The sequence below is a fragment of the Ranitomeya variabilis genome, chromosome 5 (assembly GCF_051348905.1).
Source record: "Ranitomeya variabilis isolate aRanVar5 chromosome 5, aRanVar5.hap1, whole genome shotgun sequence".
NCBI classification, from domain to species: domain Eukaryota; kingdom Metazoa; phylum Chordata; class Amphibia; order Anura; family Dendrobatidae; genus Ranitomeya; species Ranitomeya variabilis.
The window spans coordinates 667,131,868-667,420,225 of NC_135236.1; the positions used below are offsets into that span (position 1 = coordinate 667,131,868).

Here is a 288,358-nt window from a genome sequence, read left to right on the forward strand (position 1 = left end):
CCTTTCTGTCTTCCTGCTATCTAGTAAGCGGACCTCAATTTTGCTAAACCTATTTTCATACTACGTTTGTCATTTCATCTAAAATCACCGCCAATATATGTGGGGGCCTCTGTCTGCCTATCGGGGAAATTTCTCTAGAGGTGAGCCAGGACTATATTTTCCTCTGCCAGGATTAGTTAGTCCTCCGGCCGGCGCTGGGCGTCTAGGGATAAAAACGTAGGCAACGCTACCCGGCTACTGTTAGTTGTGCGGCAGGTTTAGTTCATGGTCAGTTTAGTTTCCATCCTTCCAAGAGCTAGTACTTATGTTTGCTGGGCTATGTTCTCTTGCCATTGAGAACCATAACAGTTTGACCGGCCACATATAAGGGTTAAATTAATTGACAGAGAAAGGAGAGAAAAGAGAAGTCTGCTGAAGATTTTTTTTTTTTTCCCTTCCCTTCTGTTCTGAGTGTGCTTGTAATTGAATCTCTTGCAAGTCTGCCTATATTGCAGCCTTTCTCTCTCTCTCTCTCCTTCTAATCCTGGAATGGCTCTGTGTTCACCTGTTTAAAATGGATATTCAGAGTTTAGCTGCAGGTTTGAATAATCTCACCACGAAAGTTCAAAATTTACAAGATTTTGTTGTTCATGTTCCTATATCTGAACCTAGAATTCCTTTGCCTGAATTTTTCTCGGGGAATAGATCTTGCTTTCAAAATTTCAAAAATAATTGCAAGTTGTTTTTGTCCCTGAAATCTCGCTCTGCTGGAGATCCTGCTCAGCAGGTCAGGATTGTGATTTCCTTGCTCCGGGGCGACCCTCAGGATTGGGCTTTTGCATTGGCTCCAGGGGATCCTGCGTTGCTCAATGTGGATGCGTTTTTTCTAGCCTTGGGGTTGCTTTATGAGGAACCTCAGTTAGAGCTTCAGGCGGAAAAGGCCTTGATGTCCCTATCTCAGGGGCAAGACGAAGCTGAAATATACTGCCAGAAATTCCGTAAATGGGCTGTGCTTACTCAGTGGAATGAGTGCGCCCTGGCGGCGAATTTCAGAGAGGGTCTCTCTGATGCCGTTAAGGATGTTATGGTGGGGTTCCCTGTGCCTGCGGGTCTGAATGAGTCCATGACAATGGCTATCCAGATCGATAGGCGTCTGCGGGAGCGCAAACCTGTGCACCATTTGGCGGTGTCTACTGAGAAGACGCCAGAGAATATGCAATGTGATAGAATTCTGTCCAGAAGTGAACGGCAGAATTTAAGACGAAAAAATGGGTTGTGCTTCTATTGCGGTGATTCAACTCATGTTATATCAGCGTGCTCTAAGCATACTAAGAAGCTTGATAAGTCTGTTTCAATTGGCACTTTACAGTCTAAGTTTATTCTATCTGTGACTCTGATTTGTTCTTTATCATCTATTACCGCGGATGCCTATGTCGACTCTGGCGCCGCTTTGAGTCTTATGGATTGGTCCTTTGCCAAACGCTGTGGGTATGATTTGGAGCCTCTTGAAACTCCTATACCCCTGAAGGGGATTGACTCCACCCCATTGGCTAGTAATAAACCACAATACTGGACACAAGTAACTATGCGGATTAATCCGGATCATCAGGAGATTATTCGCTTTCTTGTGCTGTATAACCTACATGATGTGTTGGTGCTTGGATTGCCATGGCTGCAATCTCATAACCCAGTCCTTGACTGGAAAGCTATGTCTGTGTTAAGCTGGGGATGTAAGGGGAAGCATGGGGACGTACCTGTGGTTTCCATTTCATCATCTATTCCCTCTGAGATTCCTGAATTCTTGACTGAATATCGTGACGTTTTTGAAGAACCTAAGCTTGGTTCATTACCTCCGCACCGGGAGTGCGATTGTGCCATAGATTTGATTCCGGGTAGTAAATACCCTAAGGGTCGTTTATTTAATCTGTCTGTGCCTGAACATGCTGCTATGCGAGAATATATAAAGGAGTCCTTGGAAAAGGGACATATTCGTCCTTCGTCATCTCCCTTAGGAGCCGGTTTTTTCTTTGTGGCTAAGAAAGATGGCTGTTATGGTTCTCAATGGCAAGAGAACATCGCCCAGCAAACATAAGTACTAGCTCTTGGAAGGATGGAAACTAAACTGACCATGAACTAAACCTGCCGCACAACTAACAGTAGCCGGGTAGCGTTGCCTACGTTTTTATCCCTAGACGCCCAGCGCCGGCCGGAGGACTAACTAATCCTGGCAGAGGAAAATATAGTCCTGGCTCACCTCTAGAGAAATTTCCCCGATAGGCAGACAGAGGCCCCCACATATATTGGCGGTGATTTTAGATGAAATAACAAACGTAGTATGAAAATAGGTTTAGCAAAATTGAGGTCCGCTTACTAGATAGCAGGGAGACAGAAAGGGCACTTTCATGGTCAGCTGAAAACCCTATCAAAATACCATCCTGAAATTACTTTAAGACTCTAGTATTAACTCATAACATCAGAGTGGCAATTTCAGATCACAAGAGCTTTCCAGACACAGAAACGAAACTACAGCTGTGAACTGGAACAAAATGCAAAAACAAACGAGGACTAAAGTCCAACTTAGCTGGGAGTTGTCTAGCAGCAGGAACATGCACAGAAAGGCTTCTGATTACAATGTTGACCGGCATGGAAGTGACAGAGGAGCAAGGTTAAATAGCGACTCCCACATCCTGATGGAAACAGGTGAACAGAGGGGATGATGCACACCAGTTCAATTCCACCAGTGGCCACCGGGGGAGCCCAAAATCCAATTTCACAACAGTACCCCCCCCTCAAGGAGGGGGCACCGAACCCTCACCAGAACCACCAGGGCGATCAGGATGAGCCCTATGAAAGGCACGGACCAGATCGGAGGCATGAACATCAGAGGCAGTCACCCAAGAATTATCCTCCTGACCGTATCCCTTCCATTTGACCAGATACTGGAGTTTCCGTCTGGAAACACGGGAGTCCAAGATTTTTTCCACAACGTACTCCAACTCGCCCTCAACCAACACCGGAGCAGGAGGCTCAACGGAAGGCACAACCGGTACCTCATACCTGCGCAACAATGACCGATGAAAAACATTATGAATAGAAAAAGATGCAGGGAGGTCCAAACGGAAGGACACAGGGTTAAGAATCTCCAATATCCTGTACGGGCCGATGAACCGAGGCTTAAACTTAGGAGAAGAAACCCTCATAGGGACAAAACGAGAAGACAACCACACCAAGTCCCCAACACAAAGCCGAGGACCAACCCGACGCCGGCGGTTGGCAAAAAGCTGAGTCTTCTCCTGGGACAACTTCAAATTGTCCACTACCTGCCCCCAAATCTGATGCAACCTCTCCACCACAGCATCCACTCCAGGACAATCCGAAGATTCCACCTGACCAGAAGAAAATCGAGGATGAAACCCCGAATTACAGAAAAAAGGAGACACCAAGGTGGCAGAGCTGGCCCGATTATTGAGGGCAAACTCCGCTAAAGGCAAAAAAGCAACCCAATCATCCTGATCTGCAGACACAAAACACCTCAAATATGTCTCCAAGGTCTGATTCGTCCGCTCGGTCTGGCCATTTGTCTGAGGATGGAAAGCAGACGAGAAAGACAAATCTATGCCCATCCTAGCACAGAATGCTCGCCAAAATCTAGACACGAATTGGGTTCCTCTGTCAGAAACGATATTCTCCGGAATACCATGCAAACGGACCACATTTTGAAAAAACAGAGGAACCAACTCGGAAGAAGAAGGCAACTTAGGCAGGGGAACCAAATGGACCATCTTAGAGAAACGGTCACACACCACCCAGATGACAGACATCTTCTGAGAAACAGGAAGATCCGAAATAAAATCCATCGAGATGTGCGTCCAGGGCCTCTTCGGGATAGGCAAGGGCAACAACAATCCACTAGCCCGAGAACAACAAGGCTTGGCCCGAGCACAAACGTCACAAGACTGCACAAAGCCTCGCACATCTCGAGACAGGGAAGGCCACCAGAAGGACCTTGCCACCAAATCCCTGGTACCAAAGATTCCAGGATGACCTGTCAACGCAGAAGAATGAACCTCAGAAATGACTTTACTGGTCCAATCATCAGGAACAAACAGTCTACCAGGTGGGCAACGATCAGGTCTATCCGCCTGAAACTCCTGCAAGGCCCGCCGCAGGTCTGGAGAAACGGCAGACAATATCACTCCATCCTTAAGGATACCTGTAGGTTCAGAGTTACCAGGGGAGTCAGGCTCAAAACTCCTAGAAAGGGCATCCGCCTTAACATTCTTAGAACCCGGCAGGTAGGACACCACAAAATTAAACCGAGAGAAAAACAACGACCAGCGCGCCTGTCTAGGATTCAGGCGTCTGGCGGACTCAAGATAAATTAGATTTTTGTGGTCAGTCAATACCACCACCTGATGTCTAGCCCCCTCAAGCCAATGACGCCACTCCTCAAAAGCCCACTTCATGGCCAAAAGCTCCCGATTCCCAACATCATAATTCCGCTCGGCGGGCGAAAATTTACGCGAGAAAAAGGCACAAGGTCTCATCACGGAACAATCGGAACTTCTCTGCGACAAAACTGCCCCAGCTCCGATTTCAGAAGCGTCGACCTCAACCTGAAAAGGAAGAGCAACATCAGGCTGACGCAACACAGGGGCGGAAGAAAAGCGGCGCTTAAGCTCCCGAAAGGCCTCCACAGCAGCAGGGGACCAATCAGCAACATCAGCACCCTTCTTAGTCAAATCAGTCAATGGTTTAACAACATCAGAAAAACCAGCAATAAATCGACGATAAAAGTTAGCAAAGCCCAAAAATTTCTGAAGACTCTTAAGAGAAGAGGGTTGCGTCCAATCACAAATAGCCTGAACCTTGACAGGATCCATCTCGATGGAGGAGGGGGAAAAAATATATCCCAAAAAGGAAATCTTTTGAACCCCAAAAACGCACTTAGAACCCTTCACACACAAGGAATTAGACCGCAAAACCTGAAAAACCCTCCTGACCTGCTGGACATGAGAGTCCCAGTCATCCGAAAAAATCAAAATATCATCCAGATACACAATCATAAATTTATCCAAATAATCACGGAAAATGTCATGCATAAAGGACTGAAAGACTGAAGGGGCATTTGAAAGACCAAAAGGCATCACCAAATACTCAAAGTGGCCCTCGGGCGTATTAAATGCGGTCTTCCACTCATCCCCCTGCTTAATTCGCACCAAATTATACGCCCCACGGAGATCTATCTTAGAGAACCACTTGGCCCCCTTTATGCGAGCAAACAAATCAGTCAGCAGTGGCAACGGATATTGATATTTAACCGTGATTTTATTCAAAAGCCGATAATCAATACACGGTCTCAAAGAGCCATCTTTCTTAGCCACAAAGAAAAAACCGGCTCCTAAGGGAGATGACGAAGGACGAATATGTCCCTTTTCCAAGGACTCCTTTATATATTCTCGCATAGCAGCATGTTCAGGCACAGACAGATTAAATAAACGACCCTTAGGGTATTTACTACCCGGAATCAAATCTATGGCACAATCGCACTCCCGGTGCGGAGGTAATGAACCAAGCTTAGGTTCTTCAAAAACGTCACGATATTCAGTCAAGAATTCAGGAATCTCAGAGGGAATAGATGATGAAATGGAAACCACAGGTACGTCCCCATGCGTCCCCTTACATCCCCAGCTTAACACAGACATAGCTTTCCAGTCAAGGACTGGGTTATGAGATTGCAGCCATGGCAATCCAAGCACCAACACATCATGTAGGTTATACAGCATAAGAAAGCGAATAATCTCCTGATGATCCGGATTAATCCGCATAGTTACTTGTGTCCAGTATTGTGGTTTATTACTAGCCAATGGGGTGGAGTCAATCCCCTTCAGGGGTATAGGAGTTTCAAGAGGCTCCAAATCATACCCACAGCGTTTGGCAAAGGACCAATCCATAAGACTCAAAGCGGCGCCAGAGTCGACATAGGCATCCGCGGTAATAGATGATAAAGAACAAATCAGGGTTACAGATAGAATAAACTTAGACTGTAAAGTGCCAATTGAAACAGACTTATCAAGCTTCTTAGTACGCTTAGAGCACGCTGATATAACATGAGTTGAATCACCGCAATAGAAGCACAACCCATTTTTTCGTCTTAAATTCTGCCGTTCACTTCTGGACAGAATTCTATCACATTGCATATTCTCTGGTGTCTTCTCAGTAGACACCGCCAAATGGTGCACAGGTTTGCGCTCCCGCAGACGCCTATCGATCTGGATAGCCATTGTCATGGACTCATTCAGACCCGCAGGCACAGGGAACCCCACCATAACATCCTTAATGGCATCAGAGAGACCCTCTCTGAAATTCGCCGCCAGGGCGCACTCATTCCACTGAGTAAGCACAGCCCATTTACGGAATTTCTGGCAGTATATTTCAGCTTCGTCTTGCCCCTGAGATAGGGACATCAAGGCCTTTTCCGCCTGAAGCTCTAACTGAGGTTCCTCATAAAGCAACCCCAAGGCCAGAAAAAACGCATCCACATTGAGCAACGCAGGATCCCCTGGAGCCAATGCAAAAGCCCAATCCTGAGGGTCGCCCCGGAGCAAGGAAATCACAATCCTGACCTGCTGAGCAGGATCTCCAGCAGAGCGAGATTTCAGGGACAAAAACAACTTGCAATTATTTTTGAAATTTTGAAAGCAAGATCTATTCCCCGAGAAAAATTCAGGCAAAGGAATTCTAGGTTCAGATATAGGAACATGAACAACAAAATCTTGTAAATTTTGAACTTTCGTGGTGAGATTATTCAAACCTGCAGCTAAACTCTGAATATCCATTTTAAACAGGTGAACACAGAGCCATTCCAGGATTAGAAGGAGAGAGAGAGAGAAAGGCTGCAATATAGGCAGACTTGCAAGAGATTCAATTACAAGCACACTCGGAACTGAAGGGAAGGGAAAAAAAAAAAAAAAATCTTCAGCAGACTTCTCTTTTCTCTCCTTTCTCTGTCAATTAATTTAACCCTTTTTGGCCGGTCAAACTGTTATGGTTCTCAATGGCAAGAGAACATCGCCCAGCAAACATAAGTACTAGCTCTTGGAAGGATGGAAACTAAACTGACCATGAACTAAACCTGCCGCACAACTGTCATTTCATCTAAAATCACCGCCAATATATGTGGGGGCCTCTGTCTGCCTATCGGGGAAATTTCTCTAGAGGTGAGCCAGGACTATATTTTCCTCTGCCAGGATTAGTTAGTCCTCCGGCCGGCGCTGGGCGTCTAGGGATAAAAACGTAGGCAACGCTACCCGGCTACTGTTAGTTGTGCGGCAGGTTTAGTTCATGGTCAGTTTAGTTTCCATCCTTCCAAGAGCTAGTACTTATGTTTGCTGGGCTATGTTCTCTTGCCATTGAGAACCATAACAGTTTGACCGGCCACATATAAGGGTTAAATTAATTGACAGAGAAAGGAGAGAAAAGAGAAGTCTGCTGAAGATTTTTTTTTTTTTCCCTTCCCTTCTGTTCTGAGTGTGCTTGTAATTGAATCTCTTGCAAGTCTGCCTATATTGCAGCCTTTCTCTCTCTCTCTCTCCTTCTAATCCTGGAATGGCTCTGTGTTCACCTGTTTAAAATGGATATTCAGAGTTTAGCTGCAGGTTTGAATAATCTCACCACGAAAGTTCAAAATTTACAAGATTTTGTTGTTCATGTTCCTATATCTGAACCTAGAATTCCTTTGCCTGAATTTTTCTCGGGGAATAGATCTTGCTTTCAAAATTTCAAAAATAATTGCAAGTTGCTTTTGTCCCTGAAATCTCGCTCTGCTGGAGATCCTGCTCAGCAGGTCAGGATTGTGATTTCCTTGCTCCGGGGCGACCCTCAGGATTGGGCTTTTGCATTGGCTCCAGGGGATCCTGCGTTGCTCAATGTGGATGCGTTTTTTCTAGCCTTGGGGTTGCTTTATGAGGAACCTCAGTTAGAGCTTCAGGCGGAAAAGGCCTTGATGTCCCTATCTCAGGGGCAAGACGAAGCTGAAATATACTGCCAGAAATTCCGTAAATGGGCTGTGCTTACTCAGTGGAATGAGTGCGCCCTGGCGGCGAATTTCAGAGAGGGTCTCTCTGATGCCGTTAAGGATGTTATGGTGGGGTTCCCTGTGCCTGCGGGTCTGAATGAGTCCATGACAATGGCTATCCAGATCGATAGGCGTCTGCGGGAGCGCAAACCTGTGCACCATTTGGCGGTGTCTACTGAGAAGACGCCAGAGAATATGCAATGTGATAGAATTCTGTCCAGAAGTGAACGGCAGAATTTAAGACGAAAAAATGGGTTGTGCTTCTATTGCGGTGATTCAACTCATGTTATATCAGCATGCTCTAAGCGTACTAAGAAGCTTGATAAGTCTGTTTCAATTGGCACTTTACAGTCTAAGTTTATTCTATCTGTGACTCTGATTTGTTCTTTATCATCTATTACCGCGGATGCCTATGTCGACTCTGGCGCCGCTTTGAGTCTTATGGATTGGTCCTTTGCCAAACGCTGTGGGTATGATTTGGAGCCTCTTGAAACTCCTATACCCCTGAAGGGGATTGACTCCACCCCATTGGCTAGTAATAAACCACAATACTGGACACAAGTAACTATGCGGATTAATCCGGATCATCAGGAGATTATTCGCTTTCTTGTGCTGTATAACCTACATGATGTGTTGGTGCTTGGATTGCCATGGCTGCAATCTCATAACCCAGTCCTTGACTGGAAAGCTATGTCTGTGTTAAGCTGGGGATGTAAGGGGAAGCATGGGGACGTACCTGTGGTTTCCATTTCATCATCTATTCCCTCTGAGATTCCTGAATTCTTGACTGAATATCGTGACGTTTTTGAAGAACCTAAGCTTGGTTCATTACCTCCGCACCGGGAGTGCGATTGTGCCATAGATTTGATTCCGGGTAGTAAATACCCTAAGGGTCATTTATTTAATCTGTCTGTGCCTGAACATGCTGCTATGCGAGAATATATAAAGGAGTCCTTGGAAAAGGGACATATTCGTCCTTCGTCATCTCCCTTAGGAGCCGTTTTTTTCTTTGTGGCTAAGAAAGATGGCTGTTATGGTTCTCAATGGCAAGAGAACATCGCCCAGCAAACATAAGTACTAGCTCTTGTGTCATGATCTCTGCAGGCAGAGATCATAGCAAGCCTATAGAGGGACAAGCTCTCGGAAGATGGAACTATACTGACCATGAACTAAGCCTGCCGCGCAACTAGAAATAGCCAGGTAGCATTTCCTATATATCGCTAGATGCCCAGCTCTGGCCTAAGACCTAAATAGCTAGCAGAGGGAAATATAAGACCTGGCTCACCTCTAGAGAAATATTCCAAAGAAGACAGTAGCCCCCCACATATAATGACGGTGAGTTCAGATGAAACAACAAACGCAGCAGGAAAATAGTCTTAGCAAATTTGAGGTCCGCTTACTAGATAGCAGAAGACAGATAGTATACTTTCATGGTCAGCAGAAAAACACTAACAAAACACCATCCAGAGATTACCTTAAACTCTGGCATTAACTCATAACGCCAGAGTAGCAATCCCTGATCAACGAGAGCTTTCCAGACACAGTAACAAAACTTCAGCTGTGAACTGGAACAAATAGGCAAAACAAAACAAGGACAAAAGTCCAACTTATCTAGTAGTAGTCTAGAAGCAGGAACAAGCACTGAGAGGCATCAGATAACATTGTTGACCGGCAAGAAACCACCAGAGAAATGAGCTTAAATAGCGACACCCACTACTGATGGAACCAGGTGAAACAGGAAAGAGGATGACAAGTCCAATTCCACAAGCGGCCACCGGGGGAGCCCAGAATCCAAATTCACAACAGTACCCCCCCCTCAAGGAGGGGGCACCGAACCCTCACCAGATCCACCAGGGCGACCAGGATGAGCCCTATGGAAGGCACGAACAAGATCAGAAGCATGAACATCAGATGCATTGACCCAAGAATTATCCTCCTGGCCGTAACCCTTCCAGTTAACCAGATACTGGAGTTTCCGTCTGGAAACACGAGAGTCCAAAATTTTCTCCACAACGTACTCCAACTCACCCTCAACCAACACCGGAGCAGGAGGCTCAACTGAAGGTACAACAGGTACCTCATACCTGCGCAATAACGACCGATGAAAAACGTTATGAATGGAAAAGGACGCAGGGAGGTCCAAACGGAAAGAAACAGGATTAAGAATCTCCAATATTCTATAAGGGCCGATGAACCGAGGTTTAAACTTAGGAGAAGAGACCCTCATAGGGACAAAACGAGAAGACAACCACACTAAATCTCCAACACAAAGCCGAGAACCAACACGACGATGACGGTTGGCAAAACGCTGAGTCTTCTCCTGGGACAACTTCAAATTGTCCATAACCTGCCCCCAGATGTGATGCAATCTCTCCACCACCGCATCCACTCCAGGACAATCCGAGGATTCCACCTGACCGGAGGAAAATCGAGGGTGAAACCCCGAATTACAGAAAAACGGGGACACCAAGGTGGAAGAACTGGCCCGATTATTGAGGGCGAACTCTGCCAATGGCAAAAAAGCAACCCAATCATCCTGGTCAGCAGAGACAAAACACCTCAGATATGTCTCAAGGGTCTGATTAGTCCGCTCGGTCTGGCCATTAGTCTGAGGGTGAAAAGCAGATGAAAAAGACAAATCTATGCCCATCCTAGCACAGAATGCCCGCCAAAATCTAGACACAAATTGGGTACCTCTGTCAGAAACAATATTCTCAGGAATACCGTGCAATCGGACAACATTCTGAAAAAACAGAGGAACCAACTCAGAAGAAGAAGGCAACTTGGGCAGAGGAACCAAATGGACCATTTTAGAGAAACGGTCACAGACCACCCAGATGACAGACATCTTCTGGGAAACAGGCAGATCTGAAATAAAATCCATCGAGATGTGTGTCCAAGGCCTCTTAGGAATAGGCAAGGGCAACAGCAGTCCGCTAGCCCGAGAACTACAAGACTTGGCCCGAGCACAAACGTCACATGACTGCACAAAGACTCGCACATCTCGTGACAGGGAAGGCCACCAGAAGGATCTTGCCACCAAATCCCTGGTACCAAAAATTCCGGGATGACCTGCCAATGCAGAAGAATGTACCTCAGAGATGACTCTGCTGGTCCAATCATCCGGAACAAACAGTCTATCAGGCGGACAACGATCCGGTCTATCCGCCTGAAACTCTTGCAAGGACCGCCGCAGATCAGGAGAAACGGCCGACAAAATTACTCCCTCCCTAAGGATACCTGTGGGTTCAGAATTACCAGGAGAGTCCGGGTCAAAACTCCTAGAAAGGGCATCTGCCTTAACATTCTTAGAACCCGGCAGGTACGACACCACAAAATTAAAGCGAGAAAAAAATAAAGACCAGCGCGCCTGTCTAGGATTCAGGCGTCTGGCAGTCTCAAGATAAATCAAATTTTTGTGGTCAGTCAATACCACCACCTGATGCCTAGCCCCCTCGAGCCAATGGCGCCACTCCTCAAACGCCCACTTCATGGCCAAAAGCTCCCGATTCCCAACATCATAATTCCGCTCTGCGGGCGAAAATTTGCGAGAAAAGAAGGCACAAGGCCTAATGACGGAGCAGTCGGAACCTTTCTGCGACAACACTGCCCCAGCTCCGATCTCCGAAGCGTCAACCTCAACCTGAAAAGGCAGATTCACATCAGGCTGACGCAACACAGGGGCAGAGGCAAAACGGCGCTTAAGCTCCTGAAAGGCCTCTACAGCATGAGGGGACCAATTAGCAACATCAGCGCCTTGTCTGGTCAAATCAGTCAGTGGTTTAACGACATCCGAAAAACCAGCAATAAATCGGCGGTAAAAGTTGGCAAAGCCCAAAAATCTCTGAAGACCCTTAAGAGAGGAGGGCTGAGTCCAGTCACAAATAGCCTGCACCTTGACGGGATCCATCTCAATGGAAGAGGGAGAAAAAATATACCCCAAAAAGGAAATTTTCTGGACCCCAAAAACGCACTTAGACCCCTTCACACATAAAGAATTAGACCGCAGAACCTGAAAAACTCTCCTGACCTGCTGGACATGAGAGTCCCAGTCATCAGAAAAAATCAGAATATCATCCAGATATATTATCATAAATTTATCCAGAAAATCGCGGAAAATATCATGCATAAAAGACTGGAAAACTGAAGGGGCATTAGAAAGACCAAAAGGCATGACCAAATACTCAAAGTGGCCCTCGGGCGTATTAAATGCGGTCTTCCACTCATCCCCCTGCCTGATCCGCACCAAATTATACGCCCCACGAAGATCAATTTTAGAGAACCACTTAGCACCCTCTATACGAGCAAACAAATCAGTAAGCAATGGCAATGGGTATTGATACTTAACAGTGATCTTATTCAGAAGCCGATAATCAATACATGGTCTCAAAGAGCCGTCTTTTTTTGAGACAAAGAAAAACCCAGCTCCCAAGGGAGAAGAAGATGGACGAATATGTCCCTTTTCCAAAGACTCCTTTATATATTCCCGCATAGCAGCATGTTCCGGCACAGACAAATTAAACAAACGACCCTTTGGATATTTACAACCCGGTATCAAATCTATGGCACAATCGCACTCACGGTGCGGAGGTAACGACCCAAGCTTGGGTTCGTCAAAGACGTCTTGATAATCAGAGAGGAACTCAGGGACTTCAGAGGGAATGGACGACGAAATAGAAACCAAAGGTACGTCCCCATGAATACCCTTACATCCCCAGCTCAACACAGACATTGCTCTCCAGTCCAAGACTGGGTTGTGAGACTGCAACCATGGCAATCCTAGTACCAAATCGTCATGTAAATTATACAGCACCAGGAAACGAATAATCTCCTGGTGATCCGGATTGATACGCATGGTTACTTGTGTCCAGTATTGTGGTTTATTATTAGCCAATGGGGTGGAGTCAATCCCCTTCAGAGGAATAAGAGTCTCCAAAGGCTCTAAATCAAAACCACAACGATTGGCAAAGGACCAATCCATAAGACTCAGAGCGGCGCCAGAGTCAACATAGGCGTCCGTGGCAATGGATGACAAAGAGCAAATCAGGGTTACAGACAAAATAAACTTAGACTGAATGGTGCCAATGGAAACAGACCTATCAAGCTTCTTTGTACGCCTAGAGCATGCCGATATAACATGAGTAGAATCCCCACAATAGAAACACAATCCATTCTTCCGTCTAAAATTCTGTCGCTCGCTCCTGGACAGAATTCTATCACACTGCATACTTTCTGGCGTCTTTTCCATAGACACCGCCAGATGGTGCACCGGTTTGCGCTCCCGCAGACGCCTATCAATCTGAATAGCCATTGTCATGGACTCATTCAGACCTGCAGGCAAAGGGAACCCCACCATAACATCCTTAATGGCATCAGAGAGACCTTCTCTGAAAGTTGCCGCCAAGGCGCACTCATTCCACTGAGTAAGCACAGACCATTTACGGAATTTTTGGCAGAAAACTTCAGCTTCGTCTTGCCCCTGAGATAGTGCCATCAAAGTTTTTTCTGCCTGAAGTTCCAAATGAGGTTCCTCATAAAGCAAGCCCAAGGCCAGAAAAAACGCATCCACATCGCGTAACGCAGGATCCCCTGCTGGCAATGAGAAGGCCCAATCTTGAGGGTCACCCCTGAGCAAGGAAATCACAATCCTAACCTGCTGAGCAGGGTCTCCAGCTGAACGAGACTTCAGGGACAAATAAAGCTTACAATTATTTCGGAAATTCTGGAAGCTAGCTCTATTCCCTGTGAAGAACTCCGGCAAAGGAATTCTCGGCTCAGATACCGGAGCATGTACCACAAAATCTTGTAAATTTTGTACTTTCGTGATGAGATTATTCAAACCCGCAGTTACACTCTGGAGATCCATTATTGTCAGGTGCACACAGAGCATACAGAGATTAGGAGGAGAGAGAGAAAAAAGACTGCAGCAAGGCAGACTGGAGGAAAAAAAAAAAAAAAAAAAAAAAAAAAAATTCCAGCAGACTTCTTATAACTCTCCTTTCTAAACCTGGGTCTTTAACACTTTAATTGGCCGGTCAAACTGTCATGATCTCTGCAGGCAGAGATCATAGCAAGCCTATAGAGGGACAAGCTCTCGGAAGATGGAACTATACTGACCATGAACTAAGCCTGCCGCGCAACTAGAAATAGCCAGGTAGCATTTCCTATATATCGCTAGATGCCCAGCTCTGGCCTAAGACCTAAATAGCTAGCAGAGGGAAATATAAGACCTGGCTCACCTCTAGAGAAATATTCCAAAGAAGACAGTAGCCCCCCACATATAATGACGGTGAGTTCAGATGAAACAACAAACGCAGCAGGAAAATAGTCTTAGCAAATTTGAGGTCCGCTTACTAGATAGCAGAAGACAGATAGTATACTTTCATGGTCAGCAGAAAAACACTAACAAAACACCATCCAGAGATTACCTTAAACTCTGGCATTAACTCATAACGCCAGAGTAGCAATCCCTGATCAACGAGAGCTTTCCAGACACAGTAACAAAACTTCAGCTGTGAACTGGAACAAATAGGCAAAACAAAACAAGGACAAAAGTCCAACTTATCTAGTAGTAGTCTAGAAGCAGGAACAAGCACTGAGAGGCATCAGATAACATTGTTGACCGGCAAGAAACCACCAGAGAAATGAGCTTAAATAGCGACACCCACTACTGATGGAACCAGGTGAAACAGGAAAGAGGATGACAAGTCCAATTCCACAAGCGGCCACCGGGGGAGCCCAGAATCCAAATTCACAACACTCTTGGAAGGATGGAAACTAAACTGACCATGAACTAAACCTGCCGCACAACTAACAGTAGCCGGGTAGCGTTGCCTACGTTTTTATCCCTAGACGCCCAGCGCCGGCCGGAGGACTAACTAATCCTGGCAGAGGAAAATATAGTCCTGGCTCACCTCTAGAGAAATTTCCCCGATAGGCAGACAGAGGCCCCCACATATATTGGCGGTGATTTTAGATGAAATAACAAACGTAGTATGAAAATAGGTTTAGCAAAATTGAGGTCCGCTTACTAGATAGCAGGGAGACAGAAAGGGCACTTTCATGGTCAGCTGAAAACCCTATCAAAATACCATCCTGAAATTACTTTAAGACTCTAGTATTAACTCATAACATCAGAGTGGCAATTTCAGATCACAAGAGCTTTCCAGACACAGAAACGAAACTACAGCTGTGAACTGGAACAAAATGCAAAAACAAACGAGGACTAAAGTCCAACTTAGCTGGGAGTTGTCTAGCAGCAGGAACATGCACAGAAAGGCTTCTGATTACAATGTTGACCGGCATGGAAGTGACAGAGGAGCAAGGTTAAATAGCGACTCCCACATCCTGATGGAAACAGGTGAACAGAGGGGATGATGCACACCAGTTCAATTCCACCAGTGGCCACCGGGGGAGCCCAAAATCCAATTTCACAACAGATGGCTCTTTGAGACCGTGTATTGATTATCGGCTTTTGAATAAAATCACGGTTAAATATCAATATCCGTTGCCACTGCTGACTGATTTGTTTGCTCGCATAAAGGGGGCCAAGTGGTTCTCTAAGATAGATCTCCGTGGGGCGTATAATTTGGTGCGAATTAAGCAGGGGGATGAGTGGAAGACCGCATTTAATACGCCCGAGGGCCACTTTGAGTATTTGGTGATGCCTTTTGGTCTTTCAAATGCCCCTTCAGTCTTTCAGTCCTTTATGCATGACATTTTCCGTGATTATTTGGATAAATTTATGATTGTGTATCTGGATGATATTTTGATTTTTTCGGATGACTGGGACTCTCATGTCCAGCAGGTCAGGAGGGTTTTTCAGGTTTTGCGGTCTAATTCCTTGTGTGTGAAGGGTTCTAAGTGCGTTTTTGGGGTTCAAAAGATTTCCTTTTTGGGATATATTTTTTCCCCCTCTTCCATCGAGATGGATCCTGTCAAGGTTCAGGCTATTTGTGATTGGACGCAACCCTCTTCTCTTAAGAGTCTTCAGAAATTTTTGGGCTTTGCTAACTTTTATCGTCGATTTATTGCTGGTTTTTCTGATGTTGTTAAACCATTGACTGATTTGACTAAGAAGGGTGCTGATGTTGCAGATTGGTCCCCTGCTGCTGTGGAGGCCTTTCGGGAGCTTAAGCGCCGCTTTTCTTCCGCCCCTGTGTTGCGTCAGCCTGATGTTGCTCTTCCTTTTCAGGTTGAGGTCGACGCTTCTGAAATCGGAGCTGGGGCAGTTTTGTCGCAGAGAAGTTCCGATTGTTCCGTGATGAGACCTTGTGCCTTTTTCTCGCGTAAATTTTCGCCCGCCGAGCGGAATTATGATGTTGGGAATCGGGAGCTTTTGGCCATGAAGTGGGCTTTTGAGGAGTGGCGTCATTGGCTTGAGGGGGCTAGACATCAGGTGGTGGTATTGACTGACCACAAAAATCTAATTTATCTTGAGTCCGCCAGACGCCTGAATCCTAGACAGGCGCGCTGGTCGTTGTTTTTCTCTCGGTTTAATTTTGTGGTGTCCTACCTGCCGGGTTCTAAGAATGTTAAGGCGGATGCCCTTTCTAGGAGTTTTGAGCCTGACTCCCCTGGTAACTCTGAACCTACAGGTATCCTTAAGGATGGAGTGATATTGTCTGCCGTTTCTCCAGACCTGCGGCGGGCCTTGCAGGAGTTTCAGGCGGATAGACCTGATCGTTGCCCACCTGGTAGACTGTTTGTTCCTGATGATTGGACCAGTAAAGTCATTTCTGAGGTTCATTCTTCTGCGTTGACAGGTCATCCTGGAATCTTTGGTACCAGGGATTTGGTGGCAAGGTCCTTCTGGTGGCCTTCCCTGTCTCGAGATGTGCGAGGCTTTGTGCAGTCTTGTGACGTTTGTGCTCGGGCCAAGCCTTGTTGTTCTCGGGCTAGTGGATTGTTGTTGCCCTTGCCTATCCCGAAGAGGCCCTGGACGCACATCTCGATGGATTTTATTTCGGATCTTCCTGTTTCTCAGAAGATGTCTGTCATCTGGGTGGTGTGTGACCGTTTCTCTAAGATGGTCCATTTGGTTCCCCTGCCTAAGTTGCCTTCTTCTTCCGAGTTGGTTCCTCTGTTTTTTCAAAATGTGGTCCGTTTGCATGGTATTCCGGAGAATATCGTTTCTGACAGAGGAACCCAATTCGTGTCTAGATTTTGGCGAGCATTCTGTGCTAGGATGGGCATAGATTTGTCTTTCTCGTCTGCTTTCCATCCTCAGACAAATGGCCAGACCGAGCGGACGAATCAGACCTTGGAGACATATTTGAGGTGTTTTGTGTCTGCAGATCAGGATGATTGGGTTGCTTTTTTGCCTTTAGCGGAGTTTGCCCTCAATAATCGGGCCAGCTCTGCCACCTTGGTGTCTCCTTTTTTCTGTAATTCGGGGTTTCATCCTCGATTTTCTTCTGGTCAGGTGGAATCTTCGGATTGTCCTGGAGTGGATGCTGTGGTGGAGAGGTTGCATCAGATTTGGGGGCAGGTGGTGGACAATTTGAAGTTGTCCCAGGAGAAGACTCAGCTTTTTGCCAACCGCCGGCGTCGGGTTGGTCCTCGGCTTTGTGTTGGGGACTTGGTGTGGTTGTCTTCTCGTTTTGTCCCTCTGAGGGTTTCTTCTCCTAAGTTTAAGCCTCGGTTCATCGGCCCGTACAGGATATTGGAGATTCTTAACCCTGTGTCCTTCCGTTTGGACCTCCCTGCATCTTTTTCTATTCATAATGTTTTTCATCGGTCATTGTTGCGCAGGTATGAGGTACCGGTTGTGCCTTCCGTTGAGCCTCCTGCTCCGGTGTTGGTTGAGGGCGAGTTGGAGTACGTTGTGGAAAAAATCTTGGACTCCCGTGTTTCCAGACGGAAACTCCAGTATCTGGTCAAATGGAAGGGATACGGTCAGGAGGATAATTCTTGGGTGACTGCCTCTGATGTTCATGCCTCCGATCTGGTCCGTGCCTTTCATAGGGCTCATCCTGATCGCCCTGGTGGTTCTGGTGAGGGTTCGGTGCCCCCTCCTTGAGGGGGGGGTACTGTTGTGAAATTGGATTTTGGGCTCCCCCGGTGGCCGCTGGTGGAATTGCACTGGTGTGCATCTTCCCCTCTGTTCACCTGTTTCCATCAGGATGTGGGAGTCGCTATTTAACCTTGCTCCTCTGTCACTTCCATGCCGGTCAACATTGTAATCAGAAGCCTTTCTGTGCATGTTCCTGCTGCTAGACAACTCCCAGCTAAGTTGGACTTTAGTCCTCGTTTGTTTTTGCATTTTGTTCCAGTTCACAGCTGTAGTTTCGTTTCTGTGTCTGGAAAGCTCTTGTGATCTGAAATTGCCACTCTGATGTTATGAGTTAATACTAGAGTCTTAAAGTAATTTCAGGATGGTATTTTGATAGGGTTTTCAGCTGACCATGAAAGTGCCCTTTCTGTCTTCCTGCTATCTAGTAAGCGGACCTCAATTTTGCTAAACCTATTTTCATACTACGTTTGTCATTTCATCTAAAATCACCACCAATATATGTGGGGGCCTCTGTCTGCCTATCGGGGAAATTTCTCTAGAGGTGAGCCAGGACTATATTTTCCTCTGCCAGGATTAGTTAGTCCTCCGGCCGGCGCTGGGCGTCTAGGGATAAAAACGTAGGCAACGCTACCCGGCTACTGTTAGTTGTGCGGCAGGTTTAGTTCATGGTCAGTTTAGTTTCCATCCTTCGAAGAGCTAGTACTTATGTTTGCTGGGCTATGTTCTCTTGCCATTGAGAACCATAACAGTTAGGGTTGCAATTAGGGTTAGGGGTGCAATTAGGGTTAGGGTTGCAATTAGAGGTAGGGTTACAGTTAGGGTTAGAATTAGGGTTAGAATTAGGGTTAGAATTAGGCTATGTGCACATGGTGCGGATTTGGCTGCGGATTGGCCACTGTGGATTCGTAGCAATTTTCCATCACGTTTACAGTACCATGTAAACCTATGGAAAACCAAATCCGCTGTGCCCTTGGTGTGGAAAATGCCGTGCGGAAACGCTGCGTTGTATTTTCCGCAACATGCCAATTCTTTGTGCAGATTCCGCAGCATTTTACACCTGTTCCACAGTGCGTTATACCTGCAGATTTTTCAAAAACTGTGCGAAAAATCCTCACACGAATCCGCAACTTGGGCACATAGCCTTAGGGTTAGGGTTGGAAATAGAGTTAGGGTTGGAATTAGGGTTAGGGTTGGAAATAGGGTTAAGATTATTGCTAGGGGTGTTTTGGGGTTAGGCTTGTGGTTATGGTTAGGGTTGGGATTAGGGTTAGGGGTGTGTTGGGGTTAGGGTTGTGGTTAGGGTTGGGATTAGGTTTAGGGGTGTGTTAGGGTTGTGGTTAGGGGTGTGTTGGGGTTAGGGTTGTGATTAGGGTTATGGCCAGAGTTAGGATTAGGGTAGGGGTGTGTTGGGGTTAGTGTTGGAGTTAGAATTGAGGGGTTTCCACTGTTTAGGCACATCAGGGGTCTCCAAACGTGACATGGCGCCACCATTGGCTGGCACCACCAGACAATCTTAAGTTCAAAAAGTCAAATGGTGCTCCCTCCCTTTCGAGCCCCGACGTGCGCCCAAACAGTGGTTTGCCCAAATATATGGGGCATAAGCGTACTCAGGAAAAATTGCACAACAACCTTGGGGGTCTAATTTCTCCTGTTACCCTTGGGAAAATAACAAAATGGGGGCTGAAAACTTATTTTTGTGGGGAAAAAAATGATGTTTTATTTTTACGGCTCTGCATTATAAATTTCTGTGAAGCACTTGGGGGTTCAAAGTGCTCACCACACATCTAGATATGTTCCTTGGGGGGTCTAGTTTCCAAAATGGGGTCACTTTTGAGGGGTTTCTACTCTTAAGGCACATCAGGGGCTCTGTGTTATGGTTCTGGTGGTAAGAACACATGAACTGACCTGATGGGTAAACCAAAAAATAGGACAAGCTCTGGGGATGTGGGAACTTTACTGACCGCAATCCTGATCCTATCAACACACACTATAGGCAGCCGTGGAGCGTTCCTAACTCGGCCTAGACGCCTCTACGCAGCCTGAGAAACTAGCTACCCCTAGAGAGAAACAAAGCCTCACTTGCCTCAGAGAAATTTTCCCCAAAGTGAGAGCAGCCCCCACAAATAATGACGGTGAGTTAAGAGGAAAACACAAACATAGAAATGAAAATAGGTTTTAGCAAATGAGGCCCGCTAATAACTAAATAGTCAGAGGATAGCAAGGAATCTGTGCGGTCAGTATAAAATACTACAAAAATTATCCACGCAGAGAATACAAAAAGACCCCCACACCGACTCACGATGTGAGGGGCACAACTCCGCACCCCAGAGCTTCCAGCTAGCAATCAAATAGCATATAAGCAAGCTGGACTGAACTCATCATATACTGAGAAACATTTTCAAATAACAATGAGCAAAAATAGACTAGCATGAACTTAGCTTCTCCACGAGGAGACAGGTCACAAGGGAAGTTCCAGAGAGATCTGAACCAGTACTGAATACAACGACAGCAGGCAACAAGTAAAGGTCCAGGTGGAGTTAAATAGGAAGCAAGCCTAGCAGGAAACGAGGCAGCTGGAGTCCAGCTACAGACCAGCCGTAACACTCAAAGCCACCAGAGGGAGCCCAAGAACAGAACTCACAAAGTACCACTTATGACCACAGGAGGGAGCCCGAGAACGGAATTCACAACAGCTCTGCAAACGCAACGTGACGCCCTCAGACCATTCCATCAAAGTCTGCATTTCAAAATGTCACTACTTCCCTTCCGAGCCCCGACGTGTGCCCAAACAGTGGTTCCCCCCACATATGGGGTATCAGCGTACTCAAGACAAACTGGACAATAACTTTTGGGGGCCAATTTCTCCTGTTACTCTTGTGAAAATAAAAAATTGCGGGCTAAAAAATAGTTTTTGAGGTAAGATAAATGTTTTTTTATTTTCACAGATCTGCGTTATAAACTTCCGTGAAGCACTTGGAGGTTCAAAGTGCTCATCATTGCACATCTAGATTAGTTTCTTGGGAGGTCTAGTTTCCAAAATGGGGTCAATTGTGGGGGAGCTCCAATGTTTAGGCACACAGGGGCTCTCCAAACGCAACATGGTGTCCGCTAATGATTGGAGCTAATTTTTCATTCAAAAAGTCAAATGGCGCTCCTTCCCTTCCGAGCCCTGTCGTGCACCCAAACAGCGGTTCCCCCCCACATATGGGGTATCGGCGTACTCAGGACAAATTGCACAATAACTGTTGTGGTCCAGTTTCTCCTTTGGGAAAATAAAAAAATTGTTGCTAAAAGATAATTTTTGTGACTAAAAAGTGAAATGTTCATGTTTTCCTTCCATGTTGCTTCTGCTGCTGTGAAGTGCCTGAAGGGTTAATAAACTTCTTGAATGTGGTTTTGAGCACCTTGAGGGGTGCAGTTTTTAGAATGGTGTCACTTTTGTTTTTTTTTCAGCCATATAGACCCCTCAAACTAACTTCAAATGTGAGGTGGTCCCTAAAAAAATGTTTTTGTAAATTTTGTTGTAAAAATGAGAAATCGCTGGTCAAATTTAAACCCTTATAACTTCCAAAAAAAATTTTGTTTCCAAAACTGTGCTGATGTAAAGTAGACATGTGGGTAATGTTATTTATTAACTATTTTGTGTCACATAACTCTCTGGTTTAACAGAATAAAAATTCAAATTTAGAAAATTGCGAAATTTTCAAAATTTTCGCCAAATTTCCATTTTTTTCACAAATAAACGCAAAAATTATCGACCTAAATTTACTATCATGAAGCCCAATATGTCATGAAAAAACAGTCTCAGAATCGCTAGGATCCGTTGAAGTGTTCCTGAGTTATTACATCATAACAGTGGCGTATCCGGGGGGGGCAGCCGGGGCATGTGCCCCGGGCGCAGCTGACAGGGGGGCGCCAGCAGGCCGCCTGTTGCGGCGGCGTTCCAAGGAGAAGGCTCCCCGTCAGCAGAATTCTGCCGCCCCCACACTGAGATGCTTCTGTTCTCTGAGCCGGCTGTCAAATTGACAGCCGGCTCAGAGAAAGTGCTGCGCTTCGGTTCTATGCCAGGGGCCTCAAACACGCGGCCCCCGGGCCGCATGCGGCCCCTGAGGCAGGCATCTGTGGCCCGACGTGCACGCTAGACGAGAGGAGGCAGCACGGAGCTCTGGGACTTTTGCAGCTGCTGGAGAGCCGCCCACAATGCGTCGCCATGGATACGCAGAGTGACTTCCGACAGTCCAGTGCCCAAAGAATGAGCCTCCAAACAGGAAGTGTGCAGCACCTGCCACCTGAAGCAAAGAATTGCGGGGGGGATGCAGAGCCTGTCTGGAAGGGCAAGGTATGGGCTCTTATATACTGCGTGGGCTGCTATATACTATGTGGGCTGCTATATACTATGTGGGCTGCTATATTACTATGTGGGCTGCTATATACTATGTGGGCTGCTATATACTATGTGGGCTGCTATATACTATGTGGGCTGCTATATTGCTATGTGTGCTTCTATATTGCTATGTGGGCTGCTATATACTATGTGGGCTGCTATATACTATGTGGGATGCTATATTGCTATGTGGGCTGCTATATTGCTATGTGGGCTGCTATATACTATGTGGGCTGCTATATACTATGTGGGCTGCTAAATACTTTGTGGGCTGCTATATTGCTATGTGTGCTGCTATATTACTATGTGGGCTGCTATATACTATGTGGGCTGCTATATTGCTATGTGGGCTGCTATATTGCTATGTGGGCTGCTATATACTATGTGGGCTGCTATATTACTATGTGGGCTGCTATATTACTGTGTGGGCTGCTATATACTATGTGGGCTGCTATTTACTATGTGGGCTGCTATTTACTATGTGGGCTGCTATATACTATGTGGGCTGCTATTTACTACGTGGGCAGTGCTGTATACTACTATGTGGGCAGTGCTATATACTACTCTGTGGGCTGTGCTGTATTCTACTGTGTGGGCTGTGCTGTATACTACTGTGTGGGCTGTGCTGTATACTACTATGTGAGGACTGAAGCAAGGCCAGGGGGCTGGATGGGTGCAATGTCCTGATTTCTGACCCCATAATGTGCTCAGATTTCTTCTGCCCCCCTAATGTCCTGATTTCTGCCCCCATCCCCCCCATATGTTCCTCAGATTTCTCCACCACATGCAACTGCACCCGGGAAGGGAGGGGATGGGGGCAGGAATCAGGACATTATGGGGCAGAAGAAATCTGAGGACATTATAGGAGGCAGAAATCTGAGGGGGGGCGCCAAACTGATCCTTTGCCCCGGGTGCAGGAAGAGCTAGATACACCTCTTCCTCATAAAGGGACACTGGTCAGAATTGCAAAAAATGGCCAGGTCATTAAGGTTAAAATAGGCTGGGTCATGAAGGGGTTAAATCACCCCCCTTTCGCCCCATTCAAAATAAAACAATAAAAAAAAAATCAAACATACACATAATTGGTATCGCCGTGTTCAGAACCGCCCGATCTATCAATGAAAAAAAGGATTACCGTATATACTCGAGTATAAGCCGAGATTTTCAGCCCACTTTTTTGGGCTGAAAGTCCCCCTCTTGGCTTATACTCGAGTCATACCCAGGGGTCGGCAAGGGAGAGGGAGCGGGGTGTTATGATGACCTGGTGGTTAGGAGCACTAGGAATGACCTGATGAGCAAACTAGTAATACAGGACAAGCTCTGGGAAGTGGGAGCTCTGCTGACCGCAACCCCTAATCCTATCACAACAACTAGAAATAGCCGTGGAGCATACCTGACTCTGCCTAGACGCCTCTTCACAGCCTAAGAGCTAACTACCCCTAAAGATAGAAAATAAAGCCTACCTTGCCTCAGAGAAATTCCCCAAAGAAAAAGGCAGCCCCCCACACATATTGACTGTGAGTTAAGATGGAAGTCACAAACACAGGAATGAAATAGGTTTCAGCAAAGGAGGCCAGACTTAACTAAACAGACTGAAGATAGAAAAGGTATCTTTGCGGTCAGCATAAAAAACTACCAAAAAACCACGCAGAGTGTGCAAAAGAGACCCCCGCACCGACTCACGGCGCGGAGGTGCCACTCTGCATCCCAGAGCTTCCAGCTAGCAAGGCAAAATCATGATAGCAAGCTGGACAAGAAAACAGTGGTAAACAAATAAGCTAGCAGGGACTTAGCTTTTGCTGGAGTAGACAGGTCATCTGAAAGATCCAAGAGAGAACTGAACCAGTACTAGGACATTGACAGCTGGCATCAAGTAACGATCTGAGTGGAGTTAAATAGAGCAGCCAGCCAAGGACTAAACGAGGTCAGCTGAGGAAGGAACCTCAGAACCAGCAGCTCCACTCACAGCCACCAGAGGGAGTCCATGGACAGAACTCGCCGAAGTACCATTCATCACCACAGGAGGGAGTTCGAGAACAGAATTCACAACAGTACCCCCCCCTTGAGGAGGGGTCACCGAACCCTCACCAGAGCCCCCAGGCCGATCAGGACGAGCCAAATGAAAGGCATGAACAAGATTGGCAGCATGAACATCAGAGGCAACCACCCAGGAATTATCCTCCTGACCATAACCTTTCCACTTGACTAGGTACTGAAGTTTCCGTCTCGAAATACGAGAATCTAAAATCTTCTCCACCACATACTCCAACTCCCCCTCAACCAACACCGGGGCAGGAGGGTCAACGGAGGGAACCATAGGAGCCACATTTCTCCGCAATAACGATCTAATGGAACACATTATGGATGGCGAAAGAAGCTGGAAGGTCCAAACGAAATGACATAGGATTAAGAATTTCAGAAATCTTATAAGGACCAATGAAACGAGGCTTAAACTTAGGAGACGAAACCTTCATAGGAACATAACGAGACGACAACCAAACCAGATCCCCAACACGAAGTCAGGGACCAACACAGCGACGGCGGTTAGCGAAACGTTGAGCCTTCTCCTGGGACAATGCCAAATTGTCCACCACGTGAGTCCAAATTTGTTGCAACCTGTCCACCACAGAATCCACACCAGGACAGTCCGAAGGCTCAACCTGCCCTGAAGAAAAACGAGGGTGGAAACCAGAATTACAGAAAAAAGGTGAAACCAAAGTGGCCGAGCTGGCCCGATTATTAAGGTCGAACTCAGCCAAAGGCAAGAAGGACACCCAATCATCCTGATCAGCAGAAACAAAGCATCTCAGATATGTTTCCAAAGTCTGATTGGTTAGTTCGGTTTGGCCATTTGTCTGAGGATGGAAAGCTGAAGAAAAAGACAAATCAATGCCCATCTTAGCACAAAAGGACCGCCAAAACCTTGAAACAAACTGGGAACCTCTGTCCGACACAATGTTCTCCGGAATGCCATGTAAACGAACCACGTGCTGGAAAAATAATGGAACCAAATCAGAGGAGGAAGGCAATTTAGGCAAAGGTACCAAATGGACCATCTTAGAGAAGCGATCACAAACCACCCAGATAACCGACATCCTTTGAGAGACAGGGAGATCTGAAATAAAATCCATGGAAATATGCGTCCAGGGCCTTTTCGGGACCGGCAAGGGCAAAAGCAACCCACTGGCACGAGAACAGCAGGGCTTAGCCCGAGCACAAGTCCCACAGGACTGCACAAAAGAACGCACATCCCGTGACAAGGAAGGCCACCAAAAGGATCTAGCCACCAAATCTCTGGTACCAAAGATTCCAGGATGACCAGCCAACACCGAGCAATGAACCTCAGAGATAACTCTACTAGTCCATCTATCAGGGACAAACAGTTTCTCTGCTGGGCAACGGTCAGGTCTATCAGCCTGAAACTCCTGCAGCACCCGCCGCAAATCAGGAGAGATGGCAGACAAAATTACCCCCTCTTTGAGAATACCAGCCGGCTCAGGAACTCCCGGAGAATCAGGCACAAAACTCCTCGAAAGGGCATCAGCCTTCACATTCTTAGAACCCGGAAGGTACGAAACCACAAAATTGAAGCGGGAGAAAAACAGCGACCATCGAGCCTGTCTAGGATTCAACCGCTTGGCAGACTCGAGATAAGTCAGATTCTTGTGATCAGTCAAGACCACCACGCGATGCTTGGCTCCTTCAAGCCAATGTCGCCACTTCTCGAACGCCCACTTCATAGCCAACAACTCTCGATTGCCCACATCATAATTGCGCTCAGCAGGCGAAAACTTTCTAGAAAAGAAAGCACATGGTTTCATCACCGAGCCATCAGAACTTCTTTGAGATAGAACAGCCCCTGCTCCAATCTCAGAAGCATCCACCTCGACCTGAAACGGGAGCGAAACATCTGGCTGACAAGCATCCACCTCGACCTGAAACGGGAGCGAAACATCTGGCTGACACAACACAGGGGCAGAAGAAAAACGACGCTTCAACTCCTGAAAAGCCTCAACGGCCGCAGAGGACCAATTGACCACATCCGCACCTTTCTTGGTTAAATCAGTCAATGGTTTAACAACACTAGAAAAATTAGCGATGAAGCGACGGTAAAAATTAGCAAAGCCCAGGAATTTCTGAAGGCTCTTCACAGAAGTAGGCTGAGTCCAATCATAAATAGCCTGAACTTTAACAGGGTCCATCTCGATAGTAGAAGGGGAAAAAATGAAGCCCAAAAATGAAACCTTCTGAACTCCAAAGAGACATTTAGACCCCTTCACAAACAAGGAATTAGCACGAAGGACCTGGAACACCATTCTGACCTGCTTCACATGAGACTCCCAATCGTCCGAAAAGACCAAAATATCATCCAAATATACAATCATGAATCTATCCAGGTACTTTCGGAAGATGTCATGCATAAAGGACTGAAACACAGATGGAGCATTAGAAAGCCCGAATGGCATCACCAGGTACTCAAAAAGGCCCTTGGGCGTATTAAATGCTGTTTTCCATTCGTCGCCCTGTTTAATACGCACAAGATTATACGCCCCTCGAAGATCTATCTTGGTGAACCAGCTAGCCCCCTTAATCCGAGCAAACAAATCAGACAGTAGCGGCAAAGGGTACTGAAATTTGACAGTGATTTTATTGAGAAGGCGGTAATCTATACAAGGTCTCAGAGAACCATCCTTCTTGGCCACAAAAAGGAACCCTGCTCCCAATGGTGACAACGACGGGCGAATATGCCCTTTCTCCAAGGACTCCTTTATATAACTCCGCATAGCGGCGTGTTCTGGCACAGATAAATTGAACAGTCGGCCCTCCGGAAACTTACTACCAGGAATCAAATTAATAGCACAATCGCAATCCCTATGAGGAGGTAGGGCACTGGATTTGGGCTCATCAAATACATCCCGGTAATCTGACAAGAACTCAGGGACTTCAGAAGGATGGGGAGACGAAATTGACAACAATGGGACATCTCCATGTACCCCTTGACAACCCCAACTGGATACAGACATTGATTTCCAATCCAATACTGGATTATGGACCTGTAGCCATGGCAAACCCAAAACGACCACATCATGCAGATTATGCAACACCAAAAAGCGAATATCCTCCTGATGTGCAGGAGCCATGCACATGGTCAATTGAGTCCAGTACTGAGGCTTATTCTTGGCCAAAGGCGTAGCATCAATTCCTCTCAATGGAATAGGATACTGTAAGGGCTCCAAGAAAAAACCACAGCGCCTGGCAAACTCCAAGTCCATCAAATTCAGAGTAGCGCCTGAATCCACAAATGCCATAACAGAATAGGACGACAAAGAGCAAATCAGAGTAATGGACAAAAGAAATTTTGGCTGTACAGTACCAATGGTGGCAGACCTAGCGAACCGCTTGGTGCGCTTAGGACAATCAGAGATAGCATGAGTGGAGTCACCACAGTAAAAACACAGCCCATTCTGACGTCTGTATTCTTGCCGTTCAGCTCTGGTCAAGGTCCTATCACATTGCATAGGCTCAGGCCTCTGCTCAGAAGATACCGCCAAATGGTGCACAGTTTTGCGCTCACGTAAGCGTCGATCGATCTGAATGGCCAAGGACATAGACTTATTCAGACCAGCAGGCGTGGGGAATCCCACCATAACATCCTTAAGGGCTTCAGAAAGACACTTTCTGAAAATTGCCGCTAGGGCACACTCATTCCACTGAGTAAGCACAGACCACTTTCTAAACTTCTGACAATATACCTCCGCTTCATCCTGACCCTGACACAAAGCCAGCAAGATTTTCTCTGCCTGATCCACTGAATCTGGTTCATCATAAAGCAATCCAAGCGCCAGAAAAAACGCATCTACATTACGCAATGCAGGATCTCCTGGTGCAAGGGAAAATGCCCAGTCTTGAGGGTCGCCACGTAGCAAAGAAATAATTATTTTTACTTGCTGAATGGGGTCACCAGAGGAGCGGGGTTTCAAAGCAAAAAACAGTCTACAATTATTTTTGAAATTCAGGAACTTAGATCTATTCCCAGAAAACAAATCAGGAATTGGAATTCTGGGTTCTAACATCGGGTTCTGAACTACATAATCTTGAATGCTTTGTACCCTTGCAGTGAGTTGATCCACACAAGAGGACAGACCTTGAATGTCCATATCTACACCTGTGTCCTGAACCACCCAGAGATTTAGGGGAAAAGAAAAACAAAACACGCTGCAGAGGAAAAAAAAATGGTCTCAGAACTTCTCTTATCCCTCTATTGAGATGCATTAACACTTTACGGGCCAGCTGTACTGTTATGATGACCTGGTGGTTAGGAGCACTAGGAATGACCTGATGAGCAAACTAGTAATACAGGACAAGCTCTGGGAAGTGGGAGCTCTGCTGACCGCAACCCCTAATCCTATCACAACAACTAGAAATAGCCGTGGAGCGTACCTGACTCTGCCTAGACGCCTCTTCACAGCCTAAGAGCTAACTACCCCTAAAGATAGAAAATAAAGCCTACCTTGCCTCAGAGAAATTCCCCAAAGAAAAAGGCAGCCCCCCACACATATTGACTGTGAGTTAAGATGGAAGTCACAAACACAGGAATGAAATAGGTTTCAGCAAAGGAGGCCAGACTTAACTAAACAGACTGAAGATAGAAAAGGTATCTTTGCGGTCAGCATAAAAAACTACCAAAAAACCACGCAGAGTGTGCAAAAGAGACCCCCGCACCGACTCACGGCGCGGAGGTGCCACTCTGCATCCCAGAGCTTCCAGCTAGCAAGGCAAAATCATGATAGCAAGCTGGACAAGAAAACAGTGGTAAACAAATAAGCTAGCAGGGACTTAGCTTTTGCTGGAGTAGACAGGTCATCTGAAAGATCCAAGAGAGAACTGAACCAGTACTAGGACATTGACAGCTGGCATCAAGTAACGATCTGAGTGGAGTTAAATAAAGCAGCCAGCCAAGGACTAAACGAGGTCAGCTGAGGAAGGAACCTCAGAACCAGCAGCTCCACTCACAGCCACCAGAGGGAGTCCATGGACAGAACTTGCCGAAGTACCATTCATCACCACAGGAGGGAGTTCGAGAACAGAATTCACAACAGCGGGGGCTGTCTAATTATACTCACCTACTCCAGGTGCGGTTCCTGCAGGTCCCTGGCTTCCCCGGCGCCGGCAGCAGCAGCTTCTTCCTGTACTGAGCGGTCACATGGTACCGCTCATTACAGTAATGAATATGCGGCTCCACCTCCCATGGGGGTGGAGCCGCATAGTCATTACTGTAATGAGCAGTAACGGTGACCACTCAGTACAGAATGAAGCTGCGGCGTCGGGGAAGCAGGGACTGCACCGTGCCAGGACCAGGTGAGTATAACGGGGAGGGGGAGCGCAGTGCTGCGCGATAGTCACCTTTCCTCATTCCGGGCGCCGCTCTGTCTTCTGCAGTGACGCTCAGGTCAGAGGGCGCGGTGACGTGGTTAGTGCGCGCCCTCTGCTGAATGTCAGTGCAGAAGATGCGGCGGCTGGAGTGAGGAGCAGGTGACTATTGAAAGTGCCGGGGGTCCTGAGCGACGGAGAGGTGAGTGTGATTTATTTTTTTTTATCGCAGCAACAGCAAATGGGGCAAATGTCTGTATGGAGCATCTATGGGGCCATAACGTTTGTGCAGCACTATATGGGGCCATAACATTTGTGCAGCACTATATGGGGCCATAACATTTGTGCAGCACTATATGGGGCCATAACATTTGTGCAGCACTGTTGTGAATTCTGTTCTTGGGTTCCCTCCGGTGGTTGTTGGTGGTATTGCAGCTGTCCCTGACTTTCAATCCTGGTCAGGTGTCCCTGATGATTGCAGGCCTGACTGGGGTATTTAGGGCTGCTGGATTCATTAGTCAGTGCCAGTTGTCCATTGTTCTTGGAGTGATAGCTTCTCTCTCTGGTTCCTCATGCTCTGCTGCCAATTTAGCTAAGATAAGTGTCTGGTTTTTTGTCTCTGTGCACATATGCAGTGTGCTTGTAATTCAGTGCAATTCATTTGTGTTTTTGTCCAGCTTAGACTTTGTTTGGATTTTTCAGCCATGCTGGATTCTCAGGAGTTGCAGATATACTTGCTATGTCTTTAGTTAGATGTAGTATATTTGTATTTTCTGCTGTGGATATTTTTAGGATTTTAATACTGACCGCTTAGAATTCTGTCCTATCCTTTTCTATTTAGCTAGAAGTGCCTCTTTTGCTAAATTCTGTTTTTCTGCCTGCGTGTGTCTTTCCTCTTATACTCACAGTCAATATTTGTGGGGGGCTGACTATCCTTTTGGGGCTCTGCTCTGAGGCAAGATAGAATTCCCATTTCTACCTATAGGGGTATTTAGTCCTCCGGCTGTGTCGAGGTGTCTAGGACGGGTTAGGCACACCCCACGGCTACTTCTAGTTGTGGTGTCAGTTTAGGGTTTGCGGTCAGTACAGATACCACTTACTCCTGAGAAAGTTTCCCATGCGGCTCCTAGGTTACCGGATCATAACACAGCACTATATTGGGCCATAACATTTGTGCAGCACTATATGGGGCCATAACATTTGTGCAGCACTATTATTATTATTATTTATTTATATAGCACCATTGATTCCATGGTGCTGTACATGAGAAAGGGGTTACACACAGAGTTACAGATATAATTTACAGTAAACAGGTTTACAATGACAGACTGGTACAGAGGGGAGAGGACCCTGTCCTTGCGGACTTACATTCTATGGGATAGTGGGGAAGAGACAGAAGGTCGGAGGTGCAGCAGCTCTGGCGGTGGTGAGGCGGCAGCTCGGGTGGTGGTGAGGCGGCAGAATGGTTATTGTAGGCTGTAGGCTTTCTTGAAGATTACATACAAATTACAGAGATCACTTACAGTAAGCAAACTAACAATGACAGACTGATACAGAGGGAAGAGGACCCTGCCCTTGCGGGCTTACATTCTGCAGGATTATGGGGAAGGAGACAGTAGGTTGGGGGTTGCAGGAGCTCCGGCATTGGTGAGGCGGAAGCTTCGGTAGTGATGATATGGGGCCATAACACTTGTGCAGCACTATATGGGGCCATAACGTTTGTGCAGCACTATATGGGGCCATAACGTTTGTGCAGCACTATATGGGGCAAGTCTCTGTATGGGGCCATAATTAACGTTTGTGGAGCATTACGGTATATAGGGCAAGTGTCTGTATGGAGCATCTTATAGGGCCATAATCAAGGTTTGTGCAGCACTATATGGGGCAAATATCTTTATAGAGCATCTTGTGGGGCCATAATCAGCATTTGTGCAGCATTATATGGGGCAAATGTGTCTATGGAGCATCTTATGGGGCCTTTATTAACCTTTATGCAGGATTATATGGGGCATATTTTAATATGGAACATCTTATGGGGCCATCATAAACTGCATGGAGCATTATATGGGGCTCCTGATTCAATATGGATATTCAAAAACACTTAACCTATAATAATAAAAATAATTTTTATTTATATAGCGCCAACATATTCCGCAGCGCTTTACAACTTATAGAGGGGACTTGTACAGACAATAGACATTACAGCATAACAGAAATCACAGTTCAAAACAGATACCAGGAGGAATGAGGGCCCTGCTCGCAAGCTTACAAACTATGAGGAAAAGGGGAGACACGAGAGGTGAATGGTAACAATTGCTTTAGTTATTTGGACCAGCCATAGCGTAAGGCTCGGGTATTCATGTAAAGCTGCATGAACCAGTTAACTGCCTAAGTATGTAGCAGTACAGAGACAGAGTGCTATTAACTGCATAAAGTGTATGAGAACATGATGCGAGGAACCTGATTATGTTTTTTTTTTTTTTTTTTTTTTAACCCCTTCATGACCCAGCCTATTTTGGCCTTAATGACCTTGCCATTTTTTGCAATTCTGACCAGTGTCCCTTTATGAGGTAATAACTCAGGAACGCTTCAACGGATCCTTGCGGTTCTGAGATTGTTTTTTCGTGACATATTGGGCTTCATGTTAGTGGTAAATTTAGGTCGATAATTTCTGAGTTTATTTGTGAAAAAAACGGAAATTTGGCGAAAAATTTGAAAATTTTGCAATTTTCACATTTTGAATTTTTATTCTGTTAAACCAGAGAGTTATGTGACACAAAATAGTTAATAAATAACATTTCCCACATGTCTACTTTACATCAGCACAATTTTGGAAACAAATTTTTTTTTTGCTAGGAAGTTATAAGGGTTAAAATTTGACCAGTGATTTCTCATTTTTACAACAAAATTTACAAAACCATTTTTTTTAGGGACCACCTCACATTTGAAGTCAGTTTGAGGGTTCTATATGGCTGAAAATACCCAAAAGTGACACCATTCTAAAAACTGCACCCCTCAAGGTGCTCAAAACCACATTCAAGAAGTTTATTAACCCTTCAGGTGTTTCACAGCAGCAGAAGCAACATGGAGGGGAAAAATTAACATTTAACTTTTTAGTCACAAAAATTATCTTTTCGCAACAATTTTTTTATTTTCCCAAGGGTAAAAGGAGAAACTGGACCACGAATGTTGTTGTCCAATTTGTCCTGAGTACGCTGATACCTCATATGTGGGGGTAAACCACTGTTTGGGCGCACGGCAGGGCTCGGAAGGGAAGGAGCGCCATTTGACTTTTTGAATGAAAAATTGGCTCCAATCTTTAGCGGACACCATGTCGCGTTTGGAGAGCCCCCGTGTGCCTAAACATTGGAGCTCCCCCACAAGTGACCCCATTTTGGAAACTAGACCCCCCAAGGAACTTATCTAGAAGCATAGTGAGCACTTTAAACCCCCAGGTGCTTCACAAATTAATCCGTAAAAATGAAAAAGTACTTTTTTTACACACAAAATTTCTTTTAGCCTCAATTTTTTCATTTTCACATGGGCAACAGGATAAAATGGATCCTAAAATTTGTTGGGCAATTTCTCCTGGGTACGCCAATACCTCATATGTGGGGGTAAACTCCTGTTTGGGCACATGGTAAGGCTCGGAAGGGAAGGAGCGCCATTTGACTTTTTGAATGAAAAATTATCTCCATTGTTAGCGGACACCATGTCAGGTTTGGAGAGCCCCTGTGTGCCTAAACATTGGAGCTCCCCCACAAGTGACCCCATTTTGGAAACTAGACCCCCCAAGGAACTTATCTAGATGCATAGTGAGCACTTTAAACCCTCAGGTGCTTCACAAATTGATCCGTAAAAATGAAAAAGTACTTTTTTTTCACACAAAATTTCTTTTAGCCTCAATTTTTTCATTTTCACATGGGCAACAGGATAAAATGGATCCTAAAATTTGTTGGGCAATTTCTCCTTAGTACGCCGATACCTCATATGTGGGGGTAAACCACTGTTTGGGTGCACGGCAAGGCTCGGAAGGGAAGGCGTGCCATTTGACTTTTTGAATGGAAAATTAGCTCCAATCGTTAGTGGACACCATGTTGCGTTTGGAGAGCCCCTGTGTGCCTAAACATTGGAGCTCCCCTACAAGTGACCCCATTTTGGAAACTAGACCCCCCAAGGAACTAATCTAGATGCATAGTGAGCACTTAAAACCCCCAGGTGCTTCACAGAAGTTTATAACGCAGAGCCATGAAAATAAAAAAATATTTTTCTTTCCTAAAAAATGATTTTTAGCCCGGAGTTTTTTATTTTCCCAAGGATAATAGGAGAAATTGGACCCCAAATATTGTTGTCCAGTTAATCCTGAGTACGATGATACCCCATATGTGGGGGTAAACCACTGTTTGGGCGCACGGCAGGGCTCGGAAGAGAAGGCACGCCATTTGGCTTTTTGAATGGAAAATTAGCTTCAATCATTAGCGGACACCATGTCGCGTTTGGAGAGCCTCTGTGTGCCTAAACATTGGAGCTCCCGCACAAGTGACCCCATTTTGGAAACTAGACCTCCCAAGGAACTAATCTAGATGTGTGGTGAGCACTTTGAACCCCCAAGTGCTTCACAGAAGTTTATAACGCAGAGCCATGAAAATAAAAAATTATTTTTCTTTCCTCAAAAATGATTTTTTAACCCACAATTTTTTATTTTCCCAAGGGTAACAGGAGAAATTGGACCCCAAAAGTTGTTGTGCAGTTTCTCCTGAGTACGCTGATACCCCATATGTGGGGGTAAACCACTGTTTTGGCACACATTGGGGATCGGAAGTGAAGTAGTGACGTTTTGAAATGCAGACTTTAATGGAATGCTCTGCGGGCGTCACGTTGCGTTTGCAGAGCCCCTGATGTGCCTAAACAGTAGGAACTCCCCACAAGTGACCCCACTTTGGAAACTAGACCCCCAAGGGAACTTATCTAGATGTGTGGTGAGCACTTTCAACCCCCAAGTGCTTCACAGAAGTTTATAACGCAGAGCCGTGAAAATAATAAATGTGTTTTCTTTCCTCAAAAATATTTTTTTAGCCCAGAATTTTTTAATTTTCCCAAGGGTAACAGGAAAAATTTGACCCCAAAAGTTGTTGACCAGTTTCTCCTGAGTACGCTGATACCCCATATGTGGGGGTAAACCACTGTTTGGGCACATGCCGGGGCTCGGAAGGGAAGTAGTGACGATTTGGAATGCAGACTTTGATGGAATGGTCTGCGGGAATCATGTTACGTTTGCAGAGCCCCTGATGTGCCTAAACAGTAGAAACACCCCATAAGTGACCCCATTTTGGAAACTAGACCCCCCAAAGAACTTATCTAGATGTGTGGTGAGCACGTTCAACCCCCAAGTGCTTCACAGAAGTTTACAACGCAGAGCCATGAAAATTAAAAATCATTTTTCTGTCCTCAAAAAAGATGTTTTAGCAAGCAATTTTTTTTTCACAAGGGTAGCAGGAGAAATTGGACCCCAATATTTGTTGCCCAGTTTGTTGTGAGTATGCTGGTACCCCATATGTGGGGGTAAACCACTGTTTGGGCGTACGTCAGGGCTTGGAAGGGAAGTAGTGACATTTGAAATGCAGACTTTGATGGAATGGTCTTCGGGCGTCACACTGCATTTGCAGAGCCCCTGATGTGCCTAAACAGTAGAAACACCCCATAAGTGACCCCATTTTGGAAACTAGACCCCCCAAAGAACTTATCTAGATGTGTGGTGAGCACGTTCAACCCCCAAGTGCTTCACAGAAGTTTACAACGTAGAGCCGTGAAAATAAAAAATAATTGTTCTTTCCTCAAAAATTATGTTTTAGCAAGTAATTTTTTATTTTTGCAAGGGTAACAGGAGAAATTGGACCCCAATAGTTGTTGCCCAGCTTGTCCTGAGTACGCTGGTATCCCATATGTGGGGGTAAACCACTGTTTGGGCGCACGTCGGGGCTCGGAAGGGAGGGCGCACCATTTGACTTTTTGAACGCAAGATTGGCTGGAATCAATGGTGGCGCCATGTTGCGTTTGGAGACCCCTGATGTGCCTAAACAGTGGAAACCCCTCAATTCTAACTTCAACACTAACCCCAACACACCCCTAACCCTAATCCCAACTGTAGCCATAACCCTAATCACAACCCTAACCCCAACACACCCCTAACCACAACCCTAACCCCAACACACCCGTAACCCTAAATCCAACCCTAACCCTAATCCCAACCCTACCCACAACTGTAACCCCAACACAACCCTAACCCTATCCTTAACCCTAACCACAAGCCTAATCTTAACCCTATTTCCAACCCTAGCCCTAATTCCAACCCTAAGGGTACCGTCTCACATAACGATTTACCAACGATCACGACCAGCGATACGACCTGGCCGTGATCGTTGGAAAGTCATTGTGTGGTCGCTGGGGAGCTGTCACACAGACCGCTCTCCAGCGACCAACGATGCCAAGGTCCCGGGTAACCAGGGTAAACATCGGGTTACTAAGCGCAGGGCCGCGCTTAGTAACCTGATGTTTACCGTGGTTACCAGCGTAAAAGTAAAAAAAAAAAAACCGTACATACTCACATTTCGGTGTCCTTCAGGTCCCTTGCCGTCTGCTTCCTGCTCTGAGTGAGTGCCGCCGTACAGTGAGAGCAGAGCGCAGCGGTAACGTCACTGCTGTGCTGTGCTCTCACTTTCCGGCCGGCAGACAGTCAGAGCGGGAAGCAGACGGCAAGGGACCTGAAGGACACCGAAATGTGAGTATGTACGTTTTTTTTGTTTACTTTTACGCTGGTAACCACGGTAAACATCGGGTTACTAAGCGCGGCCCTGCGCTTAGTAACCCGATGTTTACCCTGGTTACAAGCGAACGCATCGCTGGATCGCTGTCACAACGATCCAGCGATGACAGTGGGAGATCCAGCGACGAAAGAAAGTTCCAAACGATCTGCTACGACGTACGATTCTCAGCAGGGTCCCTGATCGCTGCTGCGTGTCAGACACAGCGATATCGTATGGATATCGCTGGAACGTCACGGATCGTACCGTCGTAGTGATCAAAGTGCCACTGTGAGACGGTACCCTAACTCTAATTCCAACCCTAACCCTAAGGCTATGTGCCCACTTTGCGGATTCGTGTGAGATTTTTCCGCACCATTTTTTAAAAATCCGCAGGTAAAAGGCACTGCGTTTTACCTACGGATTTACAGCGGATTTCCAGTGATTTTTTGTGCGGATTTCACCTGCGGATTCCTATTGAGGAACAGGTGTAAAACGCTGCGGAATCCGCACAAAATTGACATGCTGCGGAAAATACAACACAGCGTTTCCGCACGGTATTTTCCGCACCATGGGCACAGAGGATTTGGTTTTCCATAGGTGTACATGGTACTGTAAACCTGATGGAAAACTGCTACGAATTCGCAGCGGCCAATCCGCTGCGGATCCGCGGCCAATCCGCTGCGGATCCGCGGCAATCCGCTGCGGATTCGCAGCCAAATCCGCACTGTGTGCACATGCCCTAACCCTACCCCTAACCCTAACCCTACCCCTAATTCTAACCCTAATTCTAACCCTAGTTCTAACCCTAACCCTAGTAGAAAAAAAATATATATATATTTTATTTATTTTTATTATTGTCCCTATGGGGGTGATAAAGGGGGGGGGGGTCATTTACTATTTTTTTTATTTTGATCACTGTGATAGGCTATATCGCAGTGATCAAAATACATCTGAAACGAATCTGCCAGCCGGCAGATTCGGCGGGCGCAGTGCGCATGCGCCCGCCATTTTGGAAGATGGCGGCGCCCATGGAGAAGCCGGACGGACACCGGGAGGCCCGGTAAGTATGAAAGGGGGGTGATCGGATCACGGGGGGGTGGATCGGATCACGGGGGGGGGGGACCGGAGCACAGGGAGGGGTGACCGGAGCACGGGGGGAGCGGACAGGAGGACGGAGGAGCGGACAGGACGACTTAGGGGGGCGGACCACGTAACGGAGCACTGGGGAGGAGATCGGTGGGTGTGGGGGGGGACAGGTTAGGTTTTCCAGCCATGGCCGATGATATTGCAGCATCGGCCATGGATGGGATTGTAATATTTCACCGGTTTTTTTGGGTGAAATATTACAAATCGCTCTGATTGGCAGTTTCACTTTCAACAGCCAATCAGAGCGATCGTAGCCACGAGGGGGTGAAGCCACCCCCCCTGGGCTGAAGCACCACTCCCCCTGTTCCTGGAGATCGGGTGAAATTGGAGTTAACCCTTTCACCCGATCTGCAGGAGCGCGATCCCTCCATGACGCATACGCTGCGTCACAGGTCGGATTGGCACCGACTTTCATGACGCAGCGTATGCGTCAAAGGTCGGGAAGGGGTTAATAGGCCACACAGGGATAGTTAGGTTAATGCGTTGAGGCGGTAGGCCAGTCTGAACAAATGAGTTTTTAGGGCACGCTTAAAACTGTGGGAATTGGGGATTAATCGTATTAACCTAGGTAGTGCATTCCAAAGAATCGGCGCAGCACGTGTAAAGTCTTGGAGACGGGAGTGGGAGGTTCTGATTATTGAGGATGCTACCCTGAGGTCATTAGCGGAGTGGAGGGCACGGGTAGGGTGGTAGACTGAGACCAGAGAGGAGATTTAGGGTGGTGCTGAGCCATGGAGTGCTTTGTGGATGAGGGTAGTAGTTTTGTACTGGATTCTGGAGTGGATGGGTAGCCAGTGTAATGACTGGCACAAGATAGAGGCATCGGTGTAACGGTTGGTGAGGAATATGATCCTGGCAGCAGCATTCAGGACAGATTGGAGCGGGGAAAGTTTTTTGGTAAGAGGGAGGCCGATTAGTAGAGAGTTACAATAGTCCAGACAAGAATGAATAAGTGAGACAGTAAAGGTACCGTCACACATTGAAATTTTCATCGCTGCGACGGCACGATTCGTGACGTCGCAGCGTCGTATAATCATCGCTCCAGCGTCGTAGAATGCGGTCACACGTTGCAATCACGGCGCTGGAGCGATGCCGAAGTCCCCGGGTAACCAGGGTAAACATCGGGTAACTAAGCGCAGGGCCGCGCTTAGTAACCCGATGTTTACCCTGGTTACCAGCGTAAACGTAAAAAAACAAACAGTACATACTCACCCATCGGTGTCCTTCAGGTCCCTTGCCGTCTGCTTCCTGCTCTGAGTGCAGCCGTACAGTGAGAGCAGATCGCAGCACCGCTGCGCTCTGCTCTCACTTTCCGGCCGGCACTCAGAGCAGGAAGCAGACGGCAAGGGACCTGAAGGACACCGACGGGTGAGTATGTACGGTTTGTTTTTTTACGTTTACGCTTGTAACCAGGGTAAACATCGGGTTACTAAGCGCGGCCCTGCGCTTAGTTACCCGATGTTTACCCTGGTTACAAGCGAAGACATCGCTGGATCGCTGTCACACACAACGATCCAGCGATGTCAGCGGGTGATCAAGCGACGAAAGAAAGTTCCAAACGATCTGCTACGACGTACGATTCTCAGCAGGGTGTCTGATCGCAGTAGCGTGTCAGACACAGCGATATCGTAACGATATCGCTAGAACGTCACGAATCGTACCGTCGTAGCGATGGAAATTTCAATGTGTGACGGTACCCTAAGAGTTTTTGCAGAGTCGAAAGTAAGAAAAGGGCGAATTCTAGAAATGTTTTTGAGAACCTACTGATGTTTCAATTAATTTTACTTTTATTGGTATCTATTTTTACTTTTGACATTTACCGGTAGCTGCTGCATTTCCCACCCTAGGCTTATACTCGAGTCAATAAGTTTTCCCAGTCTTTTGTGGCAAAATTAGGGGGGTCGGCTTATACTCGGGTCGGCTTATATTCGAGTATATACGGTGCCATGGAGTCCTAGCTCCTCTACTTGGTTTGAGCAGTCATTCTTTGCTGACAGAGTCCCTTTAAAAAGGTTGTCCACAAATTTAACATTGATAGCCTAGCCTTAGGATAGGTGATCAATGTCTGATCACTGGTGGTGCAACAATCGGCATACTCCCTGCTCCGCTGTTCTGTGTTGGCAGTCACCAGGGCCGGACTTAGCCCAAAAGGCGCCCTGTGCGAGACTGCAGGACGGCGCCCCCCCCCCCTCCAAACTTTGAAAGAAAACAATAACTCTTTAATATTCACAACAACACGTTTACTTAGAAAACTTGTGTTTCCCTGCAAAACACTTGAAGAAACACTAATATTGCAATAACGGGAATTATAAAGTGCTTTAAAGCGGACCAAAAGGAAAAAATGACGCTTGGTCCAAAGCCATATGGGCTGACAGCCAATCAGAGTGCAGAGCGGCGGCCTGCAAGGCCAAACACCGCCACACCATGACCAGATGACATATTACCACCACAGTGATCGAATAATATCAAATACAAGGAACGAATACCACAACATCATGACCAGACCACATATTACCACCACATAGTGACTGAATACTACAATACTGATCAATAATAAAAAAAACCCACAATACTATCACCATAAGTGCCATTATACACAGGAGATCTGTACTTAGTATGCAGCGTCTGTGTATAGGTAATACAGTGATCACCGGTGACATACACAGGACCTCAGTATATAGTATACAGTGTATAGTGTCAGTGTATAGGTAACACACTGACTCACCAGTGACATCTCTAGGTGAAGTCCTTCATCTTTCATCCCGCACAGACCGCCATCACTTCATCCAGCCAGGACTCGTCTCTGCAGGAAATAACACAGTTATCTCGAGTTCCACTTGCAGAACACATTACTTAATTTTCCCAACTTCTACATTACACCACATGAAGAAGGCGACATAGTGTCACTCTACACAGTAATAGGACCGCCCCTCCATTTAAAACAGTATACTCAAAAAATAAAATAAATACATCACTGCAGTAATAATATCCCTTAATTAGCCCCTATGGTAATAATATTCGCCATCCTGGCCCCCGTGTGTCTCATTCCTGGCGTCAGCCATATATTCTCCCATCCTGCCCTAATGAGTATCTATCCTGCCCCATATGATCTTCCCATCCTGCCCCATCTGTCTCCATCGTATCCATCCTGCCCCATCTGTCTCCAATCCTGCCTCCAGTGTCTCCAGTCATGACGCCATGTCTGTCATCCTGCCCCGTGTCTCCATTCTGCCCCTGTGTCAAGCATTCTGCCCGTGTCCAGCATTCTGCACCAGTGTCCAGCATTCTGCACCAGTGTCCAGCATTCTGCACCAGTGTCCAGCTTTCTGCCCCTGTGTCCAGCTTTCTGCCCCCTGTGTCCAGCTTTCTGCCCCAGTGTCCAGATTTCTGCCCCAGTGTCCAGCTTTCTGCCCCAGTGTCCAGCGTTCTGCCCCAGTGTCCAGCTTTCTGCCCCAGTGTCCAGCGTTCTGCATCAGTGTCCAGCGTTCTGCCCCAATGTCCAGCGTTCTGCCCCTGTGTCCAGCGTTCTGCCCCTGTGTCCAGCTTTCTGCCCCAGTGTCCAGCTTTCTGCCCCAGTGTCCAGCTTTCTGCCCCAGTGTCCAGCTTTCTGCCCCAGTGTCCAGCTTTCTGCCCCCGTGTCCAGCTTTCTGCCCCAGTGTCCAGCTTTCTGCCCCCGTGTCCAGCGTTCTGCCCCCGTGTCCAGCTTTCTGCCCCCGTGTCCAGCTTTCTGCCCCAGTGTCCAGCGTTCTGCATCAGTGTCCAGCGTTCTGCCCCAATGTCCAGCGTTCTGCCCCAGTGTCCAGCTTTCTGCCCCAGTGTCCAGCTTTCTGCCCCAGTGTCCAGCTTTCTGCCCCAGTGTCCAGCTTTCTGCCCCAGTGTCCAGCGTTCTGCCTCCCTGTGTCCAGCTTTCTGCCCTGCCCCCCCCCTCCCGATCGCCGCTCTCAATAATAATAAAAAAAAAAAAACAAGTTCTTCTTACCTGACCGCGATCCTGCTCTATCTGCTTATCGGTGGGGGCGGCCATCTTCCTGAGGCCGCGCGTGCGCAGGTGGAGTGCTCTGCTGCCCGGGGCTTCAGGAAAATGGCCGCGGGATGCCGCGCATGCGCAGATGGAGATCGCGGCGGCCATTTTTCTGAAGCCGAGAAGCGAACAGCCAGGTAAATTCTGCGCCGCCCCGCATTGTGCCGCCCCCCGCATTGTGCCGCCCCCTTCCTACGCCACTGCCAGGGGGGGCCCGATGACCGGGGGCGTGGTAACCGGAACGCTGGCAGATGGAAATTTTAGAAAACGGCTGCCCCGTACCGGGTCGTACCGGCTGAATCCCACCCCTGATTTTGATGTAATGTGACATTAATCTGCTGAGCTCAATAAATGCGCCCCTTGTATGCTAACGAGCCTTGGCGCCCTGTGCGGCCGCACAGGTCGCACAGGGCAAAGGCCGGCCCTGGCAGTCACTGTAACTGTTGCATAACGATATTGCATATCGGCCTCCTATTGATATGAATAGCAGGCGGATGTGTTATACCTGACCACGGCCATTATACAGTAGACAGAGCAGCTCTGTAACTGGTCAGTTCTGGCCACTGCCAGCACAGAACAGCTGATCGGCAGGGGTGTCAGGTTTCACATCACCACAGAACAGACATTGATCCTAAAATCTATCAATGTTAACCCTAGAACGCATACCTGGGGCCTCGCAGGCCTGCCAGGTTACTTGTTTTCTATTTTCTGTAAAAGTACTTTAGTTAGAATTTTGAAAATCTAGGTAATCCTCAGGTATATAGTTGTTTTAGTAATTTCCAGTTATTCATATATTTTTATGTTACAGACATTTCGGTATAACAACCTTTTATTGGGACTACCCCATATTCACGCACCTGGGGCCTTTTAGGCCTGTACTAGGATTACATGTGATACTCAGTCTTTTTGTCTGTATTGTTGCTGGGGAAGAACTTTTATGACTCTGCTATTGCTGGGAAGAGTGTGGATTCTGCATGACCACATGGTCATGTGATCGTGGAAGGGAGGCTCCCTCACAAAGTCTGATTTACTGTGGCAAAGAAGCTGATGCTCCAGTCCAGAAAGACCTATGTTCCGACAGAGTAAAAACACTTGCTCTACCAATTTTCAATTCAGGAAAAAATATTACAATGGATAATTATTTTACCAATTTTGAAATGGCCAACTTTTTGCTTCAAAAGCAACTTACACTTGTTGGTACTATGAGGCCAAACCGCCGCAAAATTCCTCCAATCATGAAGCACAATGCACAGCGAACAATCTACGAGAGTGTATTCGGTTTCTGCAATCAAGCAACAATGGTGTCTTATAAAGCCAAGAAAGAAAAATCCGTGATATTACTGAGTACAATGCATCATGATGGAAGTATTGACACCAATGACAGGAAAAAAAACCCTGAAATCATACTGCATTATAATAAGACAAAAGGAGGTGTCGACAAAATGGACGAAATGATTGGAGAGTGTTGTGATCCGCTTTTTGGCTCCCCTGGTGGTGGCTGGTGGTACTGGAGACTTCTGTGTGCTTTTCTGCCTCAGCTCACCTGCTTCCATCAGTTTTGGGAGTTCCCTATTTAGCCTTGCTCTCCAGTCACTTCCTTGCCGGTCATCATTGTAACCTGAGTCTTTCAGTTGCATGTTCCTGCTACTAGTCTGCTGATCAGCTAAGTGGACTCTTGTCCTTATTGTTTTGTTTTTCTTGTCCAGTTTACAGTTTTGTCATTTCCTGTTACTGGAAGCTCTTGTGGACTGAAATTGCCACTCCTGTGTCATGAGTTGACACAGGAGTCTTAAAGTAATTTCAGGATGGGTTTTTTGAAAGGGTTTTTCAGCTGACCGTGAAGTCCTCTTTTGTATCCTTCCTCTATCTAGTAAGTGGACCTCGCTTTGCTAAATCTACCTTCATACTGTGTATGTCTTTTCCTCTGTACTCACCGTTAATATACGTGGGGGCTACTATCATCTTTGGGGAATTTCTCTAGAGGTAAGCCAGGTCTGTTCCTTCCTCTTCCAGGCGTAGTTAGTTCTCCGGCTGGCGCATGGCATCTAGGCAGCCGTAGGAATGCTTCCTGGCTACTGTTAGTTGTGTGGTAGATTTAGGTCACGGTCAGCTTGAGTTTCCATCACCCGAGAGCTAGTCTGTTATTTTTGTGTTTCTGATGTTCCCATGCCATTGGGGAATCATGACAGTATGACCGGCCACTGTTAAAATAATTGGCAGAAGAAAGGAGAGTAAAAGAAGTCCGTAGATTTATTTATTTTTTTTTTTCCTCTCATGTTTGCTACTTAGTTGGCTCAGTTGTATTTCTGCTCTATTTACAGCCTTGCCTTTCTCTCCTTCTAATCCTTGAATGGCTCTGATCTCTCCGGTTTAAGGATGGACCCTCAGAGTTTGGCTGCAGGTTTAAATAATCTTGCTACGAAGGTTCAGAATTTACAAGATTATGTTATACGTACTCCTATTTCTGAACCTAAGATTCCTACACCAGAGGTATTTTCCGGAGATAGATCTCGGTTTTTGAATTTCAAATGTAATTGTAAATTATTCCTTTCTCTCAGACCTCACTCCTCTGGAGATCCTGTTCAGCAGGTTAAGATTGTGATTTCTTTGCTGCGAGGTGACCCTCAGAATTGGGCATTTTCATTGACACCAGGGGATCCTGCGTTGCTCAATGTGGATGCGTTTTTTCTGGCTTTAGGGTTGCTGTATGAGGAACCTAATTTGGAGATTCAAGCTGAAAAAGCTGTAATAGCCCTGTCTCAAGGGCAAGATGAAGCTGAGATATACTGCCAAAAATTTCGTAGATGGTCTGTGCTTACTCAGTGGAATGAGTGTGCCCTGGCGGCAAGTTTCAGAGAGGGCCTTTCTGATGCCGTTAAGGATGTCATGGTGGGGTTTCCTACGCCCACAGGTCTGAATGAGTCCATGACAATGGCGATTCAGATTGATCGGCATTTGCGGGAGCGCAAACCCGTGCACCATTTGGCGGTATCTTCTGAAGGGACGCCAGAGTAAATGCAATGTGACAGAATTCTGTCAAGAAGCGAGCGGCAGAATTATAGGCGCAAAAATGGCTTGTGCTTCTACTGTGGTGATTCCGCGCATGTTATATCAGCATGCTCTAAACGTACTAGGAAGGTTGACAAGTCTGTTTCTATTGGCACTTTACAATCTAAATTTCTTCTGTCTGTAACTCTGATTTGTTCATTATCAGTTATTACCGTGGATGCCTATGTGGACTCTGGCGCCGCTCTGAGTCTCATGGATTGGTCCTTCGCCAGGCGCTGTGGGTTTGATTTGGAGCCTCTGGAAGTTCCTATACCTCTGAAGGGTATTGATTCTACACCTCTGGCTTGTAATAGACCACAGTTCTGGACGCAAGTGACTATGCGTATGACTCCAGACCATCAGGAGATGATTCGCTTCCTCGTGTTGTATAATTTACATGATGTTTTAGTGCTTGGATTACCATGGTTACAATCTCATAACCCAGTACTGGACTGGAAAACTATGTCTGTGTTAAGCTGGGGATGTCGGGGGGCTCATGGGGACATACCTTTGGTTCCTATCTCGTCATCTATTCCCTCTGAGATTCCTGCATTTTTGTCGGATTTTGGGGATATTTTTGAAGAGCCTAAAATTGGTTCTCTCCCTCCCCACAGAGAGTGTGATTGCGCCATAGATCTGATTCCAGGCAGTAAATTTCCAAAGGGTCGTTTGTTTAACCTATCTGTACCTGAGCATGCTGCCATGCGAGAATATGTTAAGGAGTCCCTGGAAAAGGGACATATTCGTCCTTCTTCATCACCTTTAGGAGCTGGGTTTTTCTTTGTCTCTAAAAAGGATGGCTCGCTGAGGCCTTGTATTGATTATCGACTCCTGAATAAAATTACTGTCAAATATCAGTATCCGTTGCCGCTGCTTACTGATTTGTTTGCTCGCATAAGGGGGGCTAAGTGGTTCTCCAAGATTGATCTCCGTGGGGCGTATAATCTGGTGCGAATTAAGCAAGGGGATGAGTGGAAAACCGCATTTAATATGCCTGAGGGCCACTTTGAGTATTTAGTAATGCCTTTCGGCCTTTCTAATGCGCCTTCAGTTTTTCAGTCCTTTATGCATGATATTTTTCGTGAATATCTGGATAAATTTATGATTGTGTATTTGGACGATATTTTGATTTTTTCTGAGGACTGGGAGTCTCATGTTCAGCAGGTCAGGAGGGTTTTTCAGGTCTTGCGGGAGAATTCTCTATGTGTAAAGGGTTCTAAGTGTGTTTTTGGGGTTCAAAATGTGGTTCGCTTGCATGGTATTCCTGAAAATATCGTTTCTGATAGGGGTACCCAGTTCGTTTCTAGATTTTGGCGGGCATTCTGTGCCAGGTTGGGCATTGATTTGTCTTTTTCGTCTGCCTTCCATCCTCAGACTAATGGCCAGACGGAGCGAACTAATCAAACTTTGGAGACGTATTTGAGGTGTTTTGTGTCTGCGGATCAGGATGATTGGGTTGCCTTTTTGCCGTTGGCGGAGTTTGCTCTTAATAATCGGGCCAGTTCTGCCACTTTGGTTTCCCCTTTCTTTTGCAATTCGGGGTTTCATCCCTGTTTTTCTTCTGGTCAGGTGGAGGCTTCGGATTGTCCTGGAGTAGATGCTGTGGTGGATCGGTTGTATCGGATTTGGGAACAAGTGGTGGACAATTTGAATTTGTCCCAGGAGAGGACTCAGCGGTTTGCTAACCGCCAGCGTCGGGTTGGTCCTCGCCTTCGTGTTGGGGACTTGGTGTGGTTGTCTTCCCGTTTTGTCCCAATGAGGGTTTCTTCTCCTAAATTTAAGTCTCGGTTCATCGGTCCCTATAGGATTTTGGAGATTATTAACCCTGTTTCCTTTCGTTTGGACCTTCCGGCATCTTTCGCTATCCATAATGTGTTCCATCGGTCGTTGTTGCGGAGATACGAGGTGCCGGTGGTTCCTTCTGCTGGGCCTCCTGCTCCTGTGCTGGTTGAGGGTGAATTGGAGTACGTTATAGAGAAGATCTTGGACTCCCGTATTTCCAGGCGGAGACTCCAGTACCTGGTTAAATGGAAGGGCTATGGTCAGGAAGATAATTCTTGGGTAACTGCCTCTGATGTTCATGCCTCGGATTTGGTTCGTGCCTTTCATAGGGCTCATCCAGGTCGCCCTGGCGGTTCTTGTGAGGGTTCGGTGCCCCCTCCTTAAGGGGGGGGGTACTGTTGTGATCCGCTTTTTGGCTCCCCTGGTGGTGGCTGGTGGTACTGGAGACTTGTGTGTGCTTTTCTGCCTCAGCTCACCTGCTTCCATCAGTTTTGGGAGTTCCCTATTTAGCCTTGCTCTCCAGTCACTTCCTTGCCGGTCATCATTGTAACCTGAGTCTTTCAGTTGCATGTTCCTGCTACTAGTCTGCTGATCAGCTAAGTGGACTCTTGTCCTTATTGTTTTGTTTTTCTTGTCCAGTTTACAGTTTTGTCATTTCCTGTTACTGGAAGCTCTTGTGGACTGAAATTGCCACTCCTGTGTCATGAGTTGACACAGGAGTCTTAAAGTAATTTCAGGATGGGTTTTTTGAAAGGGTTTTTCAGCTGACCGTGAAGTCCTCTTTTGTATCCTTCCTCTATCTAGTAAGTGGACCTCACTTTGCTAAATCTACCTTCATACTGTGTATGTCTTTTCCTCTGTACTCACCGTTAATATACGTGGGGGCTACTATCATCTTTGGGGAATTTCTCTAGAGGTAAGCCAGGTCTGTTCCTTCCTCTTCCAGGCGTAGTTAGTTCTCCGGCTGGCGCATGGCATCTAGGCAGCCGTAGGAATGCTTCCTGGCTACTGTTAGTTGTGTGGTAGATTTAGGTCACGGTCAGCTTGAGTTTCCATCACCCGAGAGCTAGTCTGTTATTTTTGTGTTTCTGATGTTCCCATGCCATTGGGGAATCATGACAGGAGAGTATTCGTGCCAAAGGCAGGCTAAACGTTGGCCGGTTGCCCTTTTTTCCAATATCCTTGATGTGTCAGCCCTCAATAGCTACATTGTTTGTCAAACTAATCCAGAATTCCATGCCAACAGGAAAGACAAGAGACATCTATTTTTGACAGAACTTTGCTATGAACTTTTGATGCCTACTATGATGGAGAGAAGCAGCATGATATGCTTATCAAGGCAAATTACGGAGGCAATGATCCGATGTGGAACACGCTTTCTGGAACATCCAGAGCAAAGAGAAAAAAAAAGAAAGCGCTGCTATATTTGTCCAGCAATGAAGGAAAGAAAATCGGAACGCTTCTGTTCTACTTGCGGACAAAATGTATGCAAGGAACATTCAGCCGAAAAAATAATATGCGAGAATTGTCGGGGGAATATGTAAAGTTACAAATAAATATTCCTGCACCAAGTTTGCTACAACCAAAAAATGTTTTCATAAAAAAATTGCATATAGAATGCCTATATTTGGCGTGCCCGTTTACTTACCTTTTTGTTGTTTTATGCACATAATTATGTTTTGAAATATACACATCTTAGGCTGTGTTCCCAGTAGCGCTGGGGTTCGCCAGAAGGGGATCCATAATGGATCTGACCTCCTGGTAACTACAGCTAAGGCTGCCGGAATGGCGGGATTCCGCCAGCCTTAGCTGGGGTCACCAGGAGGTCAGATCCATTATGGATCCCCTCCTGGCAGACCCCAGCGCTAGTTGGAATGCATCCTTACCTTGCAATTGTAAAATACATTTTGAAAAGTATTTTTATTTGAGTTAATCCGTGTTATTTGCACACAGGCCTAAAAGGCCCCAGGTGCGTGAATATGGGGTAGTCCCAAAAAAAGGTTGTTATACTGAAATGCCTATAACATAAAAATATATGAACAACTGGAAATTACTAACAACTATATACCTGAGGAATACCTAGAGTTTCAAAATTCTAACTAAAGTAATTTTACAGAAAATAGAAAACAAGTAATCTGGCAGGCCTGCGAGGCCCCAGGTATGCATCCGCCAGCCTTAGCTGGGGTCACCAGGAGGTCAGATCCATTACGGAATCCCGTCCTGGCGGACCCCTGCGCTAGTGGGAATGCATCCTTACTTTGCAATAAACTTTGAAAAGTATTTTTATTTGAGTTATTCCATGATAATTGTAAACAGGCCTAAATGGCCCCAGGTGCGTGAATGTGTAGATTTCTATGGGTATGCGTTCTAGGGTTAAAGTCATGGACACCTCTTTAAACCTGTTCTACATGCAATACTACCTCAAAGAGTATTACTATAACTTGACTGTAATTAAAGTTAGTATGTCACCAGTGCTGCAGCCACAAAATGGCTAAAAAGCCTTCCATAGACACCTGTACAGCCGTATATTGAGGCCCAGGCTTTATAGTTAAGGGACTGGAGTGATAAAAGTGGGAAAAGTAGCACTATGTGCAAGAAGAGCCGTATTTTGAGCCAAAAATTTTTGGTGAGCAGAGCCGAGTGAGTGAGACTGCCCATCACTAGGAGGAGTTGAGGAAAAAATATAACTTCCTGTCTCACTGTCTCTTCCTGTTTCCTACCAGAAGAGATGGCAGAATCATGTGTGCAGCCTCAGAGAGTATAATACAGAGTTTATTACCTCACAGAAATGGGCAATTTCACTATTCACATCATGTGCTAGTGTAGTGTCATCTACATCACATACAGAGGTAAGTTTTACCTCAGGCATTGTGCTCCTCCATTATCTACCTCATGTACTAGTGTAGTGTCATCTACATCACATACAGAGGTAAGTTTTACCTCAGACATTGTGCTCCTCCATTATCTACCTCATGTACTAGTGTAGTGTCATCTATATCACACACAGAGGGAAGTTTTTACCTCAGACATTGTGCTCCTCCATTATCTACCTCATGTACTAGTGTAGTGTCACCTACATCACATACAGAGGGAAGTTTTTACCTCAGACATTGTGCTCCTCCATTATCTACCTCATGTACTAGTGTAGTGTCATCTACATCACATACAGAGGGAAGTTTTACCTCAGACATTGTGCTCCTCCATTATCTACCTCATGTACTAGTGTACTGTCATCTACATCACATACAGAGGGAAGTTTTACCTCAGACATTGTGCTCCTCCATTATCTACCTCATGTACTAGTGTAGTCATGTCATCTACATCACATAATAAGGGAAGTTTTACCTCAGACATTGTGCTCCTCCATTATCTACCTCATGTACTAGTGTAGTGTCAACTACATCACATACAGAGGGAAGTTTTACCTCAGACATTGTGCTCCTCCATTATCTACCTCATGTACTAGTTTAGTCATGTCATCTACATCACATAATAAGGGACGTTTTACCTCAGAAATTGTGCTCCTCCATTATCTACCTCATGTACTAGTGTAGTGTCATCTACATCTGATACACAGGGAAGTTTTTCCTCAGACATTGTGTCCTCCTCCATTATCTACCTTATGTGCTAGTGTAGTGTCATCTACATCACGTACAGAGGGAAGTTTTACATCAGACATTGTGCTCCTCCATTATGTACCTTATGTGCTAGTGTAGTGTCATCTACATCACATACAGAGGGAAGTTTTACCTCAGACATTGTGCTCCTCCATTATCTACCTCATGTACTAGTGTAGTGTCATCTACATCACATACAGAGGGAAGTTTTACCTCAGACATTGTGCTCCCACATTATCTACCTCATGTACTAGTGTAGTGTCATCTACATCACATACAGAGGGAAGTTTTACCTCAGACATTGTGCTCCCACATTATCTACCTCATGTACTAGCATACCTCCCAACTTTGGAAGAAGGCAAAGAGGAACAAAGGTAGCAAATTTTAGACCACACCCCATGACCACACCCATTTCACAACTAGTCACACCCATATCCACTCCCCAACCACACCCATTTAGCACTGCTGATCACACTCATAAACAATAATTATAAACAGAAAAAAATATGACCACACAGTGCTCCATACTGTATAATGGCCACACATGAGGCTGCGTACACTGTTGTGAATTGGATTTTTTGGCTCCCTCTTGTGGTCACTAGCGACATGACACTTTGAGTTTCTTTCCTCTGCTTGGTACCCACCTGGCTCGTTAGTCCAGGGGTGTTGCTATTTAAGCTTCCTGGATTTTCAGTCTGGTGCCTGGCATCGTTGTAATCAGTTCCTTTCTGTCTGCTCCTGTCTGCTGGTCCTGGTTCTTGCAAAATAAGCTAAGTCCTGCTTCCTTATTTTTTGGTTATTTGCATTGCTCTTATTTTTTGTCCAGCTTGTACTAAATGTGATTCCTGATTTTGCTGGAAGCTCTAGGGGGCTGATATTCTCCCCCCGGGCCGTTAGACGGTTCGGGGGTTCTTGAATATCCAGCGTGGAAATTTTGATAGGGTTTTTGCTGACCGTATAAGTCATCTTCCTATATTCTGCTATTAGTCAGTGGGCCTCTCTTTGCTAAAAACCTAGTTCATTCTTACGTTTGTCTTTTCTTCTTACCTCACCGTTATTATTTGTTGGGGGCTTGTATCCAACTTTTGGGGTCTTTTCTCTGGAGGCAAGAAAGGTCTATCTTTTCCCTTTTAGGGTTAGTTAGTTCTCCGGCTGGCGCGAGACGTCTAGAACCAACGTAGGTACGTTTCCCGGCTGCTGCTATTTGTGGTGCTAGGATCAGGTATGCGGTCAGCCTAGTTACCACTGCCCTATGAGCTGGTTTTTGTGTTTGCAGACTTGGTTATCACTTCTGAGACCCTCTGCCATTGGGGTCATAACAGTATGCCAGGCCGAAGGTGAATGTTTAATGCATTGCAGAAGTGGGATAATAAGAAAGGAAATTCTGAGTTTTTTTTTTTTTTTTCTTTAGTGAACTCTTTCTTCCTCCCCTTTACCTCTGAGTGGCTTGAGCTTGCTGCAGACATGAATGTCCAGACTTTGATTACTAGTGTGGATCAGCTTGCTGCTCGTGTGCAGGGCATTCAAGATTTTGTTACCAGTAGTCCTATGTCTGAACCTAAAATACCTATTCCTGAACTGTTCTCTGGAGACCGATTTAAGTTTAGGAATTTCAGGAATAATTGTAAATTGTTTCTATCTCTGAGACCCCGTTCGTCTGGAGACTCAGCTCAGCAAGTTAAAATTGTTATCTCTTTCTTGCGGGGCGACCCTCAGGATTGGGCCTTCTCGTTAGCGCCAGGAGATCCGGCATTGGCAAATATTGATGCGTTTTTTCTGGCGCTTGGGTTGCATTACGAGGAACCCAATCTTGAAATTCAGGCAGAAAAAGCCTTGCTGGCTATCTCTCAGGGCCAGGATGAAGCTGAAGTGTATTGCCAAAAATTTCGGAAATGGTCCGTGCTTACTCAGTGGAATGAGTGTGCTCTGGCCGCAAATTTCAGAAATGGCCTTTCGGAAGCCATTAAGAATGTGATGGTGGGTTTCTCCATTCCTACAAGTCTGAATGATTCCATGGCGCTGGCTATTTAAATTGACCGGCGTTTGCGGGAGCGCAAAGCCGCTAATCCTCTGGTGGTGTTGTCTGAACAAACACCTGATTTAATGCAGTGTGGTAGAATTCAGACTAGAAATGAATGGAAAAATCATAGACGTCAGAATGGGTTGTTTTTACTGTGGTGATTCTACACATGTTATATCAGCATGCTCTAAACGCCTAACAAGGGTTGTTAGTCCTGTCGCCATTGGTAATTTGCAACCTAAATTTATTTTGTCTGTGACTTTAATTTGCTCATTGTCTTCCTACCCTGTTATGGCGTTTGTGGATTCAGGTGCTGCCCTGACTCTTATGGATCTGTCATTTGCCAAGCGCTGTGGTTTTGTTCTTGAGCCGTTGGTAAATCCTATCCCTCTTAGAGGTATTGATGCTACGCCATTGGCGGAAAATAAGCCGCAGTTTTGGACACAGGTAACCATGTGCATGACTCCTGAACATCGGGAGGTGATTCGTTTTCTTGTTTTGCATAAAATGCATGATTTGGTCGTTTTGGGTCTGCCATGGTTACAGACCCATAATCCAGTCTTGGATTGGAAGGCAATGTCTGTGTCAAGTTGTGGCTGTCAGGGAATTCATGGTGATTCCCCGCCGGTGTCTATTGCTTCCTCTACTCCTTCGGAAGTTCCTGAGTATTTGTCTGATTATCAGGATGTATTCAGCGAGTCCAGGTCCAGTGCTCTTCCGCCTCATAGTGACTGTGACTGCGCTATAGATTTGATTCCAGGTAGTATATTTCCTAAGGGAAGATTATTTAATCTGTCTGTACCTGAGCATACCGCAATGCGTTCGTATATCAAGGAGTCTCTGGAGAAGGGGCATATCCGTCCATCCTCTTCCCCTCTTGGTGCGGGATTCTTTTTTGTGGCCAAGAAGGACGGATCTTTGAGACCTTGTATAGACTATCGGCTTCTGAATAAAATCACTGTTAAATTTCAGTATCCTTTGCCTCTGTTGTCGGACTTGTTTGCCCGGATTAAGGGTGCCAAGTGGTTCACCAAGATAGATCTTCGTGGTGCGTACAACCTTGTGCGCATTAAGCAAGGAGATGAATGGAAAACTGCATTTAATACGCCCGAAGGTCATTTTGAGTACTTGGTGATGCCTTTTGGGCTCTCTAATGCTCCTTCAGTGTTTCAGTCCTTTATGCATGATATCTTCCGGAAGTATCTGGATAAATTTATGATTGTTTATCTGGATGATATTCTGTTTTTTTCTGATGATTGGGACTCCCATGTAGAGCAGGTCAGGATGGTGTTTCAGGTTTTGCGTGAGAATGCTTTGTTTGTTAAGGGCTCAAAGTGTCTCTTTGGAGTACAGAAGGTTCCCTTTTTGGGTTTTATTTTTTCCCCTTCTGCGGTGGAGATGGACCCAGTCAAGGTCCGAGCTATTCATGATTGGACTCAACCCACGTCAGTTAAGAGTCTTCAGAAGTTCTTGGGTTTTGCTAACTTCTACCGTCGCTTTATCGCTAACTTTTCTAGCGTTGTTAAACCTTTGAAGGATATGACCAAGAAAGGTTCTGATGTTGCTAACTGGGCTCCTGCAGCCGTGGAAGCTTTCCAAGAGCTGAAGCGCCGGTTTACTTCGGCGCCTGTTTTGTGCCAGCCTGATGTCTCACTTCCCTTTCAGGTTGAAGTGGATGCTTCTGAGATCGGGGCAGGGGCCGTTTTGTCGCAGAGAGGCCCTGGTTGCTCGGTAATGAGACCATGTGCTTTTTTTTCTAGGAAGTTTTCGCCTGCTGAGCGGAATTATGATGTTGGCAATCGGGAGTTGTTGGCCATGAAATGGGCATTTGAGGAGTGGCGTCATTGGCTTGAGGGTGCTAAGCATCGTGTGGTGGTCTTGACTGATCACAAAAATCTGATGTATCTCGAGTCTGCTAAACGCCTGAATCCTAGACAGGCCCGTTGGTCATTGTTTTTCTCCCGTTTTGACTTTGTGGTCTCGTATTTACCAGGTTCAAAGAATGTGAAGGCTGATGCTCTTTCATGGAGCTTTGTGCCTGACTCTCCTGTAGTCTCAGAGCCAGCTGGTATTCTTAAAGAGGGAGTAATCTTGTCAGCCATTTCTCCGGATTTGCGACGTGTGTTGCAGAGATTTCAGGCTGGTAGACCTGACTCTTGTCCACCTGACAGACTGTTTGTTCCTGATAAATGGACCAGCAGAGTCATTTCCGAGGTTCATTCCTCGGTGTTGGCAGGGCATCCGGGGATTTTTGGCACCAGAGATTTGGTGGCTAGGTCCTTTTGGTGGCCTTCCTTGTCACGGGATGTGCGGTCATTTGTGCAGTCCTGTGGGACTTGTGCTCGAGCTAAGCCTTGCTGTTCTCGTGCCAGCGGGTTGCTCTTGCCCTTGCCTGTCCCGAAGAGGCCTTGGACACACATTTCCATGGATTTCATTTCAGATCTTCCGGTGTCCCAGGGCATGTCTGTCATCTGGGTGGTATGTGATCGCTTTTCCAAGATGGTCCATTTGGTGTCTTTGCCTAAGCTGCCTTCCTCTTCCGATCTGGTTCCTTTGTTCTTTCAGAATGTGGTTCGTTTGCACGGCATTCCTGAGAATATCGTGTCTGACAGAGGATCCCAGTTTGTTTCCAGGTTCTGGCGATCCTTTTGTGCTAAGATGGGCATTGATTTGTCGTTTTCGTCTGCCTTTCATCCTCAGACTAATGGCCAAACAGAGCGAACAAATCAGACACTGGAGGCTTATTTGAGGTGTTTTGTTTCTGCAGATCAGGATGATTGGGTGACCTTCTTGCCATTGGCTGAGTTTGCCCTTAATAATCAGGCTAGTTCCGCTACTTTGGTTTCGCCATTTTTCTGCAACTCTGGTTTTCATCCTCGTTTTTCCTCGGGACATGTTGAGCCCTCTGACTGTCCTGGGGTAGATTCTGTGGTGGATAGGTTGCAGCGGATCTGGAATCATGTGGTGGACAACTTGAAGTTGTCACAGGAGAAGGCTCAGCGTTTTGCCAACCGCCGCCGCGGTGTGGGTCCCCGACTTCGTGTTGGGGATTTGGTGTGGCTGTCTTCTCGGTTTGTTCCTATGAAGGTATCCTCTCCTAAATTTAAGCCTCGCTTCATCGGTCCTTATAAGATTTTGGAAATCCTTAATCCAGTGTCCTTTCGCTTGGATCTTCCGGTGTCGTTTGCCATTCACGTGTTCCATAGGTCTTTGTTGCGGCGCTACGTTGTGCCTGTGGTTCCTTCTGTTGAGCCTCCTGCTCCGGTGTTGGTTGAGGGCGAGTTGGAGTACGTGGTGGAGAAGATCTTGGATTCTCGTCTCTCCAGACGGAGGCTTCAGTATCTGGTCAAGTGGAAGGGCTATGGTCAGGAGGATAATTCCTGGGTGGTCGCCTCTGATGTTCATGCGGCCGATTTGGTTCGTGCCTTTCACGCTGCTCATCCTGATCGTCCTGGTGGTCTTGGTGAGGGTTCGGTGACCCCTCCTTAAGGGGGGAGTACTGTTGTGAATTGGATTTTTTGGCTCCCTCTTGTGGTCACTAGCGACATGACACTTTGAGTTTCTTTCCTCTGCTTGGTACCCACCTGGCTCGTTAGTCCAGGGGTGTTGCTATTTAAGCTTCCTGGATTTTCAGTCTGGTGCCTGGCATCGTTGTAATCAGTTCCTTTCTGTTTGCTCCTGTCTGCTGGTCCTGGTTCTTGCAAAATAAGCTAAGTCCTGCTTCCTTATTTTTTGGTTATTTGCATTGCTCTTATTTTTTGTCCAGCTTGTACTAAATGTGATTCCTGATTTTGCTGGAAGCTCTAGGGGGCTGATATTCTCCCCCCGAGCCGTTAGACGGTTCGGGGGTTCTTGAATATCCAGCGTGGAAATTTTGATAGGGTTTTTGCTGACCGTATGTCATCTTCCTATATTCTGCTATTAGTCAGTGGGCCTCTCTTTGCTAAAAACCTAGTTCATTCTTACGTTTGTCTTTTCTTCTTACCTCACCGTTATTATTTGTTGGGGGCTTGTATCCAACTTTTGAGGTCTTTTCTCTGGAGGCAAGAAAGGTCTATCTTTTCCCTTTTAGGGTTAGTTAGTTCTCCGGCTGGCGCGAGACGTCTAGAACCAACGTTCCCCGGCTGCTGCTATTTGTGGTGCTAGGATCAGGTATACGGTCAGCCTAGTTACCACTGCCCTATGAGCTGGTTTTTGTGTTTGCAGACTTGGTTATCACTTCTGAGACCCTCTGCCATTGGGGTCATAACAGTACACTACAATGGCCACACATGATGCTCCATACTGTATAATGGCCCCACATGATGCTCAATACTGTATAATGGCCACACAGTACTCCATACTGTATAATGGCCCCACATGATGCTCCATACTGTATAATGGCCCCACATGATGCTGCGTACAGTATAATCACCCCATGTGATGCTCCATACTGTATAATGGCCACACATTGCTCCATACTGTATATTGGCCCCACATGATGCTCAATACTGTATAATGGCCACACATGATGCCAGTGCCAGAGGGAAGTTTGACCTCAGACATTGTGCTCCTCCATTATCTACCTCATGTACTAGTGTAGTGTCATCCACATAACACACAGAGGGAAGTTTTACATCAGACATTGTGCTCCTCCATTATCTACCTCAAGTACTAGTGTAGTGTCATCTACATCACATAAAGAGGGAAGTTTTACCTCAGACCTTGTGCACCTCCATTATCTACCTCCAGGGCTGGTGTTTGGGGCAGGCAGACCAGGCAGATACCTGGGGCCCCCACCTGCAAAGGGGGCCCCCTGCACCAGCAGCCACTTTATGAAGTGCCCAGGGGGTATACAGCAGTGAATAATGCTGTGCATTGCATTGTTGTTCTTGTTCCTGAATGTCTCTCCCAATCCCCCCCCGAGACCCCCTCAGTGCAGTGATTTACTCACTGTGGTCCTGGAGCTCTGTGCTGATTGCTGTAGGATCAGGTTTCACAGTCACATACAGCAGGAATCAGCATAGGCTCTGACCACTGTCACTAAATCACTGCTTTTAATCTGACAGGGTGACCTCCTGTCACTACTGTCTGGATGACACAAGACAGGAATATTGTCTGCTGAATCAGGGTATTTATTATATAGAAATAAATGAATTTCCAGGTGAAATACAACCCCTGGCAAAAATTATGGAATCACCGGCCTTGGAGGATGTTCATTTAGTTGTTTAATTTTGTAGAAAAAAGCAGATCACAGACATGGCACAAAACTAAAGTAATTTCAAATGGCAACTTTCTGGCTTTAAGAAACACTAAAAGAAATGAAGAACAAAAAAATGTGGTAGTCAGTAATGGTTACTTTTTTATCCAAGCATAAGGGAAAAATTATGGAATAACTAATTTCTAAGGAAAAAATTATGGAATCATGAAAAACAAACAAAAAAAACACTCCAACACATCACTAGTATTTTGTTGCACCACCTCAGGCTTTTAGAACAGCTTGCGGTGTCTAAGGAATGGACTTAATGAGTGTCAGACAGTACTCTTCATCAATCTGCCTCCAACTTTCTCTAATTGCTGTTGCCAGATCAGCTTTGCAGGTTAGAGCCTTGTCATGGACCATTTTCTTCAACTTCCACCAAAGATTTTCAATTGGATTGAGAACTGCACTATTTGCAGGCCATGACATTGACCTTAGGTGTCTTTTTTCAAGGAATGTTTGCACAGTTTTTGCTCTATGGCAGAATGCATTGTCATCTTGAAAAATGATTTAATCATCCCCAAACATCCTTTCAATTAATGGGATAAGAAAAGTGTCCAAAATATCAACATAAACTTGTGCATTTATTGAAGATGTAATAACAGCCATCTCCCCAGTGCCTTTACCTGACATGCAGCCCCATTTCATCAATGACTGTGGAAATTTGCATGTTCTCTTCAGGCAGTCATCTTTATAAATCTCATAGGAATGGCACCAAGCAAAAGTTACAGCTTCATCACCTTGCCCAATGCAGATTCGCGATTCATCACTGAATATGACTTTCATCCAGTCATCCACAGTCCACGATGGCTTTTCTTCAGACAGTTTACCTCAGACATTGTGCTTCTCCATTATCTACCTCATGTACTAGTGTAGTGTCATCTACATCACATACAGAGGGAAGTTTTTACCTCAGACTTTGTGCTCCTCCATTATCTACCTCATGTACTAGTGTAGTGTCATCTACATCAGATACAGAGGGAAGTTTTACCTCAGACATTGTGCTCCTCCATTATCTACCTCATGTACTAGTGTAGTGTCATCTACATCAGATACAGAGGGAAGTTTTACCTCAGACATTGTGCTCCTCCATTATATACCTCATGTACTAATATAGTGTCATCTACATCAGATACAGAGGGAAGTTTTACCTCAGACATTGTGCTCCTCCATTATCTACCTCATGTACTAGTGTAGTGTCATCTATATCACACACAGAGGGAAGTTTTACCTCAGACATTGTGCTCCTCCATTATCTACCTCATGTGCTAGTGTAGTGTCATCTACATCACACACAGAGGGAAGTTTTTACCTTAGACTTTATGCTCCTCCATTATCTACCTCATGTACTAGTGTAGTGTCATCTACATCAGATACAGAGGGAAGTTTTACCTCAGACATTGTGCTCCTCCATTATCTACCTCATGTACTAGTGTAGTGTCATCTACATCACATACAGAGGGAAGTTTTACCTCAGACATTGTGCTCCTCCATTATCTACCTCATGTACTAGTGTACTGTCATCTATATCACACACAGAGGGAAGTTTTACCTCAGACATTGTGCTTCTCCATTATCTACCTCATGTGCTAGTGTAGTGTCATCTACATCACACACAGAGGGAAGTTTTTACCTCAGACTTTATGCTCCTCCATTATCTACCTCATTTACTAGTGTAGTGTCATCTACATCACATACAGAGGGAAGTTTTACCTCAGACATTGTGCTCCCCCATTATCTACCTCATGTACTAGTGTAGTGTCATCTACATCACATACAGAGGGAAGTTTTACCTCAGACATTGTGCTCCTCCATTATCTACCTCATGTACTAGTGTAGTGTCATCTACATCACACACAGAGGGAAGTTTTACCTCAGACATTGTGCTCCTCCATTATCTACCTCATGTACTAGTGTAGTGTCATCTACATCACATACAGAGGGAAATTTTACTTCAGACATTGTTTTCCTCCGTTATCTTTCCTCATGTAACTGCCTCACACATTGCCCCGTATTCACACTGCAGACATATATAAAAATAAAGATTATTATTATTATTAGCTGACATCTCATATAGTGATAGTATTATACCCCACATGTGATGTCTGCAGCTTCTCATAGTCATGGTGTGATGGTGACTGTGGGGAGTGTGTGAATAATGGGCCACATATAATAGTCCTTAACAGAATAATGAGCCTCATGTAATGCTCCATGCAGAATGGGGCTCATATAATACTCCATATAGAATAATGGGCCCATGTAATACTTCATACAGAATGGGCAACATATAATTCTCCATACAGAATGAGCCCCATATAATGCTCCATACATAAATAAATAATCAAATACTTGCCTCCTCTTTCCCCGCTGGCTGCTGCTCCAGTCTCCTCAGCATCTTCTGACTCTCAGCACTGCTTAGCAGAGAGCGCACTGTAGTGACATCAGCGCACCCACTGCCCTGAGACGTCAGAAAATATGAAAAAGACCGGAGGAACTTAGAGGTAACTATTTCAGACAGTTTAACCCCTTAATCCCATATGACGTACTATCCCGTCAAGGTGACCTGGGACTTAATTCCCAGTGACGGGATAGTACGTCATAGCCGATCGGCCGCGCTCACGGGGGGAGCGCAGCCGATCGCGGCCGGGTGTCAGCTGCCTATCGCAGCTGACATCTGGCACTATGTGCCAGGAGCGGTCACGGACCACCCCCGGCAAATTAACCCCCGGCACACCGCGATCAAACATGATCGCGGTGTACCGGAGGTACAGGGAAGCATCGCGCAGGGAGGGGTCTCCCTGCGGGCTTCCCTGAGACGATCGGTACAAGGGAATGTACTCACCTTGTACCGAGCGTCTCCTCCCTGCAGGCCCCGGATCCAAAATGGCCGCGGGGCTGCATCCGGGTCCTGCAGGGAGTACTTCCTGGTCCGGAGCAGATGAAAGCTGCAGCCTGCAGCGATGTGAGTGAGAGCGCCGATCTGATAGAGTGCTGTGCACACTATCAGATCGGCGATCTGTGATGTCCCCCACTGGGACAAAGTAAAAAGGTAAAAAAAAAAATTTCCACATGTGTAAAAAAAAAAAAAAAATCCTAAATAAAGAAGAAAAAAAAAAATATTATTCCCATAAATACATTTCTTTATCTAAAAAAAAAAAAAAAACAATAAAAGTACACATATTTAGTATCGCCGCATCCGTAACGACCCAACCTATAAAACTGTCCCACTAGTTAACCCCTTCAGTGAACACCGTAAGAAAAAAAAAAAAAAAAAACGAGCCAAAAAACAACCCTTTATTATCATACCGCCGAACAAAAAGTGAAAGAACACGCGATCAAAAAGATGGATATAAATAACCATGGTACCGCTGAAAACGTCATCTTGTCCCACAAAAAACGAGCCGCCATATAGCATCATAACCAAAAAAATAAAAAGGTTATAGTCCTCAGAATAAAGCGATGCCAAAATAATTATTTTTTCTATAAAATAGTTTTTATCGTATAAAAGCGCCAAAACATAAAAAAGATATAAATGAGATATCGCTGTAATCGTACTGACCCGATGAATAAAACTGCTTTATCAATTTTACCAAACGTGGAACGGTATAAACGCCTCCCCCAAAAGAAATTCATGAATAGCTGGTTTTTGGTCATTCTGCCTCACAAAAATCGGAATAAAAAGGGATCAAAAACTGTCACATGTCCGAAAATGTTACCAATAAAAACGTCAACTCGTCCCGCAAAAAACAAGACCTCACATGACTCTGTGGACCAAAATACGGAAAAATTATAGGTCTCAAAATATGGAGACACAAAAACTTTTTTGCTATAAAAAGCGTCTTTTAGTGTGTGACAGCTGCCAATCATAAAAATCCGATATAAAAAACGCTATAAAAGTAAATCAAACCCCCCTTCATCACCCCCTTAGTTAGGGAAAAATAATAAAATTAAAAAAATGTATTTATTTCCATTTTCCCATTAGGGCTAGGGTTAGGGTTAGGGCTAGGGTTAGGGATAGGGTTAGGGCTAGGGTTGGGGCTAGGGTTGGAGCTAAAGTTAGGGTGGGGCTAAAGTTAGGGATAGGGTTGGGGCTAAAGTTAGGGTTGGGGATAAAGTTAGGGTTAGGGTTTGGATTACATTTACGGTTGGGATTAGGGTTGAGATTAGAATTAGGGGTGTGTTAGGGGTGTGGTTAGGATTACAGTTGGGATTAGGGCTAGGGGTGTGTTTGGATTAGTTTCAGGTAGAATTGGGGAGTTTCCACTGTTTAGGCACATCAGGGGCTCTCCAAACATGACATGGCGTCCGATCTCAATTCCAGACAATTCTGCGTTGAAAAAGTAAAACAGTGCTCCTTCCCTTCCGAGCTCTCCCATGCGCCCAAACAGGGGTTTACCCCAACATATGGGGCATCAGCGTACTCGGGACAAATTGGACAACAACTTTTGGGGTCCAAGTTCTCTTGTTATCTCTGGGAAAATAAAAATTTGGGGGGCTAAAAATCATTTTTGTGGGAAAAAAAGGACTTTTTATTTTCACAGCACTGCGTTGTAAACTGTAGTGAAACACTTGGGGGTTCAAAGTTCTCACAACACATCTAGATAAGTTCCTTGGGAGGTCTGGTTTCCAATATGGGGTCACTTATGGGGGGTTTATACTGTTTGGGTACATCAGGGGCTCTGCAAATGCAACATGACGCCTGCAGACCAATCCATCTAAGTCTGCATTCCAAATGGCGCTCCTTCCCTTCTGAGCTCTGCCATGCGCCCAAACAGTGGTTCCCCCCACATATGGGGTATCAGCGTACTCAGGACAAATTGGACAACAACTTTTGGGGTCCAATTTATCCTGTTACCCTTGTGAAAATATAAAACTGGGGGCTAAAAAATCATTTTTCTGAAAAAAAAAAAAGCATAAAGCATTTTTAGTTTCACGGCTCTGCGTTATAAACTGTAGTGAAACACTTGGGGGTTCAAAGCTCTCAAAACACATCTAGATAAGTTCCTCAGGAGGTCTAGTTTCCAATATGGGGTCACTTGTGGGGGGGTTGTACTGTTTGGGTACATCAGGGGCTCTGCAAATGCAACGTGACACCTGCAGACCAATCATCTAAGTCTGCATTCCAAATGGCGCTCCTTCCCTTCCGAGCTCTGCCATGCGCCCAACAGTGGTTCCCCCCACATATGGGGTATCAGCGTACTCAGAACAAATTGGACAACAACTTTTGGAGTCCAATTTATCCTGTTACCCTTGTGAAAATACAAAACTGGGGGCTAAAAAATCATTTTTCTGAAAAAAAATTTTTTTTTATTTTCACGGCTCTGCGTTATAAACTGTAGTGAAACACTTGGGGGTTCAAAGCTCCCAAAACACATCAAGATAAGTTCCTTAGGGGGTCTACTTTCCAAAATGGTGTCACTTGTGGGGGGTTTTAATGTTTAGGCACATCAGGGGCTCTCCAAACGCGACATGGCGTCCGATCTCAATTCCAGTCAATTTTGCATTGAAAAGTCAAATGGCGCTCCTTCCCTTCCGAGCTCTGCTATGCGCCCAAACAGTGGTTTACCCCCACATATGGGGTATCGTTGTACTCAGGACGAATTGAACAACAACTTTTGTAGTCTAATTTCTTCTCTTACCCTTGGGAAAATAAAAAATTGGGGGCGAAAAGATCATTTTTGTGAAAAATATGATTTTTTATTTTTACGGCTCTGCATTATAAACTTCTGTGAAGCACTTGTTGGGTCAAAGTGCTCACCACACATCTAGATAAGTTCCTTAAGGGGTCTTCTTTCCAAAATGGTGTCATTTGTGGGGGGTTTCAATGTTTAGGCACATCAGGGGCTCTCCAAACGCAACATGGCGTCCCATCTCAATTCCAGTCAATTTTGCATTGAAAAGTCAAATGGCGCTCCTTCCCTTCCGAGCTCTGCCATGCACCCAAACAATGGTTTACACCCACATATGGGGTATCAGCGTACTCAGGACAAATTGCACAACAATTTTTGGGGTCCAATTTCTTCTCTTACCCTTGGGAAAATAAAAAATTGGGGGCGAAAAGATCATTTTTGTGAAAAAATATGATTTTTTATTTTTACGGCTCTGCATTATAAACTTCTGTGAAGCACTTGGTGGGTCAAAGTGCTCACCACACATCTAGATAAGTTACTTAAGGGGTCTTCTTTCCAAAATGATGTCACTTGTGGGGGGTTTCAATGTTTAGGCATATCAGGGGCTCTCCAAACGCAACATGGCGTCCCATCTCAATTCCAGTCAATTTTGCATTGAAAAGTCAAATGGCGCTCCTTCGCTTCCGAGCTCTGTCATGTGCCCAAAAAGTGGTTTACCCCCACATATGGGGTATCGGCGTACTCAGGACAAATTGTACAACATCTTTTGGGGTCCATTTTCTCCTGTTACCCTTGGTAAAATAAAACAAATTGCAGCTGAAGTAAATTTTGTGTGAAAAAAAGTTAAATGTTCATTTTTATTTAAACATTCCAAAAATTCCTGTGAAACACCTGAAGGGTTAATAAACTTCTTGAATGTGGTTTTGAGCACCTTGAGGGGTGCAGTTTTTAGAATGATGTCACACTTGGTTATTTTCTATCATATAGACCCCTCAAAATGACTTCAAATGAGATGTGGTCCCTAAAAAAAAATGGTGTTGTAAAAATGAGAAATTGCTGGTCAACTTTTAACCCTTATAAGTCCCTAACAAAAAAAAATTTTGGTTCCAAAATTATGCTGATGTAAAGTAGACATGTGGGAAATTAAGTATTTTGTGTGACATATCTCTGTGATTTAAGGGCATAAAAATTCAAAGTTGGAAAATTGTGAAATTTTCAAAATTTTTGCCAAATTTCCATTTTTTTCACAAATAAACACAAGTTATATCGAATAAATTTTACCACTAACATGAAGTACAATATCTCACGAGAAAACAATGTCAGAATCGCCAAGATCCGTTGAAGCGTTCCAGAGTTATAACCTCATAAAGGGACAGTGGTCAGAATTGTAAAAATTGGCCCGGTCATTAACGTGCAAACCACCCTCGGGGCTTAAGGGGTTAAAGCAAAATGAGGGCCTGATGCCAACGCCTGGGCTGGCACTGCCTCCTCCCGTCCCCCCCTGACTCACGAGCTCGATAGTGTGCCAGTGTCCCTGACCACTTGCTCATGTCCCCGACACTTGCCCAGGTGGTGACACTGACCCTGCATGTATGATAAATTTGCGCACAAGATGGTAAACAGCAGGCTTTAAAAAGTACCTGTGTAGATCTCCAAGTGCAGTCTATAAAGGGCTTACGCCACAACATTATGACCCCCAGCAATCATATGTTTAACACCTATCCTGCAGAGAGTTGATAATTGTTTTTGTAAGATTAACCCTCTATCTGTAACATTTAGAACCAGCCTCACTATTTTCATTTGTCAGTATGATAAAGAGTGTGTACACCGGCTAATATAGATCATCGGAAATCTCCTTTATTGTAGCAAATATTATGTGAGACAGTTCAGTTGCTCAAATTATCTAACAGCACGCCCCCATTTTGTACAAACTATAAATGAACAAATTTTTTGTGTAAAGTTTCCCATAGACATTAGACATGGAACTTAACCAAAACAATCACTCTTTGTGTAAATCTTATGAACAAGTAGTAATTTTCAAGTGACCAATCACAGAATGCCATTGCTTAAAATGAAGTCGGTCGTGTTTAACTTTTTTGACCCTTAAGCAGACTAAATATTTTTCGACTAAAGTCTGCAAACAATTTTTCTTTGAAAGAATATTCCTAGACTAGATGGTGGCCCGATTCTAACGCATCGGGTATTCTAGAATATGTATGCGTAGTGTATAGCACAGCCCACGCAGTACATTGCACAGCCACGCAGTACATTGCGCAGCCCACGCAGTACATTGCGCAGCCCACGCAGTACATTGCGCAGCCCACGCAGTACATTGCGCAGCCCACGTAGTACATTGCGCAGCCCACGTAGTACATTGCGCAGCACACGTTGTACATTGCGCAGCCCACGCAGTGCATTGCGCAGCCCACGTTGTATATTGCGCAGCCCACGTTGTATATTGCGCAGCCCACGTTGTATATTGCGCAGCCCACGTTGTATATTGCACAGCCCACGTAGTATATAGCCCAGCCCATGTAGTATATTGCCCAGCCCATGTAGCATATTGCCCAGCCACGTAGTATATTGCCCAGCCCACGTTGTATATTGCGCGGCCCACGTTGTATATTGCCCAGCCACGCAGTATATTGCCCAGCCACGTAGTATATAGCACAGCCGATGTAATATATTGCGCAGCCACGTAGTATATTGCCAAGCCACGTAGTATATAGCACAGCCCATGTAGTATATTGCCCAGCCACGTAGTATATAGCACAGCCCATGTAGTATATTGCCCAGCCACGTAGTATATTGCCCAGCCACGTAGTATATTGCCCAGCCCATGTAGTATATTGCCCAGCCCACGTAGTATATAGCAATGTGGGCATGATATCCCTGTTAACAAAAAGAAATAAAATAAAAAATAGTTATATACTCACCTTCCGGAGCCACCGGATCCAAGCGAAGTGGTTCCCGACGCTGCTCGTGCGCTCCGGTCTCAAGAGTGCATTGCGGTCTCGCGAGATGATGACGTAGCAGTCTCGCAAGACCGCTACGTCATCATCTCGCAAGATCGCAGCATGGACCGGTTACCGGAGCGTCGCGAGCGGGAAAGGCCTGTTGTCGATCCGGGGGCCGACGGACGGTGAGTATATAACAATTTTTATTTTTTTTTTTAAATTATTTTTAACATTAGATCGTTTTACTATTCATGCTGCATAGGCAGCATGAATAGTAAAAAGTTGGTCACACAGGGTTAATAGCGGCAGTAATGGAGTGCATTACACCACGGCATAACGCGGTCCGTTACCGCTGCCTTAAACCCTGTGTGAGGGGAGTACGGAGCGGGCACTGACTGCGGGGCGGAAGGAGCGGCCATTTTTCCGCCGGACTGTGCCCGTCGCTGATTGGTCGTGGCTGTTTTGCCACGACCAATCAGCGACTTGGGTTCCATGACAGACAGAGGCCGCGACCAATGAATATCCGTGACAGAAAGAAAGACAGACAGAAAGATGGAAGTGACCCTTAGACAATTATATAGTAGATGACCGTTTGATTGGCACCCAGTGTCAATGAATATATGTGAAGAGATTGAAAAAATTTTAAGGCTCCCATACATATTAGATAAAAGTTGGACAAACTAGCCAATATTATCCTGAATGACCAGTATAGACTAATAGGTATAATTATCATTCACTAGATAATCATTTAAAAAATGGATGTTTAACCATCGAACCACATTTTCTAATGTGTATGGACTAGTGATGAGCGAATATACTCGTTACTCGAGATTTCTCGAGCATGCTCGAGTCTCCTCCGAGTATTTGTTAGTGCTCAGAGTTTTAGTTTTTCTTGCCGCAGCTGAATGATTTACATCTGGTAGCCAGCATAAGTACATGTGGGGGTTGCCTGGTTGCTAGGGAATCCCCACATGTACTTTAGCTGGCTAACAGATGTAAATTATTCAGCTGCGGCAAGAAAAACTAAAACTCCGAGCACTAAAAAATACTCGGAGGACCCCGAGCATGCTTGAGAAATCTCGAGTAACGAGTATATTCGCTCATCACTAGCATGGACCTAAAAGGATAATAATAGCAAAGACTCCATAAACTAAATACAATGCCAAGGGTGTTGAGGGGGTCTTCAAACAATCTAGAACATTACTCCTGGTCAAAGGACTTCACCTAAGTTGTACCTCGGCACTCTTGGACTCCTAAGCAAAATATGTAACAGCCCACACACTAAACACAACATTTATAATACTAGAGTTTTATTATGTGGCAGAGGGGCCATTGGGCTTTCTGGGGCCCATGTGTGACTGTGTCATGCCTCTTCATACCCTTCACGCCACTGGCCTCTACCGAAACACAATATACTCAAGTAGACACATGACAAAGTAGTAATTCTGAATTCTTTGTGCTAGGGTTGAGCAAAAAAATTTGCTGGACCCTGGTCCAATAGCCACATCAGTAGTCTGTGGTTGTTGGACCAGATTCCTGAAAACCTATTCCTACCTGATCAAATCCCTGTGCCTTTTTTGATTAGTAGGCCTAGTGCAGTGTCATGATTCTCCAAAATTATGTTGCACCAGGCTTACTATTCAGTAGGGGAATTAGACATTTCAGCAGGTAGGAGGAGATACGCAGGGTCGGGACCTGGTCCATGTACTACCAACATGGTCATTGGACCAGGGTCCTACAAATGCATTTGCTCAACTCTAGTTTGTGCACGTCAATTTGTCAATATAAGCAGTCATTAGGTTTTTAGAGAAAAAGATATAACTAAGCAGACAATTTGTAATAGCTTGACAAGAGAACATAATACTAGATTTTTATTGAATTAGTTTTTTTTCTTGATTTTAAGGGAAGATTCATGTTTTAATAAAAAAATGATTATACAGAATAAAATAATTAAGGTCAGTATCAGTTCAGTGAGTGTCCAGCATTCGGCATTTGAAGTTGCACAAACATTTTACAACTTTTGGCACTTTTAAGCAAGCTTTGCCAAAGTGGGAGAAATATGGGTGCGATGGAGAAAGGCTAAGCCTGACTGTCTAGTTAAGACATTGTTCTGCCTCTTTAATTACATCAATTTTGCCAGAAATGTGCTCCAGTCCCTGATTAGAATAACATTTTTGCCTGAGGCGCACGCCAGTTGTACGATGCGCCTAATTCATTAAGTGGAGTGCGCCTCTTAGTGAATTAGGCTCATCTCACTCTTTGGTCATGAACATTAGGACTGTCATTCACAATGCTGGTATTAATTGGGCCCTTTGTTTTACTTAGGCAGGGATCACACATACGCGAGATACGGCCGAGTCTCGCAGGTAAAAACCCAGCTCTGGCGCCGGCACTCTGGAGCGGAGCGTGCAGCTCCATGTATTGCTGTGCGGCTGCACGCTCCGCTCCGGAGTGCCGGCGCCAGAGCTGGGTTTACACCTGCAAGACTCGGCCGTATCTCGCGTATGTGTGATCCCGGCCTTATGCTTGACCTGTGCAAAACTAAGCAAAGCCTAAGAACATGACACGTTTGGGGCCTATAGGACTGGAGTTTGGGAAACACCGCTCAGACTACTGATTGACCAAATTACAATATCGAAAAATATGTTCTCTACACTGTGCTGGTGTCTGTAATTAGACATTTGTAAATTGTTTGTGTATCTGTCTACTTGTCTCCTTCTGACAACTGGAAGCCAAAAGAGAAGTGAAGAAGCCAGAAGAAGAGAATAATGGCGAGGTAATAAGTACTTATGTATTTCATTTTTATGCCCCACTAGCGCTTAACATACACTATGGAAAGCTCATGAGAAACTTGTTTTTACAAGAGATGGTTTTAGCTGCAGATTTTTAACCAGCTACCTACTTGAAGAAACCCAGATAATGGATCACCTACACATACTGCAGCATGAAGGGGCTCAGAGAAGGTGGCAGTGAAGGTGTGTAAGTGTCTGATGGGGTCACACAGCTCATAAAAGGACAACTGCCCGGCCTCATAATCCAGACTTATCCTGACTCTATCACTGGAGATATTGTCAGGTAACCGGACCTCCTTCCTGTCATATATCACTGAATACTGATTGTTACATCTCCTCAAACACCAGGACTTGTTATTATCACCAATGTATGATTCATCTCCCTTCCTTTCTATACTGGGATAACACATCCCCACCATCCACCTCCCCGATCGTTTGCTCTCAACATCCCAGTGATGTCGCCCTGAGGTAAATCCCCTCCTACTCATCACCTGATAATCCTGGAATCTCCCTTCTGTTTCTGGACGATTCTGCTTTTTTTCTGACCACATAGCAGTTTTCAGGTCTTCTGATATAAGGATATAATTAGCAGCTGTGTTTACATCCAGTAATATGTCTACAGGACCCTCCACATAGATCCCCCTCCTTATACCTGTTACTACGTCACATAATGTGTGTAATGTGTGTGAGATCACAGCCACATCCAGGTCATCTCCATCATGGGGCTGTTTATCATGTCCCCCTGTGTCCTCATCACCTCCCTCCTCCTCAGGATCACACAAGTCACCGATGTCTGGTTCCTGTAAGACAGTCAGTGGATCAGTCATGTTACACAGCTCCTCAATGTGTCTCATCTTGCTGGACAGCTCGTCCTTCTTTATTTCCAGATGATGGATCAGAGCAGACAGTGACAGTGACTCTTTCTTTTGCTGTCTGGAGATCTCACTCAGAAACCTCTTCTCTAGTTCATCCAGTCGTCTCCTGATGTCTGTACATAGGGCAGTGACTCTCTCGGCTTCTCCAGCTGCTTTTTCTTGAGCTTTTCTCCAGCGTTCCTCCAGACTCTGGACTCTTTCCTCAGTCTCTTCTCTCTTTGTGGTCAGTTTCTGCAGAAGATTTTTCAGTTTCTTCTTCTTCTTCTCTAAGGCTTCACCAAGTATCTCCACCTCGTGTCCCCGATGTTCTCCTGCCGAACAATACACACAGATACAAGTAGCATCCTCGAAACAGTAATATTCCAGCATCTTCTTATGGACAGAACATTTCCTTTTCTCCAGAGAAGTGCTGGGATCAGATAAGACGTGTTCTGGTGATTTACTGTGAGCTCTCAGATGTTTATTACACAGAGAAACTTCACAGTGTAGACAGGATTTAACAGCACGAACAGGAGAGTCGACACAGTGAGTGCAGAAAATCCTGTTTTTTATCTGTTTTGGGGGAGTAAACAGGAAATTCTCCATTATTTTACGCAGAGCTAAGTTCCTCATCAGTGCCGGCCGCTGATAAAAGATTTCTCTACATTCAGGACAGGAATAAACTCCAGACTTGTCCTGTGTATCCAGCGCCTGATCAATACAAACCCGGCAGAAATTGTGTCCACATCTCAGCATTACAGGATCTGTATAAGTGCTCAGACAGATGGAGCAGTCCAGCTCGTCTCTCAAATCAGCAGACGCCATGGTTGATCTACTGTAAAAAGAAAGAAATTAAACTGAATGTGCATGACATTGTATAAATAGTAAAGTTGTAGTTATATAAGGAACAAGCAGGCTAAGGGTGTTGAAAATGGACAATTAAAAAAATTAGACATTGTTTGTGTGAAATTTTAAGTGTATATTCCACCAGGTTTTTACTTCCACATATAAGAACAGCATAAAGTATAGATGAGAACCATGATTCCAATACTTACTGGGCTTTTTGCTGTAGTTTTGATAAAATTACTGTGTTATCTGCTGCAGCTTTGCTAGTCCTCTCACTGGTGACCTCTATGTATTTATCCCCACACACCACTAATTGGCAGATTTATACCTACACTGTGCATAGACAGAAAATTGCCATTCAGTGGTGGTAGGAGGGACATAGGTGGTGCTCCTTGAAAACTCCTGACTGTATAGTTATTAGTTAATGTGAACTGTTTTTTTGTGTTTTATCCTTATGTAGGCTGCAAGTTTCATGTGTGCAGGGGTGGATAGGGTTAACTGTATGGACAGCCCATAATTTGGGGAGGAGTAAGTGGGCACTTGGAGTTAGTTCCTGTTTTATAGCAGTTTAAGTTGGTCTACAGTGAAAAAAGGACACCCTCAGTCGGATCTAGCCATATTTGTGTATGCGAAGAGTAGACTTACATGGTAGTACGTTTCAGCATTCAAGTTACAATGGCAGCAGTCCTACATACTACAGACAAGTGGCACCTAATGCAAGAGAATTTTAAAGCAAGTTTTTAGTGTTTGTCAGATCTGGAGGTTTTAGTGAAGAAATATGGGATCAGCCAAGCTTGGGACATCCGTAAGGTTTGGCAGCTAGAAAATCTTGTTTACGTATTCCACAGAGTATACCCTAGGTGCACTGGTCACAGCAAAACACATCCACCTGTGTGGCCCTCTATTGGGAAGATGGAGGTCCTCAGCATAGTCTGGTGTTTGTTTGCAATGTTATACACAAGTAATGTGCCGCTGTCTGCAACCGCTAAATGTGTACCTCTGTCATGCAATACAGATGAAAACGTTAAGCAATATTCCTTCTATCTATTTTTATATGTTAAAGACCAAGTAAACAAGAGTTTATTTTCTTAACCATGCCCATTTTCTTCATCATGGAGTTAGGGTACCGTCTCACATTGGCACTTTGATCGCTACGACGGCACGATCCGTGACGTTCCAGCGATATCCATACGATATCGCTGTGTCTGACACGCAGCGGCGATCAGGGACCCCGCTGAGAATCGTACGTCGTAGCAGATTGTTTGAAACTTTATTTCGTCGCTGGATCTCCCGCTGTCATCGCTGGATCGGTGTGTGTGACACCGATCCAGCGATGCGTTCGCTTGTAACCAGGGTAAACATCGGGTTACTAAGCGCAGGGCCGCGCTTAGTAACCTGATGTTTACCCTGGTTACCATCGTAAATGTAAAAAAAAAAAAAAACAGTACATACTCACATTCCGGTGTCCGTCAGGTCCCTTGCCGTCTGCTTCCCGCACTGACTGACTGCCGGCCGTAAAGTGAAAGCAGAGCACAGCGGTGATGTCACCGCTGTGCTGTGCTTTCACTTTACGGCCGGCAGTCAGTCAGTGCGGGAAGCAGACGGCAAGGGACCTGACGGACACCGGAATGTGAGTATGTACTGTTTTTTTTTTTTTACATTTACGATGGTAACCAGGGTAAACATCGGGTTACTAAGTGCGGCCCTGCGCTTAGTAACCCGATGTTTACCCTGGTTACCCGGGGACCTCAGCATCGTTGGTCGCTGGAGAGCTGTCTGTGTGACAGCTCCCCAGCGACCACACAACGACTTACGAACGATCACGGCCAGGTCGTATCGCTGGTCGTGATCGTTGGTAAGTCGTATAGTGTAACGGTACCCTTAGTCTTAGTATTTTACAAAATGTGGCAGAACATAATCCGAAGGTGTTATCAGATGTATCAATATGTGTACACATCCAGGGACCCCAGATAAGGTGCTTTGGCGTGCAAAACTAAATATCAGCCAGTCTCGTCCATTGCACCTCAATTAATGTCGTCGGCAGGATGTGGTTTCTCTGCAGGAACATTTTTTGGGGAGAAGACATGTGGTGCAAGCAAGCTATGTGTCCTAAGATGGCGCTTGGAGACTTGTGTTTTAAGATGGTAAATGATGGCCTAAGAAAAGAGAAAACAGCTTATTGTAGGAGTGGAAGACACCAAAGAGCACAAAAGAATGCCCAGTCCATTGGAAAACCAGCCCTGATGAGGAATTGCCCTGAATTGACACGACGGCCAGAGATGGAAGGAGCGTACCAGAAGAGGGTGTGATGGAACAGAATAAAGCTGCGCCATTGTACTACTGCGTGAGAAGGGAAAAGCATGTACGTTCTAGCACAGAGATGGCATCTGATGCATTAAGCAGCAACAACGAGGAACTGCAGTAATCCACCTAGTGCAGATGAGGTGGAAGAGCTCCGACACATAATGACTCCTGGAGCTGTGGCGGGAATGAAGTCCGAAGAGAAAGATTACAAGAAGTGCGCAACACACAATCAACTTCTGCTGCAGTGGTCGACCATTTCCCATCCAGAGGTAGGCCTACTGCTGCATGAGGTTCGGGTGTGATGCTCGAGCTAGATGACGGAGGGCAGAGGAGAACCGAAGACCATCACTGCTACACTGCTGCCACTCCAGCTACCACCGCTCTAGCTGCCACCACAGTCCCACAACCCTCTGAAGCCCATGACCTAGAACCACATGGGAAACAGAACATAAGAAAAAGGGGATAGTGAAGTGATAAGGAAGATGAACTCTCCAAAGCAGCATCCATTTGAGGAAGACATATATCTGTACAAAAGTCTCGGCTCCTGCTACTGCCTGGGAAAGACACGCACATCTTTGAAGTTAGAGTGTTGGAAGCAGAATGTGGTGAAAGACCAAAAGAGGGGCTAAATTCTGGGTTGGGGTAGGTGTCGGGGCAACAAAATTTTGAGATTGAGGAACAGTGTTCTATGGGCCGCATAACACGGTTTGATGTGGCCCATGGGTTCAGCATCCTCTAGGAGTTTGGGACCGGAGACGAGGTATATATCAGCTGAAGTGTAGTGAAGTAGCGAAGAAGTATCTACCTCCCCATCTCCATAACCTGTATGTGGGAGAAGTGGTATCCTTCCTGAAGATGTGGTGCTGGAAGAGTAGTATGCAGCCAAAAGTGACCAGACCAGTTACAATAGCCGATGACGAGGAATGTGCAAATGAAACTGCGAGGGCCAAGGAACAACATGAGAGGTATCAAGGCAAGCAGTCAGTGTTCCCCATCAGGGTCAAAGTAGCACCGATTCACCACGGATGTGGGAAGCACCCCATCTGGATGCTTAAAGGGGTTACAGTAGTTATACCAGCTCATATGCATCTGTATCTTAATACAGTGAAGGGATTGACAGAAAGGAGAGGCTGGGGAATAGCTGGGGGATAGGTGGACTAGTTGGGCAGCAGAGTTTAAGATAGATTGGAGGGGCGCAAGAGTGTTAGAGGGGAGGCCACAGAGCAGGAGGTTGCAATAGTCAAGACGGGAGATGATGAGGACATGCAATAGATTTTGCAGATTCTAGGTTGAGGAATGTACGGATCCGGGAGATGTTTTTGAGTTGAAGTCGGCAGGAGGTGGAAAAGGCTTGGATATATGGTTTGAAGGAGAGATCAGAGTCAAGGATTACACCGAGGCAGCGAGCTTGTGGTACTGGAGAGACTGGAGAGAGTGAGCAGCCATTTACTTTAATGGATTGGCTTGTTGGGAGAGTCAAATGACATGGGGGAAAGATAATGAATTCTGTTTTGTCCATGTTAAGTTTTAGAAATCTAGCGGAGAAGAAGGATGAAATAGCGGACAGACATTGTGGAATTCTGGTTAGTAGGGACATGATATCTGGTCCAGAGATGTAGATCTGTGTGTCTTCAGCATAGTGGTGATACTGCAAGCCATGAGATTCTATGAGCTGTCCCAGTCCGAAGGTGTAAATGGAGAAGAGCAGGGGCCCTAGGACTGAACGTTGCGGGACTCCGACAAATAGGGGGCAATGTGAGGAAGTGGTGTGTGAATGAGAGACACTGAATGTCCAGTCTTTTAGGTATGATGCGATCCAAGATAGGGCCAAGTCTGTGATGCCAAGAGATGAAAGGGTCTGTAGTAATAGGGAGTGGTCCACTGTGTCAAAGGTAGAGGCAGAGGACAGGTCCAGGAGAAGGAGGACAGAGTAGTGTCACTTGGCATTGGCAGTCAGCAGGTCATTGGTGACTTTAGTTAGGGCAGTTTCAGTAGAGTGATACGGCCGGGAAGCCAGATTATAAGCGGTCGAAGAGGGAGCAGGAAGAGAGGTGGGAGGACAGTTCAAGATGGATGTGTTCCAGTAGTTTTGAGGCATAGGGGAGAAGTGATATTGGGTGATAGCTAGATACAGAGAATGGGTCAAGAGAGGACTTTGAGGATAGGTGTGATTGAGGCATGTTTGTGCAGCGCCCCAGAGCCCTGGTCGTTACAGTAATGTCGTTCTCCCACCAGGGGGAGTGATGTTACGTCTGATGGTGCTAAAGGAGTTCACCCTGCCAGGTATCACAGTCACACACTACACTTCACACTCTACACTTCACACTCCAGTCCACCAGGGGGAGCAAAGGTTCTATGTACTAGGTCACTCCTCACACACGGGTAAAACTGGTGGATTGATAGGAAGTCAGTCAGAAAGCTACCTGGGTTCGACCCAGAGAAGACCTGTCAGGCAGACAGGGGGAGAAGGAGGAACATCTGAGCTGCAGACAGAGGTCCCTGTCAGGGGTGGGATCCTGACAGAGACAGAGTACGAGATAGAACGTTACGGAGCCACGCCTGCACCTCATTGCGGCAGCATCTTAAGAAAGGACACAAAGCGAAGTATATTGTGGAGTGTGAGAAATGAGATCACAGCACAAGGAGATAACACCGGGAGGAGTTCTGCCTTAAGATCGGCAACATCCTTCTGAGGCGCGTAGCCGGTGGCCGGAACTCCGAGGGAGTAATAAGCTCTACGCATTACTTTGAAACATGGCAGGACACTTAATTCCAAGTTGGCTGCCCAACCTTTACACCTTTGAAGACAACGGAGGCAAATTGTGGGAGAGGGGCGTCATTAGGGTCCCTATAAAATAGCTCCAGGCCTACCCCGTCATACGGGTCGTCCTAGCCATACCATCTGGGGGACAGAGAGAACATCAGAAACATCTACGAAAGTTGTGAGGACTATCCCGTGGTGCTCAGCAGGGAAGTACTACAACACACAGGCGCTAGTAGGAAGGCTACTGATTTCCACCTGCACAGGGGAGCTCTGGATGTGCCTTCGGACCGGCCGGACTCAGCCTGCCCTGTGAACGGTACTCTGGACTGTGGACGCTGAAGTCTTCAGTAAAAGGTAAAGAGACTGCAACCTTGTGTCCTCGTTATTACCGCGCCTTCACCATCACCATCTACACATTTGGGAAGCCCTGGGGACATACTTCACCTGTGGGAAGGTATACTATCTAGCTGCCATAACATCACCCCAGTGGACCCCTCAGCAGCGTCAGTCACCCTGACCGGATACCACAGGTGGCGTCACGAACACCGTACAAACTAGTACAAACTACACCTTTAATTGGACGCCCCTCAGAAGGGCCACGGACCGGGTCGGGCCACCGTGACATTCCCCGAGCAGAGAAGGACCCGGTACCGAGTACCCCATTGCCCTACACGTGGGGGCGCTCCATTTGAAGCATGAGGGGAAAACACCAGTTGTTATTGATAGGTTGAAGAGATGGGTTAGAGTTGGGATGAAGACTGTGGTGAGGTTTGGGATGAAGTGGAATGGGATCGGTCAAGTGCACAGGTAGTGAGATGTGATCTTGAGAGTAGGGCGGAAAGTTAGTTAATCAGAATATATGAGTGTTCCATGGTGAACCTCGTTGGTCCAACTAAGGCCACAGAAGACTCTGTGCAGATGAGGTACCCAGACCTGCCCTGAAAGTGGAAAAGATCACTTTCCCCTACCGGATGGAAGAGTTTTTATGGGAATGATAAGAAACTCTCTGGAAAACTGTAAGCAGTGAAAGTGCTTTGACAGAACTGCACCTCGACACATCTAACTCCCGTTGTAGGCCGATAGGCCATATTGAATAAAAGGAGGGGGTCAAGTTCCGGAGTACTCCTTACTAAAAGGCTGACGACGAGTCCTGATTTCATAAAAGGAGATGGAGTATACGACTAGACGTATCTCTGACTCGGAGATAGTTGTTGGGAACAATGTTATCAGAGTATTACTCCACTTTTACAGACTGACAATAGAATATACAAAACGGAAGATAGAATTGATTTTACAGGAAAAACTCATAGGAAACATTCTATCCTGTATAATGACTTGTATATAAGGCAAAATTAAAAAGAGAAAAAAAGCCTCTTCCACCCCTTAATTGCTAGGCCATCTCTCACCGTATTTCTCCTTGCCTATGACTATAGTAGATGACATAGTAAAGGGGGAAATAAAGCTACACCCAACGGTAGTCACCGGTAAATATAAATTTAACATTTTGCTACCTTATCTGAGCATGGTGTGTGTGACATGGTCTGACAAATCATGTTTAAAGGGACTCTGTCGCCTGAATTTGGCTTTGCCCAACTGCGGGCAAAGCCGAAAAGCATTAGTGCGCATGCGCCGCCGCACTATGTCCCGGAACACAGCAAAATACTTCCGGGACATAGTGCGCCGGCGCATGCGCACTAATTCTTTTCGGCTTTGCCCGCAGTTGGGCAAAGCATACTGCGCGTGTTCAAGGCAAGATTGCATTGCGCACGCGTGAACTACGGAGGAAACCTACTGAAATTCAAGAAAATATTGCGGCCAGCCGGAAAGGAAGGGGTGAATGAAAGAAGAGGAAACACCGCCCATCGGACCGGACACAGGGCATTTACATAGCCCGTCAAATTCAAGTGACAGAGTCCCTTTAATTTATGAAGGAGGGACTCACAGCCTATGCGGACAATGCAAGAAGTGCAAAAAATTAGGAGGAAGAGAGACTCTGATACACCCTGTATTAGACATAAAGAAGGGCCTCATACACATTCTGTTAGAATTGTTAGGTAGAGGGACCACTAAGCTCATAAAGCCTATGTACTAAGTGCAAGGGCTGACAAAAATTAGAAGGAAGGACTGCAATACGCCCTAGAAGACACATAGTGGAGGGCCTCAGAAAACATTTTATTACCCATTTTTAAGGAGTGGGACTCCGAGACTGGTAAAGCCTATGCACTAAGTACCCCTGGGGAGTACATATATACAGTATATATATATATATATATGTATATATATATATATATATATATATATATATATATATATATATATACACTCACCGGCCACTTTATTAGGTACACCATGCTAGTAACGGGTTGGACCCCCTTTTGCCTTCAGAACTGCCTCAATTCTTCATGGCATATATTCAACAAGGTGCTGGAAGCATTCCTCAGAGATTTTGGTCCATATTGACATGATGGCATCACACAGTTGCCGCAGATTTGTCGGCTGCACATCCCAAAGATGCTCCATACAAGGCAGGATAGATCCATGCTTTCATGTTGTTTACGCCAAATTCTGACCCTACCATCCGAATATCGCAGCAGAAATCGAGACTCATCAGACCAAGCAACGTTTTTCCAATCTTCTACTGTCCAATTTCGATGAGCTTGTACAAATTGTAGCCTCAGTTTCCTGTTCTTAGCTGAAAGGAGTGGTACCCGGTGTGGTCTTCTGCTGCTGTAGCCCATCTGCCTCAAAGTTCGACGCACTGTGCGTTCAGAGATGCTCTTAGGCCTACCTTGGTTGTAACGGGTGGCGATTTGAGTCACTGTTGCCTTTCTATCAGCTCGAACCAGTCTGCCCATTCTCCTCTGACCTCTGGCATCAACAAGGCATTTCCGCCCACAGAACTGCCGCTCACTGGATTTTTTTTCTTTTTCGGACCATTCTCTGTAAACCCTAGAGATGGTTGTGCGTGAAAATCCCAGTAGATCAGCAGTTTCTGAAATACTCAGACCAGCCCTTCTGGCACCAACAACCATGCCACGTTCAAAGGCACTCAAATCACCTTTCTTCCCCATACTGATGCTCGGTTTGAACTGCAGGAGATTGTCTTGACCATGTCTACATGCCTAAATGCACTGAGTTGCCGCCATGTGATTGGCTGATTAGAAATTAAGTGTTAACAAGAAGTTGGACAGGTGTACCTAATAAAGTGGCCAGTGAGTGTATATACGGTATATATATTTAAGAAAAAATTGGAACAGCATCCAGCGTTACCTCAAATGACATGCAAAGCTTTCCTAACCACCAATCCAGTGACCTCCAAACATAGAATCAAAAAAAGGAAAACAGCACAAAAAAAACTAAAGAAAAAGTGGACTTTAATGCGTGAACGGCGTGGCGACGTTTCGGATGTAGTATCCTTTCTCAGGCATTAAAGTCCACTTTTTCTTTAGTTTTTTTGTGCTGTTTTCCTTTTTTGATTCTATATATATATATATATATATATATATATATATATATATATATATATATACACTGCTCAAAAGAATAGAGGGAACACTTAAACGACAGAATATAACCCCAAGTAAATTAAACTTCTGTGAAATCAAATTGTCCACTTTGGAAGCAACATTGTTTGACAATCGATTTCACATGCTGTTGTGCAAATGGAATAGACAACAGATAGAAATTGTTGGCAATTATCAAGACACAATAAAGGAGTGGTTCTGCAGGTGGGGACCACAGACCACATCTCAGTACCAATGCTTTCTGGCTGATGTTTTGGTCTCTTATGAATGTTGGATGCGCTTTCACACTCGTGGTAGCATGAGCCGAACTCTATAACCCACACAAGTGGCTCAGGTAGTGCAGCTCATCTAGGATGGCACATCAATGCGAGCTGTGGCAAGAAGGTTTGCTGTATCTGTTAGCGTAGTGCCCAGAGGCTTTTGTGCGCTACCAGGAGACAGGCCAGTACACCAGGAGACATGGAGGGGGCCGTAGGAGGGCAACAACCCAGCAGCAGGACCGCTACCTCAGCCTTTGTGCAAGGAGGAACAGGAGGAGCACTGCCAGAGCCCTGCAAAATGACTTCCAACAGGCCGCAAATGTGCATGTGTCTCAACAAACGGTTAGAAACCGACTCCATGAGGATGGTCTGAGTGCCTGACGTCCACAGATGGGGGTTGTGCTCACAGCCCAACACTGTGCAGGACGCTTGGCATTTGCCACAGAACACCAGGATTGGCAAATTCGCCACTGGCGCCCTGTGCTCTTCACAGATGAAAGCAGGTTCACACTGAGCACATGTGACAGACGTGACAGAGTCTAGAGACGCCATGGAGAGCGATCTGCTGCCTGCAACATCCTTCAGCATGACCGGTTTGGCAGTGGGTCAGTAATGGTGTGGGGTGGCATTTCTTTGGAGGGCCGCACAGCCCTCCATGTGATCACCAGAGGTAGCCTGACTGCCATTAAGTACCGAGATGAGATCCTCAGACCCTTGTGAAACCATATGCTGGTTCAGTTGGCCCTGGGTTCCTCCTAATGCAGGGAAATGCCAGACCTCATGTGGCTGGAGTGTGTCAGCAGTTCCTGCAAGATGAAGGCATTGAAGCTATGGACTGGCCCGCCCGTTTCCTAGACATGAATCCGATTGAACACATCTGGGACATCATGTCTCGCACCATCTACCAACGTCACATTGCACCACTGACTGTCCAGGAGTTGGCGGATGCTTTAATCCAGGTCTGGGAGGAGATCCCTCAGGAGACCATCCGCCACCTCATTAGGAGCAAGCCCAGGCATTGTAGGGAAGTCATACAGGCACGTGGAGGCCACACACACTACTGAGCATCATTTCCTTGTCTTGAGGCATTTCCACTGAAGTTGGATCAGCCCGTAACTTCATTTTACACTTTGATTTTGAGCATCATTCCAACTCCAGACCTCCGTGGGATATTAGTTGTGATTTACGTTGATCATTTGTAGGTATTATTTTTCTCAAACATTCCACTATGTAATGAATAAAGGTTTACAACTGGAATATTTCATTCAGTGATATCTAGGATGCAAAATTTTAGTGTTCCCTTTATTTTTTTGAGCAGTGTATATATATGTAGCAGAATTGTAGAGGTAGGCCTTATACAAATCCTGTAAAATTATGAAGGAGGGCATCATACACACACTGGAAAAATTAACAGCAAGGGTCACATGTACAGTATGTAAAGTTGTGAAAGGGGATCTCATATGCCTCTTCCTCTCTAAATAAATAGTGTTTGTACCAAGTATATGGTTTTATTGTATTTTTGTGACCGTAGTAATATCTGAATCTGCATAGAGTTTCATAGTCACTAATGTACTCAATGTCATGACAAGATAGTGCTGGGAAACATACTGGGAGCATTATCTGTCACCCAACCGACCACCTGTTCCACTGTTCTGGCTTCAAGAGAATTTACCCTCACAGTATCTCTCTCCAAATCATGCTTCATAAGAGAACATGATTTTTCTCTATATCCTGCGTTCTTTTAGGATTACACTATATAGAACAGGCGATGTTAAGGGATCATATCGTACTATGGGTAAGAACATGACCGTTCGAAACACGTAAGGTTAGGTATATTTTTGGGAATAGTTTTTATTGTTCAGTTTTTGAATTTTAAATGTATTGAATAAATCTTTGTTTTAACTATTAATACCCTTGGATTTGCTGCTGGATAACCCAAACCAGTTTGCCTCTACCTGCTGCCGACACAGTAATCTCTGTCCGTGCACTGCCCGGGGGGATATATTTATTCTACAAAGTGGTCAACTGGATAACTTTGTCTGGACCGCAATGCACGGACTAGTCACGGGTCTCCTGACTCCAACTTGATAGCCTCATAGATATATATGAGAGTATTAATTTCAGGCCGGGAGACATGCAGCTAGTCTGTGCATCCACGGTCCATACTCAAAACTGTTTTTTGATGTCTGAGTGTGACTTAGAGCTATGTTCACATGAAATTTTTTTGAGGAATTATTTTTGGGGAAATCCTCTCCAAAATCTTCAAAACCCATTGAAAAATCACTTGAAAAGCTCTACCTATTGGCTTCAATAGAAAACCACATTACTGTTCATAGAAGGAGAATTTTTTTTTAGCTTATTTCCTGAAAAAACTACCTGATGGAAGAAAAAGAACATGTGAAGCAGTTGAAGAGTATTTGAAGCAGTTCCTGAAAAAAAACTCTCCACGCACAGCATGATAAGTAAAAAATTGAATTCTTACCCACAATTTACCCTCACAGTATCCCTTGCCCCATAGTGTCCCGACAGTGCCCCCAACACAGTATGTCCCTACAGCAGACCTGGGCAAAGTACCTGGCTCTCTGGCTTTTCCAGTCTGGCCAGGATCGAGAAGACAGCCGAGGGGCTAAAATAAGTGGCCCATCCGCACCCTGTCTCTGCTGTCTCATCCACACTGACTGTATTGGTGGAGGAGGGTTCTCATGCTGGACATGCGGAGGCTATGGGGCTCTCATGCTGGACATGGGGAGGTTATGGGGTCTCTTGCTGAAAATGGGGAGGCTATGGGGGTCTCTTGCTAGACATGGGAATACTATGGGAGTCTCTTGCTGGACATGGGGAGGTTATGGGGGTCTCTTGCTGGACATGGAAAAGCTATGGGGCTCTCATGCAGGACATGGGGAAGCTATGGTGCTTTCATGCTTGACATGGGGAGGCTATGGGGCTCTCATGCTGGATATGGGGAAGCTATGGGGCTTTCATGCTGGACATGGGGAGGCTATGGGGCTCTCATGCTGGATATGGGGAGGTTGTGGGGCTATCATGCTGGACATGGGTAGACTGCGTGGATCTCATGCTGGATATGGGGAGGCTGTTAGGGGCTTTTGCTGTATATGGAGAAGTTGTGTGGGGCTCATCCTGTAGATAGGAGGCTGTATGGGCCTCATGCTGTAGATAGGAGGCTGTGTGGTGCTCATGCTGTATATGGGGAGGCTGTGTGGGGCTCATGCTCCAGATAGGAGACTGTGGGCTGTGTGGGGCCCATGCTGTACATGGGAAGGCTGTGTGGGGCTCATGCTGTAGATAGGAGGCTATGTGGGGCTCATGCTGTATATGGGGAGGCTGTGTGGGACTCATCCTGAGATAGGAGGCTGTGTGGGGCTCATGCTGTATATGGGGAGGCTGTGTGGGGCTAATGCTGTAGATAGGAGGCTGTGTGGGGCTCATGCTATATATGAGGAGGCTGTGTGAGGCTCATGCTGTATATAGGGAGGCTGTCTGGGGCTCATGCTGTAGATAGGAAGCTATGTGGGGCTCATGCTGTATATGGGGAGGCTGTGTGGGACTCATCCTGAGATAGGAGGCTGTGTGGGGCTAATGCTGTATATGGGGAGGCTGTGTGGGGCTCATGCTGTATATGGGGAGGCTGTGTGGGGCTCATGCTGTAGATAGGAGATGAGCGCAAGCAGGAGACAATGATGGGAGTTGTATTTAGCACCCGATGTGTACATCCTGTGTAAAATGAAGAATTACATTTAAAAAATGCAGCGGACTCCCACCTACAATTCATAACCAGCAGAGGGAAAGCAATGATGAGAGCTGCATTCAGCACCCGGCGCCTGGGATCAGCGTGAACTGTACTGCTTTTCCTAGGCACCGGTACGAGTCTCACGGACACACGTATGGCACATGGACACACGGATTTCACACGGATGTCACATATGTACATACAGATGACACACGGACACCAGTACTGTTTTTTCGTGTACAGGAAGCACCAGTACTGTGAAGGAGGCCTTACACAGTATGATGACCCCATACATGGTATGATATCACCCATATTCCCCACAGACAGTATCATGGCACCCAAAACTTCCAACATAGTTTCATGGTCCCTACAATCCCCCCCACTCAGTATCATGGTTTCTATCCACAGTGTGGTACACCCACAAGTCCTCAACAAGTACTGACCACAAGTCCGGTACCTTCTTCTATGATGGACACCAAGTTTTCTTTCCTTAGCTGTCTGCAAGCTACTTCCTCCTTGGCCTCACGCCAACTTCTCAGAAAGATGGATTCTCCAACACGCAGTAAATGCTTCCTCCACATAAGCCTCTTTCTGCAAGATGTTGCCCAGATATTTAGTAGTCACCTGGGGAGACGTGGTTTACACCACCACTCTTTCTGTTAAATCTCTCCCTGATCTCTCCACAGTTTCTTCCTGCAGACTCGCCCTCTCTGCTTTCCACACTCCTATCTCCATCTGGGACTCATGCCAGGGCCCATCCTATCTCGCTATGTACCATGCGCACAGCAGTCTGATCATTAAACCTTCAACCTTCACCTATTTACATAAGCCCTTAAAGTCATAACTGATTTAGTTTTAATCCATGGTGCAGCCGTAGGAGACCACTTTTTAGGAAGACTTTTATTTGTTACTAGATGGTGGCCCGATTCTAACGTATCGGGTATTCTAGAATATGCATGTCCACGTAGTATATTGCACAGCCCACGTAGTATATCGCACAGCCCACGTAGTATATTGCCCAGCCACGTAGTATATTGCCCAGCCACGTAGTATATTGCCCAGCCACGTAGTATATTGCCCAGTTACGTAGTATATTGCCCAGTGACATAGTATATTGCCCAGCCACGTAGTATATTGCCCAGCCACGTAGTATATTGCCCAGCCACGTAGTATATTGCCCAGCTACGTAGTATATTGCCCAGTCACGTAGTATATTGCCCAGCCATGTAGTATATTGTCCAGTGACATAGTATATTGCCCAATGATGTAGTATATTGCCCAGTCACGTAGTATATTGCCCAGCCACGTAGTATATTGTCCAGTGACATAGTATATTGCCCAATGATGTAGTATATTGACCAGCCACGTAGTATATTGCCCTGTTACGTAGTATACAGCACAGAGCCACGTAGTATATTGCACAGCGACATAGTATACAGCACAGAGCCACGTAGTATATTGCCCAGTGACGTAGTATATTGCCCAGCTACGTAGTATATTGCCCAGTGACGTAGTATATTGCCCAGCCACGTAGTATATTGACCAGCCACGTAGTATATTGCCCTGTTACGTAGTATACAGCACAGAGCCACGTAGTATATTGCACAGCGACATAGTATACAGCACAGAGCCACATAGTATATTGCCCAATGATGTAGTATATTGCCCAGTCACGTAGTATATTGCCCAGCTATGTAGTATATTGCCCAGTGACATAGTATATTGCCCAATGATGTAGTATATTGACCAGCCACGTAGTATATTGCCCTGTTACGTAGTATACAGCACAGAGCCACGTAGTATATTGCCCAGTTACGTAGTATATTGCCCAGTGACGTAGTATACAGCACAGAGCCACGTAGTATATTGCCCAGTTACGTAGTATATTGCCCAGTTATGTACTATATTGCCCAGTGACGTAGTATATTGCCCAGCCACGTAGTATATTGCCCAGTTACATAGTATATTGCCCAGTTACGTAGTATATTGCCCAGTTATGTAGTATATTGCCCAGTGACGTAGTATATTTCCCAGCCACATAGTATATTGCCCAGTTACGTAGTATACAGCAAAGAGCCACGTAATATATTGCCCAGCCACGTAGTATACAGCACAGAGCCACATAGTATATTGCCCAGTTACGTAGTATATTGCCCAGTTATGTACTATATTGCCCAGTGACGTAGTATATAGCCCAGCCACGTAGTATATTGCCCAGTTATGTAGTATATTGCCCAGCCACATAGTATATTGCCCAGTTACGTAGTATACTTCACAGAGCCACGTAGTATATTGCACAGCGACATAGTATACAGCACAGAGCCATGTAGTATATTGCCCAGCCACGTAGTATATTGGCCAGTCACGTATGTCACAGGTTAAAAAATAAACATATACTCACCTTCCGAGGGTACCCTTGTAGTTCTGTTGCCTGTGTGCGGTGCAGGCAGCAGCTTCCGGTCCCAGGGTGTGATGACGTCGCGGTCACATGACTGTGACGTCATGGCAGGTCCTTCTCGTGCAGGCGTGCAGGACCTGTGATGATGTCACGGTCACATGACCATGACGTCATGGCAGGTCCTTGTCGCACACCATCCTTAGCACCGGAACCTGACGCTTGCATGGAGCGGTCACCGGAGCGTTGCGAGGAGCGGGAAAGGCGGCCCGAGGTGAGTATATAATGATTTTTTATTTTTTTTAATTATTTTTAACATTAGATATTTTTACTATTGAAGCTGCATAGGCAGCATCAATAGTAAAAACTTGGTCACACAGGGTTAATAGCGGCAGTAACGGAGTGAGTTACCCGCAGCATTACGCGGTCCGTTACCGCTGGCATTAACCCTGTGTGAGCCGTGACTGACTGCAGGGGAGTAGGGAGGGACTATTCGGACTGTGAACATCGCTGATTGGTCGCTGCAGCCATGACAGGCAGCTGGCGAGACCAATCAGCGACTTGGATTCTATGACAGACAGAGGCCGCGACCAATGAATATCCGTGACAGACAGAAAGAAAGAAAGACAGACAGACAGAAGGACGGACAGAAAGACGGAAGTGACCCTTAGACAATTATATAGTAGATATCTAACAATTACATTTACATTTGAATTACTTGTATTATTTTACTTTTTTTAGGGGGACTTCAATACTACTTTTTTTGTGGTTTGGTTTGTGGGTTGTTCACTAACGTTGAGCAAAAAGATTCATGCCGACACTTTCAGTTCATAGAATCATAGAATGTTAGAGTTGGAAGGGACCTCGAAGGTCATCGTGTTCAACCTCCTGCTCAAGTTGAGCTCCTCCAAGCACGGCTGGAGCAATCACAGGTGTAATTATAGTGGTCTTATCTCAATCTTTTTCACCCACAGACATCTGCAATTAGCATGTTATGCTATTCCCATCACTGACAGGAAGTCATCTAACAAAGGCATTGGCTGTGCAGATGTGATGATACATCATTTTATCTTAATTATACAGACATCACAGGAGGCTTCCAACATTTTCTCCTAAATGGTGGGAGATGCGCCTGTGCTGTAGCTTTGACTTATGATGGTGATTTCAGGTTCCACTTCAACAGCATCATGGTTTCTGCAAGACCCGGTCTTCTTGCCCTATAAATATTTTTGCTATCAATTCTCTGGAAATTCACCATTCTTAATGCCTCCTTAATCCTACATTTAATCCTTAATACCTCCTCCATACTTGTCCAGCCTGTACAGTATTCAGGATTTGAACCACAAATATCCCTTCTCGTTGCAATGCTGGTCTAGTGGCTCATTGCAATTCCTTACTAGGGCTAATCGTTCTGGCACTAACACTTCATGTCCTAATGGTATTTAATGGGGGTGGGTACCTCCGCACATCCTGCATGCCTTGGTAGGTCCAATAACACCTTCGATATTTGGCACTGAAGGACCAGATGGGATGGTTTCAGAAAAAACTTTTGTTCTTAGTTCACGGTTCTATATTGAAACAACCACTTGTGTAACGTAAGTGAACATTTCAATATAGGGCCTTGAAGCTCCCACTATAACAACAAGCAGGATGTTTGCTGTCATAAGGTATACCCAGGATATGTTCTTCAAAAACGGTCTTGGTCATGGAGGTGACTTGAGACCCAGCATACACTAAACAGGATTAGACCACTCTAATAACTTGGCTGTAAGCATAGGATGCTCTCCAAGTGTCTTGAATCTATAAGGTATAGTGACTTATCCCATCCCTAAGCCACCTCTTCAATCTATCACTAACTTCTGGCACCTTCCCTTCTGCTTTCAAACATGCCACAATCACGCCTATCCTTAAAAAGCCAACCCTCGAACCAACTGCTATGTCCAGCTAATGCCCAATATCGCTGCTCCCATTCGCTTCCAAACTCCTGGAGCAGCACCTCCACGCTGAACTTTCCTCCCACCTCTCATCTAACTTGCTCTTTGACAATCTACAATCTGGTTTCCGCCCCCATCACTCAACTGAGACAGCCCTGACCAAAATCACTAACGACCTACTTACAGCCAAATCTAACGGACAATACTCTGTACTCCTCCTTTTAGACCTGTCCTCTGCTTTTGACACAGTTGACCACTGCCTCCTACTACAGATCCTCTCCTACTTTGGCATCAAAGACCTCGCCCTATCCTGGATCTCCTCATACCTTTCCAACCACACATTCAGCGTCACACATTTCCACCCTCTCTCTGTTGGAGTCCCCCAAGGCTCTGTTCTAGGACCCCTACTCTTCTCAATCTGTACACTTGGCCTGGGAAAATTTATAAAGTCCCATGGATTCCAGTACCACCTTTATGCTGATGACACTCAGATTTACCTTTCTGGCCCGGGCGTCACCTCTCTGCTGTCCAGAATCCCTTAGTGTCTATCAGCCATATCCCCCTTCTTCTCCTCTCGCTTCCTCAAACTCAATGTGGACAAATCTGAACTCATCATCTTTCCTCCATCTCATAGATCTTCCATACCTAACCTATTTATCGCAATTAACGACATCACGCTTTCCCCCATACCGGAGTTCCGCTGCCTCGGAGTAACCCTTGACTCTGCCCTGTCTTTCAAACCACACATCCAAGCTCTTTCCACCTCCTGTCTCCTCCAGCTCAAAAATATCTCCAGAATCCATCCTTTCCTCAACCGTCAATCTACTAAAATGTTTCTACATGCCCTCATCATCTCATGCCTTGACTACTGCAACATCCTTTTCTGTGGCCTCCCTGCTAACACCCTTGCACCTCTCCAGTCCATCCTTAACTCTGCTGCCCGACTAATTCATCTCTCATCTCATCTCGCTTCTCCTCCGCTTCCCCCCTCTGCAAATCTCTTCACTGGCTCCCATTCCCTCAGCGTATCCAGTTCAAATTACTAATACTGACCTACAAAGCCATCCATAACCTGTCTCGTCCATATATCTCTGAACTAATCTCCCGATATCTTCCCTCACGTAATCTCCGGTCCTCCCAAGACCTCCTTCTCTCCTCCACACTTATCCGTTCCTCACCCAACCGCCTCCAGGACTTCTCCACAATATCCCCCATCCTCTGGAATTCCTTGCCCCAACACATCAGAGTGTCAACCACATTCGGATCCTTCAGATGGAATCTGAAAACCCACCTCTTCAGGATAGCCTAAAGCCTGCACTGACCCCGCTGCCTCCTCACCACTACTGGAGCTACCGCCTCACCAACGCCGGAGCTCCTACAACCCTCAACCTATTGTCTCCTTCCCCACCATCTTGTAGAATGTAAGCCCGCAGGGATAGGGTCCTCGCCCCTCTGTATCAGTCTGTCATTGTTAGTTTGCTTACTGTAAGCAATATCTGTAATTTGTATGTAACCCCTTCTCATGTACAGCACCATGGAATCAATGGTGCTATATAAATAAATAATAATAATAACTAATGCTGGGGGGTTGTTGCTTCACAACAGCAGACCACTGACCTAAAGTGGTTGCTAAAATCAGCCGATTACCGTGTTTCTATAAAAATTTGCTGGGACCAAAAATAAGGCGTTCATCTCAGTCCAAAAACAAGGTTTTGTTACTCAAAGATCTTATGATTCAGCGGAGGTTTGTGATCCCTTACAGGCCTCCAGCCCTCCTCCCATGTGTCCTTGTTAGGAAGCTGACATGGTGCCCCCTGACCCATCCCCTTCCCTCACCCGCTGCTCTATTGGTTAATGATAAGCTAGAGAGAGTATCTGTGTTTGGAATACAGGACAGTATGGAGGAGGGACCTGTGACCTCCCCCCTGCACTGTAAGAAGTAGCGTGGGTGCCTGCAGGTAAGATTAGCCCCAAATCAGCCCCATAAGAGACCTGCCATATTGCCTTCATTCATTGTCCTCCTCCGCTATATGGGGAACTTCGCGCTGAGTTGAAAACTTTTTGCATTTACTGGGAGTAAAGGTTTCACCATTGTAAACCAGAAAGTGTGATGCCATTTTTGCCCAATCTGTTGACCAGTTTTACCACTTTCTACATTGTACCTAATCATCGGTGAACCCTGTAGATGACACTTACACTGGGATTATTGTTGGCACTTTCAGGAGCAAGCGCACCAGAAACTGGACATGTGACTGGTAGAAGGGGGGGGGGGGGGGGGCGCCCAGTATCTATAATGGGGGTAGGATGGATTTATATGATAGGGTCCAGGGCACTGTCTATCGTGGCAATATGGATCGTTCTTACAGGTAGGTATGTATTATGGGGGCATTATGGCCGTCCATTATGGATTAATGGGGCTGTTTATTATGGGAGCACGATGTTAGCCTTTATTATAGGAAATTGTGGCACTCTATTATGGCATCCTTTAGCTTTAGTTGTCTTTTATGGGGTCTACTGGCAGTATATTATGGGGTCTTGCGGCAGTATATCATGGGGCCCTGTGGTTGTCTTTTATGGCGTCTTGTGGCAGTATATTATGGGGTACTGCGGGTTGTCTTTTATGGGTTCTTGTGGCAGTAAATTATGGGGCACTGTGGCTGTTTTTTATGGTGTCTTGTGGCAGTATATTATGGGGCCCTGTGGTTGTCTTTTATGGGTTCTTGTGGCAGTAAATTATGGGGCACTGTGGCTGTTTTTTATGGTGTCTTGTGGCAGTATATTATGGGGCCCTGTGGTTGTCTTTTATGGCGTCTTGTGGCAGTATATTATGGGGTACTGCGGTTGTCTTTTATGGGTTCTTGTGGCAGTAAATTATGGGGCACTGTGGCTGTTTTTTATGGTGTCTTGTGGCAGAATATTATGGGGCTCTGTGGTTGTATTTATGGTATCTTGTGGCAGTAGATTATGGGGCACTGTGGTTGTCTTTTATGGGTTCTTGTGGTAGTATATTATGGGGCTCTGTGGTTGTCCCATAAAAACGAACAGAAGAAGTCGGGCATGCCGGGTATTTCTGACATTGGCTCACCGTTTTTGAGATATGTGATGATATCTGGTCCAGATATGGGTCTTGTGGACATGCCGTAAAAGTAAAATATGGGAATAACTTTTTAATGCCGGGTTCTTTAGGGCAAACTATGTTAGCATTAATTTTTTCCTCCAGCTCGTAGACAGGAGGCTGTTTTAGGATAAGGGCACACAACAGCGTACCCCCATAATTTTTCAAGCAGAAGACGCTTCGAAAGACACATCGGTGGTATTTTTCCTGAAGAGTCTTTTCGAACGTCTTTTGCGGCTTTTTATTTAAATTCCATATATAACATAGTGGCGACTTTCAAGAAGAAACCGCCAGAAGAAAGGGACAATCTCTCGTGGTCATGTTCATTCTTTCTGCTGTATATTCCCATGAGGATCCCTCGTTATCACCCGGGATCCCTCCGTATCACAGTTTTCTGAATTTTTGTAGCATAAACCACAGTATGACGGCAACGTCTGGATAAAGTCTAAAGGGACGCAGGTTCATAAAGACACTTTTACGTTTCTCACGATATTTTGTCCATTAGACGCCAGTGGCAGTGTCATCTGTCCCAGTTCTCTGTCACTTTACATTGAAAGAGCAAGAAATATGGTGGATTTTTATGCGGCTTGTCTAGTTCTGTGCTTCTATTTCCTGCTTTATGATTTCCGGAAGGAGATCACATCTTGCATGCTTCTTACAGTTGTGGTCGTAGATTGTTCTATCAGCAGGTTTGTTAATGATTCACTTTTTGGTGATTATTTTATAAAGGCTTTATACTTTATATAGGATGAGCAAACTTAGGACTAAGTACGGCTTTTTTAAGATAAGATTTGAGTGCTCTAATTTACATATGGAGACCCATAGAGTCTCAGCCTATAGGTGAACACTGTACCAGATTTTAATGTGAGAAGCGAACTTATAGACTCTAGGTGGATGTCGGAAGAGACACGACTCGTCCATATAGTCACCGGAGGACATCTGCATTGTAGATGCAGACCCAGCAGCTGCTCTTGCGCCCTCCAGTATTCCTATTTCTCTAATTTATGCAGTCCCAACAATCAGACATACTATTATGGCGCAGGCACGAGAGCTGTACCAGCACCATAACTTCTAAGTGCCAACTGTATTATACTGCTGACACCCTGCTTCAACAGAGTCCAATCCTGACATTTTAGCCCTTTAGATGCTATTGCCAATTTGAACCGTAGCATTTAAATGGTTAGGCAGAGGGAGAGAGCTCCCTATGTCACTTCATCAGCCCAGGACTGGCGCGATTGTGGAGAACCGATGAATTGCTCTGGCAACCTGGGGTCTAACACTAGCCTCCAGGTTTACCATGTACAGAAGCCTAAAGGGCATGCCTTTCTACAGGCAGACACAATACTCTGCAATATTGGCAGTATTATATGAGAATTCAGCCGATCACAGGTTCAATGAAGTTGAATACCACTTATGAAAACTACAAGGTGTTCTGCAAAATCAGTCACTAGTTCTAACACGAGTGCAAAATTTGTTTTTTTTCTCCCAAATATCACATTCTATTTATAATATCTGAGTTTTTATATATGGCAAATGAGCCCCTTTTGGCACCAAGGCCTAAACTGCAGCTGCTACCTCTGTACCCTCCTATAACTATGCTTCTGAGTACAGTTTTTCCATCATGGGGTTCTTGGAGTTGTACCACCTAAAGTATAATGATCACTGTTTTCCTATTAGATCAGATGAACTGCCATGCTGGTTTCTGCCCTGAGAAGATGTTCTACCGGAGTGCAAAATACAATGGTCCGGGTGGGGAGTGCCGTGGTCCAAAGACGGTTGGATAGCCAAAGTAAGTTCCCACTTTAAGTTATTTAGGTTACTTGGAAAGTTGCATGTAAATTATGAGCAAATTTGCAAAAATTTTACCACAGAATTAAATTCTCATCGAATATATTAAATGTTATTTGAATGAACATTATTATGCCCTCTAGACCCGGAGAATAATGAACTCATGCTGAGTAAAAAGATTCACAAGAACCCGCTGGTCCAGCAACCAAGTCGGTAGTTCATGGTCACCAAGCCAGAGCCTTGTGAATCTCCTCGGACCTTCTGACATCTCTTGGTCCTCTTTTGATAAGTTGGCCCAACGCAACATAATCACAGGTATGTCAGGCCGACTAGTCGAAAGAGGAGCCGTGATGTCGACAGGTAAGAGGAGTTTTGTTGGGCTCTGGTTTGACCCACACATGTCCGACCTCTGCGGTTCTACTCTGGCCCAGTTGTATCCTTCTGTATGATAATTTATGTAACAGGATTGTATTTTTAAGCCTTGACAGAAGAGATTACACTTAAATTCCGTGTCTAGGTTCCGCATTCAGAATACATCCCAGTGTGGAGGAGGCGCTGACGGAGGGTCGGCCGGTTGTGGCTCTGGAGAGCACCATTATTACACATGGGATGCCCTATCCACAAAATATCAGGTGAGGACTTATACCTTGTGTCATCTCTTCTTTATGCTTGTTTATGGTCTGTAACCATGGAGACAAACTGATCCGCCTCAAACGTTTTTCTGAAGTTTGTATGTGGCTGTTTAAGTGAATTCATATATATGTATAATGACAGCATGGCCAGTCAAGTGGAGGAAATAGTCCGAGCCAATGGCTCAGTACCAGCGACAGTGGGCATCATAGAGGGCAAAGTGCATATTGGCCTCCGCGAAGAAGAAATCAAGTTTCTTGCCACCAGCAAAGACTGTGTGAAGGTGTCGAGGAGAGATCTGCCCTATGTGATCAGCCAGGTTTGTCATTAAGTATTAGATTACATCATAATATATTATACAATACTTGTATAGTTATTGTCTGATGTTAGGCCACACGGCATATTTAAAGGGGTTCTTGAGTGTCGGCAAATAAAGGTTATTTTTTAGTAAAATGCTAAGTTATACAATTTGTCAATATACTTTCTGTATTGATTTATCACCATTTTTATGATTTTTGATTGTTGTTATCCCATTTATCCCATATGAACCTGGTCATGTGACGGACATAGGAGAGATCAGAGCTGTGTTTGGTAGGGAGTCGTGCTCCTGTGTGTCCGTATGGGACATGTGATGGACACAGGAGAGATCAGAGCTGTGTCTGGTAGGGAATCATGCACCTATGTGTCCGTATGGGGCATGTGACGGACACAGAAGAGATCAGAGCTGTGTCTGGTAGGGAGTCGTGCACCTGTGTGTCCGTATGGGGCATGTGATGGACACAGGAGAGATCAGAGCGGTGTCTGGTGGGGAGTCATGAACCTGTGTGTCCGTATGGGGCATGTGATGGACACAGGAGAGATCAGAGCGGTGTCTGGTGGGGAGTCATGAACCTGTGTGTCCGTATGGGGCATGTGATGGACACAGGAGAGATCAGAGCGGTGTCTGGTGGGGAGTCATGAACCTGTGTGTCCGTATGGGGCATGTGATGGACACAGGAGAGATCAGAGTGGTGTCTGGTGGGGAGTCATGCACCTGTGTGTCCGTATGGGGCATGTGATGGATACAGGAGAGATCAGAGCGGTGTCTGGTGGGGTGTCATGCACCTGTGTGTCCGTATGGGGCATGTGATGGACACAGAAGAGATCAGAGCTGTGTTTGGTAGGGAGTCATGCACCTGTGTGTCCGTATGGGGCATGTGATGGACACAGGAGAGATCAGAGCGGTGTCTGGTGGAGAGTCATGCACCTGTGTGACCGTATGGGGCATGTGACGGACACAGTAGAGATCAGAGCTGCGTCTGGAAGGGAATCATGCACCTGTGTGTCCGCATGGGTCATGTGACGAACACAGGAGAGATCAGGGTGGTGTCTGCTAGGGAGTCGTGCACCTGTGTGTCCGTATGGGGCATATAACGGACACAGGAGAGATCAGAGCGGTGTCTGGTAGGGAGTCGTGCACCTGTGTGTGAGTCGCCCGCCATGGCCGAGATATACTCGGTAACGGGTCCTGAGTTTCACAGGTGGATGTCACGGTGGCGACCCGGTCCATGGCCCTGGGCGCCCATGTAAAAGGGAAAGGTATTTAAAGGGAATAAAGTTTATGTTCATGATGCCACCTGTGGTATTCGGTCAGTGGGGACCGACGCTGATTTAAGGGGTCCGCTGGGGTGATGTTATGGCAGCTAGATGGTATAACTTCCCACAGGTGAAGTATATCCCCAGGGCTCCCGGTGTGTAGATGGTAGATGGTGAAAGGCACAGTAAAGAATGAGGACACAGGGTTGCAGTCTCTTTACCTTTACTGTCGACTTCAGGCAGCCACAGTCCAGGGCACCAGATCACAGGGCAGGCAGGGTCCGGCCGGCTTGGAGGCAAGTTCGGAGTCCCCTTATTCAGGTGGAAATCAAAGCCTTCCTCTAGCGCTGTGGTGGTGTAGTCCCTTACTTATGTAAAGCAATTAATACAAGAGAAGATAGTATTCTGCTACAGATGGATCTGGATAAGTTGGAAACTTGGGCTGAAAGGTGGCAGATGAGGTTTAACAATGATAAATATAAGGTTATACACATGGGAAGAAGGAATCAATATCACCATTACACACTGAACGGGAAACCACTGGGTAAATCTGACAGGGAGAAGGACTTGGGGATCCTAGTTAATGATAAACTTACCTGGAGCAGCCAGTGCCAGGCAGCAGCTGCCAAGGCAAACAGGATCATGGGGTGCATTAAAAGAGGTCTGGATACACATGATGAGAGCATTACACTGCCTCTGTACAAATCCCTAGTTAGACCGCACATGGAGTACTGTGTCCAGTTTTGGGCACCGGTGCTCAGGAAGGATATAATGGAACTAGAGAGTACAAAGGAGGGCAACAAAATTAATAAAGGGGATGGGAGAACTACAATACCCAGATAGATTAGCGAAATTATTATTATTTAGTCTAGAAAAAAGACGACTGAGGGGCGATCTAATAACCATGTATAAGTATATAAGGGGACAATATAAATATCTCACTGAGGATCTGTTTATACCAAGGAAGGTGACGGGCACCAGGGGGCATTCTTTGCGTCTGGAGGAGAGAAGGTTTTTCCACCAACATAGAAGAGGATTCTTTACTGTTAGAGCAGTGAGAATCTGGAATTGCTTGCCAGAGGAGGTGGTGATGGCGAACTCAGTCGAGGGGTTCAAGAGAGGCCTGGATGTCTTCCTGGAGCAGAACAATATTGTATCATACAATTATTAGTTTCTGTAGAAGGACGTAGATCTGGGGATTTATTATGATGGAATATAGGCTGAACTGGATGGACAAATGTCTTTTTTCGGCCTTACTAACTATGTTACTATGTTACTGCCTATGGCTTCACATAAGGTCCTCACAGATGTTATCTCTCTCTCTGTTCCCCGGATAGGATAGGACATAACCTGTATGACTGGTGACTTGAGGCGGTTTATAGGGACTCTAGCATGCCCCAGCCTCTAATGGTGTCACCGTGCCTCCTGGGTATTAGGTCGGACAGGTAGCTTGGAGTTCAGATGTCCTGCCAGACTCTGATGTAAGTCATAGAGGTCCTTACAACCTCGGTATTCCAGCTTCCGGTCCAGCGCCTCAGAAGGAGGCAGCCTGCTCGTGGCTGGTCTCTCCCTGGTATCCTCTCCTGTCCTTTGCTCTCCTGCACGTTCACTGCAATCAATTCGGCTTTCTGAATGTCTCTTTCCAGGAACTGCTGCACTGCGGCTACACAGCTCCGTAAACCCTCTGCTGCCCAGACTGGTCCAGTCTGTTTCCTGGCAAGAACTGATCTGCAGCTCTGACTGACTACTCTCCCTCCTAAACTACCTTATATATGGGGAGTCACCTAGTAAATAGGATCAAAAGCTCCCCTTGGTGGCCTGGAGTGTGAATGTGTTGCATGCTTGTGTTACCTGGTTGCAGTTATCCCTTCTTGCCTTCAAGCGTAACATCACTCTCCCCATGAGGAAAGCAAGGTTACTGTGACGACCAGGACCCTGGGGCGCCACATGTGTCTGTATGGGGCATGTGATGGACACAGGAGAGATCAGAACTGTGTCTGGTAGGGAGTCGTGCACCTGTTTGTCCATACGGGGCAAGGATACTATCTTGGAGGCATTTTTTATATATGAGGCTCTAAAGTGCTGTGATCTCTGCTTGTTATAGGGTCTTTCAGGAGGCAGCACCGTGTCTGGGACAATGGTGGCTGCACATCACGCTGGGATCCCTATCTTTGTGACCGGAGGGATCGGAGGAGTACACCGCGATGGAGAAAACAGTACATTTTTTTATCCTTCATTTTATAGCGTTCTAGAACTATTTATACTATTTCGTTAATTTAAAGGGTAACTTCATATTTTCCTCTTTGGCTTCAGCTATGGATGTCAGTGCAGATCTAACTGAACTTGGAAGAACACCAGTAGCTGTTATTTCAGCCGGGATAAAATCCATCCTGGACATTGGCCGCACTCTGGAGTATCTGGTGAGTGAGGCAAAAACTGTCTAAAAGAAAAACTGCCTTTGTTGCTTATAGCAACCAATCAGAGCTCAGCTTTTTTTTTTAAAACAGCTCTGTTAAAGTGAAAGCTGCACTGTGATTGGTTTATTTGGGCAACAGACAGCTTTTAGACAGGTTTAATAAATCTGCCCCAGCATTTAACAGGCCTTATGGGCAGAACTCAAGCATGACTTGTTGCCGACATTCCTGAATTTGTGGATAATGCCCCAATATTTCAGAAACAATCCCAGCAAATTCGGACATGTCCGATGCAAACTGCTCTGCATAAAACTGTTTCGGCCTAGTAGTCTTTATCTGAGCAAGATACAAAGCCATCTATGGACTTCTTAGACATCCGCTTGCCACCTAACATGGATTAAGATCTCTTGAAGGGATTGTCCACTTTCTCTTGTTTCTCTCCTCACAAACTGATCAGCTGTTATGTCCATAAAATGGCCGCTGATAGAGGAACATGTGACTAGATTAGCCCATCAGTCTCCTCCAATAGAAAAGCAGTTTTTACTATTAGAGGAGGCTGATCTGGTCACATGCTCCTTTATCGACGACCATTTTGTGAGAAAAGCCCTACTTCCTTATCGCCCTAATAATAGGAGACCCAAGGAGTCTGCGTTTCCACATTTGGAGATTCCAGAGACTTCCCAGCTTTCTTCACCCCACGCAGCGGCTACAAGGCCCCATATCATGTCCGAAATGAGGAGGAGGCTGCAAGACTTATTGGTAGGATGGTAACATTTATGGTTTTAAAAGATTATGCTGAAATAAAACAAGATGGCTGCTTTCTTCCACAAACAGCGCCACACCCGTCTGCAGGTTGTATGTGGTATAGAAGCGCGGCACCCTTCACTTTAAGAGTTGAAGCAATACCAGACACAACATATCAATGGGTGTGGCGCTATCCTCTAAGAAGATGGCTGGAATGAGCAGTTGTCGGACATCACTGGTGCCAGTTATTGGGCATAGGGAGATCAGTATGACAATCAAAAGATGGTAGCTCTATTCAAGAACCAAAATCTAATTCGTGCTTGTGTGTTGGAAAAACATGGAATATAGACAAAATGGTATGGGGTCACTATATGATATCACATCCTTCTCCCTCAGCCAGTTCTCTGGAGCTCGGACTGAACAGTGGTGTCCTGATCTCGGTCCCTATTCCTTCAGAGAATGCTTCATCTGGCCGGATGATAGAAGAAGCCATTCACCAAGCACTAGAGGAGGCCAGGTAATAAGGAGGACCAGGGACATGGGAAAGTTGACCCTGATGCCAACTAGGCATCATGGCATTTTGGACAGAGAGATGTGGGTCATCTTATAGGGTGGACATCTTAGCGCATTGAAGTTATCGGGAATGAATGTTGATGCTTTTAAAATTCTTTGGAGGAGGGACGAGCTAGAGGCAGACACAGAGATTCTAGGGAGGAGCTAGAGGTAGACATAGACATTCTAGGGAGGAGCTAGAGGCAGACACAGATGAGTCGCCCGCCAGGGCCGTGGGGTGCTCGGCACCCGGTCCAGTCAGCTTACAGGGGGATGTCACAGTGGCGGCGACCCGGTCCGTGGCCCTGGGCGCCCATGTTAAAGGGAAAGTCTTTAAAGGGGTTTTAGGAATAAAGTTTGTTCGTGACGCCACCTGTGGTTTTCGGTCAGTAGGGACCGACGCTGCTTAAAGGGGTCCTCTGGGGTGATGTTATGGCAGCTGAGATGGTATAACTTCCCACAGGTGAAGTATGTCCCCAGGGCTCCCGCTGTATAGCACAGATGGTGTGGTGGATGGTTTAGTAAAGAATGGAGGACACAGGTTTGCAGTCTTTACCTGGTTTACTGATGGTAGCAGTCAACCTGAGTCCAGGGTACCAGGTGCAGGGGTAGCTGTGGTCCAGTCGGCTTGGAGGCAATAGGGGACCCCTCTCCAAGGTGAGGTCCGTAAGCCTTTCCTACTTGCGCTGTGCTAGTTGGCGAGGTCTCTGGAAAAGAGAGAGAGATAACCTGAGGGGTTGAATTATAGAGGATCTTAGAGGAAAGAAGCTCAGTGGCGGAAGAGGCTCAGAGGGGAACAGCGACCGGACACCCCCAGAGTCAGAGCGCAGAAACCAGGAGCACCAGGAGCCCGAGGTCGTGTTGTTCAACAGTACGTGCGACAGAACCGGAGGGCATAGGACTGTATGTCAATTGCCCACACCAAGTCTGAGGTGAAGCAGTAACCTGAGAGCCCGGGTCATGATAGAGACCCTGTAAAACAGCTCGTACTGCCTATACAGACATCTGTCTGCCGTACAGACATCTATCTGTCTTGAGACAGGAGAGAGGGGAATTTGCCAGCAAGCTTCAAGCAGCAGGGGCTGCAGCTCCCACGTGGCTACTCAGCCTCTCTGTCTGTTCCAGACGTCCTTCTGCTCTCTCTCTCCCTCCAGAAGACTAACTAACTCCTCCAGACCAGAACACATAAAGCTTAGGAAAGCTCCCCTGAATCCGGGTCCTGAGCTCCCTTTTCTGGCCTGGATTCGGAATGTGTTGAATGTGGGTGCATTACCTGGTAAAGAGAATCCTCCTTGCCTCCAAGCGTGATATCACCCTCCCCGAAGGGAAGGCAACATCACTGTAACAACCGATTGCCTGGGGTGTTACACAGACATTCTAGGGAGGAGCTAGAGGCAGACACAGGCATTCTAGGGAGGAGCTAGAGGCAGGCACAGATTCTAGGGAGGAGCTAGGGACAGACACAGAGATTCTAGGGAGGAGCTAGAGGCAGGCACAGACATTCTAGGGAGGAGCTAGAAGCAGACAGACATTTTAAGGAGAAGCTAGAGGTGGAATCAGACATTCTAGGGAGGAGCTAGAGGCAGACACAGACATTCTAGAGAGGAGCTAGAGGCAGACACACAGATTCTAGGGAGGAGCTAGAGACAGACACAGAGATTCTAGGGAGGAGCTAGAGGCAGACACAGATATTCTAGGGAGAAGCTAGAGGCAGAGACAGGCATTCTAGGGAGGAGCTAAAGACAGACACAAAGATTCTAGAGAGGAGCTAGAGGCAGACACAGACATTCCAGGGAGGAGCTAGAGGCAGACACAGGCATTCTAGGGAGGAGCTAGAGGCAGACACAGGCATTCTAGAAAGGAGCTAGAGGAAGACACAGACATTCTAGGAGGAGATAGAGGCAGACACAGAGATTCTAGGGAGGAGCTAGAGACAGACACAGAGATTCTAGAAAGGCGCTAGAGGCAGACACAGGCAGTCGAAGGAGGAGCTAGAGGCAGATACAGGCATTCGTGGGAGGAGCTAGAGGTAGATACAGGCATTCTAGGGAGGAGCTAGAGACAGACACAAACATTCTTGGAGGAGCTAGAGGCAGACACAGACATTCTAGGGAGGATCTAGAGGTAGACATTCTAGGGAGGAGCTAGAGGCAGACACAGGCATTCTAGAGAGGAGCTAGAGGAAGACACAGGCATTCTAGGAAAGAGCTAGAGGCAGACACAGACATTCTAGGGAGGAGCTAGACGCAGACACAGGCATTCGAAGGAGGAGCTAGAGGCAGATACAGGCATTCGAGGGAGGAGCTAGAGGTAGATACAGGCATTCTAGGGAGGAGCTAGAAACAGAAGCAAACATTCATGGAGGAGCTAGAGCCAGACACAGACATTCTAGGGAGGAACTAGAGGCAGGCAGACATTCTAGGGAGGAGCTAGAGGCAGACAGACATACTAGGGAGGAGCTAGAGGCAGACACAGATATTCTAGGGAGGAGGTAGAGACATACACACACATTCTAGAGAGGAGCTAGAGGCAGATGCAGACATTTTAGGGAGGAGCTAGAGGCAGACACAGAGATTCTAGGGAGGAGCTAGAGACACAGAGATTCTAGGGAGGAGTGTTATGATCCTAATGGCAGAGGATCTCAGGAGTACCAGCTAAGTCTGCAAACACAAAAAAACCAGCTCATAGGGAAGTGGTAACTTGACTGACCGTATACCTGATCCTAGCACAAACAACTAGCAGCAGCCGGGGAACGTACCTACGTTGGTTCTAGACGTCTCGCGCCAGCCGGAGAACTAACTAACCCTTTCAGAGAAAATAAGACCTCTCTTGCCTCAAGAGAAAGGACCCCAAAGTTATAATACAAGCCCCCAACAAATAATAACGGTGAGGTAAGAAGAAATGACAAACGTAAGAATGAACTAGATTTAGCAAAGAGAGGCCCACTGACTAATAGCAGAAAATAGAAAGATGACTTATACGGTCAGCAAAAAAACCTACAAAATATCCACACTGAATATCCAAGAACCCCCGCACCGACTAACGGTGTGGGGGGAGGATAACAGCCCCCCTTGAGCTTCCAGCAAAATCAGGAATCACATTTTAAACAAAGCTGGAACAAAATAAGGGAAATTCAAATGCACAAAAATAAGAAAGCAGGACTTAGCTTATCTTGCAAAATCAGGAGACCAGGAGACAGGAGAAAACAGACAAGGTCTGATAACAACGAATCCAGGCACAATACAGAGTCTCCAGGAAGTTTATATAGGCATACCCAGGCCAAACGAAGCAGGTGAGTGCCAACCTGGGGAAAGACACTCCAAGTGCCATACCGCTAATGACCACAAGAGGGAGCCAAGAACTATAGTTCACAACAGTACCCCCCCTTTAAGGAGGGGTCACCGAACCCTCACCAAGACCACCAGGGCGATCATGATGAGCAGCGTGAAAGGCACGAACCAAATCGGCCGCATGAACATCAGAGGCGACCACCCAGGAATTGTCCTCCTGACCATAGCCCTTCCATTTGACCAGATACTGAAGCCTCCGTCTAGAGAGACGAGAGTCCAAGATCTTCTCCACCACATACTCCAACTCGCCCTCAACCAACACCGGAGCAGGAGGCTCAACAGCAGAAACCATAGGCACCACGTACCGCCGTAACAAAGACCTATGGAACACATTGTGAATGGCAAACGACACCGGAAGATCCAAACGAAACGACACCGGATTAAGGACTTCCAAAATTTTATAAGGACCAATAAAGCGAGGCTTAAACTTAGGAGAGGAAACCTTCAGAGGGACATACCGAGAAGACAACCAAACCAAATCCCCAACACAAAGTCAGGGACCCACACCGCGGCGGCGGTTGGCAAAGCGCTGAGCCTTCTCCTGTGACAACTTCAAGTTGTCCACCACAAGATTCCAAATCCGCTGCAACCTATCCACCACGGAATCCACCCCAGGACAGTCAGAAGGTTCAACATGACCCGAGGAAAACCGCGGATGAAAACCAGAGTTGCAGAAAAATGGCGAAACCAAAGTAGCGGAACTTGCCCGATTATTAAGGGCAAACTCAGCCAGTGGCAAGAAAGTCACCCAATCATCCTGATCCGCAGAAACAAAACATCTCAAATAAGCCTCCAGCGTCTGATTAGTTCGCTCCGTTTGGCCATTAGTCTGAGGATGAAAGGCAGATGAAAATGACAAATCGATGCCCATCCTAGCACAAAAGGATCGCCAGAATCTGGACACAAACTGGGATCCTCTGTCAGACACGATATTCTCAGGAATGCCGTGCAAACGAACCACATTCTGAAAGAACAAAGGAACCAAATCGGAAGAGGAAGGCAACTTAGGCAAGGGCACCAAATGGACCATCTTGGAAAAACGATCACAGACCACCCAGATGACAGACATTCCTTGAGACACCGGAAGATCTGAAATGAAATCCATGGAAATGTGTGTCCAAGGCCTCTTCGGGATGGGCAAGGGCAAAAGTAACCCGCTGGCACGAGAACAGCAAGGCTTAGCCCGAGCACAAATCCCACAGGACTGCACAAAAGATCGCACATCCCGCGACAGGGACGGCCACCAAAAGGACCTAGCCACCAAATCTCTGGTACCAAAAATCCCAGGATGCCCTGCCAACACTGAGGAATGAACCTCGGAAATAACTCTACTGGTCCATTTATCAGGAACAAACAGTCTGTCAGGTGGGCAAGAGTCAGGTCTACCAGCCTGAAATCTCTGCAACACACGTCGCAAATCAGGAGAAATGGCCGACAAGATTACTCCCTCTTTAAGAATACTCGCTGGCTCTGTGACTCCAGGAGAGTCAGGCACAAAACTCCTAGAAAGAGCATCAGCTTTCACATTCTTTGAACCAGGCAGGTACGAGACCACAAAGTCAAAACGGGAGAAAAACAACGACCAACGAGCCTGTCTAGGATTCAAGCGTTTAGCGGACTCGAGGTACATCAGATTTTTATGATCAGTCAAGACCACCACACGATGCTTAGCTCCCTCGAGCCAATGACGCCACTCCTCAAATGCCCACTTCATAGCCAACAACTCCCAATTACCAACATCATAGTTCCGCTCAGCAGGCGAAAATTTCCTAGAAAAAAAAGCACATGGTCTCATCACAGAGCAACCAGAGCCTTTCTGCGACAAAACAGCCCCTGCACCGATCTCAGAAGCGTCTACTTCAACCTGAAAGGGAAGTGAGACATCAGGCTGGCACAAAACAGGCGCCGAAGTAAACCGGCGCTTCAGCTCCCGGAAAGCCTCCACGGCCGCAGGAGCCCAATTAGCAACATCAGAACCTTTCTTGGTCATATCCGTCAAAGGTTTTACAATGCTAGAAAAATTAGCAATAAAACGACGGTAGAAATTAGCAAAACCCAAGAACTTCTGAAGACTCTTAACGGACGTGGGTTGAGTCCAATCATGAATAGCTCGGACCTTGACTGGGTCCATCTCCACAGTAGAAGGGGCGAAAATAAAACCCAAAAAGGAAACCTTCTGCACTCCAAAGAGACACTTTGAGCCCTTCACAAACAAAGCATTATCACGCAAAACCTGAAACACCATCCTGACCTGCTTTACATGAGAATCCCAATCATCAGAGAAAACCAGAATATCATCCAGATAAACAATCATAAATTTATCCAGATACTTCCGGAAAATGTCATGCATAAAGGACTGAAACACTGAGGGGGCATTAGAAAGCCCAAAAGGCATCACCAAGTACTCAAAATGACCTTTGGGCGTATTGAACGCAGTTTTCCATTCATCTCCCTGCTTAATGCGCACAAGGTTGTACGCACCGCGAAGATCTATCTTGGTGAACCACTTGGCACCCTTAATCCGGGCAAACAAGTCCGACAATAGTGGCAAAGGATACTGAAATTTGACAGTGATTTTATTCAAAAGCCGATAGTCTATACACGGTCTCAAAGAGCCGTCTTTCTTGGCCACAAAAAAGAATCCCGCACCAAGAGGGGAAGAGGATGGACGAATATGTCCCTTCTCCAAAGACTCCTTAATATAAGCACGCATCGCGGCATGCTCAGGTACAGACAGATTAAATAGTCGTCCCTTAGGAAATTTACTACCAGGAATCAAATCTATAGCGCAGTCACAGTCCCTATGAGGAGGAAGAGCACTGGACCTGGACTCACTGAATACATCCTGATAGTCCAACAAAAACTCAGGGACTTCAGAAGGAGTAGAAGAAGCAATAGACACCGACGAGGAATCGCAATGAATTCCCTTACAACCCCAACTTGACACGGACATTGCCTTCCAATCCAAAACTGGATTATGGGTCTGTAACCATGGCAGACCCAGAACGACCAAATCCTGCATTTTATGCAAAACAAGAAAACGAATCACCTCCCGATGTTCAAGAGACATGCACATAGTCACTTGTGTCCAATACTGCGGTTTATTCTCCGCCAATGGCGTAGCATCAATTCCTCTAAGAGGAATAGGATTTTCTAAAGGCTCTAGGACAAAACCACCGCGCTTGGCAAATGATAAATCCATAAGACTCAGGGCAGCACCTGAATCCACAAATGCCATAACAGGGTAGCAAGACAATGAGCAAATCAAAGTCACAGACAAAATGAACTTAGGCTGCAAATTACCAATGGCGACAGGACTAACAACCTTTGATGGCTGTTTAGAGCATGCCAAGATAACATGTGTAGAATCACCGCAGTAAAAACACAACCAATTCTGACGCCTATGATTTTGCCGTTCGGTTCTAGTCAGGATTCTATCACATTGCATTGAGTCAGGTGTCCGTTCAGACAACACTACCAGAGGATTAGCAGTTTTGCGCTCCCGCAAACGCCGATCAACCTGGATGGCCAGAGCCATAGAATCATGCAGACTTGTAGGAATGGGAAAACCCACCATCACATTCTTAATGGCTTCAGAAAGGCCATTTCTGAAACTTGCGGCCAGAGCACACTCATTCCATTGAGTAAGCACGGACCATTTCCGAAATTTTTGGCAGTACACCTCAGCTTCATCCTGGCCCTGAGAGATAGCCAGCAATGCTCTTTCTGCCTGTATTTCAAGATTGGACTCCTCATAAAGCAATCCGAGCGCCAGAAAAAACGCATCAATATTTGCCAATGCCGGATTTCCTGGCGCCAATGAGAAAGCCCAATCCTGAGGGTCGCCACGCAAAAAGGAGATAACAATTTTAACTTGTTGAGCTGGGTCTCCAGACGAACGAGGTATCAAAGATAGAAACAATTTACAATTATTCCTAAAATTCCCAAATTTAAATCGATCTCCAGAGAACAGCTCAGGAATAGGTATCTTAGGTTCTGACTGCTAATAACAAAATCCTGAATGCCCTGCACACGTGCAGCAAGCTGATCCACACTAGTAATCAGAGTCTGAACATTCATGTCTGCAGCAGAGCTTCAAGCCACTCAGAGATAAAGGGGAGGAAGAAAAAAAAACAAAAACTCAGACTTCTTTTCTTATAGTCCCGCTTCAGCAATGCACCTTATGGCCTGGATTACTGTTATGATCCTAATGGCAGAGGATCTCAGGAGTACCAGCTAAGTCTGCAAACACAAAAAAACCAGCTCATAGGGAAGTGGTAACTTGACTGACCGTATACCTGATCCTAGCACAAACAACTAGCAGCAGCCGGGGAACGTACCTACGTTGGTTCTAGATGTCTCGCGCCAGCCGGAGAACTAACTAACCCTTTCAGAGAAAATAAGACCTCTCTTGCCTCAAGAGAAAGGACCCCAAAGTTATAATACAAGCCCCCAACAAATAATAACGGTGAGGTAAGAAGAAATGACAAACGTAAGAATGAACTAGATTTAGCAAAGAGAGGCCCACTGACTAATAGCAGAAAATAGAAAGATGACTTATACGGTCAGCAAAAAAACCTACAAAATATCCACACTGAATATCCAAGAACCCCCGCACCGACTAACGGTGTGGGGGGAGGATAACAGCCCCCCTTGAGCTTCCAGCAAAATCAGGAATCACATTTTAAACAAAGCTGGAACAAAATAAGGGAAATTCAAATGCACAAAAATAAGAAAGCAGGACTTAGCTTATCTTGCAAAATCAGGAGACCAGGAGACAGGAGAAAACAGACAAGGTCTGATAACAACGAATCCAGGCACAATACAGAGTCTCCAGGAAGTTTATATAGGCATACCCAGGCCAAACGAAGCAGGTGAGTGCCAACCTGGGGAAAGACACTCCAAGTGCCATACCGCTAATGACCACAAGAGGGAGCCAAGAACTATAGTTCACAACAGAGGAGCTAGAGGCAGACACAGACATTCTAGGGAGGAGCTAGAGGCAGACACAGGAAGTCTAGGGAGGAGCTAGAGGCAGACATTCTAGGGAGGAGCTAGAGGCAGACACAGGCATTCTAGGGAGGAGCTAGAGGCAGACACAGACATTCTAGGGAGGAGCTAGAGGCAGACACAGGCATTCTAGGGAGGAGCTAGAGGCAGACACAGGCATTCTAGGGAGAAGCTAGAGGCAGACACAGGCATTCTAGGGAGGAGCTAGAGGCAGACACAGGCATTCTAGGGAGGAGCTAGAGGCAGACACAGGCATTCTAGGGAGAAGCTAGAGGCAGACACAGACATTCTAGGGAGAAGCTAGAAGCAGGGAAGAGATAGAGGCAGACCTTAGTTCTACTAAAACAACAGTTACAGTCCTCCATAGAACTTTATAAGCACCAACTGTCATCTCCTTTCTCATTAATGTGAAAATCTATATTTACTCAGGATGGATTTTACTCTTGAATTGAGAATTTTGAGAATTAAATTTCAGTCCGGAGGAGAAAGAAGCAGATTTGTTTCTTAGGATATATTACAAAGTTTCTTATTTTCACGTGTACTATTGATTTATATATGTAGAATCTGCTGAGTTTTCGGGTGCTAGTTAATACCAATTAACAAGAACTACTAGATCTTTAAAAGGGGGTTTATTACAAACAAGGTATTTACAATGACATACACAAGGGAAGTCTAACTAAGGGACAAGGATAAATTAAAGGGAAGAGGTAATAGGAGAGGAAACTGGAATGTGGGAAAAAGGAAGAGATACATAACTGATCCTTACATATATATTAAACCAATACACATCCACACCAACATACAAGCCATGACTCCACCCTTGCTTCCGGTATATTCTGTGGCAAATGTCCAATCGTCTTCTGGCAATGTGAACATGTCATTGGTTGCAGTAATCATCACCTTCCTGCAGATGGCATCCTCGTACTTGGGAAGAAAGTTCCTGTGTAGGACAGGTTCAACTCAATTTGGGCTGGCTCCAAGATGTCTCCTCAAAGAACAATGCTTTGTCACCCAAACACCACAGGCATTGTGTATCAATATACATATCCATAGGCCGAAGACAGGATGTCTATCTCAGTACCACTGGCTTATAATGGAAACCCACAGGAGTTGTGTACATATGTAGATAATGATAGGTCACAAACAGGACTATTCATTCAAGATTTCCACAGTGTGCACCTATATCCTCCATTAGGTTGGAGGGCAATATTCATTTCATATGTAGATGCACCTCTGCCTTATCACTAAAACAAAGGACCTCACACAAAAGAACACAAGCCTGACCGCCTAATAGGTTTACACAGTCTTGTATCTGGTTTATCTCATCAACAGAGTCCTGGAAATATTCATCACTCATAAATTCAATATATCTCAGTGATGTCTATGATACGTGCATTGTCCATGTTGTCTCCGACAATATGCAAAAAAATTAAAATGACGGTTACACTATGTCCTGATTTTGTCTTTTAGTAGGCTGTTAGTGACAATACACTGAGTTCAGAATTATTATTATTTGAGAGGATTATTTTTATTATTGATCAACAACTATGTTCTCAATCAACCCAAAAGACTCATAAATATCAAAGCTTAATATTTTTGGAAGTTGGAGTGTTTTTTTTTTTAGATTTGGCTATCTTAGGAGGACATCTGTTTGTGCAGGTAACTATTACTGTGCAGAATTATTAGGCAACTTAATAAAAACCAAATATATTCCCATCTCACTTGTTTATTTTCACCAGGTAAACCAATATCACTGCACAAAATTTAGAAATAAACATTTCTGACATGCAAAAACAAAACCTCAAAAATTAGTGCCCAATATAGCCCCCTTTCTTTATGATGACACTCAGCAGCCTCCATCCATAGATTCTGTCAGTTGCTTGATCTGTTTACGACCAACATCGCGTGCAGCAGCCACCACAGCCTCCAGACACTGTTCCGAGAGGTGGACTGTTTTCCCTCCCTGTAGATCTCACATTTTATGAGGGACCACAGGTTCTCTATGGGGTTCAGATCAGGTGAACAAGGGGGCCATGTCATTATTTTTTCTTCTTTGAGACCTTTACTGGCCAGCCACGCTGTGGAGTAGTTTGAGGCATGTGATGGAGCATTGTCCTGCATGAAAATCATGTTTTTCTTGAACGATACCGACTGCTTCCTGTACCACTGCTTGAAGAAGTCGTCTTCCAGAAACTGGCAGTAGGTCTGGGAGTTGAGGTTCACTCCATCCTCAACCCGAAAAGGTCCCACAAGTTCATCCTTGATGATCCCAGCCCATACCAGTGCCCCACCTCCACCTTGCTGGCGTCTGAGTGGAGCTCTCTGCCCTTTACTGGTCCAGCCTCTGGCCCATCCGTCTGGCCCATCAAGAGTCACTCTCATTTCATCAGTCCATAAAACCTTTGAAAAGTCAGTCTTAAGATATTTCTTGGCCCAGTCTTGACGTTTTATCTTATGTTTCTTGTTCACAGGTGGTCGTTTTTCAGCCTTCCTTACCTTGCCCATGTCCCTGAGTATCGCACACCTTGTGCTTTTTGTTACTCCAGTAACGTTGCAGCTCTGAAATATGGCAAGACTGGTGGCAAATGGCATCTTGGCAGCTTCACGCTTGATTTCCCTCAATTCATGGGCAGTTATTTTGCGCCTTTTTTGCCCAACACGCTTCTTGCGACCCTGTTGGCTATTTGCCATGAAACACTTGATTGTTCCGTGATCACACTTCAAAAGTTTGGCAATTTCAAGACTGCTGCATCCCTCTGCAAGACATCTCATAATTTTGGACTTTTCAGAGCCCGTCAAATCTCTCTTCTGATCCAAAGGGAAGGAAGTTGCCTAATAATTAAGCACACCTTATATAGGGTTTTGATGTCATTAGACAACACCCCTCCTCATTACAGAGATGCACATCACCTGATTTACTGAACTGGTAGTTGGCTCTCAAGCCTGAACAGCTTGGAGTAGGGCAACAAGTATAAAAAGTATCATGTGATCAAAATACAACTTGCCTAATAATTCTGCACGCAGTGTAGTACTGTAACACGGTTTTCTTTTCCGTATTTAAATCAGAAAGCAAGGCATTGTGGGAAAAGAGGTGACTCCGTTCCTGTTGAGCAGAGTAAATGAGAAAACCGGAGGGAAATCCCTAGATTCCAGTATCCTTGTCTGTATTGGTAACAATTTTGGCCATATTGATCCTTACAGATTGGTTGTACACTGATCAGTCTGACTCACATTCCCCTTCCAATGATTAATTGCATGATAGCTATAGAAAACATACCATGAAATGACGTTTTGGGGTCTTTACAGAGAGGGGCAATTTTTTTTAAGCCACTTTCGGTCTCATATAATATATAAGGTTCCTAATCCACGGACCCCATAAAATGAGCTAAATAATCATCCAGTGCCTATTATTCCGTTCATTTTCCTCCCAAACGTTGGGTGAAGGTAATAATTCTATAAAATCAACTGCAGATATTTTGCTTTAGGAAAGGGTAAAGTTATTGTTAAGTTTTCTTAATGGACCTCAAGATATTGCTCTGATAAAGAATAATGCCGGACTTGGGAGTCGTATCGCTGTGGCCCTGAGCAAGATCCAGAAACCTAAAGGAGGCGGAAGGAAGGAATTACGTCATCGCAAGAAATCGGAGGAACAGATGTCTGATTCCAGGCCGGTGAGATGATTCTACAGTCAGAACTGCTTCTATCTAGATAGATAGAAACTAGATAAATCTATGTATTATCTATTATCTATCTATTATCTATCATTTTATCTATCTTCTCTGATTTTCAGGTTGTTATTGGAGGTATTAATGTTGATTTCATTGCAAAAGCAGCTCAAGACAAGATGGAGGTACAGTTCGTGTGGATTCATTGTTGTTTTAAATGGCAGGATCCCTTTTAGTTATACACATTCATAGATTACAGACGATTTTGTAGTCTGGATACGATTGTAGCAAACATCCAGCTGTGAATATTACTAATCTGTCTCTGGATGTAAATCAATAAATAATCTTTCTGTTCGCTAACAGTATACAGGGATCTTGAAAACTGCAAGCCTTTAAAATACACTGTACATTAGAAAGGTGCAGTTCCCTGAGTGTGCCACAGGGGGGCGAACAAGAGCTTCTACGTGTTTTCAGTCTTTAGTTTACCTTTGTCTTTGCATTCTGCATACAACTATGGGGAGCTCCACTTTCGTGATATTTTTTTTAATCATCAGCCATATTGTTCCCACTGCAAACAATGGTGATCTGCAACAAATATCTAAAGATGAGAAATTCTGATTTAGACAAATTTGTCTGTATTTCCCGATGTTCAGCCTTTTCCAAATCCATGCACAATTCTGTTTTGATTAATTTCATAAAAACAGCGATCTTTTTGTAATGCAGAGCCCCAATTGCCTTCCGAGTGATATAACTAGATAATATAATTCAAGTGGCCACCACTAGAGGGAGCTCAGGAGCTTACTGCAGACTGTTTATCTATAGAACTCAATATTAACACTGTATGCAGTAAGCTCCCTCTAGTGGTGACTGCAGGAATTGAGAATTTTATCATTTAAACTTACATCTTTGCAGAGGATTAGGAGCTCTGTATCAGATACACTGTATCCCGCCTACTATAAAGATATATTACTAAATTAATCAGCAATGAAAGCTGGACCTAAAAACAACATGATGATGATGAAAGGTAAAGGTCCACTTTAAGTTTCCGTATTAGGAATTCATTTATATTACCCTGCTGTATGTTTCCAATTATAACTTGCAGTAACTAAATAGTTTTTTTTTATGTAAAATCCACTCAACTCCACTGATCTCAGTTAAAAATCCCATAAATTTCCCACAAACTGTTACATAAAAATAGGAAACTAATAAAAAATGATTGGAAACATAAGAGATCAGCTAAGAAGTTTATTTATAACACTCGGATGGCGTAGAATTCAGATTTTTATGATGTGCTTTGCGACGTCAGCAGAGGAGTTTGCCTTATGGGACCATTTGTGGCCCTAAAACGCGAAATCCAGAACATTGATAATTTACGTGGCAGTATGGGAACTCGGAAAAAGACATTAATCGTATAATTTGTCTTATTTCCATCATGGTATAATGCTATTACTCTCTGTTATCAGCCATTTAGTTTACCATTCTGGTTTGTGGCTTACCATTGCAGTTTGGGGGACAAACAAATCCGGGTCAAGTCCACCAGTCCTTTGGAGGTGTTGGCAGGAACCTGGCAGGTATGTGATCTTTCATGGTTTACTGATCCAAAGCTCCAAATTCCCTGAATAGGACGAGTTACTTAATTTTTTTTTAATTATTTCCTGTAGTCATCACTAGGGGGAGCTCAGGAGCTGACTGCATACAGGTTTTGTATTGAGTTCTATGTATAAACCGTATGCAGTCACCTCACGAGCTCCCCCTAGTGGCAGCTAAAGGCAGCCAGAATGGGAAACTATAATTTAGGACAATTGGCCTTTTAATATTAGTATATGCTCTTCTCCTTCAGATTGTTTGAGCCGTCTTGGTGTCAGACCTCTGTTCATCTCGGCTGTAGGGCAAGATGACCTCTCTGACTCAGTCTTCCGGTACTGTTCACACATGGTGAGTCCGCCTGATGCACAGCCATGTAAAAAAAATATAAATTACACTGAAAAATTAGTATTTTATTATTTTGCCTATTTCGACAAAGGTTTACCGATCTGTCATCTTTTCTTAGAACACTTCCGTCTCTGTTCCTCTGTTGTTCCTCCAGGAAATGCATGAATAATCTAACACCCGGATATTACGCTTACCCTTGTCAATGGGTCGTGCCTTAGGGTTAGGTTCTAGAACTGTCCAATCAGCCCTGACACTACCAGACTCTTATCGACAGGGAAAAGAGTAAATTGTACATTTTCTGGAGAAACATCAGAGGGGCAGAGGATTTGAAGACCCATATCTGGGAGGAAGGTTCGGCATCTTTTGGGTGTAGCTGCGCCCCTTTGCTGCCGTCACACCCCTTTTAATTCTATTCCCCACCTCCATGAATGAAGGAACATCTTGGAATCGTTGGTTTCTAGGAGCTTTCGGTCAGGTTCAGCAGGGCCCGAGAGATTTTCTGGTTCTCTAGGAGTTCCGGGAGGTCTCCTATTATTCCAGAAGAGTTGGCTGATAGGATTTTTATGTTTTATGGATATTGCCCTTTAATCAAGTGTATTCTTATGTGGAAGTATACTTGTCTTGCAGGATATGAGAGGGGTGGCACATCTTAAGGGTCACAACACGGCCACATACTGTGCAGTCATCTCTGGCAGTGGAGAACTGAACCTCGGACTGGGAGACATGGAAATTCACCAACAGATAACAGAGAAACACGTGAGAATTTGTGGCTCCACTTGCATTTGTGACCTACAGAAACTAAAAAAAAATGGTAAATTTAGTCACGCGCCTTATAGTAAGCCACACCCCTTATACGAAGCCACACCCCTTATACAAAGCCACACACCTTATGCTAAGCCATACCCCTTATAAAAGCCACACCCCTTATAGTAAGCCACACACCTTATATAAAGCCACACCCCTTATAATAAGCTACACCCCTTATAATAAGCTACACCCCTTTATATTAAGTCACACCTTGTTGATCTGGATGAGCAGCAAGGATCAAAGGCGTTGGTGCAAACAGAAATGTGTAGCTGGATATGCTGGACAGCACCTGTATCACCGTGGAACAGCAGAGCTGAGGGTGCAGATAGTTCCTTAGATGTGGTACTGTAGGGCTGAATGGGCTGGAATGCAATAAAGATGTGGAACAGCAGAATTGATTTTGCTGGATGACACATGCTCGTGGTAGAGCAGAGCGGAATATGCAGACAGCACTATGAAGGAAGGAACAGCAGAGCTGGGAATGAGGATGGCTCTAAGGATGTAGAACAGTAGATTTGGGAGTGAGGACGGCTACTAGAATGTAGAACAGCAGAGCTGAGACTTAGGATGGTTTCTAGGGTGTGGAACAGTAGAGCTGAAAAAAGGACGGTTTCTAGGAGGTGGAACAGCAAAGCTGAGACTGAGGACGGCTCCTAGGATGTGGAACAGCAGAGCTGAGAGTAAAGATGGCTCCTAGGATGTGGAACAGCAGAGTTGAGAGTAAAGATGGCTCCTAGGATGTGTAACAGCAGAGCTGGGAGTGAGGACGGCTCCTAGGATGTGGAACAGCAGAGCTAAGAGTAAAGATGGCTCCTAGGATGTGGAACAGCAGAGCTGGGAGTAAAGATGGCTCCTAGGATGTGGAACAGCAGAGCTGGGAGTGAGGACGGCTCCTAGGATGTGGAACAGCAGAGCTAAGAGTAAAGATGGCTCCTAGGATGTGGAACAGCAGAGCTGGGAGTGAGGACGGCTCCTAGAATGTTGAACAGCAGGGCTAAGACTGAGGACGGCTCCTAGGGTGTGGAACAGCAGAGCTGAGAGTGAGGACGTCTCTTAGGGTGTGGAACAGCAGAGATGAGAGTGAGGACGGCTCCTAGGGTGTGGAACAGCAGAGCTGAGAGTGAGGACGTCTCCTAGGGTGTGGAACAGCAGAGCTGAGAGTGAGGACGGCTCCTAGGATGTGGAACAGCAGAGCTGGGAGTGAGGACAGCTCCTAGGATGTGGAACAGCAGAGCTGAGAGTGAGGACGGCTCCTAGGGTGTGGAATGACAGAGCTGAGCCTGAGGACGGCTGCTATGATGTGGAACAGCAGATCTTCAGTGAGGTTGGTGCATAACATGTAGAACTGCAGGGCTGGATATGCTGAATGGCTCCCTGGTCAGGTAACAGCTGAATCAAATATGCAGACAAACACCTTGGAACAGCAGAGCCCAGTGGTGTAGCAGAGGTAGTTGAGTTAGGAGGGAAGTTAACAGTGTTTAGAAACATAGCAGTGGTGTGGATGCCTAATTATCTAAAGCTCAGGTGAGCGAGCCAGCCGATGAGACCTTAGCATGTGACATCAGAGGTGCGCGCCGCATGGAGCAACACACATGGGTGGAGAGAACAGAGAGAACCATTCACTGGGAAAAGAGGACGCAAAGCCCGGTGCTGGAGCCGGGACATGTGAGTAACAGCCCCAACACAAGTGCCTCATTAATTACCACATATTCTCTAAGAAACTAGCAGAACCAACTAACCATCAGCTCCATACTCATCAAAAAAAAGTGTATCATACCTCAGGTTTTCAGGGGCTTGTTGACCTTCTTGCCCCGAGACCCTGATGGCTGATACCATATCTGACCTCCATGGTTACATTAGGCAGATTGCGCTGCAGTCATCAGATCTTTGAAAAGTGAGGGGAACACAAATAGTCACAGACCCTCAACAATAGTCGTGTTACTAAGAAGATTTTACTAAGTCTTCCGATGACAAGGTGATGCCGGGGGTTATTGTTACTCACACCGACAACATGGAAAGAGTGAGAACAGGGATCATGGAAGGTCAGGAGATCGGCGAGGATCAAAACAGGGCTTAATGGTATGAAAGAGAGAATTTAGGGTCCATGTCAAAGCACCAAATGGTTGGCCCGCCCGTGCCTTGTCACCACCAACAGTCCCTAGTAAAAATGTGTCCTAAGGATGAAAATTCAATATCAGCAAAATATGGTTTACTATGAAAAATCTGATTTAAAAAGCAAGTTGAGAAAAAAAGAAGATAGAGAGTAACTGCTTCCAATGGCTATTCTTTAGGTGCCTACTAGTGATGAGTGAATATACTCGTTACTCGAGATTTCTCGAGCATGCTCGGGGTCCTCCGGGTATGTTTTAGTGCTCGGAGTTTCAGTTTTTAGCGCCGCAGCTGAATGATTTACATCTGTTAGCCAGCATAAGTACATGTGGGGATTCCCTAGCAACCAGAGGGAAGGGGAGAAGCAGAGGGACAGAGAAAGGCACAATGTTCTGCAGCTTTCTTGTAAATGCCAATGCTGGATTCACAACTACACTGCTCGGTACTGAGCTTCTGTATATGTGCTACATAGAGACAGGGGATATCAGGAGCTCCTCGTGTCTGTGTGTGCTGTGTATGGGAGACATAACAGGAGCTAGCCCCCTCCCACTAGCTCAGAGACAACTCAAAATTAGAGAGAAAGCAGGAATCAACCCCAATGCTGGATTCACAGCTACACCGCTCAGTACTGGACTTCTGTATATGTGCTACATAGAGACAAGGGATATCAGGAGCTACTCATGTCTGTGTGTTCTGTGTATAGGAGACATAATAGGGGCTAGACTCCTCCCACTTGCTCAGAGACAACTGAAAATGAGAGAGAACAGGTCATAAAATGGTCAGATATTGTGTTTTTCCTCATGTACACACGTGACAACTTATTCCGAACAGTCAAATTAATTTTAATGGGTTTAAATATATTTGACCATGCCCATTTAAATCTAAACCATGCCCATTTTTATAGCAACCCGCTTTTCAAATATCCTCCTTTGAGGGACTCTCATTGGGTCAGAAACACTAATGTGAATATAGAATGTATTATGTTATATAATATATTATGCATTTTGTTTATTTTTATATCCGATGAGTAGAAAGACTTAGGTGCCGCGTACATTGAGTATCCTCTTGTAATACCTTTTCTCTCCACCAGGTGTCTCAGTTTGCAGAGCGTCTCCGCAGTTCTCGCCTACTGTGCATAGACGGGAATGTTCCTGTGTCAACCATTCAGTATGTGTGCGAAGTCGCGCGTCGGAGCGCTGTGCCAGGTCAGTGTGCCAACATATCTGTGCAATTAACACCTCCAAACCGCGCGAGCCGAGACTCGCGGAAAATTGTTTATTACATTTACTTGTCACAAAATATTAAATTATGATGTGAAGGTGTAAGGTCACATCTTAGTTACAAGTTCTGAAGTTTCCTTATATACTTGTTTCATTTTTTCACTTTTTCCCCCAAATCTCTGCTTGCTGTTATCTCCAGGTTCCCTTTAATCTGGCCAAGTTTCTCAAAATCCCTTTTTTTAGTATAAGAATCATTAACTTTTTCTGATATTATGATATCTTACTGTCAGGAATTCCTACAATCAGTTGTAATCTTTAAAGCAGCTCATCAACAAGTGTTCATTTCACCTACAGCACTCCCGCAGGTGAAATGAGGTATCGCACAGCTTCTATTGAAATCATTCTCTTCTTTGTGTAATAAATGGACATTCTGAGTCCTCCAGTGAGACAGATACATTTTTGTAGCTGGTTCCTCTTCCAGATAAAAGAGCTTTTGAAAATTAGATTCTAAACCAGACATCCCCTTTAAATGTAAAAGTTATTGTATAATGTTTTGCAGTTTGCTACGAACCAACAGATATAGACAAAGCCTCTAAACCCTTCACCTCAAAGAGCTGGACGGCTTTGACCTACCTCTCTCCAAACATAAAAGAGCTCCTAGCCATCAATAGGACCTTGGGATATGTAGAAGACATCGGTAAGCGACGCCAAGATGGTGGGTAGGTAGTTGGGTGACATAATGAATCTTAATTGGTTCGCTTTCAATGTTTCCCAATTTTTGGGAATCCGAGATCTCAAATTTGAGACTGTTTTAGCTGTTGAGGATTATGGGGGATTAGCATTAGCTGTCGGTAATTATGATTTATGATTTCCCATTGAGATGTCAAATACCTTTGTGAAAAAAAAAAACCTTTAAAAATGGGCAAAACAGCATTTTATGCACTGGATAGTAACAACCCAAGACTGACAAACCCGTTCTAACAAATACAAAATTAGACACAAATAGAAAATTAGACAGAAAAGGTTATATTACCCTAATAGATTACAATTAAATTACAATATCCAATATAAATTCAGATTTTTTTCCTCTTGTGAAATTTCTTAAAAAGAAAACATCGCTTCCTTTAAATATGTATTTTTTCCCTTGGTGTAAATGCTGCTGTTCTTCTGATTCTGGCAATGCTTTTCTTTTGTTTCTGCGCCTCTCTGTTCCTGAGATATGGTCCTTTCTTGTTTAGCCAATTGGGATTGGTTCTCAAGATCACACCCATGAAGAGCTGAGGCCACACCCCCTAGGTATCAAGCCTATATTTATATATAGGGAAAAAGAGGCCATATCTTAAGAACGGAGAAGCGTAGGAACAAAAGAAAAATATTGTCAGATTCAGGTGAATGGCAGTATTTACATCAGCTAAAATAACTTCATATTTATGGGAAGGGACAGGTCCTCTTTAATATTTCATCCAGTTGTTTCTGAATTTACTCTACCTCCTAAACAGGATATAAGTGCTGGTAGACTATTATCACTGCTAGCAATTATGATCCAAGAATGATTCCTGTCTGTCTGTGCTATATGGAAATATTGATGTTAATGGTGCCGATGATGGGGTTGGGGATTCATAACTAGAATTGAGCAAATTTTTCAAAATTCGGTTCCAATTATGATCGGCGGCAAATTTTGTTTTTGAAATACAGCTGAACGTCATTGGAGTCAACGGGAATAGAAATGAGCGAATATGTTCGGGAACGATCGTCAAACATAAATTCGGCATGAATAGGGTACCAATATGGCACGAATATAGCAAATTTAGATTCAGCGATCGATTCCGAACATATTCTCTCAACTCTATTCATAGCTCACACCAATGTTATCCAAAGTGGAGAACCTCTGCAAATGCATTTGGTGCTATGTAAGGCTCAGACTTCTTTGAATAGTCACCATGCAGTACCGCTGTTCTCCACCAGTGGCCACTGCAGCTTTTCCTGCTGATTACAGCAGCAGGACTGGTGGCGATCAGTTGATCGCCAACAGGTCCTCATCTAGAGAAGCGGTTTTAACTGACTCAATTAACTTTACATAGATTGTACGCACATATAGGAGAACTGGATGCAATGTTATGAGACTTCACTAGAAGATTTACATCCAGAGACATAAAATAGATGGATCACGTCAGATTCTAAAGGATAATGAGACACATTTTCCAGACATCGACTGTTGACCTTTCAGATGATTGACAGGTGTAAAGCTAAATTCTCAACATCTCTCATCACGGCTTCATCAATGAAAACAAGAGTAATACCACCGGTGAGGGTGGCGGTCCTTTACCAGACACGTACGATGCGGTATGTTTCTTTCCATGACTCGTGTCTCCTTCCCTAGATATTCCGTGTAAATTAGAAGATATAGTAGATACGGCCATCAGCCTCTCGTTGCCTCTCCTGGAGAACATACATTGCGTCATAGTAACTCTGGGGGCCCACGGCGTCCTCTTGTGTGGCCACAGGCGTGACAGAATCGTATCCCTTCGTGCTAAAGACAAGGTATAGAATATCCATAATTGACAAGCATTGATTGTATGGATTTGAGGTAGATTCCACATTCTTAGGTCAAGATGTAGTGAAATATTTTCCAAGTTTTGTCGACTACAACCCGTCGGTCTGAACACGTCGTCCCATTATCATTTAAAGGGACCCATGCCTATAATTCTTCATTCCTCCCCCTAATTATCTAGATTTTTCTTTATTTGGCATCTCCCATAAATAATCCTAATCACCATTTTACAGTGGAATGAAGTTAAAAATTAAGAATTTCATGGTTGATAGTAATGGAAAAACTTTTGAAAGATTGAAGACCAAAGAAAATTACCGATTGTTTAAATAGTTTTTTTGGTGTTAAATGTATATATATTTTATTTTGCAGTGTATTTTTTCCCATATCACAATCTGTATTAAAAATAACAATTAGAAATCTTGCGGTTCTCATACTGACCAATGGGTTTTTTTAGACTCTAACTTTGTGCAGGAGGGGGGGGGGGGTGAGCTGTGACATCACCTATTGTGAATGGTGGATCCTGTGTTATCTACTTGTATATAGAGGTGTTATCAGTCATTGTCCAGGAGGAGGAGGTGAGCTGTGACATCACCTATTGTGAATGGTGGATCCTGTGTTATCTACTGTATATAGAGATGTTATCAGTCATTGTCCAGGAGGAGGAGGTGAGCTGTGACATCGCCTATTGTGAATGGTGGATCCTGTGTTATCTACTGTATATAGAGATGTTATCAGTCATTGTACAGGAGGAGGAGGTGAGCTGTGACATCACCTATTGTGAATGGTGGATCCTGTGTTATCTACTGTATATAGAGGTGTTATCAGTCATTGTACAGGAGGAGGAGGTGAGCTGTGACATCACCTATTGTGAATGGTGGATCCTGTGTTATCTACTGTATATAGAGGTGTTATCAGTCATTGTACAGGAGGGGGAGGTGAGCTGTGACATCACCTATTGTGAATGGTGGACCCTGTGTTATCTGCTGTATATAGAGGTGTTATCAGTCATTGTACAGGAGGAGGAGGTGAGCTGTGACATCACCTATTGTGAATGGTGGATCCTGTGTTATCTACTGTATATAGAGGTGTTATCAGTCATTGTACAGGAGGGGGAGGTGAGCTGTGACATCACCTATTGTGAATGGTGGATCCTGTGTTATCTACTGTATATAGAGGTGTTATCAGTCATTGTACAGGAGGAGGAGGTGAGCTGTGACATCACCTCTTGTGAATGGTGGATCCTGTGTTATCTACTGTATATAGAGGTGTTATCAGTCATTTTACAGGAGGAGGAGGTGAGCTGTGATATCACCTATTGTGAATGATGGATCCTGTGTTATCTACTGTGTATAGAGGTGTTATCAGTCATTGTACAGGAGGAGGAGGAGGTGAGCTGTGACACGAATAGGGTACAGTAGGGTAATCTTATGATTGGTGGATCCTAGGTTATCAGGTGTGTACAGAGTTGGTTCTTAGTATTGTAATTCTGCCTTTGCTGATAAAAGTGATGAAAACTCTTCTTGAAAGGACAGAAAGTTAGAGTCTAAAAAAACTCTAGTAATCTAGTGTGAATATTGCAAGAAATTACTCATTTTAATTTTTAATAAAGATCATGATATAAAAATAAACACATTGCCAGTTTTTTAAATACGTGGACCAGAAAAACCTGATTTAAATAAAAAGGTAATTTATTACGAAGGTGATGTGTATGTCTTCACGGCCTGAGATGAATATGAAACGTAAATAAAAAATCAAACCCCCTACCCCACTCCCAAAAAAAGGTCTATCTAGTGTGAAACAGTAAATTGTAGGTGTTGTGAGAGGGATACAGCTGTAGTTTCTCTCTCTCTGAGACTGTGCGCTGTGAGAGGGGAGGAAGAGCTGCAGCAAGAGACAAGTCATTAGCTGGACACATCTCTGGCATTACAGGAAGAGCCTGTCTAATCAGAGGCTGTATTTCTGGCTGTATTACATTGGGAGGGTGTGGTTATATTTTATTTGTTTGTAGAAATGTTTTGCCTTCTCATTCCTTTCTTGAATTATTGCTTCTCTCTCTGCTTCATTAGGTATCAAGGGATGATCTGTGCGCTGTACATTATCCAGCCGCTCCCATTCCTCCAGAGGAAATCATCAATGTTTCTGGAGCCGGAGACAGGTCTGTTATACTGAGACATTCCGGCAGTTTTATAAAAAACTCTTTTCTTTTTCACGGAATCCATTTATGAAATATGTAAAGAATAGAGATCATTGAAACTACAGATAAATTTCGTAGTGAATCTGAAGTGCTTCGAAGCCTTCAGTTGCCCTGAAAAAACTTGTATGACACTGAGGCCTCTTTTCTCTCCTTTCAAATTAAATCTGCATTATTCTCTTTCCCTCAGACACCAATATTCTTCTTTGCTGTACTGTCTCCAGTATTTTATTGCTATTTCTCCTGATCTCTATGGCGAAGCTGTGCGTTGTGACGTTCTCTCACTATCCAGATTCACCGCAACATGGCTGCTGCATTCCTTGCCTCTGCTTTTATACTGGCTCTAATAGTCCCTCCTGATTGACTGTGTTATACTACGTGATATGATGCCTGCAAGACGTTATAGGATCTAGTAATCAGTGTAAGAACTGGGGTGCCACCCGTAACATTGACTCTGGTTGCCCACTGTTCAGCTACATGCAAATAACTTTACACTCATTCATAAATATGCCTATGTTTCTATATAATAATACACAGGGTAGTGTGTTAAATGAAGGTTGACATTATGCCCTTGTCTGTACATAGTGAAACAAATTTATTGTGCCAACTACTTGTTATATAGGTGGAGTGGAGATCCGATTTCTGCATGGGTGCCCACCGGAGGATTTTCCTGTTCTCCTGTCAGCCAGTCCGAGACTGCTTGTAATCCTTCTATGGCAGATGCAATTTTCTGCTATGTTTAAAATGGAGGTGGCCATTTTTAGCAATTCATACGAATCAAATCACATATTGTAATGTTTGGTGAATTCCTAAATAGTCAAAGCAAATTAAATTCCCATCGAATCGATTCGTAAAGAGTGCATATATAATATATGTATCCTTGGAAGATCAGACATTTCCTTCTCCTCTTTCTTCCGCCTTCTGTCTGGCTGTAAAGCAACTGACTGCAGTAGAAGCCCTTCCTGTGGTACGAGAGCAGGAATACTGAGCCATGTCCTCTTGGAAAAACATTATTTTTCGTGTAGTTTCACAAAAAAAAAGGGTTTTGATAATTTTTCACTCAGAATTTAGAGTATAAGATTGTAGGAAGCAGCATGTAACCCGTTCTCTTTCTTCCTCGCAGCCTCATGGCAGGTCTCCTTACAGGGGTCCTAGCCGAATATGACACTGACACCTGTGTTAGGATGGGTCTCCTGGCCGCCCGTCTCTCCCTCCGTTCCCGCGGACCCATCTCTCAGCTCATCTCACCCATCAGCGTCAGCTTGCAGCAAGTAACGGAGGAGAAGTGGCCACCTCCCAGAGTGTGGAGCGTCTCACCATCCAACGGGAAGACAATCCTTCAGACCAGACACTAAAAGATTGTGTCCTAAACACCCCAATTAGCGTCTCACCATCCAAAAGGAAGACTAGCCTCTAGACCAGACACTAAAATATTATGTCCTAAACACCCCAATGAGCATCTCACCATCCAACAGGAAGACTGTCCTCCAGACCAGACACTAGAAGATTGTGTCCTAAACACCCCAATGAGCGTCTCACCATCCAACGGGAAGACTATCCTCCAGACCAGACACTAGAAAATTGTGTCCTAAACACCCCAATGAGCTTCTCACCATCCAACGGGAAGACTATCCTCCAGACCAGACACTAGAAAATTGTGTCCTAAACACCCCAATGAGCGTCTCACCATCCAACGGGAAGACTAGCCTCCAGACCAGACACTAGAAAATTGTGTCCTAAACACCCCAATGAGCGTCTCACCATCCAACGGGAAGACTATCCTCCAGACCAGACACTAGAAAATTGTGTCCTAAACACCCCAATGAGCGTCTCACCATCCAACGGGAAGACTAGCCTCCAGACCAGACACTAGAAGATTGTGTCCTAAACACCCCAATGAGCATCTCACCATCCAACAGGAAGACTGTCCTCCAGACCAGACACTAGAAGATTGTGTCCTAAACACCCCAATGAGCATCTCACCATCCAACGGGAAGACTAGCCTCCAGACCAGACACTAGAAGATTGTGTCCTAAACACCTCAATGAGCATCTCACCATCCAACGTGAAGACTGTCCTCCAGACCAGACACTAGAAGATTGTGTCCTAAACACCCCAATGAGCGTCTCACCATCCAACGGGAAGACAATCCTCCAGACCAGACACTAAAAGATTGTCCTAAACGCCCCAATGAGCATCTCACCATCCAACGTGAAGACCGTCCTCCAGACTAGACACTAGAAAATTGTGTCCTAAACACCCCAATGAGCATCTCACCATTGAACGTGAAGACTAGCCTCCAGACCAGACACTAGAAGATTGTGTCCTAAACACCTCAATGAGCATCTCACCATCCAACGGGAAGACTAGCCTCCAGACCAGACACTAGAAGATTGTGTCCTAAACACCCCAATGAGCATCTCACCATCCAACGTGAAGACCGTCCTCCAGACCAGACACTAGAAAATTGTGTCCTAAACACCCCAATGAGCGTCTCACCATTGAACGTGAAGACTGTCCTCCAGACCAGACACTAGAAGATTGTGTCCTAAACACCTCAATGAGCATCTCACCATCCAACGGGAAGACTAGCCTCCAGACCAGACACTAGAAGATTGTGTCCTAAACACCTCAATGAGCATCTCACCATCCAACGTGAAGACTGTCCTCCAGACCAGACACTAGAAGATTGTGTCCTAAACACCCCAATGAGCGTCTCACCATCGAACGTGAAGACTATCCTCCAGACCAGACACTAGAAAATTGTGTCCTAAACACCCCAATGAGCGTCTCACCATCCAACGGGAAGACTATCCTCCAGACCAGACACTAGAAGATTGTGTCCTAAACACCCCAATGAGCATCTCACCATCCAACGGGAAGACTAGCCTCCAGACCAGACACTAGAAGATTGTGTCCTAAACACCCCAATGAGCATCTCACCATCCAACAGGAAGACTATCCTCCAGACCAGACACTAGAAGATTGTGTCCTAAACACCCCAATGAGCATCTCACCATCCAACGGGAAGACTAGCCTCCAGACCAGACACTAGAAGATTGTGTCCTAAACACCTCAATGAGCATCTCACCATCCAACGTGAAGACCGTCCTCCAGACCAGACACTAGAAGATTGTGCCCTAAACACCCCAATCATGAAGAATATTAATAGAATTCACCGCGTGCCGAAAAGTTCCAACCTATTGTTTTCATTCTTCACCTCTGTCAAGATCTCTGCAATAATTTTTAGATATTTAACATTATAGGGGATGTCCAACTTTTGGAACCTTTATTTTAATTTATATACATATTTTTGGGACTAAAAATCATTTTAACAATTGGGTTTTATTAAAAATGTTGCATCTTTTGCCTTCTGTAGCCTCCGTGTGTGCACTGGCTATTGCTGCCTGTAAAATGAGTTGACTGAGAATCCTTCAGTGAGCTTGTTCTGAGTTTGGAACTCTTATCTATCATTTTTTTAAACTATTCTCAGCTGATTTATGACCACAAACCACATCAAAGTTGAAAGTGCCAGGAAGCAAAGAGCATCTAAAAGCCAAAAGGTCAAATTTTTTTGATTGAAATCCAATTGCAAAATGTTTTTTTTTTAACACCAAATACAAGAAATTGGGGTAAAAAAAATATTACCCAAAGGTGGACAACCCCTTTATCAGCTTTTAAACTCAGAACGTGCATTGTCATCATTTGTCCACCAGGTGGTGCCATAGTTTTTAGCTGCTGTAGATTCGCATAATGTTAATCATTGATCGCTCTGACATCTGATCATTGTCATTTCCCTGAATAATGTGAAATGTGTTCCGTTTGCCTTTTTTTTTTTTTTTTTTTTAACAAAACTTCCCCAAATGTTAAAAACGTACTGTCCCGTGACCCATGTGTTTAGTGTCAAAGAAATACCTGAGCCAATATGGCGGCCAATTTAAAGGAACAGTGCGCAACATAATAACTGTACTGCAATAAATCCTTCTCCATCTGAAGACACCTACCAGGAGGTTCCTACATGGAAATCTCATTGGTGATGGTATCTGAAGATCTGGTAGGGTAGATACAATGTTCCTTTTCGATCTCTCCAATATTGACGATACAAAAAAAAAAATCTAAATAATAAATAAATAAATAATAAAAATAATAATTAAGAAAAAAATACTGAATAATTCCTATGATTTGATATGTGGACATCAGGAATTTAAGGTATGAAAATTTACCAGCAACAGTTTCCAGGATAAATAAACCGATTAGTCTCTTCGCTGATGATAGCCCGCCGCCCCCGCTGATCTCATCACATTGTTACCAGGTCTCAGATGTTCTTCAGACTTAATAGGTGGGGACAATCTCCTTGTAGACGTAGGGAAGGGGGGTAGAAGACAAGTCCTGGGATGTCGATTTATTTTTTTTTTTTGGAAAGTTGATGTCACGACACGAGAAAAGTTTCCATCCAAGGGGCAAGTCCACAGGTGCGTCAAAGGTGAGGAAGGCAGGGCAAGGAGGAAAGTGTTATTTAAGGGTTGAGCATCTTCAAGAAGCAGATGGTAAGTTCTCAAGAAGGTTCCCTGGAGGAAGGTCAACAGGAAGCAATGAATTTCTTATCTCGTACTTTACTTGCTATCTTGTTGGTTGGATCCATGGTCTATGGTACCACTGATGGAACCACAACGAGGACCCGGATAGTTCGGAAGACCAGACAAGGTCCCAGTGAAATGGGTACACTGGTGAAGCAGTTCAAGATGAGGTCTACTGAGAAGACCCTAGATGAGAGATTTCCATTCAATGTCTTCGATGGTAGAAGGAAACGTCAAGCCTTCCATGATGTGTCTGGAGATCCTGGTCTCGTGTTCTTCCACCACCTGAGTGAGCACGGAAAGTTCAACCAGGACACGGTAAGATCTGACTGGGAAACTCATTGTTTTAAGACCTCGCCAGTAATCGGTGACCACTCCAGACATCTATGTTATTCTGGAGATCCACCATTGTCAACCACTTTCACTGGAAGTGCGAAGTTAGACAACATGTCAGTCCCGACTTAAATTGTCAGAAAGGGCATCATGGGCAAGATAAACAGCCAAGACAAGGGATAGGCAGAATAGGCAGCTGCCTAAGGTGCAACTGATCTTCTAAAGGCACAATCTACATCCTAGATTGTGTGGAAACAAGGAGAGAGGGTGACTGTATGGATGCACTCACTGTCTGGCACTGTATGTGGGGACACTTATTGACTAAGTCACTGTATATGGGAGCACTGTCGGGGTCACTATATGGAGCACTGTCGGGGTCACTTGACATGGGGGCACTGTCGGGGTCAGTGTATATGGGGCACTGTCGGGGTCACTTGACATGGGGGTATTGTCGGAGTCACTGTATATGGGGCACTGTCGGAGTCACTGTATATGGGGCACTGTCGGGGTCACTGTGTATGAGAGCACTGTCGGGGTCACTGTATATGGGGCACTGTCGGGGTCACTGTATATGGGGCACTGTCGGGGTCACTGTGTATGGGACATTCACAGTCTAGAGCACTATGTATTTGGTATATTGTAATTGGGGCACTGTATAGTGGGGTACTCTAGTGGGGGTACTGTGCTCTGGGGGATTCTCTGGCGGGGTCACTGCATTGAGTTAAAGGACTAAATGATGAGTATGACCCAATATATACAACGCCACAGCTGGAACATCTCTCCACACTCAACCAGACAGCCCTCGTATACAGTGCCCTATCCAGAGTACTCCCATGCTCAGTGGCCATGGCACTGTATATGGGTCACTCACTGAAAATGGCACTTTATCTGGGGGCACTTACGGTTACACTCTATATGGGGCACTCTCTGACTGGGCCACTATATTTTGGGACGGTTCTAATTGGGGCATTGTATAGTAGAGTACTCTAGCAGGAGTACTGTGGAATTCTGTGGCTGTGGCACTGTATATGGGGTCACTCCCTGGCTGTGGCACTGTATATGGGGTCACTCACTGACTGTGGCACTGTATATGGGGTCACTCACTGGCTGCGGCACTGTATATGGGGTCACTCCCTGGCTGTGGCGCTGTATATGGGGTCACTCCCTGGCTGTGGCACTGTATATGGGGTCACTCACTGGCTGTGGCACTGTATATGGGGTCACTCACTGGCTGTGGCACTGTATATGGGGTCACTCACTGGCTGTGGCACTGTATATGGGGTCACTTCCTGGCTGGGTCACTGTAAATGGGGTCACTCCCTGGCTTCGGCACTATATATGGGGTCACTCCCTGGCTGCGGCACTGTATATGGGGTCACTCACTGGCTGTGGCACTGTATATGGGGTCACTCCCTGGCTGTGGCACTGTATATGGGGTCACTCACTGGCTGTGGCACTGTATATGGGGTCACTCACTGGCTGTGGCACTGAATATGGGGTCACTCCCTGGCTGTGGCACTGTATATGGGGTCACTCACTGGCTGTGGCACTGTATATGGGGTCACTCCCTGGCTGTGGCACTGTATATGGGGTCACTCACTGGCTGTGGCACTGTATATGGGGTCACTCCCCGGCTGTGGCACTGTATATGGGGTCACTCACTGGCTGTGGCACTGTATATGGGGTCACTCACTGGCTGTGGCACTGAATATGGGGTCACTCACTGGCTGTGGCACTGTATATGGGGTCACTCACTGGCTGTGGCACTGAATATGGGGTCACTCACTGGCTGTGGCACTGTATATGGGGTCACTCACTGGCTGTGGCACTGTATATGGGGTCACTCACTGGCTGTGGCACTGTATATGGGGTCACTCACTGGCTGTGGCGCTGTATATGGGGTCACTCCCTGGCTGCGGCACTGTATATGGGGTCACTCACTGGCTGTGGCGCTGTATATGGGGTCACTCACTGGCTGTGGCACTGTATATGGGGTCACTTCCTGGCTGGGTCACTGTATATGGGGTCTGTTGTGAAATTGGATTTTGGGCTCCCCCGGTGGCCACTGGTGGAATTGAACTTGTGTGCATCATCCCCTCTGTTCACCTGTTCCCATCAGGATGTGGGAGTCGCTATTTAACCTTGCTCCTCTGTCACTTCCATGCCGGTCAACATTGTAATCAGAAGCCTTTCTGTGCATGTTCCTGCTACCAGACAACTTCCAGCTAAGTCGGACTTTTGTCCTTGTTTGTTTTTTGCATTTTGTTCCAGTTCACAGCTGCAGTTTCGTTTCTGTGTCTGGAAAGCTCTTGTGATCTGAAATTGCCACTCTGATGTTATGAGTTAATACTAGAGTCTTAAAGTAATTTCAGGATGGTGTATTGATAGGGTTTTCAGCTGACCATGAAAGTACCCTTTCTGTCTTCCTGCTATCTAGTAAGCGGACCTCGATTTTGCTAAACCTATTTTCATACTACGTTTGTCATTTTCATCTTAAATCACCGCCAATATATGTGGGGGCCTCTGTCTGCCTTTCGGGGAAATTTCTCTAGAGGTGAGCCAGGACTATATTTTCCTCTGCCAGGATTAGTTAGTCCTCCGGCCGGCGCTGGGCGTCTAGGGATAAAACGCAGGCTACGCTACCCGGCTACTGTTAGTTGTGCGGCAGGTTTAGTTCATGGTCAGTTTAAGTTTCCATCCTTCCAAGAGCTAGTTCCTATGTATGCTGGGCTATGTTCTCTTGCCATTGAGAACCATAACAGTTTGACCGGCCTTAAAGGGTTAAATTAATTGGCAGAGAAAGGAGAGAAAAAAGAAGTCTGCTGAAAAATTTTTTTTTTTTTTTTTCCTTCAGTTCTGAGTGTGCTTTCAATTGAATCACTTGCAAGTCTGCCTATATTGCAGCCTTCCTCTCTCTCTCTCCTTCTAATCCTGGAATGGCTCTGTGTTCACCTGTTTAAAATGGATATTCAGAGTTTAGCTGCAGGTTTGAATAATCTCACCACGAAAGTTCAAAATTTACAAGATTTTGTTGTTCATGTTCCTATATCTGAACCTAGAATTCCTTTGCCTGAATTTTTCTCGGGGAATAGATCTTGCTTTCAAAATTTCAAAAATAATTGCAAGTTGTTTTTGTCCCTGAAATCTCGCTCTGCTGGAGATCCTGCTCAGCAGGTCAGGATTGTGATTTCCTTGCTCCGGGGCGACCCTCAAGATTGGGCTTTTGCATTGGCTCCAGGGGATCCTGCGTTGCTCAATGTGGATGCGTTTTTTCTGGCCTTGGGGTTGCTTTATGAGGAACCTCATTTAGAGCTTCAGGCGGAAAAAGCCTTGATGTCCCTATCTCAGGGGCAAGATGAAGTTGAAATATACTGCCAAAAATTCCGTAAATGGTCTGTGCTTACTCAGTGGAATGAGTGCGCCCTGGCGGCGAATTTCAGAGAGGGTCTCTCTGATGCCGTTAAGGATGTTATGGTGGGGTTCCCTGTGCCTGCGGGTCTGAATGAGTCCATGACAATGGCTATCCAGATCGATAGACGTCTGCGGGAGCGCAAACCTGTGCACCATTTGGCGGTGTCTACTGAGAAGACGCCAGAGAATATGCAATGTGATAGAATTCTGTCCAGAAGCGAACGGCAGAATTTTAGACGAAAAAATGGGTTGTGCTTTTATTGTGGTGATTCAACTCATGTTATATCAGCATGCTCTAAGCGTACTAAGAAGCTTGATAAGTCAGTTTCAATTGGCACTTTTCAGTCTAAGTTTATTCTATCTGTGACCCTGATTTGTTCTTTATCATCTATTACCGCGGATGCCTATGTCGACTCTGGCGCCGCTTTGAGTCTTATGGATTGGTCCTTTGCCAAACGCTGTGGGTATGATTTAGAGCCTCTTGAAACTCCTATACCTCTGAAGGGGATTGACTCCACCCCATTGGCTAGTAATAAACCACAATACTGGACACAAGTAACTATGCGAATTAATCCGGATCATCAGGAGATTATTCGCTTTCTTGTGCTGTATAATCTACATGATGTGTTGGTGCTTGGATTGCCATGGCTGCAATCTCATAACCCAGTCCTCGACTGGAACGCTATGTCTGTGTTAAGCTGGGGATGTAAGGGGACGCATGGGGACGTACCTGTGGTTTCCATTTCGTCATCTATTCCCTCTGAGATTCCTGAATTCTTGTCTGACTATCGTGACGTTTTTGAAGAACCTAAGCTTGGTTCATTACCTCCGCACCGGGAGTGCGATTGTGCCATAGATTTGATTCCGGGTAGTAAATACCCAAAGGGTCGTTTATTTAATCTGTCTGTGCCTGAACATGCTGCTATGCGAGAATATATAAAGGAGTCCTTGGAAAAGGGACATATTCGTCCTTCGTCATCTCCCTTAGGAGCCGGTTTTTTCTTTGTGTCTAAGAAAGATGGCTCTTTGAGGCCGTGTATTGATTATCGGCTTTTGAATAAAATCACGGTTAAATATCAATATCCGTTGCCACTGCTGACTGATTTGTTTGCTCGCATAAAGGGGGCCAAGTGGTTCTCTAAGATAGATCTCCGTGGGGCGTATAATTTGGTGCGAATTAAGCAGGGGGATGAGTGGAAAACCGCATTTAATACGCCCGAGGGCCACTTTGAGTATTTGGTGATGCCTTTTGGCCTTTCAAATGCCCCTTCAGTCTTTCAGTCCTTTATGCATGACATTTTCCGTGATTATTTGGATAAATTTATGATCGTGTATCTGGATGATATTCTGATTTTTTCGGATGACTGGGACTCTCATGTCCAGCAGGTCAGGAGGGTTTTTCAGGTTTTGCGGTCTAATTCCTTGTGTGTGAAGGGTTCTAAGTGCGTTTTTGGGGTTCAAAAGATTTCCTTCTTGGGATACATTTTTTCCCCCTCTTCCATCGAGATGGATCCTGTCAAGGTTCGGGCTATTTGTGATTGGACGCAACCCTCTTCTCTTAAGAGTCTTCAGAAATTTTTGGGCTTTGCTAACTTTTATCGTCGATTTATTGCTGGTTTTTCTGATGTTGTTAAACCATTGACTGATTTGACTAAGAAGGGTGCTGATGTTGCTGATTGGTCCCCTGCTGCTGTGGAGGCCTTTCGGGAGCTTAAGCGCCGCTTTTCTTCCGCCCCTGTGTTGCGTCAGCCTGATGTTGCTCTTCCTTTTCAGGTTGAGGTCGACGCTTCTGAAATCGGAGCTGGGGCGGTTTTGTCGCAAAGAAGTTCCGACTGCTCCGTGATGAAACCTTGTGCTTTTTTTTCTCGTAAATTTTCGCCCGCCGAGCGGAATTATGATATTGGGAATCGGGAGCTTTTGGCCATGAAGTGGGCTTTTGAGGAGTGGCGTCATTGGCTTGAGGGGGCTAGACATCAGGTGGTGGTATTGACCGACCACAAAAATTTAATTTATCTTGAGTCCGCCAGACGCCTGAATCCTAGACAGGCGCGCTGGTCGTTGTTTTTCTCTCGGTTTAATTTTGTGGTGTCATACCTGCCGGGTTCTAAGAATGTTAAGGCGGATGCCCTTTCTAGGAGTTTTGAGCCTGACTCCCCTGGTAATTCTGAACCTACAGGTATCCTTAAGGATGGAGTGATATTGTCTGCCGTTTCTCCAGACCTGCGGCGGGCCTTGCAGGATTTTCAGGCGGATAGACCTGATCGTTGCCCACCTGGTAGACTGTTTGTTCCTGATGATTGGACCAGTAAAGTCATTTCTGAGGTTCATTCTTCTGCGTTGGCAGGTCATCCTGGAATCTTTGGTACCAGGGATTTGGTGGCAAGGTCCTTCTGGTGGCCTTCCCTGTCACGAGATGTACGAGGCTTTGTGCAGTCTTGTGACGTTTGTGCTCGGGCCAAGCCTTGTTGTTCTCGGGCTAGTGGATTGTTGTTGCCCTTGCCTATCCCGAAGAGGCCTTGGACGCACATCTCGATGGATTTTATTTCGGATCTTCCTGTTTCTCAGAAGATGTCTGTCATCTGGGTGGTGTGTGACCGTTTCTCTAAGATGGTCCATTTGGTTCCCCTGCCTAAGTTGCCTTCTTCTTCCGAGTTGGTTCCTCTGTTTTTTCAAAATGTGGTTCGTTTGCATGGTATTCCGGAGAATATCGTTTCTGACAGAGGAACCCAATTCGTGTCTAGATTTTGGCGGGCATTCTGTGCTAGGATGGGCATAGATTTGTCTTTCTCGTCTGCTTTCCATCCTCAGACTAATGGCCAGACCGAGCGGACGAATCAGACTTTGGAGACATATTTGAGGTGTTTTGTGTCTGCAGATCAGGATGATTGGGTTGCTTTTTTGCCTTTAGCGGAGTTTGCCCTCAATAATCGGGCCAGCTCTGCCACCTTGGTGTCTCCTTTTTTCTGTAATTCGGGGTTTCATCCTCGATTTTCCTCCGGTCAGGTGGAATCTTCGGATTGTCCTGGAGTGGATGCTGTGGTGGAGAGGTTGCATCAGATTTGGGGGCAGGTGGTGGACAATTTGAAGTTGTCCCAGGAGAAGACTCAGCTTTTTGCCAACCGCCGGCGTCGGGTTGGTCCTCGGCTTTGTGTCGGGGACTTGGTGTGGTTGTCTTCTCGTTTTGTCCCTATGAGGGTTTCTTCTCCTAAGTTTAAGCCTCGGTTCATCGGCCCGTACAAGATATTGGAGATTCTTAACCCTGTGTCCTTCCGTTTGGACCTCCCTGCATCTTTTTCTATTCATAATGTTTTTCATCGGTCATTGTTGCGCAGGTATGAGGTACCGGTTGTGCCTTCCGTTGAGCCTCCTGCTCCGGTGTTGGTTGAGGGCGAGTTGGAGTACGTTGTGGAAAAAATCTTGGACTCCCGTGTTTCCAGACGGAAACTCCAGTATCTGGTCAAATGGAAGGGATACGGTCAGGAGGATAATTCTTGGGTGACTGCCTCTGATGTTCATGCCTCCGATCTGGTCCGTGCCTTTCATAGGGCTCATCCTGATCGCCCTGGTGGTTCTGGTGAGGGTTCGGTGCCCCCTCCTTGAGGGGGGGGGGGTACTGTTGTGAAATTGGATTTTGGGCTCCCCCGGTGGCCACTGGTGGAATTGAACTTGTGTGCATCATCCCCTCTGTTCACCTGTTCCCATCAGGATGTAGGAGTCGCTATTTAACCTTGCTCCTCTGTCACTTCCATGCCGGTCAACATTGTAATCAGAAGCCTTTCTGTGCATGTTCCTGCTACCAGACAACTTCCAGCTAAGTCGGACTTTTGTCCTTGTTTGTTTTTTGCATTTTGTTCCAGTTCACAGCTGCAGTTTCGTTTCTGTGTCTGGAAAGCTCTTGTGATCTGAAATTGCCACTCTGATGTTATGAGTTAATACTAGAGTCTTAAAGTAATTTCAGGATGGTGTATTGATAGGGTTTTCAGCTGACCATGAAAGTACCCTTTCTGTCTTCCTGCTATCTAGTAAGCGGACCTCGATTTTGCTAAACCTATTTTCATACTACGTTTGTCATTTTCATCTTAAATCACCGCCAATATATGTGGGGGCCTCTGTCTGCCTTTCGGGGAAATTTCTCTAGAGGTGAGCCAGGACTATATTTTCCTCTGCCAGGATTAGTTAGTCCTCCGGCCGGCGCTGGGCGTCTAGGGATAAAACGCAGGCTACGCTACCCGGCTACTGTTAGTTGTGCGGCAGGTTTAGTTCATGGTCAGTTTAAGTTTCCATCCTTCCAAGAGCTAGTTCCTATGTATGCTGGGCTATGTTCTCTTGCCATTGAGAACCATAACAGGGGTCACTCCCTGGCTGCGGCACTGTATATGGGGTCACTCCCTGGCTGCGGCACTGTATATGGGGTCACTCACTGGCTGTGGCACTGTATATGGGGTCACTCCCCGGCTGTGGCACTGTATATGGGGTCACTCCCTGGCTGCGGCACTGTATATGGGGTCACTCACTGGCTGTGGCACTGTATATGGGGTCACTCCCCGGCTGTGGCACTGTATATGGGGTCACTCACTGGCTGTGGCACTGTATATGGGGTCACTCACTGGCTGTGGCACTGTATATGGGGTCACTTCCTGGCTGGGTCACTGTATATGGGGTCACTCCCTGGCTGCGGCACTGTATATAGGGTCACTAACTGGCTGTGGCACTGTATATAGGGTCACTCACTGGCTGTGGCACAGTATATAGGTTCACTCCCTGGCTGCGGCACTGTATATGGGGTCACTCCCCGGCTGTGGCGCTGTATATGGGGTCACTCACTGGCTGTGGCACTGTATATGGGGTCACTCACTGGCTGTGGCACTGTATATGGGGTCACTCCCCGGCTGTGGCACTGTATATGGGGTCACTCACTGGCTGTGGCACTGTATATGGGGTCACTCACTGGCTGTGGCACAGTATATGGGGTCACTCACTGGCTGTGGCACTGTATATGGGGTCACTCCCCGGCTGTGGCACTGTATATGGGGTCACTCCCCGGCTGTGGCACTGTATATGGGGTCACTCCCCGGCTGTGGCACTGTATATGGGGTCACTCACTGACTGTGGCACTGTATATGGGGTCACTCACTGGCTGTGGCACTGTATATGGGGTCACTCACTGGCTGTGGCACTGTATATGGGGTCACTCCCCGGCTGTGGCACTGTATATGGGGTCACTCACTGGCTGTGGCACTGTATATGGGGTCACTCACTGGCTGTGGCACTGTATATGGGGTCACTCACTGGCTGTAGCACTGTATATGGGGTCACTCACTGGCTGTGGCACTGTATATGGGGTCACTCACTGGCTGTGGCACTGTATATGGGGTCACTTCCTGGCTGGGTCACTGTATATGGGGTCACTCCCTGGCTGCGGCACTGTATATAGGGTCACTAACTGGCTGTGGCACTGTATATAGGGTCACTCACTGGCTGTGGCACAGTATATAGGTTCACTCCCTGGCTGCGGCACTGTATATGGGGTCACTCCCCGGCTGTGGCGCTGTATATGGGGTCACTCACTGGCTGTGGCACTGTATATGGGGTCACTCACTGGCTGTGGCACTGTATATGGGGTCACTCACTGGCTGTGGCACTGTATATGGGGTCACTCACTGGCTGTGGCACTGTATATGGGGTCACTCACTGGCTGTGGCACTGTATATGGGGTCACTCACTGGCTGTGGCACTGTATATGGGGACACTCCCTGGCTGTGGCGCTGTATATGGGGTCACTCCCCGGCTGTGGCACTGTATATGGGGTCACTCACTGGCTGTGGCACTGTATATGGGGTCACTCACTGGCTGTGGCGCTGTATATGGGGTCACTCCCTGGCTGCGGCACTGTATATGGGGTCACTCCCTGGCTGTGGCGCTGTATATGGGGTCACTCACTGGCTGCGGCACTGTATATGGGGTCACTCCCTGGCTGCGGCACTGTATATGGGGTCACTCACTGGCTGTGGCACTGTATATGGGGTCACTTCCTGGCTGGGTCACTGTAAATGGGGTCACTCCCTGGCTTCGGCACTATATATGGGGTCACTCCCTGGCTGCGGCACTGTATATGGGGTCACTCACTGGCTGTGGCACTGTATATGGGGTCACTCCCCGGCTGTGGCACTGTATATGGGGTCACTCACTGGCTGTGGCACTGTATATGGGGTCACTCACTGACTGTGGCACTGTATATGGGGTCACTCACTGGCTGTGGCACTGTATATGGGGTCACTCACTGGCTGTGGCACTGTATATGGGGTCACTCCCCGGCTGTGGCACTGTATATGGGGTCACTCACTGGCTGTGGCACTGTATATGGGGTCACTCACTGGCTGTGGCACTGTATATGGGGTCACTCACTGGCTGTGGCACTGTATATGGGGTCACTCACTGGCTGTGGCACTGTATATGGGGTCACTCACTGGCTGTGGCACTGTATATGGGGTCACTTCCTGGCTGGGTCACTGTATATGGGGGTCACTCCCTGGCTGCGGCACTGTATATAGGGTCACTAACTGGCTGTGGCACTGTATATAGGGTCACTCACTGGCTGTGGCACAGTATATAGGTTCACTCCCCGGCTGCGGCACTGTATATGGGGTCACTCCCCGGCTGTGGCGCTGTATATGGGGTCACTCACTGGCTGTGGCACTGAATATGGGGTCACTCACTGGCTGTGGCACTGTATATGGGGTCACTCACTGGCTGTGGCACTGTATATGGGGTCACTCACTGGCTGTGGCACTGTATATGGGGTCACTCACTGGCTGTGGCACTGTATATGGGGTCACTCACTGGCTGTGGCACTGTATATGGGGTCACTCACTGGCTGTGGCACTGTATATGGGGTCACTCACTGGCTGTGGCGCTGTATATGGGGTCACTCCCTGGCTGTGGCGCTGTATATGGGGTCACTCACTGGCTGTGGCGCTGTATATGGGGTCACTCACTGGCTGTGGCACTGTATATGTGGTCACTTCCTGGCTGGGTCACTGTATATGGGGTCACTCCCTGGCTGCGGCACTGTATATGGGGTCACTCCCTGGCTGTGACACTGTATATGGGGTCACTTCCTGGCTGTGGCACTGTATATGACGGGAACTTTGGGTTCCATGAGTGATATAATTTCGTTGTGTACAGATGGAGGTGGGTTTAGTGCAGCAGAGTCCTTACTGTTTGCTATAACACCTTCCACATTTACTTTGCCCCCAGTGTACGATATAAGCACATGCGGAGATTTCAGGGACCAGTGACTCAGACCGGGGGCTTCAGGGTTATTCTTCTATCCTGGGTCCACCACATCGGGCCTATTCACTGGTATTTTGGCACCTGACAGATGTTGCTATGACAACACATAATAGATGACATCACTAAGAACAGCATTCTCCTATATGTTATGCAAGTTTAAAAGCAGCGCCCCCCAGTGGCCAAATCACCGAATTTTCACCCCTTCTTATGATTTTTTTTAAAACTATCTTTCTAGCATTCCTGTGAAGAAGTCATGTCCCGTGCCTGTAAGAGACCATCTGACTGTCATGGCTGCCTTGGCTTATTTACATGCAAGATGCCACAGGGCAGGTGTGATTTCAAGAGTGTCTCCAAAAGGACAGGTAAACACATGGTCAATATTGAGAACAGTGGGGTTAAATTAATGTTATGAGGTCAAGAAAGCTTTTCTGACACAAAGCTCCGAATCCCCTGCATAGGTATCAAGTTAGCGCACAATTTTCTTTGCCGCCACTAGAGGGAGCTCTAACTGCTTTAGCATTAATAAAACAGTATGTAATGTGCTCCCTCTAGTGGTGACTGTAGGCAGACAGAAATCATCTGTGTGCTGTCAGTGCACCTTTCTTCACACCCCAATTTTTCGTTTTTGTTTTTTTTTTTCCAATGGCAGGCATGTTCTACCAAAGTTTACAGAAGGATGAGACGTCAGATGTACACGTGCCTTAAGGATTTACTGCAAAAGGATTCTGGGAGTTGTGCAAAGTTAAAGCTCCCCCTGTGGCCCGAAGTCTGTGGTCCTGAAATATAAATAATATATTTATTCCTGAAATAATTATAATGAGTATTAATGTATTTAATAAACACAAATAAATGGATGATCTGATCATTGTGTATTATCTGATGCGTATTTAAAGGGGCGGCAGTGACACCCGAGCCCCAGAGGGGGATTGTGCCCAAAGGCTGAGGGATGTACTTTCCCATAGGAAAAAAAGTAACAGCTCCAAAATCTCCGCTTAGGGGTGAGTACAGTAGATGATATTGTGCTTGCTGTCAGTGAATGGAAACATATACAAATATTGACCTTCTCATATTGGCCAAAAAGATCTTTTGGGACCCTCTAGGCTCAAAGGCCTAAGTGACAGCAGAGGGTTTGTTACAATGGGACATAAGGAGCAGAAAACTAAAACTCTTGTCCTTATCGATGGCTAGCATCAGTAATATGATCCCCCTCCAGTGACCTTTGTAAAAAGATAAATAAAAATGAGCACCCCCTCCCTACTGTGATGCCAGGTCTTATTGTATTTTTTCCTTGGACAAATTTTACTCCTGGTTCCTCCATAGAGAAGAGTCCTGTTACCACCAAATAATAAAGGGTATATGACAAACCAGGTCTGCTACTATATTTATACCCCTACACCTCTCTCTACCTCTAAGGGCTGTCCCACACGTCCAGATAGTTCCGGTACCGGAATAAATCGGTACCGGAGTTATCCGTGTGCCTGGGAACTCACGTAGGCCATACGGGCGGCACACGTGTGCCGCCCGTATGGCGCGTGGGTACCACACGGAGCGTGTGGTACCCTGCATCGTGCTGAAGCCGCGATTCATATGTTCCCTGCAGCAGCGTTTGCTGCAGAGAAAATATGAATAATAGTGTTTAAAATAAAGATCTATGTGTCCGCCGCCCCCCCACCCCCTGTGCTGTTAGGGCCGGCGCTCAGTCATTGCAGGAAGCGGACGGTGAGGGACGTGAATGTAAGTATGTACTGTTTGTTTTTTTTACATTTTACGCTGGTAACCAGGGTAAACATCGGGTTACTAAGCGCGGCCCTGCACTTAGCAACCCGATGTTTACCCTGGTTACCCGGGGACCTCGGCATCGTTGGTCGCTGGAGAGCGGTCTGCGTGACAGCTCTCCAGCGATCAAACAGCGATGCTGCAGCGATCGGCATCGTTGTCGCTATCGCTGCAGCGTCGCTTAATGTGAAGGTACCTTTAGGAGTAAAGAGAAATAAAATGTGACCCTTGTGAGTGTATAAAAGAATCCGATTCTTAACCCATGGGACAAAAAAAAAAACTTAAAAAAGGAAAATGCAAAATTAAATAACCAAGAAACAGATAAAATAATTAAAGACATATTTATTTCTAAAATAGAAAAAAAAATGAAATTGGAACAGATAAGAGATCTCAATATAAACCACAGGCTCATTTTATTGGAATTTTATACATTTTATATATCATTATATTTTACCAGTTGTGCACAGCGTGACCCGCAGAGGGCGCTCTCTAGCTTTGTCTAACTTGATCACAGGCTTTTAGATTAGTGGTTTCAGTATTCCGCCGGCCCCACCGACTCATGGGGATCAGCCTTTGCCCTGCAGTCAATGACTTGTAAGACGTTTTTACAAGCTTTTTTTTCATTCTCCATCTTTGGTATCTTCCTAAGGCGCAGTCATCGCGAGCTGAAGGCATTAAGGCTTGTAGTGGGCAGGGATTACATTCCCCTCTACCCGTCCCCCTTAATGCCAAACATTCATGTACAAGATGCAAGAGTCCGACAACTTCTTCATCGACCACATACAGCAATAAGACACATGTGGTTATAATCACTGGCAGTGGGGAAGAGGCACGACATCTGCTGCTTCTTACAGAACTTTGTGTCATGTCTCCGAATATTGCCCACAAGTCACATTGGAAGCAAAACTTTAAAAGGAAAACTTCACAAAAAGTTTGGGTGGAGTTTTTTTGTTTTTAACAAAAGCGCGAAAGTCCCTTCGGTCTAGATCAGAAATAGCATGTAGGAAATTGAGAGAAAAAAAAAAAGGTACTGCCCCTTTAAGAGGGTTAATGTCCACTTTGGATACAAGGGTCTTCTAATGATAAACTGGAAGACCCAGTGATAAGCTGTGATCTGTATGGGAACCTGAAAGCACGTGTTTCATTTGCCTACAGCTCCCCCGCAGGGAAAATGAAGTATTACACAATATTAATGGAAATCAATAGGCTGTCCGTGTTGGGTCCTCCAAAGAGAGATGCTCTACACTTTAGAGGAAACATATGAAAATGTTTTTCTAAACTTGACAACCTCTTAAAGGGTTATTCTCAAGTTTGATATGAGATACAGGATAATTTTCCGATCGCTGGGGGTCCGACCATTCGGAATCCCGAAAACCGGGGCTTGAAAGAGTGTTCTAATGGGAGTGCTGAAGACCAGCCATCTCTGGTGGTCACATAGAGAATGAATAGAGAGGCAGTTGTACATTATCGACCACCTCTCCATTCAGTTCTCGCGATTGGTGGGGGACCCAGCGTTTGGACCTCCAACCATCAGGAAGTCATCTCCTATCCTACATAACTTTAGAATACCCCTTTAAGACAGCCTATAAACTCGTGGAAAAAAGAAAGGTTAAGCTCCTGGTCTTCTCAACTTGGGAATAGTCAAGTGGGCAGGTCCAAATGAAATGGGTGGAGCCAAGCCTTCCCCCTCTCTAGTGCAGCCAGACCTGTAATGCAGTTTACGCCCCACCTAATTCTCTGCTTTTTTTTTATGGAGGACCCCCTCTAACAGATCCATATGCCTTACTAGGGCATAGAAATTTGCGGTCTACACAAAAATGACCTTCAAAAATTTGTTCTACTGAACCAGGCCATAGAAAGTTCTTGTAATGGACTGACAGTAGCCACGACTCCACCCATCCATGATTACAGCCATGGCAGGGACTTACATTGTTCCAACAAAGCAAAAAGTTACTCCATAAAACAACAACCAGAAGTGATTCAGAAAATATCACATATCAGATTGCTCTTCCCACTTGAAGAATCTTTCCATAACTTAAAATACTTAAGACCGGACATTTCATTAAAAGGCACTTCAAAATTGACAATTGGAGCTCAATCACATATTTTGGTTACAGTCCGGAATATAAACAGTATTAAAATGGTGCAAAGTAGCCATAAAGATAGACTATTCGTAAAGGGGAATTCTACCTTTAGCAATTTTTGCTCACATGACATCCAGAAAGCACTTTTAGACCCACTTAAAAGATACCAGGCACTTTATCTCTCCACTACGTTGCTGAAGCTCCTAAATGCAGACATCCCTTTTAGCTTTTTATTTAGTCCTATGTTTGGTAAAGAGAGTATCACTTTGGCTGATGTAAGTGCCGCTGTTCTCCTGAATCCGGCGTTGTTTTACTTTTGTTCCTGCGCCTCTCCATTCTTGAGATATGGCCTTTTGTTACATCTAATTGTTTTTACCCAATTGGGTGTGGTGCTTAAAAACACGCCTACAGAGGGCTAAAGGCCAGATTTAAATACAGCAAAGAAGGGGTCATATCTCAGGAAGGGAGAGGTGCAGGAACAAAAGAAAAACAACCCTGAGTTCAGGAGAACAGCGGAATTTACACCAGGGTCAAATATTATATATTTACGGAAAGTGACAAATCCCCTCTAAATGACTGTGCAAACAAGGCATCTATGGAAGACACTAGGTGGGAACAAAAAGGGGTCAGAATACTTAGTTTGATCAAACTACTTTTGATTCTGGAACGCCAAATCTTAGGTAGACATTAGATATTAGGGTAATTTTCATGAAGATTTATCCATTTGATTTTCTAATATTTTCTACTTCTGGTGATTACAATCATTAAATATAGAACCAACGGTGCAATCTACCCTTTCAAAAAAAGCAAAAAAACCCACAAACATACAAAAGTTTTTCACACGGTCATCATAGATTATGCGTAGAACGCTGTAACTATAACAGTACCACAGATATCAGACGTCAGTCGACGCGATGGACCACGGGCAGATGAATGACGGGGAGGTGTATCGTTATTCATCACAGTTTAAAGTTGCCAGGAAGGCACCAAGATTTACGCCCCAAATCGGGATTGGGGGTTAATTAGAGAAAAACTCCTCTAGGTCGAGGGTAATAATGGACGTAAGTCTACGCGCACATCCTGTAAGTCCCGACGATCGCCATCCGATCGGCCAACACCCCCGTACACAGATTTCTTGGACAGTTAAATATCCCCAATCTTTCGAGGTGATAAATTCAGTCTTTCTGCTTTTACAGAATTTTTTTTAAATCCTATTATAAATAAAAGTTTTGCAAGAAAAGAAAAAATCAACGATCGATCAATGATGATGATTAGGTGGCTTCAATGACAAGCTTATCCGAGATCTGTCCAGTGCATGATACAGAGGAGAGACCACCCAACTGTCCATTATAAGTCTCCACTGGGGGAGGGGTGGGCGACTCTTCACCGCGAGGGAAAGATTTCTGTGTCGGCTCAAACTTCCTGCTTCCCTTCAGCAAACAGTAACAGGAGGGACAAATCCACGGCGACCAGAGAGTCAGACAGCTGGTTAATAAGTTAAAAAAACACGTCCATAGGGCTCGTCTTATCCCTGCGTTCTACTTTTTGTGTAAAAAACGCATTTTACTTCCTAGGAAACAAACAAGTAATATTTTTATAGGACACAGAAATGGTTAATATACAATTATTTACCTGAGTTACATCCTGTATTATACTCCAGAGCTGCACTCACTATTCTGCTGATGGAGTCACTGTGTACATGCATTACATTACTGATCCTGAGATACATCCTGTATTATACTCCAGAGCTGCGCTCACTATTCTGCTGGTGGAGTCACTGTGTACATACATTACATTACTGATCCTGAGTTACATCCTGTATTATACCCCAGAGCTGCACTCACTATTCTGCTGGTGCAGTCACTGTGTACATACATTACATTACTGATCCTGAGTTACATCCTGTATTATACCCCAGAGCTGCACTCACTATTATGCTGGTGCAGTCACTGTGTACATACATTACATTACTGATCCTGAGTTACATCCTGTATTATACTCCAGAGCTGCACTCACTATTCTGCTGGTGCAGTCACTGTGTACATACATTACTGATCCTGAGTTACCTCCTGTATTATACTCCAGAGCTGCACTCACTATTCTGCTGATGGAGTCACTGTGTACATGCATTACATTACTGATCCTGAGTTACATCCTGTATTATACTCTAGAGCTGCGCTCACTATTCTGCTGGTGGAGTCACTGTGTACATACATTACATTACTGATCCTGAGTTACATCCTGTATTATACTCCAGAGCTGCACTCACTATTCTGCTGATGGAGTCACTGTGTACATGCATTACATTACTGATCCTGAGATACATGCTGTATTATACTCCAGAGCTGCGCTCACTATTCTGCTGGTGGAGTCACTGTGTACATACATTACATTACTGATCCTGAGTTACATCCTGTATTATACCCCAGAGCTGCACTCACTATTCTGCTGGTGCAGTCACTGTGTACATACATTACATTACTGATCCTGAGTTACATCCTGTATTATACCCCAGAGCTGCACTCACTATTCTGCTGGTGCAGTCACTGTGTACATACATTATATTACTGATCCTGAGTTACATCCTGTATTATACCCCAGAGCTGCACTCACTATTCTGCTGGTGCAGTCACTGTGTACATTACATTACTGATCCTGAGTTACATCCTGTATTATACCCCAGAGCTGCACTCACTATTATGCTGGTGCAGTCACTGTGTACATGCATTACATTACTGATCCTGAGATACATCCTGTATTATACTCCAGAGCTGCGCTCACTATTCTGCTGGTGGAGTCACTGTGTACATACATTACATTACTGATCCTGAGTTACATCCTGTATTATACTCCAGAGCTGCACTCACTATTCTGCTGGTGCAGTCACTGTGTACATACATTACTGATCCTGAGTTACATCCTGTATTATACCCCAGAACTGCACTCACTATTCTGCTGGTGCAGTCACTGTGTACATACATTACATTACTGATCCTGAGTTACATCCTGTATTATACTCCAGAGCTGCACTCACTATTCTGCTGGTGCAGTCACTGTGTACATACATTACATTACTGATCCTGAGTTACATCCTGTATTATACCCCAGAGCTGCACTCACTATTCTGCTGGTGCAGTCATTGTGTACATACATTACATTACTGATCCTGAGTTATATCCTGTATTATACTCCAGAGCTGCACTCACTATTCTGCTGGTACAGTCACTGTGTACATACATTACATTACTGATCCTGAGTTACATCCTGTATTATACCCCAGAGCTGCACTCACTATTCTGCTGGTGCAGTCACTGTGTACATACATTACATTACTGATCATGAGTTACATCCTGTATTATACTCCAGAGCTGCACTCACTATTCTGCTGGTGCAGTCACTGTGTACATACATTACATTACTGATCCTGAGTTACATCCTGTGTTATACCCCAGAGCTGCACTCACTATTATGCTGGTGCAGTCACTGTGTACATACATTACATTACTGATCCTGAGTTACATCCTGTATTATACCCCAGAGCTGCACTCACTATTCTGCTGGTGCAGTCACTGTGTACATTACATTACTGATCCTGAGTTACATCCTGTATTATACCCCAGAGCTGCACTCACTATTATGCTGGTGCAGTCACTGTGTACATACATTACATTACTGATCCTGAGTTACATCCTGTATTATACTCCAGAGCTGCACTCACTATTCTGCTGGTGCAGTCACTGTGTACATACATTACTGATCCTGAGTTACCTCCTGTATTATACTCCAGAGCTGCACTCACTATTCTGCTGATGGAGTCACTGTGTACATACATTACATTATTGATCCTGAGTTACATCCTGTATTATACTCCAGAGCTGCACTCACTATTCTGCTGATGGAGTCACTGTGTACATACATTACATTACTGATCCTGAGATACATCCTGTATTATACTCCAGAGCTGCGCTCACTATTCTGCTGGTGGAGTCACTGTGTACATACATTACATTACTGATCCTGAGTTACATCCTGTATTATACTCCAGAGCTGCACTCACTATTCTGCTGATGGAGTCACTGTGTACATGCATTACATTACTGATCCTGAGATACATCCTGTATTATACTCCAGAGCTGCGCTCACTATTCTGCTGGTGGAGTCACTGTGTACATACATTACATTACTGATCCTGAGTTACATCCTGTATTATACTCCAGAGCTGCACTCACTATTCTGCTGGTGCAGTCACTGTACATACATTACATTACTGATCCTGAGTTACATCCTGTATTATACCCCAGAGCTGCACTCACTATTCTGCTGGTGCAGTCACTGTGTACATACATTATATTACTGATCCTGAGTTACATCCTGTATTATACCCCAGAGCTGCACTCACTATTCTGCTGGTGCAGTCACTGTGTACATTACATTACTGATCCTGAGTTACATCCTGTATTATACCCCAGAGCTGCACTCACTATTATGCTGGTGCAGTCACTGTGTACATACATTACATTACTGATCCTGAGTTACATCCTGTATTATACCCCAGAGCTGCACTCACTATTCTGCTGGTGCAGTCACTGTGTGCATACATTACATTACTGATCCTGAGTTACATCCTGTATTATACTCCAGAGCTGCACTCACTATTCTGCTGGTGCAGTCACTGTGTACATACATTACTGATCCTGAGTTACCTCCTGTATTATACTCCAGAGCTGCACTCACTATTCTGCTGATGGAGTCACTGTGTACATGCATTACATTACTGATCCTGAGATACATCCTGTATTATACTCCAGAGCTGCGCTCACTATTCTGCTGGTGGAGTCACTGTGTACATACATTACATTACTGATCCTGAGTTACATCCTGTATTATACTCCAGAGCTGCACTCACTATTCTGCTGATGGAGTCACTGTGTACATGCATTACATTACTGATCCTGAGATACATCCTGTATTATACTCCAGAGCTGCGCTCACTATTCTGCTGGTGGAGTCACTGTGTACATACATTACATTACTGATCCTGAGTTACATCCTGTATTATACTCCAGAGCTGCACTCACTATTCTGCTGGTGCAGTCACTGTGTACATACATTACTGATCCTGAGTTACATCCTGTATTATACCCCAGAACTGCACTCGCTATTCTGCTGGTGCAGTCACTGTGTACATACATTATATTACTGATCCTGAGTTACATCCTGTATTATACCCCAGAGCTGCACTCACTATTCTGCTGGTGCAGTCACTGTGTACATTACATTACTGATCCTGAGTTACATCCTGTATTATACCCCAGAGCTGCACTCACTATTATGCTGGTGCAGTCACTGTGTACATACATTACATTACTGATCCTGAGTTACATCCTGTATTATACTCCAGAGCTGCACTCACTATTCTGCTGGTGCAGTCACTGTGTACATACATTACTGATCCTGAGTTACCTCCTGTATTATACTTCAGAGCTGCACTCACTATTCTGCTGGTGCAGTCACTGTGTACATACATTACATATCCTGAGTTACATCCTGTATTATACCCCAGAGCTGAACTCACTATTCTGCTGGTGCAGTCACTGTGTACATACATTACATTACTGATCCTGAGTTACATCCTGTATTATACCCCAGAGCTGCACTCACTATTCTGCTGGTGCAGTCACTGTGTACATACATTACATTACTGATCCTGAGTTACATCCTGTATTATACTCCAGAGCTGCACTCACTATTCTGCTGGTGCAGTCACTGTGTACATACATTACTGATCCTGAGTTACCTCCTGTATTATACTCCAGAGCTGCACTCACTATTCTGCTGGTGCAGTCACAGTGTACATACATTACATTACTGATCCTGAGTTACATCCTGTATTATACCCCAGAGCTGAACTCACTATTCTGCTGGTGCAGTCACTGTGTACATACATTACATTACTGATCCTGTACTGATCCTGAGTTACATCCTGTATTGTACTCCAGAGCTGCACTCACTATTCTGCTGGTGCAGTCACTGAGTACATACATTACATTACTGATCTTGCGTTAAATCCTGTAGTATACCCCAGAGCTGCACTCACAATGATGACAAAGTTGAAATCTTGAGTGCGCAGAATGTTGAATGCAGCTCTGGAGTATGATACAAATTATACAATGATGCTGACACTTGTAGTCTCAGGTTGCAGACTGCCATGACTGCAGTATATAGGAGTCCTCCATACTGGAGCGTTACGGACACATTATAGAGTCGTTACATCTCACCTATCCTATTGAAAAACCTGTTGACACCGCTCTGCTCTCCGCCCGGTAGGGTCTCCAGATATTCCTGTGCTCGAACCTCAAAGAGACCTGTAGACACAAACAACCAGCAGGGTCAGGGCCGGAGCTTCTTCCGCTCACACCCCAAGACTTTACAGTAGGGAATGTGCACAGCTGTGTGCGGGGGCTTCAGAGCAGAACTCCCAGCAGAGCAGAATAAAAACAGGGTGGAGAAAGCGGACAACACACATAGTACGCTCCCGTCTATAAATCTATGGACAATATCGTCATCCTGTAGGGAAATCATCTTAAAGGGACAGGACAGGAGGCATCTAGTGCTGCCATTTTACCATTAGGGGGTGCTACAGCAAAATCCACCATTACATACAGTATATATACACAGGCCCGGTTGATGGCGGCCATATTTGGGATGCATCATAGGTTGACCGACCTTTGTTGCCCTGTTTCCGCATCTCTCGCTCTTGGGTGAAGCCTCCAAACATTTGCGTCTCCATGAAAACCTCCAGGAAGCGGCGGACGCTCTTTGACGAGACAGATTTCCGGAAGGCGTCACGGAGGAGAGTTCTCTCGTCTTGCTCCCCAGGAACCATGAACAAGGAGTAGTGGCCGACGATTTCCACAAAGAAGCGAACAAAGGCCTCCGATACTATATCATTCAAGGAGCTGGAGTCTGAGGGACACGAGACTAGGTCACCAAGAGCAAAAGTGCAGGGGGTTCATTTTTACCACGCTCTGTCCCTTTTGTGAATCTCAGGCTTTGGCATTTACCTTGCTGCCCGTTGGCAGAGCCCTGGATGATTTCTGCAGCCAATTCATTGCGCTGCTCCAAAATCTGCTCCAGAGCGGTCTGCAGTTTTCGAGGCAGGATAGAGTCCTCATCCTCCATCTAAGAGCAGAAGAGAGATGAAAAGTCATCCAAAGTTTTCAAGATTAGTCAGATACGGTAAATGTGACTGACGCACTGAAATCTCCAATGTCATTACCATATAATACTGCCATACAATGCATAAATAATACAAACAACAGGCAGCCCTGGCTGACCAGCCTGGCCAAAGAACTGAGACGGGCTTCCAGGGTCGCTGAGCAGAGATGGAAGAGATCCCGTTCTGCCGAGCACTTCATTGCATACAAGCAGTCCCTCGCCAGCTTCAAGTCCGCGCTCACTGCTGCAAAACAAACTTACTTCTCATCTCTCATATCCTCCCTATCTCCCAACCCTAAACAGCTTTTCAACACTTTCAATTCTCTATTCCATCCCCCAGCACTTCCTCCCTCTCCTCTCATTTCTGCTGAAGACTTTGCCTCTTTCTTTAAACTGAAGATCGATACGATCAGAGAAAGCTTTGGCCCGCAGCGCCCAATGCCCCTCTTAGCTGCTAAGCCTTGTTCCTCCAAAACCACCTTCTCCACCATGACCGAAGATCAGCTCTCCACCCTCCTGTCAAGATCACACATCACCACTTGCACGCTTGATCCGCTCCCGTCCCACCTCATCCCTAACTTCACCACAGTCTTCATCCCAGCCCTAACACACCTCTTCAACCTCTCACTTACAAATGGTGTCTTTCCCTCATCCTTCAAACATGCCAAGATCACACCCATCCTCAAAAAGCCCTCCCTTGACCCAACCTCTGTATCTAGCTATCGCCCGATATATCTTCTCCCTTATGCCTCAAAACTACTGGAACAGCAAGCCCATCTTGAACTGTCCTCCCACCTCTCCTCTTGCTCCCTCTTTGACCGGTTACAATCTGGCATCCGACCCCATCATTCAACTGAAACTGTCCTAACTAAAGTCACCAACGACCTACTAACCACCAAGAGCAAGCGACACTACTCTGTCCTCCTTCTCTTGGACCTGTCTTCTGCGTTCGACACTGTGGACCATTCTTCCTGCTACAGATTCTATCATCTCTTGGCATCACAGATTTGGCCCTATCCTGGATCTCGTCATATCTAACAGACCGAACATTCAGTGTCTCCCTCTCCCACACCACCTCCTGACCTCGCCCCTTGTCTGTCGGCGTTCCCCAAGGCTCAGTTCTAGGACCCCTACTCTTCGCCATCTACACCTTTGGCCACGGACAGCTCATAGAATCCCACGGTTTACAGTTTCATCTCTACGCCGATGACACACAGATCTACCTATCTGGGCCTCACCTCCTTACTGACCAAAATCCCACAAAGTCTGTCCGCTATTTCAGCTTTCTTTTCTGCTCCCTTTCTAAAACTGAACATGGACAAAACAGAATTCATCATATTTCCCCCATCTCACCCAACCCCTCCACCAGACCTATCCATCAATGTCAATGGCTGCTCACTTTCCCCAGTCCCGCATGCTCGGTGCCTCGGGGTGATCCTTGACTCAACCCTCTCTTTCAAGCCTCATATCCAAGCCCTTGCCTCCTCCTGCCAACTCCAACTCAAAAACATTTCCCGGATCTGTACATTCCTTGACCAGGAATCCACAAAAACACTAGTGCACGCCCTTATGATCTCCCGCCTCGACTACTGCAACCTCCCCTTGAACACTCTCACCACTCCAATCCATCCTACACTCTGCTGCCCGACTAAGCTACCTGTCTCCCCGTTATTCCCCAGCCTCTCTTCTCTGCCAAGCCCTTCACTGGCTTCCTATTGTACCGAGGCTCCAGTTCAAAACCCTTACTATGATGTACAAAGCCATCCACAACCTGTCTCCTCCATACATCTGTGACCTCGTCTCCCGGTACCTACCTACACGCAACCTCCGATCCTCTCAAGATCTCCTCCACTCCGCTCTCATCTCTTCTTCCCACAACCACATACAAGACTTCTCCCGTGCTTCCCCCATACTCTGTAACTCTCTACCACAACACATCAGACTCTCGCCTACCATAGAAACCTTCAAAAAGAACCTGAAGACTCACCTCTTCCGACAAGCCTACAGCCTGCAGTGATCCTGAACTTACTGAACTGCCGCACAGCCAGCTCTACCCTCTCCTAGTGTATCCTCACCCATCCCCTGTAGACTGTGAGCCCTCGCGGGCAGGGTCCTCTCTCCTTCTGTACTTGTGTGTGCCTTGTTTTTGCTCATGTTTATTGTACTTGTCTATATTTGCCCCTTTTCACATGTAAAGCGCCATGGAAAAAATGGCGCTATAAAAATGTATAATAATAATAAAAAATAATACCACTATCCTGTGCTCATATAATACTGCCATACTATGCCAAAAAAATACCACTATCCTGTGCTCATATAATACTGCCATACAATGCCTAAATAAAACAACTATCCTGTGTCTATATAATACTGCCATACAATGCCTAAATAATACCACTGTCCTATGCTCATATAATACTGCCAGACAATGCCTAAATAATACCACTGTCCTATGCTCATATAATACTGCCAGACAATGCCTAAATAATACCAATATCCTGTGTCCATATAATACTGCCATACTATGCCTAAATAATACCACTGTCCTATGCTCATATAATACTGCCATACAATGCCTAAATAATACCACTATCCTGTGCTCATATTACTGCCATACTATGCCTAAATAATACCGCTATCCTGCATCTTTATAATAATGTCATACAGTGCCTAAATAGTACCACTATCCTGTGTTCATATAATACTGCCATACAAGGCCTAAATAATACTACGATCATATGTCTATATAATAATCTCATACAATGCTTAAATAATATCACTATCTTATGTCTATATAATACCGCCATACAATGCATTTAATTGTGCTGTATATTGTCTATTTAAAACTATGAAGGAAATCTAAAGCTGCTCCTTTAACCTGTAGCATTATGTCTATGAGCAGCTCATTAACCCTCGTGTCCCGTGTAGACACCATGATGGCGCGTCACTCACCTGCCTCAGGAGGCGATTATTACCCAGGTCGACCAGTAGAACCTGCAATGGGAGAAAAGATAATAAAGTCACCTCCTATTTCCTGGGGTATTTCCATGCCACGACCAGGGCCGACCTCCCTCCCGACCTTCCTCACGACCTTCCTCCCGGCCTCCCTCCCGACCTTCCTCCCGGCCTCCCTCCCGACCTTCCTCCCGGGCTCCCTCCCGACCTTCCTCCCGGGCTCCCTCCCGACCTTCCTCCCGACCTCCCTCCCGACCTTCCTCCCGGGCTCCATCCCGACCTTCCTCCCGACCTCCCTCCCGACCTTCCTCCCGGGCTCCCTCCCGACCTTTCTCCCAGCCTGGGCTCATGTCCATTCCTGCTGAGTCCACATCCTGGACTGTGGTTTGAGGATTCTCTCGTGCCGACCAAAAATGACAGACGAGTATCCTGGAGCGTGATCAGAAATCCCCGGGCCCGACTGTGGACTAACACTGAATGTGAACAGCTCCTCTAGGGGGCGCCATACGCTACCTCTATAGGAAGGCCTAAAGCCCTGAGCATTCTGAGATCCTAACTCATAGAATAGAATGCCAGGATGACAGTATAGACTGACACTGATAGAAGAAAAGCCGCAGGGGGAACTAAAGGGACCCAGACAGGAGGATTTGGGCAACAAAGCTGCCACTATTGCCTTATATACTGTGTACAAACAGCTTATATGATTGACAAAACAACAAAGGAGTTCCTTGGAGTCATGGAGGTGGAGCCATTTAGATGAACAGTCATGGGGGCTGCACTCTCAATGCCTGTTATGGATTGATTTACTTCTCCTTTGTCATCACAAAACATTCAGGATCACGTCCGTCCAGAAGCCAGTGATGATTTCTGCCAATCACAGCCAGAAGAAGCAACGTCCTTCTCTGACCAGAGATTTTTTTTTAAGGGGACAGAACAGAAAAATAATTTTGGAGGCGAATAAAAAAAATTCTGGCTACGTGCATCCACCACTAGGGGGAGCTCACTAAATACAGATTTATTTTTCATTATTATTAGTTTTTATCGTTTTTAGGATTATAATATATTGCTTTTATTATTAGTTTGTATTGTTTTTATGATTATTATCAGTTTGCATTGTTTTTAGGATTATTATATATTGCTTTTATTATTAGTTGTTATTATTTTTAGAATTATTATTAGTTGCTATCGTATTTATGATTATTATATTTTGCTTTTTTTTAATTGTTTTTAGGATTATTATTAGTTTTTATTGTTTTTAGAATTATTATATATTGGTTTTATTATTATTTTTGATCGCTTTGATTATTACTATTATTATTTTTTATTGTTTTTAGAATGATTATATTTTTCTTTTATTACTAGTTTTTAGGATTATTATTATTAGTTTTTATCATATCTAGGATTAGTATATATAGATTTATTATTTTTTATAGTTTTTTTTTAATTAAATGGGAAATGTACGCACTGTATACAGTGAGCTCCCCCTAGTGGTGACAGCAGGATACCAGAGTTTTACCTTTTAACTCTATGGTAGGGGGTTTGGAGCTTTGTACTGGAGTTTTTACCCCTCTACTATTATTTGTCAGTGCAGAATATTAGATTTTGTTAGCGGACCCCCGAGAAAAAAAAAGAACAAACAAAAAAACAAAACAAAAAACAAACAAACAAACAAACTCACCTCCTCCACCGGCAGCTCTTTGAGACGAGGGAGCGAGCTGGACAGGAGCCCGATGAGGAACGGGGTGGGGGAGCAGACAATGTCGATCATTGATGGCGGGAGCACAGGAATGTAGGTGTGCTGCCAGGCGAATGGGTAAATTAGCGCCACCATGGCATGGCAGCATTTGGACAAGGTGCTGAAAATAAAAAAGTAAATATAGGGTAAACTCTAAAAGGGGCACTGCCCAGAAATCAGCGAATAGAATGCCAGAGTTACAGTGCAGACTGACACTGTATAAAATATTGCAGATTTTCCTAGACGGCGGCATTAAATCTGCCTAAATAAACCCGTATTGGTCCCACATCTGCCCCCCGAGGCTTCGCGAGTCACTTGGGACGGAGACATTCCTGGCCCGCTGCCCAGATTCCGGCTGCCTCTACAACGCTCCATAATTACACGCCGGGTGACATCAGCGCCGAACGCTGTCGTGTTTACAACGGTCTCCGTGACAACACAACAGGAAAAGAACACAAAAAAAAGGAATGCTGCGCACTTAACCCTTTAATGATCAGGAAACGGGACATAATACGGTCACAGGTTAAAAAAAAAAGCTAATTTTGGAGGAAGTTTCTACATACAATATTTTTAGCTGTGATCAGAGTTAAATGCTGCTTCCACCCTAATAAAACAAATGATAAAATTTGGGGAAAATATCGGTCCTTCAGAAGCCACGCTCCTTTCCTCTGTCAGTTCCTCCCGGCAGCCAATGATATCACATTTCTGTCAATCCCTTGGGATTTTCAGGATCTCTGCTTGCTGTCAACAAATAGTAACCTTCATTATTTACTTTCTTTGAAGGGGTATTCCCATTTCCAAGATCCTCTCTCAATATGTAGTAGGTGTAATATCAATAATATTAGCAAATATCTCCAATTAGAAATATTGTATAGTTCTCCTGATTAGCTTGTCGCTTACCTCATGTACAGGGCATTGCAACAGCTTAGGTATCCATGGGTACAGCCACTAACTACTAACTCTCACTATATGAGTGGTCATAACCATGGATACCTAAGCTAGTGCAAAGCCCTGCACAAGGGGTAAGCGACAAAGCTAATCAGAAGAACTATACTACATTTCTAATTGGAGGTATTTCCTAATAATATTATTATTACACCTACTACATATTGTGATAGGATCTTGGAGATGGGAATACCCCTATAAAAGGAGGATTTATCTTTGCAATAAACGGCAGGAGGCCTAAAGCTGTCCTTGACTGGTGGACTGGGGGCCTCCTGACTCTCTCCTGACAGTGTGTCGGGGGACAGAGGAATAGGGGAAGATAAGCCGATGCCAGATTTATCTGGCAGCAACTTACTTTCCTTCCCTGCTCCCAACAATGCACTCTCAGCGGAACTGAGCATGCATGTACATGTGGGGTTAAGAGGAATAGATCTATTGAGGGCGTATGAGCACCTTTAATTAAAGGCCTAGTACTAACAAGAACCAATATTTATAGAAGGGATCTACCTGAGGGTGTCCGCCATGAAAATGACCCTTCTTTCCAAGAGGAGAGAGGCGAAGACCTGTATGAGGTGCCGTACGCCGAGCGTGGAGAAAAGGGCATCGAAGTCCACATGCTCAAGCCGAGAGTCCAAGGGTCGACACAGCTCGATCACCTAGGAAGAAATCAGAATGAGGAAACAGCGCCACTCTAGTGCCTGTGGCTGTGGCCGGTACTGCAGCTCTTCCCCTAATAAAGTGAATCCTCGATGTCAATAAGGCACGCCCCGATACGGTCCGATGAGCGCCGACCTATCACCGCTCTGTAAACCTCCTTATATTCCGTACCTCAGTCCCTGATCCCGGCAGGAAATTCTTCACCGAGATCTTCCGTCCCAGGGCTGGAAACGGGGCGTCTATGATGGCTCTCATGAACGGCTGCACCAGCGCTGGAGAGATGCCTCTTCTTTTCTCCACCTCATCCAGGATCTACAGAAATTTCATGATTTAATTTATTTCGTTGCGTTTTTACTTCCCCCTCATTAAATGGTTTGTTAATATAAAAAATGGCTGCTTTATTCCAAAACAGCGCCACCCCTATCCACAGGTGGAACGTTGTATTGCAGCTTATCCCCATTTAATTCAATAGAGCTGAGCTGCCATACTGGGAATTACCTGTGCGCAGGGGAGGTGCTATTTCTTTAAAAAAGAAAAAAAAAAAAAAAAAATTCACTTTTTTTAGTCCCATAAATAATTTTTCAATAATTCTAACTCCGTTTGCTCTGATCATTACCTTGGAGAACAGATTAAAACATCCCAGTCGGCTCACAATGCAGTACACCTCGGGGAGACGCTTCCCTTTACCACTAGGCTGGATGGAAAAAAATATAGAATTAGAATATTATATATATTTTTTATATATATATATTTTAGTATTTATTGTTTTTTTTTATTATTATTTTATATAAACATATATTTTTTTATTTTGTTTCATTATATATATGTATTTTACTTTATTATTATATAAGTATATATTTTATATATATATATATATATATATATATATATATATATATGTATATACATATATTTTTGCATTATGTTTTTCTTTTTTTTATTTACTATAGAAGTATATATATATATTATATATATATATATATATATATATATATATATATATATATATATATATATATATATATATATATATATATATATATATATATACAAGCGTTAGGTGTGTGAATAAAAAGTTATGCACACAAATCATGTGAGGGTGTAGTTCACGTGTCCGCCAGTAGGCGTCACTATTACTGGCTAAAAAAAATTAAAATAAATAAAAAATAAAAAAATATATAATTCAAAATAAAAAAAAAATAATAACAATAAGAAAAATTAATGACAATAGTATGAAAACTAATTTATTTGAAAGGCCCAAGACTATCTATTCATTATATAAGAATCAACCTTTATGTTTAAAAAAAAAAAAAAGATAAATGCCGGCCCCCTTAAGGGTCTGTTAATTACCAGGAGTCGCCTACAGTAGCCGAAGCGCCGACTGCCATCCTCACCGGTCAGCACGAAGGAGAATGTCTCACTGCAAAGAAGAGAAATTCATAATTGTGGGCAAAAGTAAGTATATTTTTTAATAATTAAAGGGTAAAAAAAAGTATTTTCAAGCGTGAATACTAGTAACAAACCCTCAGCTGCGAGGTCTGTGAAGATTTCCACCCTTTGGATATAAACAAGAATGTTTTTATTCGAAAACAGCAAGCGGAGATCTGATAAATAAAAGGCCAGATTTATCGCAGCTGTCTGAAAGTAAACCTGACTCTGTTGCCCGTAGCAACCAATCACAGAGCAGCTTTCATGTTTAAAAAGCACCAGGAGGAATGAAAGCTGCGCTGTGATTGGTTGCTATGGACAACATTAGAAACCAGTTGAAATGTTGACTATCGTGACCCATGTTAATGCCCGAAATCTTATTGCGCACCAGTCCTGATGACATAATGGACGGAAGGCTTTTTTTTTCCCCTTACCTTTCGAACTCAGTGACAGGAGACCAGTCCTTGGCGTCCGGGAAGCAGAACTGGGGAATGGCTTTAAACTGGTCGCCGGCTTCTCGCATGAACTTGAAGGATCTTTCCAACTACGGCGAAAGATGAGAAAGATTCAGAGCGGGTCACCCGTTACAACAAACGAACCACTGCTCTGTAATTAACGCAGCTCCAGATAAAAGCGGTGGCAAATTATGGAAAAAAGGACGATAAAAAAGCAAAGTTCACGTATATATGGGATTTACATGGGATCGCTCCCCTCCCCCGCTCCCCTTTTATCACATTACAATGATTTAAAGGGATTCTCCACCTAAATTTTTTTTTTTATAAAAATGTAACAAAAAGACAGAGAAATGCCTTAAATTGAAGCTGCCAAATTTCCGTACTTCTTATACACTCCTAACTCCGTGCAAATCGGCCTTGAACTGGGTATCTAAGACAAAATGGTTGCTAGGGACATTATTTAAGTTGATAGGCAATGTATCCCAGGTAACTAGACAGTCTCCAGGAAATAAAAATCCTGCACAAATGTAGTTTTCCTCTGCTATTCCTCCTGGAAATGTATGTATAAAAATCACCGTGTATAGGAGTAAATCTTCCCTTTAAGAGGGTAGTCCAATTTTTTTTTTTTTTAACTTAAATGGACACAATTGGGACAAAAAATAATTTTTGTTATTGGGTTTCATTAAAAACGTTGCAGTGTGTTGACTTTTACAGGCTTTTTGTTTCCCTGATGTCGTCATAAATCAGGAGGAGCTCAGAAAATTCCCCATTAGAATGAGCTCCCTGATGGATTCTCAGTTGACTCATTCTGCAAAGAGGCTGGAAAAGGTAAACAGCGCAATTTTTTTTTAATGAAACTTAATTACAAAAATAATTTTTAGCCAAAATGTATGCATTTACAGAAAAAAAAAGTCCTGAAAGGTTGATCCCCCCTCCCTTTAAGCATTTGGAGGCGTAGTTAGGGAACCCTATGAGCTTACGAATGGACGTTTTTGAAGTATACCGTACCTTCAGAGGGAACTGTTGGGTGATCTCGGGTGCGTAGACGGCTCCTGACGGCTTCTTCTGTAGGGAGACCACCACAAAATACTCAAACAGTTGCCGTTCTTGGTACTCGATATGGTCGCGCTCGACGGTGTGATAGCGCGGGGTCAGGCTCATGCGGGATTTAACGTGTACCAGTCTCTCACTATGAGCTGGGAAGAAAAAGACACGGGGTCTTAACACTGCGGCTCATTTTTGCATCAGAAAATTTGCCCCTGGCTAAATAATATGTTATAAAAAAAATAAAAAGTAATAAAAATCTAATAAAAAAAAAAAAAATTATAAAAATAAAAAATAATACAATAATAATAAAATAAATAAAGTTGAACAAATTAGCGGAATCCGAGTGATGCCGGATTATCAAATATTCTGGATTTAAGGAAGTAAAAAAAAAGAAAGAAAAAAAAACCTAAGAAAAAAATAAGAGATTAAAGGGGTATTCTTATGATGGCATATTGCTTGGACCCCAATGGTGTAGCACCTTGTATCCTGCGCAGCTGCGCTCCCGACCACCTGGCTGTTGGGGGCGCTGCTGCGTGGGAACCCCCCACCCCCTCAGACAGAGTGTCTGGATTATCAAATGGCAGATCATCGGAATTGTTACTCCGAAGTCTAGACACGTTTGTACCTTTGAGTTTCTCCTCCGTGTCGCTGTCTGACTCGCTATTGTCATCTGTCACTGAAAGAGAGAGCAAATATTTATTCCTGTAATCATAATGGTAGTGACTCACAGAGCGAGGAGAGGGCGTGGGCGGCCATTCCTGAAATTATAAAACACGTCTACTCCCCCGGGCTTCCCTGAGAAAAGCGCCACCCCTGACCGCAGGCTCTGTATGGTACTGCAGTTCCATTCAAGTAAATGAAGCTGACCTGCAATACCAGACACGGCCAACAGATAAGGTGGCGCTCTAGAGCAGCCACGCTTCGCTAATGCTGCTCATCCCCTTTAAATATATTATGGCCTGATCTCGCCTATTAATGTTCTCCTACCTCGTCCCGAGTTGTTGTCGGTGGCCTGTGACAGCCTCTTGACTCTCTTCTTACCCCGCCGGGCCTCGTAAATGGAATTAATCCTCATCACAAGCTGCGGGTAGTAAAAATATCAAGCTATAATCATTATTTTAAGTTTGATGTTGGAAGAGACCCCCATTAAATATTTTTCCCCTTGATGACCCCATATGGATTTTTAAGCCGCCTGTAATATTCTAAAGCAAAAAAATCATATAGCTCCGCCCCCAAAGCCCCGCCCAACCAAAGCCCCGCCCCCAACAGTGACATGTGACCTAAATTCTGAGCTCCCACAATGCACGGCGCAATTTGTCTCTCGTTCGCGCAGCCCACCTTTGGGATTTTTCTCCTCCGTCGTCCATTCTGTTGGTCTCCCGTGCTGAAAAAGTTTTCGTCTGGGCTACTCGGAGAAGATGGGGGGCTAAGTTTACTGGGGGACGCCACGCCGTCCCTCCCCAGCTTCCTGAGGTCCGGCAGTTTGAAACTACGACGTTCGGAGTTATGCCTGAAGAACGGCTTCTGCTGCGCCTAAAGGGGACAGATATATAAAAATGGCAGCCTTAAAGGGGCGCTGAACTCAAATACAAACCCGTCAGTCTGGAAAAGGTAGGTTCCAAATATGCAAATATGTGATCTGCTATCTTTAATATTGGAAACAGCGCCACTCTTATCTATAGGTTGTGTCTGGTATTGCAGCTCAGCTCAATTTATATGAATAGATGTAGGTTGCAATACCAGACATAACCACAAGGGTGGCGCTGTTTCATTAAAAAAAAAACATAATCTCGACATATGCCCGTACCTTGATTTGGGCTCCGGTTGCAGGTCCTATAGTGGCCGGGAAGGCAGGAACGCACTTCTTGCTTAGACACCGACTGTCAGTCTCGATGTCTTCATAGGGGTTTTCTTTTGATGGAGGATCTAGGATGGAAAAAAAAAGAACAAAAAGTGACATTTATATTATACAAATATTAACAGTTATTAAATTTACTGAGAAAAAAAAGAAAAATTCTAGAACTGTAATTTTTTCGTGAGGAGGCGCCTATGGCTTTCTGATCCTCTGCAATCGGTTCCCTGTAGAGGCCTCCTCGCCATAAGAAAGAGAAACGTAGGAGAATCGATCAAAGAGAACTGCCCCTTTAAGAAGTGCTCAAAGTGAACTGCCCCTTTAAGAAGTCTGCAAAATGGCCAATCCTTCTAAAAAATGTTAAGCTCAATAGACACAATTTCAAAAGTACAATCCCTTTAAGAATGGACAAAAAATGTAAAAAAACAAAAATGCTCCACATAGGCACCTGGCGACATCTGAATCTTATGTCATTAATACTTGTGTTAAGCTGACCCTTTAAGAGCTGTCTGAAGCAGACAAACCCTTTAAGAGCTGTCCATAGTTGACAACTCTTCCAGAAAAAAGTGGACAACCCCTATTAAACTATCCAAAGTTCACAAACCCTTTAAGAACTTTCTAAAGCAGATAACTGCTTTACAAACTATCTGAAGCAGGCAACCCCTTTAAGAACTATCCATAGTGGACAATCCCTTTAAAAACCATAAAAAGAGGACAACACCTTTAAAACTGTAAAGCAGGCAACTCCTTTCAGAACTGTCTGAAGCAGACAACCCCTTTAAGAACTATATGAAGCAGACACTCTTTAGGAACTATCCATAGTGGACAACCCCTTTAAAAAGCATACAAAAAGTGGACATCCCTTTTATAACAGTCCAAAGTTAACAACCCCTTTAAGAACGTTCTAATGAAGATAACCCCTTTAAGAACTGTCAGAAGCAGACAACCCCTTTGAGAACTGTCCATAGTGGACAAACCCTTTAAAAACCATAAAAAAAGTGTTCAACCCCTTTATAGCAGCCCAAAGTTGACAACCCCTTTAAGAGCTTTATAAAGCAGACAACCCCTTTAAGACAACCATTTAGAAAAGTGTCTGTAGTGGTCAAACCATTTAAGAATTGTCTAAAGAAGACAACCCCTTTAAAAAAAAACTGCTCAAAGTGGACATTCCCTTTAAGAATGCTGACAACCATTTAAAAAGTGTCTGGTAGAGGTCATCCCCTTTTACACGGTGTTTTTAAATGGACGACCCCTCTAAGAATCATCCCCAATGTGTCCGCCCGGCAGCACCATGTGGCGGTATATATATATATGTATACGGTGCGGCTATAAGTGGATCCTATGGACCGTGAATCCTGACATAACAGATAGGAGTCACGTGTAAGCAAGCTACAATTCCCAGCTAAAAACCAAAACCGTCGCCCCCCCCACCCCCTGACTCCGCTCCTCCCCGGGGGTCACGCTCTTTTGCAGAAAACTTCTGCAGAACTTGTTTGGAAACTTTCAGCTGAACTTTCGCTTTGTGATCAGAAGCCATCGGATGTGGCACAAAGTGACACAAAGTGACAAGAAGCGACAAACCCGGCAGAGAGCAGCTCAGCGAGGTCAGGAGGCGGCCGGTAAAGGCCCTCTAAAAATGTCGTGGCACCCCAACAGTTTTTCTAGCTCACCCTTCTTCCTCGCCATGGTGCACCTAACGCACGGGCTCGCCTCAATGTCACCTGATCAGGAAGTCAAAGCGTGAAACGCTCAGGTAGGGAAATCAGCGGGGAGGGCCAAAGGGTTAATAATATTTGTAATGGAAGAAGGGGAGGGCGCAGCTCTGCATCCTGTTAGTACTAGGCTAAGGTAACCTGCAGCTTCCCATCTGTTGTCACACAGAAGGAGATTAACCCTAAACAGGGACTGTCCCATGGGGGTCCGAATAAGCCCCCCGACCCAAAGATCAGCTCCAGGACAAGCAATGGTAGTTTAAACCCCCTGACGTGAAAAATTTGGATTTTAGTTGAATTTAATAACTTCAAAAAACACGCAAAATCATAATAAATAAGCGAAAAAATAAAAAATTATAATAATAAAACAATGGTAGAATATAATAATAGAAAATATGTAAGTCTAAAAAGCAACAGAATAATATAAATGGTAAAATAATATAAAAAAAACCGATATAATAAATAATATAATCGTAAAAAGAGAATACAATAATATAACGGATGCTAAAAAATATAACAAAAGTAATAAAATAATGGTAGAATATAGTAATAAAAAATATGTAAATATAAAATAACAATAGAATAAAAATAGTAAAATGATATAAAATGTAATAAATAATATAGTGGTAGAAACTAATAATATATTGTAAATAGTATCATGTAAAAATATATAATAAATAATACAATGGTATATATTAATGTAAAAAAAATCTGAAATACAATAATGAGATTATAGTAATATAAAAATAGCTAAGTAAACAATAGACTAGATTATAAATAGTAAAATGATGTAAAATATATATAATAATATAAATAATAAATACAATAGTGGTAAAATATAATGTATATACTATGTAAAAATATATATAATATAAAAATCTAAAATGAATATAAAATAATGGTAGAATAAAATACTGTAAATGGCTATAAAATATATAAAATAAATAATACAAAATATAAGAAATATAATAATATAAATGGTATGATACAAAACATATATAAGACATACATAACAGTACGCTAGAATGTAAATAGAATAATAATGTAAAAATATATTGAATATATAATGTTTGAATAATAACAGTATATTTAATATAAAAATATATACGGTAATACATAAATTCTATAATATTAAAAAAAGTATAATAAACATGGACATTATCATATTATCGGATTTAGGCCATAATACTAGAATAAACAAATATAATAGTATAATAAACAGCTATTTAATAATGGTATAATATAAAATATATAATATATAATATATATAATATAAAAAAAAATAATAACAATAATATGTAATATTTCCAATAAAAATCTTATATGATAATAGTGGGATAAAACATACAGGTCTTTAAAAGGTTAGTCGCAAATTCTTAAAGAAAGGTCCTAACTTTCTGATTGATGGTGGTGCGACTGCTGGGGCCCTGAGGATGGGGCTTTGAAATACCCCTGAACATGAAGCAATGCCCCCCACACACACACACTGTGGGCCACTTCAGGTTCAGCTTGTGATAGAGGAACATTTGAGTCAGCTCTCATTAGAAAACAACAGGATGTATGTCTGCAATTATCTGACTTCCAGCTATAGTAACCTCCTGACCTGCGTATGTTGTTGGGGAACCACAAGTCCCAGCATGTGACAATTGGGGGGGGGGCACTGAGGGTGCACATGTGGCTATCAGGTTCCTGCAGGGCACTGACATGAAAGGTAAAACTGAACAGATAAAAGAATTTGTGTAGTTCAGTGAGGTCAAAACATAGAAATTCCTCCCGAAGGCTGAGACAGTGAAGAATAGTCTGCACAATGCCAGGCTGCAGCTGCTGTGAGGAATAAAGCTTCACTATTTCAAGAGGAAAAAGTAAAAATAAATTGTAAATACCAAACTAGAAACAGCACAATGACGTAGAAATACCCTGGTACTAACCTGTGGGCACCACCATGATGCTCTACGGGCTTTACAGATACCAAATACCATCACAAAGAAAGCTTTATGGTGCAAGGAACATAATAGTGTCAGTACAATAATATAGTAGGCCCTTCTATCAGGTTGTACTGATGTATAAACACTACAATGTCACTGGCACTACCGTATGTACACTGCAATGGAGCTGTACTGATGTATAGACACTACTATATCACTGGCACTACCGTATATACACTGCTATGGGCTGTACTGATGTATAGACACTACTATATCACTGGCACTACCGTATATACACTGCTATGGGCTGTACTGATGTATAGACACTACTATATCACTGGCACTACCGTATATACACTGCTATGGGCTGTACTGATGTATAGACACCACTATGTCACTGGCACTACCGTATATACACTGCTATGGGCTGTACTGATGTATAGACACCACTATGTCACTGGCACTACCGTATATACACTGCTATGGGCTGTACTGATGTATAGACACTACTATGTCACTGGCACTACCGTATATACACTGCTATGGGCTGTACTAATGTATAGACACTACTATGTCACTGGCACTACCGTATATACACTGCTATGGGCTGTACTGATGTATAGACACTACTATGTCACTGGCACTACCGTATATACACTGCTATAGGCTGTACTGATGTATAGACACTACTATGTCACTGGCACTACCGTATATACACTGCTATGGGGCTGTACTGATGTATAAACACTACAATGTCACTGGCACTACTGTATATACACTGCTATGGGCTGTACTGATGTATAGACACCACTATGTCACTGGCACTACCGTATATACACTGCTATGGGCTGTACTGATGTATAGACACTACTATGTCACTGGCACTACCGTATATACACTGCTATGGGCTGTACTAATGTATAGACACTACTATGTCACTGGCACTACCGTATATACACTGCTATGGGCTGTACTGATGTATAGACACTACTATGTCACTGGCACTACCGTATATACACTGCTATGGGCTGTACTGATGTATAGACACTACTATGTCACTGGCACTACCGTATATACACTGCTATGGGGCTGTACTGATGTATAAACACTACAATGTCACTGGCACTACTGTATATACACTGCTATGGGCTGTACTGATGTATAGACACCACTATGTCACTGGCACTACCGTATATACACTGCTATGGGCTGTACTGATGTATAGACACTACTATGTCACTGGCACTACCGTATATACACTGCTATGGGCTGTATTGATGTATAGACACTACTATGTCACTGGCACTACCGTATGTACACTGCAATGGAGCTGTACTAATGTATAGACACTACTATGTCACTGGCACTACCGTATATACACTGCTATGGGCTGTACTGATGTATAGACACTACTATGTCACTGGCACTACCGTATATACACTGCTATAGGCTGTACTGATGTATAGACACTACTATGTCACTGGCACTACTGTATATACACTGCTATGGGGCTGTACTGATGTATAAACACTACAATGTCACTGGCACTACTGTATATACACTGCTATGGGCTGTACTGATGTATAGACACCACTATGTCACTGGCACTACCGTATATACACTGCTATGGGCTGTACTGATGTATAGACACTACTATGTCACTGGCACTACCGTATATACACTGCTATGGGCTGTACTGATGTATAGACACTACTATGTCACTGGCACTACCGTATATACACTGCTATGGGCTGTACTGATGTATAAACACTACAATGTCACTGGCACTACTGTATATACACTGCTATGGGCTGTACTGATGTATAGACACTACTATATCACTGGCACTACCGTATATACACTGCTATGGGGCTGTACTGATGTATAGACACTACTATGTCACTGGCACTACCGTATATACACTGCTATGGGGCTGTACTGATATATAGACACTACTATGTCACTGGCACTACTTTATATACACTGCTATGGGCTGTACTGATCTTTAGACACTACTATGTCACTGGCACTACCGTATATACACTGCTATGGGGCTGTACTGATGTATAGACACTACTATATCACTGGCACTACTTTATATACACTGCCATGGGGCTGTACTGATGTATAGACCCTACTGTATCACTGGCACTACCGTATATACACTGCTATGGGCTGTACTGATGTATAGACGCTGGCACAACTGTATGAACACAGTTATGTTGCTGGTTTTACTTTATGTGCCCTTCTATGTGACTGTCCTAATGTGTGACTATATATATATATATATATATATATATATATATAATATAGCCGGCACTGTGCTGCCATGTAGTATTGGTGTGATATAGGCCCTGCTATTTTCCTACCATTACTTTAAGCTGCCGCTATCTGATTTCACACTTCTGTGTTACTGATATTACTCCATTATTGCATAGTGCCGAGAGGATACATTTCAACATTACAGTTCAAGCACACTCCCCAAACATTACATAACTTGAAGAGGGGAAAAAGTTAAGCAGAACTTAAAAAAGAAATATATGTTAAACCCCGCCCATATTTGTATAAGGTCCTCCCCTTTGTTAAACTTCTCCCTTTGAAAGAAAAAAAAAGAAATAATAGCACCATACCCGCCCTTTGGTTGAGTCCGGTATTGCATCTCAGCTGCATTAAAGTGAATTTGGATGAGCTGCATTACCACACAACACCTGTGGACAGGGGTAGCGCTGTTTTTTTTCTTTTAAAGGAAGCAACCCTGCTTTTCTTATTCTTGGCATCCCTTTTAAAACTTGTCGAACAAGTAGATGTTTCAGTAATAAGACATTGTTGAATAATTAATGACAATTAAGGAAAGTACAGGACGTCTAAAAATTAAAGGGGATTTCCACTTTTAATAACTGTGAAACTATTTCACATAAGTAATTAAACAAGTTTCCATTGTAATCTTTGCTGAGGGCAAGTTGTACACATACAGGTCAAGGCACATAGCTTGTCATGAGAGCTGCATACACTTATGTAGACATATAAACAAGCACGGATCAGCTTCCAGGGTCCTTGGTCATTGAAAGTGTACTTCCCTTTTAAATCTAACAATGCTGATGAAGGCCACCAGTCCTCACCTAAGATGTCTTCGTAGACGTTCTCCTCGGATAAAGTGCGAGTAAGGGCCAACTTGGTCTGTGCGTACCAGTCTACTCGACCGTTCTCCGATGACTGTAAGAGATCTTCGAATTCGTAGGATTTCCTGTAAGGAAACAGAAATAGTAAAACCCAGTGAGGTAACAAATGAACCACAAGTCTTCTGATACCAGAGAAGAAGGAAATGGAACTAGTCCTACAAGAAGGACTGGGGTGGGATCCCACCGATCAGAGTCTGATGTTCCATCCTAAAGATAGTCCCTTACGGTAATATCCTGGAAAACCACTTTAATCCGGACAGTTTTCGTATTGTGAACCTCTATCTACACTAGCTATCTCTTAAAGGGGATCTGTCACCAGGTCAAAAATATCCAGTTATTGGTCCTATTTTTTTCTTGATGCTCCCCTGAGTATGCCGCTTTTTATTTTTCTTGAATCCGCCTTACGGTTCCAGAGATATGGACCTTTCTATTTGGTGCTAGTTTTTATGGTCTTCACAAGGAGGCGTGGCTCACAGGGTAACAATGCAAAGCAGCCTAAAGACCCGCCCCCGATACTCCAGTGAGTCACATCTCCTTGAGAAAGACCATAAAAACTACCACCAAATAGAAAGGTCCATATCTCTGGAACCGTGTGGCGGATTCAAGAAAAATAAAAAGCGGCATACTCAGGGGAGTAACAAGAATAAAATAAGAGCAATAACTTGACATTTTTTACCTGGTGAAAGGTCCCCTTTAAGTTATAGATGGCATAGCTAGAGGTTCAGCCTCTGGGGTGTATCTTTAGGCTGTTTTGCATTATTATCCTGTGAGCTACACCTCCTTGGATAAGACCATAAAAAGTAGCACTAAATAAAAATGCCCATATCTCAGGACCTGTATGGTGGATTTACAAAAAAAATGTAAAAAAATATAACTTAAAAAAATCTGATTAATATAGAAAATTAAGACAAATAACGACACGAGCTGAATGCTGCTAAATTGCTTTTCAATTTCTCTGCTTTTCTAAGCCACCAGTTTTCCAGACTCAACGATGAATTGATGCTCAGCTAGGAAGGTTGAAAGGATTGAAACCCAGATTTTTTAAAAACTATTTTTGCATTTTTAATCAGATTTTTGTAAAAAAAAAAAATGAGTTGGATTGTCAGAGGGTTCAGATGTTTGGTCAAAATAAAGCCCATATTCATTATTTGTGTCTTTGTACATTAGGTGTTAACGATGAACCCTCAACCTTCCTTCATTCATTTGTAAGAACACACAAGGATGTAAGATAAAAAAACAAACAAACAAAAAAAAAACCAATAAAATTATTTATGGCCTTGTACTTTTTTGGGGAGCATTGAGAGATCCCCAACCTTCCTTCTTGACTGGTATATTCTAGAGGTTGTAACATCTATTTGACTGAAATCAAATTAATTAAAAAAAAAAAATATATATATATATATATATATATATATATATATATATATATATATATATATATATATATATATATATACACTCACCGGCCACTTTATTAGGTACACCATGCTAGTAACGGGTTGGACCCCCTTTTGCCTTCAGAACTGCCTCAATTCTTCGTGGCATAGATTCAACAAGGTGCTGGAAGCATTCCTCAGAGATTTTGGTCCATATTGACATGATGGCATCACACAGTTGCCGCAGATTTGTCGGCTGCACATCCCAAAGATGCTCCATACAAGGCAGGATGGATCCATGCTTTCATGTTGTTTACGCCAAATTCTGACCCTACCATCCGAATGTCGCAGCAGAAATCGAGACTCATCAGACCAAGCAACGTTTTTCCAATCTTCTACTGTCCAATTTCGATGAGCTTGTACAAATTGTAGCCTCAGTTTCCTGTTCTTAGCTGAAAGGAGTGGTACCCGGTGTGGTCTTCTGCTGCTGTAGCCCATCTGCCTCAAAGTTCGACGCACTGTGCGTTCAGAGATGCTCTTAGGCCTACCTTGGTTGTAACGGGTGGCGATTTGAGTCACTGTTGCCTTTCTATCAGCTCGAACCAGTCTGCCCATTCTCCTCTGACCTCTGGCATCAACACGGCATTTCCGCCCACAGAACTGCCGCTCACTGGATTTTTTTTCTTTTTCGGACCATTCTCTGTAAACCCTAGAGATGGTTGTGCGTGAAAATCCCAGTAGATCAGCAGTTTCTGAAATACTCAGACCAGCCCTTCTGGCACCAACAACCATGCCACGTTCAAAGGCACTCAAATCACCTTTCTTCCCCATACTGATGCTCGGTTTGAACTGCAGGAGATTGTCTTGACCATGTCTACATGCCTAAATGCACTGAGTTGCCGCCATGTGATTGGCTGATTAGAAATTAAGTGTTAACAAGAAGTTAGACAGGTGTACCTAATAAAGTGGCCAGTGAGTGTATATATATATATATATATATATATATATATATATATATATATATATTGTCAGAACACATAGATGTAAGGTTAGAAAAAAGGCCAAAATCTAAAAAAATAAAAATAATATATAAAAAGTACATTTTATTTTGGTCTTGTAGATCTGAAAGCCATTAATCTTCCTTCCTGTCTGGTTCTGGAGCTTGGATCTTTTAGTCGCCTTTTGAATCAGATTTAGTGAATGTGAAAAAAACACTGATTCCAAGAACTCAAAAGTAAAGTAAAAAACAAACAAACAAAGAAACAATACAGCTCATTGTGGCCTTGTAGATTAAAAGAAGCCTTCAACCTTCCTTCCTAGTGTATTCTAGAGCTTGTATCTTCTGTTTGCTATATAAATCAGATTTAAAAAAAGATAGATTATGAGAAAATAAAAGGTATACAGTAAAAAAAAAAAAAACAACAAACATCAACAACAAATAAAAAAAACAATACAGTTCATTGTGGCCTCGTAGATTAGGGAGCAACAAGAAGCCTTCAACATTTCTTCCTGACTGGTTCTAGAGCTTAGATCTTTTAATTGCCTTATAAACCAGATTTACTGTATGTAAAAATAAGAATTAGATTCGGAAAACACAGATGTAAAGTAAAAAAAAAACTATATAAAGAAACCACACAGTTTGTGGTAACCTCATAGATTAAGAAGCTAAGAAGCAATGAGAAGCCTTCAACCTTTCTTCCTGACTAGTGTATTCTAGAGTTTGCATGTTCTGTTTGCCTTAATATATCAGATTTACTGTATGTAAAAAAATTGATTATTAGAAAATAGAGATGTCAGGTAAAAAAAACAACCAAACCAAAAAAAACCCAAATACACTTCATTGTGGCCTCGTAGATTAGGAAGCTACGAGAAGCTTTCAAACTTCCTTCCTGACTGGTATATCCTAGTGCTTGTCTATTGTTTTTGTGTTATAAATCCGATTTATGTAAAAAAAATAGATTGTCAGATGACACAGATGTGAGGTCAAACAAAGACAAAACCAAAACAATACAATTCATTATGACCTCATAAAATAAGAATCAACGAGAAGCCCTCAACTTTCCTTCCTGACTTTTGTATTCTAGATCTTGTATCTTCTATTAATAGTTCTAAAACAAGTTAAAAATAAAATAAAGTACCTATGGTCTCCATTATTTCTGTGTTTGCTATTCCAAAGTCTTCTGCTCACGGCTGATGGTGGAGGAGATGTGGGCAGAGGAGGTGGAGGTATACAAGGAAGTGGAGGTAAATCCCTTTTCCGAAGACCGGCTCTAACCTGTCCCACCTCTCCTTCATGTCTAAAAGTCCTCCTTGGTTTGGGTAAAGGGTTGATAGGTAATGTCTTCTCAGGTGCCCCAGGTTCCGTATATACATTGTCCACATTGCTGGTCCTTCTAGACGTTCTCCCCTCTCCCACCACCCCAAAAATCGGCTCGGCGTTCTCAGAATCCGACCCCCATTTTGTTTTTGACCCCAGTTTGTTCTCTTGGTTTTCAGAATCTAATAAACATTGTGGTGAATAATAAGTTCCTGGCAATTGTGGCAGCCCTTCCACCGGACCGTCTTTCTTTGAACGTTCAAACTTTTTTACGTGGCTCAATACCGTAGCTTGGTCCTTCTTGGCACTAATGACTTGCTCCTTAGTTTCCACACTCAGACTAGTCTCTTTCTCAGCTTTCTTGTCTAATTTTATAGAGTCTTTTCGTTCATTGTCCATTTCCCAACTGAACATTCTCTTAAAGCTTCCTTTCTGACGGTTCTTGATTTCGTCCACATTCGTGTCTCCAAAAGTAGTACCAAAGGAATCCTGTCTCTTCACCTGTATGGACTCCTTCCGGCTGAGAAGAGGGGACTGCGTCTCTCGTTTTCCTTCCCACTCAGAGATTTTATCTTTGATGCTCGATGTTTTCTTCAAGGCGATCTTTTGGGGCAACGGGGAAGACTTAGTATTCGATAACTGTTTCTTTAGCAGAAGGTCTGGGTCTTTGACGTTGATCTCCATCATTGGGTCATGGATGGTCATTTTGTTGCTGAGCATGTTCTGCCGTAAACCTTTTATACTTCTTGGCCGGTTCTCCAGACCTTTTAGAGGACTTCTTCCGAGATTAACGTCTTGGTTATAGTTTACAGAGTCAGATTTAATTACAGTTTGACTTTTTACACTCAAGTGAAGCTGAGGAAGTTCAAGTTTTTTCCGAGTCCAAGAGTTTTCTTTATCTGTTGGCGTCACCCTGGTGAGACAAGACACAAAGCACCATTACTGTCATTGAAGTCATCAATTTTCAGGCAATGGACGCTAATCGTTTCGGGATCACTGCGGAGCCTAATAACTGCATTAAATAGGTCTTTAAGGGACGACGATAGGGATGAGTCTCAAATAATTACGGTCACACTCCATAAAACAAAGTTTCCTTGTAATACAGTCAAATGGAGAAGAAACTGTAGTTGACATGTAAAAAGATGGTTCTAAGTAGCCACTGAAGGACATCGGACTCGAAACCGATTGTCGAAACTAACCCTATATGGTCTGTTTTTATACTTTTCATTGGCTGGAAAAAAATCTTTAAAGGGAATCTGTTACCCAGTTTTTGCTATGTAATCTGACAGCAGCATGATATAGGAGCTGAGACCCCAATTCCAGTGATCTGTCACTTACTGGGCTGCTTGCTGTCATTTTGATATGATCACAGCTTTCTCTGCTGCAGATCTAGCAGAGCTTGAATGCTGAGCCGTGTATAACCCTACCCACACCACTTATTGTACACTGTACATTGACAGAAAGCTCCCAATCAGTGGTGGGGGCAGAGCTATACAGTGCAGAATGACTAGGAGGCACAAGACACCTAGTCCTATAGTGATAATCTCCTGCTGATAAAACCTTATTATTTTTTTTATTGAAATAGCCTATTAAGTGACACATTGCTGGAATCACGGTCTCAGCCCCTCCTTCATACAGCTCTCTGAATTTATAGGACACATCTGCTGAAATATTACCTTTAAGGACTCTAATTTCTCAAAATACAACATCAGTACATCCCAACGTAGACACAAACAGCATTAAGAAAGCCCAACAGAGTTAAAATAATTATGTTTTTGCACCCCTTATCTTGGGACATCTTGAGCCAAGCGTAAAGGCAAGGAAGGATAACTCTATAAGCCAATTACCAGTAAATAAGAATGAGGACCTGTCCATTGCCATAAAATTGTTCTTTCTTTCTTCGAGTAAATACCACTGTTCTCTGGTATTTTTTATTTTTTGTTGCTGCACCTCTCTGTCCATGAGATACGGCTCTTTCTCTTCATATAAATCTAGCCTTGTTGGACAACTGGGCGTGGTCCTATAGAAGATTTTTGTTGGTCACACCCACTTGCCTAACAAGACTAGTTTTACTTACAGGGAAGAGAGGACCATATCTCAGGAACAAAAGAAAAACAACGCAGAATTCAGGAGAACAGCGGCATTCACACCAAAAATTACAAATTTTGGCAAGTTATAACTCCCCTTTTACGCAACCTTCTCCAGAAACATGTCTAATGCTTATCCAATAAAGAAAAAAGCAATGTTCCAGCTCTTGGATAAAATTACCACTTTATTGAAGTGCTTTAAAATCCACTTCAAAATCCAATCCAAAAAAGTACATGGCAGAAGAAGAAAAAGCTACGCGTTTCGAACGCTATCCGGCATTCTTTTTCAAAGCTCGATGATTATCCAATGCATTGTTTGAAAAAAAAATCCAAAAACGTAAAACGCTCTAGACTTCTTACCTCCAGGTAACCACCACTAGTTCCACCCTTTCATAATATGGCCACAACACCAGTACCACCAGGGTTCAAGAAGACCGACCCCAGATCACCACTTCACTTTTATGGTGGTCAGTCCATCAGAAGTTTAATGGTTTCCGAGAGCCAAAAACTCTCCAGTAACGTTCAACAACCACATACATACTGGTTTCTATATGTTCCACCTACGTGAGTGACAGCTTAAACTCTCTACGAGACGTCTTTGCCTGAGGGTCTGAAGGGCATAGGTCAACCGCCCCTTGGGAAAAGTCATATTTTTCTGTCTCATAGCCAGACCTCATAGATCACATATTCAGTCTTAGTCATGGAATTACAGTTATTGACTCTTTGCTTTCCAAAACTTGAAGTTCTTCTTCAACATACACACTGCTCTACCGTCAGGTCGTAGAAGAAGTCTTCCTTTTTTTTTCAGGTGAGGCCCATTTTATTCTCCTCAACAAGGTGCTACAAGTCATAAAGACTTTTAAACATGGTGGAACGTGCTATGAAGGTTTACCCTTCAGGAGTTACGGTCCCACCTAGGGTCAACCTTAATCATATGGACTTTATAACAAAAAAGGGGGTAACGGCTGGAGGGAAGTGCCCCCTTCTAAAGGTATTGGACAAGGGTAAGTGAGCAACTTTTGCCCTCTGTATGCCAATGGTAAACCTTAGATCCCTTTTCGAGGGCATCTAAAATACCATGGCTTGTCGGCACTCAAAGAACTTGCCTCGGTGGCCTCCACCTCGTGCTATGCCCTATTCATAGACTTTTGATATAAAGGGTTAATGAGCTTTTCTAAACATCTACTTTTATCACTTCCTGCGGTTCGATCAAGCAGAGAAAGCTGAGAAAACACGAAACGCGTCGGCATCAGATCCAATTCTTTAATATGTGTGCGAGTCAGCAAACGGTCAAAGCTAAAGAAACCGCGGTAAACTCTCACATCTCCTGGCTCCAAACTGTAAGAGCGCAGTGGAAAAATAAAAAATAAAGTGAAAACCCTGACTCGGTGAGGTCGAGGAACCACAAGCCACAACCGCGGTGGTGGATGGGAGGAAGAGCAGATCAACAAAGGGCACGGACACACGACTCGTAATCTACACTCCACTGGCGGCACAGGATGGACCATACCATTGGTACAGTAACTTGGGGGGGATTACATGTCGTCTAAGCCATATTCACACCATGGAAATAAATATGCAGTGTATTATGGTACCAGATGGAGTTGAGCAACAATATTTGCTCTACAACCTTTGCTTTTGAGGTTCTCATCCTCGGGTCCAAAACGCGGAGTATAACCAAAAATTTGGCTTGATGACTCCAAGGTGCCTCAACGGAGAGCGGTGTGCATGTGTGGTTAGTTGTCATCTTATATTGGGGTCCGATCACTAGAACCTACATCTATAGTTATGGCGTATCAAGGAAAGGCCATCAATGTCAGAGATGGACAACCCCTTTAAGTGAATTAATTATATATACCACATATACTGCATCTATCAGCAAATACATTTTCAGGTTGGCAATTTCGCAATTTTACTTTTATCCCCACCCTACCTAAAAATGCCAAAGACAAGACGAAACCCGTCTGTGATATAGCCGGTCCAAACGTCAGTGCTCCTGTAATAAGACACTGCCATATCCTGTATTACTATAGGTGCCAGGATACCGCTCCACTCCCTGTACGGGGGGCTGCATAGATAACAATTCCTTAAAATACCATTTCTGTCATCATTTTTTACTACTTTTTATAGTACAAAGTTCTGCTAACTTCGCTAGTTCCCTCCTTACCAATTACAATATCTCTGCTTGCTGTGAGTCAATGGGAAACGTTTCTTTATCTAGAGTTTATACTTCTCGCAGCAGGGGGTTTGTCACTTATCCAGGATCAGGTCTGTATTAGGGCTTTAGACTTTGACTGTAATAATGAATGTCGCCATTCAGTGACACCAAGCAGAGTGTTACTCACCTGCCTCAGCCCCAGCGCCAGGCTCCTTGCTAGTCTCATGTTCTGTCGGCTCCTTCTGTTCCATAACCTTATAGGCCACCTCAAGTGGTGGCAAAACACCTGACTATACAGGCAGCCGTGCCACTACTTGGGGCTTCACTGGACTCAGAAATACTTACCGTAACTCTGCTACATCGCTACTAGTCTCCTTATTTACTCAACTCTGCTATATTGCTGGGCTGTGCTACATCATTACAGTGAGTCTCTGTCACCCACAGTGCAAGAAAGACTAAGGCCAACATGAAAAGATGAGGGGAAGGCAGCCCAATACAAGGGAAGCGGGGAGTGGAGACCCCTAGGCAGATCTAGTCACCCTGTCTGCCCTAAACGTCCCTATATAGGTTGTGCACCTATCGCCGGGCAGGAACCTAATCCCTGCCTGACCCTGGCGATAAGCCCTATTTAGGGAATTACAGGATCCACACTAGTCGATCCCCACTACCACTAAAGACAGCTGGGATAGATGAACAAGGAGAACACTTATCTTGAGTAGACTCAGAGTTCTAACACAGGCGTCCTCCAGCAACACCTAAGAGGAAGATAGCTGACTGCTATAGTGCCAAGCCTCAACAGGGAAAAATGAAAATATCACCGTCGATTCCCAGCGGCAGACTGGGAGTCTATAAACACCCAGGTCCAGGTGTGTCCCTTAGAGCCGGAGAACGTTTGCCACTGGGTCAAAGAGTCAGAAGGGTTAAGAAGGTGTCTGCAAAGCCAAACGCAGAGACCTTCTGCAGCTAGATGCAGTGCGACTGTCTGCAGCCTCTGACACACACATGTCAGTCTCCTGACCTACTCCGCTACATTGCAGGGCTCTGCTACAATGTTACTTCAATCATTTGATCTACTTTGCTGGGCTTTGCTACACGCTATTGACCGCCTTACTTACTCAACTTTGCTACATTGCTGGGTTTTGTTACATCGCTACCAGTCTCAATACTTACTCAACCCTGCTACATTTCTGGGCTGGGCTACATCACTACAACGAGTCTCATAACCTACTCTGCTATGTTGCTGGGCTCTACTACAATGTTACTTCAAGTCATCTGAAGTACTTAACTCTGCTACATTGCAGGGTTTTGCTACAACGCTACAGGTCTCCTTACTTACTCAACTCTGCTACATTGCTGGGCTGTTTTACATCATTACAGTGAGTCTCCTGACCTACTCTGCTACATTGCTTGGCTCTGCTACAATGTTACTTGAAGTACTTAACTCTGCTGCATCGCTACCGGTGTCCTTACACACTCAACTCTGCTACATTGCTGAGCTGTGCTACATCATTACAATAAGTCTCATGACCTTCTTGGTTACATTGCTGGGTTCTGCTGCATTGTTACTTCAAGTCAATTGATGTACTTAACTCTGCTGCATCACTGGGCTGTGCTACATCATTAAAGCAAGTTTCCTGAGCTACTCAGCTCTGCCTAATCGCTGGTCTCTGCTACATCGCTGGTTTATGCTACAAGTGGTACTAATGTCTCTGCGACATCATGCTCCACTGCTGTGCCATTATTACCACCCTGCTTCATCGCTCTCCCTTTGCTGAATTTTCACTTTCTCTCTGGTCGACCAACCTACCTCATCAGGTGAGTCGTAACACAGGGCAATTTATATGACTTATGGATGGATTTCTCAATAATCAGGGCAACTGCAACAAACCCTCAGCTGTGAGAAGTATTACATCTGTACCACCCTCCTTCGTGCCACATATCACTCGCAGGACTTACCTGTGGCCAGATAGATGCACAGTGTGATTCTTATTCCTGGTCACCTCAGCAGCCCGTCTCACAGTCATGGTGTCAGCACGTGACGTTACACCCGCTCCCCTGTAACATACAAAGATCCAATGTTATTTTCCTGGTGTAAGTCAATTCATGTTATTTTTTTTGCTCAAAAGTTCACAAAAAGCAACAAATAGGATCAGAAGTTGTTCAATATAATCAGTGTTTTATAAGCAGGAGATTATCTCTACAGGACTAGGTGTCTCATGCCTCCTAGTCCACAGCTCTGTGTAACTCCCACCACTGATTTGCAGCTTTCTGTCAATGTACAGTGTACACAGAAAGCTGTCAATCAGTGGTGTAAGTGGGACTACACAGGGCTCAGCATTCTGAGCTCTGCAGTAGAGAAAACTATGAATGAATCAAAATTACAGTAAACAGACCAGCAAGTGACACATTGCTGGAATCAGGGCCTCTGCCCCTATATCATGCTGCTCTCAGATTACATAGCAAACACCTGGTCACACAGATTCCCTTTAAAGGGTTACTTCTATCTACCCGTACTGAAAAGATAAAAATTGCTAGATCGGGGTGGGACCAAGATTTGGGACCCCCATTGATAGGAAGATGGTCGCAGAACCGTCCGCAACCAGGAGGAGTTGAAAGAAGTGAAAATCGCGCATGCTCCATACTGCTCTGTTCCAAGTCTATGGCACTGACAAAGATAGCCATTCTTCATATCACTGGTGCATGCACATGTGCTTCAATGCCGCCTGACCTTAGTCTGGCGGCCTGAGGTGTAAGGGAGACTTGGGCACATGCGAAACCTGTAGCTCCTTTTTAAAGTCTAAGGCCCTGGCAAAGATAGTCAAAGAAAGATGGATACATGTGCATGCGCCCTACACGGACGAAGATAGCCGATCTTCATATCACTGGTGCATATGCTTGAGCTCCTCCTGACCTTGGTCTGGTGTCCAGAGGAGAAAGATGGACACACACGCATGCGCCCTACACGGACGAAGATAGCTGATCTTCATATCACCCACACATGTGTTTGAGCTCCACCTGACCTTGGTCTGGTGCTCGTAGGAGAAAAATGGATGCATGCGCCCTACACTGATGAAGATAGCCGATCTTCATATCACCGGCGCATGTGCTTGAGCTCCTCCTGACCTTGGCCTGGTGCGCAGAGAACAAAATGGGACATGTGCAAGTGGTATACCATTTCATTCAAAGCCCGACAATCTCGCCATCACCAGCGCATGTGCTTGAGGTCCTCCTCACCTTGATCTGGTGCGCAGAGGAGAAAGTTGGACACATGCGCATGCGCCCTGCCGCTCCGTTCATTGTCGATGACCCGGACAACGATAGCTGATCTTCACACCAAAAGCATACGTGCTTTATCTCCTCCTGACCATAGTCTTGTGGCCGGACGCATGCGCACGCACCCTGTTCAAAGTCTGTGAAACAGGCAAAGATAGCCAATCTTCAGATCACCGGCGCATGCATTTCAGATCCATGGTCTGAAGACCGGAGGAGAAAGGGAGGGACATGGGCAATTGACTTTCCGCTCGTTCAAAATTTGCCGCAGTTGAGGTTAGTGAAGATCCCAAAAGTCGGCCCCTCATCGATCTAACACTTAGCATCTATCCGGTTAGGTGACCCCCTCGTCGATCTAACACTTAGCACCTATCCGGTTACGTGACGACTTGTGTAGAGCGGTAGACACCTTTCGTACACCTGCGTGATGCAGTTACACGTACGGGTCCACCCAAGTTTTAATATGCGTTTTTAGCAATTATTTGACCCCATGTCCTCAGCTCAGGAATAAAATACGCTAACCCTATAACTCAGCAGTAATAAAACACATAGAGCGCTCCGGTTACAGCCGGGATTCCTGAGTGACCTCAGCTTCCAGCTGGGTACACGACTTCTGCCAAATGGATCTTCCTGCTCCGCTGCACCGTTCCACCCAATTAAGTGTTGCAGGGCAAAGCTGGAGTCAGCGCCGGAGGAGTCTACACTGCTAAAACCTCAATGGTGCCACTTCAGTGCCTCCTGGTTACATAATCAGAGCCCTAAGCCTTATACTGATATACTGGATTGTTACACCTAGGGCAGAAAAAAAAGTAATGGGGGAGAGGGGGGATAAATAAAAAGATCAAGGAATCCGCAAACGTTGGAGCGAGAGGACAGAAGACGAAAACAGAAGTTTAAGACTCGACAGCTTGGAGATAATAATGGACGACTGTAGCATTACACAGCTACTTGGCTAACGAAGACCTTCAAAGTACGAGATGACTCTCCGCAAACCGCATAAAGGGAATTTCCACCACGTCCTTTCTTTGGTCTCGTATTCGGCGCTGATTCTGAAATCTTATCAGTCACCAAAAATATAAATTTTGTGTAATATTGTAGATGGAAGAGAGTGAGGAAGGGGGTAGGAGGGAGATGCAGCTGAAGATTCTCAGGAAAACTGCATGGGAGGGAGGAGAGAAGAGGAGGAGCAGTCAGGGGAGGCGTGATTGGGTGAGAGCAGACAGAACAACTCTGACATCATACCGGTAGAGCCACCACTAGGAGGAGCTCACTATATACAGATGTAATAATGAATTCAATGGAAGCTATATAAATCTGTCTGCAGTAAGCTTCCCCTTACTAGGCAGAGGATTTGGAACTCTATCCGGAAAGTGGATTGATTCAGAAATCTTCTGTCACCAAAAACATAATTTAGTATAATAGTGTAGATAGAAGAGAGAGAGCGAAAGGTGGGGGTAGGAGGGAGATGCAGCTGAAGATTCAATCTGACTGTAGTAAGCTCCCCCTTACTGGGCGGAGGATTTGGAACTCTGTATACAGAACTGATTCAGAAATCTTCTCAGATGCCAAAAATATAATTTAGTGTTATACTGTAGATAGAAGAGAGTGAGGAAGAGGGGTAGGAGGGAGATGCAGCTGATTATTCTCAGAGAAACTGCATGGGAGAGAGGGACAAGTGAGGAGCAGAAGGGAGAAATGTGATTGGTTGAGAGCACACAGAACAGCTCTGACATCACACCAGTAGAGCCACTGTTATGACCCCAATGGCAGAGGATCTCAGAGGTTACAACAAAGTCTGCAAACACAAAATACAAGCTCATAGGGAAGTGGTAACTAGGCTGACCGTATACCTGATCCTAGCACAACAACTAGCAGTAGCCGGGGAACGTACCTACGTTGATTCTAGACGTCTCGCGCCAGCCGGAGAACTAACTAACCCTATAAGGGAAAATAAGACCTTTCTTGCCTCCAGAGAAAAGACCCCAAAGTTGAATACAAGCCCCCAACAAATAATAACGGTGAGGTAAGAAGAAAATACAAACGTAAGAATGAACTAGGTTTTAGCAAAGAGAGGCCCACTGACTAATAGCAGAATATAGGAAGATGACTTATACGGTCAGCAAAAAACCCTATCAAAATATCCACGCTGAATATTCAAGAACCCCCGAACCGACTAACGGTGTGGGGGGAGAATATCAGCCCCCCTAGAGCTTCCAGCAATATCAGGAATCACATTTTGTACAAGCTGGACAAAAATTAGGACAATGCAAATAACCAAAAATAAGGAAGCAGGACTTAGCTTTTCTTGCAAAGAACCAGGACCAGCAGACAGGAGCAAACAGAAATGAACTGATTACAACGATGCCAGGCACCAGACTGAGAATCCAGGAAGTTTAAATAGCAACACCCCTGGCCTAACGAACCAGGTGAGTACCAAGCTGGGGAAAGACAATCCCAGTGTCATACCACTAGTGACCACAAGAGGGAGCCAAGAAGTATAGTTCACAACAAGCCACCACTAGTGTGAGCTAACTATATACAGATTTAGTATTGCCTTCAATGGGATCTGTATAAATCTATCTGCAGTAATCTTCCCCTTATTAGGCCGAAGATTTGGAATTCTGTATCAGGAAAGTGGGCTGAGTCAGAAATCCTCTCAGACGCCAAAAATATAATTTAGTCTAATACTGTAGATAGAAGAGAGTGCGGATGGGGGATAGGAGGGAGATGCAGCTGAAGATTCTCGAGGAAACTGTATGGGAGGGAAGAGAGAGGAGGAGCAGCAGGGGGAGATGTGACTGGTTGAGAGCACAAAGAACTGCTCTGACATCACAGCAGAAAAGACACCACTAGGGGGAGCTCACTATATACAGATTTTGTATTGAGTTCAATTGCAGCTTGCCCTTACTAGGCAGAGGATTTGGAACTCCGTGTCAGGAAAGAGAAATGCTATGAACAGCCCCATTTTTCTAGGGTTCCTCCTGTGTCCCTCACACCCCCGGACTCTGGAATCAGGCCCTGCTTACACATGTTTTTCAGGCCAATGCCCCTGAACTGCAGCCTTCAACTAAAGGAGGAAAAATCGACTTCCCGAGATAAATTATTGGGGTTTTGTTCCATGAGGAGGTGCAGTCCGCCCATTAACCCCCGAGCTGCCGTCCTATTATGTAACGGGATGATCATGTCACAGCTGAGGTCACAGAAGGTGATTGCGGTATCCAGACACCAATAACGGTGGGCGCCCCGGTCCTCGTGGACGGTCATAAACCGTTACCGTCTGCCGCCTGTAGACAAGGCCGGGAGCGGACGGTAGGGCAGAGACGTGAACGCGAGGGGCCGAGAGTGATAACACGACGTGAGAGTATTATAAGGCGATTAAGGGCCAGAGGATCATGTGATCAACGCAGAAGTATCCGAACTGCGGTACATTCCCTTCTAATATCAAGTATTCAGTCTGTGGTTGGCGAAGTATGCCGGATCTCATGGCCCGCACATTCCTGGAAACAGCGCAGCTCAGCTGTGTATCTAACCCGTACTGTGTGATCACTTCTGCTTAGATCCTGTATCTAAACCTATCCTGTGGGATCACTTCTGCTTAGCTGTGTATCTAAGCCTGTCCTGTGGGATCACTTCTGCTTAGCTGTTTATCTAAGCCTGTCCTGTGTGATCACTTCTGTTTAGATCCTGTATCTGAGCCTGTCCTGTGTGATCACTTCTGATTAGATCCTGTATCTAAGCCTGTCCTGTGTCATCACTTCTGATTAGATCCGGTATCTAAGCCTGTCCTGTGTGATCACTTCTGATTAGCTCCTCTATCTAAGCCTGTCATGTGTGATCACTTCTGCTTAGCTCCTGTATCTAAGCCTGTACTGTGTGATCACTTCTGCTTAGCTCCTGTATCTAAGCCTGTCCTGTGTCATCACTTCTGATTAGATCCGGTATCTAAGCCTGTCCTGTGTGATCACTTCTGATTAGCTCCTCTATCTAAGCCTGTCCTGTGTGATCACTTCTGATTAGCTCCTGTATCTAAGCCTGTACTGTGTGATCACTTCTGCTTAGCTGTGTACCTAAGCCTGTCCTGTGTGATCACTTCTGCTAAGCTTTGTATCTAAGCCTATCCAGTGTGATTACTTCTGCTTAGCTACTGCATCTAAGCCAACCCTATACAATACTGTCAGTTTAGCTGATGTATCTAAGCTTCTTCTGTGTGATACAGTCTGTTGACCAGGTGTATCCAATCCTAACCACAATTTCTAGAGACACAATGCAATGTATTGGTGTATGTAAGCCTACCATGTGACATACTGTTTGTTCAGATAATGTATCTAAGCCTGCTACGTGTATTAGTCTGTTGAGCTAATGTATCTAAGCTTATCCTGTGTGATCAGTTTTGCTTAGCTCCTGTATCTAAGCCTGTCATGTGTGACACTGTCTGCTAAGTTGATGTATTTAGACATGTCCAGTGTTTTCCTGTCTGTGGAGTTAGTGTATCCAAGCCTTTCCTGTGTGATACAGTGCTCTGACCTGTTGTAAATAAGCTAATCCTACATACAGTATGATGAGATGGTGTATCTGAGCTGTTCCTGTGTGATACTGGAGGCCGAGCTCTTTTTATAGCAGTAATATATGAGCACTGCATGACACCATTTACCAATATTATATGAGCACTGTATTATACCATTATGAAGATACCACATAGCAGTATTATAGGAGCACTGCATGACACCATATAGCAGTATTATATGAGCACTGCATGACACCATATAGCAGTATTATAGGAGCACTGCATGACACCATATAGCAGTATTATAGGAGCACCGCATGACACCATATAGCAATATTATATGAGCACTGCATGACACCATATAGCAGTATTATATGAGCACTGCATGACACCATATAGCAGTAATATGAACACTGCATGACACCATATAGCAGTATTATAGGAGCACTGCATGACACCATATAGCAATATTATATGAGCACTGCATGACACCATATAGCAGTATTATATGAGCACTGCATGACACCAGATAGCAGTATTATATGAGCACTGCATGACACCAGATAGCAGTATTATAGGAGCACTGCATGACACCATATAGCAGTAATATGAACACTGCATGACACCATATAGCAGTATTATATGAGCACTGCATGACACTATATAGCAGTATTACATGAGCACTGTATGACACCATATAGCAGTATTATATGAGCACTGCATGACACTATATAGCAGTATTATATGAGCACTGCATGACACCATATAGCAGTATTATATGAGCACTGCATGACACTATATAGCAGTATTACATGAGAACTGTATGACACCATATAGCAGTATTATATGAGCACTGCATGACACTATATAGCAGTATTATATGAGCACTGCATGACACCATATAGCAGTATTACATGAGCACTGCATGACACTATATAGCAGTATTATATGAGCACTGCATGACGCCATATAGCAATATTATATGAGCACTGTATGACACCATTATGAAGATACCATATAGCTGTATTATATGAGCACTGTATGACATGTAGTTACTGTATAACAGTTTTATGAGCCTGTCATGTGTGATCACTTCTGCTTAGCTCCTGTATCTAAGCCTGTACTGTGAAAAATAATATCTAGGAAAATAATATCTAGATACTGTGTAGCAGTTTTATCTGAGCACTGTATGGCAATAATACTTGACACTATGTAGCATCTTTTCCTATGAGCACTGTATGGCACTATTATTTATTTTGTCAGTATTATTATCTCATTGCCCCTTTATTACTATTATTCCCACCTCCGAGTATGGGCCGCAGTGCACGGACCGGCTGTGGTCTCCTGACCTGAACCTGACCGTTCATGCGGTTGTGATGATGAGGTCAGGGGGCGGCCGGTCCCTGAATCACGGCCTGTATATGAATTGTGAAACACCGATGTGTGAACGAGGCCTTACTCAGTGTCACTCATTGTACGGAGGCAGTAATGGGAACCACATGTCTTTCTTTTTTTAAAGGGGCCAATGAGCAAAAACTAGAACTTGTATTTTTCATGAAGTTGTTTTTTTCATGACAGTGAGTCAAAAAATTGTATTTCCCTTTTCCACTTCCCAAATCTTATTTCTGGAAATGTTAACTCTCCAAAAAGACCCGAGTGGTATCGCCGGCTCAGGGGGGTCACACTGTAGAGCTTAAGAGCAATCTGTCATTTTGTGAGTCCAGCTCTTATTCAAAGGTATACGTCTCCATGGTAACAGACTACAAACAAACCCAGTGTAGTCGTATCTATTCTCTCAGTTTCCTCTTCTTTCTACCATCATACCTTGCCAACAGTCCTGAGTTTGCGGGTACCTGGAGGCTCAAACGGGATGGTGCTTCCTCAAAAGTGGGGGGTCTTGAGTGGGGCCGTAATGGCGTTCCTGGGGGTAATGGCTAAACTAAGACATGGAGGCAATGGCAGGCAGCCACTGCTAGATTGGGTGGGGAGGTGAGTAGTATTGTAATTTTTACATTTATTTGAGGACCACTGTTTGACAAGTGGAAAGCCCCTTTAAGCCATAAGAGGAATGATAACTATAAATGACGCCGCTGTTATGAGCACGGTACACCATGGTGACACGCGGTGATATTTGACGAGTGCGTGACAGTCGAATTATACACTTTGTGCGCTGCTGGCACGGGTAGCGGCGGCGAAGAGGGAGGGGGCTACATCCCCAACATGAAGCCTCCTTGTTTATTTTGCTGATACCAGACATGGGTATTTCTTCCAGCAGGAGACGGCTCGGGGATGAGAGCGCCATTGTTGGTCCGAGAGACTATGAGATATACTTTACAGGGGTCCGATAGGGTTTCCAGCTGATCGAGGAGGATAAAGGGGGGAGTGAGGGTCTGACAAGGGACTGAGGTCCGGGCCGGGGATGTTTGCTGGGATTCTGGGACCTTGTACTGAATATCAATGCGATGGATGAAAGGAGATGCTGGGCACAGATGCCCAAAAAACAAGTGTAACCAGCTGTGAGAGCAGAAACTAACGAGAGTGCGGCTCTCCCCTCAGCAAGAGTGCGGCTCCCCCCAGAGAGAGTGCGGCTCCCCCCCAGTGAGAGCGTGGCTCCCCCCTCAGCAAGAGTGCAACTCCCCCCAGCGAGATTGTGGCTCCCCCCTCAGCGTGGCGAACAATACCAGCGCTGATGAACTATTTCACCCTCAGGACCTGCATAAAAAGTGGCAGAAATGTACCCCAGTCTGATCCCAGTACCCCTTTGCCCCCTTCATCGACTCTGGCATACAAAATTCCAGTTTTGATGAATCATGTTTTAATTTTTCTGCTTGCTCCGGGACTCTAAGATTCATGGCCTATCCTTTTCTGCATGCTGTCAGTCAATGAGAACATTCTTAAAGGGGTTGTCTAGGACTTTAACATTGATGGCCTATCTTTAGCTGATCGGCGGGTGCACTGGACGTCGCCCCCCCACCAATCAGCTAAGGATAGGCCATCAATCTTAATGTCCCGGACAACCCCTTTAAGTATAGTTATGAGCCTCGGGCTCCATTAGGCATTCTAGTACGGCGCCGCCCTGCATCTTGAAGATGTCACTTGTATCTGTGACCTGGCGGCTTCCTGTCCGCTCTCTGTATAGGATTGTGTACATTCAGCTCCTCACGTAAGCGGAAACATGGCTGGTTTTTAGGGCAAAACCCTGAACATAAGAGGGAGATCTCTAGAGAGGAACAGGAGTCAAAGGGGGACAGCGTGGAATTTTATCCCTTGCGTACACTAGGCCTCATTTCTCTGTGTTTCCCATAGCAACCAATCACAGCTCAGCTTTCATTTTTAAAACCTTCAAGATCCTCTCCCAATATGTAGGTGTAATAATATTAGCAAATACCTCCAATTAAAAATGTAGTATAGTTCTTCTGATTAGCTATGTTGTTTACCCCATGTGCAGGGCATTGCAGTAGCTTAGGTATCCATGGTTACAGCCACTGATATAGTGACGGTTAGTTGTTAGTGGTTGTAACCATGGATACCTAAGCTACTGCAATGTAAGCAACATAGGATATCAGGAGAACTATACTTCATTTCTAATTGGATGTATTTGCTAATATTATTATTATTATACCTACTACATATTGGAATAGGATCTTGGAGATTGGAGCATCCTTTAACTGTGGTCACATTTAAAGGGGTTGTCCACTACTTAGTTTCTCATGAACTATACTCCGGATAGGTAATAAATATCAGATTGGTGGTGGTGGCCGCATGTAAGCGGTGAACTCCTCGGCTCCATCCACTGTGTACTGGCAGTTCTTGGTACTGCAGCTCAGCTCCTATGGAAGTGGACGTAATCTGAGCTGCAGTACCTGAGAACGGCCACAACACAGATTATGGCGCTGTTTACACTCCTTACATACAGCCATTTCCATATTCTCCAAAGTAAAGATCTCCGCTTGCTGTCAGTGACTGAGAACATTGACTGTTTCCATTTAGAGGCAGGAAACCTAACACAGACCTATTTCTTCTCACAGCTGATGGCTTATTACAGTGGTTTAGAGCCTAAAATTCTTTATAGCGAAACCTCAACACGCTTTTTATATTGCTTGCGTAACCCTAGGCCAAATGTGAAATAGAATGTTCACATTCACTGACAGTAAGCAGAGATCTTGGAATTGGAAAATAAGGAATTAATAGATAGGAACTGAAAAATAAAAGATATTAGGTAGTTGAAGAATATGTAAAGGGTTCTTCCCCTCTCCAAGATCCAAAATATTGTAGTATGAGTAATAATAATAATATTAGCAAATACCTCCAATTAGAAATATAGGATAGTTCTTCTGATTAGCTATGCGCAGGGCATTGCGGTAGCTTAGGTATCCATAATTATGACCACTAACAGCCAACTAAGAAGCTAACTGTCACAATATGAGTGGTCGTAAGGATTCCTAAGCTAGTGCAATGCCCTGCACATGGGATAAGCGACACAGCTAATCAGAAGAACTATACTTCACAATTTATAATTGGAGGTATTTGCTCATATTATTATTACATCTACTACATATTGGAATAGGATCTCCGTTTCTCCACACACAACACATGATCATGTTTTGCTCATCCTGACATAACCGTGCCCTTCCCCGGCGACCTCTAATTGTGACTTTCACCCACAAGCCGGACGTGATGCTTTTTCTCACGCTGAAGCACAGGAAGTGACAGTGGTAATAACAGGAAGTGACACAGACGAAGAAACGCTGCAAAGATTTGTGCAAATAGTAAAAACACTCAGGCGAAGCTATAGGGGGCGCAGAGATCGCAGACACACACCAAGTCCTGTTGATGAACGGCCCATGGCCATGTCGGAGGACACTAGTATTGTCAATGGCACAGAATTTTCATTAGGATCCAAGAGCCTCCTGTTTCGCCTCCGTGTTACTCTTAGTCCCATAGACAATGAATGGAGCAGTACTGCCAGAGGTGTAACACTCCGGTCACAGAGATCAAGACCGCTGCCCGCCAACGCCAGAACATTCAGCAGAAGCGAATTGCGGCACAGAGACCCGTCGGGTCCGTGCACTGCAATACATGATGACAGCCAATCAGAGGCCAGCAGCTGACGTCAGTGTGCACGTGACTGGGGGCGCATGACAGTGATGTCGCTTTCACGCTGATGTCAGCTGCCGGCTTCAGAAAAGGACGGTGTGCGGTGGGGGAGTGGAGGGAAGGTGAGTATAATTGCTTATTTTTTTTGTATGCATTTAAGAACAGCGGCAGAAAGTGGGACATATACCAGGATGGGAGATATATATATACAAGGATGGGGGACATATACTGTATACCAGGATGGGGGACATGTATACCAGAATGGGGGACATATATACCAGGATGGGAGATATATACTGTATACCAGGATGGGGGACATATATACCAGGATGGGGGACATAAATACCAGGATGGGGGACATATATACCAGAATGGGGGACATATATACCAGGATGGGGGACATATATACCAGGATGGGGGACATATATACCAGGATGGGGGACATATATACCAGGATGGGGGACATAAATACCAGGATGGGGGACATAAATACCAGGATGGGGGACATAAATACCAGGATGGGGGACATATATACCAGGATGGGGGACATATATACCAGGATGAGGAACATATATACCAGGATGGGGGACATATATACCAGGATGGGGGATATATATACCAGGATGGGGGACATGTATACCAGGATGGGGGACATGTATACCAGGATGGGGGACATATATACCAGGATGGGGGACATATATACCAGGATGGGGGACATGTATACCAGGATGGGGGACATGTATACCAGGATGGGGGATATATATACCAGGATGGGGGACATATATACCAGAATGGGGGACATACATACCAGGATGGGGGGTGTATATACCAGGATGGGGGACATGTATACCAGGATGGGGGACATATATACCAGGATGGGGGCATATATACCAGGATGGGGGACATATATACCAGGATGGGGGATATATGTGCCAGGATGGGGGACATATATACCAGGATGGGGGACATATATACCAGGATGGGGATATATATACCAGGATGGGGGACATATATACCAGGATGGGGGATATATATACCAGGATGGGGGACATATATACCAGGATGGGGTCCAGGATAATGGTAGGTGAGGGCCCTGCTTACACAATTTCCGTTAAGGCCAAGGAGCCTTATGTTACGCCTCTGTATGAATGGAGCCATGGCCACACATGCGCACACAGTGCCATAGACAACGAATAGAGCGGTGTTGCACATGCGCAAACATGATGTCATTCAAAGAGGGCACTTGAGAGCTCCGACCTGAGGATCGATGCGGTGGGACCCCCAGCAAGTAATCACAGTTCCTGTGGATAGGTTGGGATGAAACTCTAAAAGAGGTAAGGGTGTATCTTTATATAGCTATGAAGATATGCTATTCTGGATCAGGAAAGCTGGGTGACTGCCAAAATATATTATGCTATTATTTCTTTAGTAGTCAGAGCTCCGCTTTTCAGATACAGAAAGTTGAATGATTAAATTATGTCTCCCTGCAGCCACCACTAGAGGGAGCTTAGTGTATGTGATTTTATTATTGATTTCTCTGTATAAACAGTAGACAGAGTACTCCCTCTAGTGGTGGCTGTAGGTAGCTGTAATTTCACCATTTCCTCATAGCTCAGCTTCAAGGTGTGACAGAAGGGGATTGGAATATGGAGGTTACCTGGGGTCACATATGTAGTTTCCAGATAAAGTAAGATTTAAAACTTAAAAGAAACAATCAAAGCAAAACTTCTATAGTGTGTTTTTTTCTAAAACAAGACATGCTCTTAGAATCCCTCGATGATGACCGCCCCCTTGACTTTGCACTGGGCATAACACAGCCTAAAAATGGGGAATAGTTTGTCCTTTTAAGAAAACCAAAATAATGTAGATTTCAGCACTTGTGATCAGCTCTGCATTCAGGGCCTCATCTCTAATACACCCCACTCCTCCCCCGCGCTCGTTAGTGTATGACGGCATACTTCCCCATCTGGACTGGAGCCAGGATGTGTGTGTGGACACAAGCAGCTCCCATAGACAGTGCTCCTTAGATCCCTGGACTAATATAAACAGTGTCCTTATTCCAAGAGACCCGTGAGAATAGACGAGTCTGCAGCTGGCCCTTGCCTTAGCGAATCCATTGCTCCGTTATCTACACTTAATGCTTTTCCAGATACCTGCTGAGTTGGCGTCACTTAAAGGGCAGTTCTATTCACAATTGATATTAATATCAATGGCGCAGAAAATATTCACTAGTCATGTAGGCAAAACGTTATAAAAAAAAATTGATAAATGTTTAGTTTTTATTCTTAAAATCCCTCCTCCATAATATGGGTAGAGCTGTCTCCTATGTTCATTATTGCCTCGACTAAGAATCCCACTGTATATGAACTGTGGATGAGTTTGGGCCTCTAACCATGTGTGATTTTAATTTCGATTGATGCATTATCTCAGCAGGGTCACGTTTACCAACTTTTATCATATGACAGTTAAAGCTCCTATTATTCCATTAGGGAATGCTCCCTAAAATATAAATTATCATAACTCACAGCCCATTTGCAAACAGATTTGCAAACTGTACTATGAAAATCAGAACTTTTAATAAGATAACGAAAAAAAAAGGGTACCGCGATGGGTCTCCACTTCAGGCCTTGTAGAAAAAGTATCTGTCTACAGTGGTGCAAGCCGTGTTAGTGACCACCAAATGGCTCGGGCATCCATCTGAATGGAATACAGCTGCACATACACCTAACCACAAGGGTTAATACCAAAATCCTTAAGGATTACTACAGCAGATTGTCCAAAATAGAAACCACCTGGGAAATTTCACAATCGCAAAAAAAGAAAAACCTGGAAACTGGAGATGTTTATCACTAATCCTGAAAAACCGTAAACGGTCGACATTGGCCACGGTGGAAGAGGACTATTATAATTATACAGACCCCAGATGAAAACCTATTGAACTAATATTGGTCCAAGGCCTAAATACAGACCCCAGACCAGACCTCTGCTGAAGACTCTAGGAACAAGGAGAGGTAAGAGTTTGACCCAAACTATATTGGCTTTTGGTGTATGGTCTATATATTTAGCCATATGTACCCCAGACCTTACAAATTAATATTGGCCCCCCAGACCGGACCCCCTACATAAATAGTTGCAAAGCACATCCCTAAACAGTTACAGACTAAAGACCCCTTAAACACAGACTCCAGGCCAGACTCCTGTTTGCTGCAGTGCTCAGGAATGAAATATAGACCAAGGACCATACCTCAAAAATATATACAGCTGCAGAGCTGATCCCTAAACAGTTACAGACCCTAGATCATGCTTCTTACATAAACGCAGAACCCAGACCAAAACTCTCTACACACATACAGAAAAAAACAGAACTTCAACCAGACCCTCTAAAATTTACAGACACAGGCTAGATCCCTAAAAAGTTACCAACATATAAACCATAGGCGACTTAAATACAGACTTCCTAAGAAAATATAATTCCCAGACGAGACTATAAAGGAAAGATAAAATAAAAATGAAAATAAACAACCAGGTTGACTGTCATAGTCCATCACTTAGAAACTATAGGGCATCCCATCAGCTGTTGAGCATGATGACCACTAATGAATCCACATCTGAACCACTGATTGACAGAAGATTGACCACTAATGAATCCACATCTGAACCACTGATTGACAGAAGATTGACCACTAATGAATCCACATCTGAACCACTGATTGACAGAAGATTGACCACTAATGAATCCACATCTGAACCACTGATTGACAGAAGATTCTCTGTTAAAATCCTCCAGAGCTGCGCTCCTCTGTATTTTTCCCACCATTTAACTCAAAACATATGATTTACTAGGCGGCCTGTGGTTACCAAACAAACCACGAAGTGACCACAGTACGTCGGTCCGGGCGCATAACAAGCAGTCATCACTGGGAACCTCTGATGGCCGGACACCAACTAGCTGGCAATATGGCTGCCAAGCTGATGGATCCAGCCATACCTGAAACTATTGTTCCCTGGTGTCAACCATAAACCGATCGCAGACTTTTCTGAAAAGCTCAGCCGAACTGGTAAGTAATAAGGAGGGATCAGTACTTTGTGCAGCACTGTGGCACCATCAGTTGATCAGCGGGGGGTTCCAAGAGTCGGACCTCCACTGATCTGAAACTTTGCAGTCCCAGATAACGATTTTTAGCACTAATGTTATGTGACTACAGTATAGAATAAACAAGGCGTTAATGGTGGTCTCCAGCAGGAAAGACCCCCTAAAACGTATACAGATAGTTCTTAGGATTCTTTGTAGGGTAGGAACTCCAGTTTTTAGATACAGAATAAATCTACTTAAATGGAAAAAAATATGTCTGCCTCCAGCCACCACTAGAGGGAGCTCAATGCATAATGATTTATATTGCTCCCATTGGTCTCAATAATAAACCTGTATGCAGTGAGCTCCCCCTATTGGTGACAGAAAGAATTTTATTATTTCATTTGTGAACCGGTCACAAAAAGTTACAGGGTCGTACGAACCCCCATAAATGTACTACTGAGAATAAAAAACGTGTTTTAAGGTCAGTCTGGTAGAACGGAGGGCCCCGGGTGTTGGGAGCATAAGATGGACACCAAAACGCACGACAGAGCAGCCTAAATACCATCACGGCAAAGCATTTAGATGACATTAGATGCAGTATTGCAGATTGTTCCATATGGAAGGCCCCGGCCACGGTCCATTTCTTCACTTACACCATTTCATTTGGTTATAAATTAACAGGATCCTGGCAACAACACATCACATCACTGATTCTTATTCACCAACCATGTAAAAAAATGCCTGATGTGGGTCAGGAGCATGAACCATAGCCTATAAATTATGTCACGTCTGCTCCTGTCTCTTTAATAAAATATCTGCACCTGTTTCTTTAATAAAATGTATGTCCCTGTCTCTTTAAGAAAAAATTATTAAAAGGAAAAACAATATTTCATTATCTTTTAGAGAATCTATGAACACTTAAAGGAACATGCACGAGTCATGTGATACATTGTCTTATACCAAGTGGGGGGCCTGAGGGGGAGGAGCAAGATTTATATATCGCCAGTTTCGGTCTGTGCTCCGCCCCCTCCGTCCCCGCATTAGGTATAGCACCTGAGGGCACCTGTCAGTTTATTGATAGTTTTTCTGGAACATGGCTTCTTAAAGTGAAAGCTGCAGTTTTCTGGGCAGAAAATGGAAATTCAATGGGGGAAATCTGCGTAATTTCCACAATGAAGAGATCTGCAAGATCAGTCCTGTGTAGATGTTAATTTATAATTTGGAAAAGTTATACCACAATATAGATTTATGATAGATAGATAATATATAGATAATAGATAGATGATAGATAGATAATAGATAGATACTGTAGATAATAGATAGATAATAGATGGGGGGGCTGCAGTGGGGGGGGGGGCACTCTTGCACCCTTTATTCCTGTCCTACACGTTAACCCTTTACTTTCAGGACAGACATGGGTGCGGAGCGGCGGGCCATGTCTGTACCTGACTCTGTCCTCTCTTGTCTCTGGATTCCCGGGACCCCAGGAATGCGCTCGCAGCATCAGATTACCACCTTCCAGGGGACTTAACAAAAAAAAAAGGAAAAAAAAAAAAAGAGCAACCTATATTTTGGGCCGAATTTATTACCCCCTCCTCACCTCCTCCCTCGTTCCTGGAAGAGATTTGGCCTTCCTTGGGTTTTCCACTTGGGATACTAGTTCTTGGAAAACCTGCAGGTCTTCAATCAGTCCTGAAAACAGTTCCAGATTTTTCTTTCCCCTTTGCAGGAGCCTGAGAGGAGAGTGGGAGTGGGGGGCGATTAACCCTTCACAGGACCACACGTTGATCGAAATGGCCCATCTAACTACACAACTTCTGACTTTCTAAGAATGGGATGGAAGAAGATCCCATTACTGGCGAGAACCGTCTCCTTAGTAAATATCTAGGTCCCCAGGAAACAACGATCCCTTATGACCATTTCTCAGACATTACAAAGCCTCCCTCCATTGTTCTTCCTGTCAATGTATAGATAGATTGATTGGGAGCCACTATTATCCTTGTCCCTTCTAAACACATCCTCCGGAGCTCGCAGTATGAAGGACACCCTACATTTCCAGGAGGAATAACAGAGGAACGACCATTCGGAATACCTCGTGTCTCAGCCTGTTAATATGGACATGTGGAGAATATAAAAAGATAATACAGGGACCATTTTCCATCACTGTGGGACTTTTACGTGTCTTTGTCATGATCGCCTCCTTTACAGCATCCCCACTTCCGGAACGTTTCCTGTCCCATTATGTCGCAGCGGGGGGATGCACATTGTATTGTCTTGTGATTTTTTTTTAGCTGTTGGGAGCGTAAAATGGGTGTAAATATAGAAACCCAATGAGACGATCAACAAAAGGATGATCCACTACCAGGTAACCCATCTCACCCCCCCGATCAGTTGTGAGAACGCGGAGGTGATTATGACTATTTACGAAGGCAGGCATAGAGACCATATCAGATATCACCAAGCTTTCCCAGACACGTGAATGGCAGATATATGTTTTTTTTTATTATGTATACCCCTCCTCACATGTAAAGCGTCATGGAATAAATGGCGCTATAATAATAAATAATAATAATTTTCAATTCTTTATGGACTGCAGTACCGGGCACAACCTATGGTTCAAAGTGGCGCTGTGTTTAAAAAAAAAATTATTTTAATTCACATCAAGGGGACACAGACCTTCCATGACTTTCCGCCACTCCTGAACTTGGATCTATTCAGCTCAGGAAATCTATCAGTTTACCGCTATTTCTCTAAATCCAGCCAATAGGAAGTCACCTTTCTGAACCCGGTGAAGTCACAGCATTTGGCAGGCATTTCTAATTAGCGGTGAAAGGTTTGTAACATACGGCAGATCGAGTTCCATAGGGAAGAAGTTGGATCTGCTTCTCCTTATGTAATGTATTTCCTCTTCTGGGGAACCAAATATAAAAGAACCCTGCCATATATATATATATACACTTAGTATTCGGCCAAAAGTATGTAGACACCTGACCACCTGTGTGAGCTTGTCGGACATCCTACTACAAGTCCATGAGTGTCAGAGTGGCCTCTGTAAGAGCCTCCACTTCCCTGGGATGACTACCCACAGGATAGGGTATATAGGTCTTATGGTATGGGGTATGGTAGGCAATGAGTAGAGTAGCAGTGCGCATGCGCGGGCTACTCTCAATTTATATAGATGGCAAAAGCCAACTTGGGAATATATCATATGACTAGGTGATAGGTTTCTGATCATGTGGAGACCATCTTATCTCCATCAGTCTCATTGGCAATGAGCAGAGCACCAGTGCGCATGCGCGACGTATTGTCCATTCATATAGCTGATGGAAGAACCCCACCTGATCAGAATAGGTGACACGTTTCCAATCATGTGGGGGTAAAACCTATCACCTAATCATATAACATGATACATAAGTTTTCGATCATGGTGCTTCCATCTCATCTATGAATTGTGGGGTCCATCCTATCTCAATCAGTCCCATAGGTATGCGCGACCGACCCTCAATTAATATAGAGGATGGAAGACCCTACCTGATCAGAATAGGTGATACATTCCCGATCATCTGGGGTAAAACCTATCACCTATCCATATAATATGATCCCTAGGTTTTTGATGATGGGGCTTCCATCCATCCCAGTTATGAATTGTGTGCAGGTTGCGCATGCGCATTACTGCTATACTCTGAAAAAGAATGTCTGAATCCGCGCGATCAGAAATGTATCACCTATTTATATAACATAATTTATAAGTTTGTAATCGAGGGGATGTCCAACCAATGGGAACCCCAGCAATCACAAGAATGGAGGTCCATGGTCCTTCTTATGAGCATAGTGCGCATGCTTCTCTATTCATCGCCTATGAGACTGACAGAGATAAGTTTCTGATAATGTCTGGTCCATTTTATCTCCATCAGTCTCAAAGACGATGAATAGAGAAGCAGCGCGCATGCGCAACCTGCACTTAACTCATAGGAAGGACCAAAGACCTCCATTCTTGTGACTCCTGGTGGTCTGAATGGTTGGATACCTCCAAAATAAAGAAACGTATGAATCATATTATACGCATAGGTGATAAATTTCTGATAGAAAAAGGTCTGATCTTAACTCATGAAGGGGCCTCAACTGGAGGTCCCAATGATTGAACCCAAGACAATCAGAGACTTATGGATAGGTGATATGTTTCTGATCGTGTGGGATAGGACCTATTTCTGTCAGTCTCAAATGCAATGAGAAAAGCAGCAGAGAGCTTGTCCAACCTGCGCTCCATTCACGAGTGGTCTCAGGACCTCCATTTTTGTAATTCCTGGGGGTTCCAGTTGATGGACCCTTCACAATCAGAAACTTTTGGACCATATCATATGGTTAGGTGGTAAGGTTCTGACTGTGCGGAATCCAACTGATATCTATCTGTCAAATAGGTAACAAATAGAGCTGGAGTGCCCATGCGCAACCCGCGCTCCATTCATAAAGGGGTTTCGTGACCTCTTTCTTGTAATCACTAGGAGTCCTCGTGTTTAGACCCTCCACAACCAGAAACGTAGGAATCATATCTCATAGATCGGTCATAACTTTCTCACCGTGCGGGGCCGTACCTCTCTCTCCATGAGTCCCATAGAAAATTAGCATTGGTCATCCACTTCACAATCATAGCACTTACAGGAGATCGGGGCAAGTCCAGCAGATAAGGACTTTCATGAACAAATTAGTGGATAAGATGGCATCCTATATCCGCGCAATAGTTTCCGATAGCTTGTCCAACAGATGTACTTCCGATCCTGTGCTCCACAACATAGAGAACTTCCTGTGTAAGCATGGCTGATTGCTCGTTTCAATAACTAAGCCAGCCCTCTTCTCTGTCGATGTATTTGCTGAAGAAGGGGGCTGGCTCATATACTTATGGTCATTTGGTGCATATACAATAAATACAGGCTAAGTAGGTGGCACCATATAGAACTAGAGCATGATGCTTGATAAGAGACCTCAGACCTTCTAAGAACACTGAGAAGATCAGAACTTTATCTTTTGGTGAGAGCCCTGTAGCTGTTGTGGATCCAAAGACTCCACCTCCCCCTGCTCAGGAGATGAAGATCCACTTCTCAACTACATCCATAACCATCCGGTTTTGCAATAAGACAACTAGATCCACAGGGCGATAGATCCAATTCCAATGCTAGACCAACCATGTCTTCTACAAGGGTTGGTAAGGCTGTTCCAAGATGGAAGGACATGGAGGTATAAATCAGCACCAGGTGGTCCCTAACTGGTTTTGTTTTTTGGTGCCCCACCTGACCATGTAAGCTCCACCGCTATGGTTGGTATAGACGACCTGATGACAAATCTTCCTGATGTTGAACATGAGAACTCAAGAGCTGGGTCATACTGAGCCCGTTGTCCAACCCATCCAATGCTTGGTAACCATACAGAATGCCAATCCAGATTGGTAAAGGCCCGTCCATGCCCTGTGGCACCTGTCCAGTGTTGCCTAGTTGTGAAATTGGACTTTCGAGAACCTATCTACTTTCACCACAGACACAAAATACAGGTCAGTTATTGAAACGGGTCTTCCATACATAGTTTTGTCGAGTTGTTCTCACTCCCAATCACTCACACTCCTGGGTGGCAAATCGGAATAATTACCTTGACACGTGGTAAAAAGGAACATACCAGTGAATAAATAGATGTTTCATTTAGGAGTCCTTGACTCTTATAGATATTCACCCAGCTCTTCAAGGGCTTTTCCCACTACAAACCATTGGAGAGGTGATAAATGTATCACCACTGGGGGTTCAACTGATGATGAGAACGGGGTAAGTGTCCCCAAAGTCTCCTGTGTACATGCGCGACCACCACTCCATTCACTTCTATGGGACTTTTGGAGATAGTTGAGCCACCGGTCCCATAAAAGTGAATGGAATCCCATATAGGTGAATGGTCAGCATTCTCACTTAGGACCTCCGTTATCGGGACCGGTGATGGTCCCAGTGGGAAAACCCCTTTAATATCTACTATGATACACTTTTTTCAATACTTCACTATGTGATGTAAAAGGTACAAGTACAGTATACTTAAGTCAAAGGTAAGAAAAGTGAGCCAAGTCCTATGTCCACAGCCTGTCTGCCAGGGGATTATACACTGGGCCACAAAAACACACGCAGGATGTTCTCCAGCGTCATCAGTCAGAAAAAAAGACTCTAGTAAACGCGACGCTGCCCAATTTCAGCTAAGTTCCCGACATGTGATGCAACTCATAACTTAACACTATAAAGTATTAAAGGGGAACTCGACAGAAAATCTTTAGGTTTTAACTTTTTTAACAAAATTAATTGACTTCTTTCTCTGACCAGGGTGGTGTAGGTCGTAAGAGCCAGGAGCTAGTGTAGTAGCGATTCTGACTCCTGGGCAACAGGTAAGTGCAAAACAGAGTTAAGTAATCAGGCTATTTGTGGGACCACCAGACTATGTGGAGAGCTACTTATGAAGCCATCATACTATGTGGAGGGCTATTTATGAAGCCATCATTCTATGTGGAGGGCTATTTGTGGGGCCATCATACTATGCGGAGGGCTATTTGTGGGGCCATCATACTATGTGGAGGGCTATTTGTGGGGCCATCATACTATGTGGAGGGCTATTTATGAAGCCATCATACTATGTGGAGGGCTATTTGTGGGGCCATCATACTATGTGGAGTGTTGTGAAATTGGATTTTGGGCACCCCCGGTGGCCACTGGTGGAATTGAACTTGTGTGCATTATCCCCTCTGTTCACCTGTTCCCATCAGGATGTGGGAGTCGCTATTTAACCTTGCTCCTCTGTCACTTCCATGCCGGTCAACATTGTAATCAGAAGCCTTTCTGTGCATGTTCCTGCTACCAGACAACTTCCAGCTAAGTCGGACTTTTGTCCTTGTTTGTTTTTTGCATTTTGTTCCAGTTCACAGCTGCAGTTTCGTTTCTGTGTCTGGAAAGCTCTTGTGATCTGAAATTGCCACTCTGATGTTATGAGTTAATACTAGAGTCTTAAAGTAATTTCAGGATGGTGTATTGATAGGGTTTTCAGCTGACCATGAAAGTACCCTTTCTGTCTTCCTGCTATCTAGTAAGCGGACCTCGATTTTGCTAAACCTATTTTCATACTACGTTTGTCATTTTCATCTTAAATCACCGCCAATATATGTGGGGGCCTCTGTCTGCCTTTCGGGGAAATTTCTCTAGAGGTGAGCCAGGACTATATTTTCCTCTGCCAGGATTAGTTAGTCCTCCGGCCGGCGCTGGGCGTCTAGGGATAAAACGCAGGCTACGCTACCCGGCTACTGTTAGTTGTGCGGCAGGTTTAGTTCATGGTCAGTTTAAGTTTCCATCCTTCCAAGAGCTAGTTCCTATGTATGCTGGGCTATGTTCTCTTGCCATTGAGAACCATAACAGTTTGACCGGCCCACAAAGGGTTAAATTAATTGGCAGAGAAAGGAGAGAAAAAAGAAGTCTGCTGAAAAATTTTTTTTTTTTTTTTTTTCCTTCAGTTCTGAGTGTGCTTTCAATTGAATCACTTGCAAGTCTGCCTATATTGCAGCCTTCCTCTCTCTCTCTCCTTCTAATCCTGGAATGGCTCTGTGTTCACCTGTTTAAAATGGATATTCAGAGTTTAGCTGCAGGTTTGAATAATCTCACCACGAAAGTTCAAAATTTACAAGATTTTGTTGTTCATGTTCCTATATCTGAACCTAGAATTCCTTTGCCTGAATTTTTCTCGGGGAATAGATCTTGCTTTCAAAATTTCAAAAATAATTGCAAGTTGTTTTTGTCCCTGAAATCTCGCTCTGCTGGAGATCCAGCTCAGCAGGTCAGGATTGTGATTTCCTTGCTCCGGGGCGACCCTCAAGATTGGGCTTTTGCATTGGCTCCAGGGGATCCTGCGTTGCTCAATGTGGATGCGTTTTTTCTGGCCTTGGGGTTGCTTTATGAGGAACCTCATTTAGAGCTTCAGGCGGAAAAAGCCTTGATGTCCCTATCTCAGGGGCAAGATGAAGTTGAAATATACTGCCAAAAATTCCGTAAATGGTCTGTGCTTACTCAGTGGAATGAGTGCGCCCTGGCGGCGAATTTCAGAGAGGGTCTCTCTGATGCCGTTAAGGATGTTATGGTGGGGTTCCCTGTGCCTGCGGGTCTGAATGAGTCCATGACAATGGCTATCCAGATCGATAGACGTCTGCGGGAGCGCAAACCTGTGCACCATTTGGCGGTGTCTACTGAGAAGACGCCAGAGAATATGCAATGTGATAGAATTCTGTCCAGAAGCGAACGGCAGAATTTTAGACGAAAAAATGGGTTGTGCTTTTATTGTGGTGATTCAACTCATGTTATATCAGCATGCTCTAAGCGTACTAAGAAGCTTGATAAGTCAGTTTCAATTGGCACTTTTCAGTCTAAGTTTATTCTATCTGTGACCCTGATTTGTTCTTTATCATCTATTACCGCGGATGCCTATATCGACTCTGGCGCCGCTTTGAGTCTTATGGATTGGTCCTTTGCCAAACGCTGTGGGTATGATTTAGAGCCTCTTGAAACTCCTATACCTCTGAAGGGGATTGACTCCACCCCATTGGCTAGTAATAAACCACAATACTGGACACAAGTAACTATGCGAATTAATCCGGATCATCAGGAGATTATTCGCTTTCTTGTGCTGTATAATCTACATGATGTGTTGGTGCTTGGATTGCCATGGCTGCAATCTCATAACCCAGTCCTCGACTGGAACGCTATGTCTGTGTTAAGCTGGGGATGTAAGGGGATGCATGGGGACGTACCTTTGGTTTCCATTTCGTCATCTATTCCCTCTGAGATTCCTGAATTCTTGTCTGACTATCGTGACGTTTTTGAAGAACCTAAGCTTGGTTCATTACCTCCGCACCGGGAGTGCGATTGTGCCATAGATTTGATTCCGGGTAGTAAATACCCTAAGGGTCGTTTATTTAATCTGTCTGTGCCTGAACATGCTGCTATGCGAGAATATATAAAAGAGTCCTTGGAAAAGGGACATATTCGTCCTTCGTCATCTCCCTTAGGAGCCGGTTTTTTCTTTGTGTCTAAGAAAGATGGCTCTTTGAGGCCGTGTATTGATTATCGGCTTTTGAATAAAATCACGGTTAAATATCAATATCCGTTGCCACTGCTGACTGATTTGTTTGCTCGCATAAAGGGGGCCAAGTGGTTCTCTAAGATAGATCTCCGTGGGGCGTATAATTTGGTGCGAATTAAGCAGGGGGATGAGTGGAAAACCGCATTTAATACGCCCGAGGGCCACTTTGAGTATTTGGTGATGCCTTTTGGCCTTTCAAATGCCCCTTCAGTCTTTCAGTCCTTTATGCATGACATTTTCCGTGATTATTTGGATAAATTTATGATCGTGTATCTGGATGATATTCTGATTTTTTCGGATGACTGGGACTCTCATGTCCAGCAGGTCAGGAGGGTTTTTCAGGTTTTGCGGTCTAATTCCTTGTGTGTGAAGGGTTCTAAGTGCGTTTTTGGGGTTCAAAAGATTTCCTTCTTGGGATACATTTTTTCCCCCTCTTCCATCGAGATGGATCCTGTCAAGGTTCGGGCTATTTGTGATTGGACGCAACCCTCTTCTCTTAAGAGTCTTCAGAAATTTTTGGGCTTTGCTAACTTTTATCGTCGATTTATTGCTGGTTTTTCTGATGTTGTTAAACCATTGACTGATTTGACTAAGAAGGGTGCTGATGTTGCTGATTGGTCCCCTGCTGCTGTGGAGGCCTTTCGGGAGCTTAAGCGCCGCTTTTCTTCCGCCCCTGTGTTGCGTCAGCCTGATGTTGCTCTTCCTTTTCAGGTTGAGGTCGACGCTTCTGAAATCGGAGCTGGGGCGGTTTTGTCGCAAAGAAGTTCCGACTGCTCCGTGATGAAACCTTGTGCTTTTTTTTCTCGTAAATTTTCGCCCGCCGAGCGGAATTATGATATTGGGAATCGGGAGCTTTTGGCCATGAAGTGGGCTTTTGAGGAGTGGCGTCATTGGCTTGAGGGGGCTAGACATCAGGTGGTGGTATTGACCGACCACAAAAATTTAATTTATCTTGAGTCCGCCAGACGCCTGAATCCTAGACAGGCGCGCTGGTCGTTGTTTTTCTCTCGGTTTAATTTTGTGGTGTCATACCTACCGGGTTCTAAGAATGTTAAGGCGGATGCCCTTTCTAGGAGTTTTGAGCCTGACTCCCCTGGTAATTCTGAACCTACAGGTATCCTTAAGGATGGAGTGATATTGTCTGCCGTTTCTCCAGACCTGCGGCGGGCCTTGCAGGAGTTTCAGGCGGATAGACCTGATCGTTGCCCACCTGGTAGACTGTTTGTTCCTGATGATTGGACCAGTAAAGTCATTTCTGAGGTTCATTCTTCTGCGTTGGCAGGTCATCCTGGAATCTTTGGTACCAGGGATTTGGTGGCAAGGTCCTTCTGGTGGCCTTCCCTGTCACGAGATGTACGAGGCTTTGTGCAGTCTTGTGACGTTTGTGCTCGGGCCAAGCCTTGTTGTTCTCGGGCTAGTGGATTGTTGTTGCCCTTGCCTATCCCGAAGAGGCCTTGGACGCACATCTCGATGGATTTTATTTCGGATCTTCCTGTTTCTCAGAAGATGTCTGTCATCTGGGTGGTGTGTGACCGTTTCTCTAAGATGGTCCATTTGGTTCCCCTGCCTAAGTTGCCTTCTTCTTCCGAGTTGGTTCCTCTGTTTTTTCAAAATGTGGTTCGTTTGCATGGTATTCCGGAGAATATCGTTTCTGACAGAGGAACCCAATTCGTGTCTAGATTTTGGCGGGCATTCTGTGCTAGGATGGGCATAGATTTGTCTTTCTCGTCTGCTTTCCATCCTCAGACTAATGGCCAGACCGAGCGGACGAATCAGACTTTGGAGACATATTTGAGGTGTTTTGTGTCTGCAGATCAGGATGATTGGGTTGCTTTTTTGCCTTTAGCGGAGTTTGCCCTCAATAATCGGGCCAGCTCTGCCACCTTGGTGTCTCCTTTTTTCTGTAATTCGGGGTTTCATCCTCGATTTTCCTCCGGTCAGGTGGAATCTTCGGATTGTCCTGGAGTGGATGCTGTGGTGGAGAGGTTGCATCAGATTTGGGGGCAGGTGGTGGACAATTTGAAGTTGTCCCAGGAGAAGACTCAGCTTTTTGCCAACCGCCGGCGTCGGGTTGGTCCTCGGCTTTGTGTCGGGGACTTGGTGTGGTTGTCTTCTCGTTTTGTCCCTATGAGGGTTTCTTCTCCTAAGTTTAAGCCTCGGTTCATCGGCCCGTACAAGATATTGGAGATTCTTAACCCTGTGTCCTTCCGTTTGGACCTCCCTGCATCTTTTTCTATTCATAATGTTTTTCATCGGTCATTGTTGCGCAGGTATGAGGTACCGGTTGTGCCTTCCGTTGAGCCTCCTGCTCCGGTGTTGGTTGAGGGCGAGTTGGAGTACGTTGTGGAAAAAATCTTGGACTCCCGTGTTTCCAGACGGAAACTCCAGTATCTGGTCAAATGGAAGGGATACGGTCAGGAGGATAATTCTTGGGTGACTGCCTCTGATGTTCATGCCTCCGATCTGGTCCGTGCCTTTCATAGGGCTCATCCTGATCGCCCTGGTGGTTCTGGTGAGGGTTCGGTGCCCCCTCCTTGAGGGGGGGGTACTGTTGTGAAATTGGATTTTGGGCTCCCCCGGTGGCCACTGGTGGAATTGAACTTGTGTGCATTATCCCCTCTGTTCACCTGTTCCCATCAGGATGTGGGAGTCGCTATTTAACCTTGCTCCTCTGTCACTTCCATGCCGGTCAACATTGTAATCAGAAGCCTTTCTGTGCATGTTCCTGCTACCAGACAACTTCCAGCTAAGTCGGACTTTTGTCCTTGTTTGTTTTTTGCATTTTGTTCCAGTTCACAGCTGCAGTTTCGTTTCTGTGTCTGGAAAGCTCTTGTGATCTGAAATTGCCACTCTGATGTTATGAGTTAATACTAGAGTCTTAAAGTAATTTCAGGATGGTGTATTGATAGGGTTTTCAGCTGACCACGAAAGTACCCTTTCTGTCTTCCTGCTATCTAGTAAGCGGACCTCGATTTTGCTAAACCTATTTTCATACTACGTTTGTCATTTTCATCTTAAATCACCGCCAATATATGTGGGGGCCTCTGTCTGCCTTTCGGGGAAATTTCTCTAGAGGTGAGCCAGGACTATATTTTCCTCTGCCAGGATTAGTTAGTCCTCCGGCCGGCGCTGGGCGTCTAGGGATAAAACGCAGGCTACGCTACCCGGCTACTGTTAGTTGTGCGGCAGGTTTAGTTCATGGTCAGTTTAAGTTTCCATCCTTCCAAGAGCTAGTTCCTATGTATGCTGGGCTATGTTCTCTTGCCATTGAGAACCATAACAGTGGAGGGCTATTTGTGGGGCCATCATACTATGTGGAGGGCTATTTGTGGGGCCATCATACTATGTGGAGGGCTATTTATGAAGCCATCATACTATGTGGAGGGCTATTTGTGGGGCCATCATACTATGTGGAGGGCTATTTGTGGGGCCATCATACTATGTGGAGGGCTATTTATGAAGCCATCATACTATGTGGAGGGCTATTTGTGGGGCCATCATACTATGTGGAGGACTATTTGTGGGTCCATCTTACTACATGAAGGGCTATTTGTGGGGCCACCACACTATGTGGAGGGCTATTTGTGGGCCCATGATACTCTGTGGAGGGCTATTTATGAAGCCATCATACTATGTGGAGGGCTATTTGTGGGGCCATCATGTTATGTGGAGGGCTATTTGTGCGGCCATCATAATACATGAAGGGCTATTTGTGGGGCCATCATACTATGTGGAGGGCTATTTGTGGGGCCATCATAATATGTGGAGGGCTATTTGTGGGTCGATCATCCTATTTACAGGGCTATTTGTGGGGTTTTCATACTATGTGGAGAGCTATTTATGGGGCCACCATACTATGTGGAGGACTATTTGTTGGGCCATCATACTATGTGGAGGGCTATTTGCGGGGCCATCAAACTACATGAAGGGCTATTTGTGGGGCCACCATACTATGTGGAGGGCTATTTGTGGGCCCATGATACTCTGTGGAGGGCTATTATGAAGCCATCATACTATGTGGAGGGCTATTTGTGGGGCCATCATATTATGGGGAGGGCTATTTGTGGGGCCATCATACTATGTGGAGGACTATTTGTGTGTCGATCATACTATTTACAGGGCTATTTGTGGGTTTATCATACTATGTGGAGGACTATTTGTGGGTCGATCATACTATTTACAGGGCTATTTGTGGGGTTATCATATTATGTGGAGAGCTATTTGTGGGGCCATCATACTATGTGGAGGACTATTTGTGGGGCCATCATATTATGTGGAGGACTATTTGTGGGGCGATCATACTATTTAGAGGGCTATTTGTGGGGCCATCATACTATGTGGAGGACTATATGTGGGGCCATCATATTATGTGGAGGACTATTTGTGGGGCCATCATATTATGTGGGGGACTATTTGTGGGGCGATCATACTATGTGGAGGACTATTTCTGGGGCCATCATACTATGTGGAGGACTATTTGTGGGGCGATCATACTATTTAGAGGGCTATTTGTGGGGTTATCATACTATGTGGAGAGCTATTTATGGGGCCATCATACTATGTGAAGGTCTATTTGTGGGGCGATCATACTATTTAGAGGGCTATATGTGGGGTTATCATACTATGTGGAGAGCTATTTATGGGGCGATCATACTATGTGGAGGACTATTTGTGCGATTATCATACTATGTGGAGAGCTATTTATGGGGCCACCATACTATGTGGAGGGCTATTTGTGGGGCGATCATACTATGTGGAGGACTATTTGTTGGGCCATCATACTATGTGGAGGACTATTTGTGGGGCCAGCATACTATGTGGAAGACTATTTGTGGAGCGATCATACTATGTGGAGGATTATTTCTGGGGCCATCACACTATATGGAGGGCTATTTGTTGGGCCATCATATTATGTGGAGGGCTATTTATGAAGCCCTCAAACTATGTGGAGGGCTATTTGTGGGGTCATTACACTATGTGGAGGGCTATTTGTGGGGCCGTCATACTATGTGGAGGACTATTTGTGGGTCGATCATACCATTTACGGGGCTATTTGTGGGGTTATTATCATACTATGTGGAAGACTAATTGGTGGGCCATCATACTATGTGGAGGACTATTTGGTGGGCCATCATACTATGTGGAGGACTATTTGTGGAGCCATTATACTATGTGGAGGACTATTTGTGGGGCCATCATACTATGTGGAGGACTATTTGTGGGGCCATCATACTATTTAGAGGGCTATTTGTGGGGTTATCATACTATGTGGAGAGCTATTTATGGGGCCACCATACTATGTGGAGGGCTATTTATGGGGCCATCATACTATGTAGAGAGCTATTTATGGGGCCATCATACTATGTGGAGGACTATTTGTGGGGCCATCATACTATGTGGAGGACTATTTGTGGGGCCATCATACTATGTGGAGGACTATTTGTGGGGCGATCATTCTATTTAGAGGGCTATTTGTGGGGTTATCATACTATGTGGAGCGATATTTATGAGGCCATCATACTATGTGGAGCGATATTTATGGGGCCATCATACTATGTGGAGGACTATTTGTGGGGCAATCATACTATGTGAAGGGCTATGTATGGATCCATCATACCATGTGAAGGGCTATTTGTGGGGTTATCATACTATGTGGAGAGCTATTTATGGGGCCTTGATACTATGTGGAGAGCTATGTATGGGGTCATCATGCTATGTGGAGGACTATTTGAGGGCAGTCATACTATGCGCAGGGCTATGTATGGTCCATCATACTATGTGAAGCGCTATTTGTGGGGTTATCATACTATGTGGAGAATTATTTATGGGACCATCATACTTTGTGGAGAACTATTTGTGGGGTCATTATGTAGCAGACCACTATTGCGCCCCCTATGGTATAGAAAATGCCAGAGCTCATTTTCAATTGGTCGCTCCTGTAAGCAGGTGGCCACATAATCCCGACCCTGTCAGCTATATAACCATGACCATCACATGCAATAAGAAGGTAACACAGGTCCTTGACTTCTATTTGTATACATTTATAACAATGTAGCAGGATGTAGTATTGGGAATGTATGATGGAGGATATATGAAGCTGCTGATACAGGACACAAGTTTCAAAGTATGCAGTTAGAAGATGGGTGTAGCAGAGCTGAGGTTGTCAGATGGGTCAGGTAAGGGACGCTCAGCAGATATAAGACAGAGAAGTCTGGAGACTGTCAGGTGGAGCAGTTATAGGTTACATGTAGAAAAGCAAAGCCTGTCTGATCGAGACGGATGGTGAGATGTAGCAGAGCTGGGATTGGTGGAGCAGATCTACGATTATCAGAGCTGGAATTGATGGAGCAGATCTACTGTTATCAGATGTAGCAGACCTGGAAGTGATGGAGCAGATCTACGATTATCAGATGTAGCAGAGCTGAGATTGATGGAGAAGATCTATGATTATCAGATGTAGCAGGGCTGAGACTGATGGAGCACATCTACGATTATCATTTGTAGCAGAGCTGAGATTGATGGAGAAGATCTATGATTATCAGATGTAGCAGAGCTGAGATTGATGGAGCAGACCTACGATTATCAGATGTAGCAGAGCTGAGAGTACTGTAGAGCTGAGATTGTCAAAAACCTAATCTGTTACAGGACTGTCAGTTGTAGAAGGCTTGAGATTTTCCTGAAGTAGCAATTATGAGAATGTCAGATGTAGCAGAGCCGAGATTGTCAGAAATCACAGATATAATAACGCCAGAGCTGAATGAGTCACCAGAAATCAATTCCAACACTTAAAGTTACGATAACTCCAAATAACTCACCTGCAGTCCTATGTAACCCCCCAAATCCTCCTATTTAACACAATCCCACCCGATTTTGACCCAATTTTCCTTGTTCCCACACGACCGACAAACTTTTCCCCAACTTTCCCTTCCTTTTTTAACTCCTCATCCATAAAAGAGACACAAAAACCATAAAAAGGAAACACAATAAGAAACAACACAAAATGATACAAGAGTAAAAACCCCCCAAAAAGAACAATAAAAAACAGCAGAAAATACCTCTGTTAAAACCCAGGGAGCCGCTTCCTTCTCTTCCTCCCTCATCTTGTGTAACTTGAGAAAATAGCAGGGATGGGAATCAGCATCTGGAGCCATCCCCCCCTCCTCCTCCTCCTCTTCTTCGTCCCTTTTGTTAAACTTCCAAATCCTCTTAGAAGACGGAAAAAACTTTCCCCCTGTCCTGAAATCTTCTCCTTCTCCTTCAGGGTAATGGCTGCTGATCCCTACTCTTCTTCCCCTGCGGCCTCCCCTCCTCCAGACATCCTGTAGCCTTTATTTCCCTGTTGATAATGGATATTTTTTTTCCCTCTGTGATTGCTGGAAATTCTTCTGCTCTCTCTGTCTCTGTTTCCTCCTCTCTCCTCCTCCTCCTCCTCCTGCTTCCCACCCTGCAAGCCTGACCCATTCTGACTCCTTCATCTGCAGCTGGCTGGGGAAAGGTTCTATCTCCATGGCAACCGGTAGCCCCCAGAATGCAGGATTGGCCATACAGTTGGGGGGGGGGGGGGGGGTAAATTAACCATTTTTAATCCAATAGGGGGCACTGCAAAGAAGAAAAAAACAGTCGGGGGTCATCCCTGGGAGATAATGGCATTTTTATATTATTATTATTATTATTATTATTATTATTATATATTACTTTTTAATTTTGGGGGGATGGGTAGGTGTAGTTAGAAAATGATTTAACAATTTTTTATCTAATGGGGGCACCCCGCAAAAAAAATAATCAGGGTCATCCCTGGGAGATAATGGCGTGTATATATATATATATATATATATATATATATATATATATATATATATATTTACTGTACATATATTTTGATTATTTTTTTTTATTTGAGGGGAAGGGTTAAAGGACCCTAGGGAGTAGTTAGAAAATTATTTAACTGTTTTTTTTATCCAATGGGGGCACAACAAAAAACAGTTGGGGTCATCCCTGGGAGATAATGGCATTATATATATATGTATATATGTGTATATATATATATATATATATATATATATATATATATATATATATATATATATATATATATATATATATATATATATACTATATATATATATATATATATATATATATTTTTTTTTTTGTATTACTTTTTTTTTTATTCGGGGGGATGGGTTAGAGGGCCCTAGGGGGTGGTTAGACGATTATTTAGCTATTTTTTTTTTATCCAATTGGGGCACGACAAAAAAACAGTCATCGCTTGTAGATAATGGCATTTTATATATATGTATATATATATATATTTATATTTATTTAATAACATATTTTCTTGGGGGGAGAGGAATGGGTTAAAGGACCCTATGGGTAGTTATCAAAGTGGAATTCAATAGTCCACCTGGCTGCATGCTGTAGTTGGGAACCCCTATGTAACATGGAAATTAATTGGCATCATTAAAATTAAAAAAAATGATTGAAAAGGGGAAAAAAAAATTGTAAAAAAAAAATGGAAACAAAATTACAAAAAAAAAACATCAAAAGTGAATGAAAGTTCCATTCATGGTTTTCGGAACTGGATGAATTTCCCCCCCAAAAAATCTGATTTTTATTCCAGTTAAAAAAATATTTATAAAGAAAAAAAAAGTTAAATAAATAAAATAACAAAATGACAATAAATAAATAAATAGTTACCAAAAGTTTAATTCCTGGTTTTCAGAGCAGGGTGGATTTAACTTTCTCTATTTTTATTTTTTTTCTTATATGAAAATATTTTTGGGGACCAGTAAAAGAAAAAAATATATTTATAAAATAGGCGAAAAAAAAAAAAATGATGGAAATGGAATCATTTGAATTCCATTCAGCGTGTGACTAGTGAAGTCGGTGATTGTCTGCAGCGGTCACATAAATCATTCCTGGAGCGGTGGGGTCTGATGGATCGACTTAATACTCGAATGTCCAGAAAACGATGCAAGGACTCTTCTTCTAAGAATCGATGGGGGTCCCAACGATAGGAATACCCCTTTAAGGAATAAGTTGCTAATAAAGCGGGGTATCTATAAGTCAAGAGTGGGCTGGAAGACCTGGAGCCTTTGTGGATTACATGCCCATTAATTTAAAGGGGACTTATTCTGGGGAGCGATCAGTTTCCCTGCAGCACCCCCGCAGGGGAAATGAAGTATTACACAATTGATATTTAAAGGGGTTCTCCAGGATCCAGATCCCCTGCCAATCAGCTGTTCCCAGTGTCGGGAACAAAAGGGGTCCAAATCAGAAAAAAAAATTAAAGGGTCTACTTTTTTAACAAGGAAACAGCGCCACCCATCTCCAATGGCAGTGTCTGGTATTGCAGCTTGGTCACTTAGCCACAGATCGCTTTCTGCATCGCATCCATGTATAGGCTTAGGTTTTATATCTGAGTCAGCGATGGGAGAGGGATTGAGCAATTCCAGAGGTTGTCCCCCAAAAATTAGGGGCAGGGGGCTGTGTATCTGATAATAGGAGCTTATTTGTATGTACATGGAGGAAGGTAGCTCGAAACGAGACCCCCGCGGTGCGTCAGAGAGGGGTTTTATTGGTCAGGAAAATTTGGACAAGGACGTCAAGAGATGGTGGAACTTTTCTATGGGGGTTCTGGGATGTAATCTGACAGTGATACCATCATCCCCTCCCAAAAAAATGGAAAATCTCTGCTGACCCCTAGTGGCAAAATCCAGAACTACCTAAACCAATAGTGCCTCCCCCAGTCATTAGGGAGGAGCCAGTGTATCCAACATTAATAGCAGGGACCTGCTGCTCCTGAGGAGGATTCTGCACCTGGTGCAACAATAGGGCTGAGCGGGGCCCGGGTCAGCAGCATGTATGGAGGACTGGAGCCCCAGCAGTCTGCCATGGGCCGTCCTTATAGGAAGTATTCGGTAAGAGTAAATATTTTAAAGTCTGCTCATGTTCTATCAAAGTGTCCTATAAAAAGTCACAAGACAATCCCTTTAAGTGCATCATTTAAATATATGTATAGATCTGGATAAATAGCCCCATCATTAACATTCTTCACTGGATCAACACAGCACTACAGAGCCCTCTAGTGGCTAATATTGGGAATTATTTTCAGAGCATTTTTAATAATAATAATAATAATAATAATAATAATCTTTATTTATATAGCGCCAACATATTCCGCAGCACTTTACAGTTTAACAATTTAAAACACAACAGTCATAAGTAACAATGTTAACAATACAATAATTAAAGCAAAATAAGATGACAGTTTGTATATTAAAAAAAATGAGTGCAGCTCTGGAGTATAATAGAGGAGGTAACTCAGGATCAGTAATGTAATGTATGTACACAGTGACTGCACCAGCAGAATAGTGAGTGCAGCTCTGGGGTATAATACAGGATGTAACTCAGGATCAGTAATGTATGTACACAGTGACTGCACCAGCAGAATACTGAGTGCAGCTCTGGGGTATAATACAGGATGTAACTCGGGATCAGTAATGTAATGTATGTACACAGTGACTGCACCAGCAGAATAGTGAGTGCAGCTCTGGAGTATAATACAGGAGGTAACTCAGGATCAGCAATGTAATGTATGTACACAGTGACTGCACCAGCAGAATAGTGAGTGCAGCTCTGGGGTATAATACAGGATGTAACTCAGGATCAGTAATGTAATGTATGTACACAGTGACTGCACCAGCAGAATAGTGAGTGCAGCTCTGGGGTATAATACAGGATGTAACTCAGGATCAGTAATGTAATGTATGTACACAGTGACTGCACCAGCAGAATAGTGAGTGCAGCTCTGGGGTATAATACAGGATGTAACTCAGGATCAGTAATGTAATGTATGTACACAGTGACCGCACCAGCAGAATAGTGAGTGCAGCTCTGGGGTATAATACAGGATGTAACTCAGGATCAGTAATGTAATGTAATGTATGTACACAGTGACTGCACCAGCAGAATAGTGAGTGCAGCTCTGGGATATAACACAGGATGTAACTCAGGATCAGTAATGTAATGTATGTACACAGTGACTGCACCAGCAGAATAGTGAGTGCAGCTCTGGAGTATAATACAGGAGGTAACTCAGGATCAGTAATGTAATGTATGTACACAGTGACTGCACCAGCAGAATACTGAGTGCAGCTCTGGAGTATAATACAGGATGTAACTCAGGATCAGTAATGTAATGTGTGTACACAGTGACTGCACCAGCAGAATAGTGAGTGCAGCTGTGGGGTATAATACAGGATGTAACTCAGGATCAGTAATGTAATGTATGTACACAGTGACTGCACAAGCAGAATAGTGAGTGCAGCTCTGGAGTATAATACAGGATGTAACTCAGGATCAGTAATGTAATGTATGTACACAGTGACTGCACCAGCAGAATAGTGAGTGCAGCTCTGGGGTATAATACAGGAGGTAACTCAGGATCAGTAATGTAAGTACACAGTGACTGCACCAGCAGAATACTGAGTGCAGCTCTGGAGTATAATACAGGAGGTAACTCAGGATCAGTAATGTAATGTATGTACACAGTGACTGCACCAGCAGAATAGTGAGTGCAGCTCTGGGGTATAATACAGGAGGTAACTCAGGATCAGTAATGTAATGTATGTACACAGTGACTGCACCAGCAGAATAGTGAGTGCAGCTCTGGGGTATAATACAGGATGTAACTCAGGATCAGTAATGTAATGTATGTACACAGTGACTGCACCAGCAGAATAGTGAGTGCAGCTCTGGGGTATTTTATAGGACATAACTGAGGAATAGTATAACTGGTATACTGTATATATGGAGAGTTGGTCACACATGATCAGTAATGCTTTATTCACACAGGACTTTGGTACCCCATTTTTGGATCACTGGGGGGCTCCGCTGCCAGACTTGTAGCAATCCTGCACTCTCCGGCACATAGGAGGTAAGTGTAGATTATAGGATGACCCCTTTGTAGTGATTAGTGATGAGCGAATTTACTCGTTACTTGAGATTTCTCGAACACGCTCGGGGGTCCTCCGAGTATGATTTACATCTGTTAGCCAGCTTGATTATATGTGGGGATTCCCTAGCAACCAGGCAACCCCCACATGTACTTATGCTGGCTAACACATGTAAATCATTCAGCTGTGGCAAGAAAAACTAAATCTCCGACCACTAAAAAATACTCGTCGGATACCCGAGCATGCTCGAGAAATCTCAAGTAACGAGTATATTCGCTCATCATTAGTAGTGATCTGACCGGGGTCATTTCTGGAGGCCATAGATTTACCAGCTGATCCAGTGCACCTCAAAATCTAATGTGACCACTTGTAACTTCCGTTCATTCCCTAGAAATTGTACATACCCTGCACCGACCGCTCTGAAGACCACCTGTACTGCGATAGCTGCACCCACCTCACAATATGGTGTCTGTGGTGCCCGAGCTTACCAGAAAGACTGGATGAGTGCGAGAGAGAGAAGAGAGAGAAAGGAGACAGAAAGAACAGAGGAGAGACGAGAGGAGAGAGAGAAGAGGAGAGAGAGAAGAGAGGGGAGAGAGAAAAGAGAGAAAGGAGACAGAACAGAGGAGAGACGAGAGGAGAGAGAGAAGAGGAGAGAGAGAAGAGAGAGAGAGGAGAGAGAAGAGAGGGGAGAGAGAACAGAGGAGAGAAAAGAGAGAGGAGAGGGAACAGAATAGAAGAGACAGAGAAGAGAGGAAAGAAGAGAGAAGAGATGAGAGAGAAGAGAGAGGAGAGAGAGAAGAGAGAGGAGACAGAAAGAACAGAGGAGAGAGAGGAGAGAGAAGAAAGGGGAGAGAGAAAATAGAGAAAGGAGACAGAAAGAACGAGAGACGAGAGGAGAGTGAGAGAAGAGAAGAGAGAGAGAGGAGAGGAGAGAGAAGAGAGGGGAGAGAGAAAAGAGAGAAAGGAGACAGAAAGAACAGAGGAGAGACGAGAGGAGAGAGAGAAGAGAGAGGAGAGGAGAGAGAGGAGAGAGGGGAGAGAGGAGACAGAAAGAACAGAGGAGAGAGGAGAGGGAACAGAAGAGAGGGAACAGAGAGGAGAGGAGACAGAGAAGAGAGGAAATAAGAGAGGAGAGGAGGAGAGAGAGAAGAGAGAGGAGAGAGAGAAGAGACAAAGAACAGAGGAAAGGAGGGAGAAGAGAGGGAACAGAGGAGAGAATAGAGGAGATAGAGGAGACAGAGAAGAATGAAAAAAGAGAGGGAAGAAAGAGAAGAGGGAACAGAGGAGAGAAGATAGAGGAGAGTAGAGAGGAAAGAAAGAGAGAGGAGAGATAGAGAAAAGAGGAGAGAGAAGAGAAAAAAGAGAAGTGAGGAGAAAGGAAAGAAGAGATGAGAGAGAGAAGAGAAAGAGAGGAGAGAATAGACAGAGGGGAGCATAATATACAGAGATAGATGGAGTAGAGGGAGCAGAGGCTGGGGCTCCTGTACTAGGACACTATTTGGGCCCTCACAGTCCGGCAGACCCTCATTTTCCACACTCCTAGCAGCTTTGGAGGCGCCTGTGGCCCCTTGTACTTGTTGGGCCCCTGTGCTTGCACCCATAGTATGTGGCCCCTGGATATATCAGATACACAGCTCCTCAGTGACCCTGCAGCCCCCCGGCTCTCATTAGTGGGGTCCACGCTACACTTGGGCAGCACTAGTGATGACTGACAGAAGCGGTTACTCGGGGCTAGTGGTCATTTAGATTTGGCTCCTGAGCGCCCCCTGGTGTCACCTCCTCCTTCCTGTACACAGAGCTGCAGAGGAGACACTTGTTTCCTCCACCAGAGTTAATAGGAGCGATCTGGCGACGTTAGGGTTAATGGCCGCTCTGACGTCACCGTGGAGGGCGTGCCCGGGCTCCTGTACTACGCTGGCGCTCGTTGTGTTGCCGGATTGTCGGTCACGTGACCTCTTGGCTGACAGCCGGGGATCTCAGGTCGCTTCTGTCCTGGGGATCTATCGATCTGATCGTACGAGCTCAGGGTCGCAGATGACGATGGAGCCTGCAGAGGAAGCAGAGCCGCTAATCTGAACTGTGTGTCCCTGGCCCTACAATGTCGCAGTGCTTCTATCTGAGAGCAGGAGCCTCTTTTTGCTCCAGGATTTGCTTTTGCAGGAGATCCAGGGATCTGGCTAAATGGAGGGACCTGGCAGCTCGGAGACTCAGGTGTGCAAATGTCAGGACCCTGTCCAGGATCACCTTCTGGTGCTTGGGTGTTAGATATGTCACAACCACTGGACAATGTGAGCGGCTGGTCCAGGAGGAAGACCCAGGTGAGAAGCTTCTGAGCTTAGGACCTTCAGTCAGTCCACAGAAGCCACCAGAGACATTCCTGAAGAAGATCGACTTTGTTATCCGAGTGGGGGTCCGCACTTTCATCCTATTTTGCAAATTCGGACCCCTATTAATCGTCTATCCCCTCACCTACCTTTCGGCGGGTCTGAATTCTCTTTGGCTTTGTCTTTTGTTGAAGGCCACGGAGTCATCAGGACCAGCGTGCATCAAGCTTGGCCAATGGGCTAGCACTCGGCGAGATCTCTTCTCGGAGGAATTCTGCCATCTGTTTTCCAAATTACATGTTAAAGTGGCTCCGCACCCCTGGGAATACACTGACCTCTGTCTGAGAAGAGCCTTCGGGGACAACTACGCTCATGTGTTGAGGTTCTCCAGCAGAGATCCTGTAGGATCTGGTTGTGTGGCCCAAGTCTATAAGGCCCATGCCGACCTATCGGGGATTCACAATGTGGAGTCCCAATCTCTGGTAGAGAGTATGGAGCAGGGTTGGGCGTATGAAGCGTGGGAGGTGCTGGGACTTCATGGAATTATTAAACGTCTCAGGAACTGGAGGCATCTTGGCCAAGGTTCTCCAAAGGACCCTAAACCACTACATTCTCCAATAAGAGGATCAGAGGAAGAGTCCGATCACCTTGTCCCCGTGGCGGTAAAAGTAAGATATCCATTAAGGTCAGTGGAAGCTGTATGAGGCTTCCGGAACTTGAAGGCCCCTATCATAACCCAATGGACCTAATTAAGTTGATGTTCCTCTTGTGACTGTTCCTGTAATTCCATCATTTTTTATTTTCTTCTCCCATGAAAGAACAGTAAACTTGAGTTGTAAACTCTTCCTAGACCCTTAGGAGCCGTCTCCCTCTAATCTTGGCTCAAGGTGACCAGAATTTTAGCATTGAAGGGTGTCCATCAGATTTCATTCTACTAAGCCAATGTCAATGCTAGGTAGTCCACTTAAAGGGGTTTTCCACTTTTAGGAATACTTCCTCTAATGTAAAGTAAAATCAGATATTATTAACCCTCCGTGACTCCGACAACAGTCTGTCTCAGTGACTGGCTGCAGTGGTGACCTTACACCCACAGTGGTCTCAGTAGCTAATGCCATTTACATCGGACAGATTGGAGCTATCGGTCATGTCAGCTGTCAACGTGAGGTCACCACTGATGCCTAAACACAGAAACCAGTGCACAACAAGGGAGAGCAGGTGCTGGAGACAAGGAGGGTAGATACTTTCATTTCAGGACTGACATGGAGAGATGCTTCTGTAAGTTGATGGATGTGTCTACAGGACCGTCTGGGGATGATATCATACATGGGTCCAGTTCTAGGTCATCAGTTGTGTATGATACTCTCCAGAGGTTACCCAGCAGGTAACATTTTTTACCAATGGTGTAAAATGAGTAAAAAAAAAAGTAAGATTGAATCCTCCGATCTTCTGTGGCTCATGTTCCCGTACTATTGTGGTCTTCAGCCAATCTCTATCGCCTTGGCCATTCACTGGTCGGGTCTTAGCTGCTAGTTGGCTTAGTGGCATTTATTAGTGTCTCCTACATGTTGAGATGGGACCGTTAAGTTGAGACTGGTGGGACCAGATGACTTTGATGTAGGAGGGATTAGGTCTCATCCAACCAACCACTACCCTGCCATGTACTGATGAGGAGCAAAATCTTTGTAGATGGTGCTGGGCTTGGCTGGTCTGTCGGTTTTCTTACTTCTGAAGCTAGGCTACTTTGCATACTTTATTTCCCATAGAGCATTGCCTGTAAGTTTCTTTCGGTCCCTCACCCCAGAGCAATGATCTTCTGCTCTATTTTGCTTGTGTGCTTTTTTGTAAAGGTTCTTTAACATCTAGTGACATGTCAGAAGATTACTTAAAGTGGTTGTCTCGTATGGCCTGTTATATAGAGAGGGAGTCTCCTCAGGAGTCATACAGGGGAAAATGTCAACACCGTCAGAGATGAATCTGTCGCCCACTTGGCCTTCTCATAACTTAGAAAAGCTCATTTTTTCCCAAGGGTGATGAAAAAAAATAAAAATGTTTTATTCATCTCAACAGCCACTATTCCATGATTTGGCCAGTTTAGCATGCTCGAAACTGGTGAAGGGTCCACTTTAAGTCTCGACTTGTTACTAGGTCCTGCATCCAGGTCTTGGCCAGCAAGTGAAGATGGACCTTTTCATCATGAAGACCTGGAGCAGACTACTTAGTCTGATCCCCGGATTCAGGTGGTTGAGTCTGACGGAGATTGTGGAGGAGTTTGGGAAATTAATGACCCAACAAGTAAGTATATTATACAACATTTTCTGTGTAATGTGCGACTTTGATAGATATGGGTCTCAATTTGTATTAAGCCTGGTTGGCTGGGTGACCAGAGAAGTCTTCTCACAGTCTTCAGTATAAAACACTCTTTCATTATTTCTTTTGGGAGAATCATTCATTGCTGAGGACCAACCATATACCCAAACCAAAAATTCTCACAGTAGTTTTTATTTTTTTGGCAGATAGATCTGCGTTTTGAAGCCAGGAACTTGGAAACATTTCAAGAAAAATTTGAGAAAATGGATTTTATAAAGTTTCCCACTCCTCTACGACCCTTTGTGACGAGGAACATCTTGGTGGAGACCTTCGAGGTGGGCAGTCATTGGGGGTCATGTATCAGTTGTGGCATTTTTACTACACGTTTGGTATTGAAAATGGTAATATCTGTGTATCTGTAGAAATCAAAAGTGAAAGTTGGTTGACTCCAGTGAGATCCCTTCATGGCTCCCACGAGTTAGAAAAAGCAGATACAAAAAGTGCCTTGCCCTGGTGGATCTACCATGTTTGTGTATCACATGGACAGTCTATTGATTCTAAGGAGCACTGTATAATACTTCTCTTCCCCTCCAGTAGTGGTGTAGAAAAGTTGATCATGTCTGACCACTGGGAGTTCCAATATCAGGACACCATTAAAGAGGTTCTCCATTTTGGACACCATACTAACTTTCTTGTTTAGAAGTTTTCCTTGACAAGCTGAGATCAGGGTGTCCCACTGGTGTAAACTCCGGTAATCTATGTGAGATCTCAGTGGCAAGTGTTCAGTTTCCCTCTAGTGCCTCCAAAGGAGAAGTGGAGGATTACACCCATTGGTGTCCTCCCGAGGAAGACACTCCTAGAAGCTGTGGACCATACGGGGCTGGGGAGGGAATTGAAAATAAGTTTAGATGGTTGTTGAGTTATGTTCCTGGATTCTTTGTTTTTATCCATTAGGATGGAGAACCGTTGTCTCTTTATCTGCAGGAGGCTGGGTCTTCTGAGATCAAACATCGGATCGCAGCAATGGGAATGGACATGTTACTGAAGATGGTAGGAACTGTCTTCAGTGGTAATTCTGGGATCTCTACTCTTTGAAGTTTTGTGTAGCCAGTATTCTCAATATGTGCTAATAATGTCATCGTTGGATGGAACAAGGGTCAAGTCTGGCTGAGATCAGTCATAAATGGAGGTCAGGCAAAGGCAGCTGGCAGAACGAGGACTAGAAAATCATGTGAGCTACAGGAACTAATGTATATCAACATAGACTGGAGCCAAATGGACCTCATTACTCAGGCACAGAGCACTATGGAAGGATCCGTACGAAACTTGGGGCACATTGGCACTGACTGGATTCAGTGATTTAGCAGTCACTGGCCCTTTAAGAGGCTGTTTATTTTCTAGGAGGTTGTAAGGCATGCACCTAAAGGGGGGTGTTCCAGATGGTACAAGTGATAGATATGGACAGGGACATATGGCAAGGGTATCTGCGTAGCAAGGCCACTGGCAAGGAGATAGTTCCATGATAAGATTCTGTGTCTCTGCTGCCACCACTAGGGGGAGCTCACTGCAGACAGTTTTATAACTGAACACACTGTATAAACAATATGCAGTTAGCTCCCTCTAGTGGTGACTGCAGATACATGATAAAATCCAAGCTTACTTTATGTGTATGCTGAGGATTTGGAGCTCTATAACAGAAAAATGGCTGTAAAGATGGTCCCAAAGGTGGAAATTAATTATTGGTACATTGAAATTAAGGTGGTGACTTCTGTAGTTAGAAAAAATTTGAGATATGATAATCCACCCACGATCCAACAATTGTATGATTTGCTTGAGCTAAGATGACTTGAAATTTCGACATCTCACAATGCTGCCTCTGGTGGCCAGGATGATAATTGCAGGAAAGGTTAGAGTATGGATTCTAACTCATCCTTTAATCTTTCTTTTCAGGTATTTGTGGATAATTTTGTCCACGCTGATCTCCATCCTGGTAATATCCTTGTTCAGGGGGTTCTGGAATTCTCCCCTGCCCACAGTGATCTGACCACCCTAGTGGACATGTGTGACACCCTGATTGTCGATGTCCGGCCCAGCCGTTGCCCTCTTAGGTTGGTCTTGCTGGATGCTGGCATTGTGGCTGAGCTACAGGAGAATGATCTTGAGAACTTCCGCTCCGTCTTTACTGCGGTGGTTCTAGGGCAGGTGAGCGAGATGTTGTACACGATTATGACCAGTTTGCTTCTTTTCTGTAGAGTTTCCCTTTATCACATCTTCCCCTTTCACCAAGACTAGTGGTCAATGAAAGGCAAAATTTTAATTTGGTGGGCCCTGATTGGTTCCCGCAGGGAGAGACGGTGGCCGAGTTGATCCTACATCACGCCAGAGCCAATCAGTGTGTTGACGTGCAAAGCTTCAAGTCACAGATGGCGGAGTTGGTGAACGAGGCCAGGACAAATACGGTATCGCTTGGGAAGGTGAGGACATAATGACTTCCAGCAATCAGTTATGATCAGAGGAAGAAGCTGGGAGAAGGTATTGAATTTCTCTGCAGCTCCTCCACAGGAGAAATAAGGCATTACACTCATCAATAATGTGTTGGATCCTCCAGAGGGACAGATGCTGTTTATGGCCTTTTTCTAGATGAAGACTTAAAACGTTGTTCACCTTGTATTCCTAAAAGGGTGTCTCTAAACCAGACATCCCCTTAAAGGGACTGTGTTCTAGAGCCATCATCTCTCTGTTTTTACCATTTACATGCCTTTGTCAATCACTGACCGCAGCATTAGTCCTTGGTTTTGGAGAGATGATGGGTTCCCATGAACCATACTGAGGGCTTCCATTGCTATGATTTTGGTCTTCCCATAAATAAAAATATCAAATTAATTATCTTGCGCAGTAGACACAATAAAGCAAAAAAAAAAAAATTGTAGTGTAAGAATTGCCATTTTTCAGATCACTGCACCTCCCCCTAAAAATTACAATGGAACGTGATCGATACAACATACAGTCATGTCCAATACTGTTGTCATCCTTGAAATTGTTCCAGAAAATTAAGTATCTCTCCCAGAAAATTATTGAACTTCAATCCAACATTGCGGCCAGCATGCAGCCAGCGGGTAAGGAAAGGGTGAATCAAACACCCGAAAACCCCGCCCATATGACCGAAAACCGGTCCCGCCAAATTCCGGTGACAGGTTCCCTTTAATATTTGGTTGAACACTTTTGGGAATAAACAACTGCAATCAATCACTTCCTATAACCATCAACGAGCTTCTTACATCTCTCAACTGGAAACCTGTCCCTTCACCTCCAGAGAAACTTGAAGATACACCTGATTCAGAACATGAAGACTAGGATTCTGACAAAGATTTTCATGTTAGTCCCAACAAGTCACAGCTTTTTTAACAGCTCAAATTAAATTATTTAGTCAGGGACTTGGACCTTCCTAAACATTCTGCAGAACTTTTAGGCTCTAGACTAAAGGAAAAGAACCTGCTAGCTCCTGGTACCAGTTTTTCATGGTACAGAAGCAGAGAAAAGGAATTCCTTCCATACTTTTCTCAAGACGGCGATCTAGTGTATTGCAGTGATGTTCCTGAGCTGATGGAAAAATGTAATGTTGAGTACAATGTGAGAGAGTGCAGACTTGTTATTGATTCATTAAAAAAATGTGAACGCTGTGCTACTGCACAATGACAGCAAGCTACTGCACAATGACAGCGAGTATGCTTCAGTTCCTGTAGGACATTCTGGGCACTTGAAGAAAAGCTTTGAGAATTTAGACTTTATTCTTAGTCCATGCTTTTTGTGTGAATGGGACAACAAGGCTAGGACTCATCAAAAAAGTGGGACAATGAGAGCATCTTTGCTACCTGAACTCAAGAACATAGTTTTGGAAAGTTTTAGTTGATCCCACTAAAGTTCTCCTGCCACCACTCCACATTAAGCTTGGACTGATGAAGCTGTTTGTGAAAGCTGAACCGAAAGAAGGAAAGACTTTTAAGGGCCTGTGTATCAAGTTTCAGGGACTGTCCGAAGCAAAACTGAAGGAAGGCATTTTTGTGGGTCCAGATATTCGAAAACTCATATAGGATGACATGTTCAAAAGATCCAAAATGTAAATCCATCGTGGAGAACATGCTGAAACATTTCAAAGCTTTGGGTTGTCTGATGAATTTCAAGTTACGTTTTTTACATTCCCATTTGGACTATTTTTCATCAAGATATCAAGGAGATGGAACGTGAACATGATGGGGACTTCAATACATTTTTATATGTAATATTTCTGGCTTCAATAAAGATTTTTCTTGTTTATCTTGTACGGAATTTCACGCATGTTTAGTGCAAAATCCATACGTGATGATTCAAAATATTTGTGTTTTTTTTTTTTTTTTAAATCGGGATATAAGAAGACATAAAAATGAGTCATTGGATTGGAAAAAAATTTAATAAACCCAAATTTTGCATGCCTGTGTAATCAGCGGGGGTTATATACCAATAGTGGAAGGAAAAGAAGATTCCAGTATTTCAGAAGATAAGTGAGTCTATACTGTGGAATTTAGGGATTTATTTATAATATTAAAATATTTTATTTTTTTTGTTTTTTTTTTTCACCTCTCAGCTCCAGGTTGCAACTTTGCTCTCTCGGGTCTTCCATCTTCTGATGACACATAAGGTACAGTGCTTACTTACATTACTTATTTCATGTTCTTCTCGGGTCACCTTGAAAACTGCGTTCAGCATTCAGCTCTCCATACACATAAGTCTGCATCCTGAGCGTTAACAGGAAGTCAGCAGGATGTCGTATGGAGCTCAGAATGTGATTGGAGTAAAATTATATTTTTGTTTGTTATTTTATTTCCAGGTGAAGCTTGAGAGTAACTTTGCCTCCATCGTCTTTGCCATTTTGGTTTTGGAAGGACTTGGCCGCTCGCTGGACCCGGAGATCGATATACTGGAGGCAGCCAAGCCTCTGCTGGTAAAGAGTGCTGCGTCTCTGATCTAGACAAGACCCGGACGCTAGAGACGTCTGGAGATTCTTATTCCTTCCTTAGATGGCTGACACAGAGGACGTTTTTCTAACTCATGATGATTATGTTTTAATAAAAAAAACAACAAAGCAAAACCGGCATCAGACTTTTTTGTGATCATTACAGACCAGATTCATGCTCCTATTTTGGTGGTTCATCCAGAGCTTTCTGGTTTATAAACAGAAAACCAAAACTACAGTAATATAAACATGCTGGAAGATCGGTCAGCGAGACGCAGCATCACTAAGGGGCGCTCGCTGAATATAGACCTACAGTCACCTCCTATTTTGTGTTGGCTAGAGATGGGCGGATCAGGCAAAATTCCAAATCTCCTCTTCGTGTGGATTTTCCCGAGTCGTTTGATTTTCTTCGGAGAAGTTATTCTCCACAAATTGAATGCCCCTTATTATGTTTAGGGTTTTTCAGACCCCAGAACATAATGTAATATGTAAAAAAAAAAAAAAATCCTTTATACCTCTCCAGACCGTCTGCTCTTCGCTGTCACCTGTCCGGTTCTCTCCACATCTTCAGATCACCGTTATTAAAGTTGTATTGTGGCTAGGACCAGATGGGAATGTGGAGGGACCGGAGAGGAGAGCGGTGAGGTGAGGATAAGGATTATTTTTATTTTCAGCACATTGATGGACTTTTACAGTTCTGAGAAATGCTGGCCAGTGGACACCATTGTTCTGAATCTGTGCGGAAGCAAATTACAAAAAGCCTTGGAGGAACTATCAATTCTCAGTGCTACGTAGAGATGCTGGAAGCTCGAACTTCCAGAATCAGGGCAGAGAAGAGGACAACTTTTTGCTTGAAATATGATAACATCAAGCCCCATACCTCCGAGAACGTTGCAAAATTTGGCTGGACTGTCCTACCATATCCACCGTATAGTCCAGATTTGGTGCCATTGGACTTCGATTCCTTTGGTGGACTACGTGGGCAACATTTTCCAAAAAATGCTGCCATTGCAGGTGTAGAAGAGTGGATACCTCTGATGGTTCAGATTTTTACTACCGCGGCATGCAGGCTGTTTTTCGTTGCTGGCTATAATGTATAACCTCTGGTGGTGACATGGTGGAGCTGAAATCTTGCTCTATTCAACTACGTTCTTATGTTCTCTGTATCTGTTGAAGTTTCCACGTTAATAAACAGGAGGCATTACTTTCGAAGCATCCCTTGTACATGGTTTTTACTCCCTCTCACCTTATGGTGATTCTCTAAAAATACGACGTTAAAACCTGCAGCTGCATCCCCCTCCTCAAGGGTCCACTATTTACCATTTACGCTAGTTGGACTTTTTGGGATGTTCTTCAGTCTGCAGGGAGGAAAGGGGGAACCTACAAGCTCCTGGAAGATGAGGAAGATAATGCTGCAGTTCTTATAAGACATATATAAAGCTTTGTGTTCTACAGATTTATACAAAAAATTCATATTGATAGATACCCTTTAATATTACACCCTCCTTTATCATGGACCCCTGAAGGTAAGATGTTGGCAGTAGCCTCAATGCTGGGGCCCTAAAGTGATTAAGCTACTGGATAACCCCTTTAAGGGATATTTATACCCATTGGGACAATATACAAAAAGTACCTCATGCTCGGGGCGTTCTTTTACTAGAAAAAGCCAGCTCACCAAAGCGATATGTTCTCCTCTGTAGTTCGGAACAATGACCCTGCCAATAACGGATACAAGTGAGGAGACAGTAATGGATCCAGCTCGAATGGAGGAAAATCCTAAACTTTTATTTCCAGATTGTAAAATCATAAATAATTACATCCAAGGACTGTCCATAAAAGATATCACTGATGGAACTGGAGAGGATCTGCAAGGAAGAATGCCAGAGGATCCCTCAATCCAGGGGTGAAAAACTTGTTGCATCATTCCCAAGAAGACTCATGGCTGTACTAGCTCAAAAGGGGCTTCTACTCAATACTGAGCAAAGGGTCTGAAGACTTATGACTAGTGTTGAGCGATACCTTCCGATATGCAAAGGTATCGGTATCGGATTGGATCGGCCGATATCCAAAAAATATCGGATATCGCCTATACCGATACCCGATACCAATGCATATCAATGGGACACAAAGTATCGGAATGGTTCCCAGGGTCTGAAGGAGAGGAAACTCTCCTTCAGGCCCTGGGATCCATATTCATGTACAAAATAAAGAATAAAAATAAAAAATATTGATATACTCACCCCTCCGGCGGCCCCTGCTCTTAGCAGTGCCTCCGTTCCTAAGAATGCAGGGTAAAGGACCTTCGATGATGTCGCGGCTTGTGATTGGTCGCGTGACCGCTCATGTGACCACTCACGCGACCAATCACAAGCCGCGACGTCATCGAAGGTCCTTCACCCCTGCATTCTTAGGAACGGAGGCACAGCTAAGAGCAGGGGCCGCCGGAGGGGTGAGTATATCAATATTTTTTATTTTTATTATTTATTTTTTACATGAATATGGATCCCAGGTCCTGAAGGAGAGTCTCCTCTCCTCCAGACCCTGCGAACCATACGCACCGCACACTTCCGATTTCCGATATCACAAAAATATCGGAACTCGGTATCGGAATTCCGATACCGCAAGTATCGGCCGATACCCGATACTTGCGGTATCGGAATGCTCAACACTACTTATGACCATGTGATATTTCAGTTTTTCTTCTCTAATAAATTTGCAAAAATTTCTACATTTCTGTTTTTTCTCAGTCAAGATGGGGTGCAGTGTACATTAATGAGAAAAAAATGAACCTTTTTTGAATTTACCAAATGGCTGCAATGAAACAAAGAGTGAAAATGTACAGGTGTCTGAATACTTTCCGAACCCACAAAAATATAAGAAAAAATTCATCAGCTCACCCTTGAATTGTCCACAGCAGGTGCAGTTATCCACGAAGGTGCATGGAATAACGTTCAAGCCCACATGCAAAATAAATCCCTAATGATCCAGCACATCTTCTTGATAATAAAAAAACTTTTACTTTATTCAAATCCTCTTAAAAACATTGTTGGAGATCAAGACAGAATGGGATAGCTAGTCCCACATGAGAATAAAACTTTACGTGTTTCGACCCATGTGTGGGTCCTAATCATAATGATTATCACTGATCTCCAACAATGTTTTTTTGAGGCTTTGAATAAAGTAAATGTTTTTTATTATCGATAAGGTGTGCTGGATCATTATAGATTTACTTTCCATACCCACTGTATGTTCCACAAAATAGTGGCGTGCAACTGTCATTAAGGGGTTAATGAAATGGGTGTAACAACAACTCTGGGTGAGGTAAGTTCAGTTTCATTTCTTCTTCCTTCTCCTGTCAGCCATGGCATCTGCTGATCTGAGGGACGAGCTGCTCTGCTCCATCTGTTTATCTATTTTTAAGGACCCTGTAATGCTGAGATGTGGACACAACTTCTGCCGGGTCTGTATTGGTCGTGTGCTGGATACACAGGACGAGTCTGGAGTTTATTCCTGTCCTGACTGCAGAGAAGAGTTTCAGGAGCGGCCGGCACTGATGAGGAACATAAATCTCCATAATGTCGCAGAACGTTTCCTGATTACTCAGCAAGAACAAGAGGAGATCACCGGGATCTGCTGCACTTACTGTGTGGACTCTCCGGTACCTGCTGTTAGATCCTGTCTACACTGTGAGGCTTCTCTGTGTGATAAACACCTGAGATCTCACAGCAAATCACCAGAACACGTCTTATCTGATCCCAGCACTTCTCTGGAGAAAAGGAAATGTTCTGTCCATAAGAAAATCTTGGAATATTACTGCACTGAGGACGCTGCTTGTATCTGTGTCTATTGTTCAGCAGGAGAACATCGAGGACATCAGGTGGAGATTCTGGAAGAGGCCTCTGAGAAGAAGAAGGAGAAACTGAGAAATGTCCTCCAGAAACTGATCACAAAGACAGAGGAGACTGAGGAAAGAGTCCGGAGTCTGGAGGAGCGCAGGAGAAAAGCTCAAGAAAAAGCAGCTGGAGAAGTCGAGAGAGTCACTGCCCTGTGTACAGACATCAGGAGACGGGTGGACGACCTGGAGAAGAAGGTCCTGAGTGAGATCTCCAGGCAGGAAAAGGAAGAGTCACTGTCACTGTCTGCTCTGATCCATCAGCTGGAAATAAAGAAGGACGAGCTGTCCAGGAAGATGAGACACATTGAGGAGCTGTGTAACATGACGGATCCACTGACTGTCTTACAGGATCCAGACACCGGTGACTTGTGTGATCCTGAGGAGGAGGAAGGTGATGAGAACACAGGGGGACATGATAAACAGCCCCATGATGGAGATGACCTGGATGTGGCTGTGATCTCACACACATTACAAACATTATGTGACGTAATATCAGGTATAAGGAGCGGGATCTATGTGGAGGGTCCTGCAGACATATTACTGGATGTAACCACAGCTAATAATTATCTCCTTATATCAGACGACCTGAAAACTGCAACCTGGACAGGAGAGAATCAGAAACGTCCAGAAACAGCAGAGCGATTCCAGGATTATAATCAGGTGATGAGCAGGAGAGGATTTACCTCAGGACGACATTACTGGGATGTGGAGAGCAGTAGATCAGTGGAGTGGAGTGTGGGGATGTGTTATCCCAGTATAGTCAGGAGGTGGTGGCAGTCAGTGATTGGAAATAATAACAAGTCCTGGGTTCTGTGGAGATTTAATAATCAGTATTCAGTGAGACATGACAGTAAAGAGATCCGGTTACCTGACAAGATCTCCAGTGATAGAGTCAGGATATGTCTGGATTACGAGGCCGGGCAGTTGTCCTTTTATGAGCTGTGTGACCCCATCAGACACTTACACACCTTCACTGCCACCTTCTCCGAGCCCCTTCATGCTGTATTATATGTATATTGGAGAAAGAATAATGGAAGCTATGAGGATAATATCTGGATGAGGATTACAGGATAGGTAATAACACCCTTTGAGGTGCTCTGTCACCATTGCAGTTGAGGACCGCACCGCTCCATATTTCATGCCTGTGCTTCTGATTTACAGTTTGGATTACCTTTGTGCCCTTGGATGATACAATCAGGGTCAGCTTTGTCTTTGTTCCATCAGAGGAGCGCAGTTGCACTGAAGCCGAACCAGAGATCAGGCAGCTTCCCACCATTGCTTACATGTTCTATTGAAAAGAGCTTGATAGACGCAGCGGTGGTCGGTAACCTAAGCACCAAGCTGTAACAATAACATTCATTAATAATGTCAATAAATAAATTTCAGCTCCTTTCTTTTAAAGGCAGTTTGCAATTTTAACCATTTATAATGAGAATAAGACTTTAGGGTTAAGATACGGTGGGTTGTCCACCTTTAGGGACATTTTGTTTCTACTTAAATGCTTGTTTTTAGGGTTAAAATATTTTTTATCAAGTGGGTTTCATTGAAGTTTTTGCACCGTTTGGCTTTTCCAGGCTCTTTGTTTAACTTTAACTTTGTCTGTGATTATAAATCAGCTGAGAGGAGATCAGAAAATGACATAAAAGAGCCACAAACTGCCAGAATGGGTTCACAGCCATAATAGTGCAGCACAGAGACTATGGAGGGCAAAAGGAGGAAAAGAAGGAAAGTTCCGTCCTATGAGAAAGAAATGTTACTTTTCTCAGGTGTCAGCACAGAAAACCACAATAGAAATCTACTTTGATTATTGCGTTTTTAATGCTTTTTATGTTTTGTCCCTTTTTTAGTTTTTGGTGCAGATTTGATGCAGTTTTTATGTTGTATTTTTTAGTACTGAAACACTGGGATTTTACAAATGTTTTTTACATGGGTTATTTCAGGTTTCCAAAAGAAACCTAAAGGAAATAAAAGCACCAAAAATACACAATTCAACAGCGTCATATATAAATGTTTGGTGCATATGGATGTAACTGTAGAGCCGTGCTGGGGTCCTCATGTGCGGTGAGGGGGTTGATCTCAGATACTCATATGAGCCATCATGCCTTAGTATATACTGCAGTATATTATATATGCGATTGTACCAATACAGGTTGGAGCAGGGGCTGGTTGGCAAATTTTGCCCTGGGGGAAAGCACACAGCAGTGGCCATCTTTATTAGGTTAACCTCTGGCTGCCGGAGTAATGCTGGGATGGTTGTGGTCGAATGCTGACTACATTTTCATTCCTTCTATCGGTGTCGGTGTGCCACTGAGAGAGGTGTCTGACACTAGTCGGCATGTGACCATAACTATACACATTCATATTTGCGATCATTATACTGGGAATACAGAGGAATCCTGACAGTGTGGACAGCGCTCTATCACGATTCAGCGATCTGCAGTGTTGGAGTGATTACGGGAATTTGTCAAGATCTCTGAGAACCGTGTTGGAAACAAAGTGTGCAGCTGGTAAATTACATGTCGTCTTCAGAATTAATCCATATATTCTTCTCTAAACCTGTGCAAATGTCAGTGTAGTGTATGTCAGTGTATTAATATACTCAGGTAATGCTGCCTTCTCTGGGACCAGTGCCGTTTCGCTCCACTTCTCAGTGACGTCACCGCTCTGTAGAGTCTCCGGGTCACGCTGCGCTCTGTCTGACCCCGAAGTGAATGTAAGTCTGTGGAGCAAACGAACGAGGCGCATAACAAGGGTCCACAGACTCACATTGTAAAAGATACTTCAAGCATAAAGTGAGGTGGAGAGTCTGAAGAGCGGTGACGTCACTGAGAAGAGGAACAGAGCGGCGCTGGACACCGGAGAAGGCATTAAACTCCCGAAATCTTAGTCTGCGCATGCAACACATCCGGCAGCATTTTTGCCCACCACCTATCACCCCTGGGTCACCTTCTCCACCTAGCCCTGGCCCCGCAGCCTCGAATTGCCGGGACACCTTCTCCTCCCAGCCTGGCGCCCGCAGTATCGACCCACTCCTGTCACCACCGGCCTCTTTCAGCAGGAATTCTGCCTCCGGTGACCCAGGTACATCACCGCTGACCCCGGTAAGCTAAAGTAAAATCGGACTATACGACACCCCACCATTTCATTTAAAAAAATGTTTTTCCTATTTTCCTCCCCAAAATTTGGGGTGCATCTTATGGTCTCATGCATCTTATAGTCCGCAAAATAAGGTAATATACTATGACTTGGGAAGAAAAATATGGGAATCCAGCTCCAGGATGTAAAATATAAAAAAATACTTTATTCAAACATTTAAAAATAGAACAAGGGCTTACAAATGACCAGCAACAAAGTTAGGGAGCAGCCATGAACAACTGAACGCGTTTCGAACAACTGCTGTGTTCTTAGTCTTCAGTTCTATTTTTAAATGTTTGAATAAAGTATTTTTTGATATTTTACATCCTGAAGCTGGATTCCCATATTTTTCTTCCCAAATTTTCTATGTCTTGGCAGAGATGTCTTTTCTGTGCTCGGATGATACCACCACAGCGATTTAACTTCTAATGGGTGAGCTGAATTAACTTTTTTTTGTATTAATATACTATGACTACAGAACCATCACATATTCTCCTATACACTAGATGTGTCTGATATATGATGTACTGTGACTACAGACATCCGATGTTATCAGTACAGAATATCAGATATTAGACAATGACATAATATATAACATGGAATCTCTGTGCACATAAGATACCACATATAGATTAGTATATGACGGGGGTGGGCAATTAATTTTCCTGAGGGGACACATGACAGACCCTGACTGTTGTGGAGGCCAAACTAATAGGCTGAAATGAATTCTGCTCAATATTAATATTAACATATTAATTACAATTATTATTTTCTATTAATATTAATTGTATTGAGCAGAACTAAGTATGCTGACACCCCATATATATAATATGAGCCCATATACAGCCCCTATATAGTATGAGCCTATACATAGCCCCCTATATTGTTTAAGCCTCCACATAGCCTCCTATGTACAGTATGAGCCTCCACGTCCCATAAGTATATATATTTACTGTATATATGTACGTATATAAATAAATTCATACTCACTTTGCTCCCGTTCCCTCGGTGCTCTGCTTTGCTCCCTGACGCTCGGACTTTCTGCACAGCAGACGTGATATAGTGATGTCATCACGTCACCTGTCCCAATGGCACTCGCTGATTGGTGGAAGTAGGAGTCGGCGGCCCCCGTCTTCCACTAATGTATTCACCACCGTCTGCATCCTGAGGATACAGATATCGGTGATATCTGGACGTGGTATGTCGGCAGGAGAGGGCAGGATGTGACCCGCTTTTTACATAGGTCTGGTGAATGATGTACTGTGATACATTTATCATCTACAGATATGAGACATAATCTATGTATTTATGTCCTAAACTATGAGCAAATATATACAGTCTTATACATAAAGGGCTTTCACACAGCATTATGGCATCTGTTTGTTGGTCCCGTCGAGGCTTACGTCTGAACCCCCTTCGAAATGCGATTCGGGTGTATGCACCGACGGGGCCATAGACTATCATTTTCGGGCATATACGCCTACTGGAGGTGGACACTCAGACTTAAAAGACTACATCTGGGTGTCCATCTTCAGTAGACGTACACTCCTGAAAATGATTGTCTATGGCCCCGTCGGTTTATACTGTACGTCCAAATCTCGTTTTGCTCGTGGGTTCAGACATAAGCCCTGATGAGACCAACGAACCTGTGTCAGAACGCAGTGTGAAAGCCCCCTTACTGATCCCACCTGGACCTGGCTACAGAACATCACATATTATAATGTACAGCACTATATATTATATATAATACATGATGTCCTGGAGCCAGGCCTAGGAGCAGGCAGTGTATGATTGTGAATAAAGTGCCGACAGCTGTCTTCTAAGGGACAGAGGGCCCGGCGACCCAAAACTTCTGCTGGGGGACCGGCCGGGTGGATATTTGCCCTTCTGCCCTCCGGCCATGACCACCCCTGCTAGAGGCACCTGGAGAGTCTTATCCTTTCCTCTTTGGATGGCACAGAGAGAATATTTCTTAATCATGATAATTATATGTTGTAATAAGAAAAAACTAAACCGGCATCAGACAATTTTGTGACCATTACAGGACAGATTCACGCTCCTATTTCAGTGGGTCATCCAGAGTGCTCTGGTTTATAAGCAGAAAAACAAAACTACAGTAATGTAATGTAAGACACTCTAGAAGAACGTCAGTGAGACGCAGCATTACTAAGGGGTGCTCGCTGAATATAGACCTACAGTCGCCTCCTATTTTATTGTGTTGACTAGAGATGAGGGGATCAGGCAAAATTCTAAATCTGTTCGTGTGGATTTTCCCGAGATGTTTGATTTTCGGAGATGTTATTCTCCACAAATTATATGCCCTTTATCATGTTCTATGTTTTTTTTTTCAGACACCAGGACATAAACGTAATATGTAAAAAATAAAATAAAATCCTTTATACTCACCGCTCACCTCTCCAGGCTGTCTGCTCTTCCCCGTCACCTGTCCGGTTCTCTCCACATCTTCAGATCACCGCTGTTAAAGACCTAATGTGTCTCGGACCAGACAGAAATGTGGGGGGACCAGAGAGGGGAGCTGTGAGGTGATCAGAAGGATTTGTTTTATTTTCAGCACATTGATTTACTTTTATGGTTCTGAAAAAAATTGGCCAGTGGACGCCATTGTTCTGAATCTGCGCGGAAGCAAATTACAAAAAGCCTAGAGGAACTATCAATTCTCAATGCTACATAAAGATGCTGAAAGCTCAGACTTCCAGAATCGGGGCAGAGAAGAGGACATCTTTTTGCTTGAAACATGATAACGTCATGCCCCATACCAGACCACCAAGAACGTTGCAAAATATGGCTGTAGAGTCCTACCAAATCCACCGTTTAGTCCAGATTTGGTGTCTTTGACTCCAATTTCTTTGGTGGACTACGTAGGCAACATTTTATAAAGATGCTGTCATCGTTGGTTTAGAAAAGTGGATTCTTCTGATGGTTCAGATTTCTACTACCGCGGCATGCAGGCTGTTTTTCATTGCTGCCGATAATGTATAACCTCTGGGGGTGACATGGTGGAGCTGACAGCTTGCTCTATTCAACTACGTTCTTATGCTCTCGCCATCTGTTGAAGTTTCCACTTTAATAAACAGGATGCATTACTTTCGTATCAACCCACCTACATGGCTTTTACTCCCTCTTCCCTTATGGTGTTTCTCTAAAAACAGGAAGTTAAAACCTGCAGCTGCATCCCCCTCCTCCAGGGTCCACTATTTACCATTTACGCTAGTTGGACTTTTTGGGATGTTCTTCAGTCTGCAGGAAGGAAATGGGGAACCTACAAGGTCCTGGAAGATGAGGAAGATAATGCTGCAGCCTTATAAGACATAATACAAAACTTCCTGTTCTACGGATTTATAAAAAAAATTCATATTGATAGATACCTTTTAATATTACACCCTTCTTTATCATGGAGCTCTGATGGTAAAATGTTGGCACTAGCCTCAATGCCTGAATATTTTTCTCTTTTAGTGCAAATGAAGGGACGATCAGTTAAGAGAAGCTAAAGTCCTGTGCGCACACATCAGTATTACACAACACACCTTAGTTATGCAACCCTAGTGGTAAAATTAATTACTGAATGTTTTTCTATTAAAGGGATTGTCCACTACGGAACAATCCCTGCTAAATCAATTTAGGGTCCCATTTAAAAGAAAAGGATACTCTCCTCCCGCAGCGGCGCTTTACCTGCGTTGTGTGTGCAGCTATGTCGGCTGCAGCCATTTCTATTTCCTCAGAATGGATATCCACTATAATGGATTAATGATGATGAGCTACTGCTAATCGGTGCCCACTGATTGGCTGCAGCAGACCCATTACACAACAATGTCATGTAACCAGCCAGGAAAAGTCGCACTGACATCACTGAAACAGCGGCTCTTCTGGAGGTAAGCAGCCATTGTTTGTATTTTAAATGGGGCCCTAAAGTGACAAAGCTACTGGATAACCCCATTAAGGAATATTTATACCCATTAGGACAATATAGAAAAACTACCTCATGCTCAGGACCTTCTTTTACTAGAGAAAGCCGGCTCACCAAAGCGATATGTTCTCTGTGGCTCGGAACAATGACCCTGCCAATAACGGAAACAAGTGAGGAGACAGGAATGGATCCAGCTCGAATGGAGGTAAATCCTAAACTTTTGTTTGCAGATTGTAAAATCATAATTACATCCAAGGACTATCCATAAAAGATGTCACTGATGGAACTGGAGAGGATCTGTAAAGAAGAATGACAGAGGATCCCCAAATCCAGGTGTGAAAAACTTGTTGCATCATTCTTAAGATGACTCATGGCTGGACTAGCTCAAAAGGGGCTTCTACTCAATACTGAGCAAAGGGTCCGAATACTTATGACCATGTGAGATTTCAGGTTTTCTTTTTTAATAAATTTGCAAAAATTTCGACATTTCTGTTTTTTTTGCAGTCAAGATGGGGTGCAGAATGTACATTAATGAGAAAAAATGAACTTTTTTGAATTTACCAAATGGCTGCAATGAAATGTTCATCAGCTCACCCTTGAATTGTCCACAGCAGGTGCAGTTATCCACGAAGGTGCATGGAATAACGCTCAAGCCCACATGCAAAGTAAATCTATAATTAACTACATCTTCTTGATAATAAAAAACTTTTACTTTATTCAAATCCTCTTAAAAACATTGTTGGAGATCAAGACAGAATGGGATAGCTAGTTCCACATGAGAATAAAACTTTATGCGTTTTGACCCATGTGTGGGTCTTAATCATAATGATTATCATTGGTCTCCAACAATGTTTTAAGAGGATTTGCATAAAGTAAAAGTTTTTTATTATCAAGAAGATGTGCTGGATCATTATGGATTTACTTTCCATACCCACTGTATGTTCCACGACATTGAGGCATGCAACTATCATTAAGGGGTTAATGAAATGGGTGTAACAATAAGGGGTGAGGTAAATTCAGTTTCATTTCTGCCTTCCGTCAGCCATGGCGTCTGCTGATCTGAGAGACGAGCTGCTCTGCTCCGTCTGTTTATCTATTTTTAAGGACCCTGTAATGCTGAGATGTGGACACAACTTCTGCCGGGTCTGTATTGGTCGTGTGCTGGATACACAGGACGGGTCTGGAGTTTATTCCTGTCCTGAATGCAGAGAAGAGTTTCAGGAGCGGCCGGCACTGATGAGGAACTTATATCTTTATAATGTCGCAGAACGTTTCCTGATTACTCAGCAAGAACAAGAGGAGATCACCGGGATCTGCTGCACTTACTGTGTGGACTCTCCTGTACCTGCTGTTAGATCCTGTCTACACTGTGAGGCTTCTCTGTGTGATAAACACCTGAGGGTTCACAGCAAATCACCAGAACACGTCTTATCTGATCCCAGCACTTCTCTGGAGAAAAGGAAATGTTCTGTCCATAAGAAAATCTTGGAATTTTACTGCACTGAGGACGCGGCTTGTATCTGTGTCTATTGTTCAGCAGGAGAACATCGGGGACATTGTGTGAAGAAGCTGGATGAGGCCTCTGAGAAGAAGAAGAGGAAACTGAGAAATGTTCTCCAGAAACTGACAACAAAGAGAGAGGAGACTGAGGAAAGAGTCCGGAGTCTGGAGGAACGAAGGAGAAAAGCTCAAGAAAAAGCAGCTGGAGAAGTCGAGAGAGTCACTGCCCTGTGTACAGACATCAGGAGACGGGTGGACGACCTGGAGAAGAAGGTCCTGAGTGAGATCTCCAGGCAGGAAAAGGAAGAGTCACTGTCACTGTCTGCTCTGATCCATCAGCTGGAAATAAAGAAGGACGAGCTGTCCAGGAAGATGAGACACATTGAGGAGCTGTGTAACATGACGGATCCACTGACTGTCTTACAGGAACCAGACACCGGTGACTTGTGTGATCCTGAGGAGGAGGGAGGTGATGAGGACACAGGGGGACATGATAAACAGCCCCATGATGGAGATGACCTGGATGTGGCTGTCATCTCACACACATTACACACATTATGTGACGTAATATCAGGTGTAAGGAGCGGGATCTATGTGGAGGGTCCTGTAGACATATTACTGGATGTAACCACAGCTGCTAATAATGTCCTTATATCAGACGACCTGAAAACTGCAACCTGGACACGAGAGAAGCAGAAACGTCCAGAAACAGCAGAGAGATTCAAGGATTATAATCAGGTGATGAGCAGGAGAGGATTTATCTCAGGACGACATTACTGGGATGTGGAGATCAGTAGATCAGGGAATTGGGGTGTAGGGATGTGTTATCCCAGTATAGACAGGAGGTGGTGGCAGTCAGTGATTGGAAATAATAACAAGTCCTGGGTTCTGTGGAGATTTAATAATCAGTATTCAGTGAGACATGACAGTAAAGAGATCCGGTTACCTGACAATATCTCCAGTGATCGATTCAGGATATATCTGGATTATGAGGCCGGGCAGTTGTCCTTTTATGAGCTGTGTGACCCCATCAGACACTTACACACCTTCACTGCCACCTTCTCTGAGCCTCTTCATGCTGCATTATTTGTATATTGGAGAAAGGATAATGGAAGCTATGAGGATAATATCTGGCTGAGAATTACAGGATAGGAAATAACACCCTTTGAGGTGCTCTGTCACCATTGCAGTTGAGGACCGCACCGCTCCGTATTTCATGCCTGTGCTTCTGATCTACAGTTTGGATTACCTTTGTGCCCTTGGATGATACAATCAGGGTCAGCTTTGTCTTTGTTCCATCAGAGGGGCGCAGTTGCACTGAAGCCGAACCAGAGATCAGGCAGTTTCCCACCATTGCTTACATGTTCTATAGAAAAGAGCTTGATAGACGCAGCGGTGGTCGGTAACCTAAGCACCAAGCTGTAACAATAACATTCATTGATAATGTCAATAAATAAATTTCAGCTCCTTTCTTTTAAAGGCAGTTTGCAATTTTAACCATTTATAATGAGAATAAGACTTTAGGGTTAAGGTACGGGGGGTTGTCCACCTTTAGGGACATTTTGTTTCTACTTAAATGCTTGTTTTTAGGGTTAAAATATTTTTTATCAAGTGGGTTTCATTGAAGTTTTTGCACCGTTTGGCTTTTCCAGGCTCTTTGTTTCCGTGCTCAACTTTAACTTTGTCTGTGATTATAAATCAGCTGAGAGAAGATCAGAAAATGACATAAAAGAGCCACAAACTGCCAGAATGGGCTCACAGCCATAATAGTGCGGCACAGAGACTATGGAGGGCAAAAGGAGGAAAAGAAGGAAAGTTCCGTCCTACGAGAAAGAAATGTTACTTTTCTCAGGTGTCAGCACAGAAAACCACAATAGAAATCTACTTTGATTATTGCGTTTTTAATGCTTTTTATGTTTTGTCCCTTTTTTAGTTTTTGGTGCAGATTTGATGCAGTTTTTATGTTGTATTTTTTAGTACTGAAACACTAGGATTGTTCAAATGTCTGTTACATGGGTTATTTCAGGTTCCCAAAAGAAACCTAAAGGAAATAAAAGCACCAAAAATACACAATTCAACAGCGTCATATATAAATGTTTGGTGCGTATGGATGTAACCGTAGAGCCGCGCTGGGTCCTCATGTGCGATGAGGGGGTTGATCTCAGATACTCATATGAGCCATCATGTCTCAGTATATACTGCAGTATATTATATATGCGATTGTACCATTACAGGTTGGAGCAGGGGCTGGTTGGCAAATTTTGCCCTGGGGGAAAGCACACAGCAGTGGCCATCTTTATTAGGTTAACCTCTGGCTGCCGGAGTAATGCTGGGATGGTTGTGGTCGAATGCTGACTACATTTTCATTCCTTCTATCGGTGTCGATGTGCCACTGAGAGAGGTGTCTGACACTAGTCGGCATGTGACCATAACTATACACATTCATATTTGCGATCATTATACTGGGAATACAGAGGAATCCTGACAGTGTGCACAGCGCTCTATCACGATTCAGCGATCTGCAGTGTTGGAGTGATTACGGGAATTTGTCAAGATCTCTGAGAACCGTGTTGGAAACAAAGTGTGCAGCTGGTAAATTACATGTCGTCTTCAGAGTTTATTCATATATTCTTCTCTAAACCTGTGCAAATGTCAGTGTAGTGTATGTCAGTGTATTAATATACTCAGGTAATGCTGCCTTCTCTGGGACCAGTGCCGTTTCGCTCCACTTCTCAGTGACGTCACCGCTCTGTAGAGTCTCCGGGTCACGCTGCGCTCTGTCTGACCCCGAAGTGAATGTAAGTCTGTGGAGCAAACGAACGAGGCGCATAACAAGGGTCCACAGACTCACATTGTAAAAGATACTTCAAGCATAAAGTGAGGTGGAGAGTCTGAAGAGCGGTGACGTCACTGAGAAGAGGAACAGAGCGGCGCTGGACCCCGGAGAAGGAATTAAACTCCCGAAATCGTAGTCTGCGCATGCAACACATCCGGCAGCATTTTTGCCCACCACCTATCACCCCTGGGTCACCTTCTCCACCTAGCCCTGGCCCCGCAGCCTCGAATTGCCGGGACACCTTCTCCTCCCAGCCTGGCGCCCGCAGTATCGACCCACTCCTGTCACCACCGGCCTCTTTCAGCAGGAATTCTGCCTCCGGTGACCCAGGTACATCACCGCTGACCCCGGTAAGCTAAAGTAAAATCGGACTATAAGACGCCCCACCATTTCATTTAATAAAATGTTTTTCCTATTTTCCTCCCCAAAATTTGGGGTGCATCTTATGGTCTCATGCATCTTATAGTCCGCAAAATAAGGTAATATACTATGACTTGGGAATCCAGCTCCAGGATGTAAAATATCAAAAAATACTTTATTCAAACATTTAAAAATAGAACAAGGGCTTACAAATGACCAGCAACAAAGTTAGGGAGCAGCCATGAACAACTGAACGCGTTTCGAACAACTGCTGTGTTCTTAGTCTTCAGTTCTATTTTTAAATGTTTCAATAAAGTATTTTTTGATATTTTACATCCTGAAGCTGGATTCCCATATTTTTTTTCCCAAATTTTCTATGTCTTGGCAGAGATGTCTTTTCTGTGCCTGGATGATACCACCACAGCGATTTAACTTCTAATGGGTGAGCTGAATTAACTTTTTTTCGTATTAATATACTGTGACTACAGAACCATCACATATTCTCCTATACACTAGATGTGACTGATATATGATGTACTGTGACTACAGACATCCGATGTTATCAGTACAGAATTAGACAATGACATAATATATAACATGGAATCTCTGTGCACATAAGATACCACATATAGATTAGTATATGACGTGGGTGGGCAATTAATTTTCCTGAGGGGACACATGACAGACCCTGACTGTTGTGGAGGCCAAACTAATAGGCTGAAATGAATTCTGCTCAATATTAATATTAACATATTAATTACAATTATTATTTTCTATTAATATTAATTGTATTGAGCAGAACTAAGTATGCTGACACCCCATATATAATATGAGCCCATATACAGCCCCCTATATAGTATGAGCCTATACATAGCCCCTATATTTTTTAAGCCTCCACATAGCCTCCTATCTATGTACAGTATGAGCCTCCACGTCCCATAAGTATATATATTTACTGTATATATGTATGTATATAAATAAATTCATACTCACTTTGCTCCCGTTCCCTCGGTGCTCTGCTTTGCTCCCTGACGCTCGGACTTTCTGCACAGCAGACGTGATATAGTGATGTCATCACGTCACCTGTCCCAATTGCACTCGCTGATTGGTGGAAGTAGGAGTCGGCGGCGCCCGTCTTCCACCAATGTATTTACCACCGTCTGCATCCTGAGGATACAGATAGCGGGGATATCTGGATGTTGTATGTCGGCAGGATGTGACCCGCTTTTTACATAGGTCTGGTGAATGATGTACTGTGATACGTATACATATATCATCTACAGACATGAGACACAATCTATGTACTTATGTTCTAAACTATGTGCACATATATACAGTCTTATACCTAAGGGGCTTTCACACAGCATTATGGCATCTGTTTGTTGGTCCCGTCGAGGCTTACATCCGACCCCGCTTCGAAATGCGATTCGGGTGTATTCACCAACGAGGCCATAGACTATCATTTTTGGGCATATAAGCCTACTGGAGGTGGACACTCAGACTTAAAAGACTACATCTGGGTGTCCATCTCCAGTAGACATACACTCCTGAAAATGATTGTCTATGGCCCCGTCGGTTTATACTGTATGTCCGAATCTCGTTTTGCTCGGGGGTTCAGACATAAGCCCTGATGGGACCACCGAACGTGTGCCAGAACACAGTGTGAAAGCCCCCTTACTGATCCCACCTGGACCTGGCTACAGAACATCACATATTATAATGTACAGCACTATATATTATATATAATACATGATGTCCTGGAGCCAGGCCTAGGTGCAGGCAGTGTATGATTGTGAATAAAGTGCCAACAGCTGTCTTCTAAGGGGCAGAGGGCCGGGTGACCCAAACCTGCTGGGGGACCGGCCGGATGGATATTTGCCCTTCTGCCCTCCGGCCATGACCACCCTGCTAGAGGCACCTGGAGAGTCTTATCCTTTCCTCTTTGGATGGCACAGAGGAATTATTTCTTAATCATGATAATTATATGTTGTAATAAGAAAAAACTAAACCGGCATCAGACAATTTTGTGACCATTACAGAACAGATTCACGCTCCTATTTTGGTGTTTCATACAGAGTTCTCTGGTTTATAAGCAGAAAACCAAAACTACAGTAATGTAAGACACTCTGGAAGAACGTCAGTGAGACGCAGCATCACTAAGGGGCGCTCGCTGAATATAGACCTACAGTCGCCTCCTATTTTATTGTGTTGACTAGAGATGAGCGGATCAGGCAAAATTCGAAATCTGTTCGTGTGGATTTTCCCGAGACGTTTGATTTTCGGAGATGTTATTCTCCACAAATTATATGCCCTTTATCATGTTCTATGTTTTTTTTCAGACACCAAAACATAAACGTAATATGTAAAAAATAAAATAAAATCCTTTATACTCGCCACTCACCTCTCCAGACCGTCTGCTCTTCACAGTCACCTGTCCGGTTCTCTCCACATCTTCAGATCATCACTGTTAAAGACCTAATGTGTCTCGGACCAGACAGAAATGTGGGGGGACCAGAGAGGGGAGCTGTGAGGTGAGCAGAAGGATTTTTTTTATTTTCAGCACATTGATGTACTTTTACGGCTCTGAAAAAAGTTGGCCAGTGGACGCCATTGTTCTGAATCCATTGTTGCCATTGTTGCGCGGAAGCAAATTACAAAAAGCCTAGAGGAACTATCAATTCTCAATGCTATATAAAGATGCTGAAAGCTCGAACTTCCAGAATCGGGGCAGAGAAGAGGACATAATTTTGCTTGAAACATGATAACGCCATGCCCCATACCAAACCACCGAGAACATTGCAAAATATGGCTGTAGAGTCCTACCACATCCACCGTATAGTCCAGATTTGGTGTCTTTGGACTCCAATTTCTTTGGTGGACTACGTAGGCAACATTTTATAAAGATGCTGTCATCGTAGGTTTAGAAAAGTGGATTCCTCTGATGGTTCAGATTTCTACTACCGCAGCATGCAGACTGTTTTTCATGCTGGCGATAATGTATAACCTCTGGTGGTGACATGGTGGAGCTGACATCTTGCTCTATTCAACTACATTCTTATGCTCTCTCCATCTGTTGAAGTTTCCACTTTAATAAACAGGAGGCATTACTTTCGTATCAACCCACCTACATGGCTTTTACTCCCTCTTTCTTATGGTGTTTCTTTAAAAACACGAAGTTAAAACCTGCAGCTGCATCCCCCTCCTCCAGGGTCCACTATTTACCATTCACGATAGTTGAACTTTTTGGGATGTTCTTCAGTCTGCAGGGAGGAAATGGGGAACCTACAAGGTCCTGGAAAATGAGGAAGATAATGCTGCAGCCTTATAAGACATAATACAAAACTTTGTGTTCCACGGATTTATAAAAAAAATTCATATTGATAGATACCTTTTAATATTACACCCTCCTTTATCATGGAGGTCTGATGGTAAAATGTAGGCACTAGCCTCAATGTCTGAACATTTTCCTCCTTTAGTGCAAATGAAGTGACGATCAGTTAAGAGAAGCTAAAGTCCTGTGCGCACACATCAGTATTACATAACACACCTTAGTTATGCAACCCTAGTGGTAAAATGTGTTACTGAATGTTTTTGTTTTAAAGGGATTGTCCACTACCAAACAATCCCTGCTAAATCAATTTAGGGTCCCATTTAAAATAAAAGGATACTCTCCTCCTGCAGCGGCGCTTTACCTTCGTTGTCTGTGCTGCTATATCGGCTGCAGCCATTTCTATTTCCTCAGAATGGACATCCGCTATAATGGATTAATGATGATTCGTTAATGCTAATCGGCGCCCACTGATTGGCTGCAGCAGACCCATTACACAACAGTGTCATGTAACCCGCCAGGAAAAGTTGCACAGACATCACTGGAACAGCGGCTCTTCTGGAGGTGAGCAGCCATTGTTTGTACTTTAAATGGGGCACTAATGTGACTAAGCTACTGGATAACCCCATTAAGGAATATTTATGCTATATGACAATATAGAAAAAGTACCTCATACTCGGGGGCCTTCTTTTACTAGAAAAAGCCAGCTCACCAAAGCGATATGTTTCCTCTTTAGCTCGGAACAATGACCCTGCCAATAACGGAAACAAGTGGGGAAACAGGAATGGATCCAGCTAGAATTGAGGAAAATTCGAAACTTTTATTTGAAGATTGTGAAATCATAATTACATCCATGGACTGTCCATAAAAGATATCACTGATGGAACTGGAGAGGATCTGCAAGGAAGAGTGACAGAGGATCCCCAAATCCAGAGGTGAAAAACTTGTTGCATCATTCCCAAGAAGACTCGTGGCTGCACTAGCTCAAAAGGGGCTTCTACTCAATACTGAGCAAAGGGTCTGAAGACTTATGGCCATGTGATATTTCAGTTTTTCTTTTCTAATAAATTTGCAAAAATTTCTACATTTCTGGTTTTTTTCAGTCAAGATGGGGTGCAGAGTGTACATTAATGAGAAAAAAATGAACCTTTTTTGAATTTACCAAATAGCTGCAATTAAACAAAGAGTGAAAAATGTAAATGGGTCTAAATACTTTCCGTACCCACTAAAATAAAAGAAAAAAGTTCATCAGCTCACCCTTGAATTGTCCACAGCAGGTGCAGTTATCCACGAAGGTGCATGGAATAACGTTCAAGCCCGCATGCAAAGTAAATCCATAATGTTCCAGCACATCTTCTTGATAATAAAAAAACTTTTACATTATTCAAATCCTCTTAAAAACATTGTTGGAGATCAAGACAGAATGGGATAGCTAGTCCCACATGAGAATAAAACTTTACCCGTTTCGACCCATGTGTGGGTCCTAATCATAATGATTATCACTGATCTTCAACAATGTTTTTAAGAGGATTTGGATAAAGTAACAGTTTTTTATTATCAAGAAGATGTGCTGGATCATTATGGATTTACTTTCCATACCCACTGTATGTTCCACAAAATAGTGGCATGCAACTGTCACTAAGGGGTTAATAAAATGGGTGTAACAACAACTCAGGGAGGTAAATTCAGTTTCATTTCTTCCTTCTTCCGTCAGCCATGGCGTCTGCTGATCTGAGGGACGAGCTGCTCTGCTCCATCTGTTTATCTATTTTTAAGGACCCTGTAACGCTGAGATGTGGACACAACTTCTGCCGGGTCTGTATTGGTCGTGTGCTGGATACACAGGACGGGTCTGGAGTTTATTCCTGTCCTGACTGCAGAGAAGAGTTTCAGGAGCGGCCGACACTGATGAGGAACATAAATCTCCATAATGTCGCAGAACGTTTCCTGATTACTCAGCAAGAACAAGAGGAGATCACCGGGATCTGCTGCACTTACTGTGTGGACTCTCCTGTACCTGCTGTTAGATCCTGTCTACACTGTGAGGCTTCTCTGTGTGATAAACACCTGAGGGTTCACAGCAAATCACCAGAACACGTCTTATCTGATCCCAGCACTTCTCTGGAGAAAAGGAAATGTTCTGTCCATAAGAAGATCCTGGAATATTACTGCACTGAGGACGCTGCTTGTATCTGTGTCTATTGTTCAGCAGGAGAACATCGGGGACATCGGTTTGAGCTGCTGGATGAGGCCTCTGAGAAGAGAAAGAAAAAACTGAGAAATTTTCTTCAGAAACTGACAACAAAGAGAGAGGAGACTGAGGAAAGAGTCGGGAATCTGGAGGAGCGCAGGAGAAAAGCTAAAGAAAAAGCAGCTGGAGAAGCCGAGAGAGTCACTGCCCTGTGTACAGACATCAGGAGACGGGTGGACGACCTGGAGAAGAAGGTCCTGAGTGAGATCTCCAGGCAGGAAAAGGAAGAGTCACTGTCACTGTCTGCTCTGATCCATCAGCTGGAAATAAAGAAGGACGAGCTGTCCAGGAAGATGAGACACATTGAGGAGCTGTGTAACATGACGGATCCACTGACTGTCTTACAGGATCCAGACACCGGTGACTTGTGTGATCCTGAGGAGGAGGGAGGTGATGAGGACACAGGGGGACATGATAAACAGCCCCATGATGGAGATGACCTGGATGTGGCTGTGATCTCACACACATTACACACATTATGTGACGTAATATCAGGTATAAGGAGCGGGATCTATGTGGAGGGTCCTGCAGACATATTACTGGATGTAACCACAGCTGGCAATAATCTCCTTATATCAGACGACCTGAAAACTGCGACCTGCACAAAAGAGAAGCTGAAATGTCCTGAAACAGCAGAGAGATTCCAGAAATATAATCAGGTGATGAGCAGGACGGGATTTACCTCAGGACGACATTACTGGGATGTGGAGATCGGTAGATCAGGGAATTGGATGGTGGGGATGTGTTATCCCAGTATAGTCAGGAGTGGATATCAGTCACTGATTAGAGATAATAACAAGTCCTGGAGTTTGTGGAGATATAATAATCAGTATTCAGTGATACATGACAGTAAAGTGATCCGGTTACCTGACGAGATCTCCAGTGATAGATTCAGGATATGTCTGGATTATGAGGCCGGGCAGTTGTCCTTTTATGAGCTGTGTGACCCCATCAGACACTTACACACCTTCACTGCCACCTTCTCGGAGCCTCTTCATGCTGCATTATATGTACATTGGAGAAAGGTTAATGGAAGCTATGTGGATAGCTGGGTGAGGATTACAGGATAGGAAATAACACCCTGTGAGGTGCTCTATCACCATTGCCGTTGAGGACTGCACTGCTCCGTATTTCCTGCCTCGGTTCCTGATTTAAGGCACCTTCACACGAAACGACTTTGTAACGACATCGCTAGCGATCCGTGACGTTGCAGCGTCCTGGCTAGCGATATCGTTTAGTTTGACACGCAGCAGCGATCAGGATCCTGCTGTGATGTCGCTGGTCGCTGAATAAAGTTCAGAACTTTATTTGGTCGTCAGACCGGCGTGTATCGTTGTGTTTGACAGCAAAAGCAACGATACCAGCGATATTTTACACTGGTAACCAGGGTAAACATCGGGTTACCAAGCGCAGGGCCGTGCTTAGTAACCCGATGTTTACCCTGGTTACCAGCGTAAAAGTAAAAAAAACAAACAGTACATACTCACCTGCGCGTCCCCCAGCGTCTGCTTCCTGACACTGACTGAGCTCCGGCCCTAAAGTGAAAGTGAAAGCACAGCGGTGACGTCACCGCTCTGCTGTTAGGGCCGGAGCTCAGTCAGTGTCAGGAAGCAGACACTGGGGGACGCGCAGGTGAGTATGTACTGTTTGGTTTTTTTACTTTTACGCTGGTAACCAGGGTAAACATCGGGTTACTAAGCGCGGCCCTGCGCTTAGTAACCCGATGTTTACCCTGGTTACCCGGGGACCTCGGCATCGTTGGTCGCTGGAGAGCGGTCTGTGTGACAGCTCTCCAGCGATCAAACAGCGACGCTGCAGCAATCGGCATCGTTGTCGCTATCGCTGCAGCGTCGCTTCGTGTGAAGGTACCTTTAGGCTGTGTGTTACAGTTTGGATTATCTTTGTGCCCTTGGATGATACAATCAAGGTCAGCTTTGTCTTTGTTCCATCAGAGGAGCGCAGTTGCACTGAAGCAGAACCAGGGATCAGGCAGTTTCCCACCATTGCTTACACGTTCTATAGAAAAGAGCTTGATAGACGCAGCAGTGGTCGGTAACCTAAGCACCTAGCTGTAAACAATAACATTCATTGATAATGTCAATAAGTGAATTTCAGCTCCTTGCTTTTAAAGACACTTTCCGATTTTAACCATTTATAATGAGAGTAAGACTTTAGGGTTAAGATACGGGGGATTGTCCACCTTTAGGGAGATTTTATTTCTGCTTAAATGCTTGAACTTAGGGTTAAAAATATTTTTTATCAAGTGGGTTTCATTAAAAATTTTGCACCGTTTGGCTTTTCCAGGCTCTTTGTTTCTGTGCTCTACTTTCATTGTGTCTGTGGTTATAAATCAGCTGAGAGGAGATCAAAAAAAGACATAAAAGAGCCACAAACTGCCCGAATGGGCTCACAGCCATAATAGTGCAGCACAGAGACTATGGAGGGCAAAGGAAGGAAAGTTCCTTCCTACCATCATGTTACTATATGAAAGAAATGTTACTTTTCTCAGGCGTCAGCACCAAAAAACTCAATAGAAATCTACTTTGATTATTACATTTTTATATTTATTCTTTTTTTCGTTTTTGGTGCAGATTTGATGCAGTTTTTATATTGTATTTTTTAGCGCAGAAACACTGGGATTGTACAAATGGTTTTTTACATGGGTTATTTCAGGTTCCCGAAAGAAACCTAAAGGAAATAAAAGCACTAAAAATACACAATTCAACAGCGTCATGTATAACTGTTTGGTGCATATGGATGTAATTGTAGAGCCGTGCTGGGGTCTTCATGTGCAGTGAGGGGTTTTCAGTCACTCATATGAGCCATCATGCCTCAGTATATACTGCAGTATATAGAGTATCACTTAATGGTAACCAAATAACAATCCCCAAAGATCCCCAAGTAGTACTTACCGGTATGTATAAAATATCACTTTTATTAATAAACCTTAAAAATAGGAAATTACATTAAAAAAGGGTACTATGTCCTGTGACGAGGGACTTCATTACCATAGGGTATTCTAAAACATTGGCTACATAAACAAAGAAATGTATATCACTTAATGCTTGAGCAAGAAATCCCTAATTCATATAGGGTATATGTAAAAGCCAAAAGTAAACTACCATGGCATTCCTACATAGCAGAGTATACTTATTTGTGTAGTAGCTTACCTCAAACAATGATAAATATTAGACAGTTCTGTTACCTGGCGTGCAGCCACGTGGAATCCTCTCGGCGTTCCTCTGCCCCAACGCGCGTTTCGCATTGCTTCTTCGGGAGGAATACCCTGCTATGTAGGAATGCCATGGTAGTTTACTTTTGGCTTTTACATATACCCTTTGTGAATTAGGGATTTCTTGCTCAAGCATTAAGTTATATACATTTCATTGTTTATGTAGCCAATGCTTTAGAATACCCTATGGTAATGAAGTCCCTCGTCACAGGACTTAGTACCTTTTTTAATGTAATTTCCTGTTTTTAAAGTTTATTAATAAAAGTGATATTTTATACATAAGTACTACTTGGGGATCTTTTCTTATTGTTATTTGGTCACCATTAAGTGATAAGTCATTGAATACAGTAGTACATTTCCCGCACTATGATTGGTGGTATTATTTTGGGCATCTCATTGTGAATACAGTATATAGAGTATGCCATTGTCGGATCACAGGTTGGAGCAGGGGCTGGGTGGCAAATTTTGCCCTGGGGGCAAGGACACAGCAGTAGCCCATCTTTATTGTGTTTACCTCTGGCTGTTTAGAAGAGGTTACAAGACTGTAATAAGATAAAGCCGGCGTAATGATGGGATGGTTGTGGTCGAATGCTGACTACATTTTTATCCCTTCTATCGGTGTGGGTGTGCCACTGAGAGAGGTGTCTGACACTAGTCGGCATGTGACCATAACTATACACATTCATACTTCCGATCCTTATGCTGGGAATACAGAGTAATCCTGACAGTGTGCACAGCGCTCTATAAAGATGCAGTGTCGGACTACGGGAATTTGTCTAGAGCTCTGAGAACCGTGTTGGAAACAAAGTGTGCGGCTGGTAAATTACATGTCGTCTTCAGAATTTATTCATATATTCTTTTCTAAACCTGTGTAAATGTCGGTGTAGTGTATGTCAGTGTATTAATATACTCAGGTAATGTTGCCTTCTCGGGGACCAGCGCCATTTCACTTCACTTCTCAGTGACGTCACCGCTCTGCAGACTTTCCGGGTCACGCTGCGCTCTGTCTGACCCCGAAGTGAATGTAAGTGTCGCACCCCAGGAGTTCGGGTACCACAGTAGTGCTGCCTTCCTCTCGCGGAGGGTAGTGCTATGCCTGGAAACAGGGCCGGTCTGAGCATCGGGCACTTTTGGCAAATGCCAGAAGGGCAGATGCCTGTAGTGGGCCGCATTGTCAGCTGCATTATTAACAGTGCCGGTGTCTTCGGAACGCCCACACTGTGCTAAAGCCTGTATACCTGCCTTAGTTTTCATATTCTTTTGCCCCACTTCCGTCTTATCTACATCCGCCTTTTCTCAGTGTGTGTGTGTTATTTTAGTGATTCACTTCCGCCCCTGCCACACTTCCGTCCTGCATGGTGTCAGGGCTGCCACTAGAAATTTCGGTGCCCCATACTGGCAAATTTTTTGGGGCCTCCTTGAGACTCCGCCAAGGCTCCACTCCTCAAACTGTCCACAGTCCCACCGCTCTCTCTTGGAAAAACTCCACTTCTCATCTATCGTACATTAGCAGTTCCCATCACCAGATCACACATATAGCCAGCAGCTTTTGAGTTGGCCAAAAGATTTTTTAAGCCGCCACCATAACACAGTAGACACTTTTGGCCGGGCCCTACTCTGCTGTAACCTATTAAATATTTGTTAAAATATGCAATACAATTTAGATATATTTTTATATTTTTAAAATGACCAATAAACTCACATACAAGGAACAAATACCGCTACACCATGACCAGACCACATATTACCACCACAGTGATCGAATAATATCATATACAAGGAACAAATACCGCTACACCATGACCAGACCACATATTACCACCACAAAGTGACCAAATAGCACATACAAGAGACAAATACCGCAACACCATGTCCAGACCACATATTACCACCACATTGTGACTGAATACTACAATACTGAGCAGTAATAAAAAAAAACAATACTATCACCATAAGTGCCATTATACACAGGAGATCTGTACTTAGTATGCAGTGTCTGTGTATAGGTAATAGTGATCACTGGTGGTATTATACACAGGAGCTCTGTATATAATGTATAGGTAATACAGTGATCACTGGTGACATTATACACAGGAGCTCTGTGTATATTATACAGTGTATAGTGTCAGTGTATAGGTAACACACTGTCTCACCAGTGACGTCTCTAGGTGAAGTCCTTCATCTTTCAACTTTCATCCAGCACAGACCGCCGTCACTTCTTCCAGTCAGGTCTTGTCTCTGCAGGAAATAACACAGTTATCTCAAGCTCCGCTTGCAGAACACATTACTTAATTTTTCCCAACTTTTTCATTACACCACATGAAGAAAAAAAGGTGACATAGTATCACTCTACACGGTAACAGGACCAACCCCCCCCCCCATTAAAACAGTATCCTCAAAAAACAAAATAAATACGTCCCTGCAGTAATAATATCCCTTCAATTAGCCCCTATGGTAACAATATTACCCATCCTGGCCCCCGTGTGTCTCATTTCTGGCTCCAGCCATATGTTCTCACATCCTGCCCTCATGAGTATCCATTCTGCCGCCTATGATCTCTCCATCCTGCCCCATGATCCTGCACAATCTGTCTCCAATCATGCCCCCGTGTCTTTCATCCCATATCTCCATTCTGCCCCCAGTATCTCCAGGATTCTGCCCCCAGTGTCTCCAGGATTCTGCCCCCAGTGTCTCCAGGATTCTGCCCCCAGTGACTCCAGGATTCTGCCCCAGCATTATTCCTTATACCCCTCTGTGTCTCCAGCATTCTTCCTCATACCCCCCGTGTCTCCAGCATTCTTCCTCCTACCCCCATGTCTCCAGCATTCTTCCTCCCCCCCGTGTCTCCAGCATTCTTCCTCATACCCCCCATGTCTCCAGCATTCTTCCTCTCCCCCGTGTCTCCATCATTCTTCCTCATACCCCCATGTCTCCAGCATTCTTCCTCTCCCCCCGTGTCTCCAGAATTCTTCCTCACACCCCCCCGTGTCTCCAGCATTCTTCCTCTCCCCCCGTGTCTCCAGCATTCTTCCTCATACCCCCATGTCTCCAGCATTCGTCCTCATACCCCCGTGTCTGCAGCATTCTTCCTCTCGCCCCTGTGTCTCCAGCATTCTTCCTTTCCCCCCCACCGTGTCTGCAGCATTCTTCCTCTCCCCATGTCTCCAGCATTCTTCCTCATACCCCCCGTGTCTCCAGCATTTTTCCTTTCCCCCCCGTGTCTCCAGTATTCTTTCTCCCCCCGTCTCTTAAGCATTCGTCCTCTCCCCGTGTCTTCAGCATTCTTCCTCAAACCCCCCGTGTCTCCAGCATTCTTCCTCTCCCCCCATGTCTCCAGCATTCTTCCTCTCCCCCGTGTCTCCAGCATTCTTCCTCTCCCCCCGTGTCTCCAGCATTCTTCCTTTCCCCCTCGTGCCTCCAGCATTCTTCCTCTCCCCCGTGTCTCCAGCATTCTTCCTCTCCCTGTCTCCAGCATTCTTCCTCATACCCCCATGTCTCCAGCATTCTTCCTCTCCCCCCCCCCGTGTCTCCAGCATTCTTCCTTTCCCCCCCGTGTCTCCAGCATTCCTCCTCTCCCCCGTGTCTCCAGCATTCCTCCTCTCCCCCGTGTCTCTAGCATTCTTCCTCATACCCCCGTGTCTCCAGTATTCTTCCTCATACCCCCCGTGTCTCCAGCATTCTTCTTCTCCCCCTCCATGTCTCCAGCTGCCCTGGGGCTCCCTAGATCGCCGCGTTAAAAAAAACCAACAAAAACACGAGATGTTCTTACCTGGCTGCGCTCCTGCGGCGGACGAAGCTCCTGAGTCCACACAGCTGAAGCGCGCACTCGCCGGCGGCTGACAATAACGTCAGACGCCGGGGAAGGGCGCACTGTGGCTGAAGTCAGCTGCCAGCCTCCAATTGGCTGGCGGCTGTTAACAATTGACGTGTGGGCGCAGGCCCGCACCCGCATGTCAATAACGTTAAACTGCCGCAGCGCCTGTAGGGGGGGCCCGGTGAGCAGATGAGACAGGGCCCGATGCGGGCCCCCTCTGCCCACCGGGCCCCATACGCCAGTCAGGGCAGTAATGCCCTGATGGTGGCCCTGCACGTTGTACTCGCTCTCCACACTTCTGGTCTGCAATCACAGCATGACGTTATCTTTTCGGGCACCAGCTGCTTATTCAAACCAGGCTTGCGGAGTCTGACACCACCTGCATCTTCAGCAGCAGCAGATGGACGCCTGTCTCCCCTGACCTGTGTGTGCTTGTGACGCCTCCTCCCCGTGCTCCTTTACCAGTTATCTGTCATGTAGACACTTTTTTCAAAGTATTTCTATTCATTGCATTGCAGTCCTCATTTCTCCTCACTCCTAGTTCCCTCCTGTTTGCCTTCATTTTCTATAATAATCATTTGCTGCATTATATATTTTAGCCTGTGTTCTCCACTTTATTGCTGGCTTTTTTATTCTTCTCTTTTTTTCATCCTTACCTTTATTTACCCCTCCTGTTATATTAATTATTATTTATTTTTTCTCTTTTTTTCCTCACTTTCTATAACTAGTCCCTTCCCTTGACTTTCTCACCTACTTTAATCCTTATACGCCTTATAAATTACTCTGCTCCTCACCTTTACTGCTATTCCATGTTCATTTTAGTCCTTATCTTATTTGTTCCCACCTCCAGGTCATATTCCCGTTTTTTTTTTCCCCTTATCTTTTCCTTGTCTTCTATTTTTTTTACTGCATTTTTTAATTATTCTTTTTCTCTATGGCTTATTTCCATGTATTTACTTATATGTAACTATTATTAATTTGCATTGTTATTGATACCTCTCATGCGTTTATAAACTTTTTCATACGCAGTATGTATTATTTATGTTTCATTTTTAATGGTTTTTATTCAATCATTTTTTCACAATCTGCATGTATCCTGTTTTTTCGTGTGTGTGTAAGTGTATTTTGTAGGCTGTGAGCAAGGTCTGAGGACCGAAACATTGGCCGAAAATCTTGTACAGACATGTTTTTGCTGCACCCTTAAGCCCCGGAGCTTTTTTCGGTTATGCGTTTTCGTTTTTCGCTCCCCTCCTTCTCAGAGCCATAACTTTTTTATTTTTCAGTCAATAGGGCCATGTGAGGGATTGTTTTTTGCGGGACCAGTTGTACTTTTGAACGACATCATTGGTTTTACCATGTCATGTACTAGAAAACAGGAAAAACATTCCAAGTGCAGTGAAATTGCAAAAAAAGTGCAATCCCACACTTGTTTTTTGTTTGGCTTTTTTGCTAGCTTCACTAAATGCTAAAACTGACCTGCCATTATGATTCTCCAGATCATTACGAGTTCATAGACGCCAAACATGTGTAGGCTATTTTTTATCTAAGTGGTGAAAAAAAATTCCAAATTTTGAAAGCAAAAAAAAATTATTGCGCAATGTTCCGACACCTGTAGTGTCTTCAGTTTTTGGGATCTCGGGTCAGGTGAGGGCTTATTTTTTGCGCGCTGAGCTGATGTTTTTAATGATACCATTTTGTTGCAGATACGTCCTTTTGATCGCCCGTTATTGCATTTTAATTCAATGTCACGACAACCAAAAAAAGTAATTCTGGCGTTTTGAATTTTTTTCTCGCTACGCTGTTTAGCGATCAGGTTAATGCTTTTTTTTAATGATAGATCGAGCGATTCTGAAGTAAACGGATGGCTCCCCCAACTTGAAGGGGCTGCTGGTCAAGTTGGAGGAGTCATCCATTTACTTATGGGTAAGCATGTATGAATGACAACTTGATTAGGAGCTATTATGGGGTACAGCTATTTAGCACCTATATATGTTTTCAGCTTTCCTAAGCCATTAGGTCATTATGGTTAAATGACTGTCATTCCTATTTAGCTAACTCAGGATGTACTCAGCTTTTCCTTCTTGTCTCCTCCATATTTCCTCTCTGAATGTGCTACATTAGTGTTTTATTAATTGATTTACATGTGTTTTTGTCTCATTAAGTCTTCTTAATTGCTACTATGTTCTGTGGGACTTTTATACTCCGTTTTTTTGTTTTCCAATATTTGGTTATGGTTTGCTGGCATTTGTCTTATTATGGTATTATGAAAGTAGTAAGAAGTAGCAAGGTAATGTTAGTAGACCCCAGAAGGAACGGCTCAAGCTGCCTACCATACAGGTACCTGTCCCAGGACAGGGGAAGGAACCAGGACTTTGTTAGCACATTACAGACAGCAAGGGACTATAGCAAGCGCGCAGTGGAAGGCTCCCAACCTTGCTGGTACGCTGGACTGTGGCCTGCCAACTACAGTAAACCAGGTAAAGACTTATAACTTGTGTGCCTTACTCATTTATTACCGGCCTACACCATCATCGCCATACACTTCAGGACCTCTGGGGACCCCACTTCACCTGTGGGAAGCGTTACCATAATTGCTGCGACAACATCCCACAGAGGACCCCTTTAATGCAGCGTCGGTCCCACAATTGACCGAACACCACAGGTGGCGTCACGACAGGCTTATTCACAATTCCCCTTTAAAGACCGTTCCCCTTTTACAGTGAGTCCCAGGGCCACGGACCAGGTCGCAGCCACCGTGATATCCCCTTTAATAGCCGACCAGACCCGGTACCGAGTACCCTGCCCTGGTGGGTGACTCATAAGTTTATGGAGCGAAAGAACGAGGGGCATAACAAGGCTGCACAAACTCACATTGTAAAAGAGACTTCAAGCATAAAGTGAGGCGGAGAGTCTGAAGAGCGGTATATATACAGTATAAGCCCCACATCTTGTACATAAATATATATATATTTACTGTATATATGTATATATATTAAAAACCTCATACTCACCTCTCTCCCGTTCCCCCGGTGCTCTGCTCTGTGCTTCGGTTCCTGAAGCTCGGACTTTCTGCACAGCTGATATGATATAGTGATGTCATCACGTCAGCTGTCCCGATTGCACTCGCTGATTGGTGGAAGTAGGAGCCTTTGGCCCCCGTCTTCCACCAATGTATTCAGCCCGAGGATACAGATAGCAGTGATATCTGGACGTGGTATGTGGGCAGGATGTGACCCGCTTTTGACCAAGGTCTGGTGAATGATATACTGTGATATATATGTGATACATATATCATCTGCAGCTATGAGACATAATCTATGTACTTATGTCCTAAACTATGAGCACATATATACAGTCTTATACATAGGGGGCTTTCACACAGCATTATGGCATCTGTTTGTTGGTCCCGTTGAGGCTTACGTCCGAACCCTCTTCGAAATGCGATTCGGGTGTATGCACCGACGGGGCCATAGACTATCATTTTCGGGCATATACGCCTACTGGAGGAGGACACCCAGACGTAGTAGACTGCATCTAGGTGTCATCTCCAGTAGGTGTACACTCCCGAAAATGATTGTCTATGGCCCCGTCGGTGCATACTGTACGTCCGAATCTCGTTTTGCTCAGGGGTTCAGACATAAGCCCTGATGAGACCAATGAACCTGTGTCAGAACACCGTGTGAAAGCCCCCTTACTGATCCACCTGGACCTGGCTTCAGAACATCACATATTATAATGTACAGCACTATATATTATATATACCGTAATACATGATGTCCTGAAGCCAGGCCCAGGAGCAGACCGTGTATGACTATGAATAAAGTGCCGGCAGCTGTCTTCTAGTCAGCAGAGAGCCGGGCAACCCAAAACTTCTGCTGGGGGACCGGCCCGGGTGACATTTGCCCCTCTGCCCTCCACCCAAACCCACCCCTGCTAGAGGCGCCTGGAGATTCTTATCCTTTCCTCTTTGGATGGCACAGAGAGAATATTTCTTAATCATGATAATTATATGTTGTAATAAGAAAAAACTAAACCGGCATCAGACATTTTTGACATTGCAGAACAGATTCGCGCTCCTATTTCGGTGTTTCATCCAGAGTTCTCTGGTTTATAAGCAGAAAACCAAAACTACAGTAATGTAAAACACTCTGGAAGAACGTCAGTGACACGCAGCATTACTAAGAGGCGCTCGCTGAATATAGACCTACAGTCGCCTCCTATTTTATTGTGTTGACTAGAGATGAACAGATCAGGCAAAATTCAAAATCTCCTGTTCGTGTGGATTTTCCCGAGATGTTTGATATTCGGAGACGTTATTCTCCACAAATTATATGCCCCTTATCATGTTCTATGTTTTTTTTCAGACACCAGAACATAATAAACGTAATATGTAAAAAATAAAATAAAATCCTTAATACTCACCGATCACCTCTCCAGGCTGTCTGCTCTTCCCCGTCACTTGTCCGGTTCTCTCCACATCTTCAGATCACCGCTGTTAAAGACCTAATGTGTCTCGGACCAGACAGGAATGTGGGGGGACCAGAGAGGGGAGCTGTGAGGTGAGGAGAAGGATTTTTTTTATTTTCAGCACATTGATTTACTTTTATGGTTCTGAAAAATGCTGGCCAGTGGACGCCATTGTTCTGAATTTGCGCGGAAGAAAATGACAAAAAGCCTAGAGGAACTATCAATTCTCAATGCTATATAAAGATGCTGAAAGCTCGAACTTCCAGAATCGGGGCAGAGAAGAGGACATCTTTTTGCTTGAAATATGATAACGCCAAGCCCCATACCAAACCACCGAGAACATTGCAAAATATGGCTGTAGAGTCCTACCACATCCACCGTATAGTCCAGATTTGGTGTCTTTGGACTCCAATTTCTTTGGTGGACTACGTAGGCAACATTTTCGAAAGATGCTCTCATTGTAGGTTTAGAAAAGTGGATTCCTCTGATGGTTCAGATTTTTACTACCGCGGCATGCAGGCTGTTTTTCATTGCTGGCGATAATGTATAACCTCTGGTGGTGACATGGTGGAGCTGACATCTTGCTCTATTCAACTACATTCTTATGCTCTCTCCATCTGTTGAAGTTTCCACTTTAATAAACAGGAGGCAGTACTTTCGGATCAACCCACCTACATGGCTTTTACTCCCTCTTCCCTTATGGTGATTCTCTAAAAACACGAAGTTAAAACCTGCAGCTGCATCCCCCTCCTCCAGGGTCCACTATTTACCATTTATGCTAGTTGGACTTTTTGGGATGTTCTTCAGTCTGCAGGAAGGAAATGGGGAACCTACAAGCTCCTGGAAGATGAGGAAGATAATGCTGCAGCCTTATAAGACATAATACAAAACTTCGTGTTCTACGGATTTATAAAAAAAATTCATATTGATAGATACCTTTTAATATTGCACCCTCCTTTATCATGGAGCTCTGATGGTAAAATGTTGGCAGTAGCCTCAATGTCTGAGCATTTTCCTCCTTCAGTGCAAATGAAGGGACGGTGAGTAAAGAGAAGCTAAAGTCCTGTGCGCACACATCAGTATTACACAACACACCTTAGTTATGCAACCCTAGTAGTAAAATGTGTTACTGAATGTTTTTGTATTAAAGGGATTGTCCACTACGGAACAATCCCTGCTAAATCAATTTAGGGTCCCATTTAAAATAAAAGAAAAGGATACTCTCCTCCCGCAGCGGCGCTTTACCTGCGTTGTGTGTGCAGCTATGTCGGCTGCAGCCATTTCTATTTCCTCAGAATGGACGTCCGCTGTAATGGATTAATGATGATGAGCTACTGCTAATCGGCGCCCACTGATTGGCTGCAGCAGACCCATTACACAACAATGTCATGTAACCCGCCAGGAAAAGTGGCTCTGACATCACTGGAACAGTGGCTCTTCTGGAGGTGAGCAGCCATTGTTTGTATTTTAAATGGGGCCCTAAAGTGACAAAGCTACTGGATAACCCCATTAAGGAATATTTATGCTATATGACAATATAGAAAAAGTACCTCATACTTTTATTTCCAGATTGTAAAATCATAATTACATCCAAGGACTGTCCATAAAAGATACTAAAAATGAGAGCCGTGCGCACCACTATAGAAGGTGCCAGGGTAGGTTCCCACACCATTAGTAATAATAATAAGAAACCCGTCACTCAACTTAAAGTGATCAATCTGGTGATTTAATATGATTCACTGTAGGGGTCAAACAAAACGTTTCGATCTTATATCAGACCTTCTTCAGTTACTACAAAATAATAAAGAACAAACAAAATACAAAGAAAGTATGTACATTAAATGCAAGATATATGGTCAAATGTTATAAAAATACGGAATAAGATACATGCCGATACCACAGTAGCTTTTGCCATAAGTATCATCCAAATGACATAGGACTATAAAAAGGAAACCTCAAATAAAGAGATGGTAATGCAAGGGCCAGTATTGTGGGGCCAGAAGTATAAAGGTGGTAATAAACGTGGGATGGCGCCTACCAAATTGCAGTGTTTCTTTAGGTTCGGTAGTACCAATAGGTGCAGTAGTGAATTATTGGATCTATGGTGAAAAAACGCTGCGGTTCAAAAATAGGGAAATAAAGTAATAGTGTGGTGCATAAAAGGAAGAAGTCACATACCGAAAGGACTTTGTGTCCTGGATTAAGAAATAAGGAAATGGAGCCTGCAAAGAGGCGCAACCTGTTATAATTTACAGCTCACCAAATAGTTCAAACCGTTCAATAGCGGTGGTGGTAGAAGACCGGCAGGGTTTACTAACCTGTTTCGCTAATTACCAAAGCATGTGGTGTGCCGCAGTGGCTTAGGAAGGACGCGGTGTCCGCTGCTAGTCCTGTGAATGAACGTGTGGTCCGTATGTATAAAAGGGAAAGGGGGGGCCGAAGCATCGCTGATCGGCATGAGGGGCCGGATGTCACGTACCGGTAGACGGTTGTGTGCAGCGCCCCAGGGTCCTGGTCATTGCAGTAATGTCATTTTCCTCTAGGGGAGAGTGATATTACATTTGGAGGCAAAGAAGGATAACTGCATCCAGGTATCACAAACATACACCACATTTCACACTCCAGGCCACCAGGGGAAGTTCCTGACCCTATTTACTAAGTCACTCCCACACATAGGTAAAACTGGTAGTCTGTAGGGAAAGTTAGTCAGTTCCAGACAGGAGTTGGTTGCTGACTGAGCTCAGCTGAGTTAGTTCCAAACAGTAGTCTGAGGAGGACGAGGGTCCAAGGAGCTGTGCAGGCCCTCAGAGCTGCAGCTTCCAGAAGGAGACATCTTGAAGGAGAACTGTATTGTAGCGAGCATGAAGGAAGTTATAGCAAAGGAGAGGATACCAGAAGGAGACCAGCCCCACACAGGCTGCCTCCTGAGGTGCAGAATCCCTGTAGCCAGAACACCGAGGGAGTAAGGATCTCTATGCTTTGCTCCAGAGACTGGCAGGAGAGCTAATTACACGTTACCTGCCCGCACCTATACCCAGGAGGCACGGTGGCAACTCTCAGAGGCCGGGGCATGCTAGAGTCCCTGTAAAATGCCTCAAGCCACCAGTCATACGGGTTTTGTCCTTTCCGACCACGGGGGACAGAGAGAGAGAGACTTAACAACTGTGAGGACCTTAGGTGAAGCGATAGGCAGTAAGGACCTACAACAAGACAGCGCAAGGGAAGGCTACTGATTTCCACCTGGATAAGGGGACTCTGGACTTTCCTCCACACCGGCCGGACTCTGCCTGCCCTGTGATCTGGTGCCCTGGACTGTGGATGCTGAAGTCTTCAGTAAAGGTAAAGAGACTGCAACCTTGTGTCCTCGTTCTTCACTGCGCCATTCACCATTCACCATCTACATACTGGGAAGCCCTGGGGACATACTTCACCTGTGGGAAGGTATACCATCTAGCTGCCATAACATCACACCAGCGGACCCCTTAAAGGTGCATACTAAAACCCTATGTGGCAAATTAATCTATACCTATGCCTATGGTAGATATTTTAGTTGTATTCATCTTTACCTAGTTTAGATTTTTTTTACAGTTTCATTTTCTTAATTTAGTTTTCCTTTTCACTTCACTCTATTTGAAGCAGAGTAACCAATTTATATACTTACTAGATGGTGGCCCGATTCTAACGCATTGGGTATTCTAGAATATGTATGCATAGTGTATAGCACATGCCACGCAGTACATTGCGCAGACCACGTAGTATATTGCGCAGCCCATGTTGTACATTGCGCAGCCCACGTTGTATATTGCGCAGCCCACGTTGTATATTGCGCAGCCAACGTAGTATATTGCGCAGCCCACGTAGTATATTGCGCAGCCCACGTTGTACATTGCGCAGCCTATGTTGTACATTGCGCAGCCAACATTGTACATTGCGCAGCCCACGTTGTAAATTGCGCAGCCCACATTGTACATTGTGCAGCCCACGTTGTACATTGCGCAGCCCACATAGTATATTGCGCAGCCCACGTTGTATATTGTGCAGCCCACGTTGCATATTGCGCAGCTCACGTTGTATATTGCGCAGCCCACGTAGTATATTGCGCAGCCCACATAGTATATTGCGCAGCCCACGTTGTATATTGCGCAGCCCACGTTGTATATTGCGCAGGCCACGTTGTATAGTCACGTAGTATACTGCCCAGCCACGAAGTATATAGCATAGCCCACGTAGTATATTGCCCAGGCCACATAGTATATTGCGCAGCCCACGTAGTATATTGCGCAGCCCACGTTGTATATTGCGCAGGCCACGTTGTATAGTCACGTAGTATATTGCCCAGCCACGTAGTATATAGCACAGCCCACGTAGTATATTGCCCAGGCCACATAGTATATTGCGCAGCCCACGTAGTATATTGCGCAGCCCACGTATATTGCGCAGCGCACGTTGTATATTGCGCAGCCCACTTATATTGCGCAGCGCACATATATTGCGCAGCCCACGTTGTATATTGCGCAGGCCACGTTGTATAGTCACGTAGTATATTGCTCAGCCACGTAGTATATAGCACAGCCCACGTAGTATATTGCCCAGCCCACGGAGTATATTGCACAGCCCATGGAGTATATTGCCCAGCCCACGCAGTATATAACAATGTGGGCATCATATCCCTGTTAAAAAAAGAAATAAAATAAAAAAGAGTTATATACTTACCTTCCGGCGAAGCGGTTACCGACGCTGCTGGTGCGCTCCGGTCCCAAAAGTGCATTGCGGTCTCGCGAGATGATGACGTAGCGGTCTCGCGTCATCATAGCAATATGGCAGCACATAAAGACTGAATCCCTAAAAAGATCTTGATGAAACTGAGAAGATAACCTTGTTGCACTAATATGAACTTATTCCAATAAAAAAAACCGGAGCTTAAAACTTATTCAGTTTCCAAAAAAGTTAACCCCTTCATTCACGTATAGCAACTTTATGTCAAATAAATACATAAGTAAATAAATTGGTTACTCTGCTTCAAATAGAGTGTAGTGGAAAGGAAAACTAAATTAAGAAAATGAAACTGTAAAAAAAAAATCTAAAATAGGCATAGGTATAGATGAATACGACTAAAATATCTACCATAGTCATAGGTATAGATTAATTTGCCACACAGGGTTTTAGTATTTTCCCCCCTTAAAGCAGCGTCGGTCACCCTGACCGAATACCACAGGTCGCGTCACGAACTTTCCCCTTTAAAGACCTTTCCCCCCTTTTACACGGACGTCCCAGGGCCACGGACCGGGTCAGCCACCGTGACATCCCCCTGTGAACTGAAGGACCCGGTACCGAGCACCCCACAGCCCCATGGGGGTGATCCATGTGCGTTCCACAAGTTGCTGAAGCGTTCCACTACTACGGGTAGCGCTCCGGTTCACAGTTGTGAGGCGAAGAGCGGAAAATAACTGATCCAGCGGTGCATTCCACGCCGTATAGATATTTAAAGGCCAGTGTAGATCTGCGGTGCAGTATATTGTATAGAGGGAGGCAAGGGTGAATCTAAGATGAATAATGTTATTGTGCAAGGTATAATGTGCACGTGAACAGGGGTGCAGACGCAGCAGACCAGAGTATGAAGGTGGTTATATCCTTAGTAAAGGCGACTCTAGGAGAAAGGGAGAAAATAACATATTCGCTGAAGTATATTCAAAGTAACATTCTATACTCAATAGCTGCAGCTGGAGAGATATGTCTACATAAATCCATGGATAAATGGAAACATAAACCTGTAAGGACAATATAAGCAGTACAATGTTGCATACAGAAATGTAAGGATATAGACATGCAGAAACATTATAGGAGAGCATTTCAGTATAGTATTCAACATTAGTACCATTAATTAAAAGGGAACGTCCTGGTTCTATGAGGTGCTACATAAATGATAGCAGATCATACTCCCTATTTAAGTTTAACACAGTGCAATAATGTACAGAAGGGCCCTGGTATCTAACACCCACTAACTGGTAAGATGTACAAAATCCGTGGCTTTTTCACCTGTGACACCTCTTTTGCCGAATACGCAATTAAATGCCCCTACAGGTTATTATACGTGGGTGAGACAACACAATCCGTAAAGGATCGGATTTCTAAGCATAAAAGCACCATTCGGTGCAAGAATATGCTACTCCCCACCCCTTACCATTCCATCACCATGGGACACAAAATAACCCAACTGAAATTTCAGATCCTTGAACAGATTCCACAGTCCAAGAGAGGAGGTGACCGTATTAAACAACTGAAACGACGGGAGGCCTTTTGGATACATACCCTAGACACTCTATCTCCAAAGGGCCTCATTAGGGAGTATGATCTGCTATCATTTATGTAGCACCTCATAGAACCAGGACGTTCCCTTTTAATTAATGGCACTAATGTTGAATACTATACTGAAATGCTCTCCTATAATGTTTTTGCATGTCTATATCCTTACATTTCTGTATGCAACATTGTACTGCTTATATTGTCCTTACAGGTTTATGTTTCCATTTATCCATGGATTTATGTATACATATCTCTCCAGCTGTAGCTATTGAGTATAGAATTTTGGAAACTAGACGCCCTAAGGAACTTATCTAGATGCATAGTGAGCACTTTAAACCCCCAGGTGCTTCACAAATTGATCCGTAAAAATGAAAAAGTACTTTTTTTTCACAAAAAAAATCTTTTAGCCTCAATTTTTTCATTTTCACATGGGCAACAGGATAAAATGAATCCTAAAATTTGTTGGGCAATTTCTCCTGAGTAGGCCGATACCTCATATGTGGGGGTAAACCACTGTTTGGGTGCACGGCAAGGCTCGGAAGGGAAGGAGCGCCATTTGACTTTTTGAATGCAAAATTAGCTCCAATCGTTAGCGGACACCATGTCGCGTTTGGAGAGCCCCTGTGTGCCTAAACATTGGAGCATTTTTAATAAATTTGCAAACATTTTGACATTTCTGTTTTTTTTTTCAGTCAAGATGAGGTGCAGGGTGTACATTAATGAGAAAAAAATGAACTTTTTTGAATTTACCAAATGGCTGCAATTAAACGTTCATCAGCTCACCCTTGAATTGTCCACAGCAGGTGCAGTTATCCACGAAGGTGCATGGAATAACGTTCAAACCCACATGGAAAGTAAATCCATAATTAACCAGCACATCTTCTTGATAATAAAAAACTTTTACTTTATTCAAATCCTCTTAAAAACATTGTTGGAGATCAAGACAGAATGGGATAGCTAGTCTCACATGAGAATAAAACTTAACTCGTTTTGACCCATGTGTGGGTTCTAATCATGATTATCATTGATCTCCAACAATATTTTTAAGAGGATTTAAATAAAGTAAAAGTTTTTTTTATTATCAAGAAGATGTGCTGGATCATTATGGATTTACTTTCCATACCCACTGTATGTTCCACGACATAGAGGCATGCAACTGTCATTAAGGGGTTAATGAAATGGGTGTAACAATAAGGGGTGAGGTAAGTTCAGTTTCATTTCTTCCTTCTTCCCTCAGTCATGTCGTCGTCTGCTATTCTGAGGGACGAGCTGCTGTGTTCCATCTGTTTATCTACATTTAAGGACCCTGTAATGCTGAGATGTGGACACAACTTCTGCCGGGTCTGTATTGGTCGTGTGCTGGATACACAGGACGGGTCTGGAGTTTATTCCTGTCCTGACTGCAGAGAAGAGTTTCAGCAGTGGCCGGCATTGACGAGGAACATAAATCTCCATAATGTCGCAGAACGTTTCCTGATTACTCAGCAAGAAAAAGAGGAGATCACCGGGATCTGCTGCACTTACTGTGTGGACTCTCCTGTACCTGCTGTTAGATCCTGTCTACACTGTGAGGCTTCTCTGTGTGATAAACACCTGAGGGTTCACAGCAAATCACCAGAACACGTCTTATCTGATCCCAGCACTTCTCTGGAGAAAAGGAAATGTTCTGTCCATAAGAAGGTCCAGATATATTACTGCACTGAGGACGCTGCTTTTATCTGTATTTATTGTTCAGCAAGAGAACACCAGGGACATCGGTTTGAGCTGCTGGATGAGGCCTCTGAGAAGAGAAAGAAAAAACTGAGAAATGTTTTCCAGAAACTGACAACAAAGAGAGAGGAGACTGAGGAAAGAGTCGGGAATCTGGAGGAACGAAGGAGAAAAGCTCAAGAAAAAGCAGCTGGAGAAGCCGAGAGAGTCACTGCCCTGTGTACAGACATCAGGAGACGGGTGGACGACCTGGAGAAGAAGCTCCTGAGTGAGATCTCCAGGCAGGAAAAGGAAGAGTCACTGTCACTGTCTGCTCTAATCCATCAGCTGGAAATAAAGAAGGACGAGCTGTCCAGGAAGATGAGACACATTGAGGAGCTGTGTAACATGACGGATCCACTGACTGTCTTACAGGAACCAGACACCGGTGACTTGTGTGATCCTGAGGAGGAGGGAGGTGATGAGGACACAGGGGGACATGATGAGCAGCCCCATGATGGAGATGACCTGGATGTGGCTGTGATCTCACACACATTACACACATTATGTGACGTAATATCAGGTATAAGGAGCGGGATCTATGTGGAGGATCCTGCAGACATATTACTGGATGAAACCACAGCTGCTAATAATCTCCTTATATCAGACGACCTGAAAACTGCAACCTGGACACGAGAGAAGCAGAAACGTCCAGAAACAGCAGAGAGATTCCAGGGTTATAATCAGGTGATGAGCAGGAGAGGATTTACCTCAGGACGACATTACTGGGATGTGGAGGGCAGTAGATCAGGGAATTGGATGGTAGGGATGTGTTATCCCAGTATAGTCAGGAGGGGGCGTCAGTCACTGATTGGAAATAATAACAAGTCCTGGAGTTTGGAGAGATATAATAATGAATATTCAGTGATACATGACTGGGAAGTGATCCGGTTACCTGACAAGATCTCCAGTGATAGAGTCAGGATATGTCTGGATTATGAGGCCGGGCAGTTGTCCTTTTATGAGCTGTATGACCCCATCAGACACTTACACACCTTCACTGCCACCTTCTCCGAGCCCCTTCATGCTGCGTTACGTGTGTATTGGAGAAAGGTTAATGGCAGCTATATGGATAGCTGGGTGAGGATTACAGGATAGGAAATGACACCCTTTGAGGTCCTCGCTCACCATTGCAGTTGAGGACCGCACCGCATGCCTGTGCTCCTGATTTACAGTTTGGATTACCTTTGTGCCCTTGGATGATACAATCGGGGTCAGTTTTGCCTTTGTTCCATCATAGGAGGGCAGTTGCACTGAAACAGAACCAGAGATCAGGCAGCTTCCCACCATTGCTTACAAGTTCTATAGAAAAGAGCTTGATAGACGCAGCGGTGGTCGGTAACCTACGCACCAAGCTGTAAACAATAACATTCCTTGATAATTTCTATAGGACACTTTCAGCTCCTTGCTTTTAAGGGCACATTGTAATTTTAACTATTTATAATGAGAATAAAACTTTAGGGTTAAGATACGGGGGGTTGTCCACCTTTAGGGACATTTTATTTCTTCTTAAATGCTTGTATTTAGGGTTAAAAATATATTTTTTCAAGTGGGTTTCATTAACGTTTTTGCACCGTTTGGCTTTGCTGTTTGTTTCCGTGCTCAACTTTGATTTTGTCTGTGATTACAAATCAGCTGAGAGGAGATCAGGAAAAGACATAAAAGAGCCACAAACTGTCCGAATGGGCTCACAGCCATAATAGTGCAGCGCAGAGACTATGGAGGGCAAAGGAAGGAAAGTTCCTTCCTACGATCATGTTCCTACAAGTAAGAAATGTTACATTTCTCAGGTGTCAGCACCAAAAACCACAATAGAAATCTACTCTGATTATTAAGTTTTTAATGTTTTTTATGTTTTATCTTTTTTTTATTTTTTTGGTGCAGATTTGATGTAGTTTTTATGTTGTATTTTTTAGTACTGAAACACTGGGATTGTACAAATGTTTTTTTTACATGAGTTATTTCAGGTTCCCAAAAGAAATCTAAAGGAAATAAAAGCACCGAAAATACACAATTCAACAGCGTCATATATAAATGTTTGGTCCATATGGATGTAACCGTAGAGCCGCGCTGGGTCCTCATGTGCAGTGAGGGGGTTATCAGATACTCATATGAGCCATCGTGCCTCAGTATATACTGCAGTATATAGTGTGTGCCATCGTACGATCCCAGGTTGGAGCAGGGGCTGGTTGGCAAATTTTCCCCTTGGGGGCAAGCACACGGTAGTGGCCATGAGCAGCGGCCATCTTTATTGTGTTAGCTCTGGCTGCTTTATAAGAGGTTACAAGAGTGTAATAAGATAAAGCCGGAGTAATGATGGGATGGTTGTGGTCGAATGTTGACTACATTTTCATCCCTTCTATCGGTGTCGGTGTGCCACTGAGAGAGGTGTCTGGAACTAGTCGGCATGTGACCATAACTATACACATTCATACTTGCGATCAATATGCTGGGAATACAGAGGAATCCTTCAAAAACACATATCGACCATTAGAATCCGCTTTAGAGGCAACTACCTGAGCCTGTAAAGACTTGTGCAATGCAATGCTGACTCCTTTAGACTTGGAGTCAGAGTTACTGCCATGGAACCACTGTGTGTAGTATTTATGGTTAAGCTTAGGGATTCTGTCTGATCGGAAATGTGTCTCCTGCAGCAGAAGTATGTCAACCCATTTCTTATGCATACCGTATAAAACCTTCGATCGCTTTTCAGGGACATTAAACCCCCTGACATTAAGCGAGCAGAGTTGTAGGCATGCCATAGGAACTATCGGGCCTGCGGGTGGTACAATCAGGTCGGAAAGAAGTAGGAGGGGTGGAAAGTGGGGAAAAATAGAAACAGAGAAAGTAAAGCACCAAGGAAAGATAAAAAATCCAACTCTACCCAGAAGGCCCATGACCCTGGTAACATAAACATTGTTAACGAACATAACAGCGGATCGTGGGCCAAGCACATTTGTCGAAATGAGCAGAGTCATAACAAGCCCCCGAAGGGGCATCATCAAAAATCACATTTCAGGGGAAAGCGCAGCGTTGGCCAACATAGAATATCATTAGCACATTAATGCGGTAGTGCAACAGTTGAGCACAGTACATGAGGAGTCAATTGAAGTAGGTGGACATTCATAGATAGTGCAAAATAAACCATGCTAGGAACCCCGCTCAGGAGTCACAGGTAGAATCAAATAGAAATGTCACTGCTACAAAACATGCGGCTCCAATCCATATACAATTAACAGGCTAAAGCAAAGTCACGACCAAGCCCCCTGTGGGAGTTCGGCAACATGGAGGGACAATGTAGGCGGCAAAAAAGCAAAAAGAGAAAAGGGGCGATAGTGATCATAAGGTCTGAATTAGGTGATCAAGTGTCATCAGCATGAGTAACGGAGGCACGTCTACGGTGGGAGCCCCGTTTCCTCTTTCCCAGCGACCCGGTGGGAGGGCTACCAGCACGGCGTGGGCCCCATAGGTCAGACGCAGTAAGGCGAGGCCAGTCTCCCAGTGTGACCATGGGTAAGCCCAGTGCAGCGGTGAAGTTCTGCAGATCTGATGGGGATCTCAAAATTATCAATCCTTTATCACTGCATACTTGTAATTGAAATGGGTAACCCCAACTGTAGGGGATCTTATTTTCCCCCAGCACCTCCAGGAGGGGGCGCAGAGCCCTCCGTTTAGCCAGGGTGAAGCGTGAGAGGTCAGACAAGAGAAGGACATCAGACCTATTAAAGTCAATAGCATCGTGGTCCCTCGCCTTACGCATGATGTCATCCTTAGTTTGGAAGTAGTGAATCCTACAGATGACATCCCTCAGCTTAGATGTATCAGAATTCTTTGGGCCTAGCGAGCGGTGGGCTCTGTCAGTTTCAATGTGTTCAGTGGGTGACCTCCCTAAGAGAGAATTGAAAATGCCATGGAGGGCCGAGGAGAGGTCACGTGGGGTTACAGACTCAGGGATCCCACGGAGCCTGATATTATTCCTCCGGTTCCTGTCCTCAGAGTCCTCCAGCATATCTAGGACCACTTTGAAAGTCTCCGAGTGCAGGTCCAGAAGCTGCTGCTGACCCTGCAATTGTGAGGAAAGCGACTCCACTTTAGCTTCTAATGCAGAGACAGTGGTGGTAAGATGGGACACATCCTCCTTAAGGGACCCCACTTCACTCCTGCACACTACCTCCAGACGCTGTATATAGCCCTCCATGTCAGCCTTTGTAGGGAAGGCACTTAGCTGCGCTCTCAGCTCAGGCAGTTATATAGTCATCAGAGCCCTGGGGCCTAACAGGAGCCTGTGTGGGGAGGCCATGAGATGCAGTGATGGTGGGCACAATGTCCTGGGGCGCTAGGCTGGGAGAAGCCCCTCTCTAATGTCTCCTGTTGTGAACACTGTGTGAGTTCTCTGTTTTGTCTCCCTCTAGTGGCCTTTTTGTTTTACTGCGGCTCTTTGGCTGGAATCAGCTGTTTCGTCACTTGCTATTCAGGTTTGCTATTTAGCTCACCTGGATCATTATTCCTTGCCTGCTGTCAATGTCTTCAGTGCTATTTTGGAGCTCTCCTGCAGTCCTTCGTTCTCTGTCTCTTCAAGAGAAGCTTAGTTTTGCTTGGTTCATTTTTGACCATCAGTGGTCATATGTTTCTTGCTTTATTTTTGTTTCTTGTCCAGCTTGCTAATATGTGATTTCCTTGCTTGCTGGTAGCTCTAGGGGGCTGAGTTTCTCCCCTCACACCGTTAGTTGGTGTGGGGGTTCTTGTATTCTCAGTGTGGATATTTTGCATAGGGTTTTTTACTGACCGCACAGTTCCCTATCTGTCTTCTGCTATCTAGTATTAGTGGGCCTCATTTGCTGAATCTGTTTTCATTCTACGTTTGTGTTTTCCCCTTACCTCACCGTTATTATTTGTTGGGGGCTTTTCTATATCTTTGGGGTGACTTCTCTTGAGGCAAGTGAGGTCTTACTTTCCCTCCAGGAGTAGATAGTTTCTCAGGCTGCGTCGAGACGTCCAGGAATTTAGGCACGTTCACCGGCTACTTTTAGTGTGTTGGTTAGGATCAGGTTTGCGTTCAGTCCAGTTACCACCTCCCTAGAGCTCGTGTCTATGTTCATAAACTTAGCTAGTCCGTTTTGTGATCCTCAGCCACTAGGATCATAACAGTCTCCCTGGTGGTAGTAGTGGGGGGCCCATTTCAGTTTCCTGAGCCTGATAAGGGTGCAGTATAGGGGGAGACAGGTCCTCAGCCAGCTCTGCCTGTGACACGGTCTGTGCAGGGGGGGAGGGGCAGGTCACAGTTCTCACCTCTCCCTTGCTCTGTGCTCAGCTCCCTCCTGTCAGCTTCTGTGGTGAGCGGCTGGTCCCTGGTGCAGCAGTTACTCGTCCTCTCTCCTGTATCTTCTCTGCTGTGGCCCCATTCTTCTGTGTGCCTGCAATCCCAGGTGGGGAGCTCCTGTGTGCATGCTGCTGCATGGAGGAGGAGGCACCTCCCCCCTCCACTATGGCTGAAGGAGCTGCTCTCTTTCCCGCGCTTCCAGACACCGACATTTGGTGATACTGGAGCCTGAGAGGCCCGCTGTGAGCTCCCTGGGTGCCCGACCTTGCTCTTCGATATCGGTGGGTGAGTGGAGCTGATGGTAGCTATATAATTGCTGCAGAGGCCTCAGGCACGCTGGAGCACAGGAGAGATGTGTGCTCACAGCTCCATGCCCAAGCCATGCCCCCTACAGAGGAATCCTGACAGTGTGCACAGCGCTCTATCACAATTCAGCGATCTGCAGTGTTGGAGTGACTACGGGAATTTGTCTAGCACTCTGAAAATCATGTTGGAAACAAATTACATGTCGTCTTCAGAATTTATTCATATATTCTTCTCTAAACCTGTGTAAATATCGGTGTAGTGTATGTCAGTGTATTAATATACTCAGGTAATGCTGCCTTCTCTGGGACCAGCGACGTTTCGCTCCACTTCTCAGTGACGTCACCGCTCTGCAGAGTCTCCAGGTCACGCTGCGCTCTGTCTGACCCCAAAGTGAATATAAGTCTATGGAGCGAACGAACGAGGCGCATAACAAGGGTCCACAGACTCACATTGTAAAAGAGACTTCAAGCACAAAGTGAGGCGGAGAGTCTGAAGGGCGGTGATGTCACTGAGAAGAGGAGCAGAGCGGCGCTGGACACCGTAGAAGGCACTAAGCTCCCGAAATCTTAATCTGCGCATGCAACACATCCGGCAGCATTTTTCCTGAAGCCCAAAACAGGGAAATTAGTGGGAAGCAGACTCTGCTCACTGCCGATATCTTATGAAAGCCCAGGGCCCACAGCCTAGCACCCCTGGGTCACCTTCTCCATCCAGCCTGAGACCCGCAGCCTCCAATTGTCAGGACACCTTCTCCTCCCAGCCTGGGGCCCGCAGCATCGACCCACTCCTGTCACCACCCGCCTGTTGCTGCCACCGGTGACCCAGGTACATCACCGCTGACCCCCGTAAGCTAAAGTAAAATCGGACTATAAGATGCCCCACTATTTCATTTAAAAAAATGGTTTTCCTATTTTCCTCCACAAAATTTGGGGTGCATCTTATGGTCTCATGCGTCTTATAGTCTGCAAAATAAGGTAATATACTATGACTACAGAACCATCACATATTCTCCTATATACTGGATGTGTTGTACTATATGTACATGTGGTGCCCCTAGGGGTATTTGCCACAAAAATAGTTATTGACACTAAATACAAATACTAAAATAGCAAGACTGCACTACCATCTCCGGCCAGAAGGGGGAGCTCCAGAGACTCCCCTTGATCTATTCTGGTCTGGGAAAAGGACTGGCAGTTGGGCTAAGGAGTTGAAAGTGAGAGGTCGTATAACTGAACTCCTAACAGCCCTATGACGGATTATAGGCCCGTAATACCCATAGTAGGAAAAGAGGAATAGAGAAAAAGGACATTGTGAGAACCGGGTAGCAATAACCTCTACCCAGAATAGGCGCAGAGACGGATACCGGATCCGTGGCTATAATCATTATATATAATACAGTAACCGGAAGGAAGTGAGGTGATATAAGCTTCACCAGGGTAAGACGCAGCAACAGACACAGAGTTCAGCGGTACTCCCAGAGAGGGTAAGCCGACAAAAAGGACTCGGGTTGTCCGTCGAACCAGAGCACAGAAGAGACAGATTGGGTCGGCAGCCAGTTCACATACAGCAGCAGGGCCATACAGAAACTGCGCATAATAAGAGGTGGAAATCCTGACAGGCTCAAAGTAATTCAGAGTTCTTAAACAGACTCCGGTGACAGTATTGGTTGCAAATCCCTTTTTGTAGAAGTAAACTGGTTAAACGTTTCAGCGCCTCAGTCTTTCATTTGGACAATAGCCATCGATCCAGGATCGGGGTCATCACAGCTGAGAGGACCTGCTGCTGATCAAGTAAGTGTCTGTTCCTTCATGATATCCCTTACATTGTGCATCGCCTGAGGCCACAGCACCGGGTCAAGCCACTAGTGACATCCCCCTCAAGAGACGGACCTCATTGATCTGGTGCTGGGTACCTCGGTCTCCCGGGCGTCACAACTGGCGTCACGAACAGGATAGGGCCAGCCCGTACACCAGGTATTGTGTGCCGTAATTGGAGTTTGAAACTGAAAATTTGGATGAAAAATCTTGGAAATTGACTTTGTTAAAGAAAATCCTGTTCCCTATTGAAAACTATTGAAAGTGACTTTTCTCCATTGGTTATAATGGGGTAAAAATGGCCGCCATCCCCTGATGTAATCATCTCATAACCGTTAGGCAAAAAACTGTTAATCAAGCTACGTCATTACTCAAGCCCCAGTCTAACTGAAAAACTTCAAAATCCACCATCACAGAGCGTGCGGCAGTTAGAGGCAGCAGGGGGCGTGTCATTGTCATCCTGCTGCACAGAGGAACGAATCTACATTATCTAGACGGAAGCTGGGACCGGAGGGGTCTGGAGTAACTAAGGGGGTACAGCATGTCGCAGCACGGATACGCCGCAGCACCCGGCAACGCTAATGCAGCTGAAAGACAGAGTGTCGATAGAGAGCCCGGCAGCGCAGCAGTGCAAGGAGTGGCGCCCATCATGCCGGTGTTGATGCCATATACCCCGGGTGGCCCGTGGCTTCCAAAGTATGAAGGTGAACCTAATACCCTTGACGGTTTCAGGGAAAAGATGCTGACTCATTTTGGTATGTTCCCCGTGGGTGAAGCTCAGCGTGTTAGTCTCCTGATGATGCAGTTAAGTGGCCATGCTAAGCGAGAAGTCACGACATGGGCAACTGATCTAAAAGGTACTGTTGAATGCATATTTGCTGGATTAAAAGCTACATTTGAAACCACTGCCAGCAGCAAAGCTAAAGTACGATTCTTTAATTGCAAACAAAAAGCTAATGAGGGCGTGAGAGATTTTGCCTTAAACCTGCAGGAAGCCCTTAAATCACTTACACTGGCTGAACCCATTTTTAACACAGGAGCCGATAAACTGCTAAGAGATCAATTTATTGAGGGACTCTACACCCCTTCTCACCAGGGGCATGTGAGCATGCTTGTTTTTAAGAACCCTGAATTGACATTTGCCCAATTAAAGGAGAGCGCTATACGTCTCCAGCTGGCAGAGGCACCTCGGGATCAGGATCTCACACAACCCATGGCAGATGCACTTCAGCAACGGGGAATGCCAGTGACATCAGCTACGTCCGGTGCCAGTGCTAAGTCCCTGGGGCCCATTACTAATGAGGCTCTTCAGCAAAAGCTTGACTCTTTAACTGATGTTGTTGCTTCAATGGCTAAAACCATGCAGGAGATGAGAGAACCCAATATGGAGTTGGCAAACCGTAGAGAGGATGTTCCATGGATGAGGTCCCGGAGATACTCGACATGGAGAGGACGACCCCGTGACCGCTACCAACCAGATGGACAGCCCATTTGCCGCCGTTGCCAGCAGCCAGGCCACTTTGCACGAAATTGTGATTTAAACGGGAATCCCCTGGGAATGCGGGCCGCTTCGTAGGAATGAATTTTCAAGGCCCAACACCCTGGCACGACAGGTACATCGGAGGACGACCCATCATCCCTATCGTGCTGGACGGAATTCCCCTCAACGCTTTGCTGGATACAGGTTCCCAGATTTCATCTATACCATATATCCTTTATAAGAGGTACTGGGCTGATGTAGATAATGATAAAGGGCCCTCTGATGTTGAACTAGATATATGGGCCAGTAATGGTAAGTTGGTACCGAAACTAGGATTCAGGGAGATGACCATAAAGATTGGTAAAGCAGAATTGAAGAAACAGGGTATAATTGTTGTTGATGTTGACCGACAGAACTGTGAACCAACTGTATTGATAGGAATGAATGTGTTAGAGAACTGCTTTTCCGAAGTTATTTATGTCTTACAACAAATTGCTGAAACTGCCCGATCCTGCCAGCACAGAGTTCTCCGGAGGGAAATAAAAGTATTAATGTTAAGGCAACAGATAGAAGTTGCAGGTGGAGAAATCGGCAGTGTGAGGGTGAGTGATCAAACGTCTATTGTAATCCCACCAAAATCAGAAATGCTGGTATGGTGTAGAGCGGCCATTGGTACTAAAGGTCGAGACTATCAAGCCTTAATAGAACCAGCGTACACCGACAGTAGGCCCACTTTACTCACGGCACGAGGGGTGGTCGAGGTACACCGGGGACGGGTGCCGGTACGACTTTTGAACTGTGGAGAGGAAGAGGTCACTTTGCCAAGGTACGCTACAGTGCCAAAGTTATATACTGTTGACAACAATGCCATCACAACCGTTGAGCCATTAGAATCGACCTGTCAGGTGGAAAATAACGGCTCAGATGGAGAATCGGAGGATTGGTGCCAACAGCTAGACGTGGGTGTAGATTCAACACCTACCCATCAAAGACAAGGGGTGTATAGATTAGTGACGGAATATGAACAGGTCTTCAGTAAACACCCATTGGACTTCGGACGGATAGAAGGGGTGGAACATACAATCCCCACCGGTGACCATCCCCCGATAAAAGAAAGATATAGACCCATACCGCCCGCTCACTATCAATGCGCGAAGGACATGCTGAGAGAGATGAAACAGGGCGGGGTAATAAGACATAGTTGTAGCCCTTGGGCGGCCCCTCTGGTGATTGTCAAAAAAAGGACGGAACCATGAGAATGTGCGTAGACTACCGGCGGATTAATAACATCACCCATAAAGACGCCTATCCCTTGCCTAGGATAGAAGAGTCCTTGACTGCTTTGAAATCTGCTAATTATTTTTCCACCTTAGACTTAACAAGCGGGTATTGGCAAGTCCCTGTGGCTGAGAGAGATAAAGAAAAAACGGCATTCACCACACCAATGGGTCTAAGCGAATTTAATCGCATGCCGTTCGGACTCTGCAACGCATCCGGTACTTTCCAGCGACTGATGGAATGTTGCCTCGGACACAAGAACTTCGAGACCGTTCTCCTGTACCTAGATGATGTGATCGTCTACTCAAAGACTTACGAACAGCACTTAACAGACCTGGCAGAGGTGTTCGAAACATTATCCAAGTATGGTATGAAAATCAAACCATCCAAATGTCACCTTCTCAAGCCAAAGGTACAATACTTAGGGCACATCGTGAGTTCGGAGGGAGTAGCACCGGATCCCGAGAAAATAACTGCCATAAGGGATTGGCCAAGACCTACCAACGCAAAAGAATTGAGGCAATTCTTGGGATTAGTGGGTTACTATCGTAGATTTATAAAAGGATTTACCAAATTGGCAGCGTCCTTGCAAGATGCTTTGATAGGGCAGACGAAAAAACCTTCAAACCGAAACCCTCCTTTTCAGTGGAACGACGAAAGAGAAGACTCCTTTGAACAACTAAAGAAGGCACTAACTGGAGAAGAAGTTCTGGCGTACCCGGATTACCATCAACCTTTCATCCTCTACACCGATGCCAGTAATGTGGGATTGGGAGCGGTGCTGTCACAAAAGCAAGAAGGTCGGGAGAAAGTCATCGCCTTTGCAAGTAGAAAACTCCGGCCTACTGAAAGAAATTCTGAAAATTATAGCTCCTTCAAATTGGAGCTACTGGCAGTAGTTTGGGCTGTGACTGAACGTTTCAAACACTATTTGACCGGTGCAGAATTTATTGTCTATACTGACAACAATCCATTGACCCACCTAGACACGGCTAAATTAGGTGCGTTAGAACAGCGATGGATAGCCCGGTTATCTAATTACAACTTCGTGATCAAGTATCGAGCAGGTCGCAAGAATGGAAATGCCGATGCCCTATCCCTTGATGCCACATTTGAGAGATGTAGAAGAAGAAACGGGGGAGCTTGACGAAATTGAACTACCAGCCTTTCATCAGCCCAAGGTAAAACATCGTCAGTCAAATACCTATCAGAAACAACAAGAAGTGAATTTTAATCCGTTAGCACACCATAGATGGGCTGACACCCAAGATAGCAATCCGGCTGTGAAGCTAGTGAAGGAACTATTGACTGAGCAAAGTGCATATCCCGATGAGGATGCCCCAGAAGAGACGCATCAACTCTGGAAAGAGAGAGGCAAAATGTTCCTGTATCAAGGGAAACTCTGTAGAAGATACACCAATCTGAAAACACATGAATTGGTTTGGCAGATTATCGTGCCTAAACAAGATGTGAGGATGGTCCTCGAGGCGTACCACAATGGTGCTGGTCACTTTGGTTGGAAAATGCTAGAAGTACTTCTGAGAGAAAGATTTTATTGGGTCGGGATGAGAAAATCAATCGAACAGTGGTGTAGAAACTGTGGCCCGTGCAACCTCAGAAGGAACGATCAAAAGAGCCAAAGAGCACCACTGCAGCCCATAATCACCAAACAACCACTTGAACTGGTAGCCATGGACCACGTGAAGTTGACACCGAGCAGGTCCGGTTACGTCTATGCCTTGACCATCGTGGACCATTATTCGCGCTTCTTGGTAGTAGTACCTGTAAAAGATCTGACTGCAAAAACAGCAACCAAAGCGTTCCAAACGTACTTTTGTAGACCCCATGGATATCCGGAACAGGTTCTCACTGACCAGGGTACAGCCTTTGAATCAGAGATCTTCAGAGAATTCTGTAATATGTATGGTTGCAAAAAGATCCGGACGACGGCCTATCATCCGCAAACAAACGGCTTATGTGAGAAGATGAACCATATTGTGATAGACCTGCTAGAGACTTTACCTGAAACGGAAAGGAATCAATGGCCAGAGAAATTGCCTGACTTGGTGGATCTGTATAATCATGTCCCGGTGAGCTCTACCAACTGCACCCCAGCTTATCTTATGCGTGCAAGACCCGGCCAATTGCCAATCGATCTAGAAATGGGAATTCTGAAACCAGACGCAGAAGTTCAAGACTCCAATTGGGATGTTGTACGGCAAAAGCAGTATCGCCAAGTACAAGAGAGTGTGGAAAGAAGCCTCCAGCAAACCAGAGAAAGACAAGAGCGAACTTTCAACCAGAATGCTCTAGCAACTCCATTAAGACCGGGTGACCAAGTACTTAAGAGGAATCGTCGAACCAATAAACTGGATAATCAGTGGGAAGCCGTACCCTTTACCAACAAGAATGGATAATCCTAAAATGTGTCTCATTAGCAAAAATGGAGGTTTAACATCTGTACTAGTGTCAAGAGACAATCTTAAATTATGTCCGGAAACGTTGAAAGAGCCAGAAGTTGTCCAGCCAGAATCAGAAGTTATTCAACCCATTCACGGTGGACTTGCCAACCCCATAGTGGTGGAATTATCTTTAGCAGAGAGGGCAGATACTATGTCCGCAGTAGACAGAAGTACACCACATAAAGAGACACCACTATTACGTAGATCCCAGCGTAGTACCCAGGGTCAATTACCGGCCAGGTATGCGTATTACCAACTATAAGACTATAGTCATTGTTATCGTTCTGTAACGTTTAAGCCCAGTACCTACAGAGACTTACCTGTATGAACTTCTTGCATATTCTTGAACTTTTTATCAGCCCGGAAACACTAAATCAAAGCTCCGGAAAGACTGCTTGGTGAACTTAGCTTCCTACCTTCAAGGATAGAACTGTATTAATGGACGCTATTTGAAGTGACTTTTTACAGAATTCCATTTTTTTGTTTCTTTGAGTGGTTTTTGTAATTTTTTATTTTTAAGACTCTGTACATATCAATTGTTATTTCAAAATGTTATCATCCCACAGTCCCGGAGTACTGTTCTTAACTAAGGGGGAATGTGGCGCCCCTAGGGGTATTTGCCACAAAAATAGTTATTGACACAATACAAATACTAAAATAGCAAGACTGCACTACCATCTCCGGCCAGAAGGGGGAGCTCCAGAGACTCCCCTTGATCTATTCTGGTCTGGGAAAAGGACTGGCAGTTGGGCTAAGGAGTTGAAAGTGAGAGGTCGTATAACTGAACTCCTAACAGCCCTATGAAGGATTATAGGCCCGTAATACCCATAGTAGGAAAAGAGGAATAGAGAAAAAGGACATTGTGAGAACCGGGTAGCAATAACCTCTACCCAGAATAGGCGCAGAGACGGATACTGGATCCGTGGCTATAATCATTATATATAATACAGTAACCGGAAGGAAGTGAGGTGATATCAGCTTCACCATGGTAAGACGCAGCAACAGACACAGAGTTCAGCGGTACTCCCAGAGGGGGTAAGCCGACAAAAAGGACTTGGGTTGTCCGTCGAACCAGAGCACAGAAGAGACAGATTGGGTCGGCAGCCAGTTCACATACAGCAGCAGGGCCATACAGAAACTGCGCATAATAAGAGGTGGAAATCCTGACAGGCTCAAAGTAATTCAGAGTTCTTAAACAGACTCCGGTGACAGTATTGGTTGCAAATCCCTTTTTGTAGGAGTAAACTGGTTAAATGTTTCAGCGCCTCAGTCTTTCATTTGGACAATAGCCATCGATCCAGGATCGGGGTCATCACAGCTGAGAGGACCTGCTGCTGACCAAGTAAGTGTCTGTTCCTTCATGATATCCCTTACACTGTGCATCGCCTGAGGCCACAGCACCGGGTCAAGCCACTAGTGACACCCCCCTCAAGAGACGGACCTCATTGATCTGGTGCTGGGTACCTCGGGTCTCCCGGGCGTCACATACAGATATCAGATGGTATATAGAGGAGAATATGTGACTGGTGTAACACCTGATGTCTGTATCCATAGTATACAACATACTGTACACAGGAGAATATGTGAATGCCATATGATATACTGTGACTACAGACATCCGATGTTATCAGTACATAATATCAGATATTATACAATCACATATTATATTATATAACATCAGATCTCTGTGCACATAAGATACCACATATAGTGTATAGATTAGTATATGACAGGGGTGGGCAATTAATTTTCTTGAGGGGACACATGACAGATCCTGACTGTTGTGGAGGCCAAACTAATAGGCTGAAATAAATTCTGCTCAATATTAATATTAACATATTAATTATAATTATTATTTTATATTAATATCAATTGTATTGAGCAGAACTACCGTATTTTTCGGACTATAAGACGCACTGTACCATAAGACGCACCCCAAATTTGGGGTGAAAATTGCAGAAAAAAAGATTTTTTATAAGATGGGGGTCCGTCTTATTGTCCGAATTTAAGATCTCTTACCTGAGGGCAGACAGTGGCAGAGCAGGGTCACAGGAGGCATGGTGATGGCAGAGGTGAGGTGATGCTGAGGTGCGGTGGGCGGAACAGCGTGCACCTGAGCAGGGTCCCATCCTGCTTAGGTGGGCGACGCCATGGCCTGGTGTCCATGGGGAGGTTGCGGCATTGCTGTGGTGGCGGCAGATGTGCAGTCACTTCCTCAGGTGGCGGCCAGGGTCCCTTCCACATTTGAGGTGATGCCACGGCAGTATTGAAGGAGAGCAGCAGAGCTGGGTGAGTCACGGTTTTCCCGGTGGCGGCGGACTTACCGGCATTGTGGCGGCGACAGAGGTGCGGGAATGATGTGGCGCGGTGAGTGGTATGGCGTGAGCAGGGTCCCGTCCACATTTGAGGTGAATCCGCGGCCCGGTATTGAAGGAGAGCAGCAGAGCTGGGTGAGTTACGGTTTTCCCGGTGGCGGCGGCCATCTTTCTGAGGCCGCGCGTGCGCAGATTCAGTACTCTGCTTCCCAGGGCTTCAGGAAAATGGCCGCGGGAGGCCGCGCGTGCGCAGATGGAGATCGCGGTGGCCATTTTCCTGAAGCCGAGATCTCAATCTGCGAACTCGGCTTCAGGAAAATGGCCGCCGCGATCTCCATCTGCGCACGCGCGGCCTCCCGCGGCCATTTTCCTGAAGCCCCAGGAAGCAGAAAACTCAATCTGCGCACGCGCGGCCTCAGGAAGATGGCCGCCGCCACCGGGAAAACCGTAACTCACCCAGCTCTGCTGCTCTCCTTCAATACCGGGCCGCGGATTCACCTCAAATGTGGACGGGACCCTGCTCACGCCATACCGCTGACCGTGCCACATCATCCCCGCACCTCTGTTGCCGTTTACTACAAACCCATGCTGGCTTTGGTTAATTACTGTATTCTTATCCAAATACATATTCTTATCCAAATGCTGTTTAACAATTTGTTAAAAGATCTTTCCTGGTATACAGTAGATGTAAGGCTCACTGGCCTGTAATTTTCTGGCTCAGTCTTCTTTCCTTTTTTGAAGATAGGGAAAACATTTGCCCTTCTCCAATCTTCTGGGACTTCTCCTGTTTTCCAGGATTTTTCAAAGATTCTGGTGGTTCTGCAATTTCCTCTGCTAACTCTTTCACTACCCTAGGATGTAATTAATCTGGACTAGGAGATTTAAATTCATTTAAATTAGCTAAATGTTCCCTCAGCATCTCTCTCTGTTTATGGATATAGTGAATTATTTTATTCCTTCGTTGACACCGTGAAGATCAGTTGATGTTGCGTTTGCTTTCATAGAGAACAGAGATGCAAAATGCAAAATAGGAATTTAAAAGTTTGGTTTTCTCAACATCATTTTTGACCACTTCACCCTTTTCATCCTGTAAAAATCTTATAGCATCTTTGTCTTTTCTTTTGCTTTTAACCTACCCCAAAAATATTAGTATTAATTAGTATTAGTATAATATAGTATTATGTTTTTAGTTAGATATGCCCCTCTCTTTCCATTTGATATACATTTCTTTTTTCCTTTTTAACAAGTGATTAAGTTTTGTATTCATCCATCCTGGTCTCTTTAAATGCTTCCAATTCTTTCTTCTTTTCAGGATAGTTACCGATTGTGCGATGAGAATTTCATTTAGCAAAACCTCCCATCCTTCTTGGACATTTCTGTCCTTTAGAACATCCAGCCATTGGACCATTTATACCATCTTTCTGAGTCCATTAAAATCTGCCTTTCTGAAGTCCAACCTTAAAGTCTAAGTCCTCGTTGGTCTTTCTTCTCTTGTAATCCAAAATTCAAGGATAGCATGATCGCTGCCTCCTAAATTCCTGGCCACCTCTAATTCCTCAACCATTCCCTCCCTGTTGGTAAGAATTAGGTCCAAGATTGCAGATCCTCTTGTTTTCTCTTCTACCTTTTGAAAGATACAGTTGACAGCAAGAGAGCATAAGAATTTTCTGGAACCAGTACTTTTTCCTGAGAGAGATTCCCAACAAATATCTGGATAGTTAACATCTCCCATGATCCCTATGTCATACTTTTTTGAGAACAGAGACATCTGATGTAAAAAGAGTTCATCCATATCTTCAGTCTGACCAGGTGGCCTAAAGTAAACACCTACAATAGTGTCCTATCTGTTCTCTCCTTGACTTCTTACCCAATTTCTTCAGTGCTACCAGTCTCTGAAGCTTGGATCTCTTTGAAGATATGTTTTCCTGACATACAATACAACACCTCCTCCCTTCTTTTTAATCCTGTTTCTAATAAATAAGTTGTAGCCTTCAAGGTTTGTATTCCAATCATGTGTATCATCCCACCAAGTTTCAGTGATGCCTATAACATAGCTCTCTTCTTGTGTTAGCAGCTCCAATTCTCCTTGCTTGTTTCCCATGTGCATTCGTACAGACGCATTTTAGTTTGTAGTCGGATTCTCTTGCTCCTCTATTTTCATTCAGAGTTTGTTGTTTTTGTTCTTCCTTTCCACTTCTCTTAGATATAAAAGATATCACCAACGCGTTTCTGGTGCGTGTGGTACCCTTACTCATGGTGTTCAGAAACGCGTTGGTAACACCTGTTATGGACAGTCCTTGGATGTAACCATGATTTTATCATCTATTAACCGTTTAGGATTTTATCTCTATTGGATCTGGTTCCATTCCTGTATACTCACTTCTTTTACTATGCAGAGCTTCAGACTTGCTGGTTTAGGTAAGATTAAAACAATGCTGCAACGATCCGTAGACTCTGGAATAGTGTGTATGTATTACACCGGGACACATGTGACACCGTATTCCTACAGATTACATAGGAAGATACAGTAGAGATGATATAGATAATAAACAGAATCCGCAGTGTATTACAGGAGCAGCTGAGAACATGAGATTTTAATCTCATCCGCTCTCCATGTAAAAACATTGGTGCACAAACTGTCCTTTGCCAGGGATTACACCACGAAACTATAGAATTCAGCCAAGTGTCACCAGCCCAGGCAATCATAGTCTTCTTGCTAAAAAACTCCCAGAATCTCTGTCGTTGCAGAACTTCTTGGAATTTGCACTATATCCAATATACAGCGACCCACGCTTAGTTTAGGATTAGACTCCAGGGAAGGCCCTGCTTGTCCAATGACCTGGCAGGGTACGGTGGTCTGACATTATTGTCGCAGGACCACCTCTCCCCTATAGTGGCAGCGAAGTTAGAATATCGCAGACGACTCTGCACCTCTCACCCTCTGTCCAAAATCATACTGTTCAGCATATGAACAACATTAAAAGGAGAAACCCTCAAAACAATCTATGGCTTCCCAAACTTCATAACAATTTCTGAGCTTCTTCCGTGTCTGCTGTACAGTGATGCGGCCGACAGCAGACACGGCCGCGCACATCAGCCTGTCTCATAAGCAGCCGACTGCGGCTTCCTAGACCTCAGTGTGCTCTACAAGGTGACGCGATGACGTAATTGTCTCGCACCGCTCTACAGGCCTGAAGAGAAGACATGGGCTGCAGTGCCAGGAATCAGGATGAAGTGAGTATAAACATTTTTTATATGAACGGGCTGTGGGGCCACCATCTTATGGGGAACTGGGGCCATCATGCTATGTATATGGGGGGAACTGGGGCCATCATGCTATGTATATGGGGGGAACTGGGGCCATCATGCTATGTATATGGGGGGAACTGGGGCCATCATGCTATGTATATGGGGGAGCTGGGGCCATCATGCTATGTATATGGGGGAACTGGGGCCTTCAAACTATATATATGAGAACTGGGGCCATCATACTATATATATGGAAGTAACTGGATGGGGACTGCACTACAATATGAGGACCTGGATTGGGACACAACTATAATAAGGGGACATAACTACAATATGAGGACCTGGATGGAGATATAATTACAATATAGTGACCTGCATAGGGACATAACTACAATATGGAGACCTGGATGGGCACATAACTACAATATGAGGACTTGGATGGGGACATAACTACAATATGAGAGCACATTTGTTTGTTATCACCACATCCATACGACCCAAGCTAAAAGAAAATAAAACACGGCAAGATGTTCAAAAGTTGCATAGAAAAAACTGGTATGACTAAAAATGTCAGTGTGTCCTTCAAAGAATGCGGCCCCCCCAATTCTAATTTTTAATATATGCGGCTCATATACCCAGCCGTGTTTGGGACCCCTTATCTACATCAAGCATGACAGTATTACAAAGCTCCAAGAAAAGTCATCTGCCACATACACTTCTATGCTATCAATAATTGATTTTGTACAAAAAGTTCAACAGTAGACTCAATCTTACAACAGACCGCAGCTCCATATCACTGTACGTCACTGTCTAGATTTATTATGAGCTCAGAGGACTGGTGATATGGCAGAAACACTCACTCCTGTGATAAAACAAACAAAAGCGGAAATGTGTTCCCTCACACAAACACTCAGCTGAGAGTCCCTCCTGTATCCTTAGTATATTCACTTATGCTTTCTCACCTGCCCAGGAGCTGCGTATGCAGGACACAGCAAATAATTCAGTACATACTGTATCAGGGGCACAATGATAAGCACTGGGACATTTTTTTTAAACACATCCAATTGTGGAACTTATTAATATTACAGGATCTGTTGATGAAAATGTACTTTGTTCCATTAAGTTATACATTAGATGTTACACACAATAGTAGCATGCAACTGTCCTTAAGGGGTTAACAAAATGGGTGTAACAACAACTCAGAATGAGGTAAGTTCTGTTTCATTTTTACCTTCTTCCGTTTCCTTGTTCTTCCGTCAGCCATGGCTTCTTCTGATGGGATGGTTGTGGTCGAATGTTGACTACATTTTCATCCCTTCTATCGGTGTCGGTGTGCCACTGAGAGAGGTGTCTGGAACTAGTCGGCATGTGACCATAACTATACACATTCATACTTGCGATCAATATGCTGGGAATACAGAGGAATCCTTCAAAAACACATATCGACCATTAGAATCCGCTTTAGAGGCAACTACCTGAGCCTGTAAAGACTTGTGCAATGCAATGCTGACTCCTTTAGACTTGGAGTCAGAGTTACTGCCATGGAACCACTGTGTGTAGTATTTATGGTTAAGCTTAGGGATTCTGTCTGATCGGAAATGTGTCTCCTGCAGCAGAAGTATGTCAACCCATTTCTTATGCATACCGTATAAAACCTTCGATCGCTTTTCAGGGACATTAAACCCCCTGACATTAAGCGAGCAGAGTTGTAGGCATGCCATAGGAACTATCGGGCCTGCGGGTGGTACAATCAGGTCGGAAAGAAGTAGGAGGGGTGGAAAGTGGGGAAAAATAGAAACAGAGAAAGTAAAGCACCAAGGAAAGATAAAAAATCCAACTCTACCCAGAAGGCCCATGACCCTGGTAACATAAACATTGTTAACGAACATAACAGCGGATCGTGGGCCAAGCACATTTGTCGAAATGACCAGAGTCATAACAAGCCCCCAAAGGGGCATCATCAAAAATCACATTTCAGGGGAAAGCGCAGCGTTGGCCAACATAGAATATCTTTAGCACATTAATGCGGTAGTGCAACAGTTGAGCACAGTACATGAGGAGTCAATTGAAGTAGGTGGACATTCATAGATAGTGCAAAATAAACCATGCTAGGAACCCCGCTCAGGAGTCACAGGTAGAATCAAATAGAAATGTCACTGCTACAAAACATGCGGCTCCAATCCATATACAATTAACAGGCTAAAGCAAAGTCACGACCAAACCCCCCGTGGGAGTTCGGCAACATGGAGGGACAATGTAGGCGGCAAAAAAGCAAAAAGAGAAAAGGGGCGATAGTGATCATAAGGTCTGAATTAGGTGATCAAGTGTCATCAGCATGAGTAACGGAGGCACGTCTACGGTGGGAGCCCCGTTTCCTCTTTCCCAGCGACCCGGTGGGGGGGCTACCAGCACGGCGTGGGCCCCATAGGTCAGACGCAGTAAGGCGAGGCCAGTCTCCCAGTGTGACCATGGGTAAGCCCAGTGCAGCGGTGAAGTTCTGCAGATCTGATGGGGATCTCAAAATTATCAATCCTTTATCACTGCGTACTTGTAATTGAAATGGGTAACCCCAACTGTAGGGGATCTTATTTTCCCGCAGCACCTCCAGGAGGGGGCGCAGAGCCCTCCGTTTAGCCAGGGTGAAGCGTGAGAGGTCAGACAAGAGAAGGACATCAGACCTATTAAAGTCAATAGCATCGTGGTCCCTCGCCTTACGCATGATGTCATCCTTAGTTTGGAAGTAGTGAATCCTACAGATGACATCCCTCAGCTTAGATGTATCAGAATTCTTTGGGCCTAGCGAGCGGTGGGCTCTGTCAGTTTCAATGTGTTCAGTGGGTGACCTCCCTAAGAGAGAATTGAAAATGCCATGGAGGGCCGAGGAGAGGTCACGTGGGGTTACAGACTCAGGGATCCCACGGAGCCTGATATTATTCCTACGGTTCCTGTCCTTAGAGTCCTCCAGCATATCTAGGACCACATTGAAAGTCTCCGAGTGCAGGTCCAGAAGCTGCTGCTGACCCTGCAATTGTGAGGAAAGCGACTCCACTTTAGCTTCTAATGCAGAGACAGTGGTGGTAAGATGGGACACATCCTCCTTAAGGGACCCCACTTCACTCCTGCACACTACCTCCAGACGCTGTATATAGCCCTCCATGTCAGCCTTCGTAGGGAAGGCACTTAGCTGCGCTCTCAGCTCAGAGGCAGTTATATAGTCATCAGAGCCCTGGGGCCTAACAGGAGCCTGTGTGGGGAGGCCATGAGATGCAGGGATGGTGGGCACAATGTCCTGGGGCGCTAGGCTGGGAGAAGCCCCTCTCTAATGTCTCCTGTTGTGAACACTGTGTGAGTTCTCTGTTTTGTCTCCCTCTAGTGGCCTTTTTGTTTTACTGCGGCTCTTTGGCTGGAATCAGCTGTTTCGTCACTTGCTATTCAGGTTTGCTTTTAGCTCACCTGGATCATTATTCCTTGCCTGCTGTCAATGTCTTCAGTGCTATTTTGGAGCTCTCCTGCAGTCCTTCGTTCACTGTCTCTTCAAGAGAAGCTTAGTTTTGCTTGGTTCATTTTTGACCATCAGTGGTCATATGTTTCTTGCTTTATTTTTGTTTCTTGTCCAGCTTGCTAATATGTGATTTCCTTGCTTGCTGGTAGCTCTAGGGGGCTGAGTTTCTCCCCTCACACCGTTAGTTGGTGTGGGGGTTCTTGTATTCTCAGTGTGGATATTTTGCATAGGGTTTTTTACTGACCGCACAGTTCCCTATCTGTCTTCTGCTATCTAGTATTAGTGGGCCTCATTTGCTGAATCTGTTTTCATTCTACGTTTGTGTTTTCCCCTTACCTCACCGTTATTATTTGTTGGGGGCTTTTCTATATCTTTGGGGTGATTTCTCTTGAGGCAAGTGAGGTCTTACTTTCCCTCCAGGAGTAGATGGTTTCTCAGGCTGCGTCGAGACGTCCAGGAATTTAGGCACGTTCACCGGCTACCTTTAGTGTGTTGGTTAGGATCAGGTTTGCGGTCAGTCCAGTTACCACCTCCCTAGAGCTCGTGTCTATGTTCATAAACTTAGCTAGTCCGTTTTGTGATCCTCAGCCACTAGGATCATAACAGTCTCCCTGGTGGTAGTAGTGGGGGGCCCATTTCAGTTTCCTGAGCCTGATAAGGGTGCAGTATAGGGGGAGACAGGTCCTCAGCCAGCTCTGCCTGTGACACGGTCTGTGCAGGGGGGGAGGGGCAGGTCACAGCTCTCACCTCTCCCTTGCTCTGTGCTCGGCTCCCTCCTGTCAGCTTCTGTGGTGAGCGGCTGGTCCCTGGCGCAGCAGTTACTCGTCCTCTCTCCTGTACCTTCTCTGCTGTGGCCCCATTCTTCTGTGTGCCTGCAATCCCAGGTGGGGAGCTCCTGTGTGCATGCTTCTGCATGGAGGAGGAGGCACCTCCCCCCTCCACTATGGCTGAAGGAGCTGCTCTCTTTCCCGCGCTTCCAGACACCGACATTTGGTGATACTGGAGCCTGAGAGGCCCACTGTGAGCTCCCTGGGTGCCCGACCTTGCTCTTCGATATCGGTGGGTGAGTGGAGCTGATGGTAGCTATATAATTGCTGCAGAGGCCTCAGGCACGCTGGTGCTCAGGAGAGATGTGTGCTCACAGCTCCATGCCCAAGCCATGCCCCCTACAGAGGAATCCTGACAGTGTGCACAGCGCTCTATCACAATTCAGCGATCTGCAGTGTTGGAGTGACTACGGGAATTTGTCTAGCACTCTGAAAATCATGTTGGAAACAAATTACATGTCGTCTTCAGAATTTATTCATATATTCTTCTCTAAACCTGTGTAAATATCGGTGTAGTGTATTAATATACTCAGGTAATGCTGCCTTCTCTGGGACCAGCGACGTTTCGCTCCACTTCTCAGTGACGTCACCGCTCTGCAGAGTCTCCAGGTCACGCTGCGCTCTGTCTGACCCCGAAGTGAATATAAGTCTATGGAGCGAACGAACGAGGCGCATAACAAGGGTCCACAGACTCACATTGTAAAAGGGACTTCAAGCACAAAGTGAGGCGGAGAGTCTGAAGGGCGGTGATGTCACTGAGAAGAGGAGCAGAGCGGCGCTGGACATCGGAGAAGGCACTAAGCTCCCGAAATCTTAATCTGTGCATGCAACACATCCGGCAGCATTTTTCCTGAAGCCCAAAACAGGGAAATTAGTGGGAAGCAGACTCTGCTCACTGCCGATATCTTATGAAAGCCCAGGGCCCACAGCCTAGCACCCCTGGGTCACCTTCTCCATCCAGCCTGAGACCCGCAGCCTCCAATTGTCGGGACACCTTCTCCTCCCAGCCTGGGGCCCGCAGCATCGACCCACTCCTGTCACCACCCGCCTCTTGCTGCCACCGGTGACCCAGGTACATCACCGCTGACCCCCGTAAGCTAAAGTAAAATCGGACTATAAGATGCCCCACTATTTCATTTAAAAAAATGGTTTTCCTATTTTCCTCCACAAAATTTGGGGTGCATCTTATGGTCTCATGCGTCTTATGGTCCGCAAAATAAGGTAATATACTATGACTACAGAACCATCACATATTCTCCTATATACTGGATGTGTTGTACTATATGTACATGTGGCGCCCCTAGGGGTATTTGCCACAAAAATAGTTATTGACACTAAATACAAATACTAAAATAGCAAGACTGCACTACCATCTCCGGCCAGAAGGGGGAGCTCCAGAGACTCCCCTTGATCTATTCTGGTCTGGGAAAAGGACTGGCAGTTGGGCTAAGGAGTTGAAAGTGAGAGGTCGTATAACTGAACTCCTAACAGCCCTATGACGGATTATAGGCCCGTAATACCCATAGTAGGAAAAGAGGAATAGAGAAAAAGGACATTGTGAGAACCGGGTAGCAATAACCTCTACCCAGAATAGGCGCAGAGACGGATACCGGATCCGTGGCTATAATCATTTTATATAATACAGTAACCGGAAGGAAGTGAGGTGATATCAGCTTCACCAGGGTAAGACGCAGCAACAGACACAGAGTTCAGCGGTACTCCCAGAGAGGGTAAGCCGACAAAAAGGACTCGGGTTGTCCGTCGAACCAGAGCACAGAAGAGACAGATTGGGTCAGCAGCCAGTTCACATACAGCAGCAGGGCCATACAGAAACTGCGCATAATAAGAGGTGGAAATCCTGACAGGCTCAAAGTAATTCAGAGTTCTTAAACAGACTCCGGTGACAGTATTGGTTGCAAATCCCTTTTTGTAGAAGTAAACTGGTTAAACGTTTCAGCGCCTTAGTCTTTCATTTGGACAATAGCCATCGATCCAGGATCGGGGTCATCACAGCTGAGAGGACCTGCTGCTGATCAAGTAAGTGTCTGTTCCTTCATGATATCCCTTACATTGTGCATCGCCTGAGGCCACAGCACCGGGTCAAGCCACTAGTGACATCCCCCTCAAGAGACGGACCTCATTGATCTGGTGCTGGGTACCTCGGTCTCCCGGGCGTCACAACTGGCATCACGAACAGGATAGGGCCAGCCCGTACACCGGGTATTGTGTGCCGTAATTGGAGTCTGAAACTGAAAATTTGGATGAAAAATCTTGGAAATTGACTTTGTTAAAGAAAATCCTGTTCCCCATTGAAAACTATTGAAAGTGACTTTTCTCCATTGGTTATAATGGGGTAAAAATGGCCGCCATCCCCTGATGTAATCATCTCATAACCGTTAGGCACAAAACTGTTAATCAAGCTACGTCATTACCCAAGCCCCAGTCTAACTGAAAAACTTCAAAATCCACCATCACAGAGCGTGCGGCAGTTAGAGGCAGCAGGGGGCGTGTCATTGTCATCCTGCTGCACAGAGGAACGAATCTACATTATCTAGACGGAAGCTGGGACCGGAGGGGTCTAGATTAACTAAGGGGGTACAGTATGTCGCAGCACGGAGACGCTGCAGCACCCGGCGACACTAATGCAGCTGAAAGACAGCGTCGATAGAGAGCCCGGCAGCGCAGCAGTGCAAGGAGTGGCGCCCATCATGCCGGTGTTGATGCCATATACCCCGGGTGGCCCGTGGCTTCCAAAGTATGAAGGTGAACCTAATACCCTTGACGGTTTCAGGGAAAAGATGCTGGCTCATTTTGGTATGTTCCCCATGGGTGAAGGTCAGCGTGTTAGTCTCCTGATGATGCAGTTAAGTGGCCATGCTAAGCGAGAAGTCACGACATGGGCAACTGATCTAAAAGGTACTGTTGAATGCATATTTGCTGGATTAAAAGCTACATTTGAAACCACTGCCAGCAGCAAAGCTAAAGTACGATTCTGTAATTGCAAACAAAAAGCTAATGAGGGCGTGAGAGATTTTGCCTTAAACCTGCAGGAAGCCCTTAAATCACTTACACTGGCTGAACCCATTTTTAACACAGGAGCCGATAAACTGCTAAGAGATCAATTTATTGAGGACTCTACACCCCTTCTCACCGGGGGCATGTGAGCATGCTTGTTTTTAAGAACCCTGAATTGACATTTGCCCAATTAAAGGAGAGCGCTATACGTCTCCAGCTGGCAGAGGCACCTCGGGATCAGGATCTCACACAACCCATGGCAGATGCACTTCAGCAACGGGGAATGCCAGTGACATCAGCTACGTCCGGTGCCAGTGCTAAGTCCCTGGGGCCCATTACTAATGAGGCTCTTCAGCAAAAGCTTGACTCTTTAACTGATGTTGTTGCTTCAATGGCTAAAACCATGCAGGAGATGAGAGAACCCAAGATGGAGTTGGCAAACCGTAGAGAGGATGTTCCATGGATGAGGTCCCGGAGATACTCGACATGGAGAGGACGACCCCGTGACCGCTACCAACCAGATGGACAGCCCATTTGCCGCCGTTGCCAGCAGCCAGGCCACTTTGCACGAAATTGTGATTTAAACGGGAATCCCCTGGGAATGCGGGCCGCTTCGCAGGAATGAATTTTAAAGGCCCAACACCCTG

General features: G+C 44.7%; 7 protein-coding genes across 12 annotated transcripts; 5 read left to right on the forward strand and 2 right to left on the reverse strand.

The window, feature by feature from the left end:
* Positions 1 to 67,945: 67,945 nt before the first annotated feature.
* On the reverse strand, positions 67,946 to 83,925 carry LOC143776869 (E3 ubiquitin/ISG15 ligase TRIM25-like). Of its 3 annotated transcripts, none has more exons than XM_077266679.1 (2): positions 83,625 to 83,925; positions 67,946 to 70,570 (listed from the first exon to the last, which is right to left on the reverse strand). In XM_077266679.1, the coding sequence occupies exon 2, from the start codon at positions 70,558 to 70,560 to the stop codon at positions 68,962 to 68,964; it is 1,599 nt and encodes a 532-aa protein (XP_077122794.1). In that variant the 5' UTR covers positions 70,561 to 70,570; positions 83,625 to 83,925; the 3' UTR covers positions 67,946 to 68,961. The 3 variants fall into 3 exon arrangements, with proteins under 3 accessions (XP_077122794.1, XP_077122795.1, XP_077122796.1); XM_077266680.1 differs by having other exon boundaries at positions 68,812 to 70,570; positions 83,639 to 83,758; XM_077266681.1 differs by having other exon boundaries at positions 68,812 to 70,567; positions 83,625 to 83,687.
* A 5,476-nt stretch (positions 83,926 to 89,401) lies between these two features.
* On the forward strand, positions 89,402 to 137,140 carry LOC143776871 (uncharacterized). 2 transcript variants are annotated; one of them, XM_077266684.1, is made up of 20 exons: positions 89,402 to 89,468; positions 92,303 to 92,414; positions 92,931 to 93,045; positions 93,188 to 93,362; positions 96,723 to 96,834; positions 96,932 to 97,038; positions 97,665 to 97,791; positions 98,173 to 98,293; positions 109,755 to 109,840; positions 110,217 to 110,359; positions 110,479 to 110,538; positions 111,858 to 111,924; positions 112,194 to 112,288; positions 112,913 to 113,041; positions 116,292 to 116,406; positions 116,981 to 117,136; positions 118,802 to 118,962; positions 121,039 to 121,127; positions 122,287 to 126,058; positions 137,013 to 137,140. In XM_077266684.1, exons 2-19 carry the CDS (start codon positions 92,318 to 92,320, stop codon positions 122,516 to 122,518), a joined length of 2,187 nt encoding a protein of 728 aa, XP_077122799.1. In that variant the 5' UTR covers positions 89,402 to 89,468; positions 92,303 to 92,317; the 3' UTR covers positions 122,519 to 126,058; positions 137,013 to 137,140. The 2 variants fall into 2 exon arrangements, with proteins under 2 accessions (XP_077122799.1, XP_077122800.1); XM_077266685.1 differs by having other exon boundaries at positions 116,981 to 117,118.
* A 1,740-nt stretch (positions 137,141 to 138,880) lies between these two features.
* DENND2A (DENN domain containing 2A) lies at positions 138,881 to 206,948 on the reverse strand. 3 transcript variants are annotated; one of them, XM_077266688.1, is made up of 20 exons: positions 176,918 to 177,084; positions 175,640 to 175,738; positions 169,260 to 170,351; positions 165,686 to 165,810; positions 158,885 to 159,003; positions 158,416 to 158,610; positions 158,065 to 158,158; positions 157,703 to 157,753; positions 157,039 to 157,226; positions 156,010 to 156,119; positions 155,498 to 155,567; positions 154,764 to 154,841; positions 154,319 to 154,459; positions 153,998 to 154,146; positions 152,489 to 152,666; positions 150,808 to 150,849; positions 147,702 to 147,819; positions 147,364 to 147,603; positions 146,916 to 147,002; positions 141,345 to 142,207 (listed from the first exon to the last, which is right to left on the reverse strand). In XM_077266688.1, the coding sequence occupies exons 2-20, from the start codon at positions 175,705 to 175,707 to the stop codon at positions 142,176 to 142,178; spliced, it is 3,177 nt and encodes a 1,058-aa protein (XP_077122803.1). In that variant the 5' UTR covers positions 175,708 to 175,738; positions 176,918 to 177,084; the 3' UTR covers positions 141,345 to 142,175. The 3 variants fall into 3 exon arrangements, with proteins under 3 accessions (XP_077122804.1, XP_077122803.1, XP_077122801.1); XM_077266686.1 differs by lacking the exon at positions 176,918 to 177,084 and adding an exon at positions 206,823 to 206,948 and having other exon boundaries at positions 141,844 to 142,207; XM_077266689.1 differs by lacking the exons at positions 165,686 to 165,810; positions 169,260 to 170,351; positions 175,640 to 175,738; positions 176,918 to 177,084 and adding an exon at positions 160,600 to 160,670 and having other exon boundaries at positions 138,881 to 142,207.
* Positions 206,949 to 213,661: 6,713 nt separating this feature from the next.
* ADCK2 (aarF domain containing kinase 2) lies at positions 213,662 to 221,481 on the forward strand. The gene is made up of 8 exons (XM_077266690.1): positions 213,662 to 214,719; positions 216,197 to 216,343; positions 216,565 to 216,693; positions 217,313 to 217,408; positions 218,309 to 218,560; positions 218,704 to 218,832; positions 220,980 to 221,033; positions 221,223 to 221,481. The coding sequence occupies exons 1-8, from the start codon at positions 213,826 to 213,828 to the stop codon at positions 221,361 to 221,363; spliced, it is 1,842 nt and encodes a 613-aa protein (XP_077122805.1). The 5' UTR covers positions 213,662 to 213,825; the 3' UTR covers positions 221,364 to 221,481.
* A 3,075-nt stretch (positions 221,482 to 224,556) lies between these two features.
* On the forward strand, positions 224,557 to 237,105 carry LOC143775153 (uncharacterized). Its single transcript, XM_077262994.1, has 2 exons — positions 224,557 to 226,311; positions 233,324 to 237,105. The coding sequence occupies exons 1-2, from the start codon at positions 224,710 to 224,712 to the stop codon at positions 234,953 to 234,955; spliced, it is 3,234 nt and encodes a 1,077-aa protein (XP_077119109.1). The 5' UTR covers positions 224,557 to 224,709; the 3' UTR covers positions 234,956 to 237,105.
* A 4,830-nt stretch (positions 237,106 to 241,935) lies between these two features.
* Positions 241,936 to 243,907, forward strand: LOC143774022 (tripartite motif-containing protein 75-like). Its single transcript, XM_077261312.1, has one exon. It carries the CDS (start codon positions 242,044 to 242,046, stop codon positions 243,646 to 243,648), a length of 1,605 nt encoding a protein of 534 aa, XP_077117427.1. The 5' UTR covers positions 241,936 to 242,043; the 3' UTR covers positions 243,649 to 243,907.
* Positions 243,908 to 261,601: 17,694 nt separating this feature from the next.
* On the forward strand, positions 261,602 to 264,222 carry LOC143776874 (E3 ubiquitin-protein ligase TRIM39-like). Its single transcript, XM_077266691.1, has one exon. It carries the CDS (start codon positions 261,634 to 261,636, stop codon positions 263,239 to 263,241), a length of 1,608 nt encoding a protein of 535 aa, XP_077122806.1. The 5' UTR covers positions 261,602 to 261,633; the 3' UTR covers positions 263,242 to 264,222.
* The last annotated feature ends 24,136 nt before the right edge of the window (positions 264,223 to 288,358 follow it).

Bases quoted from the DNA above. Each gene is read 5' to 3' on its own strand.
- LOC143776869 (XM_077266679.1), bottom strand. From the start codon at position 70,560: ATGGCGTCTGCTGATTTGAGAGACGAGCTGGACTGCTCCATCTGTCTG.
- LOC143776871 (XM_077266684.1), top strand. From the start codon at position 92,318: ATGCTGGTTTCTGCCCTGAGAAGATGTTCTACCGGAGTGCAAAATACA. The intron at 98,294-109,754 runs GTAATAAGGAGG...TATTTAAATCAG, and splicing joins CAAGCACTAGAGGAGGCCAG to AAAGCAAGGCATTGTGGGAA. The intron at 109,841-110,216 runs GTATCCTTGTCT...ATGGACCTCAAG, and splicing joins AGGGAAATCCCTAGATTCCA to ATATTGCTCTGATAAAGAAT.
- DENND2A (XM_077266688.1), bottom strand. From the start codon at position 175,707: ATGACTGTGAGACGGGCTGCTGAGGTGACCAGGAATAAGAATCACACT. The intron at 157,227-157,702 runs GTACAAACGTGT...TTTTCTTCCCAG, and splicing joins CACGGAGGAGAAACTCAAAG to CTCATAGTGAGAGACTGGTA. The intron at 147,604-147,701 runs GTAAATGCCAAA...CGTGTCCCTCAG, and splicing joins CTCTGCCAACGGGCAGCAAG to ACTCCAGCTCCTTGAATGAT.
- ADCK2 (XM_077266690.1), top strand. From the start codon at position 213,826: ATGTCGCAGTGCTTCTATCTGAGAGCAGGAGCCTCTTTTTGCTCCAGG. The intron at 216,694-217,312 runs GTGGGCAGTCAT...TTTATCCATTAG, and splicing joins TCTTGGTGGAGACCTTCGAG to GATGGAGAACCGTTGTCTCT. The intron at 217,409-218,308 runs GTAGGAACTGTC...CTTTCTTTTCAG, and splicing joins TGGACATGTTACTGAAGATG to GTATTTGTGGATAATTTTGT.
- LOC143775153 (XM_077262994.1), top strand. From the start codon at position 224,710: ATGGCATCTGCTGATCTGAGGGACGAGCTGCTCTGCTCCATCTGTTTA. The intron at 226,312-233,323 runs GGATAGGTAATA...AGGTAAATTCAG, and splicing joins ATATCTGGATGAGGATTACA to TTTCATTTCTGCCTTCCGTC.
- LOC143774022 (XM_077261312.1), top strand. From the start codon at position 242,044: ATGGCGTCTGCTGATCTGAGGGACGAGCTGCTCTGCTCCATCTGTTTA.
- LOC143776874 (XM_077266691.1), top strand. From the start codon at position 261,634: ATGTCGTCGTCTGCTATTCTGAGGGACGAGCTGCTGTGTTCCATCTGT.